Below are 258,668 nucleotides of genomic sequence, written 5' to 3'. Positions count from 1 at the left end.
CAGAATCAAAGTTGGATCCTTGTCCTAACCATCCGACTTGTGACATCCAACATGGTGATTACAGTAGCAGAAAAAGGAATTTATCTCACACTGTGATTGTTTTGAATGGTCAAAGGACAAGTCGTACTATCTCAAAGTCAGAGCAAAATCTTATCTTGTTCATTCAAGTCGGATAGAAGTAGGACCAATGTCTCAGGGCAAAGTAGAATGACAGTCGTACAACAGTCATGTCGTACCAGTGTGAACCGGGTCTTAGCTGGACCTTAGACGAATCTGGCACTGGGAGAGTAAGCATGGGTTCACACTGGTATTACACGGCCGTTGTACGACTGTCATCCTACTTTGCCCTGAGACATCGGTCTTACTTCGGTCCTACTTCCATCCGACTTGAATAAACAAGATAAGGTTTTGATCCGATTTTGAGATAGTACGACTTGTTCTTTGACCAATCAAAACAATCCCAGTGTGACATAAATTCCTTTTACTGATGCTGTAATCACCATGTTGGATGTCACAAGTCAGATGGTTAGGACAAGGATCCGACTTTGATCCGACTTCAATGATATTCAATGGGCTGAAGTAGGACCAAAGGCAGACCAAAGTAGTGCAGGAACCTTTTTCAAAGTCGGACTGACTTGTGTCAGACCAGTTAAGATGGCTCTCACAGGGAACCTTTGATTTGTGCTCCCAAAGTCGGAGCGTATGTCGTACCGTGTGAACCAGACCTAATAAGGAAGAGGCAGAGGAGTTGGTTTACTAAAGAAAAATGGACTGTTTACTTTGCAATAGAATTTTAGCTTAGTGAATGTAGTGAATATGGACTTTGCAAAGAATACTCAATCACGTGCAAGGAAAATAAAAACATAGTATTTTTTCTTGCACGTGATTGGATAATGGAAGTCAGCAGAGCTTCACTCATTCACTAAGCTAAGAGAAAATACTCTTGCAAAATGAACAACTTATTGGCCTTTAGTAAGTGAACCCTGGAGTTGGCAACAGAAGGAATTCTAATGCCCCGTATACACGGTTGGATTTTCCAACAGAAAATGTTCGATGGGAGCTTGTTGTTGGAAATTCCGACCGTGTGTTGGCTCCGTCGGTATTTCCGTCACACAAAATTTGAGATCTGGATCTCAAATTTTCCGGCAACAAAATCCGCTGTCGTAAATTCTTATCGTGTGTACACAATTCCGACGCACAAAGTTCCACGCATGCTCGGAATCAAGCAGAAGAGCCACACTGGCTATTGAACTTCATTTTTCTCGGCTCGTTGTACGTCTTGTACGTCACCGCGTTCTTGACGTTCGGAATTTCCGATAAGATTTGTGTGACAAGTTTGAGCCAACATCCGTCGGGAAAAAATCCATGGATTTTGTTGTCAGAATATCCGATCGTGTGTATGGGGCATAATTGTTCACGTAGAATGAGACCAACTATCATTTCCATTACATTAAACTCTACCAATAGTAATCTAATCAAAGCTTTATCAGCTCTGAAAATCTCGACAAATACACCTGCTGCCACTTATTCAAAAAGTTATTCAAAAATTTAACAAAGTAAAAAAATCATTGCCCAGCAAACAAAATTGAGCTGTATGTTATTTTTCTATGAATCCTTGTTGGAATACAGAGCTACAATTTGTCACAGTCATGAGTAAGCACGTCTGTGCGAAACACATCCACTGAGCACCATTTTTTTGATTGATGTTTGTCATGTTCGCTTGATTTTACGGACTTTCAATCAATTCTTTTGATTTTACTTCTGGATGTGCCACCATTCTTCTTTGTTTCCATTGTAATTTGTCACAGTCTAGGCAACCATTAGTTCCGCTTTCAATATTGCAAGGAACAAAACATTAAAGTAAACCGACCTAATCCCACTTCTGATGGATGCACTCCGTCTGGCTCTCAGGCCCCATTGACACTTCATGTTCGGGAAATGCACGTTCCCGCTTGTGATTTTTTAGGGGAGATTTACATGTGTTTCTGTGTGTCGCACATGCAAGTGAATGGGCTGCCCTATGCACGTTTGTTGCACAAAATAAGCTAATGCATCTTTTTGGGTGATGAGCTTGAGGCTATTTTGTTCACGCGAGACAATTGCAGAAAAAATGCAGCATGTTTGGGGTGTCATTAAGAGTGAATGCCACTGAAATGCGCATCACAGGTTTTTCTGCGATTTTAGCATTATTTGGAATTGCCAGTATAGTCGTGCTTATTTTGCCTCGATCTCAAATCACTAGGTGGGGCCTTAGCTGTAATTGTGTTATAATGTATCATTGGCAGGTGGCATTGTGTAAAGAAATGAAAGACAACACCAAATTACATAAAACACACCTGTGGCAAAAACAAAGACCTTACAGTGGTATTAGGCCCAAAACCAAAATTGTAATATATTGCTGTTTACCAATTCTTATATGTGTCGGCTGCATTAGTATCCCTTTTTAAGGCTGGGTTCACACTATTGCGAAAAGAATGGGAAAAGAAGGGGTATGCCTGTCTTAAGGCTCCCCTTCCCTAATGGGATCATAGCAGTTGGGAAGTTTCAAGGTTAATGATAAGTCAGGAGAGGTCACATGTTAAGAACCTTCTGGAGGCTTGGGAAGGGTCAGCTGTGATAGGTGGAAAAAGGTCAGTTGCTCCTTTGGAAGCTTCTAGAAGCTGAATGAGCCCCTATTTAAAGAGAGAGCTGAGGAGAATTTTTGCCAGTCGCCAGAGGATATGGAGGAGCTCTCAGTGCCCATCCATGCCCATCAGTGCACACCTATCAGTGACCATCAGTGCCCATCCCTGCCACCTATCAGTGCCACCTATAAGTACCCATCATTGCCGCCTATGAGTGCCCATCAGTGCCGCATACCAGTGCCACCTATCAGTGCCCATCTGTGCCACCTCATCAGTGCCGCCTTATCAGTGCCCTTCATTGAAGACGAAAACATACTTATTTACAAAAACAGAAACAAAGAAAAACCTTTTTTTCTAAATTTTCGGTCTTTGCAAAAAATAAAAATCGCAGAGGTAATCAAATACCACCAAAAGAAAGCTCTACTTGTGGGAACAAAATGATACAAATTTTGTTTGGGTACAGTGTTGCATGACCGCACAATTGTCATTCAAATTGTGACAGCGCTGAAAGCTGAAAATTGGGTTGGGCAGGAAGGTGTATAAGTGTCTGCTACTGAAGTGGTTAAGGTCCAAATTCAGGCAAAATTTGGGGTTGAAATTGGACGTGAAACGGTGAATGAAGACCGGACCCCTGCTGTGAGCCGACTGCGTACTGCAGTGTGAACCCAGTCTAAGCTTTTTCCCCCTCTGTTTTCACCTGGTGATCTCGCCAGTAACATACCACCTGTATTAGCGTGCCTCCACTCTGGATGAAGGAGGAAAGTTGGCACCTTTGGACAGAAGTCTGGGGGGGGGGGGTGTTAGATGTATTTGCAGACTTGGATACACTAACAAATTGAAGCCAAACTCTAGCTGCTTATAAGCAGTCACAGAGATCATTTGTTTTTCCTATACAGGGATAAAGATTTACATAAATAAATAAAATCTGATCATTGTAAGTAACCCTGTGAGTGGCAAATGGTTTGCCTCAACCTCCTAACTGCTACATCTGCAGGACAGTGTGTTCTGCTTCAAAAACAACAGACTTACTGGCTAAATCACCAAAGAATTAAAATCTGCTTCATTTATGTCACAGCATTTTGTACTTATCTGGTACTCATTCAAATTCAAAAAATTTGAATAAACAATCAGCTTCCATTGAACAAGCTGAAGTTAGAAGCTGATTGGCTACTATGCACAGCTGCACCAGATTCTATATGCACCAGTTTTAGTCAATTTCCCTCGGTGTGTAAAGCCCCATTACACACTATTAGATTTTCTGCAGATTTTTGTTTTCAGATTTACCAAAAACATATAATATGAGGTCAAACCTTAAAGCCTCATACACACAATACAAAAATCTGATCGAAAAATTCATAAGACGAGCTGCGGACTTTCAGATCATTAGTACGGTACTTTTGACATCCGATTTGACTTTTTCATCAGACAAAAGCTGGGAGAGCGGACTAGTAAATTTTTGTTGAACGACAGCTCAACGTCTGATTTTCGGATGGTCGGTACAGTGTGCTATGGGGTATATCAGAGTGTATAGGGCATGCATGGAGTGCAGTATGGGGTATATCATAGCTCCCAACTGTCCAATTTCTATACTACTGCATCTGTAAATTTTGAAAACCAGAATAAAGGAATATCAGTGGTAAATAAAATAGCACTTATGTGTTTAACCAATTATTTTTTTGTATAGTTCTCCTATAAGGGGGCGTGGCAGGCGGTGTGTCCTATACCTACATACTTTTGCTAATAGGTGCCCCTCGTTCCCATCTCAAAAAGTTGTGAGGTATGCCTAACTGACATGTTTGGCACTTTTTGGGGACCAGTGACACTAATACAGTGATCAGTGCTAAAAAGTATGCACTGACACTGTACTAATGACACTGGCAGAGAAGGGGTTAACATCAGGGGCGATCACAGTGTTAAGTGTGCTCCTAGGGAGTGCTGTGACTGGAGGAACACAGATATCTGTGTTTCTGCTTAGCAGCAACACAGGATCTCTATCTTCCTCTCTCACAGAATGACAGTTTTCTGTTTATCTGTTTACACAGGCAGACCACTGCTCTGTCTCTCCAGAGAATGATCGGCGGGTGCCGGGTGCGCCTCTGACCCTGTGCATGTAATTACATACCTGTACATTAATTTGTGCAGGAGGGCCACCCTGCCACTGTATATATGTGTGGGGCGGTCTTTAAGCGGTTAAAATAGAAATGAAAGGCAAAACATTTTTGTATAGGTATAAAAAACATTATGAAAACCTTTTTATCCTTTTTGTAAGTGACCACATTCCCTCTGTTCTCAACCCCATAAGAGCTGGGGGAGGAGAAGCAGCAGCACACTGAGCTTCCCACTAAATGGCTGTGCAGCAGGCATGTCAGGTCAAGTCTGATCATTGGAGGAGAGCACACTGAGTTCCCATCATAGCTAGAGAACTGACCATGCTGCTCCTGCTTAGTGTGGTCAGTTTTTTCAATAGGAAAGAAGAGGGACTGTCAGGAACACCAGGTATTTCATACAAAGGACGCAATACAAAGAGAACAGGATACTTTTTCATACAAGTACATGGTACAGCAGGCGCATACAGTATCAGTATTATGAAGTGTTGGGGTAACAAACACTTTAACAACACATACCTGAACAGAAAATCATTTTTTTTAAACCGGAGTTTAGTGTCACTTTAACATTTTGCAAGAAAGGAGCATGATTGGCTGGCTATAAGGGGAGGAGGAAGCCGGATTTTTTTTTAACGTCTTGCAAAAAAGAGTGTGATTGGCTAACTATAATCAGGAAGAGGAAGCTGGATATTTTATTTTGATCATTAGAGGTCTGTTCACTCTGCCCACACTTCAGACTGGAGCGGTTTAGTGTGCAGGCAGCTGTCCATTCTGGTTGCAGTGAGCCAGCGGTAGGAGGCGGAGTGATGCATGTTCTACCGCATCACACAGCTCTTTTTTTTTTGTGTGAACTTTATGTGAAGCGCACAAAGTGACACAACATTCATGTCACCGTAGAGCAGTGCAGTCGTATTAGCTGCTGTACCAGTGACATGCAAGGCCATCCTGTGCACTACGATACAGTGCAGCAAGCTGCATTGCAGTGCGCACAGGGCACATAAATAACAACTGTGTGACTGGCGTTCTTCCAGTGCAGAAAAATGCCAGTCACTGTATTATGTGTGAACATAGCTTCTTCACACCAGGTCCATTTGCTGCACAACAACACACATGCATGGTGTGAACAGGGCACATAGAAAACAATTGTTTCCTATGGGTCCTGCTCATACTATACATTTGTGGAGGTGTGCAGCAAAATGCACCCCATTGGACATGATGTGAATAAGCCCTTCTTTAGTATTACAGCACTGGACGATGCTCATGGGCAACCCCTTCAGTATAATGGAAGGACTGCTCACTGCCACTGCTGGAAGAATGAGGATAATGTGCTGAAATAACACTGCTTTGTGTTTTTATTATAGACTCTTGTATGTTTTTTAATTTCAGGAAATAATAAAAATATATATCTTTATAGCTCTTGTCAGTGGATTAATTTGTCCTACGAAAATAAAACTATTTAAAGTGATACTAATTTCTCAATTTTTTTCATGTAAAAATGACAAATATGCCATACTCACCTGCTCTGTGTAATGGATTTGCACACAGCAGCGCAGATCCTCCTCTTCTTGGGCCCCCTGACGGCTCTCCTGCTCCCCTCCCTCCTGCTGAGTGCCCCCATAGCAATCTGCTTGCTTCCGAGCCGCTGCTCTGTGTGTCCATTCCGACACAGAGCCGCTTTTCAGCCCCACCCCCTCTATCTCCTCATTGGCTCAATGACTTTGACAGCAGTGGGAGCCAATGGCGCCACACTGCTGTCTCAGCCAATGAGGAGGGAGAGTCCCGGACAGCCGAGACTCGCCTGCAATATCGCTGGATAGAGATGGGCTCAGGTAAGTATTAGGGGGGCTGAGGGGCGCTGCTGCACACAGAAGATTTTTTATCTTAATGCATAGAATGCATTAAGATAAAAAACCTTCTGACTTTAAAACCACTTTAGGCCTGCTTTGTTTATATATGATGGCCAGCAGTGATAGATTCCTCCATCTGCACTACTAGCAAAGTGAGATTTAAAGAACACGTAAAGTGATTGTAAACCTCAGATATGAAATATGAATAAAGCATATCCCTCTAATGTGTACTAGTCTTAGTAAATAGATAGAAAAATATACCATATTTACTTGTTTTAAACTTTATTTTACCATTTCTTCAGTTACTTCCTGGTTTCTTACCTAGGCAAATGATGTCATACATCCCAGGGGTCTCCAGTAGGGTTGGCACCTTTTTTTCAAGCGAAACCCAAACACTTTACTGGCTCACAGCATTTTTTTTTAGCATACACTATAGACAATAGGATTGTAAAAGATGGAGTGGAGCAGGAGTGGACTGGGTAGTGAGATGTACACCAACAGACTTTGAGGAATGGGAGTGAGTTCCATTTCTCCTTTAAGTGCTTATATGGATTTTTATCTGTGAGATCTGCTTGCACTGTCTGTGATGCTTAGTGTGGCAGTTGCCCATGGACAGATGCTGAAGCGCTGTATTACATACTGATCGGGGGGGGGGGGGGGGGTGGGGGTCAAAATTATGGGGGGAGCTGCTCTCTTTAGGTGTGAGGCATGGAGGAAGAGTTAATCAATTTTAATATTTTTTCCACATGAATGGACTTAAATTATTGTACAGTTGATGTTCACTTTTTTTTAGGTATATGTATATAGGGAAATTTTTTGTATTTAATTGTATGAATTATCAGATGTTCACATCAATCGAGGATAATAAATTACATACTCAGATATATAAATATTTTTAGTTAATCACATGCATACAGATACTGAGATATATACTCAATTACATACGATACATGCGCACACACATACAGTATCCCACAAAAGTGAGTACACCCCTCCCATTTTTGTAAATATTTTATTATATCTTTTCATGTGACAACACTGAAGAAATTACACTTTGCTACAATGTGAGTGTACAGCTTGAATAACAAGTAAATTTGCTGTCCTCTCAAAATAACTCAACACAGCCATTAATGTCTAAACCGCTGGCTACAAAAGTGAGTATACACCTAAGTGAAAATGTCCAAAGTGTCTATATTGTGTGTGGCCACCATTATTTTCCAGCACTGCCTTAACCCTCTTGGGCATGGAGTTCACCAGAGCTTCACAGGTTGCCACTGAAGTCCTCTTCCACTCCTCCATGACGACATCACGGAGCTGGTGGATGTTAGAGACCTTGTGCTCCTTCACCTTCCGTTTGAGGATGTCCCACAGATGCTCAATAGGGTTTAGGTCTGGAGACATGCTTGGCCAGTTCTTCACCTTTACCCTAAGCTTCTTTAGCAAGGCAGTGATTGTCTTGGAGGTGTGTTCCGGGTCGTTATCATGTTCCAGTAATCCATGTCCTTAGTCTGCTTGTCTTCAGCAAACTGTTTGTGGGCTTTCTTGTGCATTATCACTAGAAGAGGCTTCCTTCTGGGAAGACAGCCATGCAGACCAATTTGATGCAGTGTGCGGCGTATGGTCTGAGCACTAACAGGCTGACCCCCCACCCCTTCAACCTCTGCAGCAATGCTGACAGCACTCATACGTCTATTTCCCAAAGACAACCTCTGGATATGATGTTGAGCACGTGCACTCAACTTCTTTGGTTGACCATAGTGAGGCCTGTTCTGAGTGGAACCTGTCCTGTTAAACCGCTGTATGGTCTTGGCCACCGTGCTGCAGCTCAGTTTCAGGGTCTTGGGAATCTTCTTATAGCCTAGGCCATCTTTATGTAGAGCAACAATTCTTTTTTTCAGATCCTCAGCGAGTTCTTTGCCATGAGGTGCCATGTTAAACTTCCAGTGACCGGTATGAGAGGGTGAGAGTGATAACACCAAATTTAACACACCTGCTCCCCATTCACACCTGAGACCTTGTAACACTAACGAGTCACATGACACCGGTGAGGGAAAATGGCTAATTGTGCCCAATTTAAACATTTTCACTTAGGGGTGTACTCGCTTTTGTTGTCAGCGGTTTAGACATTAATGGTTGTGTGTTGAGTTATTTTGAGGGGACATCAAATTTACACTGTTATACAAGCTGTACACTCACTACTTTACATTGTAGCAAAGTGTCATTTCTTCAGTGTTGTCACATGAAAAGATATAATAAAATATTTACAAAATGTGATGATGGGTGTACGCACTTTTGTGAGATACTGTATATATACACTCAGATACATGTATACACACATATATACACACACTCAGATATACACAAGCATATATATGTATACACACATTTATATATATATAATCAGATACATGTATACACACATATATACACACTCAGATATATATACACACACTCAGATATATACAATCAGATACATGTATACACACATGTACCCAATCAGATACATGTATGCACACAGCGATATATAATCAGATACATGTATACACACACACATATATACAATCAGATAGATGTATACACATATATATATATATATATATATATATATATACACACTCAGATATATACAATCAAATACATGTATACACACATATATACACAATCAGATATATACACACACTCGGATATATACAATCAGATACATGCATACACACTCAGATATATACTGTACATATGCTCAGTTATATACATGTGCACACACACACACACACACACACACACATATATATATATATACACACACTGAGATACATACATGCATAAATACACTAGACAACACACTATCAGGGGAATATATACATATGTAGCCTGGTAATGGGCAGCCAGCATCTCTCCTCCCCTCTCTGTCTTGCTGTTCCCACACTCACAGCCCAGTCTGTGCAGCTCCTTCCTCTGCCCGCACACACTCACAGCTCCTCTCCACTAGATCGGACTGCCAGAGTCAGCAGTCCTGAGAGGGCTCCAGTAGCCGGAACTATAAGCAGAGCATCGGAAACTGCGCCCAGGAGGTTCTGTATCCCTCCACCGTGACAAACAAGTCCCTTGTAACTAGGGCTGTTTGCATCTAGACAACTACAAATATGTAAAGATAGGTGACATTCTGATACATGTAATAGATGCTAGATTCTGATTAAGCTTTCATGGGGATGTTGGAAGAATTTTTGAGGGTTCCCTGGTGTCCGGATGTCAGGCAGCCAGAAACCCGAACAGAGGATGTAAAAACCAGACTGTCGAGGTGAATCCCGGACAGGTGGCAACCCTATCCTTCCCCCCGCCCCCAGAGTTAAGCAGATGGAACCCAGAGCCACAGTCTGGTGTGAACAATGTGTCCGGGTGTCAGTCAGACTGAGACCCGGTGCACATGGTTCAAAACCCGGACTGTCCAGGTTACATAGTTACATAGTAGGTGAGGTTGAAAAAAGACACAAGTCCATCAAGTCCAACCTATGTGTGATTATGTGTCAGTATTACATTGTATATCCCTGTATGTTGCGGTCATTCAGGTGCTTATCTAATAGTTTCTTGAAGCTATCGATGCTCCCTGCTGAGACCACCGCCTGTGGAAGGGAATTCCACATCCTTGCCGCTCTTACAGTAAAGAACCTTCTACATAGTTTAAGGTTAAACCTCTTTTCTTCTAATTTTAATGAGTGGCCACGAGTCTTGTTAAACTCTCTTCTGCGAAAAAGTTTTATTTCTATTGTAGGGTCACCAGTACGGTATTTGTATATTGAAATCATATCCCCTCTCAAGCGTCTCTTCTCCAGAGAGAATAAGTTCAGTGCTCGAAACCTTTCCTCATAACTAATATCCTCCAGTCCCTTTATTAGCTTTGTTGCCCTTCTTTGTACTCGCTCCATTTCCAGTACATCCTTCCTGAGGACTGGTGCCCAGAACTGGACAGCATACTCCAGGTGCGGCCGGACCAGAGCCTTGTAGAGTGGGAGAATTATCGTTTTATCTCTGGCGTTGATCCCCCTTTTAATGCATGCCAATATTCTGTTTGCTTTGTTAGCAGCAGCTTGGCATTGCATGCCATTGCTGAGCCTATCATCTACTAGGACCCCCAGGTCCTTTTCCATCCTAGATTCCCCCAGAGGTTCTCCCCCAATGTATAGATTGCATTCATATTTTTGCCACCCAAATGCATTATTTTACATTTTTCTACATTAAACCTCATTTGCCATGTAGTCACCCACCCCAATAATTTGTTCAGGTCTTTTTGCAAGGTTTCCACATCCTGCGGAGAAGTTATTGCCCTGCTTAGCTTAGTATTGTCTGCAAATACAGAGATTGAACTTTTTGTCCCATCCTCCAGGTCGTTTATGAACAAATTAAATAGGATTGGTCCCAGCACAGAACCCTGGGGAACCCCACTACCCACCCCTGACCATTCTGAGTACTCCCCATTTATCACCACCCTCTGAACTCGCCCTTGTAGCCAGTTTTCAATCCATGTACTCACCCTATGGTCCATGCCAACGGACCTTATTTTGTACAGTAAACGTTTATGGGGAACTGTGTCAAATGCTTTTGCAAAATCCAGATACACCACGTCTACGGGCCTTCCTTTATCTAGATGGCAACTCACCTCCTCATAGAAGGTTAATAGATTGGTTTGGCAAGAACGATTCTTCATGAATCCATGCTGATTACTGCTAATGATACCATTCTTATTACTAAAATCTTGTATATAGTCCCTTATCATCCCCTCCAAGAGTTTACATACTATTGATGTTAGGCTAACTGGTCTGTAATTCCCAGGGATGTATTTTGGGCCCTTTTTAAATATTGGTGCTACATTGGCTTTTCTCCAATGAGCTGGTACCATTCCAGTCAGTAGACTATCTGTAAAAATCTCCTTTTCTTTCCGGGAATTTTCTTTTCTTGTGCTCATGCGCATTTTTTTAAATTTACATTTCACACACGATTCTCACATCATTGATTAGAAAATCGTTCCTTTTTCAGAAAATTTCCAACATGCTCAATCACTCAAATTTGATGGGCACATAAAAATCAGCCATTGCTGTGGCCAACTAATGGTGCGAAATTCGAATGAAAATTCTTAGTTAAGATTTTTGAAATCGTACGGCCGAACTTAGTGTGTGTTGCATACACATGCGCTGAAAAGAACATACCAACAGAGAAAAAAAAGATAACCTTGAGGTTGCTGCTGCCCTTATAACTCCTTTACAGGCTGGGGTAACCAGGTGATTAAGGCCATACACAGGCTGGGTACAGAGCTTTGATTAAAGCAGTGTTTCGCCTGGGGAATAAAAAAATTAAAAGTCAGCAGCTACAAATACTGAAGCTGCTGACTATCAATATATGAACACTTACCTGTCCAGGGAGCCTAGGATGTTGGCACCCCAACTGATTTTCAGATTAGCTGTTGGGTGCTGCCGCCCCCATTTGTCGCAAGGGAAGCGCACTTTCTTACTGGCCTGGCGGTGGAGGAAGGAGAAGGAGGGTCAAACTTCCAAGGGACGCCACCGTGGCGCAGTCTCCCGGAAGTGGTGAAGGGTACCTGTCAAAAACAGGTACCCATTCCTCCCTCCCCCCTGAAAGGTGCCAAATGTGGCACCAGAGGCGGGGAGGATGCAGACCAGCGGAGGTTCCACTTTTCGGTGAAACTCCGCTTTAAGCTGTTTTGCTTAACCATAGTAAAAATGTGTTAACCAAACTGGCTTTGCTGACGGCAGGGCGTGTAGATCTCATAACTGCATGATCAAAGTTACAAATCCTTTGGTAGGTACTATATCTCCCATAAATGTAGCAAAAAAATACTTGCTGCTTGCCTGGGGTTCAGCTGCAAAGATGGCCAGTATTTTCTTTTGTTCTGGTCCGTTAATAAATTCCCCTTTCTAAGGCCTGTTTCACACAGGCTTCAGCTTGTATAAGAGCAGTGTGAATAGCAAGCTTTGAGAAAGCAATTGCAGAGCTTTCCACAAGCTTTGTTAAAGCTTTTAAAGTATCATTCAGCTCCAATTTGTGAATGTTGAACACCGATCCTAATGGTATATCTCCTAACTTTTTGAGATGGGAATGAAGGACACCTATTAGCAAAAGTATGTAGACATAGGACACACCTCTGCCACACCCCCTTAAAGAAGAACTATACAAAAAAAGCTTAGTTAAACCCACAAGTGCTTTTTTCAGCCACTAGTATTACGTTATACTGGCTTTTGGCATTGACAAATGCAGCAATTTAGAAATTGGATGAAAGGTTTAGCACTGGTAAACACTTTTTGAAAGGTAAATAACGGAAAGTTATATCAAATACTTACTGTAATTTCCCTTTCCTGACGCCAAGCCATGGCAGCATACTAGTGATAGAGCTCCGCTTCTTGACCATTCCCTCAGGGCCTGGGTCGATTCTATAATGTCTTAAAAAAGTATTTTGAGAACTCCAAGATGCTGCTCTACAGATGGTTTTCAATAACACATTAGAGAGAGCTGCCACTGCCCTGGTGGACTGTGCAGTCAGCACTGCAGGAAGGTCGCCACCACTCGCTCGGTACGCTCTGTGTATGAGTTTGACAATCCATCCTGCCCAGGTTCTTGCAGTGGCCTCCTTCCCCCGCTACTTCCCTGTTGGGATTATAAAGAGCTTCTCCGAAGATCTAAATGGTGCAGTAACAGATAAGTATTTCCTTAACGTCCTGGAGACATCTAATTCATGCAGACTTCCTGAACGCTCTTCTGGGAAGTTGGGCAAAGCCCAAATACCAGCCTGGTGGAAGGGCATTGCTACCTTTGGAATAAAGTGGTTGACTGACCTTAGTTCGACTCGATCTGGAAAGAATCTTAAGAAGCACTGACCCCCGAAGGAGCTGCTATTTGATTGGGCCTGTACTCCGCCTTAACACCCCCAATGACTTGACTCAATCCACTTGACACAGCTGTGGTGCAGTGTTAGTGTGGAGCTAATAATAAAGGATAACCCCACAAAGTACAATATAATAACAGTATACCTTTGTTATTGGAGTATCCAATGTTCCACCTGCTAGAAAAGGAACAACACTCCACACAAGTTATACTTAACCAGAACCGTAACTTTACTTTAAAGTGGTATAAAAGCAATATTACAATATTTGGTCTGTCACACAAACATAGTGTAACAGCCCAATGAGTACACACAATAATTGGTACACATCAAATTATATTACATGGTCCTTGAGTAGTGCGTCTCCAAGTGGGACTAGTGCCAGAATGGGAAATACCTTGATTCTGGGCACCTTCCCACTTCCAGTGCGCCCTTGTGACACAATAAGACAATATTAGTAGATAAAGCACAATTGCAATCCCTAGGGAGCTCCCCCTGCTTTAGAATGTAAACTCTATATTAATCAAAAATTAGGATTCAAGGCCCTGCAATGGAAAAGGTAGTCTTTCCTTTATCTTCTGTCTTCTGCTAGCTATTTACGAACAATAAGTTGTAATCCAACAGTTAAGTAAATTAGTGTTAAATAAAATGGATATTAAGGATTATTCTTGAAGCGGGATAACCTGTAACTATATCCAATGTAATTGACTTTGTGTAACACAGTGCTAATAATGCAGTGAAGGGTAAGCTTGAGGCCTATTCGAACTCGGTCTCTAGTTCCTTCAATACTCCTGTGTGGGACTACAGGTCCCAGCACACTGTGTCACAATCTCAGGTGTGCAAAAGTGCGTTAGGGAAAACTGTGGGCAACAGCCCTCTCACACGACCAGGTCCGTGAAGTAAGACAGCTCTGCTCCGGGGCACTTGATCTTGCTTTCAGCCGGCCAGCGCCGTTACACTGCTCCGCTCTGCAAATTGGACCGGGACCCTCTGATGGCTCTGACAGTTGTCTCTGGATCCCTTTCAGTTCCGTCCCAGCATCTCTACAGCTCTCTGATGCACAGCAGGGTCGCTGATTGTGCCGCTCTGCTGTGGGTGTAGGCCGCGCTCTCTGGAACACCTACACACAGGTCCTCACAGGCAGGCCATGCGTCCAGAAGAGCCCTAAGATGGCCACGTGGGGTAGCCTACCCAGCATGCATTGAGTGCTGAGTGTTGCTGGGTAAAAATTACTCAGCATTCTGGGTAGGTAAGTTAATGTGAAAAATAAACAACAGTCACTTCCTGTATCATTCTTCACATCCTTATAAAGAATAAAATAAAATAAAGTCCATTCACCAATTTGACCACTAGATGGTACCACATACTAAAATATAATACTGTTCATAAGTTAACATTGTATTATATTAGTAGGCAAAAATGCGGGCGCTACATACTCCCCCTGCTTTAATTTTTTGGTCCCCAAAGACTTTCAAAATCTTAGTCCTATTGCACATTTTTGCCTGTAGGCGATTGCATAAGACTGACAGAGGAGCCTCCCACCAATTCTCAGGTGATGGGGAAGCTGTTCTGTGCACACACAGTTGACACTATAGGGTCTGGTACAGATGTGTCAAGGGGTGAGACGGGGTTATCTTTTTCCGAACTAACTGTAGAGGGACCAGGCACTTCAGTATTTCTCTTACTGATCACTTGAGTCACTTTAGAGCATTCGCCCAGTGTATCATATGTCAGTCTTTTTGGAGGGCGAATTTCTCTCTTTGTTCTCTGTGTTTTTGGCGTGGCCACCACTTCTGGGCAAACATTTCTTTCCTCCATTTCAGTCTCTTGCATCTCAAGGCCAGTGGGGAACAAGTTTTCCTCAGAGTGTTCAGACAGTGGTACAAATTCTAGCACTTCAGGTCCTACTTTCTCCACTTCTTGGTGGAGGTGAAACACTCACTTCAGCTTCTGATGTTTCAGATGGCCATAGCCAACTTATTTCCATCTCTTCTGCCTCTTCAGCTTCTGGTGCTTCAGGCTGAGATCTAGTTACTGGTTGATGCACAGCAGTAGATGTAGAAGGCAGGTCTTCTTCTAGATTTATCCTGACTGCTTCTGTGAGAGTTAGGAGGTGGTTCCTATGCCAGGTCTTTACTGGTCCAGCATTCTCTTCTGGCCTGATCTCATAAACTGGGAGTCCTGGTAGTTGTCTGCATACCACATATGGCTGTGACCTCCAGCGATCAGCCAATTTGTGCTTGCCTGGGATGCCTAGATTTCTTAGTAGGACTCGGTCACTAGGTTGTAGGTCCTGAACTCGTACTTTTAAGTCAAAGTTCCTTTTGTTCCTACTCCCTCTAGCGTCTGATGTGACTTGGGCCTTTTCATAGGCTATCTTCAAACTCCTCCTCAATCTATCCACATACCCTCGATGAGAGGTCTCCGAAGTGTGGTCCAAGGAAGTTCCAACGGCTAAGTCTATCGGCAGCCTGGCCTCTTGCCCAAACATTAACCGGTAAGGTGAATACCCTGTAGTATCACTCTTGGTACTATTGTAAGCATGCACCAAAGCAGTGATATGCTTGCTCCAATGTGGTTTCTGTTCAGAGGTCAAGGTCCCCAGCATGTTGAGAAGCGTTCTGTTAAACCTCTCAGGTTGAGGGTCTCCTTGTGGGTGATAGGGAGTAGTCCTGGACTTCTGGATACCTAGGAGATCCAACAGTCTTTGATGGGTCAGGTTGAGATGGCTCTTTTTGAAGCTGACAATCCACCCAAACTTCTGCAGAGTGTGGATGAGGATCTCCCTGTGTGACAGTAATTCTTCTCAATCCCTGGCCAGCAAGTAGGACATCGTCCAAGTAGTGCTGGACTCAAAGTCCCTGCACCCTGAGTGGGGCTAGCATGGCAATGAGGCCTTTTGTGAAGTGTGAAGGTCCTCGGAGACGTGCACAGACCAAAGGGTAGGCTGGTAAACTGTAAACGTGTCTGGCTGACTGCAAACCTCAGGTACCTCTAGAAGGCTGGCAAGATTGGAACATGGAGATATGCATTCTGCAGATCTAGAGACAGCATCCAATCGCCCAGCTGTATGGTTTGAATGATCATGTGAATGGACTCCATTTTGAATTTGTCTAACTGAATAAAAGGATTCAGTCCCTTCAAGTCAATGACTGGGCGCCACCCTCCGTCCTTCTTGCATACCATGAATAGGGTGGAGTAAAACCCTGAGTACTTCTCCAAGGAGGGGGCCGGTGTTACTGCTTGCTGTATTTGGAGAGACTGAACGTATTAAAGTAGGACAGCCGCTTTCTGTTGTGTCTCTGAAATCTTGGTGGGTAAAAAGCCATCTGGAGGGGGTGTGCTGAGGAACCTCCAGTAATGGCCTTGGGTAACTGTGGATCTTACTCAAGAGTCTGTACATTTTTTTGCCCAGATGTCCGCAGCCTGGCTCCTACTGGGAGCATCTGGGACTGCGCACCGTCAAAAAGACTTATTAGGCTCCTATGGGGCACTTGGCATCTTCTGCTTCTGCTTGAGCTGTAAGGAAAGTTGCTTGTGTCCCCTTCCAGCCGCCACCCGGGGCCCTGGACTCCCGAGAAAATCTTGAGCCTCTGGTTCTGTAAGAATGAAACCTACTGGAAAAAGGCTTTGACCCTCATTGTTTTTTGTCTTGTGGGAGCAAACCAGACTTGCCCCCCCGCTACTCTCGAGATGGCCGACTCCATCTTGGAACCAAAGAGGAACTTGCCATCCAAAGGTATCTTACACCAAGACTGTTTCGAGGAAGGATCCACTGGCCATGGCTTTAACCATAGGGCCCTCTTTGCTGTTACTGTGTGCAATATAGCCCTGGCAGAGCACTTGACCGTGTCTATTGCTGCCTCGCCTAAAAAAATCAGCTGACACCTTCAGCTCATCCAGAGTCCGAATGATATCCACCCTTGGCACCATCTTCTTCACCGCTGACTTGATGTTTTGAGTCCAGACTTTCAGGTGAGCCACTGAGGTGAGGGCCACAGCTGGATGGCAGGCTGCCCCGGCTGCCTGATAGGCTTTCTTAAGATCTAAGTCTATTTTCCTATCCATTATGTCCTTGAAAGAGGCCGAATCCTCCCTAGGGAGAGTCACGTTCTTTGCCAGGTGGATGACTGCTGCATCAACCATAGGTGGTGAGTCAAGTGATGTTCCCTCTGTTTCCTGTAGAGGATATAACTTCTGCATACAGTTGAGGGTAAACCTTTTTCGTTTTTCTGGCACTCCTGCTTTATGACGTCCTTGATCTCGTGCATGAATGGAAAATAGGCTTGCCATTTCTGGAGAAAAGCGAAGTAGGATTTAGCCTTCTTTGGCACTTCTTCCTCTTCCCATGCGATCGCCTGTTTTACTGCCTGAATGAAGGGCTCTACTAGAGAAAAAATTAACCCAAGTTGCTCTGGATCCTCCTCAGGAATTATTCTTTTCCGCAGGCTGAATAGATTGTAAGGACACCCCACTGGGCAGGGCCATACTGCTTGCTGAAGTCCCCGGTTGATCTTCCAATTGACCTCTTGAGCAGGTGGCTGGGATGCTGGGACCAGTGAAGCAAACTCAGATAAGGAATCTCGCACTACTTTCTTTAGTAATGACGAGACTTGCGCAGTGTCTTGTTCCTTGTCCACTGCAAATTCTTCAAGACAGCCTTTGCACACCAATTTGTTGGATAGGGAGACTGTGCCACAAGCCCAGCACGATTTTCCGCTGGGACGTCTGCATTGCTCCGGAGAAGAGGAGGCGTGACATCCCCTTTTGGACCTCTTTCTTGACCGAGAGTGATGTCTGGAGCTATGTTCCCTTGAAGAGCACCTGTCCTCTCTTGTCCTTAAACTCCGAGAATGTGAGTGTGCGGGGCTGAAGCAAATCAAAGCAAACCGCATCAGAGGGCACTCTTTTAAGGTCTCCTGAAAACTTACCAACTGGTGGTCACCCTACCTTAAGCATTGAGGGTCTTGCATAAGTGGTGACTGACTGAGAAAAAGGGATGGCCAGTGGAAAATAGAGATAGCTGAAAGAGAGAAAAAAGGATGGAGACCGCCAGTAATCTTCTAACATGATACTACCACCACCACCACCACCCCCTCTTTTTCTCTCTTTTTTTTTATTAGAACAAAAAAAAAAAAAGAATACATTTTCCCTTTCAGTGTCTTTTTTTTTTTAAACAAAAAAGGTTCCTACCAGCAGAGGGTGCCACAGAAACTTGCTAAGTCTGGATCCAAGATAACTTCAAAGCCAGGAGATACAGTCGGGAGGCTGTATACTGCCTGCCCTACACCAGCCCACTGACAGTTTTTAAATGTTCCCGGGATGGGAGAACCAGCCCCCAGACTCCTCCTATTGTTGTGGGCAAAATTGAATATTTTGCCCTGTTCCAAAATGGCTCCTGGAGCTTCTGTCGGCCAGTGCGCATGTGTGAACCGGGGGAGCACCTTAGGCTAGTAAATACAGCATTTGGCAGCCGTCCCACGCCGATAGGGAGACCAGAACACCTGCTGCACGGAGCAACCTGCTCCTCTCCCGCACTGAGCCTACACTGAACCCAGACAGGAGAAGAGAAAGGGGGAAAAAACAAAGAGAGGGTTTGACAAAACAGGATCAAAGAAGCCCATAGTAAAAGGAAATGGCAAGCTGGCCCCCCCAAAGCCTTAGTCAGGCTAGATGGCAGATTTCGTTCCTAAAGAGGAAATACTGCAGAGGCCCATCAAGACCCATAGACGAGGGTTACCCAGACTTTTCAGCGCATTTAGCAGCCCGAGCGCTGGGACTTCGCACTGGGAGAGGCTTGAACCCAGATGGCTACTGCTCAGCAGCAGAGGTGGGGGGCATGAAACTGCTTACTTCATCACTGGTTAGCGCACCTTTTTTCTTATTTTAAATGGTCCCCTTAGCCTTTTATTTTTCAAATATATAAATCTGGACAATACTGATAAGTTACTGCAGCATTTGCAACAAACTGTTCTGTAAGGCTAATTAAATATGGAAATTCCCCTCTTTCCCCCCTCCCCCCCCCCTCCTCAACCCCTTGATCCTTCTTTATCTTATATACAGATACCCTGACAAATAGACAACATTACAACCTAACCCACCAAATGAAGGTAATGTCTACGAATCAAACACAAATTTGCATTATGATAACTGTATTCTTCTGAATTGAAACTATTCACTATGACTGTATCCATCCATTATGTAGCAGCACTTTGTTTTTTTGTTTGTATTTTATGTCTCTATATTTGTATACTTAAATCTTCCTCCTTCTGGAGACAAATAAAAAAGTTTCTGTTAAAAAAAAATATGGAAAGTCACCAAACATGAATCAACAAAGCAGTCATTATTAAGAGCTCATGCACAATGGGAATCAAAAACGCTGTTTTTATTGGCATTTGATGTTTGTTTGTTTTCTGCCTCTAAATGCCAATCTATGTTACCCTATGTGACCATGCACACACAGGAATTTAGAGGCAGAAAGAGTTTTGGCTGAGAAAAACGCTGAGCATGCCGAAACTCATGTAAACTTGCCTAAAAGCTAGGGCTTTAGCACTTGAACGCTCGCTAAGAAGAAATTTATATTATAGTCAAAGGAATGATTTAGCGCCCAAACATTTGACATGCCTAAATGTGTTTGCAAAATGTGGCTTTAGGCATGTTTTTTAAGCTGATTCTTTCTCCCTGGAGCATGAATGAGGCCTAAAATATTACAATGACATAACGTTATTTTAATGGAAGGCAGTGTAACTTACGCTCACTACACATCTTAAAATCTAATGCCGTGTACACACGGGTGGACTTTTTGGCATCAAAGGTCCGACGGTCTTTCAGACGGACTTTCGACAGACTTTTGATGGACTTCCGATGGACTTTCGAACGAACGGACTTGGCTACACACGATCACATCAAAGTCCGACGGATTCGTACGTGATGACGTACGACTGGACTAAAATAAGGAAGTTCATAGCCAGTAGCCAATAGCTGCCCTAGCGCCGGTTTTCGTCCGTCGGACTAGCATACAGACGAGCGGACTTTTCGATAGGAACTGGGTCCGGCAGAGTTCCGGCGGAAAGATTTGAAACATGTTCCAAATCTAAAGTCCCTCTGATTTTCGACCGAAAAAGTCCGCTGAAGGTCCGATGAAGCCCACACATGGTCAGATTGTCCGATGGATTAGTTCCGTCGGACCAGTCTGGTCGAAAAGTCCGCCCGCGTGTACACGGCATAACTCTACAATCTCCTTAAAGCGGTTGTATGCCCTAATAAAAAAAAACCTATAGGGCAAAGGCATAATGAGCTAGTATGCACCGCATACTAGCTCACTATGACGTACTTACCTTAGAACGAAGCGTCTACACCGCCTCCCGGTCACTGCTGGGGGAGCTGACATGTTCCCTCTGCGTTTCTTCTGAGTTTGCGGCTCCGACGCTGTGAGTGGCTAGAGCCGTGATGATGTCACCCCTGCGCATGCGCAGGAGTCCTCCATTCTGCCAAGGAACTCTGAATTTCCAGCACGATCTGCCGGACCTTAAGACCATGCAGGTTTTGGAGATATTAATTTTACCTACAGGTGAGTCTTATTATAGACTTACCTGTAGGTAAAAATCACCAAGCAGAGGATGCAACCACTTTAAGATCTGCCAAGAAGTATGTAGTACAAGGTTTGCCTGATTGGATATAAATTGGTTGGATAGTTTGGGTAGATCTAGTTGATCTAGTTACAGAAATTGTAGGGTCAGTATGATGAGTGTCAGACACAAGTTAGGGGCACAAACAACAATGATGCTTCTGGTATAATGGAGAATGTTTCCAACCTCTGTTTATATTGCTGTGTCCTCACTGGAGAGATTTCTCATCACTTCCTGTTCAGATAATGGGGAAAGAAGAACAGGAAGAAAGAGGAATCTCCCCAAGGGGGACACAGTCAATGTTTAAAATATGAAACATTTTCCAATGCTTCCTTAATCTATTCAAAACTAAGAAATTATTTTGGCTAGAGTTGTCATTTAAATAATGCATTTCCTAAGTGCAAATTTGTGTACAGCTGTGGAACATATACAGTGTACATGTTCTTCAAAGTCCAGTACTCATGCAAAGGACATAAGAGGAACATTACAGTCAGCCACCACTTAAGGGGCCACTTGTGACTCGTGCCCCAAATCTAGATCAAAGCTAATTCTTTCAGCTATTGTACATGATCTTTTTATTTGAAAATTTGTATTTTACTTTCCCAAATCCCTTACTTTTTATGAAACGTTGCCTTTGCAAGGCTAAAAAATGGTAAAAAGAATGAAAATTGCTATATTCTGATTTTGTTACCTTCTCACTTTTTAAAAGAGTTGTAAAAGTTTTTTTTTTTTTTTTTTTTTTTAAATAACAAACATGTTATACTTGCCTCCTCTGTGCAAGGGTTTTGCACAGAGTGGCCCCGATCCTCCTCCTCTGGGGTCCCCCCGTGGCGCTATTGACTCCTCCCCGCATTGAGTGCCCCCTCGGAGACCCGCATTCCAAGGGGACACTTGTGCGGTGCGCATTAGAGTCCTGCTGCTGCGTTCATTGACACAGACAGCAGGACTCAGACCCGGACACGGCTCCCATGTCTCTAGATTTGATTGACAGCAGCGGGACCCAATGACTGCTGCTGCTATCAATTTATCCAATAAGGACCCGAGACAGCGGCTGGAGCTGCTGGGCTCGTTCTCGTCCCTGGAAAGATCGGGGTCAGGTAAGTAAAAGAGGGGCTCCTGGAGGGGGGGGGGGGGGGCGCTGCACTACAGAAGGTTTTACACCTTAATGCATAAAATGCATTTAGGTGCAAAACCTCAAGGGTTTACAACCCTATTAATGATTTCAAAGAACCAATACATTTATTGAAACAATAAAAAAGATAATACATTTTCTATGAGTCTTATTTCTAATAATTACTTTAGCAAATTAAGCAAAGGTACAAAATAGGTATATTTATCATTGTTGACACGTGACAACTCATTTGGTTCCAGAAGATAGACAGCTGGTATGTACCTTGTTATACTAGAGTGGGACAAGCAGATAAAATATTTAGCATGCTTAAGTTTGCAGTCGACTATTGCCTTTGGATTTTTTTAAAACTATTATGAACAATGGTTTATAAAGCTTTAAAGCAGTATTAAACCCAAAAGCAGACATTTATTATATTGCAGCTTACCAATTCTTTGCATTTGTTTTCTTTTTAGGCTTTCTTCTATTTTTATCTGATGATTCAGCCAACAAGTCTGCTTTTCTTTTTTTAGAAGCTCAAGCTCTCCAGCAGAATGTATCAGTTAACATGGACAAGAAAACCCATTTAACAATGACAAGGGTGATTAAAATAATCACCATTTATTTATTCATGTAAAACTTTATCCCAAAAGGAAAAAAACCCCCAAAAAAACAGCTGTAACTGTAATTGTGAGCTGGAGTTTGGCTTTAATTTGTTATTGTATTCAAATCTGCTAATACATTTAACACTCCCCCCAGACTGACAAGACAATGCTGTGCCTCCTGTGCTCATTCCTCTAGAGTAGTGTCTCACTAATAAAGGAGGTATGTTACTGGCCAGATCTCCAGGTGAAAACAAAGGGGAAAGCCAAAAAAATACAAAAATAGAAAACTGACGCACCCACCACATCTAATGATTGGTAAGCTGCTATATATTACATTTTTGGCTTTGTGTTTAATACTGCTTTAATTTAATGATAGTTACTTTGTAGATAAAAAAAAACTTGTGACTACTACTTTATAAATTAGCAATGGAGAGCTGTGGAGTGGATAATAACAGGATATTACAATAATGGTGATGAACTTAAAATAAACATTTGCAGTGTTTGTTCGAAAATGAGTATCCCAGAATAAAAAGTAGCTACCTATGACAGCTTGATCCAGATTAATCTAGTAGCCAATAGAAAAGATTTGAAAAACAATAAATTTATTCTGTATGGAAACAACATATTCACCAAAACATTCTGTGATATGCAAGGCTCATTCATTCTATATGCATTGCAGTCTTTTCTTTACAGGTATGATAACTGGTTAACTAATTAGCCATCTGCAAAAAAGAGATTTGTAGCCCATGAGTATAAGGTGCTTGGTAAGCTCTTCTCTATGGATATCAAACCCCTCGGCAATCTATTTAAGCAGGCTTCAAAGGCCCTTTATGTAGTCATTTGTGGATAATTCTATAAGAATCTGGTGTAAATGCCGAAAGCTCATTCGTGCCTCTTGTCTGGCCATCTTAAGTAAACCAAAAAAGGCCCAACAGCATATGCATTTTTAAGATTTCAGGTACCCAGTAATCTATTTCTTTTCTGAATACCAAGTGTCTGGCATTCCACGATCATTAAGTGCCAAGAGCTCAGTAACCCAACTTCTGTTCACATCTGTGGCTTTGTTTTTCGGGTATCATTGGCTCAGTGACTAATCTTCTGGATGTCAGTGGGTTTAGAAATAGTCCAGTAGCGTACGCACTTCAAAATCACATCCATGAATCATTTTTCACTTTACTAAGGGTGTCCTGTCACTCCAGTGACCCACTGACCAGTAATGATATAGATGGAAAGGCTCAGTAATTCCAGTGTTAGGGGAGGAAAGGCACACTTAGACACCCTTCTCCTGATGTAGACACAAAGATAATTGTGCTGTGAACAATGTAAACTGGCATCAGCAGAGCTGTGGATCACCACACAGAACATTTCTGAACTGGATTCATAGGGGAATTCTTTGGGCAGTGGAATACTCGTCCAAATTCTTCAAACTGAGAGACGCTGCCCATAACCCTAAAGAGATAGCAAGACACATGTTTTACAATAAAACAGAATACAGATCATTGCATATACTGCACGAAGTCCATTCTGATCAATAATGTTTAACAAAACTTTACAATGTGATTTAAAGCAATTATCATACTAATTGGATTTTGCACGCAGTGGATTTATATTTCCTGCTCACAAAGGCCAATTGTCTTTGTCACCACTAACACTCTCCCGACCAAATAGTCTTGCCCCAAAATGACACTAACTAGATCAGATGATCTGCTACACAAAGCGTGTTAAGGTTGGTGGTGCTGAGGATAAAAGGGACAACTTGCCCCTTTTGCATTAATGCAGTACATTTAGAGTTAATGACTAATGGTAGGACAACCTGTCACCCAACTTGCCTAGCAGTATGGTGTAATGACTAAGAGAACTGTAAGCTCACAGTACATTTCCACCAATAACAATCCACTAACTGTGTAGGAATGTGTCACCCACCTGCCCATGATGAGGGCCTATATTGCCTATTGTGAAATCTGGCAATTATATGAATGTTGAATTTTGTTATATATTTACCCTCGTGATAAAGCAGGAATTGTCAGTGTGTGTGGTGAACCTGGTCCATCTAACCCAATGTACCAAATAAAAGAAGAGACCTAGTGCTCAAGGCACGGTGGTATGACCCCTCTGGATTTTTAGAAGGCAGACCAGGTATTGGGTAAAAATATTTATTTATTGATATTACAATATCAAAAAAAATATATAAAAATACAATATTCATTAATAACAAGTAAGCTCAGAACAAAAACATAAGCATGAAACTTAGCTGCCCTGTCACATTGGCGCAGCGCTCTCCGACACCGGCCCCAGCTGATCTTGGTTGCTCATCAGCAATCAGTTTCAGTCAAGAGGTACGTTGCGAGCATATCTTACTAATATCAGGATTCTAGACTTCTTTACCTAGGCTTTTTTATATTGATTAAGCTTCCTACTCATTTATACCTCTTTGCCATTGTAACGACCAGCCATTACAGGCTTGTCCTTTGCTGACAAACATGAGATTGCCCTTCAGTACCCTTACTGTTTATTTTTGCCTCTTTTTCATCCCTAGAGACATATATATCAACCAATTTCACCACATACTACTTTTCATTACTTAGTAGCCGGCTAGCTGTGGTGGGAGATCCCACCCTTATCAGCTGGGTGTTCTTGCAGTGGGTTCAATTGCCCTGTCTCCCGTGCCCCAGCGCTGATGGTTACCCTTTCCCTTGGCTGTTGCCATTTGGATCCGGCCATGGCCATTCTGCTGCTCCAGAAGAGTCTACTCAATTTCCATTTCCTCTGGTTGCTCATCAGTGATCGGCTCGCTCATGTAAGTACTGATCCCCAATGCTATATAGTCATCACATGTGTTTGGATATGCAGCCTTCTGTTGAAAGTATGATTCTAATGAGAAATTTATACTGAACTATATTGTTACCTTTATTTATACTAATGTTTACTATATTTATATTTATAGAACATTACACAATTGTCCTAAATGACATTAAGCCTCTGAGGAAGGACGACATCGTCCGAAACATGTTAGGCGTAATTTTCCAGCATGCATTCTCACTAGCCTACCTACAGTTCTAGGGCAGCTAAGTTTCATGCTTATGTTTTTGTACTGAGCTTACTTGTTATTAATATTGTATTTTTATATGTTATTTTTTTGATATTGTAATTTTATCAGATGTGATTAATAAATAAATATTTTTACCCAATACCTGGTCTGCCTTCTAAAAATCCAGAGGAGTCATGCTGTGCCTTGAGCACTAGGTCTCTTCTTCTATTTACCCTTGTGAGCACTTGGTATTAAAATGTAGAGGTGTGTGTTTCACTAAACTTGGCTAGCATAATTTCGGAGGACATTCTGATGAATAAATAAACAGTGCCATATTAGGTTTTATCCACCAAGAAGTGGATTTAGTTTTTTACCATCTATGTATTTTCTTACAATAGGTTAAACTGCTGCCTTGAATTTTTTTTTATTTTTTTATGACAAAATAGACAGAACCACTAATGTCCTTACAGTCTAGTGAAAGCTGTCTACTATCATGCCAGCCAAAACATCCAAACCTACAACTAGAAAACCTATCACAAACAGCAAGAAGGGGAGCAAATCTGTCAACTGTATCATGGAAATGTCTAGAAAAAGATGTTCTGCACACAGGTAGATAAAACCAATTTGCACTTGGTGACAAAACATGTTATGGTGATAGGGTGATATTATCTTTAAGAAGAAACAGAATCATTCTGAAAAATTATCTTTCATGTGTTACTCGTACCTGTAATGTTCAGGAGCATGCTTATCCGTCAGGACCTGAAGATAAATAGACTGAGATCTCCTCTTTATACACCAGTTCTGAAAAATTAAAAACAAATGACATGCTCATTATTTTATATGATTTATGAATCAATTCTTGCAACAGCACCTAAATCGGAAATACGTTTATGCAGAAATATGAACAGTTAATTGTGTCTATAAATTATTTTGAGGAAATGTCAGAGAAGAATAAAGGGTAATTGCACTTTTTTTCCAAAAAAACTGTATGCCATCCCACCCTCCTTATCAAACGCCTATATATAGACTTCACATGTAGATTTCATTTCATTAATACAGTCTGTGTATCTGTGTTAATAGATAACTTGGCTAATAGATAACGTGCTAATTGTAAATAAAAGCTTACTAATTATAAATGCAATCAATTTAATCTCCATATAAAAGGGAATGCATCAGTAATCAATAAATGAATAATAATACATAGATAAATGAAACCACTCCTTCATAACTAAAATATCAATCCCAGGTATGATTAAATAAAGCTAAAGTGTCATTATTGGTAGCAGCTCGCAGGTTGTCAGATTATAATTAAATGATACACTTTCCTGAAATACTTTACATATTACAACAATCCCCTCTATATCTCAAAAAGCAAATTTGCTGTGTTAAACCAAAGTTGCAATTATGCACTTTTACAGGTGTACTCAGGCGTACTCAGTGGTGATGTCACCTGTGAGCTATAAAGATATCAGATAATGAGGTAGTATGAAGATATCAGCTTGCATGTTCTGTAACCTTTTTGATCTTATCAAAACAAAATGAGCTACAGATGCGCAAGAATCAGGTTATCCATGTGTTGTGCAAGTTGCTTGCAGTTTGTGTGTGTTTTACTGTAATGATTCAGCCAAGCTTATCAAGAGTGTGGGTTTTGGAGCATTTCTCAAACATTAGTGCACCCTGCTGGAGGGAGATAGTAACGACTTGCGTGCCATATACTACCGGTGCATTTCTTTACACTTGTGAGGTTACAGGTGAAGGATTACATAAATACAGATGTGTACAAAAATAACAATAAACTTCCATGTAATACATAAAAAGCAAACAAAGGATATTCTATATCTGCATATGAAATTATTTAACTTTTAATATTAAAAACATTATAAGTAAATTATACTACAGAAAACAAAAAGAGTTCTGAAGCACTAAAACTGGCAGTCATTAGAAACTTTTGTCATGTCATAACAATTATGCAAGGAATAGCTGGACACTAGTGCAGCTGCAAACTTCTGGAAGAAAAGTAGACAACAAAAATAAACAAAAATGCAGCGCTCAGTGGGACCAATAGTAAAGAACTATTGCTGATGGTATAATCAATAAAGTTCATTTATTGGATGCATGCTAAGATTTGAAATTAAAAACAACTGTCAATGAAAAAATGAGATGATAAAATTATTAGACTTCATAAGCACAACTCATTATCATGGTTGAAGTAATCCGAAAATTAGTATATACGATACCACCATGACTTCCAGATGACAAGGGGTAAATGTCAGCAAGTGTGCTCCAAGCTCCGATCCTAATTGTCAGACCCAATGGCTCAATGTGCAGGGAGAAAAATAGAGGTGGAGAGACACCGCTCTCTAAGGTGCACTTAGTGGCTGTATTCCGGATATGAGACTTGCTGTGATCCAGGAGGTGTATTGTAGATTGAACGACCTCGGTCAAGCTGGCTGATCAAGCTGGCTGGAACCTGGCGTGCTGGAGGGCGCTCTGGATGGCGCGCACTGAATCCGGAAGCTGGGAGGCAGGGTCAGGGCCGGAAACGAGGAGTACCAGGAAGCTAGGTGGATCGCAAGCTCAAAGTAGCCAAGGCAACTGTGACTTACATGTTTCACACTCCTATGCTTTATCAAATCCCTTGCTGACATTAACCCCTTGTCATCTGGAAGTCATGGTGGTATCGTATATACTAATTTTCGGATTGCTTCAACCATGATAATGAGTGCTTACGAAGTCTAATAATTTTATCATCTAATTTTTTCATTGACAGTTGTTTTTAATTGCAAATCTCAGCATGCATCCAATAAATGAACTTTATTGATTATACCATCAGCAATAGTTCTTTACTACTGGTCCCATTGAGCGCTGCATTTTTATTTAAGTAAATTATACTAAATTTACTCATTATAATACATTTATATAATAATTGTCACCATGTAAAAATGTATTAAAACAATATATTTCTAAAATCTAGATAATATATAATATTGTTTCCAAGGATATGCAATTTTAATATTTTAATTTTAATCAAAGTCTTTAACAGTCTGTGTTATTCATACAGAAAAGATTTGCGGCAAATTCACCTAAAAAGAGCTCCATTCAACATCACACATTATCCAGCACTTACCCAGGAAAACATTAGCTGGCAGCACTTTAGCATTGTATGTGTGACAATTTCAATATTGAAAATATCTGTAGATTTAGTGGGTCTTTAGAAATATGCCCCATATCTCAGTTTGTCATTCTGACCCTATGCACCAGCACTATTTCAAAATTCAAAAATACTGGACGCAGTGATCTTCCAGCTGTACATCAAAAGGACCTTACAGTCATATTTGTGGGTGGGGTCATATGCGTCCGTGCACACAGCAGTACCTCGCACGCGGAGCGCACTCATCAATGCCTGGGACTAGGTGGAGACTGCGGTCATGTGAAGAATCTAATATTAAGGCAGTTCCCAAACTTAGCGACGAGCTTTCACTGTGTTCAGTAATAGAGTTCCTCTGAAAAGTGTCATGTCCCGTGTCACTACACACTGTAAGGGTCCTTTCACACTGGGCGGTCCGCCCGTCAGACTCCACTTTACTCAGCGGGGGATCTCTCTGCTGATCCCCAGTGAGCAGGCGGATGACAGGTCCGTCTACGCTCACTGTGCTGAGACGGACCTGTCAGAGCCCTGCTCTCCTTTATGGGGAGATCGGATGAAAACAAACCGCCTGTCCAATTTCATCTAATCCCATCCGATCCCCCAGACGGATGGAAAATAGGGTCACTATCCATCTGGATTTCACGGACAGGATCGGAGAGCAGCGGTTGTCAGCGGACATGTCACCGCTGACATCTGCCGCTCCATAGGAATGAATGAAGGGTCCGATCAGGTCCCTGAAAAACTGACAGGCAGACCTGATCAGAAAGCCCGTGTGAAAAGGGCCCAACTTGTATGTTTGCATCAGGAGAGCCTGTGCCCATGCCACCAGTCCAACGTACCTCTGTTACCTCACTCCCAGTAACAGAATGGCGTCCCACCAAGCACATAGTGCGGACCTCATGCATGTTCTTCTCTTTAACTCCCTCACTTTCTGTACCTCGTGGCCAGGCTATAGATCTCCATAATGCAGGTTTGGATCCAGTTGCTATTGCATACCGACCGCTAGGGAGGGAGCCAAAACATTGACCCCCTTGCTACCGGGGACCTGTCACCTTTACCAGGTACCACACCTAATGACTGGTTGCTTGTGTCTTGAACTTGCATTTGCTTACTCTTAGCAACTACACTGCACTTTTTGTCTTGCAGAGGTAACCTTCATGTAACAGTGTTATTTAATTCCCCATAGTGCTGTTACAGACCCTGTTTCTTTTGGACACACCAGAACCCACATGCACCCCTTTGAATAACTTCAGGCCAGGCTCAAAATGGTTAATGAAACTTTACTGGAGAGATGCAGCATAAAAATCCAATCTGAACAACGTCCTCTCCCTAATCCTAGCTAGAATATTAGAAGCAAAATGATACCCCAGCTCCACTGCCAATATGATGATCTATGAACTGTGGACTGGTGCTCTAGCCAGGACGTTCAGGCCTCAAAATGCAGTACTTGAATCAGAAAAGGGCTGGTGACTCGGGTGCTGTTGAATAAAAGTCCTTTATTTGGTTACATGGGTACACGGGTACAGGCTACGCTGACTTGTTTCGGCTAAGAAGCCTTCATCAAAGCATACATGTCTGATTTAAAAACTGATATTTATAACAGAGTAAGCACTCCAAATGGGGCGAGTGCATCCTAATCAGAGCAATCAAATCAATTAAAAACACATGGAGAAAAGAAAGAGAGAAGCACAGCAGGCATATGAGGGACATATCATGAACAAATAAAGCATATTCAAAATGGTGCAATAAATGTATCAAACAATGTGATTATGTTAAAAAAAAGATTTATGTCCATCCTATCATTCAAACTATACGGTTTTCTAGTATTGAGGGTATGGATCCACCACACGTCACGTTTAAGCAAAATATGATGAGTGTCACCTCCTCTTGGGGGTTATTTAACTTGTTCAGCACCAAAAAAGGAAAAAGTGTCAAGATTACCATGATGGAATTCCCAGAAATGTTTTGACACATTTGAGATATTTTTAGCATTAATATTTGTAGTGTCATTCACATGTTCGAGATTCTAACGGGCGTACAGTGCACCCAACGTATTGTAGACGGCAGGAACTACACTGAATAACATATACCACTGATTTAGAGTTGCAGTTTATGTACTGCTTGATGGCATATTTTTCTTGGTAGAAAAAGAAAAAAAAAAAGGTGCTTTTTTTTTATGTCTATGACACTGCCTACAGGTGTTGTGGCCACACATGTAGGAACCTACAGTGGAAAGCCGGGTCTGTGATTTGTTTGATTTCTGAGAGCAAAAAAACTGGGTGACAGCATACTTCCCAGACTGGGGGCCCTTCTACTGGAAAAATGGCAACCCCCCTGGATAACAGATCCTTATCAGCATACAAAATAGGGAGATGTGCTTTGAGAATCGCAACGATTTTGTTGTATTCTAAAGAAAATGTGGTGACAAAATTAACTTTATTTCTATTGTAATCACTACACTGTTTGTGTTTATTTGTGCCACTATTCTGAATCATCTCCACCCGATCTCTGTAAAATGCTATATTTTTACTTCTAGCTATTAATGGTGTACTATAGCCCCTTTCTTTGAGTCGCTTTTGAATCGCTGTGCATTCTTGCAAGAAATCCTTGTCTGTAGAGCAGTTTCTTCTGGCCCTGATGAATTCACCAGTGGGCAAAGACTTGATGGTGTGACTGGTCACTGGGGTGATGGCTATTGGCCAATAAAAGGGAATTCCCTGCACAGGGCTTTCCAAAAGTTCTGGAAGTCACTGTGTTGCTATCAAAATGCCCCATCAAGGTCAAATCCAAATAGTCTATTTGGGTCAGGTGGTGCACACAGGTGAACTCCAGGTTTAGGGAGTTGGTATTAATATATTTCATAAAGTCACCTATGTCATCACTCGATCTATGCCATACTACAATCAGGTCATCAATGAAATGACCATACCAGGCGATGTTGGTTTTAAGAGGGTTACCATGGGCAAATAAAGTAGATTCTTCTCACCAGGCCATGTAAAGATTTGCCAAAGAGGGGGAAAATTTTGCCCCCATGGGTGCACCTTGACTCTGAATGTAGTATCATTCATCAAACATGAAGAAGTTGTGTGTCAGGAGGGACTCTACTGCTCTACAAATGAACTCACGTACATTAGGACTGTAACCACTGTAGTATGAAAGATGGTGTTTAATGGCTGACAGTGCTAGAGAGTGAGGCATGCAGGAATACAGAGATCTAACATCTATGGTGATCCAAATGCATTCTGTGGACCAAAAAATTTCCTGCATGTGGGCTAACAAATGTCCAGTGTCCTTTATAAACCCAGGTAGACGGACAACAAGCTGTTGAAGAAAATGATCAACCCATTCTCCTAATCTCCCCAATAGCGATCCTATGCCGGAAACTATAGGGCGACCTTTCACTGGATTATCTTGTTTGCGCACTTTGGGGAGATGGTGAAAAGCCGGAGTAATGGGATGTGTGACCATGAGATAATCTACAGTTTTTTGATCTAAAACACCCATCTCCTTACCTTCATCCAATAAGTGCAACAATTTTTGTTGTATAGTTGCTGTGGCATCAGAACTGAGGGGGCGATATGTGATGTGATCTTCCAGTTGCCTGAGTGCTTCCTGTTTGTAACTAGCAGTATCTAGGATCACTACAGTACCCCCCTTATCTGCCTGGCGAATCACTATGTCAGATTTAATTTTCAAGGCATTTAAGGCTATGGTTTCTTGCTTGGTCAAATTAATTTTATTTCTATTATTGTCTTGATTACACGATTCCTGCAATTTAACCAATTCTGATTCCACAACATTCTGAAACGAATCCACAATGAACGGGGTAAAAATATTTATCCCCCATGTTAATGTTTGATTCCTGTATACCAAAAGATCCTCCCTCCTCTGATTCTGCTTGCAGACTCTCTAATGCAGACTTTGCTACTGAATAATCAGATCTGAAGGAGGGGGTCTCATTTTGGACATTGTGACACACTGTGGATTCGCTATCAGAAGGTATATCCTTGAAATGTTTCCTAAGCATTAGATTTCATACAAAACGATTGATATCCAGTATGGTCGAAAAAAGACAAAAATGTGTATTGGGGACAAAAGACAAGCCCTTAGACAAAACAGAAAGTTCATGCTGGGATAATACAATGCCTGACAGGTTCAATACATTGTTAGAAAATACTGTACCTAGTTCTGTGTCTTCATGGCTTTCCTTGGATATCTTCGGTAGCCTGTGTTTGTATGATGACCCCCGCCTCGTCCTCTTTTTCCTCTTTGATCTGGTGGCTGTGTTGATGTTTGAGGATTTGTTACATTATTTGATACATTTATTGCACCATTTTGAATATGCCTTATCTGTTCATGATATGTCCCTCATATGCCTGCTGTGCTTCTCTCTTTCTTTTCTCCATGTGTTTTTAATTGTTTTGATTGCTTTGATTAGGAAGCACCCACCCCATTTGGAGTACTTACTTTGATGAAGGCTTCTTAGCCGAAACGCGTCAGCGTAGCCTGTACCTGTGTACCCATGTAACCAAATAAAGGACTTTTATTCAAGAGCATCCGAGTCACCATCCCTTTTCTGATTCAAGTAGCTAGAATATTGTAGTGGCCCATGTATACCTCCAAGAGGTGAGAGTCCATAATGGCATTGTCCATGGCTTGGAAGTCTTCAGAAAACCCCCGGTTTCTTCTGTAGCGCCAGCGACTGTGCTCACAGGTGATGCTGGAACTCACTGGACAAACTGCGACCCGCCTTTTTGGACCACAGCTGTCCCCCTTTTTATAGCACAGGTAGGCTGGCTAAGACCAAAAGCCTGGGAACTAAGTAAAACACACTTGTCCCTTTCCTCAGCCTGGGTCGGCCGCTGGCTCACATACTTCAACCTGCCTGCATATTGCAGCATTGAACTTTCCTATAAATGACCCTGTATTCGTTATTTAGTATCATTCTGACTTTCCAATAAACACTGATGACAAAAAGCTACTTTCTTACCTGTGCAAAAGCAATGAAGAATAGCTGATCATGAGTATATTTCAGACGAGGAAGGGGTCGCTCTGGACCATTTTCTCTTACCCACTTTTGGTATGCCTAATAATATACACAATAAGATGACAGTAATTAGCATACATACAATACATAGTGAGAACAGTGAAAGTGTTCACCCAGAGTATATTGTCAATACAAAGCTTTGGATGCCAGCAGGGCCAGATTAAACAGTAGTTACAAGGGGCCATTACCCATGGATTTACATCACTAGCAGGCCCCCTTTAGTGGCACACAGTCACTCCCAGTTACACACCTCAACTCACTTGGTAACCAGCATAACAGTAATCACACTCCACTCTACTCTTATAGCAATGGATGAACCACTGTCACGAGAGCAGTGATTTGAGCTGAATGCTAGATCATCAGTCCACTCTGCTATAAAGCTCAGTTGTTCCTGTCAGAGTACAAACAAATATTAACAAGATAAGTAATACTTATATATAAAATTATGTTTAAAGTGTATATCTAATATATTTGCTAAATTGTGCCAGTTTGGAGAGGTGTGGGATACACCTTCCCGCTTCTCGTCCATCCCAAGTGCTCTTCTGTACTGCTCCTCTCATCTACCTCAGTGCACTCCTGTAATATTCCTCTCCTCTACTTATGGTATTACGTTATCCATTTCATTCCCCTTCAACATATTTCCTATAGTGTGTATATTCTTCTCCACCAGTGTGGATCTGTGTGTTGACTACATATTGACACATACAGGTATGCCTATGTATTACCACAGCATAATGACATGGTGCCATTTGTGCAGGGGTGTAGACAATTTTATTCTCTTGGTTTATGGGACCATGTTGTAGCAAGGTCCCAGATCCCCTTTGGTCTAATGAGAACCTCCAGAGTTAGGGATAACTGACATCCTTCTATGTAGAGTGGGTTACAAGGCATGGTGGATGTGATACAAGGTAGATTCATGGGCGCCAGTCACTTCTCGAATGCAAAGAGATTTATTGTCTCTTAAACAGAACTGTGGGAGAGAGGGTTAGGGCCAGGACACCCTTTAGAAGTTGCAATGTTAATTGGCAGACTCCATGACTTCTATAGGTAGACAGCCATGCAGGGAAAGGCACCTAGCAGGACGCCACATCTGCATATGTAGGATCACTGTCTCCTATGGCAACAGTCCTATAACAGTTTCTAACACAAGTTGTAATGAACTTCTGTACTTCCTCTACAATCACTTCTTGTAGATCTTCACTCCACTGAGCTCCCAGTCTCTCTCACTAGACTTGCTTATCCACTGCCACTGGATCTCCTGAGCTCTTCCAACCTTCTCACAGAGTGTCTTCCTCAAGCATCACCCTCGCTTTCCTGCTGGGTCCCTAGCTTGGCACTCACAGATACTCCTCAAGCGTCACCCCACTGGCCTGCTCGGTCCCTGGCTTGGCACACAAGGCTGCTTTGAAGCGTCACCCGTGTCCCTGGCTTGACACCTGCTGAAGTTTCCCAATTCTTCACTGTTCCCGATTGGTGAGAATACTGCTCCAGTACTCGATTCAGCTACTCACTGTGGTCCCTAGTAATAAGGTGGTCGGTCCTCGGTCCCTTAGTGGAGACAGCTTCCCCTCTACCTCCGACCACGACAGGCAGGCAGAACCGTCACCTCTTGTTGGACTGCAAGCCGCAATCCCAACCCTACACTGCTCTCTTGCTTCTGGATAGGCCCTCTGACAGCCTAGCAGCCAGATGTCCCCAGGATAGGCCTCAGACTCTGGCCTAGCAGCCTGGGGCAGCACAACACATGTCTACCCAGACAGCCGTCCAGGTGGCAAAGGGATCCCGGCCACCTGACTACACCCAAATACACAGGCTTTCCCAGCAGGCCAAGGCATTTAAGAAAAACCCTGCCCATTGGCTGAGATACCCCATATACTCCTAATCTGTGCTTGCATTGCCCTTGTCTTATCTAATGTCGCCAAGTACCCGGCCACCTAGCGACAGAAGAGAGAAGTACAGCAATGCCAGACTTAGGATGAAATCAATTGATCCCTAGCAATTAGCCAGGGCAACTATACCTGGCAGGTAAATTTAAGAGCAACCCTGCCTAAACATCAGGGTGCTACAATGTTATCAAAACTTAACCCCCCATTAAAGGTCTGTCACCATCACCATAAAACTATACCTGAAAAACACAAATATTCTGGTCATGTGCTTAATTCAGTGATATGCTCACCACAATGACTCTCTTCCTCAGCACAATCTCTGGCTCACCAAAGTTTTAAAAATAGAAAGATAATTTTGTAACTATCAGCTCTGAGCTCACCCACATTTCTTTTTTTTTTTCCTCTGTCCAAATTGGTGGTGGTCCCCTGCACAAAATCTTGCCCAGAGGTTGTCACATATCTTAAAATAGCCCTACAGATAATAAATATTTTCGATGTATAAGATACTCACATAATATGCCAATTTAAGGCCGCCCATATCAGCAATATTTTCACCTAATGTTAATCTTCCATTTACCTAAAGAGAGAGTGGAACAGAAATGATGCTGCAATTATTTTCTCTGTGTATTTTACACAACAGTTTGTTAAACTAAGATTACTTTATAGCCAGTCAGGACTGTGGCTATGTGTTTAGATATACTACTTCACGAAATTTTATTTGGTTGAATTCTGATTTGTTGCACTTAAAGTGAACCTGTGTTCAGACTATTCACAGTAAAGTATTTGTGTAATGACAAGCAGTAAGGCTCCGTTCACATCGAGGCATTGCTATTTTAGGTGTTTTTGGGTGTTTTTTTCAGGCGTTTGTGCAGCGTTTTTTGTACAGGAATTTTGAAGTTGACAGGTCACCAACGTAAAACGCCTGTAATCTGCCAAAAAAGGAACTCATGTACTTTTTTGAGCGACAGGCATTTTGCTTAAGGCGACCGAACGCTCAGATGTGAACAGGGGCCATTGAAATGAATGAGATTTGTCTTGTTGGGCGTTTTTAGAGCTGAAGCTTAGAGTAGAAAAACGTCCAAAAATCACTTTAAAATAAGCTCACATTCACTTCTGTAACTATAGACATTGTGAATAATCTAATTTTCAAAGTTCACAACAGAGGCTCAGAAATCTCAGCTTGTTTCTATGAAAACAAAATGTTTGCAGCCAACCCTCTAATGAAAAGAAGCATCAGGTGGTTCGGCACTATCAAAAACTGTCTGAAACTGCACTTAAAAAAAAAAAAAGTTATAATCTTTGAGATCTTTCAGAATGAATTACTTCACACTACAAACAGCTGGAGAAGAAACTGCTTGAAAAAGGATTGAAGTGGTCAAACTAATACTGTAGTTTAATCACTTCAGCTCTAGGCTCTGTCAAACTTTGAATGACCATTACTCATGTAACCCTGTAAAACTGTCATGTGATTGCTGTAATTGGTCAAAGAGATCACATGGTACTGGGGTGACAGATCGTGCCGCAGGATGGGTCATGACTGGGAGGACTTCTTACGATGTCCACCTAAGATGGGAGAGCTCCCGCTCAACTGTCATGTGTCTACAGGCCAGGCAGGAAGTAGTTAAAGTGATACTAAAGTCAAATTTTTCTTTGTTTCAAAATAACAAACATGTTATACTTACATGCTCTGTGCAGTGGTTTTGCACAGAGCAGCCCCAATCCTCCTCTTCTCAGGTCCCTCTTTGTGCGCTCCTGGCCCCACCTTCTTTTTGAGTGCCCCCACAGCAAGCTTACTATGGGGTCACCCGAGCCGAGCCGCAGCTCTGTGTGTCCATTCCTCATTGGCTCACTGACTTTGATTGACATCAGCGGGAGCCAATGGCACTTTCCTCCTATCTGAGCCAATGAGGAGGGAGAGAGTCGGACAGCCAAGTCTCTCAGGCAACATCGCTGGATAGAGATGGGGCTCAGGTAAGTATTAGAGGGGCTGGGGAGCTTCTGCACACAGAAGGTTTTTTTATCTTAAAGTGGAGGTCCGCCCACCCCTGCAAAAATTTTAAAAAGCCAGCAGCTACCCATACTGCAGCTGCTGACTTTTAATAATAGGACACTTACCTGTCCTGGAGTCCAGCAATGTCGGCACCGCAGCTGATGTTTCCATCGGCTGTCGGGTGCTGCCGCTGCCATTGCCAGTAAGGGAAAGGGGTAGTGAAGCAATACGGCATCACACTGGGTCCCTACTGCGCATACGCAAAGCATCGCTGCGCTCTTCTACTGGCCCAGCAGTGGGGGAAGGAGGAGGGAGCCGAGCAGGTGATGTAATGTGCCGCAGCTTGGTCTTCCCGAAGTGGGGACAGGATACCTGTCAAAGGCAGGTATCCGCTCCCCCCCCCCCCCCACAAAAGGTGCCAGATGTGGCACCGGAGGGGGGTGGAGACAAATGAGCGGAAGTTCCACTTTTGGGTGGAACTCCACTTTAATGCATATGATGCATTAAGATAAAAACCCTTCTGCCTTTACAAACACTTTAATGTCCATAGCCTGTGCATAGGTGCACTATTTTTACTGAACAGGATCAACAGGCTTAGAGCAGGAATAGTGTTACCTTTATTTTTTTCTGTGGTAAGTAAATCATAACTGGAATCTGACAAGCTCCTATATTCTACTTTATCCTAAAATACCCTATACCAAGGTTCTTGGTAGTAAACAGACATCAGTTAAATGGACTTAAAGATGTCTGTGTATCTTTTAGATATCATCAGGGTACCCCAAGAGTCCTAAAAATCAGGGCACTCCATAACGCAACTAGCAACTTTCCAGCTGAAGGTAAAGCTTTGCACCACCGACTCCAGTACATGCTTGCATAGTGAGCAGAGCACTATGTTTTGGGGCTTTTGAGGTACTCTGTAAAAAGCAACAGTTTGGTACCTTATAGGTAGGCGTAAAGATGCTTGTTGTCACACAAATCCACTAAAGGAGTTTGGGAGTGCCACTCAACAGCATGGCCCATACAAGGTACATACTGTAAGAATGATGACAGAGAAGTCTATGTAATGCAAATGTCTATTATTTAATCCTATTTAGTATCTTGAATTCCAAAGCATAAGATGACCAAAGGGCACACAGACTCAACATTTAACTTCAAGGGAACAAAATATTCACATCAGGGAAGAATGTCTGGCACAATAGGAGATTTAGATGGACAGAAATATTACATCATAAGTCTTTTCCTTCTGCTTCCACAATCTTCTACCAATAAGGATCTGCCAAGGCTTAGCTAATGTATTGTTGTGTTCATCTGCATCACATCCACCGACTGGCATCCACTAATCAGAGGCCAGGGTTTCTCCATCATTGGACAGTAATCTCCCTCGTGACTGAACACAAGGACTAACCCTAACATCACCTTACTTCCCCGACCTTGACTCATTAGTTATACTTATAGCCACCTCCATGCAGGCCAGCACTCCTCTAGGCCACAGCTCTTTTCCATATGGCCCCATTATACTGAATTCTTGAAGTACTCTTTTGGGCACGCCTGTTCATGGCCTGAATCCCTCTTGTTTATATGTTTTTCTTGTTGAAATGTTTTTCTCAAATCCATACATAAAAACAAACCCCCCCCCCCCCCAAAAAAAAAAAAAGTTGCCCATGGGACTTTAAATGAGAAATACGTAAATAATAAAATATCAATTTATTATATAACTGTTTGACACATTCGTATAAAAATGATTTGCCACGTCGAACCAGTTAGTTACATATGTCAGTATAAAATATGCATCAAGCTGAAATATTTTCCTATTCATACATCAGACCGTGCGCAGCGATCCCAGGAGAGACTGATTGTATATAAACCTCTAAGAATACATATAGCCATGTACTTTCTTGTGCCACCCCTTCGGTTTTCCCATTGGGTGTCTTGGTCCCCTTCCACTACTCCCGGGTCAGACACTGAGCAGCGGACGCCAATTGGAGGTGTTATACTTGATTAAGCTGGTTTGCAAGTCCTGTATTTTTTAAGACATCAATATGCATGGGTGTTGGCACCCACCGTATTCCTAGGGAGTACTTTAATATAATCTATGTATCTGTTCTTTAGTTTAGAGATCTGTTGTTGGAGGCATCCACTTCTGAAGAAGTGAAAATGTTTTCACAAAACGCGTCGAGTTACAAAATGCATCCTTCTTTAAACTGAAATTACTTTGGCTGTGTGAAGCATGCATTGAAAAATATATCAGCTTGATGCATACAGTGTTTTATACTGACATATGTAACTAGCCGGCTTGACACGCCAAATAATTTTTATACGTATTTGTCTAATTGTTGTATAATAAGTTGATATTTTATTATTTACATATTATGCCTTATTTAAAGTCCCATGGGCAACTTTTTCTATTCTGTTTTTATAAATGGTATATATCAGAATGGAGGCATGACATTATAGGCACCTTGTCACAATTCTGCTTTTTCTCAAATCCCTCTTTGTTTATGTCATTTAGGCTGCACAGGTGATTTCTATAAAGTACTTCCTGCTCATATACTGTTACTTTATTCCAGGTTAAGTACTCCTTTTCTCATGGTATACAAATCCTGGGAGCATTTTAGGCAATGTGGTCAATAAGCACTTGCAACCGCAATACGTATACAGTATATACGTTGCAGTTTGCAAGTGGTTTACCAGGGTTATGGCTGAAGATATCAGCCATAACCCCAGTAATTTTTTTTTTCACTCAGGGGCTGCCTTTTTTACAAAAGCGGTCCGAGTGGCTCATTAGCTGCTCTATCACTTTGCGAAGAGGAGGGGGGACGGACGTCCCCTCCTGCTGCTTGCTGGTTTTTCTCGGGCTTACCATTTTTACCGGCATGCCCGAGAAACGATTTGACAGTGCGGTCAGCTGGTCACAGAGGCTACCAGAGACCAGATCGTCTCTGATCGCTTCTATGGCCTTGGAGGCACGGAGCAATGTCATGATGTCAATTCTGGTCTAGAGCAGAAGTAAATAACATTTTCCAAAAAAACATAAAAAAGTAAAGGGACTGTGCAAAAATAAAACATAAAATAAATAATAAAAAAAAAAAAAAAGGCTACCCATCCCTCCGTGCCCACGCGCAGAAGCGAATGCATACATAAACAGTGTTTGCACCACATGTGTGAGGTATTGCTGTGAACGTTAACGCAAGAGCAATAATTCTAGCGCTAGACCTCCTCAGTAACTATAAACAGGTAACCTGTAAAAAATTTAAAGCATTGCCTATGGAGAATTTAAAGTTCTGTAGTTTGTTGCCATTCCACGAGTGTGCAATTTTAAAGCGTGACATGTTAGGCATTTGTTTACTTAGTGTAACATCATCTTTCATATTTTACAAAAAAATTGGGGTATATATTTTGCTTTGTTTTGTTTAATTCATTAAAGTCTTTTTTTTCCCAAAAAAAATTGTGTTTCAAATACTGTGTGACATAAAAAATTGCAACGATCACCATTTTGTTCCCTAGGGTCTTAAACTTGTAAACTTGCCAGACAAGGCCTGGTTTTCATGTGGCTGTATAATCTCCCAAACCACATTCTTATACTACAAATATACAGACATGTTGGTCTCTCTCCTCTCACCCCACACAGCACATTGCCAGTAGGGATGAGCCGAACACCCTCCGGTTCGGTTCGCACCAGAACTTGCGAATGGACTGAAAATTCGCACGAACGTTAGAACCCCATTGATGTCTATGGGACTCTAACGTTCGAAATCAAAAGTGCTCATTTTAAAGGCTAATTTGCATGGTATTGTCCTAAAAAGGGTTTGGGGTCCCGGGTCCTGTACCAGGGGACATGTATCAATGCAAAAAAAAGTTTTAAAAACGGCCGTTTTTTTGGGAGCAGTGATTTTAATGATGCTTAAAGTAAAAAAAAAAAAAAAAAAAAAAAAGTGAAATATTCCTTTAAATATCGTACCTGGGGGGTGTCTATAGTATGTCTGTAAAGTGGCGCGTGTTTCTCGTGCTTAGAACAGTCCCTGCACAAAATGTAATTTTTAAAGGAAAAAAGTCAATTAAAACTGTTTGCTGTTTTAATGTAATGTCGGGTCCTGGCAATATGGATGAAAATCAGTGAGACAAACAGCATGGGTACCCCCAAGTCCATTACCAGGCCCTTTGGGTCTTGTATGGATATTAAGGGGAACCCCGCACCGAAATTAAAAAGGAAAGGTGTGGGGCCCCCAGGCCCTATATACTCTGAACAGCAGTATACAGGCGGTGCAAACATGACAGGGACTGTAAGTTTGTTGTTAAGTAGAATCTGTTTGTAATTTTGAACTGGTACATTTTTAACGTGTTTAGCTCCAGCCAAAAAATGTATTTTAAGCTTTTTGTTATCACCCCTGTGACATTTGTTTTGCTGTCTGTGCTCCTCTTCAGAAGATTTCACCTGACTTATTGTCCCAATGACAAATGTTTTTTGAAAATGTGTTTTTTTTTTTGTAAAACAAGGATTGGTGATAAAGCATCAGTAGAAAGGAGAAAAGTTTTTCCCATATTAACTCTTACAGGAGAGAATTTCCCTTCCTAGGGGTAGATTTCATCTCACTTCCTGTTGTCTCCTTCTGTTTGCAAGTAGGAGTCGTTTTGTAAGTTGGATGTTTGAAAGTAGGGGCCTGCCCTATATACTCAGCAGAAATTTGGGCCTTAGGTGTTGTTGTGGCCACAACACTGTAAGCCCTCACAGGGCCCTGCTGTGAAATATTAGATCAAGAATTGTAATTACATGCCCCTGTTGAACAGGGGCAGAAAAATTGGGCCTTTGGTGGTGCTGGTGCCACAACACTGTAAGTTCTCACAGATACTCTTGGTGGGTGCAGGAAAGGGCCCCGCTATGAAATATTAGATCAAGAATTGTAATTACATGCCCCTGTTGAACAGGAGTAGAAAAATTGGGTCTTTGGTGGTGGTGGTGGTGCCACAACACTGGAACCCCTCACAGATGCTCTAGTTGGAGCGCAGGAACTAGCCCTGCTGCAAAGAATTGCATCAAAAATTGTAATTACACACCCCTGTTAAACAGGGGCTGAACAACCTGGAGAATTTCTCTAATTGGTCAAGGAACGGAGTAACTACATCCCACAATTATACTGTGGGGGGGTTCTCCGAGACTTCCAATCAATACGCTCAGAATTTAATTTGCCTAATACCTCATTCTATCAGTATCTACAGCTTAGGCACGCCATAGCAGCACAAGCCACAATATCCAACTGGGAGCTAATTAGACCCACGGTGCTCACACAACTCATTATGTCATCATCCTGGAAGGGACAAATCTCTTCCATATATGGCTCACTTGTTAGTCATGTATCTAAAGCAATGACTTTGGGTTGTAGAACCGGCTGGAGAGAAGACATAGGGGAAATCTCAGATGAGGAATGGAACACCATACTAGAGAATGTGCTTAAAGTGTCCCTATGCTCCTCTCAAAAACTCAATTATTTATTATTCACCGTACATATCGCACACCCGAAAAATGACATAAATGGCACAGAGATGATCCGTTATGTCCTCGCTGCCTTATTGACAATGGTACACTTATTCATATGCTTTGGAAATGCCCGAAACTACAGAGGTATTGGGCTGCAGTGATAGACACTATTAACAGTATATGGAACATCAAGCTTACAAATGACCCTAAATTATGTTTACTGGGATGGTTGGATGAGGAACAATACACTCCCCACACATACATTGCCATTTTAAGGACACTATTTCTAGCTAGGAAACTTATTGCCAGGACATGGTTATCTATGATGACTCCTACGCTGGCGGAGTGGACTGCAGCTGTGAACGATTCTCTTGTTAGAGAACAACTCACATATAAACACCAAGGTTACCCGAACAAATTTGAGAACATATGGGATCCCTGGTTAGACACACCTGGATTAGCTCCATTGAGCTTGGTTCACAATAGAATCCTAGGCGGCAGAATCACTACAGCAGGTGCGCCATCTTAGAACTTATCAGAGAGTGGGATCCGCTAGAGATGGGGCTAGAGGAGGAAAACATCACCCCGTTCATGCAATGACTTTAATTGGACAAGTGTAATGCAACAGCTGGGCACTGCAGAGGTCGATTTGTAAATAGCTTGCTTAGTTTAATGGTTAACATTGGAAAAAAAAAAAACGTACACCACTCCCCACTGGTTAGGGGACGTTGGTACCCTAAACCGCTTGTTGACCCCGTTGGGTCAGGAAGTAGGAAAAAGGGGAGAGGGAAAGGAAATAAAAAAAAAAAAAAGAGAAAATGAAAAATGACCTATAGAGGATATGCAGGACAAGTAACGAGTTTTAGAAGTCACAAACATAATAAATGTATCACACAAGTATATCTAAAGTTCCAAATATGATGATTGTTTGCCTTATAAGGAATATGGTTGACCGTTAAGTCACGTAACAATGATGTTAAGTGTCCTCATATAATATGGAATTTGATTTGATTTGTATGCTGGAATGTAACCTTCTGCCTTTTTGTGTTTAATGAGGTTATTTTCAATAAAAAAGATCTGATTTAAAAAAAAAACAGGGGCTGAAAAATTGGGCCTTAGGCACTGGTGCTGGTGCCACAACACTGCAACACCTCACAGATACTCTAGTTGGAGCGCAGGAACTAGCCCTGCTGCAAAGAATTGCATGAAAAATTGTAATTACATGCCCCTGTTAAACAGGTGCTGAAAAATTGGGCCTTAGGCACTTGTGGCGGAACTGGCGGTGCCCAGAACCAAAAATGTTCTTACAAGCTATCATCATGATCATTGAGGAGGAAGAGGATAATTACTTAGTATAACAGGATAGTCACTCAGCATCAGCACAGGCAGTCTTTGAAGGAATCTGACATTTCAAAAAAATGTATTTGGTTACATCAGCATCAGGTGCTTGGTAGCTGGTGGTGATCCAAGACTGATTCATTTTTATGAAGGTCAGTCAATCGACCGAGTCGGCCGAGTCGGTGGGCAGAAGCACCCTGTGATCGGTTACAAAGCCTCCAGCAGCACTGAATGTGCGTTCCGAAAGAACGCTGGATGCAGGACAGGCCAGTAACTCGTTGCACGGACTTTTCTGCAAGGCCTCCCAAAGATGTTTCATCTTCTGCTCCCTCTGTGACGGCAAGATAAGGTCCGCAACCTTACCCTTGTGGGTTGCCAGCCAGTATTGTTCCTTCTCCTTGATACCACGAATACGAGGATCCTTCTGCAGGCTTTGCAGAATCAGGGAGGCCATGCAGCGTAGGTTTGCTGAGGCATTCGGTCCGGAGTCCTCTGGGTCACTAAGGACGACATGATCCGCAGCCACCTCCTCTCAGCCACGTACAAGTCCATGTGTTTCTTGGGACTGTAAATGATCCCTTAAAGACTGCTGCTGATGCTGAGTGCCAGGCTCCACCTCCATACTGACACAATCCTCCTCCTCGTCCTCTTCCTGTGTGATCGGCGGGCACGCAGGATCACTGTCTGGATAAAGGGGGCCTTGAGAGCTAAGGAAGTCCTCCTCTTCCTGCCTCTGTTCTGCCTCAAGTGACCTGTCCATTATTCCACGCAGCGTGTGCTCCAACAGGTGGACAAGGGGGACATTGTCACTGATGCATGCAGTGTCACTGCTCACCATCCTCGTGGCCTCAACTGGTGACAGGACAGTGCATGCATCCCTGATCATGGCCCACTGGCGTGGGGAAAAAAAAACAAGCTCCCCTGACCCTGTCCCGGTGCCATAGTCGCACAGGTACTCATTGATGGCCCTCTGCTGCGTGTGCAGCCGCTGCAGCATGGCCAACGTTGAGTTCCACCTGGTGGGCATGTCACAGATTAGGCGGTTCTTGGGCAGGTTAAATTCCTTTTGGAGGTCTGCCAGCCGAGCACTGACATATTACCGGCGGAAATGCACACAGACTTTTCTGGCCTGCCTCAGCACATCCTGTAAGCCCGGGTACCTGCCCAAGAACCGCTGCACCACCAAGTTAAGCACGTGAGCCAAACAGGGCACATGGGTCAGTTGTCCCTGTCGGAGGGCGGAGAGGAGGTTGGTGCCATTGTCGCAAACCACCATTCCTGCCTTAAGTTGGCGTGGCGTCAACCACCTCTGAACTTGCTCCTGCACAGCTGACAGAACCTCTGCCCCAGTGTGGCTCCTGTCCCCCAAGCACACCAGCTCAAGCACCGCATGGCATCTTTTGGCCTGCATACTTGCATAGCCCCTTGAATGCCTACGGAGCACCGCAGGTTCCGAGGACAAAGCACAGGAAGAGGCCATGGAGGAAAAAGAAGAGGAGGGGGTGGAGGAGAGAGGTGTGTCAGAATCATTAGTAGTGGCATTTTGGAGACGTGGTGGTGGAACAACCTCCAATACTACTGCACCTTGTCCTGCATCCTTCCCAGCTGCCAGCAGAGTCACCCAATGCTCGGTGAAACTTAGGTATCGTCCCTGTCCATGCCTGCTGGACCATGAGTCAGTGGTAATATGCACCTTACCACTGACCGCCCTGTCCAGCGAGGCATGGACATTGCCTTCCACATGCCGGTAGAGAGCCGGAATCGCCTTCCGTGAGAAAAAGTGGCATTTGGGTACCTGCCACTGAGGAACCGCACATTCCACAAACTCACGGAAGGGGGCAGAGTCTACCAACTGAAAAGGTAGCAGTTGAAGTGCTAGCAATTTTGCCAAGCTAGCATTCAACCGCTGGGCATGTGGATAGCTGGGAGCGAACTTCTTTCGGCGGTGCAGCAGCTGGGGCAGGGAAATTTGCCTGGTACAATCTGACGTCGGTGTACTGAAAGCAGATTGCCCACAAGTACTTGGCTGTGACACACCTAATTCTACACCTTCATTCCTCTCAGTGCAAGTCTCAGAGAGGACTGAAGGTATAGTGGGGTTGGAGATCTCAGCTGATGAGGAGCAAGTAGAGGTCCTCTTTGTTCTTTGGTGTGGGTCTTTTAGATACGCTTGCCAATGAACTGCATGGCAGGTCAACATATGTCTGGTCAAGCATGTAGTTCCCAAGCGGGAGATGTTTTGGCCACGCGAGATACGCTTGAGACATATGTTGCAAAAATGCGATCTGATGCACTCGTCCCAAAAAAGGCCCACACCAAAGAACTTTTGGAATAACGCGCAGAGACAGCAGCCCCCTGCACATGCAGAGCTTTGCAGTGTGATGCAGTCAGTGTGCTGCCCTTAGGCTGGCCCCTGGAGGGCATCCTGCCTCGTTGGTGATGTGCCTCCTCCTCTCTCCTATCAGGCACCCACTTTGAGTCAGTGACCTCATCATCCCCTCCCTCCTCATCACTGGAGCAAACCTGGCAATATGCTGCAGCAGGGGGAGCATGACTGCCAGATTGCTGTCCTTCTTGGGCACCCCCCTGTCCCTGCTCACGTTACTGGCTTCATCTAGCTCAGTATCATCATCAGAGCCTTCTAAACGCTGGGCATCTTCCTGGAGCATGTACCCAACACTGTGGTCAAACAGTTCGAGGGACTCCTCAGGAGGACATGGTGGGGCTAGGGAAGGAGTCACTGATGCCATTGAGCCGAGGGAAGAGGCCGCGTTGGCAGCTGCTTTGCCAGACAAAGTACCCTGAGCATGGGTGAGAGAGGATGAAGAGGATGAGGACGGCTTGGTCATTCACTCGACCAAGTCTTCCGCATGTTGCGGCTCAACACGGCCAGCTGCCGAAAAAAAGGCCAAGCGTGTTCCATGGCCACGTGCTGATGAGGATGCACCGTCTCCACGACCAGCACTGTTGCCTCTAGACACAGAGCCTGCTTTCCCTCTTTTATTAGCTTGTGACTGTCTGCCTCTCCTTGTTGGCCTTCCAGACATACTAATGGCCTGCAGTGAGATGTAGCTGCACTATGCTGGGATATATATATATATATATATATATATATATATATATATATATATATATAATGATACTGCAGCTAGCAAAATCAACTGCCTGCCTGTAGTATGAGAATACCACCAATCTTCTACAGGTAGCTTTAGATGAACACTGTGCAGAGGTCGCACTACACTAACTTGTAGCTTTAGCTGAACACTGTGCAGAGGACGCACTACACTAATGTTAAAATAATGTAGCTGCCTGCAGTAGTGATGGGATCAGGAAAACAACACCAACCTTCACAGATAGCTTTAGCTGAACACTGTGAAGAGGACGCACTACACTAATGTTAAAATAATGTAGCTGCCTGCGGTAGTGATAGGATCAGAAAAACACCACCAACCTTCACAGATAGCTTTAGCTGAACACTGTGAAGAGGACGCACTACACTAACGTTAAAATAATGTAGCTGCCTGCGGTAGTGATAGGATCAGGAACATTACACTAACTTGTAGCTTTAGATGAACACTGTTCAGAGGACGCACTACACTAACTTGTAGCTTTAGCTGAACACTGTTCAGAGGATGCACTACACTAACTTGTAGCTTTAGCTGAACACTGTGAGGAGGACTCACTACACTAACTTGTAGCTTTAGCTGAACACTGTGCAGAGGTCACACTACACTAACTTGTAGCTTTAGCTGAACACTGTGAGGAGGACGCACTACACTAACTTGTAGCTTTGGCTGAACACTGTGCACTACACTAACTTGTAGCTTTAGATGAACACTGTTCAGAGGACGCACTACACTAACTTGTAGCTTTAGCTGAACACTGTGAGGAGGACGCACTACACTAACTTGTAGCTTTAGCTGAACACTGTGTAGAGGTCGCACTACACTAACTTGTAGCTTTAGCTGAACACTGTGAGGAGGACGCACTACACTAACTTGTAGCTTTAGCTGAACACTGTACAGAGGTCGCATTACACTAACCTGTAGCTTTAGCTGAACACTGTGAGGAGGACACACTACACTAACTTGTAGCTTTAGCTGAACACTGTGAGGAGGATGCATTACACTAACTTGTAGCTTTAGCTAAACACTGTGAGGAGGACGCACTACACTAACTTGTAGCTTTAGCTGAACACTGTGCACTACACTAACTTGTAGCTTTAGCTGAACACTGTGAGGAGGACGCACTACACTAACTTGTAGCTTTAGCTGAACACTGTGCAGAGGTCGCACTACACTAACTTGTAGCTTTAGCTGAACACTCTGAGGAGGACGCACTACACTAACTTGTAGCTTTAGCTGAACACTGTGAGGAGGACGCACTACACTAATGTTAAAATAATGTAGCTGCCTGTGGTAGTGATAGGATCAGAAAAACACCACCAACCTTCACAGATAGCTTTAGCTGAACACTGTGAAGAGGACGCACTACACTAACGTTAAAATAATGTAGCTGCCTGCGGTAGTGATAGGATCAGGAACACTACACTAACTTGTAGCTTTAGATGAACACTGTTCAGAGGACGCACTACACTAACTTGTAGCTTTAGCTGAACACTGTTCAGAGGATGCACTACACTAACTTGTAGCTTTAGCTGAACACTGTGAGGAGGACGCACTACACTAACTTGTAGCTTTAGCTGAACACTGTGCAGAGGTCACACTACACTAACTTGTAGCTTTAGCTGAACACTGTGAGGAGGATGCACTACACTAACTTGTAGCTTTAGCTGAACACTGTGAGGAGGATGCACTACACTAACTTGTAGCTTTAGATGAACACTGTTCAGAGGACGCACTACACTAACTTGTAGCTTTAGCTGAACACTATGAGGAGGACGCACTACACTAACTTGTAGCTTTAGCTGAACACTGTGAGGAGGACGCACTACACTAACTTGTAGCTTTAGCAGAACACTGTACAGAGGTCGCACTACACTAACTTGTAGCTTTAGCTGAACAATGTGAGGAGGACACACTACACTAACTTGTAGCTTTAGCTGAACACTGTGAGGAGGATGCATTACACTAACTTGTAGCTTTAGCTAAACACTGTGAGGAGGACGCACTACACTAACTTGTAGCTTTAGCTGAACACTGTGCACTACACTAACTTGTAGCTTTAGCTGAACACTGTGAGGAGGACGCACTACACTAACTTGTAGCTTTAGCTGAACACTGTGCAGAGGTCGCACTACACTAACTTGTAGCTTTAGCTGAACACTGTGAGGAGGACGCACTACACTAACTTGTAGCTTTAGCTGAACACTGTGAGGAGGACGCACTACACTAATTTGTAGCTTTAGCTGAACACTGTGCAGAAGTCACACTAAACTAACTTGTAGCTTTAGCTGAACACTGAGGAGGATGCACTACACTAACTGTAAATAGTCTAGCTGTCTGACTGTGGTACTAATAGTATCAGAAGAACACCAGCAATTTTCTTCAGGTAGCTGTAAATACTGTAACAACACAAGCCTGCCTGTCAGTAGGGAGATAATAACAGGAACGGATCTAGCTAAACTGAATACAGTGTATATATATATATATATATATATATATATATATATATATATATATATATACACACAACACCTGGGATGCATATATATACACAATACACTGTAAGTACAGCTAACTCACTGACTGTCCTGCCTAATCTATCTAACTAAAATCAAATGACACTGTCTCTCTGTCTCTGTCTCTCAATGCCGGAACACACACTACACAGGGCCGCCATGCAGGCAGCCTTATATAGTGTGGGGCGTGTACTAAACCCCCTGAGCCATAATTGGCCAAAGCCACCCTGGCTTTGGCCAATTACAGCTCTCTCTACAGACGGCGCTGTGATTGGCCAAGCATGCGGGTCATAGTGCATGCTTGGCCAATCATCAGCCAGCAATGCACTGCGATGCCGCAGTGAATTATGGGCCGTGACGCACCACACGAATTTGGCCACAATTCGGCGAACGGGCGAACAGACGATGTTCGAGTCGAACATGGGTTCGACTCGAACATGAAGCTCATCCCTAATTGCCAATAAATCCTTTGGCATATAGTCCAATGTCTGAAGGAGTGTCCCTGTAAGTGAGTGGATCCTAGGCCCAGCCTAAATATAAGGCCTAAACATCTCTCCAAGTCAGCATGAATGTCTCTAATGGCAACCTGGGTTCTGGTGTTTGACACGTAAAGGAAAAGGAGCAGACTGAGTGGGTATAAGCCTTGAACTGGAGAGAAGTCAAGGCATTGTGTACTACAAGGACCTAAGATCCATTGTGCTCCCCAAGTACAAAAGATGCTAAAATTGAAGACAATCAAGATACTTTACAGATACCACAATGTTCTGCATACTATCATTAGTTAGTTTATACTTTGGTGAAAATGATAGGTTTACTTTAAAATGTATCCATTGTACAGTGCTACTATTGGTAACAGGGGAACAGACAGAAATATTTTACCATAGCTAAAACTTTCATATACGGCTAAATGATGCGTACAAAGATACTGAGTAAGTATTATGAAGTACAGAGCGCTTATCTCTCTTTTCGGTAATATAACCTGCCTTACAAGTAAGCCATGAATATACACGCTGTCTGGCTTCAACAGTACGCATTCATAACAGACTTTATTTAGCTAAGAAAAACAGCTGTGCCAGGAATATAGTATGTACCTTTGTGGGTAAGATGTAATTACAATACTGTATTTTTGCATCATTTCCTTATCTCTGGTGCTTTGTTTGTATCATTTGTGTTCAGCCTTTTGTTAAAAGCAATCCTGAATCATGCAGTTACATGCTAAAATGTAACAATTTCAGACAAGTCATGTGTTACAGTTGTATACATAGGCATGGGATATATCGTATCACTGCTAGCAGCAAAACCAGTGCCCACCGTATTGTGTCTACTGTGATGAAAGCAGGGATCGGCATTCTCTGCCATTACAATGTCATTCTAAAAATGCTCTTTTATATACTGTATCCTGAACTCACCAGCTTACCTGGTCAAACTGATCTGTCAAATAGTATTTTCTGGAAAAAGCACAGGTTTGTGTTTTTATTAGCACTGTATATTATAATTTATTATAACTATTTAGCACTGTATATTATAAATAATTGCCAATTATTTGAAGCATTAAGCTATTTTGTAATTTAATGTTTTTTTTTAAAAAAAACTTTTATGTTCAGTCTGCAGCCCTCTACAACTTTTTATCACTTTTATAAAACCGTTCTCTTTCAAGAAACCATGGCATAAATAAACAGTTTATAGACAAAACTTCTGAGATTTCTCATCTCCAGTTTATGTCATCGGCTCACTTTTTACTCAAACATCCATGCATGGCTTAGGCCTCATGTACACTGCTGCTGGTAAACGGACGTTTAGGAGCAGTTGGGCATTTTTTTCAGCTGACCCTGAACCCTCCTCTCTTTATCCTATCAGTACATGTATACAAGGTCGTTTATAGTTGTTTCTAGGCAGTTGAGTTTAAAAGCATTTTTTGGAAAGCAAAAAAATGTGTTCAGGACCGATGTTCAGAGGCATTTAAAACAGCAAATGCCTGTAACAGCTTGTAAACGCATTTAAATACAGTAACTCGCGTTTAGTCGCGTTTTGTTTACAGGTGTTTTTAATTTTTGACTATTTGAAAAAAAAGAAAAAACGCTTCTAAACGCAGCATGTAAATGCGGCAAAACTGACGTTTTTAAACATCAGTTATTATCTGTCAAGTCAAATCGTTCAGGACAGGTTGTAAAACGTCCCGTGTACATTAAGCCCCGGTTCACACAGGGGCGGCACGACTTGCAGGTCGCCTCACCGAGGCGACCTGCAAACGACTTCCGCGTCGACTTGCCAAATGACTTCTGTCGCCCCAAGTCGCCCCCAAAGTAGTACAGGAACCTTTTTCTAAGTCGGAGCGACTTGCGTCGCTCCTATTAGAACGGTTCCATTGTACTGAACGGGAGGCGACTTGTCAGGCGGCTAGGTCGCCTGACAAGTCGCCCCTGTGTGAACCGGCTCTAAGCCTTGAGGTAAGATTTCAAACGTTACGTGAATATTTGTAGGTTTAGGCCTTGTTCACACCATGGTGCAGATACATCAGTTTTTCGGCACCTGTTCTGCAAGGGCATGAGAAAAGCAACACTGGCATCACGTGCAGATTTTTTTCTGCGCAGGAATCTGCAACGTGTATGCAGTTTTCTGCACAGGAGAAAAAATTAAATTACATCAACATTGGCGTGAATAGGGCACATAACTGACGCATATGAAAACCGATGTCAACATGCATAAAAACTGAAACGGCAAAAAACTGATGTAAACTGATGTGAAACTGATGTCTCTGCAAGTGAAATCTGCGTGGTTTTCCCATCAGTTTTCATGCACGTCTGGTGTGAACGAGCCCTCACTCTTATTAGGGTACCATTTTTAATGCACTACTTGCCAGACGTGCTGCTTGGTTTTAATGAAGAAATGCAGTGTTTCTTATTACAATTTCTTAGTACACCCAACTTAAGCTAATGTCACACTTGTGATCCTGACACTGGAGCAAATTGGTCAGGGAGTATTGGTCTTAGTATGTTAGTATGTGCTGCTCCCTACCTGCTTTCAGAAAGGTAGGCCAAAAAAAAAATAAATTAATAAATTAATATAAAACAGGCGAAAACCATGCATGACTAGGTGAAGAAGGAAAACAAGTTTTGAAAGGGTTAATGTTGTGCTTGTGTTTTGCAAACATTTACCTGATTGGTTGAAGTATAGGTCCTGGAAGGGATTGAGAAATTTCAGAAAGGGATGGAGAGCTGCAAATCCATTAGGTGGTCATTGGACTAAGAAGGAATCTCCCAACCACCCTAATTTTGGAATTGTTCTTACTTTGAACATTACACCAGCTTGGCAGTTATAGTCTTTGGAGGTGGTAAAACTCAGGGCTAGTCTAATGGCTAAGGACCAATCAGTGGTATTGCAACCGTGTTTCGCTTACTGTGGATTAGCTGGAAATTTGGGACATAGAGATCTCTGTGGCTGATTGGGATATTGTCCCCGAACAGATTTGTTATGGCTGGAGTCCTAATATAATTAAGTGGTTCCGTAGATACAAAAACTGTCAACTGATTATTGGCAGATATCTCAAGAGTTTTGGTTTAGGATGGCCTAGTAGATAATTGATAAGGATTGGGGACATCTGTTTTACCTTAGTCATGTAATTTGCCTGTGAGAGAGTGGCATTTTAAGTCTTGGTTACACCTATGCATGCGCAGGCCCATTCATTTCAATGGGCTGCCATATCTACAAGAAACATGGAGAAGGTTCAGAGGAGTCTCAGAATCTTCATGGCCCAAGATTTGGATGTGGCAGGAGGGTTTTGCAGGATGCTGCATGTATGCGCTGGCAAGCCTATGGACTTGCACTTTTGCCTGCAGAATTTTAGCGCCGCACCTTTGTGGGTCTCCACTAGTGACCAGGAAGCAAATTATCATGTGATTACCATGGCCCTATGACATAGTGCTCATGTGGTTTAATTTTAGCCGTGTCAGTGACAGCTATTAAGGTGCACATTGAACCTAGAAAGAAAGACCTTTCTTAAAGTAGACAAGGCACTTTTTAAAACAATAATAATAGCAAAAACTAGGGAAAAAGTCAATTTTTTGTCCATTTGTCAGCCTATAGTAAGAAATCTGAATGGAATATTTAATAAAACATTACCCAAAATAAAAGCCTTTCATATCTTTAGAAAAACTTGTAGATCTACCTTCCTGTTCCCTCCGTTCAGCTCACTGCGAGTCTGCTAAACTCCCCCACCCCCTCTTTCTTTTTTTTTTCTCTTCCGTGTCCCCCCAAACTCCTTGTTTTTTCCACCAGGTATGATTTTCCCTCTGGGTTCTTCTCACCCTATCCACATCCTCTTCATACCACCACCCCACACTTTAATGCCTTCCTTTCCCTTACTCTTACTCCCTTGTAATAGCTTTTATTTCCTTACTCTCTTCATTTCCGAGGGCTTGAGAGCAAAATTTTCAGATGCTGGGTCTGGCTCTGCCAATTAGCGTTACCACTCCACTCCCCGTACTCTTAGGTCATATGTACCTGTATCCTACAACACATCCATTGTCTATTGTGTAGTTGAACATTTACAATTTGTGACATTCGTTAATCTGCATAATTGATAGCTCTAAAAATCGGATGCTCCCTTTGTAAACCTTTCTATAAAAACTGATCTCTTCAATTACCTTAAGAAAGGGTTAATACCCACTTTCAGCAATTGCACTGGCAGGGCTTATCCCAAACTTACAAAACAGAGGAATATGAAAAGAAGTTTGCTAAATTATTATGGTGTTAAGCATTAGTGCAAGGTTTTTTGTTTTTTTTTTTTCTCAAAAATAGGGGTGCATCTAGTTATGGTTAAGTTAGACATAAAAGTAATTTAAAGTTGAGCTACTTTATCACTTAAGTCTGGGTTCACACTATTGCAAACTGGATGCGGGTTCCCTGCATCCAGTTTGCAATAGCAGGAGATTTCCAAGCAAATTTATTAATAAACCCAGAATAAAATACTACTCAAAAACATGTGGAGATAAAGCGCTTAGCGTAGCCACCTGATTGTGGCGATCAGTCCAGAATAGTCTCCAGATAGCTATGGAAAAGACATCAGGGCTGCTGCTGGCTGACGTGTTTTGAAGTCATAGCTTCTTCTTCAGAGCCTACAGGCTCCGCCCTCCTTTTCTTGTTCGACGATAGTGTGAACCCAGCCTAAACCAATCTTTAATGAACTGTGTAATTTTTTTTTACTCAGTTGAAGAAAATATATTATAAGTATTTACTATAGTAATTTAAGAATAATCAAAGTCAACTAAGTTTAATTAGGAAAATTGAATTTTCCCCTAAATGCTAACAAATTACTTTACAGATGAATACACAATACATGTACAAAAAATATAATAATATATAGGAGGATATAGCAAAGCAAAGCAATGTGTAGTGGTTTTGTACATAATGTATTTATTTATTGTGGACAGGACTAAAAAAAACATTTTTTTTTTTAAATGGAAAAAATGTTTGTTTTCAGGTTGCATAGTACAAACTTTAAGTGGGTGACTCATATCCAGTGAGTGTATTACTAGATTAATATATAACCTTCATATTGAGTTATTATATTGAATGGCACTAAAGTCAGGAACAAAATTCACTGAGTAACAGTCTTGCTTACTAAAAAGCAACAAAATTAGCAATAGCTGCTCTGACCAACAGCTAAGTGATCTATTAAGCTCTTGGACTGCTTCCCTAATTTGGAAAGGAAGCTGTTGTCTTTGTTTTTGTAGCATTTACCAATTCACACCCTGCCTAGTGAGGAGAGGACTTTACCATGAAAGAACTGCCGTCATGACCATTTAAACCCAGAAGCCGGCAGTGATGTCTCCAGGTTTAGCCCTCTTGCTGAGATGGACAGAATCTGAGAATGAGACCTGAGACTACTATTTCTACAATCTGTCATCTGTTAGGTAAATATTATTTTTGTAATGAGGAAGGTTGGTGTTATTTCACTGATACTACTGTATGTTGGCATTCCATATATAATCCATTTTCTTGTAATAATCCTAAATGAATTTAAGATGAACAGTTTTGGGCAATTGCAGATCTCTTCAACATCTGATTATTAAATTAAACAGTCTAAGCTCTCAGCACTACAATGATATCAGGGATGTGGGATTGTGTTGATTTTTGTTGCAACAGGGCAGCGGGATTTAACATTCTTGATGCTGCTCCTGAAGTAATTACTGATTAATGCATTGTATTATTAGACTGGGGTTTAATATTAAAAGAGTTATATAGCTCATCCCAAGACTGAGAAATTGAAAAAAAGTTATTTCTGGTTTCAGTTTTAACATTGTTAAAGCGGAACTTCACTCTCTCAAGCAAAATTGACTATTTGTAATCCATAGGCTGCTAGCAGTAGTAAATAGAGATGAAAGTATATCATATTTAATTGTTTTAACCTTTTTTAACGTTTCTCCAGTTACTTCCTGGTGTCCAGGCCTAGGCAAATGATGTCATACCTCCCAAGAGTCTTAGAGAGAGGCGGAGAGGTTTTCTCAATTAAGCACATCCTCCTCCCTACATGCCTGATCTAGGAGCAGATGGATTCAAGAAAGTAAATGCTTCATGAATCATTTACCCTTAATCAAGATGACTGTAGGTAAAAATGCTGAGGGTTTTTTTTTAAGTGATTTCTCAACAAAATAAAGCATGGAGACATGGATGGATCAATGAGTTTGGTTTGTGATGCACAGATGCAGTGGAGTTCCACTTCAATTCCACTTCAATCTCTATTTTTTGTGGATTTATTTTAGATTTCCACAACTAGAGATTTCCAGTTAGACAGCTCTGTGAATTGAGGTTGGACTTTATTGCTATATTGTTATACTGTATAATCATCATATCCCATCTTAACTTATGAATACCAGTGGCCTGTAGTGATATCTAGCACTATGAACATAAAATGTACATTGTCAGGCAATTGTAGATCTCTTCAAGACCTGAACATTGAATTAGGAGTCTAGCACCAATCACTACAGTAGGATACACATAATAATATAAGCCCTTACCCTCTGATTGTAAACAGTGAAGTTTTCATATAAATCTACAATGCACTCTGCCTTCTTGAGGAACTTGCTGTATGATTCTTCTGTCCACCAGTGAATGAGGTTCCCAAATGAGTCATACTGGCCACCTGACAATAAATATTGGGGTACAGAATACATATAGGGCAGTGAATCCTCATGGACAGCATAAAAGCACACAACTAATAAAAATATACAGATTTTTTCCCTTAAGTGTATTTATGTGTTCTATTCCCCTTTATAAAACTTTAATTTACCATATACTGTATATACCAAAACATAAAATAATGTAGTACATATGTTTCTTAGACAAGCGTGATACATGGTTTGTGTTAAGAAAAGTGAGATATTTACCCCAGTCATCATACCCATGTGTGAGTTCATGTCCAATAATGGTTCCTATACCTCCATAGTTTAAAGACCTGTAGATAGACACATCTGTCACATAACAACAGAATACTGTATATGTGAAAGACAAATATACTTAGTGCAAATGTTGTGTAACCAATCTGCTAGAGCAGTCTTTATCAGTTTTAGAAAGTGAGTAGTGGTGAAGTTCCAGCTTGACAAAGCATGCATATTTTTTGGTCTGTCATTTAACAGATCCTGCTGTGTAGGACCAGTGTAGTATTTCTTCTCAGATAAGAAACCATTGTAATGGGGTCAGTGGCGGCTGTTGTTCAAAATTTTTGGGGGTGGCACAAACTGAAAAGTTCTGAAAAAAAACATCAATTGCAGCCTCATTGTGCCCATCAAACGCAGCCACTGTGCCCATCAATTGCAGCCACTGCGCCCATCAAACGCAGCCACTGTGCCATCAAACACAGCCACTGTGCCCATCAATTGCAGCCACTGTGCCATCAAATGCAACCACTGTGCCATCAAATGCAACCACTGTGCCATCAAATGCAGCCACTGTGCCATCAAACGCAGCCACTGTGTCCATCAGTTGCCGCCACTGTGCCCATCAAACGCAGTCACTGTGCCCATCAAACGCTGCCACTGTGCCCATCAAATGCAGCCATTGTGCCCATCAAATGCTGCCACTGTGCCATCAAATTCTGCCACTGTGTCCATCAAAAGCAGCCACTGTGCCCATCAAATGCTGCCACTGTGCCATCAAATGCTGCCACTGTGCCCATCGAATGTGCTCAAAAACACCCCGCCGCTGTAACTCAGGAGCCCGAAAAGGGGCCGGGCGCCTGAATAGGGGGAGGCAGCGGCGGCCATGGATAGATTCATGCAATACATGAATCTATCCACTGGTCTACAGAAAAAATGGAGAGCCAAACTGCTCTAAATCGGACTCTACAGGCACAATGGATGAGAGTATAGTAAAAATATACTTTATTAACAGCGAATCATTACAGACAAGTCAAGTAGAAAAAGAATAAAAAAAAAAAATTAACACATAATGGTCATAAATGTATGGCATGAACAAAAAGTTGACACCAAATAGACAGCAATGAGCCCCTGTGCGTCAACGCGCTTCGCTATTTTGCTTCATCAGGACACACTTGGGGGTTGTTGGAAGGAACAGGGCTCACTATCTTGTTAGCATAAGACTATCCCCACACGGAGATTTCCCAAATGATCATCAAAGAATCACCGTGTAGAAAGGGAGGCAAACTCTGCCAATTCTAGCAACCATGTATTGGGCTATTAGCACAGGAATATAGATATAAATGTCTCCTCATACGAAATTTACTGCAAGGTATCATTCACCAGGGATAAACCGTGGAAACCAGGATCATTGGAAGAGGGGGACGGGGAAGGAAATGGTAACGACAGAATCTTTCTGACTGTATTTGGTCCGCAATATCAGGGACTTGAGTATTCTCCCACATGGACATATGTATGTCCAGCTAACCAAGATAAATATGGCTACATGAACTCCACAGGTCTATTTAGGCAGGCATTGATAGTCTAAGGTTCATTGTACCCCCCCGGGGAAAACGTCATTGGTCATAGAGGGGGTGGCTGGAGAGAGGGGGTGGCGCCCGTGCGTCCTTAATGGACACACCGCCACTGAATGGGGTACTGTTCCACAGACCACTAATGTAAGGGGGCACGTCATTGACCACCAATGTAAGGTGACACTACACTAACCTCAGATGTAAGGGATCACTACACCGACCACAGATGTAGGGGAGCACTACAGTGACCACAGATGTAGGGGAGCACTACAGTGATCACAGATGTAAGAAAGCACTACACTGACCACAGATGTAACGGAGCACTACACTGACCACAGATGTAGGGGAGCACTACACTGACCACAGATGTAAGGGAGCACTATACTGACCACAGATGTAATGGATCACTACACTGACCACAGATGTAAGGGAGCACTACACTAACCACAGATATAAGGGAGCACTACACTGACCACAGATGTAAGGGAGCACTACACTGACCACAGATATAAGGGAGCACTACACTGACCACAGATGTAAGGGAGCACTACACTGACCACAGATGTAAGGGAGCACTACACTGACCACAGATGTAAGGGAGCACTACACTGACCACAGATGTAAGGGAGCACTACACTGACCACAGATGTAAGGGAGCACTACACTGACCACAGATATAAGGGAGCACTACACTGACCACAGATGTAAGGGAGCACTACACTGACCACAGATGTAGGGCAGCACTACTCTTACCACAAATGTAAGGGATCACTACATTGACCACAGATGTAACGGAGCACTAGTTATTAGCTACCCCTGATTGAGTTTAACAGCTTGCCAGCCGTATAACTTACATATACCTAGTATGTGATCCTGAACTTACAGGTCTGGGGTGTGCATGTGTGCAGTCGGCGATCCGCTCCTGCTGTGTTTATACACAGCAGGAGCTGATCTGTGGGTACCGCAGACTCGATATCCGCTGGCACCCGCCGATCATTAGGCAGAGAGCCCGAATGGCAATCTGCCTAAGTAGGCAGATTGCCATTCTGTTAGTAGGGCAGGCATTGATCCTGTTTTCCTGCAAAGCAGGAACATGGATCAATGCCTTCTCCTCGTCAAAGCACCTCCCACACAGTACATAAGCACTGGCTAGGCACACAGTTAACCCTTTGATTGGCTGTGATGTTAACCCCTTCCCAGCCAGTGTCATTAGTACAGTGACAGTGTATATTTTTTAGCACTGATCACTGTATTAGTGTCACTGGTCCCCAAAAAGTGTCAAAAGTGTCAGTTAGTGTCCGATTGCACTCCCGCTATAAGTTGCTGATTGCGGCCATTACTAGTAAAAAAAAAAAAATAAACATAAAATAAAAATGAAGAAATTAATAAAGAAATTAGATTTTTTTCTATTTTTTATTAGATGTGTTTTATAGCAGAAAGTAAAAAATATTGTTTTGTTTTTTTTCAAAATTGTTGCTCCTTTTTTGTTTCTAGAGCAAAAGATTAAAAATGCAGAGGTGAGCAAATACCACCAAAAGAAAGCTCTGTGGGAAAAAAGGACATAAATTTATTTGGGTACAGCGTCGCACGACCGCGCAATTGTCAGGTAAAATAACGCGGTGCTGTATTGAAAAAAATGGCCTGGTCATGAAGGGAGTTAAATTTTGCAGAGGTCAAATGGTTAAAAGCCATTTTAGGAGGGGGGTGATCCTTTTTCCAACTCAGTGATTCTGTTTTCAAATGTATATTATTTTTTATCTTTTTTTACATGTTGGTGTTATATCTTTCACTTGGATGTTAAAAGTTGCATGTGGATAGAACAAAAACTGTGTCTGTCTTCATATCAGGCTGCAAAGCAACAAAATGTGATTATTTTAAAGGGAGATGATTCTTTTCTCTACCCACTGTATATTATTAAGCGTTAATCATACTTTGCCATAAACTTATACAACTCACTGACATGTTTATGAGGGCTTTAAAATTGCTTGCCTCTACAAAACCAGAAGTATTAGTTCATAAAAAGTTGCAATACCATTTACAACCACTTGGTAGTAGTCTCTCCTTCAAAATGATAATCTTTCTAAAATGTAAAGTATTGGTTCTATTGTCTCTTCCTTACCCGCAGTTCACATAACAAACCAAGTTTGCGATACTATATATACATATACAATATTTTCATGCTCAAAAAGTGAAATAAGGGCATGCTGCATGGTTTATTATACTGATGCATTCATAATCTCCCCTTTGCATGCCTGTTATGTTTAGGAAATATACTTTTATGGGAAAGAGAACTGCTGAAAATGTTGCTGTAATGTTCTGAACACTGCATGTATGTCTCATTTATGCTTTGAATCTTGGATCCCCAATGATTCACTTACTGTGGGAAATCTGGATCGTAAAGTGTGGGTTGCAGGATTCCAGCGGGAAACACTGAGGGTTAAAAAATAAACACTTAGGATCCCTTTAGTAAAAGGTATTATGTATAAGCAGTGTGAAAAAAAGGTAGTAATCAGCTGAGAGTGCTGAAGGCTCACCCATTTGGTTTTTGTTGGGAAGATAGTAGGCATTCAAGGCTTGAGGAGGAAGCAACCACCTGTTAATTATAATAAACTGACATCAATATACAATTTTTATTTGCTGTATCATACACAAATGTGACTACATGCAGGGCTACTCAAAACACATACCACCCTAAAATTGTGAAAATACACTTTAAACTTTGTTATTTGGTGTCCCACGGGATCATTGCCCTTAATACATCACCTTTTACACATAAGTTTGAATAAATACCTTCCTTACTCACTGAGGAGTTGCTATATTTAAAGTGATACTAAACGCACACTGTTTAATTTACATTGTCCATTCTATTTCTGTATATGGATGATGGCACTGTAATTATTTTAATAGAAAAACATCTAAGTACTTTCTTTCTAATCGATATACAGCTGTCAAATGACCCAGCTCTTTCCCAGGCTGTCTACAGGTAAACATAAGAAGAAGGAGCTTCTAATCCTCTATGGCTGGTCAAATGTTTAAACAAAAAAACAAACAGCCTTTAGAATACAGTGTAAAAATAAATAAATAATAACAATATACTGTTTTAAATAGTTTATTATTTTTTGGCAATAACATGGTGTGGGTGAATTTCTGCTAGTCACAGGCTGCATCAAGCCCCTCCAGCCTCTGTTTTAGCATAAGAGGGAGGTGAAGCCTTCATCAATCTATATGCAATATCCCACCCCCATTATGTTTAGCTGGTTAGTGGGCATGGAGAAGGGAGGGAGTGGGCTGTCATTTACCATTGTGTACTGTATATACCCACATGTGGGACTCTATAGTCACATGGGCTGCTCAAATGTGATAGAGAGGAAATGCTTAGTATATAAACTTACTGAGAACTGAGCATGTGCAGAGCTGCCACCACAGCTGCAAAATCCCCAACTGCAGCGGGGACAGCAACAGAAGGTACAAATGGAGAACAGCAGGATCAACCAGTTCTTTTGCAGACAAATCTCATTGTGACTGAGTGAGTATGAATAGCATGTTATATGCCATTTATTGATGTTTTTTTATGATGTGGGTTTAGTGACACTAAAAGTGCAGTAACCCACAGCCAACAATCATAATCCATCTTCTGGTTTGACTTTAGAAAGGTGAATTCTGATTGGTTGTTATGGGTTACAGCACTTTAGTATAAGCCTCTAAAAAAAAAATATTAAATAGGGTGTAAGTTTACATTTATTAAAAACAAAGAGAAAAAAACAAATTACAATAAAAAGAAAACAATGAATACAGTTCCTAAAATAACTTCACACATGCCAAAGAGCTAGGCTAAAAGATGCTTTCCCACTGTCCTAATGACATTTGCTAAACACTTTTATGACGACAGGAGCCAAACCTACAACAAGTTCAAAACCTTTATACATACGCAGATTTATCAACTTCTTGACGGATCTTCTTCACCGATTGTTTGATGCTGAACCGTATGCTATTTAGGATATTCTGGAAATACGTCTTTTCATTAACATCAAACTAGAAGAAGAATACGGATATGAGAGTCATGCAACCAACCAGAACAAATGTACTATGGATTTATTTACTTTATTTCATGTTTGCTAATGTGAACTGTGACTTTTGTTCCAAAGACATATAGCCTATTATTATGTTTTAAAGGGGCTTGTAGATGTTTGATGATGCTAGAATGATCTATATGAATTCTATCACAGCAGCGTATCTATGGGCATAGCACTGTCTGGGGAAAATTACTGTTTAGAATGCCCTCAAGAGCTCTTGGCCATTTGGCATTTTGTTGCAACCAAAGACAATAGATCATCATCTGTGATTACTTATCTCTCTGTTGCTGCTCTAATGCAGGAAAACTACAGCCTGATTTCTCTCCAGAAATCCACACTTCTGAGAGAGTCTTCTGGTCTTCTGCCCTGCTCAATGAATTATCCTGTCAACTCCTTCATTGCCATGGTGTGGATTTATGAAGAGACTTCAAGTGAGCTTTTCCTTCTGGTGTCCAATGGTGGGTAAGGTAAGTGCTCTCTTCTTTGAACTTTTACTTTAGTAACATTGTTGCTGTAATGTAAAACTATCAGTACTAGAAGTTATTACACTAGCACCAAGCCAAAATTCATTCAGATAACACTATCCTCTCTTTCTTGCTTTCACACTCTCTTTGTATACACCCTCTTGGAGGACATGCTGAACACCCTGCCATTTTTCTTGTACACGGAAATAACTTCAAATCTCTCCATGTCAAACACAACTTCCCAGGCCTTTGAACCTAAGGAGCGATGAAATGGAATTGCTGAGAACACAGAGCAGTGGCGTCCTTAGGGGGTGGCTATTGAGGCTAGAGCCCTGAATCTGGGGCCCATAGCCCTGAGTCCAGGGCCAGCCCTACCGTGAGAGTGTTGCGGGCTGCCTGACACAACACTGTCCCGCACAGCCGTGGCACTCTCACTGAGCCTGCACTTGAAGCTTCACTGACAGCCAGAGCCAGGAGATCAGTGTGAGAGTAAGTCTCCTCCTTGCTCCGCCCATATCATAAAGTCGGGAGGAACTTTCTCACATGAGTTCCTGAGTTGGGGAGGCGGCAGGTGAGTGCAGACTATGGGGGAGGGGGGAAACTCTGTACTACCCTAGCCTGTCTTCTATATACCCAGTCTCTCTGTATACCCAGCCTCTCTGTATACCCAGCCTCTCTGTATACTCTAGCTTCTCTGTATACCCAGCCTCTCTGTATACTCAGCCTCTCTGTATAACCTAGCCTCTCTTTATAACCTAGGCTCTCTGTATACCCAGCTTCTCTGTATACCCAGCCTCTCTGTATACACTAGCATCTCTGTATACCCTAGCCTCTCTGTATACACAGCCTCTCTGTATACCATAGCCTCTAGTATACACAGCCTCTCTGTATACACTAGCCTCTCTGTATACACAGCCTCTCTGTATACACTAGCCTCTCTGTATACACAGCCACTCTGTATAGCCAGCCTCTCTGTATACCCTAGCCTCTCTGTATACACTAGCCTCTCTGTATACCCAGCCTCTCTGTATACACAGGCTCTTTGTATACACTAGCCTCTCTGTATACACAGCCTCTCTGTATACTCTAGCCTTTCTGTATACACAGTCTCTCTGTATACTCTAGCCTCTCTGTATACAATAGCCTCTCTGTATACCTAGCCTCTCCATATACACAGCCTCTCTGTATACCCTAGCCTCTCTGTATACCCTAGCCTCTCTGTATACACAGCCTACACAGCCTCTCTGTATACACTAGCCTCTCTGTATACCCTAGCCTCTCTGTATACAGAGCGCCTCTCTGTATATCCCAGCCTCTCTGTATACCCCAGCCACTCTGTATAAACTAGCCTGTCTGTATACACAGCCTCTCTGTATACACTAGCCTCTCTGTATACCCAGCCTCTCGGTATACCCTAGCCTCTCTGTATACCCAGCCTCTCTGTATATCCAGCCTCTTTGTATACCCAGCCTCTTTGTATACCCAGCCTCTCTGTATACACTAGCCTTTCTGTATACCCTAGCCTCTCTGTATACCTAGCCTCTCTGTATACAAGGGATATGCAATTAGCGGACCTCCAGCTGTTGCAGAACTACAACTTCCATGAGGCATAGCAAGACTGACATCCACAAGCATGACGCCCAGAGGCAGAGGCATGATGGGACATGTAGTTTTGCAACAGCTAGAGGTCCGCTAATTACATATCCCTGCTGTATACACTAGCCTCTTTGTATACCCAGTCTCTCTGTATACACCAGCCTCTCTGTATATCCAGCCTCTCTGTATACACTAGCCTCTTTGTATACCTTAGCCTCTCTGTATACCCAGCCTTTCTGTATACACTAGCCTCTTTGTATACACTAGCCTCTCTGTATATACTAGCCTCTCTTCTATATACCCTAGTCTGTCCTCTACACTGAAGTAACTTCAAATCTCTCCATGTCAAACACAACTTCCCAGGCCTTTAAGCCTAAGGAGTGATAAAGTGGTATTGCTGAGAGCACAGAGCAGTGGCATCATTAGAGGGAGGCTATTGAGGCTAGAGCCCCAAATCTTGGGCCCATAGCCCCGAGTCCAGGGTCGGCCCTACCATGAGAGTGTTGCGAAATTCAAATTCAGATCGTTTTCGAAATACTTTTCGAATTTGAAAAATGTTCGAAATTGATTTGGAAACTTTTTGAATTGATTCAAATTCAAAAAATATGAATCGATTCAAAAACTAATAAACAAAATGAATTCTGAAAACGAATGAAACAAATTTAACTAAACAAATTTATGTAAATAATAAATCGAAACGAAACAAAACATTTTTTCGTTCTGCACATGTCTAGTTCACTTTCTTCATTCAGTTGCACATTTCTCCTTTATATGTGAGGGTTTAAATATGTGTCTAACAAAATCTTCAAACAATTCCATCATTTCAGGTTTATTACTTTTTGTTAAAGGGTTCAGCCAAATAACTCCTTTACTCATCACTCCTCTGACTGCATTATCTGTTGGGACGTAAAGGTTGTGGGAGCTGTCATGCTTGCACAAATTTGAACTTTGCAACAAATTGATTAGGGCATTTGAGCCAGTTCCACAAATTTATAGAAATTTGCACAAATTTTTGTACAAGATTTACCTGTATTATGACATTGTGCTGCTTTATCAATTAAACATTTCCCCCACTGTATTTCATGAGAGTGGTCTTTTAAAAAGAATGCAGCAATATTAGCACTCATATTCCTATTATATTTCCTGGTAACTGCAAATTGTAAACAATGAAACTCACTTCATACTCTTTATCCATGGCCTCTGGCTTCAACAGAAAATCTGGGTACCCAATCATCACCATCATGTGTTTTAACTGTCAAGAAAAATAATTATGGTAACCAAATCTAGAGCTAAAACAAAATTAACCTAATCATGTTTCTCTGACAATAAGCATGCAGAAATTCAGCACCCTGTGATGGATGTAAGCATATGTGTTAAAGCGGAGCTCCATCCAAAAGGGGGAGCTCCACTTGTTTGCCACCTCCCCCCCTCCGCTGCCACATTTGGCACCTTTTGGGGGGGGGGGGGAGCAGGCACCTGGTTTTGACAAGTATCCACTCCCACTTCTGGTTGATCTCGCCGCGGTGTACTCAGCCGGAATTCGGCCCCCCTCTTCCTTCCCCCACCGCTGGACCATTCACAAAGCACAGCACTCTTTGCGCACGCACAGTAGGGAACTGGCTGTGATGCCGCGAGGCTTCACTGCCAGTTTCCCTTAGCCGAGATGGCAGCGGCAGCACTTGAGAGCCAATTGAAAAATCGTCTTGGGTGAAGACACCGCTGGATTTGTGCACACAGGGATTAATTTGAAGACTAATACAGCTACTTGCAAGTACCACAAGGTGCCTGCCCTACTGCACTAATAAATATACATATATATATATATATATATATATATATATATATATATATATACTGTATAAATACTGTATATATATTAGCCAGGTCGGTTAACAACATAATTAACATTCTAGTCACAATTTCTCAGCAAACAAGACATTATTTTCCTGATAAATTGCATTACCAGGTATGTCCTATTTTTATCATAGTAAAAATAAAGTGCAAAACACTTTAAACCAAACCCACCCTCAGGGACTCCATTTTACAATATACCCCTATGGTTTTCAGCTCCTAATGATGCATACATAGGAATAAATGTAATCTTCTGAGCTGTATATCCATTGGCTGACATAACAATTTGGCTTCAGTATATAAAATGTTACCAGCAAGTATACAGGGGTCAACCCCATAACTCTGATAGTTGGTTAACGTTACTTGAAATAACTACATCCTGTAACCTGTTCATGTCAAAATCTTCAGTGGTACATTACATCTTAAAACATGTTTATGTTCATCATAAGGATAATATTTATTGATATTTTGGCATATGTATCATGTACTATCACATCTCAACATTACCCTATTTCTTGCAACAAATTGATAGATTTCCTGTGATGAAGCTGTCTCAATATTATACCCCAATGAGAAATAGGAAATTGAGGTCATAGTATGAGAATATCATGTTTTATGTTAAATATTCTTTATCAGGATAGGGAAGAAATACATAGGATGCCAAGGATGAGCTCTGCTTTTTTCCAATGCTTGTTGCCTGGCTACAATGCTGACTTTCTTTCTTCAATGCTTTAAGTCACTGACCCTGAATACAAAGGCAGAAACAGACTTTTCTTCAGCTTTCTTTATCTGCCTACTTGTTCAGGGTCAGTGACTGAAAGAATAATACACCTAGTAGTATTGCCGAACTGCCACTTAACTAGCATTTTCAGAAGGAGGTCAGCAATGGTCGCTCCTGCATTTCTTTTTCATTGATTTAAGGGAGTGTGTCAGGAAAGAACTATGTAATCCAAGAGTTTCTGACTTGTTTTAGAGGGCGTCATTCTTTCCATTTCTTTACTACTAAACATGTCACTGACATGTAACAAATTTGTGCATTGAAGGTATCCCAATACGAGACAGTCACATATTTCTTTCAGGTCAGTAACACAAATAGTAAAAGAAAAAGCAAGTCAGCAAGGGCAGTGAAAATAATTTGGTGGTAATAGGTTCCTTTAATTGCTTTTGATTTCATTGGCCTTTACCTTGCTCTTGACTCTACATTCAGGCTAAAGCAAGCCATACATAATGCAATTTTCTTTCCTTCAGCCACAGGTTGAAGGAAAGAAAATCGATTGATTCCATCATCAACACAGGCAGTGTTGATGATGGAATCCCTCCAGCAGATCTATTGTATTCTGACAACGGGAGTGGGTTTCCCAACCGTCAGAATACAGGCATACCCCACTTTTAAGTACACAATGGGGTTTATTTATTAAAGCTGGAAAGTGCAAAATCAGGCTCGCTTCTGCATATAAACCAACGAGCTTCTAACTCCAGCTTGTTCAATTAAGCTTTGGTAATCAAACCTGGAAGCTCATTAGTTTCTATGCAGAAGTGAGCCTGATTTTGCACTTTGCAGCTCTGGTAAATAAACCCCATTGTGTACTTAAAAGTGTGGTATGCCTGTACAAGGATCATTTCTGGCTGCTATAGCCACTGGCACTTATTAAACAAATAAAACATGACAGGCTGGTTGTACTGGATTTGATCGACAGATCAACTCCAGTACAACCAGCCTGCCCAAAGATGGATCGAAATTTGTCCGGTTCCTGCTGAAGTCAACAAGATAACTCATATAGCAATATTTGTGTGCAAAGTACAGTTATCCCTGGCAACCAAATAATATACAATTTTGTGCTGCACTATCTCCCTAATATTCTGCTATGACAACAGTAAGTTTAAAGTGCCAACATTCCAACATTGCAATAAAAAAAATATACAAATAATTGCTGCAGTGATATACCAGTGACATATGTCACAATACAAAATCCCACATCACAAGTAATATGAATATTGCCAACAAATCCTTATGAAACAACAAACAAAAAAATATATAGTGAACCATAAAGTGCTATAGTGCATACAATTAGTGACGTCCTGATCACATAAGGATCAGTTCAACATAATGATATAAAGTGCTTATTAAATATATGGTGGTGACTTGATTGGTGATCAAAAAACCTGTTGCAGTGTCCACACTTAGGTGCACCCCACTCTTAGGTAATGGCCGCTCACCTCAGAGCGTGTGACCTCACATTTAAGTTTGGTCAAATCACGCTTGTGAATCACCTTAAGAATTCCAGGTTAGCTGTATGGTCCCCTCATATATTAAGAGCAAAAAGAAACTCCATAGTGTGATATCGTTTTAACACAGTTTTATTGTATGAACAAAGCCCTAGTACAGGGTACTCACATGGGTTTGGTGCGTCAGAGCACCGCTCTATACTGTGCCTTAAAACTCTGGGATTTAGTTGGGGTCGTATGCTCGTTCTGCGTGAGACAGACCAGCTGCCTCCTGCACCGTCCTGTCCCCTCCCCTGTGTTAAAACGATATCACACTATGGAGTTTCTTTTTGCTGTTTATATATGAGGAGGCAGTGTCATTAAGCAGTTTGGGACCATACAGCTAACCTGGAATCCTTAAGGTAATTAACATTTTATTTATTAATAAGGATTTGTTGCTAATATTCATATTAATTGTGATGTGGGATTTTGTATTGTGACCTATGTCACTGGTGTATCACTGCAGCAATTATTTGTATTTTTTTTTTTTTTATTGCAATGTTGGCACTTTAAACCTACTGTTGTCATAGCAGAATATTAGAGAGATAGCGCAGCACAAAATGTAATATTATTTTGTTATCACACGACTGTATGAGACGTGATTAGTGCTAGCAGCTATCATTTATCACTACGCACATTTTTTCAAAAAATATTTTTTTTTTTTCATACAATTTTAATTAGTTAGCTTGCAAGATCCTCATAGTTTGTTTAATATATATATCCCTGGCAACCAATTAGAAATATTCTTATCTGACTACAAACTAAATTATTATGATTTATTAAATTTTGCACATTAGAACTGCATGTTGCATTGCCTTTTTAAATACAGTGGAGCAAAAAAGTATTTAGTCAGCCACCAATTGTGCACGTTCTTCCACTTAAAAAGATGAGAGAGGCCTGTAATTGTCATCATAGGTATAACTCAATTATGAGAGACAAAATGTGGAAACAAATCCAGACAATCACATTGTCTGAATTTTAAAAGAATTTATTTGCAAATTATGGTGGAAAATAAGTATTTGGTCACCTACAAACAAGCAAGATTTCTGGCTCTCACAGACATGTATCTTCTTCTTTAAGATGCTCCTCTGTCCTCCACTCATTACCTGTATTAATGACACCTGTTTGAACTTGTTATCAGTATAAAAGACACCTGTCCACAACCTCAAACAGTCACACTACAAACTCCACTATGGGGAAGACCAAAGAGCTGTTGAAGGACACCAGAAACAAAATTGTAGACCTGCACCAGGCTGGGATGACTGAATCTGCAATAGGCAAGCAGCTTGGTGTGAAGAAATCAACTATGGGAGCAATAATTAGAAAATGAAAGACATACAAGACCACTGATAATCTCCCTCGATCTGGGGCTCCATGGAAGATCTCACCCCGTGGGGTCAAAATGATCACAAGAACGGTGAGCAAAAATCCCAGAACCACACGGGGGGACCTAGTGAATGACCTGCAGAGAGCTGGGACCAACATAACAAAGGCTACCATCAGTAACACACTACGCCGCCAGGGACTCAGATCCTGCAGTGCCAGACGTGTCCCCCTGCTTAAGCCAGTACATGTCCGGGCCCGTCTGAGGTTTGCTAGAGAGCATTTGGATGATCCAGAAGAGGATTGGGAGAATGTCATATGGTCAGATGAAACCAAAGTAGAACTGTTTGGTGGAAACACAACTCGTCGTGATGGAGGAGAAAGAATGCTGAGTTGCAACCAAAGAACACCATACCTACTGTGAAGCATGGGGGTGGCAACATCATGCTTTGGGGCTGTTTCTCTGCAAAGGGAACAGGACGACTGATCCATGTACATGAAAGAATGAATGGGGCCATGTATCGTGAGATTTTGAGTGCAAACCTCCTCCCATCAGCAAGGGCATTGAAGATGAAACATGGCTAGGTCTTTCAGCATGACAATGAGCCCAAACACACCGCCCGAGCAACAAAGAAGTGGCTTCGTAAGAAGCATTTCAAGGTCCTGGAGTGGCCTAGCCAGTCTCCAGATCTTAACCCCATAGGAAACCTTTGGAGGGAGTTGAAAGTCCGTGTTGCCCAGCGACAGCCCCAAAACATCACTGCTCGAGAGATTTGCATGGAGGAATGGGCCAACATACCAGCAACAGTGTGTGACAACCTTGTGAAGACTTACAGAAAACGTTTGACCTCTGTCATTGCCAACAAAGGATATATAACAAAGTATTGAGATGAACTTTTGATATCGACCAAATACTTATTTTCCACCATAATTTGCAAATAAAATCTTTCAAAAATCAGACAATGTGATTGTCTGGATTTGTTTCCACATTTTGTCTCTCATAGTTGAGGTATACCTATGATGACAATTACAGGCCTCTCTCATCTTTTTAAGTGGAAGAACTTGCACAATTGGTGGCTGACTAAATACTTTTTTGCCCCACTGTATCCCTTGTAAACTTTTCCACAAATGTACAGGTCACATTGTTCACATTAGGAAATGACTTATTTTCTGTCTTCTTCCTAAAGGATACAATTATACCTATGAGTTTCCATCTGCATGCATTTTTTTAATGCGTGACAACTGTGTTGTCACCTTTTAACAGTGTGCATTATTGCATGTTTTTCTGCTTTAGGCTAGGTTCACACTGCTGCAGTGCGAATTTACCGCGATTTTACCGCGAATTTACCGCGATTTTACCGCGAATTTACCGCGATTTTACCGCGAATTTCAGGAGTTGGATATAGCTGCGATTGATAGTCTAGCCAATGGAATCATAATGTAAAAAAAAAAAGGGTCTTAACTTCCTGTGTACTTCCTGGTTTTTGTGGAGAGTAGTGTGGTGGAATTCGCACATATGTGAACCAATCAATGCGATTCAAGAACGATTTACATTGATGTCTATGGAGACTAAATTCGCAACGCAACGCAGTAAACTCGCACAGGACCTTTTTTTCACGCAGGTTATATTCGCAACGCGTCGATGTGAACGGCACTAATGTTAATCTATGTAATTTAAATGACTTGCGAATTTGAGCGATCGCAACGGCTCAAATTCGCAATAGAATTCGCAGCAGTGTGAACCTAGCCTTATTGTGTGAATTTTTTAAAGTGGCATTCATAAAGGTTTATTATTTTTAAAAAATATAAAAATATATAAACATAGGCAACCTGAACAGGTTATACCAGGGCTTGGTACTTTGCATCGGAAGTAAAATACCATTAATTTCAGTGGGTCTCTTGATGCACACCAACGCCTAAAAAATGTATATCTATTTATTTTTCAGAACACGTTAACACATTGCATAGATCTGAATGAGCACCATTTAAAATATTGCTTGAAATTTCATGCTCTTGTAGCAGGTGCCATACAACTAAAAACGATTACACTTTCTTTCTAATGTTGTCAGTGTTAAAGATGCACAACCCTTTCGGTATGATGCAAATAAAAAAAAAAATCATTATATACATAGCTTTGCGGTTTAACACAGTAAAGAATGTGAGATGTGTTTTTCCCAAACATACTATGCAAGTCCAACAATGTTAGAATTTGGTAAATATATCTTTAAGCTAGACTTTTATCAGCAGCCCAGATCTTTTCACTTTATTATCCTATTATTCAACTGTTTTAAGGTTGATAGTGAACCTAACCAAACTGAAAGCTTTAGACATTATCGTGGCCATAGAAATATAGCAGCACTGGGAAGTGAGATTTTCTTCTAAATGAAAAGTATAACCAGGAATTAAAATTACAAGAGGCTGCAAAGCTCTTTATCAACATAATTATCCAGAACTGTATAACAGCTTAATCCAATGGGACTGCTCTTTGAAAGACTGAAATAACTGCTGTTAGAAGGTCGTTAAGCCAAAAATACTGCAGTACACCTATAGTAAACAGGCAGCAGCCCCAATACAGGCCTGAGCAATTTATATATGAATTAATAAAACCGCTTGAGTTAGAGACGTTAAACTGAATTAATCACTTGTGTGCTGCTCACTTTGAACTGCTGATTAAATTGTTTTTAGCACTACATAATCCACTGTGTACAAATCATTTGTTGCGGTTGTTTCAATTATTTATGCATGTTTAACCATTTATGTCACAGATCTTGAGTACAGCTCACCATGAAGACTTCCATCATATGACTCTCCTTGTCATTTATGCCCCGTACACACGATCAGAAATTCCGCCAGCAAAAGTCGGATGTGAGGTTTTGGTCAGAAATTCCGACCGTGTGTATGTTCCATTGGACTTTTGCTGGCAGAATTCCAGCCAGCAAAAGATTGGAAGCAGGTTCTCTATTTTTCAGTCGGAAAAAGTTCCTATCCGAAAATGCGTTCGTCTGTATGCAATTTGGACGCGCAAAAAATCACGCATGCTCGGAAACAGTTCTACGCAAGCTCGGAAGCATTGAACTTCATTTTCTCGGCTCGTCGTTGTGTTGTTTGTCACCGTGTTCTTGACGGTCAAAAGTTCAGAGAACTTTTGTGTTACCGTGTGTATGCAAGGCAAACTTGAGCGGAATTCCGTCTGAAAAACCATCCAAGTTTTTTCTGACGGAATTTCTGATCGTGTGTATGGGGCTTTAGCCTTCTTAGAGCTCATGTATATGAGCATTAATAAATATTGTTGGAAGCTCCTTGAATGCAGGGGTGTCATATTATTGAAATGCGATAAAGCAGGTACAATGGGGCTTTTTTTGGGGGGGGGGTCTTACTGTGCTCATCCACTGCTGTTTAACCATGTTCTATACAAATTTTAACTACATTGGCGCTAGTAGGAACATCTGAAATGCATTGGAAACACAGTAATGCTTGCATCTTTTCACTAATCCTTTATAACTGGTTATTGAACATAAGAACAATACTTTTTTTAAGAAAAGATAAATTATTTTCAGTTGTATTTTGAACACATCTTCACAGTAATCTAAATGCGTGCCCTGTTTTTAAAACAGGATTTCACAGAGGTATGTTTTTACGTGCGTCAATGTCCATGTACACAAGTCCCCATAATACTAATATAGAATGCAATTAACATTGGGATTTTAATATACACATATTGGCTGTTTATTGCAGCTAGGGAAGCATGATTCTCTGAGCTCATACAAACATTTTCAGGATTAATACTGAGACTGTTCAATTTAGGGATCAGTTCACCTTTGTTCTTGCAGCTTCTTTGGTCTCTTTGTCCATCCAATCTAATTCATCTAAACTGTGATCAAGTATATGTTTGATATCTTCAACAAGTTGTTGTACCTACAGAGAGCACAGAGAAAACAATAAATATTATGTAAGAGCTGTAGCACACTGGTCGAACAGGGAAGAAGAAGTTGTTGTCAGTGCAAGGAACTTACACTTTTAGATCTTTATGTGGGATTGGTATTTTCCAGTCAGTGCCCATTCATACCCAGATATAGTACATTTTCACCTGAAGCGGTCAGTTTGGTATTAGGGATTTATTTAATGGTTAGGTTAGTATTAGGGTCATGAGGTAGTAGGTTACATTGTTGTGTGATGACTAGAATTTAGGACTTTATGTTATATGCTATATGTTAAGGACCAGAGCGAAAGTAACATCAAAGTTCAAGAAAAGTTCCACACCATTTCTACTTTAGGATTTTTAATGCATTTTTATTTGGACATGCCTCAGGCTGGGTTCACACTAGTGCAAATTGGATGTGGGTTTCCCCGCATCCAATTTGCATGGCAGGAGATTGTGACCGGCTTTCTATGGAGCCGGTTCACACATTTCGGGCGGCTGCAGAGCGAATTGCACAGGGGTCCTGTGCATCTTTGGCTCTGTTTCAGGTCCAAATTCAGGCAAAAATTTGGGCCTGATTCGTCCCTGAAATGGAGAACAGGGATACACCGGACCCCTGCGGCGAGCCGCATCTGTTTGCAGTGTGAACTCAGCCTTAAACAGCCTTTTATTTTAGTGGAAATGTTCTTTCTGCTCTCGCACTTGGGCAACAGTGGACACACCCCTCATCACATGTACTGCAGAAAAAGAGAGGGTTTGTGTCTGTTCAGGTCAATTGGGCTGGGATCACACCTATGTGGTGCCTTAATGCAACAGTCATTGCATTAAAAGAGCCACCTACTGGACTGTGCAATCACATTTAAATACACTTTGCAAGTGTTATGGGAAAGTGAAGATAAGGCTGGTCAAACATTATACAATTTTCTTGTAGATTTATCAAAACCATATAATATGAGGTCAAACCTAAACACTTTCAATTTGCATGCAGTCAAGCAGACCCTTGCACTACATAGTTGAAGGTAAATCTAAAGGAAATAAGAAAATTGTATAATGTATGGCCACCTTTACCTCCTTAACAATGGAGGTTGTTCCTTATCTATCTGAATGTCTATTTTTGTGACTTTAATTGGGCTTTAAGAGTTGGGAAGGTAGGAGAAAAGGAAAAAAGGGAATTTAAATGTGTGCTTGTTGTAGAGGGTAAAATTCCCTACAGAAATATACTGCATTGCATAGGACTATACAAAACTGTTGCACCTTATTATTGTTGATAGTTGTAAAATAGCATAGAAATTGATTCATATCTTGGTTTGCTAACAATTTATAGACTGATATCAGCAGATATATACAATTCATATTTTTTCATAGTAGTCGGTGCTAAAATAAAGTACCAAATTGAATAATTGGCACAGAATGCATGTCGTTTTTTTTTTTACACTTTTTTTTTGTACAATGTACCCCTACTCATTCACATGGGGGGGTGACCGGGTTTTGTGGGCCCCCTTGTTGAGGGCATGTTGCCTGGTATGGTTCAGGAGGGGGGGTGCTCTCTCATCCCCCCCTATCCTGACCTGCCAGGCTGCTTGCTCCGATCTCGCAGTGCATTATGGGGCATTCCACAGTGCTTGAATTTGCCGCGAACGCCATATATGTTCGGTTCCTTTGCGAGCAAACGACCATCGGGCTCATCTCTAGTATAAAATAGCATAGAAATTGATTCATATCTTGGTTTGCTAACAATTTATAGACTGATATCAGCAGATATATACAATTCATATTTTTTCATAGTAGTCGGTGCTAAAATAAAGTACCAAATTGAATACTTGGCACAGCATGCATGTCGTATTTTTACACTTTTTTTTGTACAATGTACCCCTACTCATTCACATGGGGGGTGGCCGGGTTTTGTGGGCCCCCTTGTTGAGGGCATGTGGCCTGGAATGGTTTAGGAGGGGGGTTGCTCTCTCATCCCCCCCTATCCTGACCTGCCAGGCTGCTTGCTCCGATCTCGCAGTGCATTATGGGGCATTCCACGGTGCTTGAATTTCCCGCGAACGCCATATATGTTCGGTTCCTTTGCGAGCAAACGAATATCGGGCTCATCTCTAGTATAACATAGCATAGAAATTGATTCATATCTTGGGTTGCTAACAATTTATAGACTGATATCAGCAGATACATAAAATTCATATTTTTTCATAGTAGTCGGTGCCAAAATAAAGTACCAAATTGGCACAGCATGCATTTTTTTCCTACCTTTGCCTTGCTGTTTGAGGAGAAATACTCTTCTACAAAGAGGGCTCCTAGCGCCATTCCAAAATGTTTATTGGCTTGAGTAAGGCATACTTTCACCAGCTCTAGCTGTTTTTCTGCACCCTCCATCTCTTTAGACAGCTCATGAAGGGCATCTCGGAAAGGAGTGGAGAGATGTTCACTCAGTACCACAACAAGTCTCCAGAGCATGTAATTGTGAAGGACACTATGAAAAGAAAAATGTGGTAAAAGGGTTATGCAGGCTTTATCTGATGTAACCAAATGCTTATTAATTATTTTAATGTACCTGTGAAATAATATTACAGTAAGAAGCATTAGGAGATGAAAATTCAGCCCATTCCACAAATAATTCTATAGCAGAAGAGTTTCAGTTTGTCCCGCTGTCAGTACAAGGTTAAAGTCATCATAAAGTCGAAATGCATGATGAGTAACTAAGGAATTACATTTTCACCAGGGGTGAGAGGAGGCGGAGGATTTTAGGCATATACTTGAAGATTTATTTTCCTCCACACTTAGAGATAGCTATTTGGCAGGTTTAATCCTCAGATTGTTCTTTACATTTTAAATCCTAGTAATTGAAATGAAGCTTATGTAATCTTGAAGCTTTTAATGAACCCATCCTCCAGGGCACTCGTCACACACCTCCTTTGTTCATCGCAGTACAGACTGCTCCGTATGCAGAAGAGTGGATGAAAAAGTGAGGTCTATGTACAGAGTGACAGTATTATCCTGAACAAGCAATCCTTATTATATGTCAAAAGGGAAGCTTGTATTACATTATATCCCCATCATAAAAGCATTGTCTTACTGCAAAAGAACTCACTATCAAAAGCTGTTTATCTATTATTCTGTTCCTGCATATTGCTTTTGTATTTTTCAGATCTGTATATACTACTCAGAAACACTCAGCTTTTCATACATAAAATAATGTTATATTCTAATACTGTTTCTTGCAGGCAAAATGTAATCCAAACCCTGTACAGGGAACAACACAATACTGGTCTGCTCAAGCAATCACTTTGCAAACACAACACATTGACATTCAGAACACACTAAACTCTCACTAGATCAATGACCATTAGCTTAATGTCCTAACCATAGAGTCCAGTCTGGGAGAGGTTGGGGCATGTCAGCTTGTGAGTCTGCCCAGGGCTTTGTATGACATTATAGGGAAGGAAGAAGAAACAGAGAAGAATAATGATTGAGGAGGGGGCTGGAAAGTCAAAGCAAGAAATGTAGGTTGTCAGAGAGAGAAGGTGAATGCTGAGCGCATTAATGGGGATACAGAGGAAGACAGAGAAATAAGAAATTCAGATGAGATAGCGGAAACCAAACAACAAGCCTGATATAGAAGTAAGTGCAGGAGAATAAAGCTAGGGCTATTCTGTTTTATAAGGTAAGATGAAATCCTTGCTAGTAAAAAAGTTATAAAGTATACTTAAATAAAGGAAACAAAAGATAATACAATTGTAAAAGTAAGACAGGCCATGCAGAAAAGGTAGAAGAAAGTTTAAAAGTAAAACAAAATAACAAAGAAGGAATTTGAGAAAGAGAATTCAGTCTTCTTTTATTTGACATTACTCTCACCTCCTCTAAAGGAACAATATAAAAGTCCAGAGTGACCCTGCGGCCTTGTCTTTTTCTAAGTTAACTCTGAATTCCCCTTGGACGGATACCAATAACTGCCCTGTTATTGCCACAGTGAAGGTGGCAGATGTCACTTCTGATAGGTAGTGTAAATGAATAGTCTTTTATTGATTTTGACAAGAGATACTGAGTGTACCAGACCTCAAACTTTAATATTACTGCCAATAACACAAAGTTGAGCATACATAGCACAAATCTCTTTAGAGTGATATTATGATGCTTGTAAAGGTTCTTGTCTATTCTCACACTTTAAGGAACAGCTAATTTACTATAACACATATAATGATTTCTAAAAGTAATACCACAAATTCACAAATTACATCACCCTTATGCACACATATATACAGCACCTTGATTCATTCATTCCCCTTGAAATTTTCCACATTTTGTGATGTTGCAACCAAAAACTTAAATTTATTTTATTGGGATTTTATGTGATCGATCAGAACAAAGTGGCACATAATTGTGAAGTGGAAGAAAAATGATAAACGGTTTTCCAATTTTTTACAAATAAATATCTAATAAGTGTGGCGTGCATTTGTAATCAGCCCCCTTTACTCTGATACCCATAACTAAAATCTAGTGGAACCAATTGCCTTCAGAAGTCACCTAATTAGTAAATAGAGTCCACCTGTGTGTAATTTTATCTCAATATAAATACAGCTGTTCTGTGAAGCCCTCAGAGGTTTGTTAGAGAACCTTAGTGAACAAACAGCATCATGAAGGCCAAGAAACACTCAAGACAAGTCAAGGATAAAGTTGTGGATACATTTAAAACAGGGTTAGGTTTTTAAAAAATATCCCAAGCTTTGAACATCTCACAGAGCACTGTTCAATCCATCATCCGAAAATGGAAAGAGTATGGCACAACTGAAAACTTACCAAGACATCACTGTCCACCTAAACTGACAGGCTGGGCAAGGAGAGCATTAATCAGAGAAGCAGCCAAGAGGCCCATAGTAACTCTGAAGGATCTGCAGAGATCCACAGCTCAGGTGGGAGAATCTGTCCACAGGACAACTATTAGTCGTGCACTCCACAAATCTGGCCTTTATTGAAGAGCGGCAAGAAGAAAGCCATTGTTGAAAGAAAGCCATAAGAAGTCCCGTTTGCAGTTTGCGAGAAACCATGTAGGGGACACAGCAAATATGTGGAAGAAGGTGCTCTGGTCAGATGAGACCAAAAAATGAACTTTTTGGCCTAAAAGCAAAATGCTATGTGTGGTGGAAAACTAACATTACACATCACCTTGAACATAACATTCCCCACTGTAAAATATGGTGGGGGCAGATTATGTTCAGCAGGGACAGGGAAGCTGGTCAGAGTTGATGGGAAGATGAATATAGCCAAATACAGGGCAATCTTAGAAGAAAACCTGTTAGAGTCCGCAAAAGACTTGAGACTGGGGCGGAGGTTCACCTTCCAGCAGGACAACGACCCTAAACATCCAGCCAGAGCTACAATGGAGTGGTTTAGATCAAAGCATATTCATCTGTTAGAATGGCCTAGTCAAAGTCCAGACCTAAATCCAAAAGAGAATCTGTGGCAAGACTCTGACAGAGCTTGAGCTATTTTGCATAGAAGAATAGGCAAAAATGTCACTCTCTAGATGTGCAAAGCTGGTAGAGACATACCAAAAAGGACTTGCAGACTTGCAGCTGTAAATGCAGTGAAAAGTATTGACTCGGGGGGCTGAATACAAGTGCATACCACACTTTCCACATATTTATTCGTAAAAAAATTTGAAAATCATTTATCATTTTCCTTCCTCTTCACAATTATGTGCCACTTTGTTTTGGTCTATCACATAAAATCCCAATAAAATACATTTAGGTTTTTGTTTGTAACATAACAAAATGTGGAAAATGTAAATACTTTTTCTAGGCACTGTACATACAGTATATGCTGTATAGCCATAAGAAGAACCATGAAGTCAATGGCTAAATATTTTTGGCACCTTCTCTCCAATCACTGTAAATGTTATATTATTAGAGTTGAAATGCCTGAATTTGTCTGTATTTTAGCCCTTTGTAATCCCCCGTCCAGGAGCATTCAGACTGGGTTAGGGAAGAACAGTACTTAGGATCAATCAGGTATGCATGCACTGTGCACATAATAGGAACATAATGACTGGAGAAGAGAGCAAAGTGATGACTTTATCAGTTGCTGCTCCTTCACTGTCCAATCACATATTTGGGCTGGGGGTGTGTGACTTAGGCATGTTGCTTAAAGCAGTTTTAAACCTAAACAAAAAAAAAATATCCTGTTCCTTTAAAGCACGATATACAGCACAGTGCTTCTGCAGTGTCATTTGTTCCATTCTATGGTGTAAAATACCTGGTTGATCCTGCATGTTCCTGTGTCCCCTTAGCAGCACTGACCATGATAATCATGGCTGCTGATCCAATGTACTGTGGTCAGTTTACATGCCTCCATCATCCTGCTGTGTGGTCAGTCTCTCCCTCCCCCCGTCTGCCAGCCCCATAGTTTGTGATGTGAGTGCTGATCTGCTGCCTCCCCTCCTGCTACTGCTATTCCGTGTGTTTGTAAAGTTACTGAAAATAATTACTGGAATCCCTGCTTGTTTTTTTTTTAATATGCAGATAAATACCTTTATTTCACAGCATCGCTGTGCGGTCATGTGACCTCCCAGCTGACATAAGTGGGGAATCACAGCCCCTTTCACTGTAGTCCTCAGATCGGGGAAGGAGAGTGGCAGGAGGTCACATGACTGCACAGCATAAGGTATTTAGCTGAATCATTTAAAAAAAAAAAAAAAAACACATACACTGTACAATATAGCTTGCTATAACAGAGGGGATTCAGTAACTTTCCAACCACTTCCATTTGTGTATTTCAACAGTGTATTTACCGCTTTGCCCAGAATTCAGTTTTCCACAAACAACAATTAAAGATAATTATTTATCTTGAAAGAACTCAGTTGATTTGAAGCAACTAAAATGATTACACGCTCTCTCTCTGTATTATGTTGTAATGCCTCCCATCTCATTCTCCAATTATTAGAAGTAAGCTTTAAAATGTCACAAACTAGACATCTTCAATGAATTGCCACTGATAGGTGCACTGTGAAGTGCCATTGTGTTTAGCATTATCTGCTAAATAAATGGAATGTTGTTTTTACTTTTACCTATGTACATTTTGGCTGCATTAAACCCAAAGGCAAACATTTATTTTATTGCAGCTTACCACTTCTCATTTGTGATGGCTGCATTTGTTTTCTTTTTTGGGCTTTCTTTATTCTATTTTTCACCAGGTTATCTTGACAGTAAGTCTGTTGTTTTTTTTAACAGAACAAGCTGTCCTGCAGATATAGCAGTTAGAGGGGTAAACCATTTAAAACCGAAAGGGGTGCTTACAGGGGCTAACTAGAAATCACATAGCCCCATAGCAAAATGTTGTATGCCCCCCCCCAAAAAAAAAATGGCAGAGCATAAATTAAATAGTGGGCGTGGCTTAAAGGGCGTGGCTCAAAGGGGGTGTGGTTCGAGTCTGAGATGAACGAGGGATGGAGGAATGAAGGAAGGAAGGAAAGAAAGAAAGAAAGATAGGTAGGGAAGGAGAGAGAAGGAAAGAGAGGGATGGAGGGACAACAGGCCCAGATCCTACACCACAATAGCAATATATGTATTCCAGAAAGTTTAACAATCAACAGATAAAGATACTCCAAATACATGGTGTTAGCGCTTCAATCATCATGGCACCATGGTTGTTATAGTGTCAGGATGATTAAAGCTCATTATTTCTATTATTACATTGTAATATAAAGTTCAACTCACCATAATGCAGAATCAGTGGGAGCCCCGAGTGTGTCACTTGCCACGTCCCCTGCCACCAGATGCCATCAGGTGTCCCCAGCAGAGTCCATCCTTATATCAGGCATTCCCAGCCGAGTCCCTCCTTACATCAGGTGCCCCCAATAGAGTCCCTCCTTACATCAGGTGCCCCCAGTAGAGTCCCTCCTTACATCAGGCATTCCCAGTAGAGTCCCTCCTTACATCAGCTGTCCCCAGTTACCAGTGACGTCACTAGGGTTGGTGTCACCCGGTGCGGAAAAACATGGCGTTACCCCCCTCCCCCATAGTCCTCCCTCAGTACAGACCTTCCTCAATCAGTATAGACCCTCCTCTATCAGTACAGACCCCCCTGGACAAACCAGCCCCATCTGTACAGACCCCCCAGGACAACTCAACCCCCTCCATCTGTACAGACCCCCTCCAGGAGTACAGACCCCCCAGGACAATTCACCCCCCAGGAGTACAGACCCCCCAGGAGAATTCACCCCTCCAGGACTATTCACCCCCCAGGAGTACAGACCCCCCAGGACAATTCACCCCCCCGGAGGACAGACCCCCCCAGGACAATTCACCCCCCCCAGTAGTACAGAACCCCCAGGACAATTCACCCCACGGAGTATCCCCCCCATTCATGCACCTGGGCGTGCAGCCGCCCAGAGAGTTACTTGCTCAAACTGTCACTGACTCTCCGGGCTGTACGATGTGATAGGAGGCATTCAGTGAGAGAGACAGCAGAGTCTCAGTCAGACAGGGATAGCACGGCGCCAGGACCCAGGACTCTCCATCGGGCCTCGGCGCTGCTCAGGACTCACTGTGCTCATCTCCGCGCCTTTTACAGAACCAGGAGGCGGAGCCTGGGTGGCAAGAAAGCGGCCAATAGAAATGGAGCTCCATTTCTATTGCAGCCGCTTTAATTGCCACCCGGGCTCTGCCTCTTGGTTCTTTCTTAACTGGTCTTCTGTAAAATGGCAAAGGAGACAGAAATGACCAATGCCACGGATCTCTAGGAAAAAAAAAAAAAGTTGGCAAGTACAGTATGCATTCCTCATCCTCCCCAGGCCCCATAGCGCCTGCGTGGGTCGCTATGGCGGGAGTTCCGCCACTGGGTGCTTACAATGGCCAGCTTTTATTTATTTTTATTAAACCGTTATCCCAAAACTAATAAAAAGGTTACTGTACTGCTTAAAAAGTGTTATCTGGAGTTTGGCTTTAATTTGTTTAGTGCATCTAAATTTGCTAGTAGATTTTACCCTTTCCCTCTCCCCAGACTTAAAATGCTAATGTCCACAGGTGTCTCTGTTGCTCCTTCATCTAGAGTGGGGGCACTCTAATACAGGAGGTGTATTACTGGTCAAATCACCAAGTGAAAATACCGGACAAAAAAGCCAAAAAAAGGAAACTAATGCATCCACGTTTTACCGCCTGTTTATAACTTTTCTCTATGAGCACATAATTCAGTTGCTTTCACTACTTTTATTAGAGAAATTAAAGGCCAAGTTCACCTTTGGAACATATGACATGTTCCACTGGTATTTAGAGTGGAACATGTAACATATACCAGCTCCTGCCTCCTCTTCTCCCATCCCCAAGATAGCGGGCAGGGGTTCTTCTCCCATACTTGCTGTCCCTTTTCAAAAATGGAGGGGCACTGCCCACACAGGTATGGGCTGAAAGCTAGAAGACATGTCTTCAGGAGCCCACATTGCACCTGTGATTTACTTATCGTGGGTGCAATGCTTTTCAGGCTCCTGCAGTAAAAAATAATACATGCACATTTTTTGCTCTGCACAAATATGTGCATGTATTATTTTTTAAAGAGGAAGTAAACCCTGGTGAGTTTTACTTCCTCTTTATTTACCTGCATCGCATAGTAGCCCATTATGTGTCACTTACCTGAAACCGAAGCCTGCAATGTCACTGCTGTCCGCACTAGTAGCAAGCATCCATCTTCATCCCTCTTCCTTCCGGGGCTGCGAACTCCGGCTCTGTGACTGTCTGGAGTCGCGTGACGTTACTCCCGCGCATGCACGCGGGAGCCATCAGTCACGGCATGAACCCTATTAGAAACAGCACGATGTGCCCTTTCTAAAGTGCGCATGCACCGTAGTCATCGACGCTTGGCTTTTTTGTAAATATCTCCTAAACCGTGGAGGTTTAGGAGATATTTCAAGCACCTACAGGTAAGCCTTGATATAGGCTTACCTGTAGGTAAAAGTGGTTGTACAAGGTGTATAACCACTTTAAATGTGAACTTTTCCTTTAAATTAGGCCCGAACAACCAGCTGGCTTAGATCGGGTCTCGGATCTAGTAACCCAGAAGCAATGTTTCAAAACAGCCAAACTTGGCGTTTTGAATGCTTTTAAGTGCAAAGGAGGGATTTGGGGTCTTATAGACCCCAGGTCCCTCCATAAAGAGTACCTGTCACTGCCTATTACTGTCAGAAGGGATGTTTACATCCCTTCTGACAGCAATAAAAGTGATCAGAATTTTTTTTTTAAGGGACAGTGTAAAAAAAAAAAAATGTAATAAAAAAAAAAATTTAAAGCACCCCATCCCTCCGTGCTTGCGCACAGAAGCGAACGCATATGTAAGTCACGACTGCAAATGTAAAAAGTGTTCAAACCACACGTGTGAGTATCGCCGTGATCGTTAGATGGAGAGCAATAATTCTAGCATAAGACTTCCACTGTAATGCCCTGTACACACGGTCGGACATTGATCGGACATTCCAACAACAAAATCCATGGATGTTGGTTCAAACTTGTCTTGCATACACACGGTCACACAAAGTTGTCGGAAAACCCGATCGTTCTGAACGCAGTGACATAAAAAACGTACGTTGGGACTATAAACGGGGCAGTAGCCAATAGCTTTTGTCTCTTAATTTATTCTGAGCATGCGTGGCAGTTTGTCTGTCGGATTTGTGTATACACGATCGGAATTTCCGACAACAGATTTTGTTGTCGGAAAATTTTATAGCAAGCTCTCAAACTTTGTGTGTCGGAAATTCCGATGGAAAATTTGTGATGGAGCCTACACACGGTCGGAATTTCCGACAACTATCAGACATTTTCCGTCGGAAAATCCGACCGTGCATACAGGGCATAACTCTAAACTGGTAGCCTGTAGAAATGTTTAAAGCGTTGCCTATGGAGATTTTTAAGTACCGTAGTTTGTTGCTATTCCACGAGTGTGCGCAATTTTAAAGCATAACATGGGGGGGGGGGGCTGTGTAATAGGCAGACGGGCTGTGTCATGTAAAGGGGTCCAGATTATTATCTTCATTTATTAGCAGAGGAATGCGGCCCTCCATGTATTCACATACATTGAATCCGGTCCTTAAGTGGAAAAAGCTTGCTGACCCTTGTCCTACTATGTCCACTTTCAGATGATCCCTGAAAACTCATCTCTTCAGAGAGACCTATCCAGCCCCCACCTAACAACTGTACATTTATTTTCTCCATTATGCTCCACAGTTATTACCTTTTGTATCTCTTGACCCTCCCTTCAATGCCGCGTACACACGATCGTACATTCCGACAACAAAATCTATGGATTTTTTTCGACGGATGTTGGCTCAAACTTGTCTTGCATACACACGGTCACACAAAGTTGTCGGAATTTCCGAACGTCAAGAACGCAGTGACGTACAACATGTATGACGAGCCGAGAAAAATGAAGTTCAATAGCCAGTGCGGAACTTCAATTCCGTGGAACTTTGTACATCGGAATTGTGTACACACGATCGGAATTTACGACAATGGATTTTGTTGTTGGAAAATTTGAGATCCAGATCTCAAATTTTGTGTGGCGGAAATTCCGATGAAAAATGTCCAATGGAGCCTACACATGGTCGGAATTTCCGACAACAAGCTCCCATCAAACATTTTCCGTCGGAAAATCTGAACGTGTGTACGCGGCATTAGATTGTAAGCTCTAATGAGCAGGGCTCTCTAATTCCTACTGTATTAAACTATATTGTAATTGTACTGTCTGCCCTTATGTTGTAAAGCGCTGCGTAAACTGTCGGCACTGTATAAATCCTGTATAATAATAATAAGCCTTCTTTGGTGTTATAAAAACCCATGCTGACATCACGGAGCTCCAAAATTGGGAGGCTTTGACTTTTATAGGTGTGCAATGTGTGTTTGTGTGATACTATATAAACTCAAGCTGACACTGTAGTCTGCTTTACTAGATACACTATATTACCAAAAGTATTGGGACGCCTGCCTTTACACGCACGTGACCTTTAATGGCATCCCAGGGTTAGCCTGTAGGGTTCAATATTGAGTTGGTCCACCCTTTGCAGCTATAACAGCTTCAACTCTTTTGGGAAGGCTGTCCACAAGGTTTAGGAGTGTGTCTATGGGAATGTTTGACTATTTTTCCAAAAGCACATTTGTGAGGTCATGATGTGGATGAGAAGGCCTGGTTTGCAGTCTCGGTTCTAATTCATCCCAAAGATGTTCGATCAGGTTGAGATCAGGACTCTGTGTGGGCTAGTCAAGTTCCTCCACCCCAAACTTGCTCATCCACATCTTTATGGATCTTGCTTTGTGCACTGGTCCAAATCATTTGGTGAAAGGGGGATTATGGAGTGGGGTTGTGTTTCAGGGGTTGAGATTGGCCCCTTAGTTCCAGTGAAGGGAACTCTTAAAGAGGAAGTAAAGTATTCTTGTTTAACTGTACCTACAGGTAAGCCTATAGTAAGGCTTACCTGTAGGTACTGTAAATATCTCGTAAACTTGCACCGTTTAGGAGATATTTACTATATACACCGCCGATGACGTTATTGGCACATGCGCTCTGAAGGAACGGCTGCCCTTGCCATTTCTTCAGGGCCCTGTGCCGTGACCGGCGGCTCGTCATCGCGGCTCCAGCCAATCACAGTGCCGGAGCCCGCGAACCCGGAAGAAACACCGGAGAAGATGTCAGCTGTCACAGCGGTGTGCGGGCGCCGCTACAGGGCTTCGTTCTAAGGTAAGTATTTCATAATGAGCTAGTATGCATCACCTTTGTCTTACAGGTTTTTTTTGTTTTTTTTTTATCGGGTTTATAACCTCTTTAAGGCATCAGCATACCAAGACATTTTGGACAATTTCATGCTCCCAACTTTGTGGGAACAGTTCGGGGATGGCCTCTTCCTGTTCCAACATGACTGCACAAAGCAAGGTCCATAAAGACATGAATGCGCAAGTTTGGGGTGGAGGAACTTGACTGGCCTGCACAAAGTCCTGACCTCAACCCGATAGAACACCTTTGGGATGAATTAGAGCGGACACTGCAAGCCAGGCCTTCTTGTCCACATCAGTGCCTGATCTCACAAATGCCCTTCTGGAAGAATGGTCAAACATTCCCATAGACACACTCCTAAACCTTGTGGACAGTCTTCCCAGAGGAGTTGAAGCTGTTATAGCTGCAAAGGGTGGGCCAACCCAATATTTAACCCTACAGACTAAGACTGGGATGCCACTGACCGCTTTCCGACCAACCGCCGCAGTTGTACTGCGGCAGAATGGCACAGGCAGGCGAATCGCAGTTATGTTATGTCGGTTCCAAAGGCGGCCACAAGGGGCATGCACGATGCGAGCTGATGCGAGTGCCCGGCGGTCATCCCGCGATCACTCGTAACATGGTGAGAACGGGGATCTCTGTGTGTAAACACAGAGATCCCGGTTCTCTGAGGGGAGAAGTAACAGATCGTCTGTTCATACAAAGTATGAACAGCGATCTGTCATCTCCCCTAGTCAGGTCCCTCCCCCCTTCAGTTAGAACACACACTAGGGAACACAATTAACCCCTTGATCGCCCCTTTATAATAAAAATGCTATAAATCTATCCCCTATTTTGTAGACACTATAACTTTTGTGCAAACCAATCAATATACACCTATTGTGATTTTTTTTTTACCAAAAATATGTAGAAGAATACATATCGGCCTAAACTGAGGAAATAAAATTGTTTTTTTTAATATATTTTTGGGGGATATTTATTATAGCAAAATGTAAAAAATAATGCTTTTTTTCTAAATTGTCGCTCTTTTTTTTGTTATTAGCGCAAAAAATAAAAACCGCAGAGATGATCAAATACCACCAAAAGAAAGCTCTATTTGTGGGAAAAAAAGGATGTCAATTTTGTTTGGGTACAACTTCGCACGACCGCGCAATTGTCAGTTAAAGTGAAGCAGGGCCGTATCGCAAAAAGTGCTCTGGTCAGGAAGGGGATAGAATCTTCCGGGGCTGAAGCAAGTGCGTTTAAAGGCAGGTGTCCCAGTACTTTTGGTAATATAGAGTATCTGGCTCCAATTTTTAGCTGCTGTAATTTGAAACGGAGTTGTGACAGAGTTTAAACACACATGTAATAAATTAAATTCTTTTCTGCAACAAAATCATGAATTAATGAAGCAGACAAGGTACTTGGTCCTTAGCTGCCACTGGCATTGATTTTCAATTTAAAAGTATATCTCTTGGTAAAATGAATTGAAAGGCTTTTAGTTATTTTTCATTACACCATGAGTTACTTTGATACTTTGTCTTTTACCTTGAAAATGCCAGAACATATGTTTACATCAAATAGGAGCTATAAACAGCTGTCTCCCGGTAGGAATAGAAATCATCCCACTCCGTATTTGCCTCCATCTTTATCTCTTTGCATTGCTATAAATTTGTCTGCCAGCAGGATAAAGCCCCAAAAGGTATAAGTGTGATATTGCTCTGCCTGGGTTTTGGCTGCAGGATAAGTCTTACATTTTCAAACCCTGCATGATAGTTCTGGATCAGAGTATGTGAATTTAGAATTAGCAATGTGTAGACATGCTGGATGTAGTAGTTTGCCAAGGGACCACTGGTTGATAGGATTCCAGTTAACCGATTGGTTATTGCTGGGTAAATGAACTACCGTATGCATTCCTATTTTAAAATGAATATCATAATTTGACAGCCACAATAGATGAATAATGTGCAGAAGTTCGTATAGAAAATAGACACAGGAAATACTGGAGCCTGCATCAGAGAAATAGCAGAAAATAAGCAGAACGATTCAATCAAGATCACAGTGTTGTGTGGAAACTGAAACAATGTAGAATTTCTTTAACATTCAGTGTGCTGTCATTGCAGCATAGTCAGCTCTTAAAACTTGCCATTTTTCACATTCTCATTAAGTCTGTCATTCTGTAGCAGAAATTGAGGAGAATTGGAGCTCTTGACACTGCTCTGTGGGTGAGCACTGCACCTTCCAAATGTCATTTTTTAGCTGTAAATGTATTCCAGACACTAAAAGATTTAGTAAAACATGTTCCTATATGTGAACTGCTGCCTGTTCAATCACTCCTTTCTTTCTATCAATGAGAGGAGTAAACAGGCACTTCTGGGTCCTGCTGCATGATTTAGGTCCCCACAACATCTCGGTTCACACTTGTGTGGGTGGCTAAGTGTGGGAATCGCACCTGATCCCGCAGCCATAATGCGATGCTGCTCTTTTACAGACATGTGGGACTGCCATTTATTCTTAATGGCACCCCTACGCATTAAACGTGAAATGCGTTTGCGAGAAAATGCATGGTGCAAAAGCACCATTGCAATTTATCTGGGGCTGCAGGGACCTTTTTCCTGTGTTTCCTACAGATACAGCAGCCCATTCAAGTGAATGGACCGCTGTGCCCACACAAACATGGGTTGCATCAAATGCATCAGTGTGAACCTAGCCTTAGAGCTCGTTCACATATGGACCTAAACTGCTGCTGCTCCTGTGAAAAGCAATCTGTAGTGGACTGCATTTCAGAGGGTGTTTGACAGATGGTGAGGAGCAGGGCTGTCTTTAAGGCAGGGCAAAAGGGGCAGCTGCCCTGGGCCCTGTCATTGTCATGGGGCCCAAAGAAGCTGCCTTATACTTGCCAACTATCCTGCTTTAAATTCCCTCGTCCCTCGAGGTTTTAGTCCCGTGCTGTGTCCCAATATCTAAGTGTGAAGTGCTGCTACTAATGCTGCCCAGCTCTGCCCTATTGTTGCGTACAAATGATTCACCTGCAGACCCAGTGTTTACATGTAAATTACCAGCATTCATATGTAAATAGCGGCGGCATTCATATGTAAATAGCAGCGGTCGGCGGCATTGATATGTATATCATGCCCCCCTCAGGTCATATCCACAGTAATCTCTAGCAACCAATCAACAAGCAGAAATCATGTGCTGTGACCTCTAGCAACTAATCAGTGAGCTGTAATGTGTGCTGTAACCTCTAGCAACCAGTCAGTGAGCGGTAATGATACACTGTAACCTCTGGCAACCAATCGCAATCGCTGCCTAATCTGATTCAGAAAACTGATTTTCAGGCTAGCTGCTATTTATTGTATGTCTCAAAGCAGGTGGAGAGCAAAATTGCATGGGGGGGCCCCAAAAAAGTTTTGCCCAGGGTCTAATGAATATTAAAGACGGCCCTGGTAAAGGGGGCAATGTGTTGCCTCCTTATTGCCTGTTTCAACCCTCAAAATTCCAAGCCACTGTGCTGCAGGGTGGTAGTGGTGCAGCCCTATTCACTTGAATAGATTGCGTTCAGTGGTGGTACCACCTGCTGAATGTGACATGCCATTTCTCTTTTTGAAAAGCATCATGGCTGTGGCCTGGGTACAGCCCTGAGCAGCTGCATTGCTTTGTATAGGTGGGCAGTCAAGGGGATGTAAGTGGAGGGAGGCTCATCTGCCTTTTACCGACCACCAGCTGCCCATGTGAAAGAGACCTTGGGCTGTGTTCACACTTTCCCATTCTCTGGTAAGCAATTTGTGGTGAATTGCATCTCAGAGTGCAGCTAAGCAGCTGCTGTCAAGCATTTAGGGGGCGATCCTGCCACCTCTTCATGCTTTATTGGGATTTTTTTTGCCTTCCTCTGGATCAACTGTGGGTATAGGATAGTGTATATATAGGTTTTCTCTGTGTGTTGATATATATAGGTTTTTCTCTGTTGGTTGAACTGGATGGACTTTGGCAGGCCATACATGGGTCGAATTTCTAAAGAATTTTCTTTCGAAAATCTTATCTAAGAATTTTTGTTCGAATTCCGCACCATTAGTGGGCTGCAGCAACAGCCGATTTTCATGCAGCCATCAAATTCGAGTAATCGGGCATGTTGGAAATTTTTTGAAAAACAAACAATTTTCTAATCAATGATGGGAGAATCATGCGAAAAATGTAATCGAAAAAGAAATGCGCATGAGTGCAAGAAAAGAAAATTCCCGGAAAGAAAAGAAGATTCCCAGCCACGAAAATTCTTTTCTCTAGCAATATGAAGTGAAATTGAAGGCTTGGTTGGTCAAATTTCGAAATCAATGGTGGCACCATCGGATCACAAAACGCACAAAATTTCTGATTTTCAAAAGAAAATTCTTTTGAAATTCGACCATGTATGGCCAGCCTAGCAATCTTTAATGGGACAAATGTGTCGCAACCACAAGTCAAGCATTTAACCCCATTGGCTTGCATGGCCATATTTCATAGGTGTTCTCTGTCAACTTGACATGCTGCGTTACATTTGCTGTGGCCAGCTGTATTATAAGCTTTAAGTGAGCCATTGGGGGCTGTAAAACTGCAGCTCAACCGCTTGTTTTTTACCGCCCCTTTGGCCACCTATGTGAAACAGGCCTAAATTATAAAAAGAACTACCACACACAAAAAACTTGTATATTAATAGATAAGATTGTCAATACTTTTAGTAACTAACAGTGTAAAGATTTCAAGACTAGAGTCAGGTCCATAAATATTGGGACATCGACACAATTCTAATCTTTTTTGGCTCTATACACCACCACAATGGATTTGAAATGAAACAAACAAGATGTGCTGTAACTGCAGACTTTCAGCTTTAATTTGAGGGTGTTTACATCCAAATCAGGTGAACAGTGCAGGAATTACAACAGATTGTACATATACAAACTGTTGTAATTCCTACACTGTTCACCTGATTTGGATGTAAATACCCTCAAATTCCTCAATAGCTGCCAGTTTGGTATGCGATTTGACATGTCAAATCGCCTGCTAAATCGTACCAATGTGAACCTAGGCTAAACAATGGTTAGTAGACAGGGTGAAGCTGTATTCACTTTGAATCTACAAACTTGTTTTTAAAAAAAAATTATGTACGTGATTGGGCATTCAACATTATTACAGGTTTCTGTTTTTTATTAACATTTACTTTGCAAAGTGAACTGTTGCTTTGTAGGGTGAACAGCTTTTACTCCTTTTCCTAGTTAATATACACAAATGCCTCCGTAATACAAATGATTGGCATCCACAGAGAAACTGGAATTGACAAAGGAAGATCATGTCTGGACTGCTTATATCCTATATATAAACCTGAATGGGCTTGTAACTGTTGCTGTTATACCTGCACATCTTAGATGAGGTGTATTGTATTTGTATGTACGTTGCGTGTTTAGTAGTAGTGTGTAGTGTGTTCTACTATTGCATTCTTTCTAGAAGAAAATACATGTAAACACGCTCCTATAGATTACTCCCAGGCTGCAACAGGTGTGCTAATTTGCCAAAAAGTATCAGTTTATTATCCTAAAATGCACAGTGCTTCTTATGTGTCCTGAAACTAACTGCTCTATAAATATGTAAGACAAAAGGACATGCAAATAAAAAAAAACACATGTTGTAATTGCATACAAACGCTGTTAAATTATTATTGCTAAAAAGCAATAAATGGAATCAAATATAAGAGCCCAACAGTTTAAATCAGAAAATGTCAACCATAATGGGAATGTTCCCCTAAAGCTGGTCACACACTGATTACATTTTGCTTTAGCACCCTCCCACTTGATATCCTTCGATTGAAAAATCGGAAAAGCCAGGCAGAAGATTGTTGGCTGAACAGCAGATGCATCTTATTGCTGTTAGCCATTACCGGCAGCTGTTAGAATTGGCAATCAAAATACAATAGCTACAGCAGGTGATTTGTTCAACCACACTGTATGGCATGGATGGGGGAATCTGTGAGCTCTTTTTGTTCAGGCTGCAGATTGTATGAAAATAAATCTATGTGAAGGAATGAACACTCGCCAACTCACCTAAAGCATAAACACTTACCAGCTCAAACAGACCACAAGTGATTGCATTCAAAAATGTTTGTAATCAATATTCTACCCTGTTCCCCTCACAGCATTTGTAACTTGATCACATGTGGATTTAAACAAGGAGAGAACAGACTTTCATAGCGTAAAACTGTTTAAAATGAATTTAAACTAGTTAAAATAAATGTTGGTATATGCTTCACTCCTGAGGAATCAATTGTGATGAAATGCGTTGAGCGGGAGAAGATACAATGATATAATTCAGGAAGTGTTTGTGGTAATGTTTAGTGTCAACCATTTGCAAATGTTTAAACAGTGCTGTATAACTGGATATTTTGAGTGTTTTTATTTGGTTTTAAATCAAAATGAATTTTATATAGTTTAATCTGTATTCTGGGCATTGGTGGAATTTTCTGATTTGGACTGAATGTAGGCTATGTATCATAAAAATCTGATGCCAGCTAGACATTTTATACGAATTTACAGTAAGTTAATAAAGGGTTTGTTAAAGCATAACTCCACTTTTGTTGAGAAAAAAAACATTCCCCCCTGGGTGATCTATGTACATTGCAAGGATTATAACAACTTTTGTTGCAGATTCCTACCTTTTGTTATTCTGAAGAAATCCATGTGTGTGTGTCTGTGTGTCTGTGCCTCTGTACTGAGTGGGTCTAATGGGAAGAGTTTCATAATTATCAGTCAGCTGTGGCAGCTGCAGGGCTCTAATGAAGTAAGCTGCTGGGCCTGCATCCCTTTAGATGTGTTCCTATTGGAAATATCCCATCAAAAATTACATTTTTGTTGCAAGGGATGCCTGAAATCTTACTTGTGTCTTAGACAGACTTCTGGGAAAAATCACACAAGCAGGAAAATATGTTTCTGGGGAGTGGTCAGTACACAGTCTATGTACAGAACAACTCCATGTTGCCATATTGCTTTGCATTTGCAGAAAATTACAGAGCTGCCGATTGAAAAGGAAAGGTAATTTTTAACAACATTCAATTACAAAATGACTTGTTTTGCAATTGTACACACTATATTTTTTTTCTTTATTTGATATTTTTTTCCCCACGAAAGTGGAGTTACTCTTTAAATATTGTCCAAGAATTTGTCCTTAAATAGAAAAAATGGGTTTCTAGACTTTTTCTTAAAAAGAAAGTGTGAAATATTTAAGATAAGTTAATGTTTCCCAATATTTTTTAAAGATTATAACAGATTTTGGACTTAGTTACTGGTTTATCTTCCCACAGGATAAGTCCCACAAATGCCTCCAGACTTACACTCTCATTTAGGGGAATACTGCAGTAAAGCATCAAAAAGGCCTTGCTGCTGACCCTCCAGGAAAAAACATGACTTACTAGCGTTGGATACTTCCTTGCAAGGAAAAAGGAGACGCACTATCAAGCAGAAAACTCACTCTTCAAAGTGAGAAACCTCAGATGCAATGATCTTTGAGCCAAAACCCTGACTCCAGGGAGAAAAACAGTGTGGTCATGAATAACACATCCAACATTGTCCAGTGTAGGGAATGCCCCCCCCCCCCCCCCCCCTCTTGAGATACAGGAGGTAAAGAACTTGAAACTTGCAAATGATGTACAGCTAGAATATAAGATCAACAGAGGGATCCCCCGTCCATTCGGGAAACTGTCTGCTCCTTAAAACCAGTAGCCAAGCGATTCCACCCATTAAAAAAATAGATGGGAGAAAGGGATAAATCCTACCCTGTCTAGAACCCAACAAATAGCTATTGGGACTTTTCGCAGCTAATACAGCAAACAAAGGTCTGGCAAGTGCCATAATGCAGAGCTCAGTTACAGCAGGGTCCAGGTATGAGCTTCAAAACTATTGCTAAAGATATGCTGATCGGGATAGCTGCTGTGTGTGTAGAGACTAAAGCAGCATTTTTTATTGCAGTTACTGAAGAAAAAAATATCTGCAGTGTATAGAATATCTGGATTAAAGTAAGAATAAAAGGCTTGCAAAAAATGTGTTGCTAGACATTCAGCAAAGCTGAAGAAACGGTGTCCAACTCCTAGGACTCCAAGAACTAGTTTAACTTTTTGCTTGTCACTGTCAAAGTCTCCTGTAGGTGGCAGTGTAACTCTGAATGTCTAAAAAAATGATAATATTCTTGCGTCCCTCAATGGTCGTTAAGGAAAACACAAGAATACTGGTACTATAACTGCACATTGGCAGCACAATAATAACAGCGGGACATCCACATTAATGCAAAATAAGTGCTATAATATAAAACATCGAAAAACAAGATTAGAATTAGAAAAAATCTACCATTGTACTGGGGCCTCCCCACATTGCAAGGGTTAACTACTTGTTATATCTATGGTATAGAAGAACAGAGATGACTTACCTTCAACCCCCTGCACCCCCCCCCCCCCCCCCCCCCCCCCCACGGCACTACCATCTTTTCCCTAAAGCTCTGGTCTGTGGGTGTTTCCTCACCATCATCAAGTATAATTCAGGGCTATTAACCTTAGATTGGATGTGGGGGAGGCAGGAATGCAACAGCAGCTATGAGTGGCTTAAAGAGGGAGCTTTGGGGGGTTAGTCACACCGCTGGGGAGACCACGCTAGTGTGTTGAATAAGGTAAGTATTTATTCTTATTCCAGCACACTTAGGTATAATGAAGATTGATACATTGCAGTGCAGAGGGTCCCATTGCAAAAATATATTATTTGTTGTACCTGGAGTTGGATTTTAAAGCTGGAGGAATGTTAGTACCGTATTTTCCAGCAGAGAAGACGACTTTTTACACTTAAAAAAACGGCCAAAAAGAGGGGGTTGTCTTATACGCCGGGTATGAAATGCCACACGCTGGATGTCAGCCTGCAGGATGCATGCTGGATGTGCGGTAATACTGTATGTAGCTTCGGCTACATACAGTATACTCCGCTGCGCCAATCCCAGCAAACAATGTATTCTATTAATGAATACAGAGCCTGCTTGGATTGGCTTTGAGGGCCTCTGCCAATCCGAGCAGGCTTTGTATTCATTAATAGAATACATTGCTTGCAGTGATTGGCTCAGCGGTGTATACTGTATTCTGCAATGTACCTGGTGCTACTGTACATGCAGTATTACTGCACATCCAGGTCCAGATCTCCCCTTCATATAGGAGAGAGAGAGGATTCACTGGCCATTGTTGCTGCCTACCAATTGTGGGATTTCTGGGACTTGTAGTTCACCAGTTTCCTTTTTGATTTCAAAACAGTGGTAATACAGTGGTAATACCAGACAGATTACAGATTAGTGGGTGTAAAATGGCTGACAGACAAGACCCCACCATGGCACCAGCAAAAAGAAGGAAACATGAAGTCAGCTTCAAGCTCAAAGTTGTAAACTTTGTCAAGGAACATAATAACTGTACTGCTGCCAGACAATATGGAGTAACAGAAAAGATGGGCCGAGAATGGAAAGCAAAAGGAGATGCATTAAAGAGTATGCCAAGAAGAGGCACCCCACATTGGCCAGAACTCAAAAAGCATGTAGCAGCATGAGCATCGTCAAAATGGTTATGTAGTGACACAAAACAACATATATATTTTTTCACTTCAGTGGGCCAAATCTAACCCAGATCACAGCAAAGGATTTAGGGCCCCTGTATCCTGGTGTACTAGGTTCTTAGAAAGGCACGATCTGGTCCTGAGGCAAAAAGACCAAAACTGCACAAAAATTACCTGCAGATCTTGACGGCAAAGTAAGTAATTTCCATCAATATGTAATACAACAGCACAAGAAACATGGCTATGCGTTAAGTCAGATCGGAAATATGGATGAAACTTCTAGGAATTTCGATATGGAATGGAACTTCCACTTTTTGGATTCCTCCCCCCTCCAGTGTCACATTTGGCACCTTTCGGGGGGAGGAGGGAGCAGATACCTCTCTAATACAGGTATTTGCTCCCACTTCCTGGCATAGATCACTGCGGCGCTTGCGGTGACCTACGCCACTTCCGGCACCTACACTGTCCTCACCCGCTGTATTCTGGGAGACACACAGGTCCCAGAGCACAGCAGGGACCAGAGAGGACGCGCATGCGCAGTAGGGAACCAGGAAGTGAAGCCGCACGACTTCACTTCCTTTTTCCCTTACCGAGGATGGCGGTGGCAGCAGCCGAGAGCCGACGGACAGATCGGCTTCGGCTGCCGACATCACGGCTCCCTGGACAGGTAAGTGTCCATATATAAAAAGTCAGAAGCTGCAGTATTTGTAGCTGCTAGCTTTTAATATTTTTTTTTCGGTGGACCTCTGCTTTAAAGATCGCATTTGAGAATAGTGGAATGAGTGAGTGGTTAGCGACGAAAAGTCATTCACAAAAGGAGGAAACATGCAGACAGTTGGATGTTTTGTGCAACTTTGTCATAAAAGCCTGGAATGATATTGAAGCAGAAACAGTAATCAAGTCTTTCAAGAAGTGTGGCATATCAAATTCATTGGATGGTATGGAGGACGACTACTTGTGGCAAGATGAAGGGGAAGCCGAAGCTGAAGCCACACCATCTTATTCGGAATTAGATCCATATGATGACTGTCTTACAAATGTACCACAAGATGTCATTGATGAACATGATGAGGATTTTGTAGGATTTTAGGCACTGGTAAGTCATAACCTTTTTACTTAAAATTATTTAAATCAAATCAGATTTGTTTTGGATGTTTCTGATGTATTATTTTTTAAATGGTGTTGCCTTGGGTGTTGCCTCTGAAGGGGGCTAGTCTTTATACGGCGAGTATAGGCCAAAACCTATGTTTTCACTGGAATATCAGCGCCTTAATACGTCTTATATGCCAGAAAATATGGTATTTTGTTCTGTTTAATGAGCTGCTATTGACATATACAACTGTATTTTGGTTATTCTGTTTCTATCAATCAATTGTGATAAGAAGAAACCACACCCTGTTGTGTGATCCAGAAGTTCTTTACTAAAACATGAAATGGGCTGGGTGGTCACCAGGGCATTTTCTCAGAGGGAACACGGGGGAATGCAGTTCTGGCACCTCCAGCACTGAATGTATGTACTGGCAAAGGGGTAATGAGGTGTGCTGGAGGGTCTATTGTTGCTGGTGGATCTAGTGTTGGTACTGGTGGGGAATCTTGTTGCTGAGGGGGGTCTTTGGTTGCTCGGGGATCTACTGTTCAGGGAAAGGGGCGGGTCTATTGGTACTGGCTGCTGGGAGATCTATTGTTGCTGGGGATCTATTGCTGCTGGCTGCAGAGGATATTTTTTACTACTTTTGTTTTCGTTACTGAGAGTTGGGTGGGGGGTGGAACCAAGAGACAGCGCTCAAAGGGGGTGGGTGAGGAGTGGTGGAAAGAGGTGAATCAGAAGAGGGACCACCTGCACCTATTCTCTGAGAAAACAAGCCCTGCTTGGTAAGGGATAAGATATGCATAGGTTTTGAGCTGTGTTTCATGCTTTTTTTGTGTGTACTGTTAAAGCGGAGTTCCGCCAAAAAAAAATGAAAAGTCAGCAGCTACAAAAAGTGCAACTGCTGACCTTTAATAATTGGACACTCACTGATCCCGCCCGGCTGTGGCTTCACAGCCGGGCGAGCTGCGCTGCATGCTGTGAATGGCCGGGCAATCTTCTGGGACCTGTGACGTGTCCCAGAAGATTGCAGGGAGGGAGGGGGGAGAGGTGATCTTCCTTCTGGTGCCGCGGAGCCCCGGGAGGAAGTGGGAGCTGAGTGCCTCTAAAAAGAGGTTATCCGCTCCCCCCCCAAAAAAATTGCATGCCAAATGGCATGTCAGGGGGTCACCTGCACTTAAAGTGGAAGTTCCATTTTTGGGTGGAACTCTGCTTTAAGTCTTTTGCAGGTGGAAGGGAGACCATTGTTTAAATAAATGATTTTTCGATGTAGTCATTTATTTAGGGCCAGTTCACACCACAACATGGTGCGGGAAAGGCATGTGCCAAGCACGCTTCCAGCACCACATTCAAAATGCGCTGTCTTTGAGATCTGCTGTGGGTGCCAATACATTGTTATGGCACCCCAAATGTAGATTGCAAGCGCAGTGCATTTGTGGGCACCAGATTGCATGGTACAACAGCACCATGCAATTTGGTGTAGTGCATTTTTTAAAAGTAGTGCATGCACCACTTTTTTGTGTTCCGGTGTGATTTGCAGCCCATCCAAATTAATTGGCTGCAAAAATTGCACTGCAGGGGAATGTGCAGGAATCACACAGGAATGCAGACCGAAATTCTGATGTAAACCGACCTTAAATGACCCAGTCTTGAAAAATGTAAACTGTAAAACTGTAACTTTAGGCGATAAGTCCATGATGTGGTATGCAGTCTCTGCAAAGTGGCTTAATTCCTGGGGTTCAGCTTTAACCTCATGCCCCCACTATATCCTGTATGTCAAAGCAAAAGGCTGCAGACAGATGATGTCTCAAAAAAAAACTATATTGGGAGACAGCAGCTCGTCGATCACGATCTACACGTCAACCACGGGTGGATGATGGGTAGAACAGTTCTCTGTCTTGCCGACCCCACATTTCAGCACCAGTCTTTCCTTCCAGCTTCTTCCGCCACGCTCATCCTTCCTCACAGCACAGCGGAGAGCAGAAGGCATCATAGCACAGGATGGAGGGCAGGAGCTGACCAAGTTTACTTTTCAAGTTAAACGGCAAATGATTGGTTGCTAGAACACAGGGCAGTCCTAGAAACCAATCTCCAACTTGTTATTATGGAAAGTTAACTCCGGCATCTCCGGGTCCTGCCACCATCCAGAGTTGTGCTGCCTCCTGCTTCTGATCTGTATATGCCTGTAAAAAACTACTGACACCATCCACTGCCCTACTGACACGATCCACTGCTCTACTGACTGACAGCACTCACTTTCCTATTGACACCAACCTCTGCTTTACTAACACCAACCTCTGCTCTACTGACATATCCACTGTTCTACTGACACTGTTCACTGCCCTACTGACACCAACGTCTGCTCTACTGACATATCCACTGTTCTACTGACACTGTCCACTGCCCTACAAACACCAACCTCTGCTCTTCTGACACTGTCCAAACACCATCCACTGCCCTACTGACGCTATCCACTTTAAAGGTAGGCTAAGTTTATATTTGTACAGTGACATTTGTTTTATTATATTCTTCAAAATTTTTCTTACTATCTATTAGTTAATTTCTTTTAAAAAAGGGCGCCGAACACCAGTGATCATCTCTTTATATTGTTCAGGTAGAAGGTAGAACTACCCCCTAAATGGGACTTTAAATGGCATCAATACTACAAAAGAATAATAAAAAACTTTTTTTATTGAAATTGGGTAAAAAATCGATCACACATGTGATGATTGATAAAAAATAGATTGATAAAAAATGCATGGACAATTAACAAAAACACATAATTTCTTGCAGTTGAATATTATTGTACATAGGGTCTGAGTAGTTACTCTCCAATGTCTGAGAAGACACTGTCAGGGTGGACGAGGTGCTCCACGGATTCCCAAAAGTAGGACAAGGACCGAGGGACACATATCCAGTACCCTCTCTCCTTTAAAAACTTTTTTTATTGAAATTGGGTAAAAAATCGATCACACGTGTGATGATTGATAAAAAATAGATTGATAAAAAATGCATGGACAAGTAACAAAAACACATAATTTCTTGCAGTTGAATATTATTGTACATAGGGTCTGAGTAGTTACTCTCCAATGTCTGAGAAGACACTGTCAGGGTGGACGAGGTGCTCCGCGGATTCCCAGAAGTAGGACAAGGACCGAGGGACACATATCCAGTACCCTCTCTCCTTTTATATGAAGGCTTGTGGAAAGGCCTGACCTGGCCTATACTGGAAGATGTTTCCTTGACCAATTAAGTTTCTGCTACCAATTCAACACGCAAACTGTGTGGGGGAAATTGATATTGCATCCTCTGTGGGGCATTATAGGTTGAAACGGGGGCTAGATCAGACCTCCAACCACGCCATCCACTGTCAGTGATGACTCAGTCTCTGTCTGAATATTTGTACGATTGAGTGCTGTAGCATTTACTATATGCTGAACATAGATTCTCCTGTATGAAATACCCGAAAGAGCTTGCACCTGAAATGCATCGGGTACTGAAGATTTTTCTCAGACATTTGAGTAACTACTCAGACCCTACATACAATAATATTCAACTGCAAGAAATTATGTGTTTTTGTTAATTGTGTTTTTTATCAATCATCACGATCGATTTTTTTACCCAATTTCAATAAAACATTATTTTTATTATAATTTTGTAGTATTGCTGCCATTTAAAGTCCCATTTAGGAGGTACTTCTTTATTTCAATACATAGGGATGTAACAACTCACTACAATGTTCTGTTATGATGAAAACATATTTCTATTTCTTCAGGTAGAAGGTAGATCTCCGCCTCTCAAAGGTTGCTTACCCCTAAGCTATATGTTGTGGAACACATACTGTATATTGATTACCCTTACATAAAAGTGGTTGTAAACTCTGTTACACCACTTGTACCTATAAGTAAGTCTATAATAAAGCTTACGTGTAGGTACTTTAAATATCTCCTAAACTTGCACAATTTAGGAGATATTCACTATATACGCTGCTGCAGACGTAATCGGCGCATGTGCACTGAAGCAACGGTCCGCTGGTGTTGTTTATTCAGGGCCCGTGCCGTGACCGGCGGCTCCCGCGCGCATGCACGGAAGTGACGTCATCGCGGCTCAGGCCAATCACAGCGCCAGAGCCCACAAACCCGAACGTACCTGCAGGAAAGATGACGGTCGTGTGCCGGCGCAGATTTAGGGCATCTTTCTAAGGTAAGTATTTCATAATGAGCTTTACAACCTCTTTAAACTCATTATGTAATGTATAATATCTGTGTGCTGACTTCTAGTGGCATCCAGTGTAACTACAATTTATCCATCACTTCTGAAGTTGTACAATTCAGTTTGCCTACGTGTTTAGGTTGGTGGATTTAGTCCAACCCCCCCTCCTTATATTCTCTCAGTTAGTTTCCACTTATAATGGGCACAAGATGTAGATAATTGTCCCTTTACACTTTGATTTGACAGGTGAACATCCATGTATTGCATTTTGACAGGTAAAACCACATTGAATTAAACAGCTGTGTCTTATTGGAGAGTTGATCTGTCTGTGGAGGGTGCTTATTCCACAGGTGACCACACTGGTTGGATGGACCAAGGTCTAAAGGAGGTATGTCGATGCATAAACAGGTGCTTATTTACTCACATTATAATACAGAAATGATCTTTGAAAGACTAGCAAACGTGCTTATTTAGTAAAGTAGCAGAGAAGTATTTATGACATTGAAAGTATAGTAACCGATAGAAACCAATAAATGTCGTTTTTTGTAGCATGATCAAAGACAGATGGTTACTGTACAACTGGTATACTAAAGTGTATGTAAAGACAAATCTTTTTTTTAATTTGTGGACAGCGTAGGAAAGGTTTAAACCCTCTGCCAAGTTGTTATTGTTGTGTCCCACTTTGTATATTCATCTCTCTATTTGTTCTGGTGACCACTGTTAATGAAACTGAAAGCCATGGAAAAACTAAAATCTTAGAGATATAATGAGACCAAAGATGAGGGGAAATATACCAATGGGGTCAAAAATTCTGTCTAAGATGGCTATTACCCTCATTTTGGGGAGATTTTATCTCACTTACCGTTGTGTCGACAAAGCAGGAAAGTTGATGATACAGCATAATACAGACAGCAAAAAATAACTCAAACCATTCCTTACTCTAGCCAACACAACAACACACAGCTTACCTTGCTGGTGTAGCTCGTATCATATCAGATACCTTCTGCATATAATCTGTGGCCAACACAATAACTTCCTCATCCTCTGAAAAGTTTTCATGGAATATTCTGAGCAGGAGGCGTTTCCACTTTAGCTGTAATAAACAAAATACAAAAAGAAACTGGGATAATTGCATTTAATTTTGTTTGTATATATTTTTTTATAATTAGTTTTGTATATATTAGATAGATAGATAGATAGATAGATAGATAGATAGATAGATAGATAGATAGATAGATAGATAGATAGATAGATAGATAGATAGATAGATAGATACACCAAGGTCAGTAATTCTTTTATGGGTTTAGGCAGATTTAGGGAGAAGTCCACCTAGACTTAAAGTCCACTCTAGTAGAGATTAGGGGAGCGAATAATTTCCTTGAGTTGATATATCTGTTGGGCACTTTGCTGGCAAGACCTTTGCAATTCTCAGGTCCAATAACCTAAGTAAATCAGTGGTAAGTTGGCATACACACCTCCATATATGGAAAATAAAATAGCCTATGCAGAAAGCTATCAACACAATCAATAATAAAATATGAAGTAAGCATCCCCAGAAAAGGAAAACAATAGAAAAATATGGAAAACAGCACGCATTACAATTAGGCAAGATGAGGAATAAGTATTACACATTCTTGTAAAATTTAAAACATACTGTTCAAAATAGGGATATACTTGAAGAAAAAAATACATAATACAAAAATGAAAACACAGGACTATATTAACAATGATTTGCAAAGACTGGTACAATACTTCAGTCATATGCATATATAAATAAATGTATATGTGTACACACGCACACACATATATATAGCTCCTCTGTAATCACTGAAGCAGGGGTTGATTGTTTAGGTTTATTCAGGCCCTCACAAGCTGCTGCTCTGATTGCTTTCTTCTGTATTCTAGAGAATTCTAGTACTATAGTGGGAGGAAGACCAGAGAAAGCAGACAGAATATGTATGGGAATTCAGCCAATCCCTGGAGAGGTGTGCCGAGTAGGTGGTTGGATGGCCCATAAAGAGCCTGCAGCCTGGGGAAGCAGGGCAGAGGTCCTAGGTCCAGTCCTGCTGTAGGAGACCCCTGTTAGGGTCTCTGCCACTTGGGCAGGATTACTAGAGGGGCCATCTAGAAGACATCAAGGTCCCAGCTGGAGCCTAAGCTGTGGGGAATATTTGAAAAGTCTAGTCCTGGAGGTCATTCGGGTCTGAAAAGCTCACTGCAGAATGCCCAGTGAATATCAGAAGGAGGCAACCGATGATTCTGTGGCTATGTGAGTAAATGACCCGGTGCTGGATGTTAGTGACTGTGTGCAGATTTTGGTCTTTTTTGGGAAAAAGTCCTAGTCACCTGTCATTAGAGATTCTGTTGGACATTTTTGTGCAGCTCAACAAGGTAGAGAAGAGTCCTCAAAGTGTGCCGTCAGTTCAGAGGTATCCCATACTCCCTCTATCCCATCCAAGTTCACCTTTACAATAAAACAGAGCTTTTTTTCGCAGAAAATATGTGCAGGTACTCCCTGTTCCTGAGTCACCCCTTTTCTGTGTCCCTTTTCCACCTCCCAGTACTGCCCTTTTTAGAGAATACAGAACCAATTGTCATTTTGTGGTGCTAAATCATTTTTATGGAATGCACATAGTTACATAGTTACATAGTAGGTGAGGTTGAAAAAAGACACAAGTCCATCAAGTCCAAACCTATGTGTGTGATTATGTGTCAGTATTACATTGTATATCCCTGTATGTTGCGGTCATTCAGGTGATTATCTAATAGTTTCTTGAAGCTATCAATGCTCCCCGCTGAGACCACCGCCTGTGGAAGGGAATTCCACATCCTTGCCGCTCTTACAGTAAAGAACCCTCTACGTAGTTTAAGGTTAAACCTCTTTTCTTCTAATTGTAATGAGTGGCCACGAGTCTTATTAAACTCTCTTCTGCGAAAAAGTTTTATCCCTATCGTGGGGTCACAGTACAGTATTTGTAAATTGAAATCTCACCTCTCAAGCGTCTCTTCTCCAGAGAGAATAAGTTGAGTGCTTGCAACCTTTCCTCATAACTAAGATCCTCCAGACCCTTTATTAGCTTTGTTGCCCTTCTTTGTACTCGCTCCATTTCCAGTACATCCTTCCTGAGGACTGGTGCCCAGAACTGGACAGCATACTCCAGGTGCGGCAGGACCAGAGCCTTGTAGAGTGGGAGAATTATCGTTTTATCTCTTGCGTTGATCCCCCTTTTAATGCATGCCAATATTCTGTTTGCTTTATTAGCAGCAGCTTGGCATTGCATGCCATTGCTGAGCCTATCATCTACTAGGACCCCCAGGTCCTTTTCCATCCTAGATTCCCCCAGAAGTTCTCCCCCCAGTGTATAGATTGCATTCATATTTTTGCCACCCAAATGCATTATTTTACATTTTTCTACATTGAACCTCATTTGCCATGTGGTCGCCCACCCCATTAATTTGTTCGGGTCTTTTTGCAAGGTTTCCACATCCTGCGGAGAAGTTATTGCCCTGCTTAGCTTAGTATTGTCTGCAAATACAGAGATTGAACTGTTTATCCCATCCTCCAGGTCATTTATAAACAAATTAAATAGGATTGGTCCCAGCACAGAACCCTGGGGAACCCCACTACCCACCCCTGACCATTCAGAGTACTCCCCATTTATCACCACCCTCTGAACTCGCCCTTGTAGCCAGTTTTCAATCCATGTACTCACCCTATGGTCCATGCCAACGGACATTATTTTGTACAGTAAATGTTTATGGGGAACTGTGTCAAATGCTTTTGCAAAATCCAGATACACCACGTCTACGGGCCTTCCTTTATCTAGATGGCAACTCACCTCCTCATAGAAGGTTAATAGATTGGTTTGGCAAGAACGATTCTTCATGAATCCATGCTGATTACTGCTAATGATATCGTTCTTATTACTAAAATCTTGTATATAGTCCCTTATCATCCCCTCCAAGAGTTTACATACTATTGATGTTAGGCTAACTGGTCTGTAATTCCCAGGGATGTATTTTGGGCCCTTTTTAAATATTGGTGCTACATTGGCTTTTCTCCAATCAGCTGGTACCATTCCAGTCAATAGACTGTAAAAATTAGGAACAACGGTCTGGCAATCACTTGACTGAGTTCCCTAAGTACCCTCGGATGCAAGCCATCTGGTCCCGGTGATTTATTAATGTTAAGTTTCTCAAGTCTAATTTTAATTCTGTCCTCTGTTAACCATGGAGGTGCTTCCTGTGTTGTGTCATGAGGATAAACACTGCAGTTTTGGTTACTGAAGCCCCCCGATTCACTCGTGAAGACTGAGGAGAAGAATAAATTCAATACCTTCGCCATCTCCCCATCCTTTGTAACTAGATGTCCTTCCTCCTTCTTTATGGGGCCAATATGGTCTGTCCTCCCTTTTTTACTGTTTACATACTTAAAGAATTTCTTGGGATTTTTTTTGCTCTCCTCCGCTATGTCTTTCATGTTCTATCTTAGCCGTCCTAATTGCACCCTTACATTTCTTGTTACATTCTTTATAAAGTCTGAATGCTGAGGATGATCCCTCAACCTTGTATTTTTTGAAGGCCTTCTCCTTTGCTTTTATATGCATTTTTACATTGGAGTTAAGCCATCCAGGATTTTTGTTCGCTCTTTTAAATTTATTACCCAATGGGATACATTGGCTAATGCCCTTATTTAATATGCTCTTAAAGCAAACCCATCTCGCCTCCATATTCTTTGTTCCTAATATTTTATCCCAATTTATGCCTTTTAGCAAGGTTTGTAGTTTAGGGAAGTTGGCTCTTTTGAAATTCAGTGTCTTTGTGTTCCCTTTATGCGTTAATGATAATAGGAAAGGAGTAAAATAGATCCCCTGCACCCAGTAACAATAGATCCCCTAGCAACATTAGATTCCCCCAGCAAAAATAGATCCCACAGAAACAATAGTCCCCTGCTTCAACAATAGATCATGGGCAACAAAATACCCCCCCCCCAGTAACAATAGATCCACTCCAGCAACAACAGATGCCCTCAGCAACAACAGACCCTCCTGCCCTGCAACAATAGACCCCAAGCAACAAAATACCCCCCCCCCCAGTAACAATAGATCCACTCCAGCAACAATAGATCCCTGCCAGCAACAATAGATTTCCCAGCAGCCAGCATCAATAGACCCTCACCACCTCTTGCCATTACATATACTCAGTACTAGAGGTGCCAGAACTTCATTCCCCCACGTTCACCCCTAGACTGTTCATATTAGTTTAAGAGAGAATGGAGTACATGCTGTGTGCATGGCTGTGTGGATTTTAACTGGGAGAAAATAACCAACTTCACCAGAGGATGTGCTCAACTCACACACAGGTAGCAGAGCAGGCAGGCATGTGTGGAACCAAAGTTTGGAGTAATGAGTTTTTCTCAAGGCACAACCTTTAGACATCACTTAGACAATCCTTGATTCCTCATAGTAACTTATTTGTTTCTAGTTAATACAGCACATTTCTGCAATGACGTACACATTTAGGCCCCTTTCACACTGGGGCGTTGGGTGCGTCGGCGGTAAAGCACCGCTATTTTTAGCTGCGTTTTACCGTCAATTTTGCGGCGCTGTTTGGCTGCTAGTGGGGCGCTTTTACCCCCTGCTAGCAGCCAAGAAAGGGTTAAAACCACCAGCAAAGCGCCGCTGCAGCAGCGCTTTGCCGGCAGTATAGCCTTGCTGCTCATTGATTTCAAAGGGCAGGAGCGGTGGACGAGCGGTATACACACTGCTCTTTCACCGCTCCAAGATGCTGCTAGCAGGACTTTTTTTTAGCGTCCTACCAGCGCACCACTCCAGTGTGAAAGCCCTCGGGGCTTTCACATTGGAGACACGGGAGTGTCTCTTTCAGGGCGCTTTGCAGGCGCTATTTTTAGCGCTGTAGTACCTGCAAAGCGCCCCAGTGTGAAAGGGGTCTTAGGGATATATTCATTGAGTATATACTTACCCCATCAACACTGACTGAGAGAAAGGTAACAACGTTCCTCTATGTTAAAGAAAAGCCTATTTTGCACTGGTGCATAGCATAAATGATTGTACAGACCTTATACTGTTTTTCATCATGTGAGTATTTTCAGAGAAAGTACAATCAGCCTTAGATAGCATCACTTTCCCTTCACAGTATGACATCTTTTCAGGGATAAATCAGTGTTGCTGTGCATTATACATCAATAATATTGAGTAACAATAGTTTTAATTATTTCATTCATTGGATTTTGCTTATATTTTTTCATGTTGTTTATTATCAAGGGGCAAAAGTGACAATGTGGAGAAATCAATACCATTCAATCATCATTTAGCCTCGAGTGAATAAAAGGGCCTTCCACCTATAAACAAATAACATCCAACTCCTTTATAATAATAAACATTTTTAATATTTGGTCCAGCTAACTTTAAGGTATTTTTTTAGGTGTTAGTGACTTTCTCATACAGACTTAAATTAAATGAGCAGGACCCTCTGATCCCTCCTGTATTGATTTGTATTGTAACTGTAATGTCTGCCCTCATGTTGTAAAGTGTTGCGCAAACTGTTGGCGCTATATAAATCCTGTATGATAATAATAATAATAAAGTACCTAACCAATATTTACAATTGTTAACCAGTTTGCTATTTTGAGAAATGTATTATTTAGCTTGAAGAACTTGAAGAATCTTTATTGCTGGAAATGAGTGGATGATTTTACCACAAAAACAGCGATGGACATTCACCCAAATATAATTTAACTTGGCCTTAAATTTTATAATGCAGTACTGCTCAGTGAAATTAGGAAAAAAGACTTCCCCTTTAGTTAGCAGCCATGTCATGGCAATTATATCACCTTGTAAACACAGGGCTAGGGTTAATGTTCAATTATTGCTAGGGTCAGGGTTACTGTTAGGAAGGTTAGGGTTACCGCTAGGGTTAAGGTTAGGGTTACAGAATGTAAAGGGTTGTTTTAAGATTGTTTTTGCATTTTGAACATTTTTGCTAAATCCCACGTATGTTTTCTAGAAATGTCATCCCCACAGCAGGCGGGGGCGGGAGGTGCTGCAGATCAGGACAGAGAGTGGCAGTCTTTTCAAATGAACAAACGGGTAATTACCTGCTTGTAACATAGTGAGTTGGGCAGCTCCTTCACTCAGTCCAGATCTGCAGCTCCAACCACCCCCTCCTGCTGTGAGGATGACAGCGGCGGCCAGGCAGGAGACTCGGGATAGATCACACAGCTGATAAGTGTCTCCACCCTGCCAAAGGTAGGAGAGTGCAAGAGAGTGCTTACATTGGAAGGGGCACTCTGATGTGAAGGGGCAGTGTAATGTAAGGGGCACCATGACGTAAACAGGCACTGTGACATAGAGAGGCACTGTGTTATAAAGGAGCATTGTGGTATAAAGGGACACTGTGATGTGAAGTGCACTTCAATATAAAGGGGCACTCCAATGTAAAGGGGGGCTGTGATGTGAAGGGGAACTGAGGACACTGTAAGACTACTTTAAAAGGGGGACTGTGATGTAAAGAGGGACTATGGACACTTATGTAAAGGGGGGGGGGACTGTGATGTAAAGGGGGACTATGGACATTGATGTAAAGGGGGAACTGTGATGTAAAGGGGGACTATGGACACTGATGTAAAGGGGGAACTGTGATGTAAAGGGGGACTATAGACACTGATGTAAAGGGGGGAACTGTGATGTAAAGGGAGACTATGGACACTGATGTAAAGGGGGAACTATGACGTAAAGGGGGACTATGGACACTGATGTAAAGGGGGAACTGTGATGTAAAGTAGGACTATGGACACTGATGTAAAGGGGGAACTGTGATGTAAAGGGGACCTATGGACACTGATGTAAAGGGGGAACTGTGATGTAAAGGGGAACTATGGACACTGATGTAAAGGGGAACTGTGATGTGAAGGGGGACTATGGACACTGATGTAAAGGGGGGAACTGTGATGTAAAGGGGGACTATGGACACTGATGTAAAGGGGGGACTGTGATGTAAAGGGGGACTATGGACACTGATGTAAAGGGGGGAACTGTGATGTAAAGGGGGGCTATGGACACTGATGTAAAGGGGAAACTGTGATGTAAAGGGGGACTATGGACACTGATGTAAAGGGGGAACTGTGATGTTAAGGGGGGTTGTGATGTGAAGGGGGGCTGAGGATACTGATGTAAAGAGGGAGCTGTAATGTAAAGGGGGCTATGGTGTGAAGAGTAGGCTAAAAACAATGATGTACAGGGGGGCTGTGATTTAAAGGGAGACTGTGATTTGTTATAGTGCAAACATGAGATTTGGACCTCTGCCAAAAGAAAATTTTACAGATTGGACTCAGTAAGTTTTAACGCAAGATCCCTGGAGTACAGCTTGGTGCACACAATGTGGCCCCACTATCGACCGGACCTTCAGGGAAAGTAGGAAAGTGCCTGAAATGGGCAGAGCAAGGAGTCAGGCAGGTAATAATGCCTGTTCAGCTCCCCTAGACTAAAAAACGATTTATCTCAGTGTGGGAGAGCCCCATGATTGCAAGGGTTGTTTTTGTCACAATCCTGTAATTTAGCTTTAAGGCTTTTTGAGCATCCTGTGCATTAAAAGTAATAGTTTGTAAATAATAAAATCTGGATTATGGGAAAAGTATGTGAATAGTAAGGATGTTTTGGGGACTGGACCAATAACACAACATTTTTGCCTCCACAAATTTATTAGGAACTATAGTAGCTGTCATTATTATTTCTGTTAAAGCTGTCTGTGTTGGTATTTGACATGATGGATTCAAGTAGTAATAGTTCTGTTTTCTGGCAGAGATTGTGGGAAGTTTTTTAGGGCTTTAAATCTTAGATCTAAGAAAGCTAACAGGACATATTTTTTCTATACTATCTGGCTTTAAGAAACTGGAGATAGCATCAAAGCAATAAGTGAGCTCTGTCACATTTGTCGTTTCTTTACACTATACTGCCAATTAGAGTCACTGCCATTCTGAGAACAGTAACAGAATCCCCAGATAGCAAGGACAACTTGCCACAGATTTGTGACAGTGTTGAATTGTATGAATGTTAACTTGCTGCACATTTTCCCTGGCAAGTTGTACACTTGCAGAATACCTAAAGCACAAGTTCTAGTTTACACTTTTCCAATTTGTAAAAGCTCTGCAAGTCTACAGCATGAAAATTCAGTCACAGTGACCCCTGTGGTGGGATGACTATAGCACAAAATAACTGAACCAGAACCTGCAGCAGACTTGCAGAATGTTTCTAAACAAAGTTGATCTGGAGTCCTGCAATGTTGACTTGCTGCAATTGTGCAACAAACTTGTGAAGCCTGGCAAGTCTAGCAATAGCTTAGCAAAGTCATTTTCAAACTTGCAGCTCAATTGCTTGCTATCTGACTCTGTGCAATGGGCCCCCCAGAGCTGCAGATACTTACCTTGCCAGTGCCCTCCCCCCCACACACACACACACAGCTCCTTTGATGCTAGGGGGAACAAACAGTCACTCCATCAGTCATGTGACAGTCATGATATATCTGTTGATGAATCTGTACAAACTATTTTTTGTGTTGAACGTTAATTATTTTACATTGGTAGTAAAAAATATTTTAATTAACTGCTATATCTCTTTACCAAATTTCTCTTCACTTCTTGCCCCGGATACACTACAGGAAGTAAGAGGAAATATCTTCATAGTGAGGAGAAATCCCCTCTAAAACAATTGTCACCAAGGACTGATGCTGCATTGGAAGATTTCCCCTCACCTCTAGTTCAGATGATAGCTGTACTTTTTTTTTTTCCCCTGCACTCTCTGTCCTTGCAAAGTAGAAAAGATGAATCCTCTCAGCAGGGATACAGACAGCAATACAAAAATAACAGGGGTTTTAATATCTTCACATTTGACCCTAAACTAAAATTTTAGTTACACTTTAAGTAGTTGATTGGTAGTTGCAGTATAAAATTCCTCTGTATGACTTTGCACAAATTGGAAGGATAAACCTGCACAATTGTTACAGTGACAAAGTATCATGCTATTCTTCCCATAACTATTCATTGGTTTTGTCTGTACATTAAAAGATGCTATTTTTGTATCTGCTTATATTACATAATTAGCCAATATAAAATAATTAGCCACGAATTAGCCAATACAACATACAGCAAGGAATATTTCAGATTGAAGGTTTGCAAAAGCGTTATACTGCAAGTGACTCCAGATCAACTTTCTTTGCAAACATTCTGCAAGTCTGCTGCAAGTTCTGGTTCAGTTATGTTGTGCAATAATCATCCCACCACAGGGGTCACTGTGGCTGAATTTCCATGCTGTAGACTTGCAGAGCTCTTACTGTAGACCCACCACTGCAACTTTGAGACTTGCCACGCAAATTTGTTACAAATGGGAAAAGTGTCAACTAGAACTTGTGCTTCAAGTGCTCTGCAAGTGTACAACTTGCCAGTGAAAATGTGCAGTAAGTTAACAGACTTATAATTCAACACTTCCACAAATCTGTGGCAAGTTATCCTTGGGTAGAAGCTGATTGGCTACAATGAACAGCTGCACCAGATTTTGCACTCTCCAGTTTTAGTAAATCAATCACAGTGATTTATCCTGACACTCCCTTGTCGTGTCCACGTTGTGGGATGTTGAAGACGTCCTTTATTCATATGGTCTGATCCTGTCCCCCTCTACAGAGATTATGGGAGCAGGTTCTGGATGATCTCAATCAAGTAGCGGAGTGAACCCTCCAGTTAGACCCCAAGGCTTTACTGTTAAATATTTTTGATGACCCCACTCTGAGAAGGCATACAAAGTTGTTTCTAATATATGCTACATATTATGCACGCAGAGAAGTTCTACTTAAATAGAAGGCCACATCGCCACCCACTATTTCTGCATGGCGGAACACTCTTAACTCTGTATTACCTTTGTACAAAATTATGTATTTTAACAGGAACTGTCCCAGTAAATTTGACAAGATCTGGTCCTCCTGGATAGACTCCTGGGGATCTATACAGATCAATATTTCCCCATCTAGTCCAGGAGCGGACCCCCAACTATAGATACTACATTTCTCCTTGAAAAAAACAGAGTCCCTGGTGAAACATGTCGGATTTGGCATCACAACAGAGACGCTCTATGTGTCGTGGATGATGTATTTCATCACGCCTGTGCATGTGCAGTTGATTGCCTGAAGCCAGCGGTGACTGCTTTGGCTGATACAAGTGGATGGTGGCCCAGAGGACTTGACACTTATATAGTGCTGACAGCAAACTGCTCATTGGAGCCCCACGGACCCCGCTCAACAAACGGAGCATACAGGACGGCACATACAGCCCCCGGACCAGAGAAAGATAGTACAGGACTGTGATTATATCGCTCCATGAATGGTCGGGTGAGCGGACCATAGGTCCTTTAACTGCCTCCTTTTACTTTGCATCCTGCTTTTTGTTGCTTCTCAGCCAGTATTAGCCAACTTCATAAACAACGTCATTGAGCTATTGTTTTTCCAACAGTTAGACCCTGTGAATACATGCAATCCCATTCTGTGAAACTGTATTTCTGTGTCTTTGGACTGGATACTAACTGTGGACTATAATCATCTCTCCACACTGACAGCTATGTCTTGTTACAACTCTAATTAAGGCTGTCTCTGTGGGACTAGCAACTTGACTCAATCAACTACCCTTCAAACAGGGGTCTTTTGTTAAAAGGGTTTCAATCTAAATACAGTGACTTGACGGACTTTGTCATGTACGGTGCATGTCACTGAAACCATTATGCCCCGTACACACGGGCGGACAATGATCGGACATTCCGACAACAAAATCCTAAGATTTTTTCCGACGGATGTTGGCTCAAACTTGTCTTGCATACACACGGTCACACAAAGTTGTCGGAAAATCCGATCATTCTGAACGCGGTGACGTAAAACACGTATGTCGGGACTCTAAACGGGGCAGTAGCCAATAGCTTTCATCTCTTTATTTATTCTGAGCATGCGTGGCACTTTGTGCGTCGGATTTGTGTACACACGATCGGAAATTCCGACAATGGATTTTGTTGTCGGAAAATTTTATAGCAAGCTCTCAAACTTTGTGTGTCGGAAAATCCGATGGAAAATGTATGATGGAGCCCACACACGGTCGGAATTTCCGACAACAAGGTCCTATCACACATTTTCCTTCGGAAAATCCGACCGTGTGTACGGGGCATTAGTCTGATCCACAAATATTATTTAATCCCATTAACAATAGCCTTGTTACAGGTGTGTGCATGCATGATTGAAGCGTGATGCAGCTGCTCTTAAACAGACAACATTGTCTATTTTTAACATGATCTTGGTGTTGGTGGTGGGTACCTGGTCTTGGCTCTTTTTGTATTAAATATATTTTTCTAATAAAATGTATCCCTTATTAAGCAGCATGGTCCGCCTGTGTCTCTTCTCAGTGGGAGTCTTCCCCTGAAATTTTTTTTTCTCTCTATAGTATTTTAGGCACAGAGACCGCACTTATTATTATTGATGAGCCTGCAAATTTTGGGACATCACACAGGTACACCCAGTGTTGTGTTTACTAATAGTGAGTATTGATCTCCAACCAATTTTTCTATATACATTCCACCTGTGTTACATCCAGTCTATTTATATTCTTTCTCCTTTGTTATCCCTATTCTCCTCCTGTTCCTCTGACCCCTTCCCCCTCTCTCCCCTTCATTTTCCCTCTTCTTCTCTCCCCCCCCCTTCCCCCCTCTCCCCTTCATTTTCTCTTTTTTTTTCACTGCGCCCCCCTTCCGCATTCTACTAGGTATTGCCTTGTCTGTTTATATGTGAAACCAATGTTCTGGTTTAGTCCTATCTCCTGAAATCTTTAATGCATTTGACTTTAGTTAAATGCTCTGTTAGGTACGTTTTGACTGCCCTCCTATATTGTAATGCCTACACTTGCCTTATATGCATGTACACCTTTGCTTTCTTGTTATACTGACTATGTGTATACTACTGACATACAGATGATTAATAAAGTTCTTTCATTTGTAAAAAAAATAAATAAATCCCAGTGTCTCCACTCCCAAGAATGTTGAAAAATGTAAAGTCATGACTTGGAGCTCACACAGGACTGCGGATGCCCTTCAAGTTCTTATGTAAATGCACCAAGCAAATCAACAAGCACCAGGGCTGTCATGTCCAAAAAAATATTTTGTATGCATTTTAAAGGCAAATAACAATCTACAAAAAGAACAAAATCATTTTTCCAATTTTAAACTTTGATATAAAGTACACGCTTTTCTTGCTACATGCTTCGTTTATCATAACACTAAAATGATGTTGCTGGAACAAATAAAAAACAGATGAAAAAAATAGAATAGCAGGGGAGAAATGGGTGTACTAGAAAAACATTTAAATAATGACAGAAAATATTTTATTTCACTTTAATGGCTTCAGGCAGATCCTATGGCAATTACCGTAGCTCACAGAATAAGTATCAGATGAACAGGGGCTTCAGCAGTGTAACTTTGTAACTTTTACCAAAGTAATACTACATAATTATAAATGGCTTTTGATCTTTGGCTGCTCTGATTGGAAATTACTACTGCAAACCTATTTAATTATCCTAGTTTAGTTACAAATTTTTCAGGTTGTCTAGGTAATGCAGAAGGTCCTTCACTGGTTAATCTAGCTTGTTGTTGGGCAGTGTACCTGTCAATATTATGTTTATGGTGTGAGTTTATACTGTATGTTAAGAAAATTAACTCATGTTCTATGTCCACCCTTGTTTAAGAATTGCAATTATTATTATTATTATTATACAGGATTTATATAGCGCCGATCGTTTACAGTTCAAAATTTCTACACAAGCAATGTATAAACATATTTGAACCAATTAGTTTAGTGTTTAGTGAATGAAGATTTTACTTCCAGTGTAAGAATTACCTAGGAAGACAAATGTGAGATTGTAAATTTGCTTGACATAAACACACTTGATTATCATTTAGTAGGCACACAAAACATGTGTGAATTTCACTAATTTACAACTGCTTAGTCATAAATGAAGGGAAGATTTCTTTCTACCATTAAGTACATGTTCTCAAAATTGTGTGCCTGGTTGTAAAATAACTGTTCCTTGGTGAAATTTTACTGGGTCTGACTGCTTTTGTTTCAAAAACAAGTAATCAGTGGAACCCTTAAAGTTTCTATCTGGACGTTTGTTTCTTTTTTGGATAGAGGTATATGGAAAGCTGGAGCCAAGCTCCACATTTTCCTGACTGCACTTAGCAGGATACAGACTGGAATGGCCCACTCACTGCTAGTTTTAGGGCTTATTGACTTCTAAGCACAACTTTCTTGAGTATACACTTGTATTTGGTTGCAAAACATTTAATTACAAGTGTACATCACAGGAGTGCTGCTTGCAGAGTTCAATAAAACAATACAATTAATGGGAGGCATAGCTGGTCTAGGTCCAGTTTTGGATGCACTGAGGGCTTGTCTGGCAATAGTTGTGGGTGCACTGAGGGCTGACCTGGCTCCAGTTGTGGATGCACTGAGGGCTGACCTGGCTCCAGTTGTGGATGCACTGAGGGCTGACCTGGCTCCAGTTGTGGATGCACTGAGGGCTGACCTGGCTCCAGTTGTGGATGCACTGAGGGCTGACCTGGCTCCAGTTGTGGGTGCACTGAGGGCTGACCTGGCTCCAGTTGTGGATGCACTGAGGGCTGACCTGGCTCCAGTTGTGGATGCACTGAGGGCTGACCTGGCTCCAGTTGTGGATGCACTGAGGGCTGACCTGGCTCCAGTTGTGGATGCACTGAGGGCTGACCTGGCTCCAGTTGTGGGTGCACTGAGGGCTGACCTGGCTCCAGTTGTGGATGCACTGAGGGCTGACCTGGCTCCAGTTGTGGATGCACTGAGGGTTAATCTGGCTCCAGTTGTGGGTGCGCTGAGGGCTTTTCTGGCTCCAGTTGTGGATGCACTGAGGGTTAATCTGGCTCCAGTTGTGGATGCACTGAGGGTTAATCTGGCTCCAGTTGTGGATGCACAGAGGGTTAATCTGGCTCCAGTTGTGGATGCACTGAGGGTTAATCTGGCTCCAGTTGTGGATGCACAGAGGGTTAATCTGGCTCCAGTTGTGGATGCACTGAGGGTTAATCTGGCTCCAGTTGTGGGTGCGCTGAGGGCTTTTCTGGCTCCAGTTGTGGATGCACTGAGGGTTAATCTGGCTCCAGTTGTGGATGCACTGAGGGTTAATCTGGCTCCAGTTGTGGATGCACAGAGGGTTAATCTGGCTCCAGTTGTGGATGCACTGAGGGTTAATCTGGCTCCAGTTGTGGGTGCACTAAGGGCTTTTCTGGCTCCATTTGTGGGGTGCACTGAAGGCTGCTCTGGCTCCAGTTGTGGGAGCACTGAGGGCTGCTCTGGCTCCAGTTGAGGGTGCAATGAGGGCTGGTTAGGCTCTAGGTTTTCGGTGCACTGAGGGCTGGTCTGGCTCCAGTTGTGGGAGCACTGAGGGCTGGGCTGGTTCCAGTTGAGGGTGCAATGGGGGCTGGTTAGGCTCTAGTTTTCGGTGCACTGAGGGCTGGTCTGGTTCCAGTTGAGGGTGCAATGGGGGCTGGTTAGGCTCTAGTTTTCGGTGCACTGAGGGCTGGTCTGGCTCCAGTTGTGGGAGCACTGAGGGCTGGTCTGGTTCCAGTTGAGGGTGCAATGGGGGTTGGTTAGGCTCTAGTTTTCGGTGCACTGAGGGCTGGTCTGGCTCCAGTTGTGGGAGCACTGAGGGCTGGTCTGGTTCCAGTTAAGGGTGCAATGGGGGCTGGTTAGGCTCTAGTTTTCGGTGCACTGAGGGCTGGTCTGGCTCCAGTTGTGGATGAACTGAGGAATGGCCTGGCTCTGGTTCTGGGTCTGTTCTAAAAACTCCATAAAATCATAATTTTTCTTTGCACAAAAGTGAATATTATTAGACACTATATTTTGTTTTGTACCTTTGAATGATTCTTTGCCACCTTTATGGAGCTTCCTGTTTTCTTGGACTGAATCATCACTTTTATCTGGAACGGTATAGTATCCATACTAGACTTCTTGCATGTGGAGTATTGAAGCTGTTTTATTGTCACCTTACCCTGACACCAAATAGGACTGAAACATTGTGTGTACAAGAATAAAACTAAAAGTCCAGCAAGCAGGTTAAATTGAAATTAGATGTATAAAGAAAAAGTGGTATACAGACATAACTATTGTTGCTAACATTGTAAATCAGGGCCAGATTTAAACTTTCTGATGTGGGATACAGTAAAAAATTTCAGGAGGGTAGAGGATGGGAGGTCAGCAGGGCAGTGGATATGGTTAGGTTTGTAGGGCAGTGTGCAAGGGCTTTTAGTTTATAGGAGAGTGTAAAGGGATCAGCAGGGGAGTGTACATGGTGTCAGCAGGGCAAAGGATGGGAGGTCAGCAGGGCAGTGGATATGGTAACAGTTTGTAGGGCAGTGTACAGGGGCTATTAGTTTATAGGAGAGTGTAAAGGGGTCAGCAGGGGAGTGTACATGGTGTCAGCAGGGCAAAGGATGGGAGGTCAGCAGGGCAGTGGATATGGTAACAGTTTGTAGGGCAGTGTACAGGGGCTATTAGTTTATAGGAGAGTGTAAAGGGGTCAGCAGGGGAGTGTACATGGTGTCAGCAGGGCAAAGGATGGGAGGTCAGCAGGGGAGTGTACAGGATTCGGTAAGGCAGTGTACTTGGGGTCAGCAGGGCAGAGGACAGGGGTCAGCATAGCCAAGGATAGGGTTCAGCAGGGCAATGTACAGGGGTCAGTAGGGCAGTGGATAGGGGTCAGCTGAGCCGGGGACAGGGGTCAACAGGGCAGGACAGAGGTCAGGAGTCACCACAGGCAGGAGAGAAGACAGGGGTCACCACTGGCAGGAAAATGGACAGGGGTCACCAGTAGCAGAAGAGAGGACAGGAGTCACCGCTGGCACGATAGAGGATGGGGTCATTGCTCGCAAGAAAGAAGACAGAGGTCACTGCTGGCAGGACAGGGGTCACCGCTGGCAGAGGAGAGGACACGGCTGATCACTGGCAAGACACTCAGCAGAGCTCTTTCTCCCATCCCTGCACTGCACACAGCCTTAGCACAGGCAGCAAAATCCCTTCCTCCCCACAGGGCACAAAGCTAAAATCACATTCCTTTACACACGGCCAACCTCTGCACAGTGTGTAACTGGCTGTTATATTGCAGTTCTGAACTGTGAAATTTACTGTTTGGAATGGAATGGCAGTGCAGTTGCATTAGCCAGCTACACACTATGCAGCTCATAGCTGTGTGTAAAGGAATTAGATTTCAGCTATGTGTTGTGAGGGCAGGAGGAGATCTTGCTGTCTGTGCGCAGGCTGTTTACAGTGCAGGGATGGCAGATGGTAGGACACAGTGTCAGCAGTGACAGGCTTTGGGGGAGGAGCAACTCCCCCCCCCAGCACCTCCATGGATATGGCCATGTTGTAAATGACAAATGAAAATGATTAATATGTTGATTTGTGTTCACCAAAGTATTAGCAAATTAAGATTTCAGTATTGTGATCTAATGCAGTAGATTAGGTTTTGATTCTTGTATCCTGCACCTTGTCCTTTTTGTTTAGGTAACTGTCAGAAAATGTGCAATATGTGTATGAATTTACAGAATCACTCTGGAACAATGAGAGTTTTGGAATAAAATGTCATCTTTTGGTTAGGGGTTTATAAGGTTACTGACATTTTTTGGGTGTTTTGTGCAAGGGGAGGGCACTCTGTTCAGCAGTTTGTTAGCCAACTATTCTTCTGTTCTGACTTTTTTTTGGGGGGTTCAACTCCCTCCAATATTATTGTCAGGACCTGGTTCATCTGCTGGTGGCGCTGTGGTTCTCAGGGCTGTTCCAGGGTCAATCAGCAGGTGTCTGCCAGAAGCCAGCAGGTTTCAGTGATCAGGTCCATCTGGTTTCAGCTGCTAGCTGGCTATATAAAGCTGCTCCCACTAGCACACGGTGCTTCAATGTTTTAGTGGCTCCTGCCCTGTACTCCATTTGCTGTGCTGCTCCCAGACTCTGTTGCCATTCGTTCTTGATTTTGCTCTTTTCCTGCCCCTGCCCTGCACCCAGTACCCCAATGCCTTGCTCCCTCCTGCTCCTACAATTTTCACCTGCCTTGTGTGTATCTATTCGGGTATATTGTGTATACAGTTAGTTTGCTAGGTTGCTGGTTAGGCATTTTGTCATTCAGTTTGATTTTCACGCCTTCTCATTTTTATTGCCGTTGGTGTGTGGTTATTGTTCACTGTAAATAAATCTCACTTTAAATGGAATGACACAGGGAGAAGTATTGAACACGCTAACTGAAATGTAATTTCAGCTAGCGTGTTCAATGCTTTTTTCCTGTGTCATTCCATTTTATTACTCATACCTTCATTTCTGAATGTATTTGTTTTGGTTTCTTTGTATTTATTGATTGCATGGGTTGTTACTGACATGTGGTGAAAATTTCATGTCAATAGCACCTTTAGAAATAGATTTACCTAGAAAAATGGTGATGCGTTAAATACTTATTCTACCCGCTGTAGATACAGCGGATATAAAAAGTCTATACACCCCTGTTAAAATGTCAGGTTTCTGTGATGTTAAAAAAATGAGACAAAGAAAAATCATTTCAGAACTTTTTCCACCTTAAGGCCTCATGCACACTGGATGTTATAATAACATTAGAAAACTGGCAGTAGTTTTGCAGTGAGTTTTTCAACGTTTTTGCAATAGCGCTTTTTAGCGTTTGTCAGTTTTAGCATTTAACTTTTTTTTCCCAATGGATCAAAGACATTAAAAAAAGTTGGTAAACTGCATTTTTGAGCATTTAAGCATTTATCGGCGTTTTTAGGCATTTCTTGACGTTAGAGCGTTTATACAGCTGAAAACAGCTGAAATACTCCTCTCAGAGCCCACTAGTTATGGGTTTTTTTTACAGCCTAAAAAAGCCCCAGACAAAAACAGTTGATAACAGCCTATGTGTACATGGACACATAGAACAACATGATGGGGAGTTTACAGACTGTAGAAAAAACAAGCCAAAAACAACAGCTGTAAAAATGTCCAAAAACTTCCAGTGTGCATGAGGCCTTAATGTGACCTATAAACCGTACAACTCAATTGAAAAGCAAACTGAAATCTTTTAGATGGAGGGAAGCAAAAATAAAAAAACGAAAATATGGTTGCATAAGTGTGCACACCCTTAAACTAATACTTTGTTAAAGCACCGTTTGATTTTATTATAGCACTCAGTCTTTTTGGGTATGAGTCTATCAGCATGGCACATCTTGACTTGGCAATATTTTCCCACTCTTCTTTGCAAAAACACTCCAAATCTGTTAGATTGCGAGGGCATCTCCTGTGCACAGCCCTCTTCAGATCTCCCCATAAGTTTTCAATCGGATTCAGGTCTGGGCTCTGGCTGGTTCATTCCAAAACGTTAATCTTCTTCTGGTGAAGCCATTTCTTTGTTGATTTGGATGTATGCTTTGGGTCGTTGTCATGCTGAAAGATGAAGTTCCTCTTCATGTTCAGTTTTTTTTTTAGCAGAAGCCTGGAGGTTTTGTGCCAATATTGACTGGTATTTGGAACTGTTCATAATTCACTCTACCTTGACTAAGGCCCCTGTTCCAGCTGAAGAAAAACAGTCCCAAAGCATGATGCTGCCACCACCATGCTTCATGGTGGGTATGGTGTTCTTTTGGTTATGTGCAGTGTTGTTTTTGTGCCATATCTTTTGAAATTATGGCCAAAAAGTTCATCCTTGGTTTCATCTGATCATAACACATTTTTCCACATGCTTTTGGGAGGCTTCAGATGTTTTTTTTGCAAAATTTAGCCGGACTTGGCTGTTTTTCTTTGTAAGAAAAGGCTTTCGTCTTGCCACTCTACCCCATAGCCCAGACATATGAAGAATACGGTAGATTGTTGTCAGATGTACCACACAGCCAGTACTTGCCAGATATTCCTGCAGCTCCTTTAATGTTGCTGTAGGCCTCTTGGTAGCCTCCCTGACCAGTTTTCTTTTCCTCTTTTCATCAGTTTTGGAGGGACATCCAGTTCTTGGTAATGTCACTGTTGTACCATATTTTCTCCACTTGATTATGACTTCACTGTGTTCCATGGTATATATAATGCCCTGGAAATTCTTTTGTACCCTTCTCCTGACTGATACCTTTTAACAATGAGATCCCTCTGATGCTTTGGAAGCTCTCCGCAGACCTTGGCTTTTGCTGTAGAACGCGACTAAGAAAATGTCAGGAAAGACCTACTAGAACAGCTGAACTAAATTTGGGGTTAATCAGAGGCACTTTAAATGATGGCAGGTGTGTACTGACTCCTATTTAACATGAGTTTGAATGTCATTGCTTAATTCTGAACACAGCCACATCCCCAACTCTAAGAGGGTGTGCGCAGTTATGCAGCCACATTATTTTAGTTTTTTATTTATACTTCCGCCCTAAAAGATTTCAGTTTGTTTTTCAATTAAGTTGTACAGTTTATAGGTCACATTAAAGATGGAAAAAGTTCTGAAATTAGTTATCTTTGTCTATTTTTTTTAAATCACAGAAACCTGACATTTTAACAGGGGTGTGTAGACTTTTTAAATCACTGCATATATTCTGGTCCCAGTTTCTTGGTGTAGCTACATATATCTAATCATCTCCTATGCTGAGTCCTAACAATTATTGTTATCCCCTACAGTGCAATGAATAAGTACTGGGTAGCTATCTTTGGCTCTCCACCAGGACTAAGGAAAAATAAAAAATAATTTGCCTAAAAGAGACAAAAGAAATGCCACTTAACTTATAAGTGCCTAAATTTTATTTTTTTTTTGTAAGCTTTGAATCAATTTTTATTCGATTTTTGTATCATGTTAGGGAGTTATCCTTTCAATTCCTGATCTAGAGATACAGGAAGTGAGAGGAAATATCTGTAAAGTTAGGGTAAATCCTTTCTCAAACAGTTGTCACTGGGAAATAGGTGTCCCCATTGGAAAAACTCATCTCATGTTCTATTTACGTTCAAATTTCCAGTTCCCCATTACATAGACAGCAGGGGCATAGACATCAAAACAAATCTGACATATTTTTCAGGTTTTCCCTACACAATCCAAAATTAAAAACATATACTAGATATACATACACTATGAAAAAAAATGTTATTATTCAATGAGGTTCTATATATGGCTATCTAGCCACACCAGTCTAAACAAAATTTGGTCTGTACCATTATCACATGCAGTCTTTTGTTTGTCTTCTGATACATCATAATTGTCTTTACTTTAAAACACATACATTATTCTTCATTCTTTTCTATAATATTATAATATGATTTTAAGAGAGCTTACATCTGGGGCAATTTGCTGAAGCTGAGGTATGGTAACCTTGCTGTACATGGTGCTGACGTCACGTCTGATGTCATCAAATTCTGAAATTGTGATCTAATGCAAGATGAAAAGACATATTACAAGGGAGCTGACAACAAATCACATAGGACATTAATAAAATAGGCAACACTTACATTGGCCAGGTCCTGCTCCAGTTGCAGAATTTCTTGTACTTTTTTCTCTATATCTTCCACTCCTAAGAGACTGAGTATCTTCTGCATGAAAACCTTGTAAGCAGCCAGTATCTATGGTGTTTAACAAAGCAAGGCTTAATGTAGAACTAACAGTGCATACAAAATAAATTCTGCAAATTGAAACCATAATAACACAGATTTCTTAAACATCTTTTCTATGAAAGCTAACATTCAGATGATTTTGTTTCTAAATTTTTTTTCGTAATGAATAAAATTTGTATCATAGCTGACAAGCTAAATCCTTATAATTCGATTCTCTAATGGAACTGTCTTTCTTCATACTGACAATGATCACATTATTTTTATAAGTTTACTCAATAATTAAACTTGAAAAAAGAGTTATTTGAAACAGAATTGGATTTTTTGAATTATCAAGTGAAATTTAATATTCACTATTGTACCTTTTCACTGTCTTCATCTTGTCCTAAATACAGAGTCCTCTCTGGTAACGTTAGGCCATCTTGGTCAATCTGTTAGGGGGAAAAAAAAATATTATATATGGAAAGAATTTGTGACTCTTTTGTGCAGGATACAGATCCTAGGAAGGGGTTATTTCTAGCTACTGAGTAAATGCATGAATGAAAAATATGCTTTTAATTATTTTCATAAGTATAGGTGCTTATCCTTACTTTTCTTTCAAGAGATAACCAGAACAAGTCGTTCCTTTGGGGATTTATGAAAGCTCTTACAGAGATAAACGTGAAGAAAAGTCTGTCGTATGCGTTACATTTCTAAGCTCTTCTGGTTATACGCTTTTATAGGCAACATTACTTTTACCCTGCCTACCCATGGAGCAGTATCTACTTATATGAATGATTGTTCTGTAAATTACTGGCGAAATCCATAAACTGATTGTGTATAATGGAAAACTTCAGTTTAGCAAAGATCTGTGACTCAGGTTTTGATGGATGGTTGTGTGTTAATTGCCTCCTGGGTTCCCAGCCCTCTTATTACACCTTCAAAGTCCCCCTCTTTAACCACTTCAGCCCTGGAAGATTTGGCTGCTCAATGACCAGGCCATTTTTTGCGATGCGGCACTGCGTCGCTTTAACTGACAATTGCACGGTCGTGCGACGTTGTACCCATTCAAAATTGACGTCCTTTTTTTCCCCTCAAATGGAGCTTTCTTTTGGTAGTATTGGTTTTTAGTTTTTGCGAGATAAACAAAAAAAGAGTGACAATTTTGAAAAAAACACAATATTTTGTACTTTTTGCTATAATAAATATCCCCATTTTTTTTTAAAAAAAAGCGAATTTTTCCCTCAGTTTAGGCCGATATGTATTTTTCTACATATTTTTGGTAATAAAAATCGCAATAAGCATATATTGATGGGTTTGCACAAAAGTTATAGCAAATACAAACTAGGGGAAAGATTTATGGCATTTTTATTATTATTATTTTTTTTTACTAGTAATCAGTGATCAGCGATTTTTATCATGCCTGTGACATTATGGCGGACACGTCGGACAATTTTGACATATTTTTGGGACCATTGGCATTAATACAGCGATCAGTGCGATTAAAAATGCATTGATTACTGTAAAAATGTCACTGGCAGTGAAGGGGTTAACACTAGGGGGCAGTGAAGGGGTTAATGTGTGTCCTAGTTTGTGTTCTAACTGAAGGGGGGAGGGGACTGTGCAGGGAAGCTAACAGATCGCTGTTCATTCTCTGTATGAACACACACAGTTCCGGGTTCTCCGTGTGCCCGAGCAAGTGGGGGGCGCGCCCCCTAGTGGCCACAGGGTGAAGCGACGTTACATAACGTCATTTCGCCCAGCTGTGCCATTCTGCCGCAGTACAACTGCGGTGGCTGGTCGGCATGTGGTTAAACTAAGTTAAGCTAAATTCTACTGATGTATAGTTTAACAACTGGACCTGATCAGAGGCTCAGGTGCACAGAAGGGTGTTGTAGTAGCAAATTACTCTAGTAACATCCCCACATAATTTAAAATGAAGCTCCAGCTCCCCCACCAAAAAAATACAAATACTGTAGCTGCTAACTTTTAATATTTGGGACACTTACCTGTCCAAGGATACCATGATGTCGGCACCCCAGGCGATTTTTCACTTGGCCTTCAGGGAAACCGCCTTCAGGGAAACCGCCAGTGAAGCTCTCCCTCCTCTCTGAAAGGTGCCAAAGGTGGCAGCAGAAGGGGGGAAGGAAGCAAACAAGCGGAGCTTCCTCTTTTGGGTGGAGCTCAGGTTTAACAGGTTTAGATTATCCTGCTAAATGTGCTAGGCCTAGGCTATGCTCCTTTCTAGTATTGGCTACTAAGTAGTTGCAAAAAATGTACTTTGTATTACCATGTAATCTCATCTCAGCTGTTGTTAGGAATTTCTGCAATTTATTTATTCTGGAATTTAAAGCAGGGCATGGGCACCAGAAATTCTTTTGGATTGAGGCTTTAAATCCCCTGTCAGAAGAGCAAAGCCTATTGGGGAGATTTACAAAAATTGGCGCACTCAGAATCTGTTGCAACTGTGCATGGTAGCCAATCGGCTTCTAACTTCAGCTTGTTCAATTAAGCTTTGACAATAAAACCTGAAAGCTGATTGGATTCTATGTAAAGCTGCACCACATTTTGCACTCTCCAGTTTAAGGTAAATCTCCCCCCCAGTGCATCTATTATTCTTTAAAATTATTTTTTCAGTAAGAACGGAGAGGGTAGAAACCTCTTTTAGGGTTTTTACTCCTCTGTATCCCCATCCCCACATAGACAGAAAGTAATGACACTGGACCAGGAGGTGAGGAAAAATCTCCAACTGGGGACATGTCATGTCAACAACTAAAAACAATTTGTATAGGAAATGAGAGGACATTGCCTCAACATAGAAATAAATAACCAAAAAAAATCCAACAAGGGTTCTATCTTTCCTCACTCTGTTCAAAACAAAACAATATGTTTCAGCTCAAATTCAACTTTAAACAAACACGCAACAGAAAAAAAAACCCATGGTGACTATACTTGAAATGCCACACATTATACATCAAACTTTCTCAGAACAAATAGTTTTTAGATGAAATTTGGGATGTTCATTTCCTTTTCCTGCTGCTACTTCTCATATTTTCCTGCTGCTGCCTAATTGACCCAGAATGCTTTGCAGCCAGCAGGGAGTCAGGAACAGCAGTGGTTTGAAAAAAGAAATTACCGACAGCAATAGAAAAAAAGGAACCTTAAAAAGAAGCTAGGATATTAAAGTTTGTGTCCAGACAGAAAGTCTTATAGAAAACCACAGGAAGGGAAGGCACTTGTCCAAAGAATGTTCAACATGCTTTATACTTGTATTTGAGTGCTACACATGTAGATCCAGTCATATCACTTCTGTGTGAAAGTATGTTTGCTATAGAAAAAATAAAGCATAATATGTTGTTACCAAGTAGACTTTTTTCAAGGAGGGTATGCTTGTCCCATTTCAGCATTTTTCAACTGGTATGCCTGGATTACACTTCAGAATTCTGGATTGTATTTAAATTGTAGCAAATTACATCTTTAACAAATAATGTCGTTCTTTACAGAAACCAACTTTATAAATAGACAACATTGTAGAGATCTCACCAAACAAATGAGCTTAGCACCTCCCCCACCCCCACCCCTTGCTATTATCTTCTTAGCTGGGGACCTGTCAGCCCGATCCCCTTAGGTGCTTGAAAAAGTCAACATTGGAGTCCATACATAATCTGCAGAGTTTGTTAAAAATCAAGTGGTCCAGTTTGCAGCAGAAGGCTAATGCCCTGTACACACGGTCGGATTTTCCGACGTAAATTGTGTGATAGGACCTTGTTGTCGGAAATTCTGACCGTGTGTAGGCTCCATCACACATTTTCCATAGGAATTTCCGACACACAAAGTTTGAGAGCAGGCTATAAAATTTTCCGACAACAAAATCCGTTGTCGGAAACTCCAAACGTGTGTACACAAATCCGACGCACAAAGTGCCACGCATGCTCAGAATAAATTAAGAGACAAAGGCTATTGGCTATTGCCCCGTTTATAGTCCCGACGTACGTGTTTTACGTCACAGCGTTCGGAACGATCGGATTTTCCAACAACTTTGTGTGACCGTGTGTATGCAAGACAAGTTTGAGCCAACATCCGTCGGAAAAAATCCATGGATTTTGTTGTCGGAATGTCCGATCATTGTCCGACCGTGTGTACAGGGCATAACATGTTTCGGCTTACAAAGCTACAATTATGATGAGTTCTGCCCCATACACACGATCATAAATTCTGCCAGCAAAAGTCCGATGTGAGCTTTTTGTCAGAATTTCCGACCGTGTGTATGCTCCGTCAGACTTTTGCTGGCAGAATTCCAGCCAGCAAAAGATTGAGAGCATGTTCTCTATTTTTCGGTTGGGAAAAGTTCCTATCCGAAATGCGTTCGTCTGTATACATTTCGGACGCGCAAAAAATCACGCATGCTCGGAAACATTGAACTTCATTTTCTCGGCTCGTTGTAGTGTTGTACGTCACCGCGTTCTTGACGGTCCAAAGTTGAGAGAACTTTTGTGTGACCGTGTGTACGCAAGGCAAGCTTGAGCGGAATTCCGTCGGAAAAACCATCCAAGTTTTTTCTGACGGAATTTCTGATCGTGTGTATGGGGCATAAGGCTTTAAAAGCTGAAACATGTTAGATTTCTGCTATAATCTGGACCACTTGATTTTCAAGAAATAAAACTCTGCACGGAGTCCAGCGTTGACTTTTTTAAACATTGTAGAGATCAATAATGCCCAACAAACATAACGCAATATAACTTTTGACCTATTATAAACAGGCCACAAAGTAAATAACCTCATGTCAAGCAATTACTGGCTGTTCGAGGAGATCCATATGACCAAGAGATGGAATTTTACTCAATTCATAGAGGCCAATGAAAATTTCAATCAGCAAACGCAAGTTAAGGCTGCTTTACAGTTTCTACTGAGTTATGATATACTGGTAGATTGATTAAATCTAAGGTGGCCCAGAGGATTAATAAACCCTTTATATAGGTATCAATATCAGTAATAATACTTCAAAGTAAATATTAAAATAGAAAAAAGGTAACTAACACAGTGTAGTGCAGTTGTGTGAGGTTTATATCATTTGCTCTAATCAGTTCTCTAAATGATAATGTCACTGTTAGTGCACCTCTGCTTTTTCTGTTTTGGTAAAGTCAAACAAATGGTAACATTTCTGCTAATTTCAATGTTTCTTCATGGTGCATTGATCTGACGTATACGTGTTGCACATATGATTCTTTGCAGACTGCCTTTGTTGCTCTCTCCCATCATTTCTCTCACAGTTCAGAAATATTTCTCTGCTTCTTCTTCTCTAATACTTGGCCTGTGCTTATAAGGGAAGCCAGCCAAGACATTAGAACAAATTATACAGTATGAAAAAAGATAATCTATAAAGTGATTCTGAAGGTCGCTGCGACCTTTGCGGAGCTTGCCAGAACCCCCCTCTCAGTTGGCTCTTTTAAACTATCCCCCTCCCTTCTTCCTTCCTGGACCCAGCAGAGATGAGCCAGAGCCCTAACTTCGCTTCACCTTCCTTTGCATGCTGCTCAGTGAAATATACAGACTGACATGCTGCACTATTCGGATACCAATCTCAGGTTAGGTTTTTGTGACCTACCAAAGAACTGCACAAATTCCATTTGAATTTTTATGCTGCATTAGAAAATTAAATCTTTCTGGGTAGTCTATTAAATTGGCAGATATTTTCATCAACTTCTGACCGTCTGATGAGTAGGTCATAGAGAAAAATACTTTTCATAGTACTGGCATTGTGAGCATTTAATTTTTCAATTATTATATACACAACAGGCTTCATTCCGGATATTTCAGTAATGCCTATCATCTGTAAATTCTGTTTTACACTGCAATGGGAGAGGGCCTCTTTTTGTGGTTGGATTGAATCAAAAACTATCTGTGTAGCCCCCAATAACCAATGAATCAACTTTCAAACATCATTTTTTCTGTAGGTTTGAAAATAAAGGGGAAATTGGATTCCCTTATATAGGCAACATAAACATGCTGATAACAAAAGGCCCGGTTACCTTCATCATGAAACTTTACTAATTAATCACTTGCTGATCAGCCGCTGTCATTATACTACGGCCGGTTGGTTCGTTCCCGCAAATCACCGTAGGTGTATGTCGGCTTGTGAACTCAATTTTGTGGGAGCGAGCGCCCTCCCATTGGCCAGCGGGGGGAGCCAATCAGCGATCGTTCCCTGCAGAGACTGAACGGGGATCTGCCTGTGTAAACAAGGCAGATCTCCTTTCTGACAGGAGAGATCACACAGATCCTGTCTTTCTGCTAAGCAGGAAGATGGATCTGTGTATCCCCAGTCACACAGTCCCCCATACAGTTAGAAAACACAAACAGGGAACACATTTAACCCCTTGATCGCCCCTGATGTTAACCACTTCCCTGCCAGTGTCATTAGTACAATAACAGTGAATATTTTTAGCACTGATTACTGTAATAATGTCATTGGTTCCCAAAAAAGTTTCAAAAATGTCAGTTAGGTGTCTGATCTGTTTGCCGCAATGTTGTAAACCCGTTAAAAATCACTGATTGCCGCTATTACTAGTAAAAAAAAAAACTAATAAAAATGCCATAAATCTATCCCCTATTTTGTAGACGCGATAACTTTTGCGCAAACCAATCAATATATGCTTATTGCGATTTTTTTTTTACCAAAAATATGTAGCAGAATACATATCGGCCCAAACTGATGATTAAATTAGTTTTTTTACATTTTTTGGGGGGAAATGTTTTAAAGCAGAAAGTAAAAAGTGTTGGGTTTTTTCAAAATTGTTGCTCTTTTTTGTTTATAGCGCAAAAAAAAAAAAAAAAAACACAGAGGTGATCAAATACCACCAAAAGAAAGTGGGGGAAAAAAAGGACATCAATTTTGTTTGGGTACAGCATCGCACAACCGCGCAATTGTCAGTCAAAATGACGCAGTGCCGTATCGCAAAAAATGGCCTGGTCATTAAGGGGGTACATCTTCTGGGGCTGAAGTGGTTAAATATATTGCGTGACTAGTACAGTATGTTCAAACTCTTTGACAAATATGGTAGCAAGACTGCAGTTTGTAGAATTATTGGACACAATTCACTATAGGTTATCGCATGCGTTATGATGGTTACATCACCACTTAACGCATGTGATAATGAAAATGTATATTCATTATTGCTCATATTCGGTATTTAGTGCAAACACCAAAAATGCTTGTTAACCACTTCAGCCTCGGAAGATTTGGCTGCTTAATGATCAGGCCATTTTTTGTGATATGGCACTGCGTCGCTTTAACTGACAATTGCGCGGTCGTACTGCGTTGTACCCAAACAAAATTGACGTCCTTTTTTTCCCACAAATAGGCTTTCTTTTGGTAGTATTTGATTATCTCTGCGGTTTTTATTTTTTGCGCTATAAACAAAAAAAGAACGACAATTTTGAAAAAAACACAATATTTTATACTTTTTGCTAAAATAAATATTCCCAATTTTTTTTAAAAAAAAGCTAATTTTTTCCTTGGTTTAGGCCGATATGTATTCTTCTATATATTTTTGGTAATACAAATCGCAATAAGCTTATATTGATTGGTTTGCGCAAAAGTTATAGTATCTACAAAATAGGGGAAATATTTATGGTATTTTTATTATTATTATTTTTTTTTACTAGTAATGGCAGTGATCAGCGATTTTTATAGGGACTGTGACATTATGGTGGACAGATCGGACACTTTTGACCCCTTTTTAAGACCATTGTCATTCATACAGCGATCAATGCTATAAAAATGCACTGATTGCTGTGTAAATGTCACTGGCAGGGAAGGGGTTACACTAGGGGGTGATCAAGGGGTTAACTGTGTTCCCTAGGGAGTGATTATAACTGTGGGAGGAACAAAAGGTTGCTCTCCTCACCCCTGACAGCACGGAGATCTGTCTGTTTACATTGACAGATCTCTGTTCTGTCTCTGTGTGGAGCGATCGCGGGTGCCTGGTGGTCATCGTGACCGCCGGGCACACGCATAGGGTCTGGCGGCATGCCCCCTAGTGGTCTAAAAGTGAGCCGATATATAGCTACTTTATTTCGCCCAGGGGAGCCAACCTACCGCAGTACAACTGCGGCGGCTGGTCGGGAAGGGGTTAAATACCGCATAAAACGGTATTAGTCAATTCACAAATGTAAATAAATAAATAAATGCAGTAATGAAGTATTGGTCCAAGCTTGTGATAACTATGCGATAACTATGGCAATGGTCAGACCCCCCAGTGATTGGTTTAAAAAATAGACAGGAAAGTGCAAACTGGAGCAGTCAGCTAGATTTCAGGAGTTGTTTCTGGAGGCTGTCAGACAGCATAGCAAAGAGGATAGAGCCCTTTGAATCCAGTCTCCTGGAATTTAAAGCAATGCAGGAGAGGAGGGGGAGAAGATCTGGTGGTCCTTTTAAAGGAAAGAAGCTTTAAGGAGCGCACACTGCTGGATCAATTCACGGATGCTGATACCCTGCAGAAGTGCAGGTTGTCCAAGCCATTTACCATGGAGCTTTATACCCAACTCATAGGGTACCTTGAGCCCTCAACCCAGAGAAGCCGTGCCATACCAGCTATAACTAAATTGCTGGCAGCCTTACACTTTTTTTGGAAAAGCATCATATCAGATGCCTGCAATAACATACCGCCTGGTTTCATGCGGTATTTAACCTCCCTGGCGGTATTCCTGATTGTGGCTCGGGGTGGAATTTCAGAACAAAAAGCAGTAACCCCAAGCCAGACTCGGATTGCATCGCAGTATCCAGGAAGAGCTTACTTACCTTGCCCCCTTGATCCTGCGATGTCTCCCCACAGTGATAGCGGCTCGTCTTCTGCTTGATTTATCACAGAGCTGGGCTCCTTTCCCTGCAAGCGCTGCGACGCACGGGGACGGAGAATGGCGCCAAATTAAAAAAGTGAAACACACACAATACATACAGTACACTCTAATCTTACAGATTACATTACTATATGAAATAATTTCACCTCCCTTTTGTCCCCAGTGGTTTCTCCAGTGCCCTGCATGCAGTTTTATATTATAAAAACTGTTCTTTCTGCCTGGAAACTGGAGATTGTCCATAGCAACCAAAACCGTCCCTTTACATCAAAAGTGGTTTTAGACCAGCTAGAAAACAGCGATAATAAATTAGAATCACTCGCAGAATTGAGCGATAGTGATTTGTGGGGAGATCCGTCATCAAACACTGAAAAGTAATGACAGCGACAATTCTGCAACTGAGCAAATTTCAGTGTTTTTGATTTGATTACTTTATTGAATAATTTTTATTATTATTATATTATTATTTGGTATAATTATTTATAGTTATTTATTATATTATAATTTATGATTTCGTGTTTCAAATTTTTATCATACCCGGGATGTCTACTAGACTCTTGTTTTGACAGATTTAAGTGAATTATTCCTAAGAATTACAGGCCTACAATATAAAACGCAAATTCCATGCAAAATAATTGTACCGCTTTCAGCATCAAAAATATGAAATAATCATACTGCCAGGGAGGTTAAAGTGGATGTAAACCCAATGTCATCCTTTCTAAACTACTGCCATAGGGGTTATCTATAAGGATATACATGCCTCCTGCATGTATCTTTACCTGTCAAATGTCTACCGTCTGTCTGTTATGAGACTCGAAAAACTGCATATTCTGTGGGTGGGTCTGTTGTCTGGAGCTCGGTGGGTGGAGTCGTGATGTCAGTAGACTCCCCGCCCACCTCTACACTCCCCTTGTCAATATGCATTTTCTCCTGTGTATTTCTTACACTGAACTTCTGCTATGATCTCTAACATCCAGTGAAAAGGCAGGAAAGTAACCACATAACTTCAGCATGCCAAATCATGCTGAGGTGTGGAACAGCCAATCCTTGCAGAGCTGCTGAAGAAAGAAGTGGGGGAGAGAATGAAAAAATAATGCATGTCTTAAGCTAGTGCACAAGATATGTAAATCACCTGTCACTCACAGCAAGGGGGAGGATTTGACAAAGTTTTTCTCTGTTTGTCAAGATTTTTCTCACTGAATAATAAAAGAGGATTGCTCAGAGATGGATTAACTCTGTGTGACAAGACTGGGCTCAAATGATAGGAAATCTTATACTCTACAGTATGATAAAAAAAAATTCAGGTTTACATCTACTTTAAGGCATACTTCAGAAAAATTATTTTTTACATACTCGGATGTGGTAAAATATCACTTAGTGAATTGTGCCCACTGTTACAAATGTAAACCTTTAAAAACTGCATAAAGATACATGTATCTGCCTGTCACTGCTAGATGCAAAGGAGCATGCGTTTCCATTTTTTTATGTGTTTCATAAAGAACAGCTCTCACCCAGGAAGAACTTCCCTTCTGCTAATTCCAGTAAGCCCACTATGTGACATTTATGATGATTGGAAGGTACATCATCCTTAACCTCATTCCCAGGATAAAGATCTGACCTCACAAATGATATCAGTAAAAATCAATACATCACAGCCATGACTGTCACATCTGTCCTAGATTTAACCCTTAGAAGAAGGATAACTCTTCCCAATCTTCAATCTCTTGTTCAAATATTCTACAGGTTTATAACAAAAACAGAACTGATAGTAGAAATGTACAGGGAATATTTCTGCAAAATAAAATCAAGTTTCTTCTTCTTTGTAATGCAAATTAAATGGAATAAGAAGGGGAGCCAAGGCTGAACAAGAGAAGAATGATAGAAACTGAAATTTTATTGCAATGATATTACTACAGGGCATCTCTAGCATTCTTTTTTTAATTTAGAGGCAGAGTAACATCACCTGTTTGCTTAACTCCTGTCAGCCATGAACAAATATCCATCCCAAACCATGGCACCTGGTGCTTGTCTTCATTCCCACTCCAGCCCTTAAACCTTCATAGTCATAATCAATTAGGAACATTAGTGATCAGTACCGATTACTTATTGTGTTCATACAGGAAAGGAAGGGGCTGGTAAGTATGACATTTACTGGACCCTTCCCACACTCTTCATCTTGAAGGATCCTATTGTATGCGGGGAGGGAAGCTGACAGCACTGCAGGGGTAGAGGGCACACAGGAGGGCCCGGGCAGTAGGGGGAAACAAATGGTGCACAGGGAAGGTGATCATTGTGGCGGAGGGGGCAATTACTGGAACTGATTCCCCGTATGGCTTTCTCTGCAGCAGCTGAAAGCCAAAGGGAGGTAGAGGAGAAAAGCCATCTTTCAGCTGCTGCATACAGGGGATGGTTCCAGTAATTTCCACCTTGCAGCCCTGATCACCCTCACTGCCAACATCCAGTTCACCCTGCTGCCTGGGCCCCCCTGCTGGCCTGTGCCCTATACAGGAGGACCAGTTGTGCCCCCTTATCCATGGTCCTGGCTGCTGGTATTGCATTGTTACTCATAACATCGGTGGAAAGACAGCCACATGGCCAGAGAGGAAGGATGGCTTCATTGGAGTGGTCATACAGGGACTAGAGGCAAGGATCTTTAAAACCTTAGCTTACAGGAAGGTAGCTGACGAAAGTTGAGCTTTAAAGTTTTTGTAGACGGAATCACTAAAATCTCATGTAGGCTTTAACTGTTAACTATAAGTGTCCTTTTCAACACACATTACGCAAGTATGGCCCACAGTTGACATCTTCAGGCAAATCATCTTAAAGCGGTTTTATACCCTGCTTTCACATTTTTACCTACAGGTAAGCCTATAGTAAGGCTTACCTGTAGGTAAAATTAATAACTCCTAAACCTGTAAGAACCCGGAAGAAACACAGAAGGAACATGTCAGCTCCCTCAGGGGTGACTGGGACCCGATGCCGGTAAGTATTTCATAATACGCTAGTATGTGGTGCATACTAGCTCATTATGCCTTTGCCTTACAGGTTTTTTTTTTTTTCTTTTTATTGCGGGTATACAACCGCTTTAAGAATTGCCATACAGCCATTGCTGGAGACCATGCATGCAGGCAGCAAAGAGGCTGCAGAAGATCAATAACACTAAGAAAGTTTTATTTATTTACATTTTATTTATAAGGGGTATTTATACAGTGCTGACAATTAATGCATCGATTTATACATTCACATCTGTCCTTGCCCTCTAGGAGCTCACAATCTAATCTCACATGTATACATACACATATTAGTGGCAGTTTAAACTGAAGCCGATTAACCTACCAATGTGGCTTCGGAAAAAAGTAGCAGTATTTTAGTTAAAGAAAAAACAGTAAGCAACAGTACTTAAAAAAGTAAAAGACAATTTTTTTAATGGAGCATTGGGGGACATTTACTAAAACTGGTGCACAGAAAATCTGGTGCAGCTGTGCATAGTAACCAACCAGCTTTTAACTTCAGCTTGTTCAATTAAGCTTTACCAGTAAAACCTGAAAGCTGATTGGTTACTATGCACAGCTGCACAAGATTATGTGTGCACCAGTTTTAGTAAATCTCCCCCATTGTGTCATAGAAAACTAAATACCATGCAGTTAGGGTTTATATTCACTTTAATACAAAATTCACAGGTAGAACTTAAAGCAGAACTATACTCACCTCCACTTCAGCAATGCAGTCCCTGACCAGCCGCTGACATATTCAGCCGATCGTCTACTGGGTTCCCATCTTCAGCCATTTTGATTTGCTTGGCCAGGATGCCTTTGCTCCCATGCATGCATGGTAGTTCATTCATCTTATAAGATACTAAAATTGTACAGTGAGCTGTGAGTTTGCACCTTAGTGTGCATCGCGAAGAAGCAGGTGTAGCGATATGAACTGTTACCAGAAAGCTTTGTACCTTTCAGTGTTCTAAACTTTGTTTGTCCCCATGATTATTCATGCAGCCAGTGACCTCATATCTGTGTGCCAACAGAATGAGTTATGGGTGTATAGTCCCCTTTGAATCTGCTGCTATGCATCCATGTACCCAAAGACTACAAAACCCAAGGAACCTTGCAGTGTCCTGAAGGTTGCTGGGAGAGATGATAAAAGGAGCTGAGAAGCCCGCGCACGCTCTCTTCCTCCTGAGCCTGACGCAAGACGGACCTCTCTGTATGACAGAGAGAGAGAGGTCGCAGCCTACCATGCGGAACGTTACTCCCACCACAAGGCCTACTCCTGTTTACCCGCTGTCATACATCCTGTTACTAGCATCACTTACAGTGCCTACCCATCGGAGTAGACACGTGGGGTAAAACTTTACAGAAGGCCGAGACAGAGGATCGGTTGCCGAAGTGTTGCCATCTGTGTTCCTGTCTAGAAGATCTCGGATCGATTTGGGTTGTTGGTGAGAGAGCAAGCTGCTCAATTTTTATCTATTTACTACCACCAGTACAGAACACCGTGCACACACACATCTCTATCCAAGAACACTTTACTGCATTGTTGGAACACTGTGCTCAGATGCCTTAGGCCTTCATAACTCGGAACCTATTGTTTTATCTACAACCAAATGGATTAAAGTTAACGAGCTCCAACTAGCTAGCGAAGAAAGACAGATCTGCAACGTGGAACTCTATTGCCATTACTTAAAGAAAGCCTATATATACAGTATCTCACAAAAGTGAGTACACCCCTCACATTTTTTAAATATTTTATTATATCTTTTCATGTGACAATACTGAAGAAATGACACTTTGCTACATTGTAAAGTATGAGTGTACAGCTTGTATAACAGTGTAAATTTGCTGTCCCCGCAAAATAACTCAACACACAGCCATTAATGTCTAAACCGCTGGCAACAAAAGTGAGTACACTCCTAAGTGGAAATGTCCAAACTGGGCCCAAAGTGTCAATATTTTGCATGGCCACCGTTATTTTCCAGCACTGCCTTAACCCTCTTGGGCATGGAGTTCACCAGAGCTTCACAGGTTGCCACTAGAGTCCTCTTCCACTCCTCCATGACAATGTCACAGAACTGGTGGATGTTAGAGACCTTGCGCTCCTCCACCTTCCGTTTGAGGATGCCCCACAGATGCTGAATAGGGTTTTGGTCTTGAGACATGCTTGGCCAGTTCATCACATTTACCCTCAGCTTCTTTAGCAAGGCAGTGGTCGTCTCGGAGGTGTGTTTGGGTTGTTATTATGTTGGCATACTGCCCTGTGGCCCAGTCTCCAAAGGGAGAGGATCATGCTCTGCTTCAATATGCAACAGTACATGTTGGTATTCATGGTACGCTCAATAAACTGTAGCTCCCCAGTGCCAGCAGCACTCATGCAGCCCCAGACCATGACACTCCCATCACCATGCTTGACTGTAGGCAAGACACTTATCTTTGTACTCCTCACCTGGTTGCCGCCTTACTTGCTTGACACCATCTGAACCAAATAAGTTTATCTTGGTCTCACCAGACCATAGGACATCCAGTAATCCATGTCCTTATTCTGCTTGTCTTCAGCAAACTGTTTGCAGGCTTTCTTGTGCATCATCTTTAGAAGAGGCTTCCTTCTGGGACGACAGCCATGCAGACCAATTTGATGCAGTGTACGGCGTATGGTCTGAGCACTGACAGGCTTACCCCCCACCCCTTCTACCTCTGCAGCAATGCTGGCAGCACTCATTCATCTATCTCCCAAAGACAACCTCTGGATATGACGCTGAGCACATGCACCCAACTTCTTTGGTCGACCATGGTGAGGCTTGTTCTGAGTGGAACCTGTCCTGTTAAACCACTGTATGGTCTTGGCCACCGTGCTGCAGCTCAGTTTCAGGGTCTTGGCAATCTTCATATAGCCTAGGCCATCTTTATGTAGAGCAACAATTCTTTTTTCAGACCCTCGGAGAGTTCTTTGCCATGAGGTGCCATGTTGAACTTCCAGTGACCAGTATAAGAGAGTGAGAGCGATAACACCAAATTTAACACACCTGCTCCCCATTCACACATGAGACCTTGTAACACTAACGAGTCACATGACATCAGGGAGGGAAAATGGCTAATTGGGCCCAATTTGGATATTTTCACTTAGGGGTGTACTCGCTTTTGTTGCCAGCGGGTTAGACATTAATTAATGCGGAATATTTTGAGGGGACAGCAAATTTACACTGTTATACAAGCTGTACACTCACTACTTTACATTGTAGCACAGTGTCATTTCTTCAGTGTTGTCACATGAAAAGATATAATAAAATATTTACAAAAATGTGAGGGGTGTACTCAGTTTTGTGATATATATATATATATATATATATATATATATATATATATATATATAAAAAACACTAGCGGTAGATTGGCTCTCTCATTAGAATAGCATAGGCTGTCTAGATTACATCTAAGTGTGGCCACATATGTAGTTAACTGAAACATCCACTAAGAGGTGACTTAGGATCTGAATATATTGTACACTCTTAAAGGTAATGTCACTTTGCCCATGCAGGGCAAGGTGACAGTTTATCTGGAAAGGTCATCCAGCAACCCCCCAATACTCACTTCACATGCTCTGCCTCACAGCTCCTCTCCAGATGGAACTAAGATTGTCTGTGTCGGCTACTCAGCAATTGGCTACTAGGCTCAGGCAATGTCACAGGAGAGCAGGTCAAATGCTTCTCCATACATGGAAGTGCTGGGTATTCTCACCATCTGTAGAGGAGCAAGGGATTGTACGTGAGCACAGGTAAAGGAAGATAAAAGGCTTATCTTGGTAGAGACACTGTCACCTTGCCCTGTGTGGGGACGATGACCGTGTCCCTTTAAATAACCCCATAAAAATCCAAGGTCTGCTTCATATATCAGGTCTGCTCCCTCAAAAAAAAAAAAAAAAAAAAAAAAATATATATATATATATATATATATATATATATATATATATATATATATATATATATAATTACAGGTACTTATATAGTTCTGTCAATTTATGCAGGGATTTACATAAATATTGTACATTCACATCAGTCCCTGCCCTCAAGGAGCTTAATAGCAGCTTTTAGTTACCAGAAACTATAGGGAAATAAATTGCTAATTCATATATTTACCTTACCCATAAGCTTCCATACTGCAGTGGGTGATCTCATCATTTTCCCTTCCCAATAGTTTTTTTTTGTTTGTTTTTTCTTAATTAAAGCTGTTTTTCGGATGGGTGAAGGAGCCCTAATCTATTACATTTTTACTGCAAGGTCCGCTTTAATCCTTCCTTGGTCCTACCTCTGTGTCTGTATTATGGTTTACCCTGTGGATACCAAATGACCTTGTATGTAGAAAAAAATTCTGCATTTGCAGCCTTGTACTTCTCTTCAGATTTTTTTGCATTTGTAGACTGAATGAAGGGTTCAGCATGGTAGACACCTGTGTCCCTAAAGGGCCTGATTTGGTAAAATCTGGAATGAAATAAAACTGGGCTTTTTTCAGTAAAGTAGAAAGTAAGGTGACATGTCTGCTTTTGCCTCAAACATCCCACGTCTGGGGGGGTCAGCCTGGAAACACAATTTATAGGTAAAAAGGAGGTAAGGCAGGATGATAAGCTGCAGTACAGTGGCAAAACCATATAAGGGGCATGTTTGTGTAGCACCATCCTAGTTAAGGTGCTAGAAGTGAAGCAAATATAGCTTTTGGCTCTGCAGTTAGAAGTGGAGGCATAATTGTGTTTTGCCTTCTCTGAGTTCTGCATCTCCAGGCTTGCCTGTCTCCTCCTGTCTTTCCAGAACTTTCTGGAAACATAGTGAGCAGGAGGGGGCAGAGTCTAAGCTAACCTTATATACAGACTCAGCCAATCCCTGGCTGAGAAGAGTGACCAGCAGGGGGCTGAGAGTGGCATATAAGGGTGAGAGCATAGAGTAGCAGGGTCCTTTGCCTGCTGGAGAGTGACCCAGCCTGGAAGTGCTGTTAAACCTTTCAAGGCTTAGAAGAAATTTTCAAAAGTCCCGGATGATTCTAACTCAGCGAGGAGCTGAAGGACCACGCCTAAAGTCTCAGAAACACCCACGGCAACACCCAGAGGGGATCTTTTTGGGATACTTTATGCCAGCGTTGAATGAAGCTGAAGGACGGCCTTCAGACTGTCTGGATCGCAGTGAGCAGGCCTTAGGTAGTTCTCAGGAGAGAGACTGTTGCCTGTACACCCCCTTATTGAGTGAGGGACTGTTCCAGACCTGCTGCCAGGACTGCGCCTTGGAGGAAACCTCCCTGTGCTAAAAGCTGTTGCTACCTTTTGTACAGAAAACTCTGTTATACCTTGGTCAACTGCATCAAGACAATGTCTTCATTCAAGTTATTTAGTTCTGGGCATACCAAAGCTTTTCCCAATCCCTATCACAGTTCTACAAAACAAATACAATTCCAAAAAAAGACACTATCTGCCTAATTACTGTCGGAGGACTGAGTGAGATTTTATGCATCTGGCTGAAAATACCCTGCACCCGAGAAAGCTGTAAAGTACCCTTAGGTAGAAAATAATAATAAGAAATGTCAAGAATTACTTACACGATGTAAGGGGAGCAGTACTGTGCAGCATCCATACATATGAAATAAGAAGACATACTGACAATATTACACAGCATACAGACCAAGAGAAATGGTACTATGCATCATCCATTTTTGCAGAATAACAAACTATACTGAATATTAGACCTCCTTTACACTGGGTGTACAGAACTGTACACCCACACATTGGGAACAGTGGTGTTGTTCATGCAACCACTGCTTCCCAATTGACAGCAATGGGGTTGCCTGCATGGGGATGCACAGAACACCAGTGCATGCCCTTCTTGGTAAACATGACCCTCCGCGATTATGTACTATGCACCGTCTATAAATATAAAATGAGGCAAGATACTGGGAATTACATCAAACATGTAAAACAGGAGAACTGGTATTATGCATCATCTATACATGCAGAATAAGAAAAGATACTGAGAATTACACCCAGCATACAAAATAAGAGAAGTGGTTCTATGCATCATCTATTTATATAGAATGAGGCATGATACTGAGAAAAGCACCCAGCATACAGAGCAGGAGAAATGGTACTATGCATTGTCTATGTGTGTAGAGTATAAACAGATACTGAAAATTACACCCAGCATACAGAATAAAAGAAATGGTGCTATGCGACATCTATTTATATAAAAGAAGGCATGATACTGAAAAAAGCATCCAGGATACAGGACAGGAAATATACTGAAAATTACACCCAGGATTTAAAACAAAGGATGATGTACTTAGTGGCGAAACGTTGTCCGTAGAAACAACACAACATCACATCATTGTATGAACTGTATTGTTCCAACCATTTGCACTGATTTTATATTGTATGTATTATTGCTTTCTTCCCCCTTGCTAGGGAGCCAACTTTTCTTGATATAAAAACTATTTTTATATTGTCTAATAAAACTTTACGATTTTACTTAGTACGTCTCCTTCTTGTGGTCGTTATAGTCAGTTATTTTAGGATACTGGGGAATACCCCCAGTAATTACCTAATATATCTCAAAGTATGATACTGAGAAAAGCACCCAGCATACAGTAGAGAAGAAGTGGTACTACGCATCGTCTATACATGTAGAGTGAAAACAGATACTGAGAATTACAGCCACCATACAGAACAAGAGATGTGGTACAATGCCTCACCCATATGTATACAGTAATTCATGATACTGAGAATATCAACCAGGATACAGGATAGGGGAAGTGGTACTGTGCATAAGCTATACATGCAGAGTGAAACAGATACTGAGAATTACACCCAGCAACACAGAACAGGAGATGTGGTACTCTGCATCATTTAAACATGTAGACTAAAAAAACGATACTGTGAATTACACCCAGGATATACAACATGGTATGACATAGAAGACATTGTCTATACATATAATAGGAAAAGATAGAAGGAGAATTACAGCCACCATACATTTAGTTACATTAAGCATACAGAAAAAGAATAGAGGTATCATACAGCGTCCACATGAGTGGCGCAGGGGCGCCCTCCCTAATCCATGCGCCCGGTCCCTAATCTAAAACACAGGGCGCTGGACGCATGGATTTCAATAGAGTTTTTTTCTTTTCTGAAGCACATGATTAGAGCCTGAGGCTCTAATTGGCTTTTAAAAAAGGGTGGGCTCGGTGTGCAGAGCACTGCGTCCTGAGCCCACCCATTTGTGTGACATTAGCAAATTAATGATTGCTAATGTCTTCCTGCTTCTCCTCCTGGCCAATCAAGAAGCAGGTCCTGAGACCCGATTGGCCAGGAAGTCTTAGGACTCCCTGGCCAATCGAGTGAGGGGGGAGGTTTGCTTGCCACCCACTCCAAATATTGAGCACCAGCTGCCACTGGTCCATACACATATAAAAAGTACAGAAACTGGGAGTTGTATCTGTGAAGGAATGTGATGTAGATAATAATAATAATCTGAAAATGTCTATTTCCTTATGTGTATACATATTTTTCTCTTTACTCATTATATAAGTATACAGGTTTGCTCTGTTCCTATATTTTCTCAAGATGGCGGGTATACCCTACATCCCACACCTCAGAAGAACGCGGAACTGAAGATAAAACCAAGGACAGCCAAACCTTGTTATGAAGATTCTCCATCTTCTTTTCTATCTTAACCAATGAGATGTACCTATTAGACTAACATAGCAATGACGTATCTTTGTGTATAAAACATTAGCACCACCTTGAATAAATCAGAAGTGTAAGAAGTAACGGTGCTGAGCGTGTCTCAGAGTGTTTACTTTTATATGCATGCATAGCCACACTTTCCAATTAGAGACAGCAGCAGATAACCTTGAGCTCGATTGAAGCTCTTAATCTTATCCTTAACATATCCAACATACAGGACACAAGATGTAGCATTGTGTATGGTCTATAGATTCAGAAAAGGAAAAGATGCTAAAAAAATTCCACCAGAATACAGGAAAAGAGAAGAGGTATTATGCAGCCGCCATACAAATATAATAGGACCAGATACTAATAAATACATCAGTATACAGGACAAGGGATATGGTATTGATCATCACCTAGACATACAGAATAAAACCAGATACTGACATCCAACATATAGGAAAGGAGAAGAGATAAGTACTATGCAACTTCCAGTGTCAAATTAAAAAAAAAAAAAGGACAAAAGTGAAGAATTTTATTCAGCATACATAGCAAAAAAGCACTACTGTCTGGGCCATAGTTAAACATCAAGTTGTCATGGGCACATCAAATCTATGCACTTTATACAAGCTCAGCCCCTTCTGTCCTGTGATTATTTTAGTAAAATCTATTGTAAAAATGTTCTACTGGAGGAATGTGTCAATTGTACAGGGGTGCAACACAAAAGAAAGGAGAGCGTTTCATCAATGCCTTTTAATTCCTCTCCACATCCATTCCCTGACAGTTCCCTTGCTGAATTTAACCACAAATGTTGAGGTGACCAGAATAGGCAACAAAACATGTATAACAATTTATACAATTGAATGCTGTTCCCTCTCTCTAACCCCACTGCCCTGAGCACTGGCCCGCAAGAGTCATTATAGTAAATACAATCCTTAGTACTTTGTGTATGAACGGTAATGTTTACAATAGCAGGTGAGGTAGGTTCCATCATTGTACAGTATCCATTTTCCATTTTATGTTAGTAAATGAAAAACACATCGACATAGAAACATTTTTTACAATAGTACAATAATATTGCGAGCTTTGTAAAATGATGTCAATGAGTGTAAGCTGCTACTGAGCCCATTTCCAAGGGTTAGAAGTGTTGAGGGTGAGATGGAGTGTGAGCTGGTTCATTGGTCTAAGGTGGTAAAGGGGAAGGGGGGGAGGGGGAAGAAAAAGGTGAAAGAACAAGAGGAGAGGGGGTAGTATTCAGGGTAATGCCAGAATGTCTCAATAAATTGTGAAGTTGTCATAATGTAATAATGACTGCAATCAAAGTTGTGTTTGGACACGTGGAGATGATAATAGGGGTGGGAGGGTGGAGGGGAGAAGGTAGCACTAGGTTCCTATTAGTGTTTTTCTGCACTATGTAGTATAGGTGTAATGTTTCCTGGGCTCCTAAGTGGATCTGAAGTTTTCTTTTAGATTGCAGAGAGTGGCTGTAAGATCTTTCATTTACTTTGTTTAACCAGAAAGATAAATCTCCAGGAGACAATTGTCCCCATCCAACACAACTGGTTGTTTCACAATAGCACCTCATCCCTCTTTATACTTTAGTAAACTAGGCCCAGTTTTACTTGCTATCACCTCTTGTCATTTTAAACAATCAGTCCTAAAATGTAAATAACACTATGCTGCTGTGTGAAAAAAAAAAGACAATATTCGGAAGGCAGAGTTAGTAAATACTTTAGAATCTGCCTACAGTGAAATGCAAAGTATTGTTTATCAATGTGTATGCAATGAGGAAGCAAATTTAGAGCCGTGTATGCAAGGCAAGAATGTGGAACACAGAGGGCCACCTGTGGTTTTCCATCTGTTATTCACTTTTAAACGCAAACAATGGTATAAGGAGCATAACATTTATGTGTTGTGTATTGCATGTGATTTGTTTTTATGAGCATGCTATTCTCTGAATCAGGTAAGTTAGGTCTGAACACAGTAATAACAAGATGACTGGTTCCGAAACAACAGTTGTATGCAAGAGCCTGAATGTGAGCAAGTGAAATGTGCAGTGATCCATATTCAATCAGCATAGGCCAGACATCTAAACATCATGTTGAACACTGTCAGTATCACACATCTGTGTATAATAAGGGTCTGTTGGACTGCATGCTAATGCTATCTGACTGGGTTCCTATTGTTGTCGCCTTAGTGTAGGGTGTGCTTACAATTCATTCCCTTTTGATCCATTAATGTAGAACTGGAGGTCAGTTCTACATGTATCGGCAGAGTGCGTCAACTTTCTCTAGATCTCTATTCTTGGTGCATTTGATGTGTGCCTGTGATGCCCAATCTTATATTTGTAGCACCCACCAGGAGTTTAGCCAGGGTTGCTCCTAAATTTACTTGCCAGGTAAAGCTACCTTGGCTAACTGTTGAGGATGAATTGATTTCACTCTAAGTCTGTAATTGCTGAACTTCTCTCTTGTGCCGCTAGGTGGCCGGGTACCTGGTGGCATTAGATATGAGGGCACTGCAAGGTCAGAATATGGGTATATAGGGTATTCTTAAATCCCTTGGTCTGCTGGGATAATCTATATATTTGGGTGGAGCCAGGTGATCAGTGTTCTTTGCCACCTGGATGGCTGTCTGAGTGGACGTTTGTTGTATTGCCGGGGTGCTAGGCCGGAGATTGGGCCTATCCCGGGCACATCTGGCTGCTAGGCTCCATCTGGCTGCTAGGCTGTCTGAAGGCAGTCCAACCAGAAGTGACGGTTCTGTAGGCCGGAAAACCTGACGTGGTTGGAGGTAGAGGGGAAGTTGTCACCATTAAGGGACCAACTGCCTTATTACCAGGGACCACAGTGAGTAACTGAAGCAAGTACCGGAGCAGTATTCTCACCACGGTGAAGAATCTGGAAACTTCAGTGGGTATCAAGCAAGGGACCCAGTCAGCGGAGATGATGCTTGCAGAGCAGCCTTGTGTGTCAAGCTAGAGACCGAGCGGGCCAGTGGGGTGAAGCTTGAGGAGTATCTTGAGTGCCAAGCTAGGGACCCAGCAACTTGTGTTAAGAACTGTTAAAGACTGTTGCCATAGGAGACAGCATCCCTACACATGCAGAAGTGGTGTCTTGCTGGATGCCTTTCCCTGCATGGCTGTCCTCCTGTTGAAGTCTCAGAGTCTGCCAATTAATCTTGCAACTACCTAAGGGTGTCATGGCCCTAACCCTCTCTCCCAAAGTTCTATTAAGAGAAATAAAAATCTCTTTTGCATTAAAGAAGTGTCTGGCGCCCAATGACTTTAACTACTTTGCACCTACTATGCCTCACAACCCACCATATACAGAAGGATGTCAGCTATCTCTGGCCCTGGAGTTTCTCATTACACCGAAGGAGGCCTTGGACCTTGCAACATATTGTTTTGCTAAGGCAAACCAGATGACGGAGGTAGGAGGAGGAATACCTAACCATGATGGAAGAAAAAAAACAAACTTAGTTCTGTCTGAGAATTAACATGGGACTCTTTCAGCTTCCTTGGTTGTTTTGTTTTAGCATCTATTGAACTGCACATAAATTGTCTTTATGATTAGTGGCTCAATGTGACTCAATCATGGTAGCATGTGGCTGCATAGCATAGTCTCTGTAACAGTCTACAACAACAGAGAGTCAAGTTAATAATCACTGCTTCAGTAACACAGCACAGAACACAAACAGCTACTTGTGATTATCCTCATAATCAGCATTCCTCTCTGTCAAGTCCAGCATGGCTCTGGTAACACAGTTCAGTTATGTTGTGCAATAATCATCCCACCACAGGGGTCACTGTGGCTGAATTTCCATGCTATAGACTTGCAGAGCTCTTGCTGTAGACTCAACATGGCAACTTTGTTCTTGCTAGAGACTTGTCACACAAATTTGCTACAAATGGGAAAGGTGTCAGCTGGAATTTGTGCTTCAAGTGCTCTGCAAGTGTACAACCTACCAGTGAAAATGTGCACCAAGTTAACAGGCTTACAATCCAACACTGCCACAAATCTGTGGCAAGTTATCCTTGCTATCTGGGATGCTATAAGGCTCCTGTGGTGTGCCAACACACCAGTTCTGATAGTGCAGGACCTCTCACTTGGCTGCAGATCACTTGCCAAGCAACTATTGTCGAGAAACGTATCTTTCTTGGGCATGTCCAGGAGCCCAGGGAGTTGTGGGAAATGGAGTTAACTGGGCTGGAAGCTGCGTCTGAGTAAATATGGGCACTTTGCAATTTTTTTTCATGTTTTTTTTTTAAGTTGCGGAATTTAATTGTTAATATGGTGATATTTAATCTTGCAGAACTGAACATGTTTTTTGCATTACATGAATTACTACCTGGTCTAAGCCACCATTCACATTGGGCCGATTTAACATGCAATTTGACATGTCAAATCACATGCCAAATTGAAGCCTATTGCCAGCAATGGCACCATCCAAATCAATGTGAAGCCAACTTTGCAGCGCCACACTGATTCCCAAAAGTAGTTCCTGCAGTGCTTTTGGGGACTTCGGGGGTGATTTCAATAAACATCTGTGCATGAACCCGCACAGATGTCTTTCAAATCTCCCCCAAACTTGCACTGAAATGGGGGTTTGAAATTGTGCGAGTTCAACTAAACTCACACGATTTCAAACCCGCCCCCAGTGTGAACGGGGGCTAAAGCCTCATACACGCGATCGGATTGTTGACCAACAGAGTGCCAGACTTTTGTCCGAAGGGCGTGTGCCAGGAACTTGTCTTGCATACTAACGGCACACAATTGTCGGCCAACAAACACTAACGTAGTGACATACTACGTGGAATTTCAGCTCTTGAGCGCCACCCTTTGGGCACCTTCTGCTAATGTCATGTTTGGTGAGCATTGATTCCGAGCATGTGTGTTTGTACTTTGGACTTTTGTGTGACGGACTTGTGTACACACGATACGAAAATCTGACAACAGACCGATGTCCACCGAAAATGTACTAGCCTGCCATCCAACATTTGTTGGCAGGAAAATTGGATAATAATTGTCTGATGGAGCGTACTAACGATTGGATTTTAGGCAAACAGTCTGTCATCACACAATTCCGTGCCGAAAATCCGATCGTGTGTACAAGGTTTTACACACACTTTTTGAATGTGTGGTTGAATAACAGCTGTTCTGTAGTCATATGGTGCTAAAGATTACTTGCATTGTATATACTTCTCTACTAATTGTATACATGTCAAATAATCACAAGATGCAATGCTGCAATCAGACAACAGTAAAATTCAGTCAAACATACCCACAAAGCCCAGCATACACATGTGAATATTATGTGTGGACTTAAAGTGTTACTAAACCCAGGACCCTGCATTGACATTATCTGTTCTCCCGCAGTACACAGAACATGGAAATGCAATTATTTCAGTAAATATAAACTGCTAAATACATTTTCTCATCAGCAGTTAGAGCAGTCTTGTGACTTATATCAGTGTCCGGTGAAAGGTAGGAGGAGTTTTCATTCTCCTCTGACTGTCCCATGAGGCTGCAGGACCCCTGACCCTCTGTCTGCACAGTGCTGATTGGTCCTGTGCTGATCATATGCACTCTCCCAAGAAAAATTAAAACTCTCTACCAATACACACCAAACAGAGCATATGCAGCTTGCCCCCAAGGCTTTGTTCTATCAGCAGATAGATTGGAGACAGTGGAAGAAGGGGAGGTTAAGAGAAGACAGGATCAAGCAGCCTTTTTTACACAATGCAGAGGATTAACCTTTTAGGTTCCACAGTTGGTATGCTTTACTGCATATACAGACTAATTTTACTGTTGTAGTTTAGTAACACGTTAAAAGCTAACTCTACCTTTTGGACCATGTTTCATATTACACTCATATTTAGGGTGTAACATGGTCAGAGTTCCACCCTCAATGATAGAATCCGGGGATTGTTCTCCCTGCTGGCTCCTTCCAAGAATTTGGCTTGGCTGTGCATGGCTTCTCCTATAGGCCACGTCATTCATTCACAGAGAGTTGTACATAAAAAAAAAAAACCTGTGGCAGAGGGACTGTACTTCTATATGAAGCAAAAGTGCAGTGACGTTCTTGCACTTGTAGTCCATTGATACTTCTTCCAGCTCTGTACCTTGGTATGGGTGTAAGGATGGGTTCACATTAGTGCATATAGGATGTGGGTTTCTCCGCATCCAAATCGCAAGACAGGAGCTTGTGATTGGCTCTCAATGGAGCCAGTTCACACATCTCCGTGACGGCTGCGGAGTGAATTGCACAGGAGTTCTGTGCGTCTTTGGCTCCATTTCAGAGCCATAATCAGGCAAAAATTCAGCCAATTTGTCCCTGAAATAGAGAACAGGGACGCACCGAACCCCGGCAGCAGTGTGAACCTAGCCTTAGTCTGCAGAAGCCAGAGCATTGCCTCTGAGATTCACAGACTGTGATCGCAATGCTTTGCAGGCTCAAATGTACAAAAAACGTAAATGCACATTTTTGCTTTCTGCAATATAGGTGCATTCATTATTGTTTTTGCAAAAGGTGGAATTCTCCTTGAAGTTTGCTGCAGCCAACAGCTATCGGGAAAGAAGGGAGGCACAGTGTCATTACGATTTTTTTCATTCTAGGTGGACAGGTACAATGAATCTAAAGTTTTATTTAAAAAAAAAAATCTAACTTTATAACATCTCGATCTTGATTGTTGAAACAAATCACAGCACCTGATTGCATCTGTTAATTAGATTTTTCTCTAATAAGCACTGCCCTAGTTCTGCGGTATTATCTTAATCACTTGTTTGCAATAATTTCATTTGGAAACCATAGATTCAAGATACCAAATAGCCATTTTTTCCAGCCAAGTGGATAACCTTGTTCCCTTGGCAGTCCTAGACGCTGCGATACATTTTTCTGGGGCAGAAGGCCAAGCCAGTGGCACTTTAATGCTGGTTTAATTGATAGTTACACTACCGCTTGTCCATATGGCAAATCCTCTCCTGCACGCTGTGATAACCAGCAGGAAAGCAGCTTCCCTTGGGGCTTTTGTCCTTGCATTAGATCAGAGTTTGGTAACCCTAATATTTTAATGGGGCACATACTCAAAATTGTATGTGACACTAGTGTAGATCTTTTGTGCTAGTCAAATCACTCTCTTAATATCTCTGCCCTTAATAAATTACATCTGAAACATATGTGTATATAGATTTATGAAGATTGGCTACCAATCGTATTAAAATGAAGAAAAAAAACAGTAATTAATTATGCGGTAGAGTGTGCCAGTGATGTTAAACTATTGATCAATCCTCAGTGCACATCTCAAGCTGAATAAAGGTGTCCTGGGACTCTGGGTGGCCACATGTCCTTCGTATCTTTATGTTCCACTTATGCATCTCTGAACAGCTGTGAGTCTTCAATGTTCAGTTCATTTTCTGTTCAGCTCATTTACTCCTAATTATCTTCAGCCAGTGGCAAAGCTAGATTCTAGAGGGCTGTTTACAGCAGCTTGTCCCAGAAACGGGCCCCAATAGTGCTTTGTGTTACCCTGAAGTTTGTCTTTTTAATTTGCTTATAGAAACATACTTAAAATAAATAAGACAAACTGAAATGTACCAGTAATCATTTCAAAATTCAAACTCACATTTAACTAACCCCACAGTATATATAAAAAGTTCAATGCACACATTTAGATAGCTGGGGATCAGGTGCCAGGTAGAATTTTATTATCCAAAGTCCCTGTCCCATACATTTTCAATGTTTAAAGTGGAGTTCCACCCACTTTTACAACTCTTCAGCATCCTTTACTAAACTGTGCACTGTAAACGAATTGGATATTTTTTTTTTTTCCTCAGCACCTACTGTATATCTGCTCTATTCCTCCTCCCTGGCCGCGGCCCATCACATCATTTCCTGTTTGCAATGCCTTCTGGGGGCGGCAACTTCCTCTGACACTGCCGTTGCTATGGAAACCTGACCTGAAACCTATTACACTGCTTGTGCTGCACTGAGCATGTGCGAGATCTGCAAGGATGAGATCCAGGAAGAAATACAGTCTGGCTTCAGATGCCCACACTTAAGATGGCCACGGCCTGCTGTAAGTTTATAAAATAACAAACTACTGCTATAAACTAACAAAACAGACCTTAGTTTACAGACTAACTTTACTAGAATACATTAAGCTTGTGTATTATAGGGGTATTTTTATTTATAAAGTATAATTTCGGCCGGAACACCACTTTAAAGCTTAGAATTTTTTAAAATTTTAAAGCAGAACTCCAGCCTCATGGATTCCTAACTGAATCAGTCAGGGATGCTCCTCTACGTTTTGCTGCAAGTCATTCTCCCCTGACGCCTCTTCGCTGTTTATGCTAAGCTGCTGAAGTTTAAATTTGACCAACTGCCGCTGATTACTTCCTGTTCAAATGACATCCAGCATCATAGAGCCTCCTCATTAGCAGCCAACAGTTGTTTACACAACCCCAAAGTTGAACGTGCTAATGACGTTACTCGTTACTAATGCTAGTGCATTACATTTGATAATCTGATGAATGCCCTAAACAAGTGATGGTGAACCTTGGCGCCCCAGATGTTTTGTATCTACATTTCCCATGATGCTGATCTACACTGCAGAGTGCATGAGCATCATGGTAAATGTAGCTCCAAAACATGTGGGGTACCAAGGTTCGCAATCACTGCCCTAGAGGTACCAACTTTTTGAGAGGGACATAAGTATTCTAGCAGTGTAAAGAAATCAACAGTTGTGTGCTGTTACTGGATACCTCCCAACTTTTTGAGATGCATCTATTAGCAAAAGTATGTAGGAATAGGATACACCCCCTGCCACGCCCCCTTAAAGGAGAATTGAACCCTAAAAATATTAATTAAACCCGCAAGTCCCTTTTTTACCACTACTATTCCTTTATATTGGCTTTTGAAATTTACAAATGCAGCAATTTAGAATTCAGATGAATTGTTTAGCACTGGGGAAACACTATTTGAAAGATAAAAAGTGCACTTTTATATACAACTATATGGATCAGACAAAAATGAGGGACAAATGAGGAGGAAAGAGGGACAGAGGGACCTTTTTTCCAAAGCAGGGACAGTCCCTTGAAATCAGGGATAGTTGGGAGCTATGGTTACTGCTGTTAATATAGCTGAGCCTAAAATGTAATTCATCTAGTATACAAATGTTTCTGTAACAGTGGCCAATTCAGGTGAGTTGCTCAAAAAAGATAACTTGCCCTTTTTAACGCCCATCCCCCCCAAAATTAAGGAGTTTAAAAGTCAGATAAAAGTATATAACAGTGCAGTTTGAACGGGAGTTGGGAGAACGTGAAAACGTATAAAAAGAATTGCAAACTGGGGCTCAGCTTTAAAGTGGAGGGCCACCCGGGAAAAAAAATGCCACCAAAAATCCTTAAAAATTAAAAAAAAAAAATTTGGAAAAAAAAATAAATGTTATACTTACCTAAACCTTTGTTGCTAGGCAGTCTTCCTAATCTGCCTCTTCCTATTCCGCGGCGTGTTCTTCTCCTCGGTGAGCGGCCCCGTTGTCTTCTGGGAACTGTGTGTGTTCCCAGAACACCACGGGGCCATTCACAGATCGCCGCGTCGCTCGCGCGTGCGCAGTAGGAAACTGGCAGTGAAGCCACAAGGCCCCACTGCCTGTTTCCTTTACCTAGGATGGCGGTGCCGTGACTCGAGAGCCGAGGGATGGATCGGCCTCGGGCGGCCGACATCGCGGGCACCCAGGACAGGTAAGTCTACTTATTTAAAGTCAGTAGCTACAGTGTTTGTAGCTGCTGACTTTAAAATTTTTTTTTAGGTGGCCGGAATCCTGCTTTAAATGTATGGAACAGAGCATAACATCTTGACCTAAATGTAAATCTGAATGTTGCATTGCACATATATAAACTTAAAGTGGTTGTAATGTTTTATTTTTTTTTACCTTAATGCATTCTCTGAATTAAGTTAAAAAGCTTTTGTTGTCAGCTACCCCACCAGACCCCCCAAATACTTATTTGAGCGCGATCTCGATCCAGGCAGAGAAGAGGAAGATTGGGGCTGCTTTGGGCAATACCATTGTACAGAGCAGGTAAGTATGACATGTTTGTTATTTTAAAAAAATTACTTTTTTTAACATATGTTAACGTTATAAGCCTGTCAAATATGAAAAATACAACTTTGAATTGCATATAGGGAATGCAGCCTATTTGCTCATTACTTCAGTTATTCATTCAGGCACTATATCACTTCACCAATCCACCCGACTTCTTTTAATGATCAATACTTGATGATCAATTACTATTATATCAAGTATTACAATGCTCAGTTGCAGACTCTGGCTTCTTTACCACCTTTATCTATAATCCCCTGGGCTCCCACAAGCCCTTATGCCTCGTACACACATCGGACTTTCTGACAACAAAACCGTGGAATTTTGTCCGAAGGGCATTGTCTCAAACCTGTCTTGCATACACACGGTCACACAATTGTTGGCCAACAATTACGAACGTAGTGACGTACTACGTGGTTTTTCAGCTCTTTATCGCCATCCTTTGGGCTCCTTCTGCTAATTTTGTGTTAGTAGTAGTTTGGTGAGTGTTGATTTCGTGCTTTTTAGTTTGTTTCTGAACGGCCGTTCGTCAACCAGACATGTTGCGGAATCGAAGGAGGTAACATGTTATTTATTATTGGCCTTGGAGTTATTATGACATTATTTTTTTGGCTGAATAATGATTTGATTTGGTATATTTTCTATATTTTTGGATGCATAGAATGCACTTTTTGGTTAAGTTCTGTTGGCAGATAGCATGTGTAATTTTTTATTTTTTTTTAATGCACAATAAAAAAAATTGGTGTGTTTTACATCAAATGACAGTTTGGGAGTAGGCAGTTACATTTTAAAAAAATACAATGTAATATTGACAAGGGACATCCACATAATTGTATCTCTGATCTTAAAAACTACGGGCTAATGGTGTTGTGGTAACTTGCACAAATAATAATAATAAAAAACATAATAATATTACTCTTGATATCACTAGAAAAAAAAAGCCTTTGAAAATTTGTTTGCAATAACTCCATCAGTATCACCAGCAAAGCGGCTTCATTATTATCCCATTAAAGAAGAGAATGTGCGCTGCATTTGGAGATTTCATAATTTGTCATGTCACGAATGTCAATTCTCCATTACAAATGCTAGTTTACAAGACCGACTGCTTCTGCTTCCAAGCATGTGTGTTTGTACTTTGGACTTTTGTCCGACGGACTTGTGTACACACAATCGGAAAATCCAACAACACACATTTGTTGACGGAAAATTTAAAAACCTGCTAGCCAACATTTGTTGTCGGAAAGTCCGACAACAATTGTCCAATGGAGCATACACATGGTCGGAATTTCCGCCAACAGCCTGACAGTCAACATTTCCCGTCGGAAAGTCCGATCGTGTGTACAGGGCTGTAGACTCATGGACACACCCAGGTGATATATTTCCCTATTTCTCCCCCTCAGGTACTTATGGAAACCACATCTGATGAGGTAGAGGTTGCTGGGCTACCTGGACTGAGTGTGTGTGTGTTCCTCCACTGTTAATTGCAGCATGCGGGAAGCTGGGCTGAAGTGCAATTCCATGCAGCTTTTATAAAGTGACCCAGTCACTGCAGAGAGCATTCCAATAATTGTTTACAGAGTCCTGTGCCTACAGCCATTTCACCTGTGTTTCCAGATTTGGGATCCCTCCAGAAGGTTGCCTGGATTACAAAACCCAGTCTTCCTCACTGTGATAGAGATGCTGTCCAGGGACAAAGTGCAAGTAGATGTTATTTTACTTATTGAAAAGGAGATTCGTGGGACTTTAAATGAAGCACATAGCCTATAAGGCTTAGTGCCTCCATCCCTATTATTAATGAGGAAAAAAGGAGGAGGTTGGGACTTTGAATGAGATGCTAACTATAAAATATGGATATTATACTATGAGAACAAACATGCTAGTACATATAAATAGAAGTATTAGGAGCTACTTTTATAGAGCATCCTTATCAATACAATGTAAACATTAATGATTACAATCACTATACATATAATAGAACATTACATGATTATAAAAATAAGGTCATAACGCATTATAACATGTGAAGACAAGGTTAAGAGAAGATGGTGTAGATACATTAAATATGACACAACAAACTCTTGATTGATGAAAAATTCATATATATATATATATACAGCCTTAAACATGTATGTAAACGCATGATTGTCTTATTGACATCATATAAAGCTTGATGCGTTTCTTGGAGCAGTTTCCACTTCATCAGGAGCAGGTGCAATAAGCATCACTATATAGAATGAAATATCATGTAATTAAAAGTAGAGTAGTGTAAAAGAGGAAAGGAGGAACAAAAGTTCACACAACTAAATATCCCTCCCTAATATACGCACACAGCAACTGGAGGTCAACACATATTTTATAGTTAGCATCTCTTTTAAAGTCCCAACCTCCTCCTTTTTTCCTGATGTTATTTTACTTTACTGCATGGTTTAGTGGACTGGTGGTTCCTTTCTATAGTCTGTCCCTTTAGAGCTTCACAGAGACTGTGCTGCACTTCCAGTTGCTGATGTAGCCAAGAGCCAGCTATTATAACCTTCAATTCAGGAGACACTGTGCAGCATCGTTGCTGTGAAGCTGTTGCCTTCTAACATTTGGCCTGGACTCTATGCTGTCACTTTCTGAATGTAGAGTCACTGAGCTCTAAGTGCAAAGCAAAGCATCGTGGGACATGTAGTTCAGGAAGCTGGGGTTTTACTTCTAGCCGGACTGTTTTGAACTACAACTACCAGCCAGTTGGGATAGAAGAACAGACTGTTGGGAGCTTATAAAAAGGCTGTGTTAGGCCTAGATCGCTCTCTTGGGCCCCCAGCCTGGATCTGCAAGAAAGGACTCTATGTCAGAGGGTGATGTGGCCGATTTGCAGCCTGTGCAAGGAAAAGTAATATTGTGTGTGTGTGTGTCCAAGAGGCATCTGCTGCTTGCATCTCCCTACTGTTGGTGGCAGCCTGGAGGCCGCTCCTGCTCCATCCACACCAGATCCAGCTGGGCCACAGCTCGGTGGAATTTGGACACCATCCCCTGACAGGACCCTGAGGAGGACCCTGTAAAGCCTTCAACTTTGTCATCATCATCAACAGTTACAGTATCAGTGAGCGGGCACTTGCCCATCTACTCCTGATAGACACTGCATACAGACAACTTTGTCTCTTCTCACATTGCTTATTCCTGTAGAACTCCATGGCACAGTACACCTAAGCAAGCAGCCACAGTGTTCACTTGGCACCAGAGCATCACAGTCATACCCTGCATCTCTTGCTTGTAGAATTGCACCAGTTTGAATTGCTTTGCTCTGCCATTCAGGATTTCTTCTAATACAACTCAACTAAGTGCTAGCTGAAGATTTTAAGACTTCTTGCCTTTGAAACTATACCTGACCCCCCCTCCATTCATAAGGGATTTCTTTTACTGGGCACAAAGAGCCTTGATTTCACCTGGAACTCTGTCTTTAAAGAAGCAAGTTAAATGCTACAAGTTAAATAGTTTACTGAATGTTATGCCATTACTTTCATTTCTTGTGCCTCTGGGTTGAGGTACAGGAGGGAGTGGTCTGACATAGCTAAAAGCTATTAGGCTTATGTGAACCCTCCTTCTGCCTGTTCACATAAGCCTAATATGCCTAAACGTTTGTATCTAATTGTTCTCTATATTGTGTCATCAGATATTATTTCACTAAATACGAGTTATTCTATTTGCAGTGAGCTTTAATTAAACACTTTATGTTATGAAGGTTTACCAGTTTTTTTTATTATACACTCAGTAAGCCTGATTTACTAACGTGTGAAGGTGAGGCAAGGTGAAATTAACCTGTATGCACTTCAAGCAACCAATGAAGAAGCACTGTTTTTTTCAAACACCTCTTCATTTGATGTGTTGTGTGGATTGCATACAAGTGCACTTTCCCTTCAATATTTTTTCCCTTCACATGAGGAATGCAACCAGTTTGCCATATAACTTAGTATTCATGAAAGTGTAGCCAATAAATTAAGTGCAATGAAGTAACAATACTTTGTTCCTCATGCTTCAGTAGTTTCAAGAGAATTAATTCTAGAGAGCACAACACTTTTTAGAGGGAGTTTCCTTATTATGCACAGATATGAGGATGAACACTAGATACTGTAAGTGGGGCAATAGTTATATTGTATCTGTGCTTTACATTATTGATTTTAGAAGCAGCGTAAGCCACAGGGACATACACATCATTTTCCTGTCTCCACCCACTTCTCTAAAATAAAGAATTCAAGCAAGTAAATGGAGAATAACTGCTTGGCACAGTCATCTTTTATAAACTACTATTAACTACTTGCCAGCCACAATACATACATACAGTTGTGCTCATAAGTTTACATACCCTAGCAGAATTTATGATTTCTTGGCCATTTTTCTGAGAATATGAATGATAACACAAAAACTTTTCTTTCACTCATGGTTAGTGTTTGGCTGAAGTCATTTATTATCAATCAACTGTGTATACTCTTTTTAAATCATAATCACAACAGAAACTACCCAAATGACCCAGATCAAAATTTTAGGTATCCTGGTGATTTTGGCCTGATAACATGCACACAAGTTGACACAAAGGGGTTTGAATGGTTATCAGGGCCGCTGCTAGACTATTTTGCACCCTAGACGAAACCAGCTATTTGCGCCCCCCCCCCCCCAAAAAAAAATATATTAAAAATGAATTCAATAATTTTAGCACCAGAACTCATGGTGGAGGGATGGAGCCAGGTGGACAGGAAAGGGGGTGCAGCCAGGTGGAGGGATGGAGCCAGGTGGAGGGATGGAGTCAGGTGGATGGATGGAGTCAGGTGGATGGATGGAGCCAGGTGGGGGGATGGAGCCAGGTGGGGAGATGGAGCCAGGTGGGGGGATGGAGTCAGGTGGGGGGATGGAGTCAGGTGGGGGGATGGAGCCAGGTGGATGGATGGAGCCAGGTGGAGGGATGAGCCAGGTGGATGGATGGAGCCAGGTGGAGAGATAAGCCAGGTGGAGGGATGAGCCAGGTGGATTGATGGAGCCAGGTGGACAGAAGAGGGGGTGCAGCCAAGTGGAGGAAGTCACACACCAGTGGTAAGGTCTGACTGGAAGTCCTCATCCCCAGTACTTCCCCCACCACCTGACAAGTTATTACCTTGGGGCACTTCTTTCCAGCTCACTCCACATGTCAGGCAGCAGGCGGTGTCACGGTTGTCACCAGTCCCAGGATCAGGAGATGGGGTCTCCTACAGGCTGTGACTCACAGCTCACATGCGGAAGACCTCCTCCAGCTCCTCTCCCATTCAGATAAGCTGAACATTCGGTTCCACCTCCAGGCTCCGGCGGCCAGCCGCGGAGAGGCTGGGTAAGCAGGGCGGGCTGCATTGGGCTCATCCATTTCCAGGACAAGTGGCCCAGCGGCCTCAGCGCAGTGTGTGTCCTATGGCCAGTCCGGACCTGGGTGGATCCTCACCTGTGATCTGTTTGCTTGTAATTAGTGTGTGTGTATAAAATGTCAATGAGTTTCTGTACTCCTGACAGACCCTTGCATCTTTCTTCCAGTGCTGCACTGACGTTTCTGGATTCAGAGTCATGGGGAAAGCAAAAAGGTAGTTGAACTGTATAAAACAGGAAAGGGATATAAAAAGATATCCAAGGAATTGAGAATGCCAATCAGCAGTGTTCAAACTCTAATCAAGAAGTGGTAAATGAGAGGTTCTGTGGAAACCAAACTACGGTCAGGTAGACCAACTAAAATTTCAGCCACAACTGCCAGGAAAATTGTTTGGGATGCAAAGAAAACCCCACAAATAACTTCAGGTGAAATACAGGACTCTCTGTAAACCTGTAGTGTGGCCGTTTCAAGATGCACAATAAGGAGGCACTTGAAGAAAGATGGGTTACGTGGTCGAGTCACCAGAAGAAAGCCATTACTACGCAAATACTACAAAGTATCCCGCTTACAATACGCCAAACAGCACAGAAACAAGCCTCAACCCTTCTGACACAAAGTCATTTGGAGTGATGAGACCAAAATTTAGATTTTTGGCCACAACTTTAAACACTACATTTGGAGAGGAGTCAACAAGGCCTACGATGAAAGGTATATCATTCTTACTGTGAAACAGGGGATGTGTGAGCTACAAAGGCACAGGAAATTTGGTCAAAATTGATGGCAAGATGAATGCTGTATGGTATCAAAAAATACTGGAGGAACATTTACTTTCATCAGCCAGGAAGCTGCGCATGGGAAGTACTTGGACATTCCAACATGACAATGATCCAAAACACAAGGCCAAGCCGACCTGTCATTGGCTACAGCAGAATAAAGTGAAGGTTCTGGAGTGACCATCTCAGTCTCCAGACCTCAATATCATTGAGCCACTCTGGGGAGATCTCAAACGTGCAGTTCATGCAAGACAGCCCAAGAATTTACAGGAACTGGAGGTTTTTTCCCAAGAGAAATAGGCAGCTTTACCATCTGAGAACATAAAGAGCCTCATCTACAAATACCATAAAAGACTTCAAGCTGTCATTGATGTTAAAGGGGGCAATACATGATATTAAGAACTGGGGTATGTAAACTTTTGATGAGGGTCATTTGGGTAGTTTCTGTTGTGATTATGATTTAAAAAGAGTAAACCTAGTTGATTGATAGTAAATGGCTTCAGCAAAACACTAACCATGAGTGAAAGAAAAGTTTTTGTATTATCATTCATATTCTCTGAAAAATGGCCAAGAAATCATAAATTCTGCCAGGGTATGTAAACTTATGAATACAACTGTATATGTTGTGGTTTGCAAGTGGTTTACCGGGGTTATGGCTGAAGCTATCAGCCATAACTCTGGTATCTTTTTTTTCAGCCTGCAGGTGTTTCTCGGGCTTACAGTTTCCACCAAGGCGCACCCGATAAGCAAACCGACGGTGCGGCCAGCTGGTCACAGAGGCAGTGAGAGACTATATCGTCTCTGCCTCTATGGTCTTGGAGGAATGGAGCAAAGTCATGACATCACTTCCAGTCCAGGACGGAAGTAACCTATTTTTTTTTTTTTTAAAGCAAAAGATCAAAACATTTTTTTTTTTTTGTTGATCTTTTGCTTTTAAAGCTAAAGGAGAGATTTTGGATCTTTGTGACCCCACATCTCTCCATAAAGAGGACCTGTCATTCTTATTTCTGTTACAAGGGATGTTTCCATTCCTTGTAAAGTGATAAAATATAAATAAAGGGACAGTGCAAAAATAAAAAATAAAACAAATAAGAAAAAAAACAACATAAAGCGCCCCCATCCCTTCATGCTTGCGCACAGAGGCGAACGCATATATAAGTCGTGCACACATATGTAAACAGTGTTCACACCACATGTGAGGTATTGCTGCGAATGTTAGAGCGAGAAAAATAATTCTATCACTAGACCTCCTCTGTAAATCTAAACAAGTAACTTGTAAAGGCATTTAAAGCATCACCACAGAGATGTTTAGGTACCGCCGTTTGTTACCATTCAACAAGCGTGCGCAATTTTAATGTGTAACATTTTATCTGTTTACCCAGCGTAACATCATGTTTCATATTATACAAAAAAATTGGGGTATATATTGTGTTTAGTTTTTTTTAATTCATTAAAGTGTATTCTTTCCAAAAAAATTGCATTTGAAAACCGCTGCTGAAATACTGTGTGACATAAAAAATTGCAATGGTCACAATTTTTTTCCCTAGGGTCTTTGATAAAAAAAAAAAACATGATTGAGGATTATAAATAATTTTCTAGCAAAAAATACAGAATTTTACTTGTAAACAACAAATGTCAGGAAAAGGCCAGGTCTTTAAGTGGTTAAACTTGTAAACAAAAAGTGCCAGAAAAGGCTTGATCTTTAAGCTTGGGTTCACACTATTGCGAACATAGACATCGCACGTGATTCGCACCGCGATGTCTGTGCAATGCGAATTCAGCCATACAGTTGACTGGCTGAACTTGCATTGGATTTGCACGAAAAAGGTGCAGGAACCTTTTTTTTCCCCGCACTGGAAACAGATCTCATGGCTGTTCACACCCATGCTATCCAATTCCTGTCCAAATTTACAGTTTGCATTCGATCTGCGAACCGATCTGGGGGTGTCATTATATACCCTTTTTTTTTACATTTTTATCTACAGGTATGGGGCGCATACTAGCTCATTATGCCTTTGCTTTACAGGCTTTTAAAAAGAAAAAAAAAATTATATATATATATATATATATATATATATATATATATATATATATTTTTTGTGTGCGGGTATACAAACGCATTAACTTTGGATTGACACCCGCAGCGGTTCGCAGATGGCAAAGGGAGATACAATATAGTAACCGGCACTGGAATCGCGCTGGTTCCCACATCGCAATAGTATGAACCCAGGCTAGGATGTAGGAGGGGAGTCTGGCATCACAATGGAGGAATACTGTTACACACAATTCATTACTACTGAATCATTACAGTTTGACATCCTAAATACTTGGCTGTACTTCTGATCAATCTGAAAGTAGGATCCTCCACAGACACACCACTGCTTTGTCAGTTCATGGTGTCCAGTTTGTCTACACATAATGTACAATATCCTTTCTGGCCCTGCCATATTCCGTCATCTAAAAAAAGTAATCTTTGCCATGCTTGGCACCTATGGTTTTCCAACAGAAAGGGACAAACAGCTGAACCTACTGTGTGGGAAGCTCTTTCCTCACAGCAACATGTAAGGAGCATCCCAGGTCACCCATTTGGGCCTCATTCAAATTGGCATATCAATCTGTATGCCTGTGTGAAGGGCTCTATTAGGTCACCTGACATACTCAGATGTCCAGAAATCAACGACAGGTTGGCAGCCGCACAGATTTGCACAGACCTCCATGCACATACCCGGTGCACATCTGTGTGGGTCCAATGCATGGATCAAGATGCAGACAGATTGTGTCCTGATCTGTGCACCACCTGCACAGGTGTACACTCTAGGATGAACGTAGAGGTCCGAGCAGGTCTGTGCTGCCAGCTGCCTGTCATTGATTTTATCAGGCTGCTTGCACGGGTCTGCACCGAACACATGTGAATGATGCCTTATGCTCTGAGCTCTAATTCCACTAAAACTTCCTGTACACCCAACTTCCAGACATGAAAGTGGTGTATTAAAAATTTCAAAGAGGCACATTAATTATTTTATTTGTGATTCTATGAAGAGATCTAAAAATATTGGCTAAAGAAAGTCATGCTTGAATATACTTGGCCGCAACAAAAAAAAACATGAATTTCCCTTTAACACAATGACAGGAGGCCCTGAAATTGATTGTAATGTGTTTCTTTACCCAGGTAGTATACTTCATTATCTATTTCCTTTAGCCGTTTTCCTGCCATTTTTTCAGTCTTCAGGTGGCAATAATTTACTCTGCTTTCTGTGCTAAAATTGCACAATTACACAGATCAAAACAATTTTTTTTCTAACTTCCACCTAGTATCAGTAATGTAAATTTGCACATTAAGAGCCATTTCCAGGTCCCTGATGGATCCACCATTTGCTATGGAAATAAACTGCCATCAGCTGTAATGTCACTTCAGCTTGAAGAGGCAATTAGTGCTAAATATTCAGATAAACATGTACGTACGCGGCTCTCTTCAATTTAGAGCTGTACCGCATAGTCCACCATGGCGACAAAGGAGTTAATGTCATCATCAGACACATTCTTAAAGTAATTATCATTATTGATGAAATGTAAAGGTAGCCTGTGCTGCTGTGTCTTTCTTCTATAGACATTTGTTGGATGCAATGGTTTTACGTGCTGCTGGCAGTTTGGGCAGCCATGTGGTAACTATACATAAACACTTTCTCCAATTGCTTGACAGCAATGGTAACAATAAATTCTCAGTGACTCAGTCTTGACCTACCTGGACATTTACGAGCCATGGAAATGTCACAAGTGGTTGTTACAGTAACATTTCAAATCCAATATTTACTGCTTCTGAAGTTTCACAATGAGACCGGGCAATCACATATTCTACAGCATCTGACAGGCCCATTCTTTTTTAAATATTTTATAACCAGAGTAAAAACTACCTAAACTGAACAGAAATGTAATGTATTATCATTCAAGTTTTTCCTTCAAGGGGAATGTGACAGAGTAATTAATAGTAGCTGAGGGTCTATAATAAAATCAGGCCTGTTTGCACTTAAAGTGGAGTTCCAAAGACATGCTGGTAGGTTAATTGGATCCTGTCTAAATTGTCCCTGGTATGTATGAATGAGAGTTACGGACCTTAGATTGTAAGCTCCTTGCGGGTGGGGACTGATGTGAATGTACAATGTATATGTAAAGCGCTGCGTAAATTGACGGGGCTATATAAGTAACATACATAAATAAATAAATAGTTCCACCCATTTAAAAGTCAGCAGCTACAAAAAGTGTAGCTGCTGACTTTTAATAATCAGACACTCACCTGCCCCACGGTTCTTGCTCCTCTCCCCCTCCTCTCCGTGGCCCTGGCATTCTAACTGCAGGCACCCAACTGTGGCTTCACAGTCGGGCGCGCACTGCATATGCACGAGCCACGCTGCGTATGGCCGAGCAATCTTCTGGGACCTGTGACGTGTCCCAGCAGATTGCAGGGAGGGAGGGGGGAAAGGTGATCTTCCTTCTGGCGCCGTGGCGCAAGGGGAGGAAGTGGGAGCTGGGTGCCTCTAAAAACAGGGTACCCGCTTCCCCCCCAAAAAAATGACATGCCAAATGTGGCGTGTCAGGGGGTCACCACCACTTCCATTTTTGGGTTGAACTCCGCTTTAAGTGGCAGTATCTTAAAGATATTGGGGGTTATTTACTAAAGCTGGAGAGTGCAGAATCAGGCGCAACTCTGTACAAAAACTAATCAGCTTCCAGGTTTTATTGTCAAAGCTTAATTGTAGACGCTGATTGGCTACCAGGCACAGCTGCACCAGATTCTGAGTGCACTAGTTTTAGTAAAACCCCTATACACACTATTAGATTTTCTGCAGTTTTTTGTCTGCAGATTTACCAAAACCATGTAGTGCAAGGGCCTGCCTGATTGCATACAAATTGAAACTCTTAAGGTTTGACCTCATATTATATTGTTTTGGTAAATCTGAAGACAAAAATCTGCAGAAAATTTAATAGTGTGTATGGGGCCCTAGGATTCCAATTTATTACTGTGGGTTACTGCACTTGTAACTCATTGCCTCATACCTCCCTACTCTAAAGTCCAACCTGTGGCCTGGGGGCATGCAGCGATTTGGCACTTACTGTGTGGCACTTGGGGCCCCTGCAGACAATGACTTACTGTGCAGACAAGGGTCTGTTTTGGTGCATTTCCAGGCCACGGAAATAAATTTGTTTAGAGTGGAATAAAGTAGTTTATTATCTATTCTTACGTTTTATGCGCTGTCCTGTGTGGAGCACAAATGTGGAAATGATTTATGAAGGGCTTTAATAGCAGTGAAATCTAGCAATTTTATGTAATGTGTCTCCAGTCTATGACTGTCTTCAGAAGAATGTCTTAAGTGCACAACAACCCTTATTGCACGTTTGCAGTCTCTGATCATCTCCCGTTGCATATCTGCAGTCTCTGACCATCTCCTGTGTCATAACTGCAGTCTCTGACCATCTCCTGTTGCATAACTGCAGTCTCTGACCATCTCCTGTTGAATATCTGCAGTCTCTGACCATCTCCTGTTGCATAACTGCAGTCTCTGACCATCTCCTGTTGAATATCTGCAGTCTCTGACCATCTCCTGTTGCATAACTGCAGTCTCTGACCATCTCCTGTTGCATATCTGCAGTCTCTGACCATCTCCTGTTACATATCTGCAGTCTCTGACCATCTCCTGTTGCATATCTGCAGTTCCTAATCATCTCCCATTGCATATCTGCTATCTCTGATCATCTCCTGTTGCATATCTCTAGGTCCTGACCAACTCATATTGCCCTATTGCATATCTGCCATTCCTGACCATCTCCTGTTGCATATCTGCAGTATCTGGCCATCTACCCTTGCATATATGCAGTCTCTGATGTTCTCCTATTGCAAACCTGCAGTCTCTGGTAATTTCCCATTGCATATCTACAGTCTTTGGCCATTGCCCCTAGCACATCTGCAGCAGTGGCGGTCCGTCAATAGGGGGTGCAGGGGCGCCGCCTCCCCGAAGCTACTTATTAACCACTTCAAAACAGGGCATTTTCACTCCTTTCCTGCCCAGGCCAATTTTCAGCGCTGTCGCATGTTGAATGACAATTGCGCGGTCATGCAACACTGTACCCAAATGACCAAAATGTACCCATTTTTTTCCCCACAAATAGAGCTTTCTTTTGGTGGTATTTGATCACCTCTGGGTTTTTATTTCTTGCACTATAAACAAAATAAGAGTGACAAGTTTGAAAAAAACCTTTTATTTTTGCGATTTTATCATGAGTGTGACATTGCAGCGGACACATCGGACACTTTTGACACTATTTTGGGACCATTCACATTTATACAGCGATCAGTGCTATAAAAATGCACCGATTACTGTATAAATGTCACTGGCAGGGAAGGGGTTAACACTAGGGGGCGATCAAGGGGTTAAATGTGTTACCTAGGGAGTCATTCTAACTGTAGGGGAGGGGACTCAGTGTTCCTCTGTACTGGGAACACACGATCGGTCTCCTCTCCCCTGACAGGATGTGGATCTGTGTGTTTACACACACAGATCCAAGTCCCGGCTCTGTCACTGGCAATCGTGGGTGCTCGGCAGACATCGCAGCTGCCGGGCACACGCACCGACTCCCGAGTGATGCGGCACCCCCTAGACGGCTGGAAAGCCCAGGACATCATATGACGCCCGCTCAGGTTGGGGGATCCCTCCTGCGGACGTCATTCGACTATGGGCAGGGTAGGAAGTGGTTATAAAAAAATATATATATAATTTTTTTTTTTAAAAGTGTCCCTTTAAGTGTGTCTGTTAAGAGTGCCGGACACAGGGGTGCTATTGGAGGCATGACTCGTGTGTAAACACGTGATTGGGGCTAAGAAGCTCCATTGGTGTAGTTTACAGTTTCCTTGGGGCTATGAGCTCTGTGCCCCAACACTCCACCTCTAGAATTAGGTTTTCTGTGGTTGTTATTGATTGGCGGGGCTGAAGGGCGGGGCTTTTATGGGACCCGCGGAGTCATTGGCTCACAAGATGCCTGTCTCCTTCAGCAAGTGAGGGGAGTCAGCATGGGTGTGGATGAATGAGAAGATCTGGACAGCCGCAAACCAGGATAATGAGATTAAATTCTTCTTTTTATTTGTAAAACAGGATGATAAGGTACATGAGACACCACTGGAGTGGTACAGCACAACAGCTGACGCATTTTACACTTATACAAAGTCTTACTCATAGCTCAGGGGGTGGGGAATCAGCAGCAGAAAAAGAATGGTGGCAGGCAAAGGGCAGACAGGGAGCGATAGGTCCGTGCAGAGGCAGAGGCAGCAGTCCATTCATCTACCTGTGACAGTGACACAGACTCGGCAACCAGCAGTGCACAAGAGGGACCACACAGAAATCTCCAGGTACAGTACATGCTGCAGGGCAGGACCAGAGGGGGGGGGGGGGGGCAGAAGAGGCACTGCACTTGATAAGCTATTTGCTCTGTGTCCTGAGTGACTCTAGAGCAGCACCTTTAACCACCAACTTTACTTCCCCTCCCTGCAATGCATGTCTGTACACCTTCCCTATCACACCAATCTTCCCCCTCACTCACTTTTTCCTGTTTGCTCTCCCCTGGCATACATCTTCACTGCTCACATCCTGCAGCCTCCAGTCTCAGATCTGACCATTCCAATCACGGCCTGACACCCTTTCCATCCCAGATTACTTTTTATCTCTTCCAAACTGTTCAGCAGCTCAGTACATTCTCTGCACTCATTTAAGGTGACCATAGTAGGAATGAAATTGAAAAGGAATCATCTATTCTATGGCCACCTTAAATGAGTGCAGAGAATGTACTGAGCTGCTGAACAGTCTGGAAGAGATAAATATTAATGTGGGATGGAAAGGGTGTCAGGCAGACAGTCAGGGATTGGACCCCGAGAGAGGAATGCCCAGATCTGAGACCACACTTGTAAAGAACAACTCAGCACAGGGATGGTGGGAAACTGCCATTCTGCTCCTTGACAGTGAGGTGTGAGGTTGCTGGTTCGTTAGCTCCTGTGCTTCCAGAGACCAGGGGCTAGAGTTGCTTCTCTGCCCCAGGAGTAATGCTGGTTCCTGGGGAGGACCCTGGTAGGCCTGTGACTAGACCTCAGGCTGTGGAAAATACTGGGCCTGGCCCAAGGAGAGATGAGTCCCTGTCTGCCTTTAGACAGAGGATTGCTGAAACGAATTGAGAAAGAAGAGGAGAAATTGTTAGTTTTGATGGCTGAATTTAGGAAGAAAAAACAGATTTGTGCCAAAGTATACAGTAAAAAGAGACCGGCTCTGAGTTGAAGGACTTGGAGCAAGCTGTGAGGAAGCAGGAGGAACTGGTAAGCTCTTTGAAGGAGAATAGCGGAATATTTAAAGAAAAATATAGAGACGCGGAACAGTTTAGCAGAATGAGAAGAGGAGCCACTTCCTGCATGGAAAGTGACCCAATCAGTGAGGAGATACAGGTACTGACAGAGTCAGCAGAGAGTAAGAAAGTGGGCCCGGAGGATGAGCCCAGCTGTTAAACACCTCAGGCATCTGCTGAGCCCTCAGTGGCGGAGGCCTCTGCTCCCTCCCTCTGCAGCAGCAATATGGAACATCTGAGCAGGAGGTTGAGGGAGGTACTGGCATTCTGGAGTTCATCACTAAGCTGGAATCCTCTTTGGGTGCGGATTCCCCGGATCATGATGAGGAGATGGACACCGTTCCTCGCCCTGTGAAAGAAAGACCTGTGGAGAGAGCAAGATCCACCATGAAGTCTGCAGCAGCTGGGGGGGAAGTCTGATCCCACCATCAGCCATGACATTGCAAAGGTAACAGCACAGCAAGCAGGTACAGTGTATGTGCAGGATGGTGATGTGGACTTTATTAATGACAATGGGCTTGCTGAGGGTTGTAGTGCTACGGGCAGTCATTTCAGACCCATAAACAATATACAGCATGCAATGCAGTCTGAATTACCTGCTGAAAATAAAGCTTCAGATGAAATTGGTGAGAGTAACTGTCATCTTCTGGGTGGAAGAGTCTGCAGAGAGGAGTGCCATGGACAATGCAGTGACTCTGCCTGAACCAGACAGAGCAGCTGTTCCTGAGAATAGTGGAGGAGATGCTGGGTGCTACAACTCTCCAGGAGTCTGCAGTAGCCAAGACTGTGCTTGAACCCAGGAAAGAAGCTGAGTGTTCAGAGCAGAGGGAGTGGGCAGGTCTCATCTCTGCTAATCCAAAGGCTGCTATACCAGCTGAATCAGACTCTCTGTCAGCTGGTTTGATTGTGCCTATGGAGAAGACTGCAATTGGTGTGTAAGGAAAACTTATGCTGGTGTTGCTGCTACAGGATCTGGGAAGGGGGAGCAAGCAGGAAAGGAGCATGGAAATGTTTTATTTTCCTCCCTGTTTAAAAGGAGGAATGTTGTGCAGCTTAGATGGTAGGGGGTGGACTTCCACCACATAGGAGGGCAGCTGCGGATAAGATTCTGTAGATGGGATTTTAGCCTAAAGTTATCTATGCCCTGATCAGTCCAGCCGGTTCCTACGAGTATGATTTGTCCTTTATCTGTCCGGAGTCTTTGGACATACTGTATTTTGGGAGAAATATGAGCATGTGTGTAGGGGCCTGCCGGACTGGAGAGGGCTCATCCCCAGGTTTGTATCACGCCAGCCACTCATTAAAATGGTGACAATTCTTGTCCGCAATGAGTCCATACCACAAGGGGATTTATCTGTATGGTTGAGAAGGTATGGAGATGTCCCGATCCCCTAAAGAAGATTTTGGATGATTGGGGAATACGGACGGGGGGTGGTCTGTGCAGTTAAAAGTCATTGACAATGTCGTTCAGCATTTGCCATCCTCAGCTTTCCTGGGGAGGGACAGGCTGACCATCTTCTACCTGGGCCAGACAAAGCTATGCAACAAGTGTGGAGATAAAGGGCATCTTGCATCCTCCTGTCCGGTGATAAAGTGCTCTCTGTGTCAGGGTGTAGGACATTTGGCAAAGTATTGTAACATTATAAGGTGCAATCTGTGCAATGCGATGGGACATCCTTACAGTCAGTGTCCTGAGGCAATGCATAACAAGCCTGAGGTTATGAGAGAGTTCTTCCACCTGGACATGGAGGATGCTCAGAGCTCAGCAACTGGGTTGACTGTGATTCCATCTAAGTCTGTGCCACTACCCAATATGTCTTCCCAGTCTGTGGTGCCATAGTCTGTGCGTTTACCTAGTGTGCCTGTGTCTTCCCAGTCTGAGGTGCCCCAATCTGTGCATTTACCTAGTGTGCCTGTGTCTTCCCAGTCTGTAGGTAAGGCTTCTGTGTCTATGTCTTCCAAAATTGTAGAGGCAGCAAGAGGTGCTGAGGCAGGTGCATCATGTGCAGTGCCAGTCCCCTCCCTCAACGTTGCAAGGTTTCTATTGAGGATCATGGGGTGCAGAGGAGTGGGGAGGATGGTGAAGAAGCTGGCCTAGTGGTAGGTAAGCAAGAGTGGGGGGTGAAGGGAAGGGTAGGAGTGGGGAAGCTGTTGATTTCGGTTTGTCTAAGGATGATATGGAGTAGTTGGAGGATAAAAAGAGGAGGGGTAAAAGAAAAAAAAAAGAGGTACAGTTACCTTAAGTACTAAGGTTTTGCCTTTGGCAAATAAGTTTGAGGTCCTGTCAGATGATGACGATAAATGGAACTTGTTGAGTATGGCATCCTCTATGTATGATGAGTCCCAGGGTGCAATGAAGCGCGCTGGTTCTCCAGGGAGAGGGAGTAGTTAGGCAAAGAAACGGCTGCCTCAATTACCCCGATGACAATTCCCACTCCGTTAAAAGTGGCAACCATTAATGTTGCCAGCTTAAGATCAGTAAGTGCTTGTCATATGGCCTTATTTTTGCTCAGCGAGTTTGATGCTGACATTTTGTTTTTGCAAGAGACCTATCTGAGTAGTCTGGCCAATATACATCTGGCAAAGAAGGAGTGGAGACATGGTCCCTCATTTTGGTCTCTTGCAGCCGAGCCTTACAGCGGGATTGCGGTCCTTTTTTCTGGTATGGTAACGTGCCGGTGGGTAATTGAGGTAGAGAAAGGGAGATGCATGGTCTTAGATGTATCTGTGAAGGGGCAGGACTTGCGCCTGATTAACATCTATGGTCCCCAGGCGAAGTGGGACAGGAAATGCCTCTTTGCAAAGATTAAGCCTTTTCTTTTTACGGCCCAGCAGGTTATCTTTGGAGGTGATTTCAACAGCATTACTAGGTCTAAAGACAGGAGAGGTTTCAGAGATAAGCTGGGCTATGACACCCTTTTTCTCAATGTGATAGGGAAGCAGGTCTGGTAGATGCACACTTTAAGCGCTGCCCAGACAGCATGGGGTTCACTTTTCAGAGAGATAATAGTCAGAGTGGGATAGATAGGGTTTTTTAAAGGGAGACAATGCTTTTTTGTCACCTGTGTGTCGGGCAGTGGAGTTTTCTGATCACTGTATTCTATCTGTGACTCTGAATGCCTCAGACATGCCACCTAGGGGGAGGGGTATCTGGAGATTGAATTAGTCCCTCCTGGAAGATGAGAGAGTAAGACAATCCTTTGAGGATTTTTTTCAAGCACAGGTAACGATCCTAGACTTTTGCAGCAGAAAGTCAGAATGGTGGGAGCTTATAAAACAGTGGACTATTGGGCTTTTCAAGGCCATCGGAAGAAAGAAGCAGCGAGATAAGTATATCACCTACCAGGTGGGGGTGGGAGGAAATGTGACTGCTTTGTTTCGAATGGAGGAAATTCTGGGGCGATCTCTGAGGTGAAGCTCCTCCTTAGGAGACATCAATATGACCGACGCGCCTCTTTGGTTCAGGAGAGGGATCGCCTGACCCTTACCAGAACTGTAAACAGAGCGTAGCATTTAAGATGGTCAATGGTCTGAGGGACATTATGGGCCCTCTGGCGAAGTCTAGGTCAGGGATCCTGGAGGTTGTCAGGTCATACTATGCCGATCTCCTGGTTGGAAGGAACCTTGATCGCACAAGGATGTTGGGTTTTTTGGACTCTACACCAGGACTGGAAAGTAATGTTCCTTTGATGAATTTGACAGATGAAATCACTGCAGATGAAGTAATCCAGGCTATTGATAAACTAGCCATCAAGAAAACGCCAGGGCCAGATGGTTTGATAGCCGAATTTTATAAATGTTTTAAGACGATCCTGGCTCCCTACCTTGCGGAGGTTTTTAATGGCTCTTTGTATGAGGGTTCTCTCCTCTCCCTCCCTCAGTGAAGCAATCTGCAGAGATCATTCTGTCAAAGGGTAAAGATCCTTCGATGATTGGGAATTGGTGCCCCATTAGCCTTCTTAATGTCGATAGAAAGGTACTGGCAAAAAATTTTTTCTGGCGATTATCACCAGTGGCAGGCAGTTTGTTATCTCGCTACCAGCACTGTTCAGTCCAAGGTAGAAGCACTTTCTCAGCAGTGTTAGCTGTCTATTTGGCCTTGGAGCATTGTAGGACTGCTGGTTTGGGTAACATTGGATCAGGCTAAGGCCTTTGATCGGGTAAATCATGAGTACTTGTGGTTCCTTCTTGACAAATATGGCCTGGAGGGGGGTTTCATTGATTGGCTCAAGATTTTGTACAAAGGGGCTGAAAGCTTTCCTCTGGTTAATGGTTGGGTCGTGCAGCCCTTTGTGGTCGGTGTGTGTCAGGGGTGTCCATTGAGTACTCTGCTATATGTGTTTGCAATCGACCCCTTCATTAGAAGGCTAGAGAGTGGACCATTGTGTGGGGTAGCTTTGGGCATCGTTGGTGAGCCTCCTTTGAAGGTTGTGGCCTATGCTGATGATGTTTCTGTTTTTGTCTCTGGGACTGGGGAAGCGCAGGAGGTGGGCTCAGTGATAAGACAGTATGCAGAGGCATCAGGTTCAAAGGTCAACCAGGACAAGTGTGAAGCTTTCTGGATGGGCGTGGAAGGTGAGAGCTTTGTTCTCCCGGATGACTTCCCGGAGCCCCAACAAAAAATTTGAGTTCTAGGCATTGATTTCAGCCCAGGTGACTATGGTTATGCAAATTGGGTGAACAGGCTGGAGAATGCTGATGTCAAGGTGGCAAGCTGGAAAGGTCGGCGGCTTTCCTTGAGGGTAAAGGTTGATCTGATTAAGACATACCTGATTCCGATTTTTCTGTATGTCAGTTTTGTTTACGTTTTGCCATTTTCTCTCTATACCAGGGTCTGTAGTTGTTTCTTCCAGCTGTTATGGGGGAACAGAGTAAACCTTGTCAAAAGGAATGTGACTTACCTTCCTAGGTGGGAGGGTGGTCTAGAGATGATCAACCCTGTAGTCTTTTTCACTCTGATGTTTGTGAAGTACAATCTTGGTAACATGTTGCAGAGAGACCGCCTGGGTGGGTTGGTATTTTCCAGTCCTGGTTTAGGCCCTTTCTGCGAGACTGGGAAAATAGTGGGCCAGTGAAAAGCCTGAGGGTCAAGCATGATAAGCTCCCGGCTTATGTTGCCCCGTGTTTGAAAATGTGTCGGCAGTGGCAAGTAACAGTAGGAGAAGTAAGATCTCTTTCAAGGAAACTTCTTGAGAAGCGAATCATGAGCTCTGCTTTTTGCAAGCCACTGGCCTTGAGGGATTGCCCAAGCCTGGTTTTGGGAGTGTTTTTGCGATTGATTAATTTGGAGAGAATCCCAATAAAGTTTAGGGATCAGGCTTGGCTTGCCTTTCTTGAAAAACTATATGTGAATGGCAACTTGAAGTTTCTTTCCATGAGTGATCGGGGCTGCCCGAGAGTGGAGTGTGGTGGAGTGGTGGAGTCAATGGATCACTTTCTACTTCAGTGCCCTTTTAATTTAGAGGTGTAATTGGGTGGGAAAGGCTCTGAGTATACCCTTCCTCCCCCATATGAGTTATGCAGAGTAGGTGTATGGGGCATTCCAGACACTTTTTTTAGTTAGTCTAGTAGTCCGTTATTTCACATGGAGTGCATAGTGTCAGGTATCCTTACGGAGTAAAATCCTCCCTGTGGAAGTGGTGATGCAGGACATTCTGGGTGAGGTTGGGAAGATTCAGGGTCTTGAGAAAGACAGGTGGCGGCAGAAGGCCTGGATAAGGGCATGGAGGAATATCAGGACTCTGTAACTGCTGCCTGTTGATCTTGGGGTGTGCGGCTTTTTCTTTGTATTCTGTTTCACTCCCCTAGATTTTCAGATCAAATATATTTTTGATAAAAGGCTACATGCATGGTGACGGTGATGTTTCTTAGTCTGGCTCTCTCGTAGGAATTATGTTGTGCGCAATTTGGTTTGCACCATTTATTATGTTCCTGTTTTGTATAGTCATATTCAATTATTTTGTAAATATGTTTTATTTATTTATTATGGTTTTATTGTATATAAGTTGTTGTTTGTAAGATTTTTCAATTAACAAAATTAACCCCTCATAATGAGCACAGTAGGTGTACAGACCCGGGAATTTGGCACAGGGATGGTGGGAACCCCTCATAATGAGCACAGCAGGTGTACAAACCCGGGAACACAGTACAGGAATGGTAGGAATCATAATGGGCACAGTGAGGCTGCAACTGACGGGCACAATTATAGCATATCACCTGATAAATGGCTATTTACAGCCCTGCATTACTAACTGTTTAATTTTTCAGTTTGCAGCCCCCAAAAATTTTGAGCACCAGCCTCCACTGATCTGCTGTGTCTGATCTTCTCCCATTGCATATCTGCAGTCTCTGGCAATCTCCTGTTGAATATCTGCAGTCTCTGACAGTGTTTTTTTCCCCATCACTTACATAGTTATATAGTTACATAGTTAGTCAGGTTAAAAAAAAGTTACAAAGTCCATCCACTTCAACCATAAAAATAAATAAATAAAAAATAATATCATACAATCCCATATACCCAATCCTATACCCACATTTGATCCAGAGGAAGGCAACAAACCCCAGAAAAGCATAATCCAATTTGCTAAAGCAGGGGAAAAAATTTCTTTCTGATCCCAGAAAAGCAATCGGATTTTCCCTGGATCAACTTTACCTATAAATGTTAGTACCCAGTTATATTGTGTGCATTTAGGAAAGAATCCAGGCCTTTCTTAAAGCAATCTACTGAGCTGGCCAGAACCACCTCTGGAGTGAGTCTATTCCACATTTTCACAGCTCTTACTGTGAAGAAACTTTTCCATATTTGGAAAAATCTCTTTTCCTCTAGGCGTAAAGAGTGCCCCCTTGTCCTCTGTGTTGACCGTAAAGTAAATAACTCAACACCAAGTTCATTATATGGACCCCTTATATATTTGAACATGTTGATCATTTCCCCCCTTTATCCCCTCTTCTCAAGAGAGAATAAATTCAGTTCCTCTAATCTTTCCTCATAGCTGAGTTCCTCCATGCCTCTTATCAGTTTGGTTGCCCTTCTCTGCACTGTCTCCAGTTCCCTGATATTTTTTTTGAGAACTGGTGCCCAAAACTGAACTGCATATTCCAGATGAGGTCTTACTAATGATTTGTACAGGGGCAAAATGATAGCTCTCTCTCTGGAGTCCATACCTCTCTTAAAACAAGAACGGACTTTGCAAAACATTAAACACTTTTTTTCCTATTTTATATGTGATCACATAACCTCTGTTCTCAGCTGTATAAGAGATGGGGGAGGAGAAACAGCAGAACACTGATCTTCCCAGTGAAAGGCTGATGGTCGGGAGGGGTGTCAGGACGAGTCTGATCTTTAAGGGAGATCAGACTGAGTTCCCAGCATTGTTAGAGAACTGACCACAATGTGTTCTACTGATTAGTGTGGTCAGTTTTAAATAGAAAGACAGAGGCACATATCAGGAATATGAAAAGCTGGGTTTACATACTATTTAAAGGTCGCATTAAATTTATTTATTTTTTTGAGCATAGCACTTTGGTTAGTACCATTATTTATAAAGGACTATATATTGTATAAAAAGATGGACAAGTGAGGAGGAATGAGGAACAAACGGATTTAGTTGCAAAAAAGGGACAGCCACTGTAAAATAGAGATGTCCGTAAACCATGCTGCTTTGCTGAATTAGCCTGTTTTTTAGGGTTTTTTTTAGTTTACAGAATTAGACTATTTACAATCAATGGGCGAACACAGGCCTTAATTTATTGAGATTTATTGAGATACCTGGTAGGCCAAGTCATAGAGCAGCAGAAAATATGAGAAAGAATGATATACTGCTTCCTGTTTCTTTATCACAAATCTCTCTTATGTAAACATCTAAAGGATGAAATACTATTTCATTATTATTTAAATACTAGGAGATATATTTTGTACAGCCTACATTTGGGAGCACAATTGTGAGAGCACAACCAGTTCCCTACAGGGGTCATTGTTATTGCAATCTATTTCAATTTAAAAAGAACTGTGCTTTGGATGAATTGTTTGCATTCTAGTTAATGCCATTGATATCATAGCTGAAGTTTCCTTTAAAACGGAACCCTTGGAATTAGACAAAATATACCCCTACAACAGGGCCCCCTGCACTGCAAGGGCTATTCCCAGTCTAGGAATGCAGTACTGTACTGTATGTGATAAAAACTAGAAGGTCCAGAGAAGGGCAACAAAACTAATAAGGGGGCTACAGAGAACCTAAATTATGAGTAACGATTACAAACCTTAAACTTATTCTACCTGAAAAAGAAACGCTGATGAGGGAATATGATCACAATTTCTAAATCTTTAAATAGTGACTTTAACATAGGAAGGAAACTACGTGATCTAAGGTCTATAAAGAAGACATGCAGCCCCACAATTAAGATGGATGAGAATCAGTTCAATCTTACCCTGCTTAAGGAGTTCTTTACTATTAGAGCGCTATGAATGTGGAACTCCCTTTCACAGTTGATGGTGTCAGCCAAGAGTGTAGATAAATTTTTTTTTTGTTTTAGATGGGTTTCTCAGCGAACACAAAGTACATGGATATGGAAAATGGTAGTGACATAAAACATACACGCAGGTTAAACTGAACGCATTGGTGTCTTTATTCAACCTTACCAACGATGTAACTATGTAATTATTATAAAAACAATTAGCTTTCTTTATCAGTAGAGAAACTTTTGAGATGGAGATTAGAGACACATTTCATTAATCATCGACATATGTAATTCAAAGGAGGATATGGAGAGGGTGTTCAATAGTACAGAATATTCCTTTAATTTTTTATCTTATCCTCGGCTTTTCTATATTTTTCTCCATTGTATTTTAAGAGCTGTCTTGGTATTTACTATCCTGCCGTGTTTTTCAATCATCCAGCTTCATGCTCCCCCTCATTAGATGTGAATGTTCCACTGTATTTACATTTTAAGTTGAGAAGATTTCACACACTGCATGTATCAAGCAGATTTCTATGAAGTATAGAAAGCATATCCTCTCCAAAGGAAACCAGTTAATGTGTGCTTATTTGGGTTACTTTTCATGAGTAGTTTTCTGAAATTACCTGTGTATAACATAATAAAACTTGATATTTTCAAAAGCTTTTATTTTATTGCAGAATATTGCAGAGATAAAGAAACAAAGTCCCCCAGCACCGTCATAATCACATACCAATTTCATCAATCTTGCACACACCTAAGGCCAGCATATCAGGCATAGATTTAAACCTGAACTCCAATAAATAGACAAAATCCACCCTTGTCAAGGTGCTCCCTGGTGAACTGAACTGGACAGCATACTCAAGATGTGACTGAACCAGAGTTTTGTAAAGTGATAGAGCTATGGTCTTATCTCTAAAGAAAATACTCTTATTAATGCATGCAAATAGTGCATTTGTTATGTATATGTGAACCTTCTCCGTGTAAAACAACCCATTCAGTTGAAAGACAGAACATTTGTGTGTGTGTGTTTGTCAGTATATATATATATATATATATATACTGACACATATATACACATATATAAAAAATTAGAAACCTTTTTTCCATTTCTTTTTTTTTTTTTACAGAAATGATCACATACCCTCTGTTCTCAGCTGCATAAGGAGCTCTGAAAAGAGGGAAGGTGAAACAGCAGCACATTGATCTTCCCAGTTAATGGCTGTGCAGGGTGTTTGTCAGCACAAGTCGAATCATTGGAGGAGAGCAGGCCGAGTTCCCGGCACAGCCAGAAAAGCGACCATGCCATGCTTTCAGAGGAACAGGGTACTTTTTCATACAAGTACATGGTACAATATACATATATCAGGGATATGAAATGTTAGGGTAACAAATTATTTAAGAATACTAAAAATGATACACATTGATGTCAGTCAGATATATTGGGCAAATGCTTTTGGTACCTGTATAACCAGACATTGTATAATATGACATCTGAGTCATCTTAGCCTCTGAGTGCCAAAGCATTTACATGGCCTGCTATAGCTATAGTTACATTCTTGATTACATATGTCCCAGTTTTGTTATGTTTTTTATGAAGAAAATGCTACTTGTACCAAAACCCACTTCAACTGCCAATAGTAAAACATGTTAAGGCTGAATTCAGGTATGGCAATTTTTACACAGTAACATTAGCCATCTTGGACCAAAGTAAGTATGTGTAGCTGGGTACTGTGCCAGCTGTGGTGCTCTCCTTCTCTCCCTCTTCCCTTGCCAGGCTGCTATGAGGAGCGGGCTGGGTGCTCTCGGCCCGCTCTCTACCTTCAACCTCCCCACCGCTGCAAAGTGACAGGGAGAGGCGCGGCTGCAGGCTGTGTTCTTTTTCTCTCAGCCGCCGCTGTGTGTAAAATCCCCAGCCCCCCCCTCCCCACCTTGGCAGCAAGGCTCTGAGACAGTCAGGGGGTAGGAGAACTTGTTATGCATAAGCCATGGTGACTGTGATATGGAGTCCACAAGGAGCTCTGTGCAATTGAGGCTATTGGGCTGTGGACTTCACTACCCAGAAATCTCTGCTAACAAAGGGAAGAGAGACAGTATTTTTCCCGGGCAATTCTGGAGAAATAGGGGTCTTTTGCGGGAAGAAGCTGAACATGCTGATAGGAGGAGAGCAGAGTGATGATTTCTTTGTCTGCTGTTGCTCCTTCATTGTCCAATGACAGACTTGAGGCAGAGAGGTGGCAAAGCTATAGAACTTAAAGTGGATGTAAACCTCATTCACGAAATCTGACCTAAGCACATATATCTGCTGTGTTTACTTATCTCTCTCCAAAACTCTAAGTGACGTGTCTTTCTGCTGCTCTGTTCCTCTATTATCCGCATGATAACTTCTGACAAGTTCTCCGACATAGGAGATAAAAGCATCTGAAAATTTGTGTTGGGGTGGGTGCATAGAGATAGATTAGCAGAGAGCTTGAGCTTGTCTTCTCACATTACAGCTCTGCATGTTACTTCCTTCCATTTCCTATAAGGGGGGGGGGGGGTTGTGCCTTTCCTCCAATCTGCTCTCACACAGTGTATGCCAAGACTCCACACCCACTGCTGGAACAGAAAGAAAGATTTGTAACACGGATGTTCACTTTCTAAATAGTGTAGAAAGCTGAAGACAGCAGATATACAAATAAAACATATGTAGGGAGATTTGTTTCATCTCTGTGTATCATGTGAGGCTGTTCATTTCATTGGGTATATGGAGGGTTTACATCCACTTTAAATATAGTATAGAAAAATCACTTTACAAACCTGGGTGTACTGTCAGGACTTTGTAAATCTCAGAACTGGTTGGCCAGAAATAACAAATATCTAGCAGGGAAAACAGCTTCCATAAATGTATTTAATTGTATTTAATTGTGTAACTAAAGGCAAAAATTTTTTTAGTTTTGGATAGCGGGGAGAGGGATTAGAACACTTTTCATTTTTTTTGTCTGTCTGTGTCCTCAATAGGGAGATTTACCCTCTGCATTTCTCCTGTTTACCAATATCATTATAAGTGAAAGTAAAAGAAAATACCAAATTTTGGGTCGAGACCAGAACAATAATGTCCCGTACACACGGTCGGACTTTGTTCGGACATTCCGACAACAAAATCCTAGGATTTTTTCCGACGGATGTTGGCTCAAACTTGTCTTGCATACACACGGTCACACAAAGTTGTCGGAAAATCCGATCGTTCTGAACGCGGTGACGTAAAACACGCACGTTGGGACTATAAACGGGGCAGTGGCCAATAGCTTTCATCTCTTTATTTACTCTGAGCATGCGTGGCACTTTGTCCGTCGGATTTGTGTACGCACGATCAGAATTTCCGACAACGGATTTTGTTGTCGGAAAATTTTATAGCCTGCTCTCAAACTTTGTGTGTCGGAAAATCCGATGGAAAATGTGTGATGGAGCCTACACACGGTCAGAATTTCCGACAACAAGGTCCTATCACACATTTTCCGTTGGAAAATCCGACCGTGTGTACGGGGCATAATAGTGGGGAAATCTTCCAGTGGGGACACTAATTCTTTTGACATCCTGCCCCACTATGGGATACAGAATCAAACAACATACAAAAAAAACATTTTTTAAGCTGGGAAAAATGCCTACTTGCTTAAATAACTGACTTTTCTATAATACAGGTTTCATAGGTCAGCTCAGTCAGCGTTTTGGTAACTGATAATAAAACAAAGAGTGATATACCTATAACAGAATATAATATAATATAATATAATATAATATAATATAATATAATATAATATATAATGGTATAATATCTATTATAATATCTACAATGGTATAAATGATTATTATTATAATTATACACAATTTATATAGCGCCAACAGTTTATGCAGCACTTTACAATGTAGAGGGGGGGACAGCACAATTACAGTAGAGTTTAATACAGAAGGGACAGGAAGGCCCTGCTCATAGAGCTTACATTCTAAAGGGAGGGGGTGGTGGTGCAAAAGTTAATAGATGCAGGAAATGATTTGATGGGGGTGGCTCGGGGACAGTTGTTAGGTGGGTGTGGGATAGGCTTCCCTGAATAAGTGAGTTTTCAGGGATCTCCTAAAGGTGAACAGGTTAGGGGCTGATCGGATATATCCGGGCAGGAAGTTCCATAGGATGGGAGAGGCTCTGGAGAAGTCCTGAAGGCGAGCAATTATAGTTATAATGCACAAACCTTTCAGGTGCAGAGATTAAACAACCAGGAGAATTACTAAAAATATCTATTTAAGAATGTTGAAAATCAAAAAGGATAAGTACCCTTTAAACATCACGTACATAAAACAGTACACAACCAATGTGCATTAGGAACCTATTTAATGAGCCCAAGGAAAATGTCTGTCTGTTCACCAGAGCACCAAACCTTTGCTTCATTCCAAGCAAAATTTCACCCTAACTTTATTTGGTGTTTGAAGAGATCGTTCATCAGTAAATCATCCGTTGTCACTTTTGTCTGTTAAATGTTCTGCAGTAACTGACAACAGGATAACTTTTGTTTAGTAAAATAGTGCAGTGCCACTTTTTATCACTAGATGGAGACTCTTTTCTTTCCCACACAACCTTTATACTGTTCACAGTCTCTGTTGCTCAAGGCACAAAAATAATTTCAGCTTTGAGATGGTCAGAAATTAAATCTAAAAATGCGGCACAGCACTGTGCACTGCATTCGTTTATCAATGACACAATATATGTTTAGTCAAATGTTCTTAGAGTCAATCTAAGGGATTAATGTCAACATTTAAAAAACAGATTAAAGAAACTGAAGTGGAAATGGGTTACGTCTCTATAAAGATTGGGAAATGAGTATTATTAGATCTAAACTGCCAAAATACTTGTGAAGATACAAAGCAATAGCAAGCATTTGCTGTTGTTTCATAATGATTTATCCGTGTATATATATGTGATTATAGTCCAGATATTGCTCAAAGTTTTTTATTTTCTTAGACAAGAGGGGTTAAGGGGTTGACTCTCCATCTGTGACTCCAAAAACTAGATTTCCCCCCTCACTCCCTGTACTTGTGACACCAGAACACAGGGAGAAATTGGGAATAGCACAGGACACAAATAACCAACAAAAACCTCACATGGTTTCTAACCCATCACCCATTTTTTTATTCCTCTCTCTGTCCCCATTAGTGAGATTCGTCAGTACCTTCTGCCTTTCTACACCCTGTCAGCAGCACAGGAAGTAACAAAAAATCACCCCAGTGGCAACAAATACAACAAAAATCTTGATAGAGCTTTCATTTTTTTAACCACTCTGTCCAAAGTGTACAGGCAGGGTAAGTATAACATGCTGTGACATGCTGAATATTGTAACTCCACAGACACAACACAGGTACACATTATACCTTGCATTATCTTGCATCCTGCAACATGAAGGGAGTGCCTCCTGGCCTCAATGCATTCCCTAGTAGCAATGGTCTTGATAGTGTTTTGGACGCTTAGGAACTTGGGGCTTTCAAGGTAAAATCCCTGCACACTGTTTACAAATAGTGATAGTGGACACTACACCAGAGCTCAAATCTCCTATAAGGGTAAAAGACAAGCAAAATTGAAATCCCGAACCAGACCTTCCAACAAGGCTGTCTTACCCTTCCATTATACCAAATTAGGGTGATGGGGGACTGCACTTTCCAATATCCCACTACTTTTCTAGTGAGAACCACCATAATTTCACCATAATTTCACCCATGGAAACCAAATCAGAAAGAACATGTTGGAAAGTCAGGGTAGGAACACTACTCAAGCGATGATAGACTGTACTACTAGTAACTGTCTAGGAGCCTCTCTTTCATCATGTTAGATTACAATATAGCCATCTTTATCTGCAATCCTAATGTCCAAATGTCTGTATGTTTCATTGTTGGTATAGCAATAAATTCTGTAAATACTCTTATAAATATTGTAGATTACCAAATTTCTGTCACCACAGCGAGCCATCACACTATACCTATAATTTTCAACTTGCAACTTTTGGGGGTCAGGTAAAAATTACTTTGCAGTGAGATCACTTTAAAATCTACAAAAAAAGCAAAGAAAGAAAGAAGAAATGTAAATTTAGCCCGGCATATTCGATGAAAAAAACTATGAAAACTTACCCTGATGACATATCTGGAAGAGTTTTTATCATCTAAGTTGACTGTAAGTGAGAAGAAGACGGCAGTGCTGTATACTCCTTGTGTCTTATAAAGCAGTTCATTAAAGTCCCACTTGCTTTTGGCCTTATCTGGAAAATCCCATCCTCCACAATCCTCCAAGACCTGCAGCATTGGGTGGATCCCCAAACGGTCAATCTCCTTCATGTTGAGACAAGAACGAAAGAATTCTTTCACCTTCCTTTCAGAAGATCCTCTGTGCTTTCTGCGCACAGGCTGTAGGAGAAGGTGTTGCAGCTTTTCTTCATTCTGTTCACCTATAGCTGCAATGGTGCCATAGATGAGCTTGTCCTCTGGAATTCTATGCCTCCTAAGCCAACCCCCACAAGCAAATGAGTAGAAGTCATTGCAAGGTGGTATTGTTGGATCTATGTTGCTGCTGATAAATTTGGAAGCCCTCATGAAAGCTTTTCTCTCTTGGCAGTCTTCTAAACACTGACCATCTTGTTCCATAGACAGATATTTTAACACCAGCATACACCCCAAAATGACGCATAGACCCGCTGCAAAGACCAGCCCTGAAAGCAGACATGTCTCTCTCCGGCTCCATCGTGGGATACCTTTAGACTGCTTTTTGGAGCTCACCTGAATGTTGAATCCATTGGAGAGCGTGCTACTGCTGTTGAATTTGCTCACATACCTGACTTCCTGGAAATCATCATAGTGGGCTGTGAGAGAATAGGTTTTCTCCATGTCCGCTAAACTTAACATGTGTTTTTTGGAGCAGAGTCTGAAATTATAGAGACAAAAATGGAGCTGTGACACTTTTCATGTTATTCCAGAATCTTAGTAACAGGAACCTGTAAAAATACATACAACCTATTATCATCACAAGTAGCATTGTAAGCACTGCAACATTTCATGTTCCTTAATCAAACATAAATACCTACCAAGCCACCAGTTAACACTCATATCTTACACATATTGTTTCATATTTTTTCTTACATGTATCACAAAAAAATTTGTTTTCTGTAAACGAGCACATCAGTATGTGGTAGAAAAATTAGATGGTATTCACATAGTATATTGGAAGTCTAGTATGTAATCTACCCAAACATATTCGATCTAGCCAACATTTCTATTAATTTTTTAAAAAGTGGAGGTTGGTAAGTGAGGTTTTTCCACACGTACTGATCCTGTAGCACTCATAGAAGAAATGGTGGTGTATATTTTCTACGCGGACAGAAAGGCATGGAATTCAATAAAAACATTGCTAGATGTTCTGAGCCTTCATCTTGCAATTAGTTTTTTGCCTATGTTCACATTGAAAAGGTTTCCCGTTACTTCCTGTCCTGACAGAAAGTGATGGTAAATTTCCTCAACAGAGATGCAAATAGCAATAAAAACCTGCTTTATTCATATATAAAATAACAAGTATGGACTGAAGTTTGGGTTTAATAGAGTTTAGTTTGAGGAAACACTTGATAGAATGGAATGTATCCTACAGAGACCAGTTAAAGGAAAAAGACCCTGTGAGGAAAACTGATGTTACATACAGGCCTTTCAAATAAGAGAAGAAAAGCTGTCCCCACTTTACTGACTAAAATCTTAAATAATGATGTGCATAATTGACTCTACACAAAGGCTACATATATGGAGTCAGATATTACCAAGTAACATTGCATAAGAATGGTGCACAGAAACAGTGATTTACAATCATTTAATGGTAAAATTGCCTTTTTTGTGCAATAAATATATTTAAATATATAAAAACTACTTGTTTGGGTTTGTCCTAATATAAGCCATGATGTAACAACAGTAATCACAATCACAAAATGAGATCCATCCACTGCTGAATAATCAAATTAACCTTGTTAGTCATGAATAACCTTTGAGTTTCAGCAACCCTTCATACTCTGCTCAGTTTTAGAATCAATCTTTTTGGTAGGCAGGCTTCTTACTTTATGACTTCAATTGAGGTCTTGAGGATGTCCAACACAAGCAATTAAGGACAGATAATATCCATCGACTCTTTCCCTATTATTAGGATTATTAGTATAATATTCTAATAAATTACTCCTCTGATAGTATAAAAATGTCTTTAATCACAAGAGTGTAAAGATACTCAACTAAATTTTTCAGGGGGACACACCCCTTTTGTTTCATTGTCTGGCTCATTATTATTATTAATCATTTTATATATTAAATGTGCATTATCATTTTCCAAAACTAAAGCTTTGCAGAATTTTTAGGAGTTATATAACATCTAATAATAAAGTGAGTTGCAAAGTAATTAAAGGAATAGTTACTGGGTTTAAGTGTGCAGTTAATTAAAGCAGACATTCACTTTTCTCACCAACTTTGAACATTTTTAACCTTTCCCACATCCTTTCATACAATTGCACATTTATTTATTAATTTAAACCTTTTAATTATTTCTATTATTTTTATTTTTTTATTTTTTTTTAGTAACCATTACTGCACTTTCAGATTTTTTGCTTAGGTGAGAATGATGTCCCCCAGCTACCCACAGCTTTTTGGGATAATCATGTCAAGCATCCTGGGAGGTGTCAGGGCATTCTGAAGAGCATGAGCTGCATCATCACAGCAGGGATGGCTGTTTCTTTCTGGTCCTTTCAGACTGCAAGAACCAGGAAGACATTGGTTCTCAGATGATGTAAGAGAAGAAGATGAGATGGACCTAATTTTATAATTTTTCTGAAAATTATTGGGTGATGGAACTGAACATGAGTTCACATTTATTCACTTACTAAACTTTACTTTATACTTGAGTATATCAGGCCTAGGACTGAAAGAGAAAGCAACCCATAATAAGTACATAAGGAGATCATTCTTTACCGACTTTTGATGATATGAAAAAATATATTGGTTTATAGGAAATAATATGGTGCATCTGAAAACTTTCATTTGTTTTCTAACTACCCATACCAACTATTCCCAGCAAACATTTACAATTTTGATTCACTGAGGGTTGAGACTAATTGGTTTTTAGTTTTAGCCTTCCCTTTCCATTTTAGCATAGAGAGAACAAAGATTAGCACAAAGATACCTAAATGTTTGTGCTACGTCTTATGGCACTTTCTCATCGTAAGAAGAACAGATCTGCCTGGTTAGATGTATCCCCTGGCTGTACAGGCCAGGAAATGATGTATCTAAAACTGGAAGTGATGAAATCATCAATACTTCTGATTTCATTGTATACATGTGACAGCAAGACATGAATATGCCTCACTTTCACGTCACCAGAAGCTGGTGGTTGTGGTCCCGAGCTCCCGGAAAACGTGGGAGATCTTGGGAACCACAGCCTGCTGAACAAATAGATCACAAGCTAATGGCTACTGCAGCCATCAGCTTGTGATTAACAATTCTCTCTTTGGACATATGTAGTACGTCCACAGAGCTGAACTGGTTAAAGTAATATATCACCACCTCAAAATACCTAGTGATGCCATTTGGGCTGTGCAATGCCCCAGGCCACCTTTCAACATCTGGTGAACAATATTTTTTGTGAATATCTTGATAACTTTGATAACTTTGTAGTCGTCTACTTGGATGACATCCTTATTTTTTCTGCCACCATTTAATTACAAGTTCATGTGAAAAAAGTTCTCACAATCCTCAGGAGACATAGGCTGTACCTCATGGCTGAGAAATGTGAATTTGAAAAGACTGTTGCTCAATTTTTGGGATTTATCATCTCCACAGCAGGGGTCGCGATAGACCCACAAAAGGTCAAGGCGATCCAGGAATGGCCGGCCCCGGTAAATAAAAAGAGAGTTCAGCGGTTCATAGGCTTCTCTAACTTCTATCGAAAATTTATCATAGGTTTCTCATCCATTGTCTAGCCCATCACTCAATTAACCTGTCAACACAACCGTTTCCAATGGTCCCAGGAAGCCCAGGAAGCATTTGTCAAATTGAAAACCCTATTTACCTCTGCACCAATTTTGTGGCCTCCAGTCCCAGCTCTGCCATTTGTACTAGAGGTAGACGCCTCAGAAACAGCCACCGGAGCCATTCTTTCTTAAAGACGGGGTCCTAAGGTCCTTCTTCATCCCGTGGTTTTTGCATCTCAGAAGCCAAGTCCTCCAGAAAGGAACTACGATGTCGGTGACCGAGAGTTGTTAGCCATCAAGTTCGCCCTGGAGGAATGGAGATATCTGCTGGAGGGTGCGTCCCATTCTATCATGATTTTCACCGACCACAAGAACCTGGAGTACCTCAGGACAGCCAAACTCTTAAGAGCCCGGCAAGCCCGGTGAGCACTTTTTTTTTTCCAGGTTCAACTTCCACGTCTCATACAGACCTGGTTCCAAGAATGGGAAAGCGGATGCACTCTCCTGGATGTTCCCAGAATCTCCCCAGTCAACGGAACCTAGCACCATTTTAATAAACCTCCGAGTTAATTTCCCGTTCCTTTTGGTGGCCTGGTTGGAGGCAGGACTGTAAAAAGGATGTCGCCTCATGCATCTCTTGCCAGTGCAGTAAGGGTGCAAATGCTAAGTCTTGGGGGCTGCAGAGGCCTCTGCCATTCCAGAACGGCCATGGGCAGAAGTCTCCATGGACTTTATTGTTGATCTACCACCCTCAGAAGGCTTTACTACCATTCTGGTCATTGTTGACCATCTCTCGAAAATGGCGCACTTTCTGCCCATGGTGGGCACTTCCTCCGCTCTGGACACAACTAATATCTTTATTAAAGAAATAGTAAGGCTCCATGGAGTACCTGATATCGTCTCAGATAGAGGCATCCAATTTACCTACAAGTTTTGCAAAGAGCTCTGCAAGGCACTGGAAATTAAGGATTGTCTCTCCTCTGCATATCACCCCCAAAGCAATGGCCAGTCTGAGAGGACAAACTAAACCTTGGAACAGTACCTCCGCTGCTTTTGTTTTCCGGCTCCCAGGACGATTGGTCTTCTCTCCTGCCCTTCGCGGAATTTGTTTATAATAATTCCATACATACAGCTACCAACCAAACACCTTTTTTGGTCGAATTTTGGATTTCACCCCTCTTTTCTTCCTAATTCCATCCCTGAAATCTCGGTCCTGCTCTTCAAGACCGAATAACTTCTATCCAATCAAACTTTCAAAAGATTCAGGAGACTATGCAAAAAACTCTGGACAATTACAAGAAGTACTATGACAAAGGAAGGAAGGGGAACCCAGCCTTCAAAATAGGTGAGGAGGTTTGGCTATCCGTCATAATTCTCAGGTTACCTTGCCCTTCACAGAAGTTGGGTCCAAAATTCATAGGGCCCTTCAGGATAAAAAGAATGGTAAACCCTGTGGCCTTTGAGCTAACTTTACCCAGTTCCTACAGGATACATTAGGTATTCCATGCATCCTTACTGAAACCAGTGATCCCCAGTCCCTTCCCAGGAAGAGAAGAACCGCCTCCTCCTCCAGTCAAGGTTAATGGGGAGAATGAATTCGAGGTGGAAGCCATTTTAAACTGCAGAAAGAAGGGCAGACAGCTCCAGTATTTGATCAAATGAAAGGGGTACCCCTCTGAAGATAACTCTTGGGAACCCTCAGGTAAACTGCATGCTCCACGATTGATCTGAGTCTTTCATCAGGAACACCCAGAGTTGATGTCCAGACTGGGCATCCAGAGGTCGCCCCTTGGGGGGGGCACTATCAGGGAAGAGATCAGAATCCTTCCTGTCAGTATCGCCATTTCCATGCGCAGTGGAACGGCGCTACGGCGCATGCGGCCCAACGGAACTGCGTGCGCGCATGTGCACTAGCGAATGCATAACGTAGCCCCTTGCTGGCCTATAAAGGCTGCTGTATTCTTGTACACAGAGATGAACGCACTCCAATCTTCAGGGGAAAATATAGCTTCATTCCATAAAATCCATAAAGACATCAAGAAGACACGATACATAAGGACAAGAAGCAGCATGGTTGACGCGTTTCACAAAGTAATTCGCTTATTCATAACCTAGGTTATGAATTTGTTTCACGAATTGAGCAAGTTACTTTGTGAAACGCGTCAACCATGCTGCTTCCTGTGCTTGACGTCTTAATGGATTTTATGAAATAAAGCTATATTTTCTATGAATATTGGAGTGTGGTCATTTATTTGAACACTTTGCCTGTCATTCAGGGAACCCCTTGCATTTTCTCAATGACTGCAAAATAATCTCTGATTGCAGGAGGTGAAGAGGTGGGCAATGATGTCATGATCTCCACCTCATACAAGAAAACAGTTTGAATTAATTGTGAAAATGCAAGCCCGTGCTGAGCTATTGACCTTCGCTGTTCAGTAAGCAACAGGGCAGCCGCTCAGCACAGGAATTTGAAAGCTAGTGGAAATAATTGTAGTAGTGGTGCCTACTACAGGTGATTTACAGCTTCCACGGGGATCCCACAGGTATGGCACATACATGTTTACGTTGGTACAAGCTAGTCCAATGCAACTATGTAATAATTGCCATACCTTAACTTCAGCTTTAAAGTCACTAATCAATGTTTGCATGTTGTTTAATGTAGACCCTGATCACTGTCTAAAATATTGTCTCCAACTACAGAAAAGACATACAAACCAATTAGAAATCATCTTTCATTGTTATTACTATTCAAACCGATGAAAACTGGCATGTGATTAGGAGCTGTAGGTTATTGTGTCCTACTCTATGGACTGTTTTATTATAAATCCTCAAATTACCTTTACATAGAATTGTTTGGAAGATGTCCAGATACAACAAGAGCAGGATTCTATAAACTCTGCCAAGCTTCTATAAACTCTGGCTTACAGGGACAAAAAGTAGTATAAAAAACCACTGCCGCTAAAAAACAATTTGCCAGCATATGTCTCTATATCAGTTAACTTGGTTGCTGGCATCCCCCAAATCACAGAGGCATATAATTTGAGGTCATACATCACTGTTTTCAATTGTATCCCACAACCCTAGTTTGTTCTGCATACTCTCACACACTCGGTCAGGGGGAGGCTGCCAGAGCTGACTGGAACTGTGCATATCCCTGATTTATTTCAGTAATAATGCTCCAACATCATTTCACTTTATGCTGTTCCTGTACCTCCTATAAATATGTAACATTCCCGGGCGCTCGCACAGAAATAGAATAACCTCATGGCCCTTCCCAAGAAGACATAGGTTTGGACCAATGCCAGAATAGCCGTGCATTTAGAGAGGTCTCCTTGGTGCTGCAGGGTTAATAAAAAAAATCATTTTAACCCATTAAGTGCTGTAGCAGGGAAGGCACACTTAATTTGGAATGGGAGCTTGAAATCAATGGAGATATATCAAAAGGCTTTTCACCGCACATCTGTGTACATTAATGTGCATTGTAGCATATTTTTAACATGTGTTGCAATGCACTTTGAATTAAATGTCAGTGCATGTCTTAATGCGCATCTCATTTGAATGAAAAGCACATAAAAGAAAAATGCATAGATGTGAATAGGCCATTAGTATAACTCCTAAATGTCAGTTTGAAAGTACTACCTTTCTATATTGGAACATTCAGGACTTTACCTATCATTATTATTCATTATATATTCACTGATGTTTTTATAATTATAGTTTTATCAATTCTGTGTTTGTCCATCCATCTTTATTTTTTGCCTCTGCACTGATTTAATTGTTACCTATGTATTGCATGCACGTCTATTGTATCTGTGTCCATGCCAAATGGAACAAAAAGTATCTGTACAGTTTTATCTTGTCACCAGAGATGAATTGGGTACAAATGTCACTTAATTCAATTTTCTCTTTCCCAACACTAGTAGGTGTTTTATTGCCAATAATAATTTGAATTTCTTTTAATGTACCTCTGAGGGAATTCAAAAGAAAATCAATAAAAAGCAAGCAGAGAAAACAGCTGTAACATACATCACATTTAACAAGGGGAAATTTCATGCCAAGATTTGCTTGCAATAATAAGCATGGTTTTATACATTAGCTAAGGATGAACTCTATCAAATGATCAGGAAATATAAAATTATTTTACATACATTTATATGTGACAACACGATACACATTTAATAAACCTGCAAAGCACAACATTGTTTGTATCAATGGTGATGGTGAATACAAAGGGAAAAGAATTAACTTAGCTGTAAACATAATAAATATATATGAGGTATATAAGGCCCATTCACCAGTATGCATAAGTTATGCTCTGCCCACTGGTGTGTGTTGTGCAGGGGCAGTGCAAAACACCATTACAGAGCATCACAGTGTTTACATTTTCTTCTTTTTCTTTTCAACTTTATTGAAATGTCACAAAATGACATTTCATTCAACTTTAGTGCATTGCAACATGCTACCAAAAAATGCATCCTGTCCTATTTTTTGTAGCACAAACCAATGCAATGTGTTGGTGTGAACCAAATAGCATATAAGGTAAATTGCCTTGTCTATGTGTTGGGACTGTGTTGGGCAGCATTCATGTGGCGTGAATTGGCCCTAAATTTAAAAAAATAGGTGACTATACATTTCCAGCAAACGGGTATCACTCTAAGTATTGTTTATGAGGACAAAACATTTAAAAAAAAACATTTATGATGAAGTCAGTCCTAATGTTAATATTATCAATTTGCATGCTTGTTAAGCATTTTCTCATTGCATTGAAGACTTGTTAATGCATAGCTGTCATACTCCTACCAAGATTGCAGCCTGGGACTTTGTGGTCATAATGCAATGGCAATAAGGGAAATCTGTCATGAGAGAAAAACAGGAGCTGTTAACCTTCTTCTGAAAAATCTAGATCCCTGGCTATCTCTGATCTTAATAATTCCTGAGTCACATACCTAAAACAATTATGCAGCAAGTAAAGACAGTATAAAGTTGGAACTCTAGATATGTATCTCCAACTTTCCTAATGCATATTTGTCCCAAGTCATTGGCTCAGAAAGTATTGAAGTTTATATCCAGACTAAACTTTTTATTTTTAATTATTTGATAAAATGGCGAAGGATTAGAATCCATGTAAAGTTTTTGCTGCTATACAGGACTCCATTAAAAAGATTTTCCCTCACTTTCTGTCCTGGTGATAATGGTTTCCCTAGGCAGAAAGTGAGAGAATATTTGCAATATGGACAGCATTATACTATATATCTAACTGGAGTTTCAGCCTCCCTATACTCTACTGACAAAATAGCATTTCTATTTCTTTCTATACTGCTGTTGGAGATTTACCCTCACTTCCTGCCTGGTGAAACTGTTGTCACCTGGACAGGAAGTGAATGGAAATTGCTCTAATAGAGTTCTGAATTGCAATAGACCAGGGGGGTTCTAATCTCTTCCTGTTCTGTTCAAAACGAAGAAAAAAATAAAGGGTTTGGCTTCACATACACTTTAAGGGGCCATTTACACTGGAATGTGGTGCAGGAAAGGCGCACTCTGCACGTTTCCCACACTGTACATTAAGGCACTGCCCTTGCAAGACCTGTGTGGGTGCCAATTACTTGTTAATGGCAACCAAAACGCTTCTTGCAGGTGCAACGCATTTATGGCCACCAAACTGCATGGTACCACAATACCATGCAGTTTGGTGTGGCGTGATTTGAAAAAGTAGGGTTTACACTAATTTTCCATGATCTGGCAGCCCATTGAAATGAATGGAACACACATGTTCCAGTGCTAACTGGTCCTAAAGCCAAAAACAGCCAGATAATAATATTTTTTAGAAATAGATCAGTAAGGCCAGGTTCACACATATGCAAATTGGATGTGGGTTTCCCCGCATCCAATTTTCATGAAAGGAGAGTGTAAACCGGCTTTCAATGGAGCCCGTTCACATAGCTCCGGGGCGGCCGCAGTCTGCACTTAAAAATGGTCCTGTATGTCTTTGGTTCCAAATCAGGTGCGAAGTCAGGCAAAAATTCGGACCTAATTCACACCTGAATTGGTGAACAGGGACCCATGGGACCCCATGCTGTGAGCCATGGCCGCAGCATATGTGAACGGGGCCTAAATGTTTTTTCCTGGTGCCAGCATGGTAGCATACATATGGTAGTATGGTGCCATGGATTGCCGCCAGAAAAGGAAAATTATGGTAAGTATCTGATACAAGTTTCAGTTTTCCTGGCACCTTTCCATGGTAATATACTACCACATGTATGCTACCATGTATTGGCACCAGGAAAGAAAAATTAGTATGAAGATGGCCATACACCTATAGATTATCTGCAGATTTTCTATGGTTAAATGGAAAAAGTACAACAGATTTCTCTATGTATGCTAAACTGTGTGGATGGAGGAATCTCCCACTGGGACAAGCTTCAGTATCTTAGTATCTAGTCGGTCCCGCTGTCTCTCAACCTAAACAATGCCTGCACCCATTCATAATGTTCAGGTATTGTGAGAGCCAGCGGGGCTGACTAGCAAGATATGGAAGCTTGGGCCAGTGGGAGATTCTTCCATCCACACAGTTCAGCGTAGATGGAGGAATTTGTTCCAATTTTTCCATCTGACCATAGAAAATCTGCAGATAATCTATAGGTGTATAGCCAGTCTTAGTATTTGATACAATTTTCTGTTTCCATGACTTACTTACTTTATGTAATGAGCCACATGTGATACCAGACAGGTCATCCAGCACCGCAGTATTTTAGACACTAGTACCTGTCAGGACCTGATCAGCAGTATCTATCGCCAAGAAATGTGTCTTGATTGACTGAGTTCAGAGTCTATTTAAACCTCTCCAAACAAGCAATTATTTGCTAAGAAATTGGTCTGTGTGCAAATCACAAATGTGTGCACCTGGATCGTTTGTATTGGATCTTGGTCTTGTTATTGTCTCTGATCTTATTCTGGCCTGACATCTTTACCTCACTTCTCCTTAGGTTGCTTTTCTACAGGATGATGCACATGTGTTACTATTCTCACATATGATGTTACTTTTTTTACCTAGCAATGCCAGCTGCTTTCTCTGACTGTACAACAGCTTTATTGATGCTGATAATTTGTGCTGAATATATTTTTCAGATGTGATAACTGTGTGCTTAAAAATAGAATGCAGTATAGACTTCCTTGATGGTGTGGGTCATGAAGGTTAACATATATACAAGTATTTGGTGTTAAAATAATCTGATTTAACATATAGTACACAGACTCTCTTGCCACAAACCAAACACTTCAATTTTCAGAAGCCAACAAAAGACTTGTTGCCTGAACCTGGCCTATCTACCCAATCATATAACGCAGTCACATTCCTTTGGCTTGGAATAAGGCTGAGCTTAGCAATACCTTGAGTGGCTTTTAAACTGTCTTTATGCCCTTGTGTTCCTGATGCCGCGTACACACGATCAGACTTTACGGCATACTTGGTCCGGCGTACCGGATTTTGTCGGACAATTCGATCGTGTGTGGGCTCTTGCGGACTATGTTTTCTCAAAAGTTTGACGGACTTAGATTTGAAGCATGTTTCAAATCTATCCGACGAACTCGAGTCCGGTTGAAAAGTCCGCTCGTCTGTATGCTAGTCCGACGGACAAAAACCGACGCTAGGGCAGCTATTGGCTACTGGCTATGAACTTCCTTGTTTTAGTCCGGTCGTACTTCATTACGTACGAATCCATCGGACTTTGGTTGATCGTGTGTAGGCAAGTCCGCTCATTCAGAAAGTCCGTCGTAAAGTCCGTCGAAAAGTCCGCGGGGCAAAGTATGCTGTAAAGTCCGGTCGTGTGTACACGGCATGAGAGGGGACACCTTTTGTTCTCAGATATTATGTCAAGTCCTTACACTGTTGCATCAAAGCTTGTAGCAGTGGTAGTAGCCTTTACACAAACTGATACTACTTTTGGGATTAAAAGCTGACTGCCACTGCAAGGGACACCCCTACTGAATCTGGTTTGAATGCTGCTTGGAGTCTGCTGGAGCCAAGCAAATGTCTGCCAGGTGTTCACATTTTACCTCTCTCCATTGTTTGCCACTTCCAAACATGTTTACTGCCTAGCCAGCCTTTCCTGAGGTCCCATACACTGTGCATCCTGTGTCTGCTAAGATGGAGTACCTTTCTTTTGCACACCATACTGGATTTGAACCATTTGGATACAAGGCTGCTGTAACAATTCCCAATTGGTCATGATGAATAACATGGATAAGATATGCTGTCAGCACACCAACAAGCTTGTATCTTAAGTGCAAAGCTCTTTGTTATTGTATGTCCACATAGACAATGTTTTGGGGCCACACAGGGACCCTTATCAGCCCTCGGAAAGGCTATGTTCCATTGCATTTGCCAAACCCAGTGGAGTATACACTAATATCTCAATTGATCTTAAAGGCCACAATTCGGATCCCCTCAACAGGTTTATTATCAGACCTATATTTACAAGTGCAAGATGATACAGATCAATTTCTGCTTTTCATCTGTGCCACTTCACCTGACTTTAGTTCTGCATAGACTATTTAGCATAGTCCCACACCTATCTCAGCATGTATCACTGGCGTAAAATATGGTACAGGGACTTCTTTTCCAAAAAACAAACACACCAATATTCAGGAGATGGGGAAAAAATCTTTTGCTTGACCCTGGTCTATGTGCCTGACCACATAACTCAGCCACCTGCCCAAACTTAGCATAAGGCTGAGCTTGGCACCGTTTAGTCACTTGATGAACTTTTAACTTGCCTCCATACTCTCTCAACTGGTCACAGTCTATAACATAGATAAGATATGTTTTCAGCACACCTACAAACTTGCTTCTAAAGTAAAGTCTTCTTTTATATAAGATCAAATAGAGAGCCAATGTTTCAGGATCACAGAAAATCTTCATCACAATGAAATTTTTTTTTATGTGGTCACACAATAAAAAAGAGCTTTGCATATAAAAGTAGCTTGTCAATGTGCTGATGGCATATCTTGTCCCTATGTCTGTTAATATCCTATCTGCTGGCCATCTTTTATTTTGGTGAGGTCCAGTCTGTAAGCTAGCCTACATTTAATGAGTTCCATTGCATCCCAGCCTGCTTCTGCAAAGGTCCCGTATATTGTCTAGTCTCACCTTTCTGAAGATTTGTCTGTTTCTGCCTGCCTGGCCTGTCTCTGTTAGAGCCTATTTTCTTATGGAGGCCTCTTTTTTAAAGTTTTTTCTACAGTTCTTCTGAGTTTGGGGTGCTACTCAACAATCGTTTTTCAAGTACTGTCCTGAAGCTGCTAGTTTCTAAACATAAATTTAAGCCAGTGCTTTGCAAATTGGTCCCAAAGTCAGTTGCCACTGAATTTGCCCCACTGCCAATGCTAAATTATATTGCTTAGAATTCCAGTCAGTGTCTGTAGGCTGCAATTCTGCAAACCTTTGCTTGCTTTGAAAATCCCACTGGGCTTCTGGTGCCTTGGGAAATTGGAACACCTACTAGGTGCGTTAGTAACCTTAAAAAAATTACCAGTGTCATTTGTGATTAGCTCTTCTTTGAAAATATATATCCCATTGCATTTGTCAACCCTAGTGAGGTATTTTCTGATATATCAATTGATCTAAAAGGCCACAATTTTGATACCACAGCAAACTTTGTGGAGGATCCCACTCATGTTCCAACTGGTCTAACTTCAGAGCTACATTTACAAGTGCCATATGGTCCAGAACCATTTTGCTTTTCATCTGTGCCAAATGAATTCAGATCTACATAGACTATCTGACATAGCCCCACACCTGTACCAACATGCATCACTGGCAGATTGTACATTAAAGAGGAACTGTAGTTTGCTCACATAATTTGTAATAAAAACATCTTTGCCATTCTGAAGCTTCCCTCCAACCACTTTACATATTATTTTATATATAGTGTGATTCTGTACAGCCAAATATGCTGCAGAAATCTCCCTCCACAGGGTCTGGCTGCAGCCATTTTAACTGTGGGCAGCTGAAGCTGCTGCCTGTTTAATTCCTGGATTTACACAGACACACAGAGGCACACCTCCAGCTCTGCAGCCCTGCAGCTTTCATTGGCCCTCTTATGACTCATCCCCCCTCCCTTCCTGGCAAACTCTCACAAGAGTGAAAGAGAGAGCTGTGCATGATGACATAAGCATAGGCTTTTTACCAGACAAGAAACAGGAAGCTGTATAAGGTATTTACTGGCAGAAAAAAAAATGTTTTACTATCCAAAGTTAAAACAACAAGGGCAGAAGATTAAATAGATGGAAAGTTGAAAAAATGACTGAAGTTCTGCTTTAAGTATCAGAACTGTCTTACCCTGTTCCACAAGATTTAGCTTAAAGCCAGAACCATGCTGCCTGATCCAACTCTAGACTTGCCTCCATTTGTACCACTTGATTCTCCTAAAGACCTGTCCTGATTAGTGCCACCTGGACCTGACCTGCCTCTTCCATCCTATGTTCTGTATCCTTCTCTACCACCTAATCTACAGCCAAACCTGCCCCTTTCTGTAGAATTGCTTGCACTTATATTACCTGGCTGACTTCAGCTTTGCCTGTGCCACCTAACTAATACCAAAATCAGCTTCCACCTATGTCTACTCATTCAACTGCTGATCAGCATTCACCTTTGTCTTCTGATTTGGTTCAACTTTTTAATTAAAAAATGGTGATGTTAAAAAGAAACCTTTTCAGAAAGGGGACCTACTCACCAGCTGTGATGAAGTCTTCTGACTCTTTGTTCACATGTTGGACTTATGCAAGGAGCCAAATCTCAGATGATACAAGTATCACTGTGATTTTATGAAGAGGCTGGTACATGCTAAGACCTTTTTATACCTTACAAGCACTGGTTCTTTGTCTTCATTGACTGTAATATCAGCCTGTTAAACCCTTCCAAGTCCATAGTGAATTGCTATTATAGTGTTTGTGTACGTGGTCACTGGGAGTGTTTTTCCAGTGCTTCTGGCTATTCACCTGGATTGATTTTGAACCTTAATTTCTGTTTTGTTTCTGGCAACAGCAAAATAATCAAGTGGCTTGTTTAACTGTCTTGGAGACTGACCTGTCTTGACTGGACTCTCTACTTATGCTGCTTACCACAGCCTCATCCTGTTTGCCCACCTACACACCACAGCTGCCTTGACGAGCCCATTTATCTGATCAGGTACTTCAGGCTTCTTCCCTTGCTTTATATAACATTGACTCTGGGTCTGCTTATTTCCTTTTTTTTTCCCCTGTATTTTCGAGACATTTCATTTTTAGATTTTCAACCTGTAGCTCAGATGGAAGACAGTATAATAAATGTTACCCTTTTCTAGTTATGGGATAGTCACTGCTACTGGATTTACTACCTTTAAAATAACATAGGGGTTGATTTTCTAAAACTGGAGAGTGCAAAATCTGGTGCAGCTCTGCATAAAAACCAATCAGCTTCCAGGTTTGATTGGCTACCATGCACGTCTGCACCCGATTTTGCACTCTCCAGCTTTAGTAGATCAACCCCATTGTGTGACTGTGACAGTAAAAAAAAGATAAATACTGTATCTTCAGTACTGTTCATGAAACAATATATAAAATGCAGACAGGACCACTAAAATCAATGAGCAATATCAAGAAAAAACTTATTTTTTTTTACATATACCTGAAATGGTGGGAGGAATATACACTGTGACTAAAATCCAAGATGGAATAAAACAAACACTCCAAATGATGTTTATTCTATTTAATTAAAAAGTATGTGTCCAACTTCACCTAAACATGGCAAAAAATGCCATTGTTAGGAATGTGATTAGCTGAGAGCTCAGTCAGTTGGCATCAGGTCCTTTAGACAGTGATATTAGTATACAGAGATCAAGTCACACCATTAAAGAGCTATGAATAGCACAAATGTCATATTGCTTTGTAGTACAAGTAAATAAAATAATGCTTTTGGCTCCTTCATCTCTTTCCCACATGAAGGGATGTCACTGTTCCTTTTACACTCTATCTCACAGAACAACTATATAAGCAAAATTAGTTAACACATACTAGGTGTTTATTATAAACCTGATGGAAAGTATATTACCATGATCCAAACTTTTGCACATATTTTGTCTACATAGTGCTGATTCTATTTTTTTTATACATATATGTAATCAGCTTGTGGCTGCAGAAATGAGTTTAGGGTGCAGCACTAAAGGCATTATGTATGTACTGAGTACTGATTAATTTAACATGCAATACATTCACAAAACATTGCTCCTCAAATGTGTTCCCCAAATATTAAATGGGACCCTAAAGTCATAAATTACCTCTACTGAGACCTCTGGCTTCCATACAGTGACTTCACTCCAGTCACCGCTCTGCAATGGCATATTGGGAACCAAATACCAAATTGTCATTATGCATGGAAAATACACCCATTGTACCCTCGGGAATTGTTTTAGTATGGTGCTTGTACACACGGATAGGTGAAAGTATTTTTGCTTGCCCTCAGTTTATACACTTTGTAATAGACTCTATTCTATACCAATGGAAAACAATGTATATTTACTTTAAAATCAATAAGTCAACAGAGCAGATAAACATTTTGGCAACCGAGCCAATATCACAGCAGATATATTATTTGGATGTATGTATGCATTTATTGATTTTTTTAGACCACTCCTTTTAAGGCATCAAAGCTGGGCTCAGTCCTTGAACATTTTAGACTTGGCATGCATGGAGATATGGCAAAATAGTATTTTTTGTACTTGATTGCCCTACGTTCTATTAAAGGAATAGTAGGTGTTGTTTTTTTTAGCACCTATATCAATAGGATATACAATGTATTTAGTTTTCCTAACCTGGGACTGAGTCTTGAAGTTAAGGACAGCTCACATTGATATTGATTATCTAATGATCTATAAATAAATGTTACAAAAATCAGACTAATGCAATGTAAGGCATAATGGTAAAGTACAAAATGCAGTAACTAGGGACAACTAATCTGATTTTACCTGATTGATATTTAAAGCTATTTTGTGTCCTTGTTTTACAAGTCAGAGTAAGCTGTCCCAACCAGTGAAAAACTTGTCCATAAAGTCCATATCCTGTTTCAACTACCTGTCAGAATGTAAAGGCCCAGACAATAAATGCATTCCTTTACAGAAACGTTGCATTCAGACACATATAGCTTATTCAGGTTTGTACTATATTTTGTTATATTCCTACCTAGACACTGTAAAAAACATATTTACCTAGCTGACAGCAAAACCATTAAATTTTGGAAGAGCAATGTTTACAATTCACATACTATCTGTGAAAAGCATTGCATACTGATCTTTAGTGCTGTTGGAAAACTAGTGAGGAACAAAATATAATGCTTGTTATATAAGAAATAAATAATCTCCAATGGGATATACGAATCTACTTTTGTCCATTAAATATATATAATATTTTTTTACATTCTTATTCATGTACCTTCAGCTACAGCTGCTGTGTTTGAAAAGCCAGTAAATAAAACAGCTTCCAGGGATGGGATGTACACCGGAATCCCAGGTTCAAGGTGTACATAACGGAACCAAGAAAACAGCAATTCAAAAAATTCCCATCACTGGATTAACAAATAAAAACTATTATCTCCTGAAGACTGGCTTTAGCCAGCTAACCCGTGGTGTGTCAATATGTTTTTTGAGACCACCTGAAGACTTGGATGCTCAGCTTCATAAGCTGCAGCTATATAATAGTAATGTATAGTTATGTGCCAAACTCCCAGTAAGTTCACTCAGCAGCCTGTTGGTATTCTGTCTTTCCTTGGGCAAAAGTTTTCCTAGAGACATTTCTGCGAGATTTCAATCATACTTGTGAATAGGTGCTAGGGTGTCATTGACCATTTTATCTCATGCCCTAAATGCTCACACACCTTTCTACAGAGTGCATGTGGTCAGAGACTGAAAAATGAAGGTGGCACATTTCTACTCTGTATTGCAAACAGCTGCTGAACACGCTCTGAGGATTCTCTTACTTCCATTAAAAAGTAAGTATGGTTTCGTCATACTTTGCTGTGTTCTTGAACTCAGTTTATATGTCTTCACTTGAAGCTGGTTTTTGTTTGAGTGATGTAAAACAACCATTTAACTTAATTTTAGGCTTTGATTTTTTTTTATAAGAGAAAGCTTTGTCATTTTGGATATTCAAACACAAGAGGGATGTGTACACTATATACAGTATTAATGATTCATTTTATGCATTGTGAGATGTGAAAGTGTAACGTTCAAGAGCAACAAGTGTAAAATACATATACATCTATATAAAATTGGTATGAAGTTGTCCATGTAAGTTCTAGTCTAATTCTTGCTATCCACAAATGGTTATTGTAAAAAAAAAAAAAAATCTACCCTTGGTTCAGTTTTACTTAGACAGCTTAAATAATAACTTGAGACCTAACATTACTGTCAGACATAAAGAACAAATTGAAAAGCCAGTACTTACCCAAGCACAGATGACAAGGCAAGCAGCCCTTTCTCCACAGCTGATGCTGAGGCTGATGCTGATGCTGCGCTGAGTCTGTGGAAGGCACTATTGTTCCATGCAGACTCCACTCTGTATGAGCAGCCGCTCTCTACACCCTGCTGTACCTGTCACTACACAGCCTCTGAGAGCTATGCTGCAGCATATAGGAGCCAGGGGATCATTGTAGAGATGTGAAGAGGAGGGGGACACAGGCAGGAGGGTGGGACAGTCTCTGCCTATATTTCTCTCTGTCCCTGCAGTCTGTACTCAGAACTAAAGCATATTACTCCTATTACTCTTCCCATTATGCTAATTCCTGACTGTGGGCTCCAACCAGTCTTACATCATATCCCAGACTTGGGAAATAACTTATGCGTAAGGAAGAGTATCTTTTCGGAGAGAAGTAGCGTTAATGCACCCTGCAAACATCTGATCTCACTTGGATAGTGGTGGTTAAAAGAAAACCATTAACAGAGCTCCCTTGGCTGTCACTAACCCGACAGTCCCTGCACTTTAATCATTCGTGATCTGCTTAACCCTTGAAGTGAGTGTGGAAAGCACCTCTGCTCAGATTATTGCCCTACCAGTTTTTGGAGGCTTTCACAACCTAAATATGGGATTTTAGCTGTCAAATCTGGAAGGATGCTTGTTATTTCCACATTTTCTTCACAATGTACAAACTAAAAAACTGCCTTTTTTTAGACATATTCATTCTTGGATAATGTTAGCTGTCTTTTTATCAAAAAGTGGGGATAAAAACAATAAAATAGAAAGGAGTGCTTTACAGTGTCCATGAGAATAGTTTTCAGTGTTGATGAATTTTATAAATCTCAGTCACTTCTACATATAGTACTAAAATATTAATGTTTAAACCTATCTAATAGATGATGACAGCTGGAATTATGCCCTCAGTGACAATAGAATGCTACTACAGGGCAGCGATCTTCCATTGTATGTACCAAAGAGAATAGTCCTGCTGTCTCTATTGTTTTCTACTATCCATTTGATGTTAGCTATGCTCTATAGTAAGACATTCTTTACTATAAGATTATTGCTTATAATTAAGTTAATGACACCTCATGCTGAGAGGCGACTTGTCTCCTGCCATTTCCCTGTACACCCAGGTCCTTTGTCTTTATTTGCCTGGCTCCTGCTCTAGAGAGGAATGGGTGACCTTGCATGGTGGCCGCCTGGTTTCCTCTACCCAAGAGGCTCACAGGTCTCATTTTCCAAAACACACTGAAAGGTTACTGGCTCCCATGATAGCCATGAGAGGAAGGATAAGAACAACGCTTTACTTCATTAAAGCTAAGCAAGTGAAAGAGGAATGGCAGTAGCTTAAGACAGATAATATACCCTGAGTGACACACAATTCTATTGTCATTAAAGTAATATAATTTAAGTGAGAGTCCTAGATGTCTTTACCATGGTATATATGTTTTATGTGGCTTTATTTCAAAACTGATGTACAAAAAAAAAAAAAACTCTACAAAAAAGGTCCTGCTTTTTAGAAGCAAAAATCCTTTCTCAAAAATTTCTTATTCCAAAAGGCAGTGTAAGATTGGCATTTTAATGGAAATCTATTATCACAGCATACACTTTCATTTTATAACATCAGTAATGTAATAACAATATAAAAAATTGTTATATTCGACAATCCATTAAAAGCTTACTTGAAAAATCTCCTTTGTTATGAGTGTTGCCTGTCTGCTGGCCATCTCTTTCTTCAACTTCTTGGATTCCCAGCATGCTTTGCAGCTTCTCCTTTGTTGTATACTTCGATTTTAAAAGACTACATATCCCATGGTACCTTGCCGCATGAAAGCAGTGACTCCTGTACTGACTCCGCCTTCTGAAACTCCTCCGCTCTATAGTTCAGAAGGCAGATTCTGTGAAATGTGTGACATGGCAATGCCTACTCACAGGGGATAGTAAATATGTGTCACAGAATTCAAAGATGTAAATTTGTGTGGACCTTCACAGTAAGTAAGTAAGTTTACAAATGCCAAGGTCATTAAGAATAATAGAAGTAGGCTAAAATAAATGAAATAAAATGTAGAAATAAAGATATAATTTTACACGTTGACCATATATACGCTTTAATGTTATCTTTTTATTTAGGCAACACTACAACTTTTTGTGCACTTGTTTTGCTGTTTGCTACAAAGTTTGATGTGTCTTCAAATTTCACATTTTGGGGCATTTTCTCGTTACCCCTGAAATGTTATAAATACCTGTGTTCACGTCAGACTTCCATCAGATTTCCTAAAAAAGTAATAATAGGCAGAGGCCACTGATACACTACCACAGTCACAAGACCTCTACATGTCTCAAAAACCAAGAAGGAATTGCATCATCATTGTTCCTGCCATTAAGTAAGATCACTTGTAGTCACTAGAAGGTTCAGTACATGGTCTACAATTCCATTGTCTCAGTGTACCTCAAATACTCGATAATCATATATACACTATATTGTCAAAAGGATCGGGATGCCTGCCTTTACATGCACATGAACTTTAAAGGCATCCCAGTCTTAGTCTGTAGGGTTCAATATTGATTTGGCCCACCCTTTGCAGCTATAACAGCTTCAACACTTCTGGGAAGGCTGTCCACAAGGTTTAGGAGTTGTCTATGGGAATGTTTGACCATTCTTCCAGAAGCACATTTGTGAGGTCAGGCACTGATGTTGGACAAGAAGGCCTGGCTCGCAGTCTCCGCTCTAATTCATTCCAAAGGTGTTCTATTGGGTTGAGGTCAGGACTCTGTGCAGGCCAGTCAATTTCCTCCACCCCAAACTCACTCATCCATGTCTTTATGGACTTTGCTTTGAAGCTGTTATAGCTGTAAAGGGTGGGCCATCTCAATATTGAACCCTACGGGCTAATACTGGGATGCCAATAAAGTGCATGAAAAGGCAGGCGTCTCAATACTTTTGACAATATAGTGTAGTTACAACTTCCACACCATGTCTAGTATTAAAAACTCAGTCTCTTGTGAGCTGCTCAGCCTATTTTATTAACAATGTGACATTTTCTGCAGACTGAACAATTTCTGCACTTGGCCTATTATATGTGGCAGAACTGCCAGGACATAAAGTTAATTGTTCCTTCGGGCCTTGCAAAATGTGGTCATGTACACAAATGAAACATGTGGGACAGTGTGAATTACATACCAGGGCTGAGATCTAGTCCCAGTCCATCTGACGGGAAGAACCTGGCAGAGCCTGAACCTTATTCTTTCTGGGTCTGTTCTTTATCTTTTTTTCTGTGGACTTATTGGGGTTGATTACTAAAGGCAAATAAGCTGTTCATTTTGCAATGGAACCTTCCACTAACTTAGTGAATAAGGTGATGCTCTGCTGATTCCCATTATACAATCATGTGCAAGCAAATATACTATTTTTTAATTTCCCTTGCACATGATTGGATATTCGTTGCACTAAAGGAGAATGCTCTTGTTACGTGAATAGCCTTTTGCCTTTAGTAAATCAACCCCATTATGTGATGTAGCACCCAGATGTTTAAGCAGAGTTGCTATCAAATTTAGTTGCCTTGGCCAATTGTTAGGAGATCAATTGATTGCTCTATAAATCTGGACTAGTTGCATCCTTTCTCTTCTGTCACTAGGTGGCACTATGCTAGTGGCATTAGATAAGACAGGGGCTTTGCAAGCTCAGCCATGAATGGATGGGGTGTCTCAGCCAATGGCCAGGGATTTTCTTTGGTCCCTGCTGGGAGAGCATATTTATTTGGGTGGAGTCAGGTGATTGGGGTTCTGTGCCACCTGGACAGCTCTCTGGGTGGATATGTGTTATGCTGCCCCAGGCTGCTAGGCCGTAAGCCTGAGGCCTATCCTGAGGACATCTGGCTGCTAGGCTGTCTGAGGGCCTATCCAGAAGCAGGAGAGCAGCGTAGGGTTGGGACTACTGGCTTGTAGTCCAATCAGAAGTTGCGGTTCAGCCAAACGTGGAACCAGCTGTGGTCAGAGGTAGAAGGGGAAGCTGTCACCACTAAGGGGCCATCCACCTTACCAGAGACCACTGTGAGTAAGCTGAAGCCAGTACCTGAGCAGTCTTCTCACCAAACGGGGACGGTGAAGAAGTGGGAAAACTTCACCAAGTACTAAGCCAGGGACCCACAGAACAGCAGAGGTAACGCTTACGGAGCATCAGTGGGTGCCAAACCAGGGACCTAGCGGGTCAGCAGGGGTGACGCTTGAAGAGTATCTGTGAGTGTCAAGCCAGGGACCCAGCAGGGAAGCGGGGGTGACACTTGTACAAGTGGAAGAGCTCAGGGTAATCCAGTGGCTATTGGATCGGAAGACTAGCAGTTCATTGAGCGAAGATCCACAGTGAGTGATTGTGGAGTAAGCGGAGAACTGTTTACATAGTTACATAGTTGGTAAGGTTTAATAAAGACACCAGTCCATCCTGAGTGAGTGTGGTTGCGTGTATACAATTGTCCCTATCCCTGTACATTGTGTCTCATTAAGATGCTCATCTATTATTATTATTTTTATTCAAGGTACCCATATAGCACCGTCAAATTACACAGTGCTTCACACATACATCGCACGCTCACATCGGTCCCTACCCTCAAGGAGCCCACAATCCAACATCCCCAACCCACACCCATATACCAGGGTCAATTTTGGACAGAAGCCAATTAACCTACCAGCATATCTTTGGAGTGTGGGAAGAAACCCATGAAGGCACAGGGAGAAAATGCAAACTCCAGGCAGGTAGTGTCTTGGTTGAGATTTGAACCAGCGACCCTTTTTACTGCTAGGCGAGAGTACTACCCACTACATCACTGTGCCGCCAATAGTTTGTGTTGCCAATAGTTGAATACAATTACCGTTAACTGCTACAAGATTGTTGCCATAGGAGACAGCGGTCCTATACAGAAATGGTGTCCGGCTGGAGGCCTTCACCTGTATAGCTGTCTACCTATAGAAGTCTCGGAGTATGCCAATTATCATTACATCTATCTAAGGGTGTACTGGCTCTCTCCCCCCAGTTCTGTGGAAGAGACAATAAATCTCTTTGCATTCAGTTAGTGTCTGGCACCCACCAATTCATCCTGCATTACACACACCATGTCTTGTAACCCACTCTACACAGAAGGATGTCAGCTGTCCCTAACTCTGGAGGTCACCATTAGGCCTCAGGGGCCCCGGGACTTTGCTACAGTTACTTTCTGTGACTTTTTCCTGTCAAATCCAGTACTAACCTGTCCTTGCATGTGAATTGTTCCAGCAGTCTCTGATAGTATTTACAGACATTCCACAAGGAAACATGCATTTATCAGTATGACCTGCATTGCATAAAAGTGAGAAAAAAAAAGCTGGTACTGGTATGCCCCGTACACACGATCGGACATTGATTGGACATTCCGACAACAAAATCCATGGATTTTTTCCGACAGATGTTGGCTCAAACTTGTTTTGCATACACACGGTCGCACAAAGTTGTCGGAATTTCCGATTGCCAAGAACGCGGTCACGTACACCACGTACGACGAGACTATAAAAGGGCAGTTCAGAACCAAGCGCGGCACCCTTTGGGCTCCTTTTGCTAATCTCGTGTTAGTAAAAGTTTGGTGAGAGACAATTCACACTTTTTCAGACTCGTGGTTTTCAGATCGTTTTCTGCTGTTCAGTTTGTGCTTGTGGGTTTGTATCTGGTCTTCAGTGCGTGCAGTGAGTACAATTGACTTGTCATTGTGTTCATGTTCGTTTGTTACTGATTTTCAGGTCGCTCTTCACAGGCCTTGTTGTTCTTCAGTGCGTTCTGTTACTGCATTCTGAGCAGCCGACCGTTTTCTAGTCATGTTGCGTATACGTACTCCTCGTAGAGTTCGTGCTGGTGCTGGGGCTTGGTGTTGGGGTCCTTACCATGAGTCCATGAACAGGGTGGGGAGGAGTTAATGGACCAAGAATTGGTTGCTCCAGCGTGACCAGTTCTGTCATATGCCTTTGCTCCGTGAGATCCGTGAGAATAATCCTGATGATTTCAGGAACTTTCTCCGGATGACGGACCCCGTATTTCATCGTTTGTTGGCTTTGCTGACCCCCTATATCAGCAGGCAGGATACTTGCATGAGGCAAGCCATCACTCCAGAGCAGAGGCTAGTCGCCACCCTGCGGTACTTGGCAACGGGGAGAAGTCTGCAGGACCTCAAGTTCTTGACAGGCATCTCTCCCCAGGCTCTGGGGATCATTATCCCAGAGACCTGTTCTGCCATCATCCAGGTCCTGCAGAAGGACTATATTAAGGTAAGATGTTTATCCTTTAACATCACATTTTATTGTATAGGATGTTTGTTAATATATTGTATTTCTTTCCTTATTCCCTAATTACCATGATTGTAATATGCTGTGAATGTCCCCTTTGTCCTCATGCATGCTGGATTTTTATGTAATTTATTTTTGGCCTTCATACATATTTGCCTTCACTAACCTCCCCAGCATGCTCTCCTGGGCCTATATTCACCTTGTGTAGTCACTTAACAATGTATTTAGTCAGATCCATAGTAGTGCTTTACCCTAAATACCCCCTAAAATGTGTAAAATAGTGATGTGTGCTTTAAATTCAGGCAGAGTGCCAGAGGCTTTTTTTTTGGTCTCCCAAAATCTTTTTTAACCCTCCCTCCCCCCAACTGGTAACTCAGCTGATACCAATCCTCTATCTGCTGACTTTGCCAAACCCATACACACTATACCCTCCTCTTTTGTGCTCAGATTTATGGATGAATTCCCCAAAGCATGTAGTGCAAGGGCCTGCCTGAACACTTTCAAATGATACCGTTTCAAGTTTTTGTCTCCTATTGTTATCTTGATAGGTAATAGCAGAATGTAAAAATGCGCTAAAATGTGTACAGTGTGTATTTATATCTTTGTATTATGACACTTCAGTGGGCTGCCAATAGTGTAAGTAAGGAGGGGCTGGCCAAAGTAATACACATTATTTAGGCATTAATCTCTCAATGAAGTGGAGAGGGTTACCTGTCCAAAACATCTCCCCCCCCCCCATAAAATGTATCAAAAGGCCCATGGGGGGGGGGGATCTGATAGGTGGACCTCATACCTTTGTCTTTAAATACTCCCTAAAATAAATGTTATACTGATGTTGGCAAAGAATGTTTGTGTCTAATCTGCTTTACATGTTTATGTGCAAAATTATTAATTTATTTTTCTGGTTTTACTCCACAGTTTCCTTCCAACCCAGAGGAATGGCAGACTGTGGCCTCACACTTTGCCCAGCGATGGGACTTTCCTAACTGCGGAGGGGCAATTGATGGGAAACACGTCCACATCATCCCACCACCCAACTCGGGGTCATACTATTACAACTACAAGGGGTTCAATAGTATTTTGATATTGGCGGTGGAGTCGGCTACTTATGAGTTCCTGTATGTGGATGTGGGGAAGAATGGCCGGATGTCAGATGGTGGAGTCATCGCCCAGACGGAGTTCTACAGGCATCTCCAGAATGGCAGCTTGGATTTGCCACCTCCAGAAGACAATGTGGAAGGACTTCCATTCGTCTTCGTTGCGGATGAAGCGTTTGCGCTGGGGGACCATCTTATGCGGCCATTCCCTATGAGGACCCTCACCCCGGACCAGAGGGTTTTTAATTTCCAGCTGGCCAGAGCCAGAAGAGTGGTGGAGAACATGTTTGGAATCATGGCCAGCCGGTTCTGCTTATTTCTTACACCCATACACATGGCGGAGTATAAACTGAATCATATCATCCTGGCGTGCTGTGTTCTCCACAACTTTTTAAGGCGAAATTCTGCCAACTATGCTGCCTCAGTGGGGCCCGAGGCTGAAATTCATGTAAATGAACCAAACCTGACGGCGCTTGAGGCTGGCCGTCCTGGCTTGCCCCCCCGAGTGCCCGCGAGGTCCGTCTAAGATACCTTGAATACTTTGCGGGTAGGGGGGCCATCAATATGCCAGACAATGTCTGAGCTTTTTTTAAATAAAAAAATTAATTTACCTACTAAAATATTTGCTGACATTTATTACTGCTTGTGCTTCTTTTAGCTGACCCTGACTGAAATGTGTGTAGTCCTGAAAATGGCGTGATTGTGTAACATTGGAAAGCACTGTTATGTGTTATTTACTAAAGGAAAATACACTTTGCACTACAAGTACACTTGAGACTGCACTGAAACTGCACTTGTAGTGCAAAGTGGATTTGCCCTTAGGAAATAACCTCCATTGTCACAGAAAACACCAATTTTACCACAACAAAAGTTTTGGAGCATTGAAAGAAGAATCCACACATTCTTGATTATCAATCTTTTTTATACAAACACAATCACATGTGCATTTATAAAAGGTTTTTTAAAACAAACCAACATGCTTGTTGTATAACAATTTTTTGGGTCACATTAATAAAAGTAAAAATGTCCATTTAAGATAAAACAGGCATGTTTAAAACCAACAGGAAATACACAAATCTGGAACTTACAAAGTTCAACTTTGTTAGAAATGGAAGGCAATATCAGACATGAGTATTTATAAACTGTGTTTGATATTGCATTCAGATGGGGTGAAGTCACCCCTGGAAAAGCCAAATTTTGAAGATGCACACAAATTGCAGAATGTCAACATGTGCTAGCTGCCATCATGGGGGATCAATGGACGTGTTTTGGGGGTGCAACCCCTTCCTCTCAGCTACTTTATTATTGAGGAAGGGGTTGCACCCACAAAACGCGTCCATTGATCTCCCGCGATGGCAGATAGCACACACTGTGTGCATCTTCAAAATTTGGCTTTTCGAGAATATGTAAAAAAAGGTGCAAAAATTTTTAGATTCAAAAAAACAACAAAAAAGTCAGGGATTTGGAGATGTTTTAAACTCTACCTAAAACATCAATGATGTTCTTCATTTTGTTTTGAACATCACTGATGTTTTTCTGGATGTTTTCCAAGTCCCTATTACACCCCATGATCTCCCCGATCAGGATCTGGGCACTCTCACTGGTGAAATGTCCTTCATCCACAACATCACGATCACCTAAAAATATAGAAACAAAAACACACCATGTATTATAAATATGCCGGCATCCATCTCTTACCTGAGCCTGTGGTCGCAGACACTCACCTGTTGTGGTGACTATTTTGATTACGTCTCCTTCCTCCTCCTCCTCCTGTTGGCTTTGGGGGATTTCTCCTTCTTCCTGAGGTGGGGGGGTCTGTTGTCTCCTCAGGTGAGTGGTATCCTCCGAGTCTTTTCTTCCCTATGTAAAAAAAAGGTATACTTAGCACACAGATATTAGATGACAGAAATAGGAATATGAAACATTGCTTGGAAGTGGGGTACAATTGTCTGTTTTGGCAGAGTTGCAAGATGAAGAAATATTTTTTTCCTTTGTCAAGCTTGAATACTTACCTGTTTTGTACAAGCTTCACAGATGGAGACACCCCTATAGTATACACTGGAGCACCTGTGTGGGACCCCCTAATAAAAAGGGTGTTCTGGCGTCCCACACTAGTGCTCCAGTGTCCAGATGTGTAAACAGCTGCTGAGTGTCCTCTCCTTACACAGAATCTAGTTTGCAGTTCATTCTAGTTACAAACCCATCTAGACACCAACATTATTTGTAGAGAACTAGGCTAGCAAAAATGCATTCAAATGCATATGCATGTCCAAAACATGGTGTTTTCTATGCCGAATGAACGTTGTTTCGTTCGATGTTTCATACGAACGAATAATGTGCCCATGAACATGAAAGTTGCCATTTTAACCACTTCAATACCCGGCCATAGTCAAATGACGTCCACAGATGGGATCTCCCATCCTGGGTGGACGTCATATGATGGCCTCGGCTTTCCGCCGCTACTGCGGGCCCCCGGGGGCCCGCAGAGCGGCGATTGGGGTACCGTTGTGTCCCTCAGGACAAAGCCATTCCCTGATGGGGGTATTGAAGCGGCGGCGGTGGGCGGCGGCGGGCGGCGGAGCGTCGGTAACGGCAATGCAGAGCGGCATTGGGAAGCGGCGTTTGTCGTTGGTGACGGCGCTCAGAGCGGTGATCGGGGCTGAGGCTTTTCCCCTGGATACAGCTCAGCCCCGATCACTGTAGCCAATGACATGGCTCTTCACCACATGACCGGCTGTGTCCAATCACAGCCGGTCAGTAATGTAAACAGAAACACTGTGTGTAACTGCTGTTGCTGGGCTCTTCTCCTCACACACCGATCCAGTGTGAGGAGAAGAGATCAGCTAACAGTGAGTTACCTATTGTACATGTACTACTGTGCCCAGATTGCCCCCCCTAAATAAAGAGTACCTGTCATCTAGAGTACCTGTCATCTAGAGTACCTGTCCATCAGGAGTACCTGTCCATCAGGAGTACCCGCCACCTCACCACCTGCCACCAGAGTACCCGCCACCTCATCACCTGCCACCAGAGTACCTGCCACCTCATCACCTGCCACCAGAGTACCTGCCACCAGAGTACTTGCCACCAGAGTACCCGCCACCTTACCACCAGAGTACCTGTCACCAGAGTACCTGCCACCAGAGTACTTGCCACCAGAGTACCTGCCACCTCACCACCAGAGTACCTGCCACCAGAGTACCCACCACCTCATCACCTGCCACCAGAGTACCTGCCACCTCACCACCGGCCACCAGAGTACCCGCCACCTCATCACCTGCCACCAGAGTACCTGCTACCTCACCACCTGCCACCAGAGTACCTGCCACCTCACCACCTGCCACCAGAGTACATACGGCCAGTCAGCCACTATGTCCAGAAAGGTGTACACCCCAGAAGAGGCATACCAAATACTGAGTCTGACCGATGAGAGCAACGGGGAGCTCTCACCGCTCAGTTCAGATTCTGGTTCTGGTTCGGAATATGAGCCCCCTGAAGGCAGCACATCAGGACCCGAATCAGAGGAGGAAGCAGTCCGTCCAAAAAGACGATGGTCTGAACACCAGTCAGCTACCAGCAGTGCCAGCGTCAGTAGACCCCAGGAGGGGCCCAGTACAAGCGCTGCTAGACCCCAGGAGGAAAGGCCCAGCACAAGTGCACGCCAAAGAAGTAGGGCCCAAACCCATCTTCCAGATTCCTTGGCAAACCCATTGTGGCTGCCTTCTACCACAGGGTCAGCCACGATCCCCCCTTTTACAGCACAGCCGGGTGTGCAGGTCAACACTGCAGGTTTTTCACAAATGGATTTTTTAAATTTATTTTTCCCTAACTAATTGATTCACGGCATCGTGGACCAAACTAATCTCTTTGCCCAACAATTCATTACAACCAACCCCAGCTCCAGCTATGCCTGCCCTTTTGAATGGAGACCCCTAACGGTAGTGGAGCTAAAATTGTTTTTAGGCCTAACCCTCAACATGGGGCTTACAAAAAAAATTAAATTCAGTATTGGTCGACCAAACCCATCCACCATATGCCAGTTTTTTCATCAGCAATGTCCAGGTCCCGATATGAAATCATAATGCGCTTCTTGCATTTTAGTGACAACTCACAGTGCCCCCCCCGAAATCGCCCAAACTTTGACAAACTATATAAAGTTCGCTCCCTAATTAATTTTTTTTCCCAGAAGTTTGCCGAAGTTTATGTCCCTGACAAAAATATATCTGTGGACGAATCCCTGGTGCATTTCACAGGCCGGCTGGGAATCAAGCAATATATCCCCAGTAAGAGGGCGAGGTACGGCTTGAAGCTTAACAAGCTTTGTGAAAGCGCCACCGGTTATGTGTACTCATTCCTCTTGTACAAAGGCAAAGATTCCCAGCCCCCTGAGTGTCCCTCGTACATGGGAATAAGAGGGAAAATTGTTTGGGAGTTGGCATTCCCACTCCTCCAAAAGGGGTACCATATTTATATGGACAATTATTATACTAGTTTGCCCCTTCTCCGCCACCTATATCTCAAACAAACTTTGGCCTGTGGTACAGCAAGAAAAAAACGAAAGGGCTTCCCACAGCGTCTTGTCACCACAAACGTTCAAAGGGGGGAATTGACAAGCTTGAGGAACGAAGAAGTGTTGGCTGTGAAGTGGAGGGATAGAAAAGATGTGTACATCATGTCCACCATCCATGATGACACCTCAGTGGAACTTCACAGAAGACGCGTACCTTTCACAAGCCTACCTGTATCACTGAGTACAATAAATACATGGGGGGGGGGGGTGGATTTAAACGATCAGTTGTTGCAGCCCTATCTTTCAACAAGAAAATCCCTATTCTGGTACAAAAAAGTCGCAATTTACTTTTTTCATTTGGCCGTTTTAAATTCTTTCATAATCTACCAAAAATCAACAGAAACACCCACCACCTTCATAAAGTTTATTGAAGACATTGTCACTGCCCTGATTTATCAGCAAGTATCCCCCCCAGAAAGCATTCGCTCCGATTCTGTCAGCAGACTACATGAGCGCCATTTCCCGGACCATATTCCACCAACAGAATCCGGAAGACGACGCCAAGAAAAATGTTGGGTGTGCACCAAAAAAGGAATTAGGAAAGATACCAGCTTCCATTGTACAGACTGTCCCTCCCAACCTGGCCTTTGCATCAGAGAATGCTTCAGGCGATATCACACTCTGGAAAATTATTAGTCCATATTTCTAATACTGCCATTTCCCCGTTTTTAATTTCTGTCCTGAATATTTCCCTTCCTCAACCAACCATATAATTGCCTTCCATGTGAACCAACCCTGGCCTTTTTCTCGACTATGCCTCTGCCTACCGTCTGCATTGTTTTTCCGCCATGTTTTTGCCTTTCACGTGAACTAACCCTGGACTGTATTGACTATGCCTCTGCCTAACGTCTATTTCTGCCTTTTACCTGCACTGACCTCGGCCTGTTGACCATGTTTTTGCCTGCCCCTTGGATTGATCTTTCACCCTGCTACACAGGAGTCTCACATATGTGAGGGGCTCCAGAATAGTGTTCAGGGTTCAGAAAACCAGTTTTTGGTTTTCTGTGTTCCCATAACAGGGTCTGGTTGCCCGGAGGCTTCAAAGCGATTTGGGTGGGAGAAGCCTCTACCCCTGTCCCCATTCTTTCCTGACCGATGCCCTAAGCTTTATGGTACTGCCTGCTCCCTGGACAAATACTCTGGCTGTGCTGACCATACCTCTGCCTGCTGCATGTACTATCTATGGACAGTATTCCTGCCTGCTGCATGGACGATCCTTTGATCCTTTTGCTGCTGCTGACCACATCCCTGCCTGCTATCTGGACTAATGCTTTGGCTGTGCTGACATCCCTACCTGTACTGACTATTCCTGCCTGCTGCCTGTTTTGCTGTTGCTGTCCACGTTCCTGCCTGCTGCCTGGACCGATGCTCTTCTCTGTGGACCACTGCACTACTAAAACTGCAGGTAATCTTTTCTTTACCCTTTTCTCAGCAGAATTTTGGTTTGTAATTGGTATGTACAGTACATGCTATGTGTTAGAAATATGAAGGGCCTTCAACAATGTGATAGGTTGGCAGGAATTTCTGTCTAATATATGCTCCTAGAACAACTGACAGTGCTACTTGGATGTTGGGTTTCTGTATGTGGCCAGACTATGTAAAAGTCTCACACATGTGGTATCGCCATACTCAGGAGGAGTAGCAGAATGTATTTTGGGGTGTCCTATGTACATGCTATGTGTTGGAAATATCTTATGAATGGACAACTTTGTGTAAAAAAAAGACGCGTTTTCATTTTTTTTCCACAGTTTCCAAAAACTTTGGGAAAAAAATGAGACATTCAAAAGACTCATTATGCCTCATAAATTATACGTTGGGGTGTTAGCTTTCCAAAATGGGGTCATTTTGTGGGCGTTTCCATTGACCTGGTGCTCCAGGACCTTCAAAAGTGTGATAGGTTGTCATCAAATGAGATGTGCAATTTATGCTCGTAAAACGCCTGACAGTGCTAGTTGGAAGTTAGACCTCTGTATGTGGCCAGGCTGTGTAAAAGTCTCACACATGTGGTATCACTATACTCAGGAGGAGTAGCAGAATGTATTTTGGGGTGTCATTGCAAGTATGCATGTGCTGTGTGAGAGAAATAACTTGTTATTATGACAATTTTGTGCAAAAAAAAAAAACAACTTCAAAAAACTCACCATCCCTCTTACTAAATACCTTGGAATGTCTGCTTTCCAAAAAAGGGGTAATTTGGGGGGTATTTGTACTTTCCTGGCTTGTTAGGGCCTCAAGAAATGAGATAGGCCTTCAGTATATCAGGTGTGATCAGATGTGATCATTTTTCAATGATTTGCACCATAGCTTGTAGACTCTATAACTTTCACAGAGACCAAATAATGTACACTAATTTGGGTTATTTTTACTAAAGATATGTAGCAGTATACATTTTGGCCCAAATTTATGAAGAAAAATGACTTATTTGCAAAATTTTACAATAGAAACTAAAAAAAAGTGTTTTTTTTTCAAAAATTTTTTGCTTATATTGCAAAAAATAAAAAAAACAGCAGTGATTAAATACCACCAAAAGAAAGCTATGTTTGTGAGAAAAAAATGATAAAAATTTGGTTTGGGTACAGTGTAGTATGACTGAGTAATTGTCATTCAAAGTGTGAGAGCGCTGAAAGCTAAAAATTGGTCTGGGAAGGAAGGGTGTATAAAAGCCCTGTATTGAAGTGGTTAAACTGTACAACAGTAAAGAAAAACACATGGAGCAGCACGAACGTTAGAAAAATCAAGAATAGGAACACAGGACAACTACTTTCTTTTTTGCAGCACTCTCCTGATCCTTCTATGCTGATCGTGCTCCCTTAATTTGAGGTCCGACCACCGCTTCCTGAGTTGATCCTTGGATCGTCGTACACCAAAATTCTTCTGCAGACTCTTGACAACTTTCTCCATGATCTTGGCCTTTCTGACATTGGGGTTGGGGTAAGGTCAATACTTCCCGTCATAGTCGGCCCTCTTCAGGATGTCGACCATCTCCAACATCTCCCCAAAGGACATATTTGAGGCATTAAATCGTCTCCTCCGGGATCGGGACGTTTCTGGCTTCGGGCTTTCCTCCTCCTGCTCCTCGTTGCTGTAATTGCATGCACCTGTGGTGTCTCTGCCGTGTGCTCTTACCCCACTGCGCCGAACGAGAAGGGGTGGGGAATAGACTAGAAAGAACGTCAGGGGCGGGCGGAGTTTCATGCATGCGCAGTGTATATAAAGCGTAACACGCGTGCGTAGTATGTACAATCTGTGAGCGGAGGAAGGAGTATCGGAGGCGCCGATCGTGATAACAAAGGTAAGATTTAAACTTGGGCCTATACTGCTTCTAGATTGAGTGCTATATTGTGACAAGATTAGGAGACTTTAGCCTGACATTAGGGTTTGTCTTGTGTTGTGTCTTGCAGATAAAATGGATGGCTTCAATGACCACAACTTCCTCTCCCTGTTCATAGACAAATACAGGGAGCTGCCCTGTCTGTGGCAGGTGAAACACCCACAATATAATCATAAACAAAAGAGGCAGGCAGCGCTGGAGAAACTGCTGGAGTTGGTGAAGCCGATGGTCCCCACGGCAACCATCCCCTATTTAAAAGCCAAAATTGGTGGCCTGAGGAGCACTTATCTTAGGGAGCGCAAGAAGGTTACAGATTCCCAGAGATCAGGAGTTGCAGCGAATGACGTTTATGTCTCCAGGCTGTGGTACTATGAGAGACTGCGATTTCTGTCAGACCAGACTGAAGTCAGGGAATCCCTCTCCACTCTTCCTTCCACCCTATCTTCCACCCAGCTGAGGCTTCCGATGTCCAACCTGGGACTTCCAGCCAGGAAGAAGTGGAGGAACCCAGATGGATCCATGTATAGCATTGTTCTACAGATTTCTGGTCAATAAATAAATGATGTTTACTAGATGTTATTATTGATCACTAATTGATGATTTAAGAAAGTGTTTTACATATCAATAGACAGTAGTGGGAAAAAATAATTGGGACAAGAATGAAAAATGCTGGGCTCAGAATGATAGTCTGTTATATTTGTTTACATTCAATTTGCAACAGTCATGAGATGAAAATTGTGTGTGATTGATGAAGAAAAAACTAAAACGATGTCCCTTTTTCATACACAGGAAGACCTCAGCCAGGAGGAGGCTGTGGAATGTGGCACACAGGAGGAGGCTGTGGAATGTGGCAGCCAGGAAGAGGCGGGGGTTAGTGGCAGCCAGGAGGAGGCGGGGCTAAGTGGCAGCCAGGAGAAGGCCAGGCCCAGTAGGAGCCTGACAGAATCACAGGTCCCTCCCCTCCGCCTTCCAAACAAAAAACCCAGGAAGGGGAGTAACGTGCAGGATTCAGCACTCAGGCTGATACAGGAGGTTTCTGCGTCCCTCAGAGCCTTCCCCACTCATGAAGAGGCCTTTGCCTCCATGGCTGCCACCAAACTGCAGGACATGCAGGAGGGCCAACACCTCATGAGTGAGGACCTTCTTTATAAAGCCTTAACTAAGGGGGTGAGGGGCGAAATAACACCCAATACCCACCTGTGTGAGTTGGACCATCCTCCTCCTCCTCCTGCCACAACTCCACCACCAGAGCCACAGCATGGAAGGAAGCGTGGAAGGAAGACAAGAGAGTGATGACCTGGGTTCAGTCTGGTCTGACAAAAGATGCAGGCTCTTGTATGACCACAGCCTGGGGACACAGATGTCATCTGCTGCTGTTTATGATTCTCTTGGACTTCTGGACCAGACTGCACTCCCTTATATATATGGACTCCTCAGGTCACCAATTTTGGCAGGAAATAATTGATGTGTGCCCTGGGGGCCAAAGGCTTCACCAATTTCGGATGTTTCTCCAGCGTTGCCTCCCTTTTTGTTTGGTTCGGATCCCTTAATAAAGGTTTTTTTGTTTCAATTATACTCGCCTATGTGTGTTTTCCTTCAAAAAGGACGGTCGGAATTTCTGACAACAAGCTCCGATCGCACATTTTCCATCGGAAAATCCGACCGTGTGTACAGGGCATAAGTGTAAAAAAAAAAAATATATATATATATGTATATATATATATATATATATATATATATATATATATATATATATATAGTATACTGCATTGTTCAGTTATGTGTGAAGCCTGCGATCTCTCTCAGCTATCATCTAGCTACTCACAGTTTCTATTATGCTTACTTTAGGAGCTTCCATATTCCTTGCTGCAGACCAGTAGCCTTTGGGCTTGATTTACACTGCTGCGACCCCAAAATTATGTGCGACTTTGCATTGAGTCTTGCTTGCGACTTGATGAGACTTCAAGGCGACTTTCATGCAACTTTGATGTCTTTGTGACTTTGGCTAAAAAAAACGTCTGAAGTCGTAGCCAGAGTTGCAAAGATATGACTACCTTTTTGATTTTAACATTGCAGACTATGACACTCATGTTGCACCAAAGATGCAGAAAAGTAGTCCAGGAACTTTTTATTTTTTGTTTTGTCGCTGTGACTTGAGTCACAGTAATCAAAATTGTTCTAAATGTAAAAGGTTTTTTACCTTAATGCATTCTCAAATACTCAACTGAACCTGATCTAGGTTCAGCATTTTGCATGTCTGCAGCAGCTATTCTCCCCTCTCCCTCCTCTCACAGACTTGGCTGAGAGCAGCGGGAGACATTGGCTCCTGCTGTTGTCAGTCAAAATCTGTGAGTAGAGAATGGGGGGGGGGGAGTAGGGGCCAAGCCAGGCTGTGTCTAAATAGATGCAAACAGCCCAGCACGGGTTTGAGCGTGTATAAGTGCTCCCATTGGAAGCAGCTTCCTATGGGGGGAGGGGGGCACTCAGCGGGGGGGGGGGGGGGGGCAGAAGCGTAGGCAGGGGACCTGAGAAAGATCCGGGCTGCTCTGTGCAAAACCATTGCACAGCTCCGATACATCGCTACTGCAGGAGGGGCCGTGATCTCCCTCTGACGTGAGCCAGGGGGATCACGTGGCTCCTCCTGAAGAAACCCTGTCTTGGAGCTGTAAAGCAGCCATGAGTCACGTGACAGGCCTGAAGACAGCTCTAAATAGCCATTTAGAATACTCGTTTTTAGAAAGGATTTACACAGTGTGCCTTGCCAGCCTTTAATAGAGAGGCTGGCGGTGACAATTTTAGGTTTTTAATTTTCAATAATAGCGGCAGAGAGGTCACTGACAGGCAGGAAGGAGGGGGTGAGGGGGGAGAGAGGAGAGCAGAGCAGGGCAGCGTATGACGGAGGGATGTACTTTGACCAAGGTGATCTGGGCTGAGTAGCCCTGGTTATAGTGGTCAGTTTAGAGAGGGGCATATAGAAAGTGGAGGGTTTAGGGTTTTTTTTTACAGTTTAGAGGGAGGCAGATTACACAGCACAAGCACTGCTTTAAAGTGGTTGTAAACCCTTACAGACCACTTTAACCTACAGGTAAGCCTAGATTAAGGCTTACCTGTAGGTGCTTGAAAGATCTCCTAGACCTACACGGTCTAGGAGATATTTGCAAATCACCGTACGGCGATTTCTTCTGTGCATGCGCCAGAGTTAGAAAGGGCACACTGTGCTGTTTCTAGCTCGGGTCATGCCGTGACTGGCGGCTCCCGCGTGCATGCATGGGAGTGACATCACGCAACTCCGGCCAGTCACAGAGCCGGAGTTCATGGCCCTGGAAGGAAGAGGAGTGAAGAATGGATGCTTGCTGCTAGTGAGGAAGACGGGGACATTGCGGGATTCTCCTGCAGGTAAGTGTCACATAATGGGCTACTAAGCGATGCATAGTAGCCCATTATGCTTTACCTTTGCAGGGAAACAAAGAGGAAATAACACCCATTAGGGTTTTCTTCCTCTTTAAATCTGTATCTGTATTTTTTTTTTTTTTGGGTTAACAAACACTTGAACTAAGTCACCCTGGGAGCCATTGGGACCTGTCCAGCAAAAGGCCTGTTAAGCAGTCACCACATGAGCTACAGGAACTTTACAAGGGACTGAGTAAGTAGCTTTAATTTTACACCGCAGAATCTATAGAGGAAAAGCATCCAGGTGCAATTCCCAGCTAGCTATCTACAAGGGACAGCTTAGAGCAAACAAAGCCCATACAGCTACCTTGCACCTCTTGTTTGGGAATCCTAAAGAGAAGCCAGGTGCCTTAGCTTTATTCTATAAAGATAAAATACCTGCAGTCAGAAGTTTTATCAGTTGGGCTGTACAGTTTGACAGGAAGACAGCCTTGTGATCTTTTTTGTTACATGTCCTCCAGTTGTATTATACTACAGTTATGGCCATCCCATACCACTCTTTCCCCATCCTAGTTGATTTCCCTAATCATTTAAAAAACAAACAAAGCCCCTGGACTCGTTTCTGTCTACAAAATGTGTGCTGAAAATACCTGTTGTCTGCCTGTGCATATAAAGGGGGACCCAAAAATCCAGTCTCACCTAAAGGGGTAGCGTTACGGAAGTCACAGACCTTTTTGGAAGGGCTTCATTTGCATGTTCTGTGACAAAGATCAAAATTATTTTGTATAAATTGAGTCATAGGTTGACTAAATACCGGAAGAGAATGTTGGATGATATAAATGGTTTTGAAGAAGTTTTGCAAAATCTTGTGACTGGTGAAAAAACAGTGAATAGGAAGAACGGAGTTTGTAATGCAGAAGTTTTTGAATGTTGAAGGATTCTCTATACTCCAATTCTCTGTCTACTACTTTACTGTATACAGTAGTGCAAAACAGTAATTTAGGAATGCTAGCTGTACAACAAAAAAAGGAGGTGTATATTGGGTGAACAGAAGATCCTACAATGGCCTGATCATTTATTTCCAAATCATCACATGTCTATGTGCATGTCTTATTGTATTTCTATTTAATTAGTCATATTCTGATGTCATTGATGTCCAAGCCAAATTTAGCAGCATCAGTATGACTATGTTTCCTACCAAAAAATGTTTACATTAAAAGTATATGTAAGGTTTTGGTAAACTTGTTTCTAAATTGTTACATTACAGCCTTTAGTTCACTATTTTTTTTTAAATCTGTATTACATGTGATGGATCAGAACACAATAGTCTAAGTTGGTGAAGTAAAATTAGAAAAATATATACATAAAACAATTTTTAAGAAATAAAAAACTGATAATTGGCATGTGTGTATTTATTCACTACCTTTGTTATGAAGCCCATAAAAAGCTCTGGTGCAACCAATTACCTTCAGAAGTCACATAATTAGTGAAATGATGTCCACCTGTGTGCAATCTAATTGTCACATGATCTGTCATTACACATACACACTTTTTTGAACGGTCCAAGAGGCTGCAACACTTAAAGCGGGGTTCCACCCAAATTTTGAACAATATCTGTATGTATTCTCTTCCTTGCCTAGATGCTGACATGCCGTTTAAAAAAATTTAAATCGCCGTAATTACCTTTTATTTTTCTATTCTTCTTTGCACTTCCTGGTTCTCCTCCCGTGGGAGTAGGCGTGTTTCTAGCCTCTCCCAGACTCCTGGGAGCTAGTCTCAGGCTTCCCAGGATGCCACTGAGCATGTGCGGGAACGAGCGGTGAATGCTGGGAGCACAGCATTCACCACATCCAGGAAATAAATGCTTGTGGGCTTCAAATGCCCACAATGAAGATGGAAACCGCCTGCAGTGAATAATATAAGTTATTCTTTCCGACGAAATCTGACACAGGCGGACATATTACACACAATATGTGAGTATGTAATGCTGAGAAGAAAAGTTTGTGAATTAACTCAAAAAAAAAAACAATAGATAGGTGGACCCCCGCTTTAATCAAGAGGCACCACTAACCAAACACCGCCATGAAGACTAAGGAACTCTCCAAACAAGTAAGGGACAATGTTGTTGAGAAGTACAAGTGAGGGTTAGGTTATAAAAAAAATATCCAAATCTTTGATGATCCCTGGGAGCACCATCAAATCTATCATAACCAAATGGAAAGAACATGGCACAACAGTAATCCTGCCAAGAGACGGCCGCACACCAAAACTCATGGACCGGGCATGGAGGGCATTAATCAGAGAGGCAGCACAGAGATAACCCTGGAGGAGCTGCAAAGTTCCACAGCAGAGACTGGAGTATCTGTACATAGGACGACAATAAGGTGTACGCACCGTAGAGTTGGGCTTTATGGCAGAGTGGCCAGAAGAAAGACATTATTTTCAGCAAAAACCAAAATGGCACATTTTGAGTTTGCGAAAAGGCAAGTGGGAGACTCCAAAAATGTATGGAGGAAGATGCTCTGGTCTGATGAGACTAAAATTGAACTTTTTGGCCATCAAAGAAAACGCTATGTCTGTTGAAAACCCAACACATCACATCACCCAAAGAACACCATCCCGTGAAACATGGTGGTGGCAGCATCATGCTGTGGGGATGTTTTTCAGCAATCAGGACTGGGAAACTGGGCAGAGTTGATGGAAAGATGGATGGTGCTAAATACAGGGATATTCTTGAGCAAAACCTGTACCACTCTGTGTGTGATTTGGGGCTAGGATGGAGGTTCACCTTCCAGCAGGACAATGACCCCAAACACACTGCAAAAGCAACACTTGAGTGGTTATAGGGGAAACATGTAAATGTGTTGGAATGGCCTAGTCAAAGCCCAGACCTCAATCCAATAGAAAAACTGTGGTCAGACTTAAAGATTGCTGTTAACAAGCGCAAACCATTCAACTTGAAGGAGCTGGAGCAGTTTTGCAAGGAGGAATGGGAAAAAATCCCAGTGGTAAGATGTGGCAAGCTCATAGAGACTTATCCAAAGCGACTTGGAGCTGTGATAGCCGCAAAAGGTGGCTCTACAAAATATTGACTTTAGGGGGTTGAATAGTTATGCACATTGACTTTTTCTGTTATTTTGTCCTATTTGTTGTTTGCTTCACAATTAAAAAAAAAACATCCAGAACAAGTTGTGGCCATGTTCTGTAAATGAAATGATGCAAATCCTCAAACAATTCATGTTAATTCCAGGTTGTGAGGCAACAAAACACGAAAAATGCCAAGGGGGGTGAATACTTTTGCAAGGCACTGTATCTTCAATACACACTGTAGCTGACAAAAAATCCACATGATTGGGAACCATGCTGATTGATCATTAGTGAGGACCAAAGATGTCAGTAACAGCCAAGTCTGATTGTATCAGGAGCGTATGTGCTCCTGCTCCATCATAGCTGCTGGTTCCAGCATCCTGGTTTTGGCTATAATGTATTTCCCCTCTCTGCCTGTCCACCTGCACAGTGATTGATGTGGTAAGTCTCTGGGTGGAGACCAGTGGCGTAGTGTGGGTTGTCAGCACCCGGGGCAAGGCAAGTAATTTGCGCCCCCTAACCTGCGGACTTTTAGCTATCCCTGAGTCCCTTCAAATACAATAGTACTGACCTACCTGATTCCTATACTGACCACTACACTGAGAACTACACTGTCCACTACACTACATTGTCCACTACACTGACCACTATACTGTCCACTATACTACACTGACCACTATACTGACCACTATACTGTCCACTACACTACACTGTCCACTATACTACACTACATTGTCCACTATACTACATTATACTGACCACTATACTACACTATACTGACCACTATACTGAACTATACTGACCACTATACTACAGTACACTGACCACTATACTACACTATACTGACCACTATACTACACTACACTGACCACTATACTACACTACACTGACCACCATACTACACTGTCCACTATACTACAATACACTGACCACTATACTACACTATACTGACCACCATACTAAACTGTCCACTATACTACACTACACTGACAACCATACTACACTGTCCACTATTCTACACTACACTGACCACCATACTACACTATACTGACCACCATACTACACTGTCCACTATACTACACTACACTGACCACCATACTACACTACACTGATCACCATACTACACTGTCCACTATACTACACTACACTGACCACCATACTACACTGTCCACTATACTACACTACACTGACCACTATGCTACACTATACTGACCACCATACTAAACTGTCCACTATACTACACTACACTGACCACCATACTACACTGTCCACTATACTACACTGACCACCATACTACACTGTCCACTATACTACACTGACCACCATACTACACTACACTGACCACCATACTACACTACACTGACCACCATACTACACTACACTGACCACCATACTACACTATACTGACCACTATACTACACTACACTGACCACCATACTACACTGTCCACTATACTACACTACACTGTCCACTATACTACACTGACCACTATACTACACTATACTGACCACCATACTACACTGTCCACTATACTACACTACACTGACCCCTATACTACACTATACTGTCCACTATACTACACTACACTGACCACTATACTACACTACACTGACCACTATACTACACTATACTGTCCACTATACTACACTATACTGACAACCATACTACACTGACCACTATACTATAATATACTGTCCACTATACTATACTATACTATACTGTCCACTATACTACACTATACTGACAACCATACTACACTGACCACTACACTACACTGACCTCCACATTAAACTACACTATACTGACCACTATACTATACTACACTAACCACTATACTGACCACTATACTACACTACACTGACCACTATACTACACTGTCTGTTATACTACACTGTCCACCATACTACACTGTCCACCATACTACATTATTCTGACCATCATACTACACTGTCCACTATACTACACTGACCTCCATACTAAACTACACTATACTGACCACTATGCTATACTACACTAACCACTATACTACACTACACTGACCACCATACTACACTACACTGACCACTATACTGACCACCATACTACACTACACTGTCCACTATACTACACTGTCCACTATACTGACCACCATACTACACTAAACTGACCACTATACTATACTGACCACTATACTACACTACACTGACCACCATACTACACTACACTGACCACTATACTACACTGTCCACTACACTACACTGACCTCCATACTAAACTACACTATACTAACCACTATACTATACTACACTAACCACTATACTGACCACTATACTACACTACACTGACCACTATACTACACTGTCTGTTATACTACACTGTCCACCATACTACATTATACTGACCACCATACTACACTGTCCACCATACTACATTATACTGACCACCATACTACACTGTCCACCATACTACATTATACTGACCACCATACTACACTGTCCACCATACTACATTATACTGACCACCATACTACACTGTCCACTATACTACACTGTCCACTATACTACATTACACTGACCACCATACTACACTGTCCACTATACTATACTGTCCACTACACTACACTGACCTCCATACTAAACTACACTATACTGACCACTATACCATACTACACTAACCACTATACTACACTATACTGACCACCATACTACACTACACTGACCACTATATTACACTGTCCACTAACATGACCACCATACTACACTACACTGACCACCATACTACATTGTCCACTATACTGACCACCATACTACACTATACTGTCCACTACACTAAACACCATACTAACCACTATACTACACTGACCTCCATACTAAACTACACTATACTGACCACTATGCTAACCACTATACTATACTACACTAACCACTATACTGACCACCATACTACACTGTCCACTATACTATACTGTCCACTACACTACACTGACCTCCATACTAAACTACACTATACTGACCACTATACTATACTGACCACTATACTATACTACACTAACCACTATACTGACCACCATACTACACTGTCCACTATACTGACCACCATACTACACTACACTGACCACTATACTGCCCCCCATACTGACCACTACACTACACTGACCTCCATACTAAACTACACTATACTAACCACTATACTATACTATACTACACTGTCCTGCTTACAGTCTCTCTCTCTCGCTCCCCCCCCCCTCCCCGGCCAGTAACAAGACTCTCACTCACCTTCTTATCCTGGCTGCATCGATCCGGATGAGGAGGAGAACACAGCGGTGGCTCACATTCTTTTCTCCCCCGCGTTCTGGCTGCTGCCATGTTCAGTGTCCGGCGCACTGTGATTGGGCGTATGGCGGGTCATGTGCGGAGGCGGGACTTCAGGAGCGATCGAGGACAGGCCAGCCCTACGCCTCACATGACCCCCATACGCCCAATCACAGGGCGCCGGACACTTAACATGGCGGCCGGGCCGGGGACACAGGATCGAGAAATTAGGAGGAGGCAGCCAGTGACACATACTGGCGCCCCCCTAAATTTCGCGCCCGGGGCCACGGCACCCCCTGCACCCCCCACGCTACGCCACTGGTGGAGACCAAATCTGATTTAGCCCCCATTCACACTGAGTGCGACTTCACTTGAAATTGCATGATTTCAAAGCTTCATATCAGTGAGATTTCAGGTGCGACTTAGCTGACATCTGTGCAACTTCATGTACAGATGTATATGCAAGTCGCACATGAAATCAGTGAAAACAGTGCAGGAACTTTTTTCAAATCGGTGTGGCACCGCAAAGTTGGGATTGCACCGATTTGAACAGTTTCATTGCTAACAATCAACAATCGGGTGCAACTTGTCATGTGATTTGGACCTGTCAATATGCATGACAAGTCGCACTGGTGTGAATGGAAATTTAAGCTAGCCAAGCCTGCAGTCTCAGCTTGCGTATGTAATACCTGATCAAGCTACCTGTTTGTCTGCCCTGCTCTGCTAGATTGGATTACCTATTTGACGACCTCGCATAGGATATCGACTATTCCCTGGAGCCTGCCTTTTTACATTGGACATTGACCCTGACTATTCTGTACCTGTTTGCTTTGTTCAGTTTGCACATGCCCTGGCGTGGTATCCAGGGACTATAGTATTGTGTATAAGACCTGGGAGATACCGAGTACTGGTAGGCCTGCTTGCCTTATGGGAAAGGGGGCTGCTATAGGTGAAGAACACAGAAGTTAGCTATAGTGTCTGACCACCTGCATTAGGCAGACACGGACACAGCCCGCCGTTCTTTATGGGGTGGTCAGACGGAAACGGACTGCATGTCCATTTGCATCTGATTGTCATTCGATCCAATCCGCCTGACGGATGGCGAATGCATCCCCAGACGTCTGTTTGTAGCGGACGGAACCAGATGACGGTGGGTGACAGCGGACACATGTCTGTTGACATCCACCGCCCCATAGAGAACAATGGGTGGTCCGACTGGGTCTCCCTGGAAAAAGGACTGGCAGACCTGATCGGTTCACTAGTGTGAAAGGGCTTAGTGGAAAGTGTGACAGATTGCCAGTACTGTAGTTGAGTGGCATGTCAGTTGGTAGTTGTCAAGGAAGAACCATAGATTACCATTCTTTCTGCACAGGGCATCTTACATAGGATTGTTAACCACTTAATCTCTAGAAAGTTTTACCCACTTCCTGACCAGGCCATTTTTTGCGATACGACACTGCATTGCTTTAACTGACAATTGTCCGGTCGTGCGACAATGTACCCAAATAAAATGAATGTCCTTTTTTTTTACACAAAAAAGACCTACAATTTTGAGTTAAAATAAACAGATTTTTTACTTTCTGCTATAAAACATATCCAATAAAAAAATGTAAAAAATCTAATTTCTTTATCAATTTAGGTCAATATGTATTTTGCTACATATGTTTGGTAAAAAAAATCCCAATAAGTGTATAATCGATTGGTTTGCGCAAAATTTAAAGAGTCTACAAACTATTGGATAGATTTAGGGACTTTATTATTTTTATTGTTTTTACTAGTAATAGCGGCGATCATCGATTTTTAGTGGGACTGCGACATTGCAGCAGATGAATTGGACACTAAAGGTTCGTACCTACTATAAGAAAATCAGGCGAACATTTTCCTCCAAAGAATTTTCGTACAACTTTGTATAGTGTGTACACAACTTTCAACAGCCGATTCCGAATTTTCGTACGAAAATTATCGAAGGGACAAACTCCAAAAGTTTTCTCGTATGGAAACAGAACGAACGATTTTCGTACAATTTTTGTACAAGAAAAATCAGAAACAATAAATAACAAAAAAAAGGCTTGGTCGTACGAGAATTTTCGTACAAATTTTCATTCATCGGTTCTGATTTGCTGTGAAACAATGAGGAAAATCGAATAATCATTTGCGCAATTTTCTTATATTGTGTACCCCACTTTGGTGACACTTTTTGGAGACCAGCATAGGTGGGCGCAGGGGGTGAGCCAGGTGTGCTCACTGGGATCACTTGGGTTGACCTGGTGTCAAAAGAATTTTGTAAGATCCCGTGGAGTAGGCAAGGGTCTCTGTCTACGAGTCTTGAGGAAGATGGACTACATGTTTCTCCAATTCTGTCTAAAGCCTTTCCCCTGTCTGGACTGCCTGTAGTCCTTGTTCTTGAAGTGTTGAAATCTGGGGCTGAATGCCCTGGCGCGCCTGGGTCGTCTGTCTTGGGGTAACAGGCCTGATTTTCTGCCTGTGAGACAAGAGATGGCCTTATTTAATTTCTCTCCAAACAAGGCTTTGCCATCAAGTGGTATTTTACACCAGTTTTGTTTTGAGGCAACATCAGCCGATCATGGCTTCAGCCATAAGGCCCGTTTTGCCATCACTGTGTGGAGCATTGACCTTCCCCAATAAAGTCCGCCGAGAGCTTTAGCTCATCCAAAGCCTTGATGATGTCCTCCTTCGGGATATCTTGCCAGACTGCGGTTTCTATGTTATCTGTCCAAACGCATAGGGCATTGGATACTGAAGTCAGGGCTATTGCAGTTTTACAGGCATTGCCCGCCATCTGATAAGCTTTTTTGAGATCGAGATCCATTCTTCTGTCTAGTGGATCCTTAAACGAAGTTGAGTCTTCCATGGGTAACGTGACATTCTTTGCCATCCGCACTACGGCTGCATTTACTATTGGCGGGCCGTTCAGCATTGTCCATATCTGAGAATGGGTATAACTTTCCCAGACGATTAAGGGAGAATCTTTTCTCCGTCTTTTTCCACTCCTCCTCAATCACATCCCTGATTTCGTCTATGAGCGGGAAGAAATCTGAAGTTTTAGAAAAGGGAAGTAAGTTTTTGACTTCTTGGCCTCTGTGTCAGTTTCTTCCCAGCCAATCGCTTGTTTCACCGCCTGCACATAAGGCTGGACCATGGAGAAAGCAAAACTTGAGGCATCTAGGTCATCCGAGGAGTCTCCAGAAATGGCACTCTTCTCCATATCTTTAGAGGAGGAAGCAGCCGTCGGGTGGGAGGTTTCACGGACCGGGAAAAGAGGCATTAGTCGTTTCTTCTTGAGGAGAGGCTGACCGTTGCGATGGTATTGTCGCCACTAACTCTGCCAGGGAATCTTTGACTGCTTTCTTAAGTAGGTCTGCCCCTGCAGTCCTTCGGACTCTGTCTGCTGCATAGTCCCTGAGACAATTTCAGCAGACCAATTTGTCTTGTAGTGGGGTGGCCCCACAGGCCCGACATCTTGGGGATCTAGGTCTCGGAGAATGACATCTGCGTCTTTTGGCCGATGATTTCCTGCCACTTCTATGATGTCCGGGCCTGGATGACCTTTCTCTGCTGGGACTAGAATCATCAGAGTCTTGTCACTTTAGGGTCCTCTTGGACATCTTCTGGCGTACAGGGCTGAACTAAATAAAAGTACCAGCCTCATTGCACTCTTTTTTTTTTTACATGTGTAAACTTACCTGGACGTAGGCCCTTACCTTAAATGTGGAGTAGGATCTTGTTTTGGCGGCGAATGGCTGATCTTAGGTGGCTAGCAGAAGAAGCAGCTAAGAAAAGAATAGGAAAAGGTTAATAGGCTAGGTCCTGTTTTGACTAAAGGGATATTTTCCTAATTTTTTTTTTTTACCCACCTTTGTAAATCCCTGGAGCTCTCAGCAGGACAACCTCTTCAGGCAGCTTCAGGCATCCAACTGAGGCTGCCAGGAAAATAAGTAGGGAAAACAGGAGGGGCAGAGGCAGAGGAAATGCCTCTGTCCTGACTTCAGTGCATGAGGGCTAAGACACATGAGTCCTGCCCTTCCCCAAAATGGCCACTGTGGCCTCCGAGGCCACCGCGCATGCGCCAACTGGTGGCCCCAGGGCCCGGACGTCTCAGCCGCCGGCGCATGCACAGAACACGGCGGAAGATGGTGAGAAGCACGCGCCACTCCTAAGGTGACTATGAGAGTGACTGGAGCACATAGGGAGATCGAAGAGAGACAGAAAGTAAAAAGTAACCTGGGGAGAGGAAAAAAGGAAAAGAAAAAAAAGAAAGTAGCCGCTACCTCTGTTGCCAAGCCTGAGCAAATGCCTAAAACAGTAGTGCAGGTAACGCTCTTGTTTAAGAGACAAACTGCTTGTCCCAAAAGATCCTACAGAAGGGGTTCCCATCTTTTTAAGCGTGTTTAGCTGCCGAAGAGAAGGGACCACATCTGGGGGAGGCTCAACCCGGACAGAAGCTGCCGAATGCAGAAGGTAAGGACATTCGACCAGAATTCACTGCCATGAGGTATGAGGAAAAAAGGAGAATGCTGGGGTTGTGCTAAACATTTCTTTTATGATACTTACTAGTCCTGAGGGAGGAGCAAAGGCAGACCTTGTCACAGGTATGCTGCCATGGAGGCACCAGGAAAGAATTTTGCCGGGAAATGCATTTTTAAAAATATAAATATCCAATGATATAACACTTTCTATATGTAGAGTCAGATGTTTCTGCAAATATCATCTACTTCTCATGACAAATGGCATGACCAATTAAAAAAAAACAGCAGATTTATCCTAATTTATCACATAACTTTTAGATAAGTGGAATGTTATTTAACACCTATTCACCTTACTTTTTTGAGCGGTTCTAGCAGTATCCTTGGCAAGCATGTGTTAGTACATTGCCCCGGAGTTCTGTCTGTTTTGTGTCCAGTTCAGGACAATGTTTTTATTATTCTCTCCCCTGTGATCCTCTGCTCAGGATAGGGAAGATTTGTTTCCCTGAAGCTGTAATCACACTGTGTATATTTTTTATACACAGCATCAAGTTTAGATTCCCAATACACACATGAATGTAAACTGCTTTATAATCCAGGGCCATGTAAAACTGCATTGCAGATGAACATAAACATAAATACCGCCGAATGCTCCTGTCACCAGTGGGCGAACACTTCCCAGATTTATAACTCATCAATTACTGGGAGCCTTCACTCCACCTCCCTTATAAATCCAGAAGGTAGAAATATATTTGCTGGAAAGAAAGCACATGGCATTGAGGAGGGCATTGATACTCAATGTGCAGAAAATTGGACAGTAACTGAGAAGGAATCTAGTGATAACATTTCCCAATCATACAGTCCTGTCTTGATATAGGCCTTTGCATACGCTACACAAGCAATGTCCTGCACGTGTTACATCATGGAAATGAATTAATCTGCTTTTTGCTATAGCAGAACAAGCCTTTTTGGAAAATTTTAATACATCTCGGCCATACATGGATCAAAATTCAGCCAGTACAGCAGGGACTGGCCAAATTTCGATCCATGTATGGACAGGCTGATTCTACCCAAGACGATCTATTGATCGACATGGATTTAACCAGCCTCTCAGATTTTTGGCATGCAATTACTGTCAGTGGCTATAGCCATTACCAGTAATTATTGTGTTCTGTCAGCTCCCTGCACGGCTTTGCCGGCAGAATACAATAGCACTGTGGGAGACATTCCCCCATCAGCACTGAATGTGTCGAAATCTATTGGCTACCTAGGGCAATTTTCCAGTAGTACAGTAAAACCTTGGATTGCGAGCATAATTCGTTCCAGAAACATGCTTGCAATCCAAAGCACTTGTATATCAAAGCAAATTTCCCCATAAGAAATAATGGAAACTCAAATCATTCATTCCACAATAATTTATTCATAGGTCCTTCAGTTTATAGTCCATATAAAAAGATTATAGCAATGTGACCAGGTTGTGTAACCATAAAATGTCCATCCACAAATGGAAGCCTACACAATATGTTGCTAAATGTTGTACCTTCATTAAATGTAACCATATTGCTACACTTAGAGGCTCCTCTCTTCTCGTCTTTTTCCCTGAAAGATTTTCCCTTTTTGACAGGTAACTCAGTCCTAATGCTACTTCCACTCCAACACTGTGGGCATCTTGAATGACACAGAATCTCCTATTTATGGACTTCTGTGTCTAGATGGCCTCCCAAATGTAGTGGGATTTTGGCATTCGATAAGAGATGTCATCATCCCCAAATGGCTGCCTGAAGCAGGGCCAATAGCAGTCTGAGGAAACAGCAAAGTGATATCTTCAAGTCGGTGGATATACTGAAGCCTCGCAGGATCACCAGGTGAAAATTAATATATAAAAAAAGCCTTAAAATTAAACTAATGCAGCTACCACATCTAAGGACTGGTAAGCTGCAATATATAAAATTTTTGGTTTTGGGTTTAGATATGCTTTAACATTAACCATGAACAATTAAAGAGGAACTTTACTAACCCCCCTTTAATGTTTTTTCCCCTCTTATCTCTTTCCCTGGTGTTATGCACAATTCACATACTTACTGAGCCAGTGAATCCAGGGTTGTACTGCTGTGATTCGCACCACTGTCACACACTGGGTCCCAGGCTGCCATTTAGGAGCTGTCGGCCTCTGGTTCAGGCAGCCGGCCCCCTGATGACACAGCCTAGCGCTGTGTCATCAGGGGGCCGGTTATCTGAAACAAGCAGCCGGCCTCCTGCGGCTAAAGTATAAAAACCTATAGCATCCTGCGATAAGTGATGTACATGTCCCAGGAGGCGTCAAAGTGCAGGTGATGTCATTCTTGCCTAGGTGAGAATGGCGGCCAGGAGGTAGGGCAAACGAAAAAAATAAACAAACAAAAACTTTTTTTATATTTTAAATAGCAAAGTGGGAAAAGCGTGCTATGATGTTGAGTGCAACTAATAATTTTAAGTCCGCTTCAACTCCAATGCCCTGTACACATGGTTGGATTTTCCGATGGAAAATGTGTGATAGGACCTTGTTGTCGGAAATTCCGACCGTGTGTGGGCTCCATCACACAATTTCCATCGGAATTTCCGACACACAAAGTTTGAGAGCTTGTTGTCAGAAATTCCGACCGTGTGTACACAAATCCGACGCACAAAGTGCCATGCATGCTCAGAATAAATTAAGAAACAAAAGCTATTGGCTACTGCCCCGTTTATAGTCCCGATGTACGTGTTTTACGTCACCGCGTTCAGAACGATCAGATTTTCCGACAACTTTGTGTGACCGCGTGTATGCAAGACAAATTCGAGCCAACATCCGTCGGAAAAAATCCATGGATTTTGTTGTCGGAATGTCCGATCAATATCAATATAACCCTTAAAAAACAGTTATTAATTCTGGGATAAAAATATGTAGTTAGGGCCTTAAAGGTTAAAGTGATACTAAAGTCTTGTTTTTTTTTTAGTTACAAATAACAAACATGTTATACTTACCTGCTCTCTGCAGTTGTTTTTTCACAGAGCAACCCAGATCCTCCTCTTCTCAGGTCCATCTTCTGTGCTCCTGGCCCCTCTCTCCTGTTGTGTGCCCCTACAGCAAGCAGCTTACTATGGGGGCACCAGAGCCGAACAACAGCTCCCTGTGTCCATTCAGACATGGAGTTGTGGTCCGGTCCCACCCCCTTTCTCACCTCATTGACTGACTGACTTTGATTGACAGCAGCAGGAGCCAATAGCACAATGCTGCTGTCTCAGCCAATGAGGAGAGGAGTCTTGGGCAGCCGAGACACTCCTACAACATCGCTGGATCTAGATGGGGCTCAGGTACATATTAGGGGGGGTGAGGGGGGCTGCTGCACACAGAAGGTTTTTTATCTTAAAGCATAGAATGCATTAAGATAAAAAACCTTCTGCTTGTACAATCATTTTAACTCCACTTTTGTGGAGAAAAATGAATATAGCCTATACTTAGACATGTGCATTGCGCTTCGTTCCGAATCGAAATTCGGACAAATTTTTCATTATACGGAAATTCGTATGCATCCGAATTTCCGAATTACAAAAGTAACTAATTTAAATGAATCCGAAAAAAAAACGATCGAATTTGAAAACAAATTTGAATGGAATTCGAAAACAAATTCGATTTGAATTCGAAAACAAAATCGAATTAGAAAAAATAGAAAACGATTTTCTAAAAAATACAATAAAGTAGAATCTAAAATAATAAAGCAATAGAATATATATATAGATATATATATAGATATATCTATAAATATCTATATCTATATATATATATAGATATATATAGATATATCTATATATATACAGATATATATAGATATATCTATCTATCTATCTATGCTTTTCTTTTCTATTATTTTCTATTCTATAAGTCTTTTCTATTCGAATTCATTCTATACGAAATTTGAATTTCGGAACATGGCTTCTGAAGTTCGAATTTCATATAGAATGAATTTGAATTTGAATAGAAAAGATTAGAATAGAAAATAATAGAAAATAATAGACTAGAAAAACAATAGAACAGAATAAAATATTTTTCTATTCTGTTCTATTGTTTTTCTATGCTATTCTTTTATATTCTATTCTAAACTTTTCTATACGAATTTGAATTAATTCTATGCGAAATTCGAATTTCGAAAGATGGCTTCTGAAATTCGAATTTTGCATAGAATGAATTTGAATTTGAATAGAAAAGATTAGAATAGAAAATAATAGAAAAGAATAGACTAGAAAAACAATAGAACAGGACAGAATATAATATAATATATATATTTTATTCTATTCTGTTCTATTGTTTTTCTAGTTTATTCTTTTCTATACTGTTCTAATGTTTTCTATTCAAATTCAAATTCATTTTATCCGAAATTCGAATTTCAGAAGATATGTATATAAATATATAATATATATATATATATATATATATATATATATATATATATATATATATATATATATAAAAATATATATATAAATATATATATATATATATATATATATATATATATATATATATATATATATATATATATATATATATAAAATATTTTTTCTGTTATATTGTTTTTCTATTCCATTCTAATCTTATCTATTTGAATTCGAATTCATTCTATACGAAATTCGAATTTCGGAAAATGGTTATATAGAAATAGAATGAAATTGAATTCTAATAGAAAAGACTAGAATAGAAAAAACAATAGAACAGAAAAAATATAATATATATATATTGGAATATATATATATATATATATATATATATATATATATATATATATATATATATATATATAAAACCATCTTCCACAATTGAAATTTGGTACAGAATGAATTTGAATTCATTCTGATTAGAATAGAATAGAAAATAATAGACAAGAATAGAAATAGAAAAACAATAGAACAGAATAGAAAAAAATATATTATATTCTATTCTAATCTTTTCTATTCGAATTCAAATTCATTCTGTACCAAATTCCAATTTCGGAAGATGGTTATATATATATATATCTAGATATATATATATATATATATATATATATATATATATATCTAGATATATATATATATCTAGATATATATATATATATCTAGATATATATATATATATCTATATATATATATAAAAATGTCTATTCTGTTCCATTGTTTTTCTATTCTATTCTTTTCTATTCTATTCTAAACTTTCTATTCGAATTTGAATTCATTCTATACGAAATTCGAGTTTCGGAAGATGGTTTTATATATATATATATATATATATATATATATATATATATATATATATATAAAATTTCTGTGCTATTGTTCTACTGATTTTCTATCCTATTCTAATCTTTTCTATTTGAATTCAAATATATTCTATACGAAATTCGAATTTTGGAAGATGTTATATATATATATATATATAACATCTTATATTTTTTCTATGCTGGTCTATTGTTTTTTTATGCTATTATTTCTATTATTTTCTATTTTATTCTAATCTTTTCTATTTGAATGTGAATTCATTCTGTACGAAATTAGAATTTCGGAAAATGGTTATATACAAATAGAATGAAATTGAATTCTAATAGAAAAAACTAGAATAGAAAAAAACAATAGAACAAAAAAAAAAAAAAAAAAAAAATATATATATATATATATATATATATATATATATATAAATAACCATCTCTCGAAATTGAAATTTGGTACAAAATGAATTCGAATTCGAATAGAAAAGATTAGAATAGAATAGAAAATAATAGACAAGAATAGCATAGAAAAACAATAGAACAGAATAGAAAAAAATTTAATATATTCTGTTCTAATCTTTTCTATTCAAATTCATTCTGTACCAAATTCCAATTTCGGAAGATATATATATATATATATATATATATATATATATATATATATATATACATATATATATATATATATATATACATATATATATATATAATTTTCTTTTCTATTCTGTTCTATTGTTTTTTCTATTCTAGTCTTTTATATTAGAGTTCTATTTCATTCTATTCCATATATAATCATATTCCGAAATTCGAATTTTGTATAAAATGAATTTGAATAGAAAAGATTAGAATAGAGTAGAAAAGCATAGACTAGAAAAAACAATAGAACAGAATAGAATTTTTCTATTTTATTCTGTTCTGTTCAATTGTTTTTCTAGTCTATTCTTTTCTATTATTTTCTATTCTAATCTTTTCTATTCAAATTCAAATTCATTCTATACGAAATTCGAATTTCAGAAGCCATCTTCCGAAACTCGAATTTCGTATAGAATGAATTCAAAATTTAGTAGAAAAGTTTGGAATAGAATAGAAAAGAATAGCATAGAAAAACAATGGAACAGAATAGAAAAAAATATATAATATATATACTATATTTGATTCTATTCTGTTCTATTGTTTTTCTAGTCTATTATTTTCTATTATTTTCTATTCTAATCTTTTCTATTCAAAACAGTAAAAAATATTATATATATATATATATATATATATATATATATATATATATATATATATAAAATATTTTTTTCTATTCTGTTTTGAATAGAAAAGATATGTATATTATATATATCTTCCGAAATTGGAATTTGGCACAGAATGAATTCGATAAGAAAAGATTAGAATAGAATATATTATATTTATTTTCTATTCTGTTCTATTGTTTTTCTATGCTTTTCTTTTCTATTAGTTTCTATTCTATTCGAATTCACTTTCATTCTATGCGAATTTCGAAATTTGCAAAATGGTTATATATAGTTTACTTTTTCAAATTCGGTCAAATTTTTTCAAATGCGGTAGAATTTTTTCGAATTTGAAAGTTTTTTTCGAATGCGGTAGAATTTTTTCGAATTTGATAGTTTTTTTCGAATGCGGTAGAATTTTTTCGAATCTGATAGTTTTTTCGAATGCGGTTGAATTTTTTCGAATACGGGCGAATTTTTCAAATTTGAATACGAAACTAAATGAATCCCGAAAACGAATGTAGTGAATGCAACGAATTTGACTACGGTAAATGAATTTAGTTAAATAACGAATCGAAACGAAACGAAACTAAACACATTTTTTCATCCTGCACATGTCTACCTATACTATAATTGGGTAAAGAAGTCATACTATAATTTAAACATTAAAACATTACCTTTCCTTTTCAAACTGCAGCACTGTAATTTCCTAAGCAAAAATTTAATGCAATATGGCAGCCTGGAGGCCTTCTGTACACAGTTGGTGTACAGAGCACCCCCAGAAATATAATTTCCTGCTTTGGTGAAGAACTCTGCAGTAACATACAACTCAGGCTTTAGACATCCTCTGCAACAAAAATGCAACAAGAATGTCATTGTTGGTGAGATACTCCTTAAAGTATAACTAAAGGCAAAACATTTTTGTTAGTTTTGGATAGAGTGGAGAGGAATTATACCCCCTCTCAACTTTTATTGCTGTCTGTGCCTCCATTAAGGAGATTCGCCCTCTCTACTTGTCCTGTTTACGATTATTATTGAAAATGAAAGTAGAAGAAAATCCCAAATTTTGGGTTGTCCCCAGAAAAGTAATAGAGGGGAAAATCTTCCAATGGGGATATTAGTTTGGGTGATCAGGAGGTGCCCAAGGAATTTTCTTAATTTGAAGGGATTTCCCCTCACTTCCTGTTTGGCTATGTGACAGGAAGTGAAGGTAAATCTTCGCAATGGGAAACAGATGGCGAAAAAAAATCTGACAGGGGTTATAACCCTCCCTTGCTGTGTTGCCTGTAGTTCTACTTTAAAGCATTTGTTACCCCCCCCCAAAAAAAAAAAAAAAAAACAGATCCTGCTCCCTTAAAGCATGTTAAACAGCGCAGTGCTTGTGCTGTGTCATGTGGCCCCCTGTAACACCTGTAATACCTGTCTGATCCTGCCTGGCTATACCCTCCCCCCTGTACGCTTACTCGGGCAGAGGAGAGGAGAGAGGAGGCAACTGATCAGTAGGAAGACACTGTTATCGGTACAGATAAGCATATTTATGATATAACACAGACACAGGGGAACTTATTGTTCTAATACAGAGTGGATGGGAGCTTTTAATACAAGTGGCTTTACAACCACTTTAAGGGTTAATGACTTATGTAGGGATGCTGACACTGTAACTTTTCTTATCAGAACACAGAAAGTGTATTTTAAAATGAATGAATCACTCCCATTCAGAATCAGTATCCAAAAAGTTAACTAAAAGCTTTTTCTTCAGAGTAGAAACAGGTATGAATTTATAACAAATTTGGTAAAACCCTTGCAATGTGCAGTTTATTGACACTCAGAGGGGAGTTCTTTTTTTTTTCTTAACAAAAGGGGAGTTAGTAAACCTTGTTTGCCATGCATCTCTTCTGGATCACAGGAGTGCACTTACTTGTGCTCTCGTGTGACCCAGAATCAGCCGTCAGTGGGCTAAAGTCAGCTGACGTCACAGAGCTAATATTGTCAGGATACAACCAGATGCCTGACCAACAGCTGCCCCATTTTCTTAGTGTGCCTCTGAGAGCCTGAGCCAGCTGCTCCTGCCCCCTTCTTTTTTTTTAACTAGGTCCACATATCTTCTTTAAGTGCTTTTCAGTTGTATTTAGTCTGTATAATCTGTGTACGTAAATTGGTTTCTATGTTATGTTTTTGTATAGGAACAGTGGTTAGGTTTTATTAACTAATATGTAGGTGAATACGTTTCAGCTGCAAATATAACTTTTGTCTTTTATCTATCTATACCAAGGTATGCAATAGAAACAAGTGTCATTTTTTTCTAGCAATGCTCCAAGTCTTAAAATAAATGCTACTAATTAAAGGCTTCCTGTTCAGTGTACATTCCCTTCTCATTCTTGGAAATAAATTATTTAGATATGTATTAAATAGCCATGGCCCCCCCTATAGATCCATTATGTCCGATGCATTATGCACTTCTAAATATGTGTGCAGAGATATATAGGCTATACATGGTATGAGTATGATATGAGTCACATATTAATGGCAGAAAATGTGCAGGCTTTTAACAGTGACATCAGCACCATTTAAAGGGCAGGGCATATTGTAGATCAGTCTCCAGTTACCTGCTTTAGTGCTTGAAGATTTACTGTGAAGAATTCAGACATGTTATGTTTGAAGACAGATCGCTCCGGATAAAAGTTATTGTTAATGAATAATATTTATTTCATGTATTTTTTGAAAATTGTTTTAATCTCTTGTTTAGTCGGGTAAATATAAATTATAATACATACTGTAGATACATTATACTTTGTATTTTCCCTTTTGTAGCAAGCAGGTGACAACTGCGATTCTGGTACTTGAAGATTTCACTACAAAGCTGAGCAAAAAAAACAGATGGAATCTGAGATTAAACACTCACACACATCTGATTGAGTCAGCTCAATGGCTTAGAGCAGGGGTCTCCAACATTTTCAGTACGTGGGCAACATCATATATATCAGTAATCAGTGGCAGCTTGTGTTTTTTTTTGGGGGGGTGCTAAACAATGCTGGCTCTAATCACATGTTTAAAAAAAAAAAAAAAACCCTATTGGAATCTCTGCATGTAGATAAGGGGACTGGATGCATTGACAGGAGGGGCGGCACCCATGCTCCCCTAATGGATGGGCCGCCACTGTCAGTAATATCACAAATATTTGCGGGATGAAAAACAAAATCAGCTTTATAAATGAATGCATAAGCACACTCCAAGAAATGGCTTCACATCAGAAGCCCTTCCTTACAACAGAATCCGCCCAACATCTGAGCCCTGCTTCATATTAGAGCTCCCCTTTAGATCAGAGTGACCCTTTTACATCAAAAGTTCCCCATCACACTAGAGCCCCCCAAACAGCAGAACCCGGTGGCGGCTGGTGAAGTTTTAGGATGGGGGGTGCCAGACCCCGCCCTTCCTTTTTGACCCCTCCCACTTGGTGAAAATGGGTGTGGTTTCAGCAAAATAGTGGGCGTGGCTCTAAGGTGGTGTGGTTAGCGTCTGAGATGAACGAGGGATGGAGGGAAAGAGAGAGAGGGATGGAGGGACAGCAGGCCCAGATCCTACACAACAATAGAAATATGTGTATTCTATAAAGTTTAACAATCAGCAGATAAAGATACTCCAAACACCTGGTGTTAGCACTTCAATCATCCCAGCACCATGGTTGTTATGGTGTCAGGATGATTGAAGCACATTATTTCTATTTTTACATTGTAATATAAAATGAAATTATTCAACTCACCATAATGCAGAATCAGTGGGAGCCCTGAGCGTGTCACTAGCCACATCGCCTGCCACCAGATGCCATGAGGTGTCCCCAGCGGAGTCCGTCCTTACATCAGGTGCCCCCAGCGGAGTCCCTCCTTACATGCAGCCTGTGTCCCATTAAATGCAGCCTGTGTCCTATCAAATGCAGCCTGTGTCACATCAAATGCAGCCTATGTCACATCAAATGCAGCCTATGTCCCATTAAATACAGCCTGTGTCCCATAAAATGCAGCTTGTGTCCCATAAAATGCAGCCTGTGTCACATAAAATACAGCCTGTGTCCCATTAAATGCAGCCTGTGTCCCATTAAATGCAGCCTGTGTCACATCAAACCCCCCTCCCCACCTTCTCCGCGGGAACACAGCGGTACTTACCTTGCTGTGTTGTCTCCTTCCACTGGCAGCGGCGATGGAGGAGTCTGCTCCTCATACTTTCGGTTTTCTCTCTTTCAGAGAGAAAAAACAGGAAGTGACATCTAACTCAGATGTCAATCAAACCGCCCGGCCGTAGTAATAGATACTACGAGCGTCGGGTGGAAGCTACTTGGCGCTTCTGGACAAAAGCCGTAAATGAAGCGCCGCGTCTGCAATCTCGTGACTGCATAAACGTGGTGCTTCCCATAGTGCACTGTGTCCGGCGTCCAAATACAGTGCATTTAAGGACTTTTTTTGTATTTTTTTTTTTAAAGGGCCAGTTTTAATGGATGGATGGGCTGCCACTGGCAGAACCCCCTTGCATATCAAAGTTCTCCCTTCACATCAGAGTATCTCTTACACATCAGAGCCCACTCTACACATTAGAGTCGTCCCCCCATATCAGAGCCCCTACTTCACACCAGAGTCTCTTGCCCTCACATCAGTGCCCTCCTTCACTTCCGAATGCCCCTTCACCAGAGCCCACCCTTTTCACATCAGAGCCCTTGTTCACATCACAGTCGCCCCTTCACATTGTAGCCTGCTCACATCAGAGCTCCCCTAACTCAGTCCTCGGTCCCTGTGTCCCACCTTACAATCTTCACCACAGCATACATGGTACAGGGCGGGAGGTGGAGCAGGTCATCTTAGAATGCAGAGGGACCCCAGATTAGCACCATACATTCCATGGCCAGCCACCAGCACAATACCAATGAGTGATGCCGGACCTCTTGCACCATGGAAACACAGGACACAAGTACGGGACAAGTTGCGGCAAGCTGTGTAAGATCTTGTAGCAGATGGATATGGACCATGGGCCATAGTTCAGAGACCCTTGGCTTAGAGAATGGACACCCTCACTCCTGTCCTGTAGCAGATGACTGTTAATTATTAATAGGTTCAGAGTGGGGTTCCTTATGAGACCCAGTGAGCATCCACAAGTGACTATTGGATGAAATTTCAACTATTTATGCAGGAAACTTCAAAGGAGTCCTCCACTGGTTTCAAATGTAGCATAGCAAAGCACAGGCACTCTAAAGATATGTATTTGTCATGTACATTATTGTGAGAAAAAAAAAAAGATAATGTGTTGGTTGAGGTTTACTTAACTACCATTGTCTTTTGTAAGTGTATGCCTTTCTGAAAAGGAATCTGTATGGCTAGACATGTGGTAGATAGGCCGGTGCAAGGATTTTTGTCTGCACAGATGAGGATGCGTTTTGCTCTCCCCCCACCATCCTCTTGCCACACCCATGGTCTGCCAATGAACAACGGAGTGCCATGAGGGGGTGGGATTATGCATTCCGCATTTCCCTTCACTGGCTATGGACAGCTGGCAGGTGAGGCAAGCTAAAACTTCCACGCTACATCCAGTAGGAGAGAGAGGGCAGCGTTAGGGAATGGAAAACAAATATTTTAACCACCTCAATACTGGACACTATCACCCCTTTCCTATCCTGGGCAGTTTTCAGTTTTCAGCGCTGTCACATTTCTAATGATAATTGCTCAGACATGCAACACTGTACCCAAATACCCAAATGAAATTTTTGAACAGGTAGAGTGTTATTTTGGTGGTATTTAATCACCACTGGGTTTTTCTATTTTTGTTATTTAAAGTGGAACTTTACCTATAACAGCTTGATCAAAAAAAATGAATTCTTCCACATTCCACATTAATAATTATGGTACCAAAATGAGTGTGTGCTGTTAATTGCATCCAGTTACTTTTGCCACAGGCTGCCATTTTCTGAAGCCCAGAGCACTCGAGCAGCAGAAAACTTTTAGGCTGTCAGCAAATCGGCCTCTAGTTAGTGGCTCTGATTTTCGGCACAGTGCCAAAAAAAGAGAACAACTGAGCATGTGCAGAGCAAGGTGAGACAGTGTATTACTGGTTTTAAACAATATAGGCACTTTTTTTTAACATTTTACATAGCTATACCTGGAAAAGGGGCCAGCCTGAAGTCATCTAGCAGAAATTAATATTCTAAATAAAGTTCTACTTTTTCTTCATTTCAGTTATAAAATTTTTCAAATAAATAATCTTTCTTCATACATTTAGGTCAAAATGTATTTAGCTACATTTCTTTGGTAAAACAAATAACCCAAATCAGTGTCTGTGTGAAAGTTATAGAGTCTACAAACTATGGTATATATTTGAAAAATTATTAATCCTGATGTACTAACGATCTATCTCATTTCTTGAGGCCCTAAAATGAATGAATGAATGAGTTGTATAGCGCTACCCATGCGAACTGAATCACCTCAGGGCGCTTTTTGCAACCGTTGTCCATCTGCGGTATAGCGCAGTCCTTTGCCCCATGGGGTCCCGACCCCCCCCAACACATACACATACAACATACACATATTTGACCAATTTTTTCAACAGGATCTATTTAACCTACCAGCATGTCTTTGGAATGTCAGGACAGTACCAATACCCCCCAAATGACCCCTTTTTGAAAAGTAGATAGTCAAAGGCATAGGTGTGAGCAGCCTGTTACATGTTTGCACCTCAAAGCCCAAACACATATGTGTGTGGTGTCAGTAGGGCAGAGATAGGTGTCAGTAGTTTTTATTTTTATAATTACATTTTTTATTATTTTTTACAATTTTATCTTTCTATTTTTTTTTTTTTACAAATTTTGCAGGAAGCCCATTAGGGGGCTGTGGTGAAATACCAGGGGTTTAAACAGGGGAGATCTGGGCCACACAGGGTGATTAGGGTGTGCCCAGGCAAACCTGGAACACCCTGTGTGCACCTCTTTGGTCAAAGGTATTTAGTAAGATACATGGTGAAGTTTTTTTTTGTTCCAATTTTATGTAAAATGAAGAAACTAAATAATGTGTTTTTTTCAAAAAGTTGTAATTTTAATAAGTTAGTTCTTACAAGTTATCTCTCTATAGCGATGATTAGGGATACTTACTGGCAGAACTGGTCTGGTGATATTGTACTGATGTGGCAGTGATAAGAAACCCTGGCCGGGGCAACAACATGCAGTGATATCAGAGCAACCAGCCATGATCACCACCACAGCAGTGCGATATCACCATAGTGACACTGCACTTGCTCTGGTGACATGTAAACAAAAAAAATGTTTTTTTCACGGCAGTGTCACCATAGTGACACTGTACTTGTACTGCTCTGTGAAAAGGGGGTGGGGGTGGTAATCAGTTTTTTTTTTTTACATTATGATTGCTTATTACATTGATGATAACTGTATAAACAATCATTTACACTTTGTTAAGCATCTATTCTTAATGCCATTGTTTACTATTGTGATTACTGTGATTGGCCGCAGCTATCACATGGTACAGGGCTGCGGTGACTGGCATGGATGGAAGGCGCAACAGATGACTTCTTGTTAAAAGTGTAGGCACTGGGGCTGTCACCGTGATCCCTGCTTTACCACCTAGGGAGTCACTGACCTGGAATATGCATACAGCCAATTAAATATCAAGAGTCTGAAATTCCATGCTTATTTCATGACTGGCTAAATAGTGCAACCTGGGGAGCTTTTTTACACCACAGAGGTCTGTTGTGGTGGATTTCATGTATGCATGTTATGTTACACATTAATAGTGTTGCATTAAGTCAGCCCATTTATTTGAATAAACTGCCAAACTCCATACTTTCCAATTTTCCCTCTTTTGGAATGCAGCCACCCTGTCTTAAACAAGGGCTACTAGTGAAATTTAGATTGCTGGGTGGCAGACAACCCAACTGATTTATAGTTTATATCTTCATTCGGTTTTCCTCCAAAAATCAGTGAATTTATGGTTTTGTCCCTGCTGCCAGTAGGTGTCCCTGGCACCTCTGGTATTAGTAAGAGAAACTACAATAAAACTGACTTATAAATATTCATACTCCTCCTAGCCAACCAGTAGGAGTTTTATGGCCACTGGTGCATGATGAAGGGGAGTATAAATATTCGGGGAGGGTCAAGTGATCTCTATCTTCCCGGGGTGGGTGTGTGAGGAGCAGCTGAGTGATTAGGCCTGAAGTAAAAAAAGGTAACACTCACAGGATTAAGATTAAAAACAGGCTCATCTGTATATGGTATCTCTCCTGGGGTCCAAGACAGGCATCCACACATTGGTCTATTGAAGGAGCTGACGCTCCCAGTGTCTAGCCTGTCCATTCTGCCTCTCCAGTACAGTCTATCTCCTTGATGCTTCGCTGCCTCTGGTGACATTACTTTCCTGCGTTCCATTATGGTTCCTGCCGGCTTTCTGGTGGCCACAGGAACGACAGCGGACCCCCTGCCATCTACACAACACGTGGATGCCTGTCTTGGACGCCAGGAGAGGTACCATATACAGATGAGCCTGTTTCCTAATCCTGTGAGTGTTATTGCTTACTTTGCCATTAAATTGTGCTCTAATACTGCACTGAGGTGGCGCTTCCTGTGTTCCCCCTTCTTCTCACCCTGATTAGGCCTGAAACCTGAGGCCTGTACATGTACTTAGAGCAGAAGATGTCTGCCTGTCCAGTGCGTCCTGGTGCTTGAGGTTCTGTGGTCTGGGAGTCTGAGTTAGGACAAGAGAAGAACTGATGATGTCCCAGATGAAGCACCAGAGGTCACTCTGCCACATTAAGTCCTGGACAAGGAAGAGCAAGATGGGATCATCGAGATAACTGCTGCTGCTACTGGAAAGAATCAGTTGCTAATGGAGACAGCTGCTACTAAGAAGGTTCAGATTACTGGAATCAGTTAAAAGGCTCTTTTCTGTTCTGGTGTCTCTTATGATTTTGCTATTGAGATTGCAGGCCAGCAATAGATGTTCTGAACTCTCCACCCCCTCTCTTCCTGAAGTTTTGAGTGAGAGTAAAAAAAAATCCTTTTTTTTGTATGTGAAAGTGACTAGCGCCCATCCGTTCACATCCCACTATTGCCTAATTAATCTACACCCTGAAGTGAAATGTCAGCCCTACCTGTCTCTGTGGTTATCACCATGCTTTCGTGGGTCAGGGGGTGCTACAGGAGCAACTGTTCTTCTTTTGGATCTAAATCCCTCTGTCCCTTGTGCAGCCTCAGCTGTCCTTCTTTTTGGTTTGATGTACAGATATCTATGAAAATGCATTTAAATAGAAAAAGTGTTATTCAACACTAAACCTACATCCTATTTCCTAATTATCTGTGTGCTATTTTGAAAAGCCAGTATAAAAGAAAATAAATTAAGGAAAAGAAACAATTCTTGGTTTTACCAATTTTTTTTGCATATAAATTCTTAATGGCCTGTATACCTTAGGATGTGCCAGGGTGTTTCTATTGTGCTAGAAGGTCTCCCTCTTTCTTAGAAAGTTGCCCTGCAAGTTTACCTGCATCATTTTTTATATCGCAGCACACTACAAAGCATGATTATTATTTCAGGTACTTATATAGTTCTGTCAATTTACACAGTGCTTTACATATAAATTGTACATTCACATCAGTCCCTACCCTCAAGGAGCTTACAATCTACGGTTCCTAACTCACATACATACTAGGGACAATTTTAGACAGCATCCAATTAACCTCCCAGCATGTCTTTGGGAGTGTGGGAGGAAACCGGAGTACCCAGAGGAAACCCATGCAGGCACAGGGAGAACATGCAAACTCCAGGCAGATGGTGTCATGGTCGAGATTGGAACCAGCAACCCTTTTACTGCTAGGTGAAAGTGCTAACCACTACACCAGTCTGTGCCACCGATGATAATGCTTTACTGTGCATTACAATGCCCCACAATAGAGGTATACTGTGATGGTGCATTGAAGTGCCATTCAAAATGGCACCTCAGTGCTCCAATACATATAACACTGTGAATGTGCCCTCAATCTACATTGGGGAGCTTTCGCCCTAAAAACAAAGTCAACAATTGTGGCTTCGCATATTTCTATCCGCATGAGTTCAATTGCACTTTGTTTTTTCAGAACAGTAAAATTGTTTGTCAAATCAAAAAAATTCAAAGAGCTGTAACAAATGTATTAATTGGAAAGAAAAATAAGTACATAATACATTAATAGGCTAGGTCCACATCTCTGCTTCTGGGGAACCCATGCAAAATTGAATGCTTTGACAGATGGGTCGCGTTGCCATTAAATGTTAGGGGGCAACCCCATGCATTGGTGCATGCCAAACCATATGGTGCTGCACAATTTTTTTTTATAAAAAGGGTCAAGGAATTATTTTCCCATGTTTCTTGCAGGTAGGGCGGTCCATTAAAGTGAATGGACTGTTCTACTTGTGACATACACACACACATATGTGAACCAGGCCTAGGGCTTACTACATTTTTTATAATGTTATTTTTCCTTGTCAAAAGAAGTTTATTGAGTATACAATGTTATAAAGATACATAAAGTAAGTTTACAAGGATCTATAAAGTAAGCTCATTGTTTTACAGTAGGGTTTATATAGGTATATATAATATATCATGAAATTTCAAATATTAAACATTGGGTTCACGTAAACCTAAATTAAAGATATATATCATTTCCTTAGTTACTTTTGTAGGTATTTAAATGATTTATACCTACTATACATATTGTTTACAAGTAGAGTGTATATAGGTCAAATAAATTCTGATAATGAGCTTTAATCGTAAGGTGGAGAAAAGGAAAGAGAAAGAAGAAAAAGGGTTGAAAGGTAGAGGTATGGTCCACAAGGTTGTCCCGCTCGTCAGTTTATTATTCTTTTTAGTTCTCTTTGAAGCCTTAGAATGGGTGTCTCTGTAAGTCATTTAATCTGTTACCATGGCAACAGGACAGAGTCATTGAAGTTTGACAGGAACTGTTGTTTTATCCAAGGATGCCAAAGTTTTTCAAATTTTGGAATTTGATTTTGATCGATGGCTACCATCTTAGCATGGGACATTGTATTATTCATTCTGTGAATTGTTTCTGCTAGTACCAATGTAGGAGATTTCCATGCCTTGGCCACTGTTTGTTTTGCAGCCGTTATTAGTTGGATCATAAGTTTGAATTGAGAGAGTGTTAACCATTCCGGTTTTAGATTAAGTAAAGTTAAATATGGATCTGGTTGTATTATTTTTTTTAAATATTTTAGATGCAATCACGAAGACTTCCTTCCAGAAGGTTTGGATTACTGGGCACGTCCACCATATGTGTAAATATGTGCCTATTTCTGGGCATCCTCGAAAACAAAGAGCTGAGGTATTAGGTGAATATTTTGCCACTCTAGCGGGTACAAGGTACCAGTGAGTTAGGACTTTATAATTTGTCTCCAGTGCTAAGATGTTGGGTGAAGATGACTTAGATGTGAGCCATATGTTAGACCAGTCCGTGTCTTCTAATGTTCGTCCCAGGTCCTCCTCCCACCTCTGAACGTAAGAGGGTCTATTAAGATTTGCTACTCCATATAATTGATTATAAAGTGATGCAATTGTACCTTTAGCAAATGGATCTTTTGTACAGATTGATTCAAAAATGGATAATTGGGATAATGGTGTATCCCCCTTTAGGAATGGTGTATAGAAATTTTTGATTTGGAGATATCTAAATATCTCAGAGTTTGGTAGATCATATTTTTCTCTAAGCGATGGGAATGAAAGGAATGATTTAGATGCTATGAAGTCATTTAGTGTCTGAATGCCTGATGTTGTCCAAGCTTTAAAAGAATTTGGGTAGATCCATGCCGGATAAAAGGCCGGATTTCTGATAAAAGAAAGGAGAGGATTGTGTGGAGATTGTAACTGATATTTGGTTTTTAGTTTATCCCAGAGAGATAAGAAGTGTTTAGTTATGGGATTATGAATTTTAAAGCGGTCTTTAGGATCAAGCCATAATAAATTTGATATTAATAGAGGGTCATTTTCTGAAGCCTCTATAAATACCCATAATGGGATTTCCTGTTTTGCATGGTATTTGGACAGACTGGCCAAATGTGCTGCTCTGTAGTAGTTAGTAAAATTAGGGTATCCCAGGCCTCCTTTATTTTTGGGAAGATGTAGTGTGTGTATAGGTATACGTGGTTTAGAAGAGCCCCATATAAACGAAGTTGCTCTTTTTTGTACTATTCTCAAAAAATAGGAAGGAATTGGAATAGGGAGGACTCTGAATAGATAAAGCAATTTGGGTAGAATAGTCATTTTGATTGCATTAATCTTCCCTATCCAGGATAAAGGAAGTTGCGACCATTGTTTTATTAGATTTGTGATCTGTCTTAATACAGGAGGATAATTGGTTGAGAATAAGTCAGAATGAGATGCTGTTAAATGAATTCCAAGATATGGGATTGATTTTTCTGCCCATGTGAATGGGAGTGCAGCCCTAGCCGGGATCAATTCCATGTTTGTGAGTGAAATATTAAGCACTAGGCATTTCTTAGGATTAATCATAAGGCCGGATAGGGCTGCAAATCCATCAAGAGCTGGTATTAAGTTAGGACCAGAGACCTGTAGTGATGATAGAAAAAGTAATATATCGTCTGCAAATATACATAATTTGTGTGTAATACCTCCTACTTCAATGCCAGTTATAGTTTGGCTTGTTCTGATGTATTGGGCCATGGGTTTGAGTATAAGGGCAAATAATAAGGGAGATAATGGGCAACCCTGTCGGGTACCTCTTTCGATATTAAAGGCTTCAGATTTGTATCCAGCATATTTTATATAGGCTTTGGGTTTATTATATAATGCTTTGATCCATGTTAAAAAGTGGGGTCCAAAACCCCATTTTTGTAATGAATATTGCATATATTGCCAGGATACTGTGTCAAATGCCCTCTTAATATCGAGAGATAGAAAACATAAAGGGATTTTCCGTTTTTTAGCAATATGTGCCAATAACACTGCCCTGCGTATATTATCGCCTGCCTGTCTATTTGGCATGAAGCCTACTTGATCTCTATGTATTAATTTTCCTATAATGCTATTGAGGCGTTTTGCTATTATTTTTGCTAATAATTTAATATTGGGGTTTAACAGAGAGATAGGCCGATAATTCACACAGGAAGTATCATCAGAAAGGGGTTTTGGGATCATACAAACAATTGCCATTAGTGTTTCTTGCCGAAAAGAATGTCCATCTAGAAGTTTGTTAAAAGTTTCAGTGAGAATGGGAGAGAGTATTTCTGAGAATGTTTTATAGTATAAAGCCGAGTAGCCGTCTGGGCCTGGTCTTTTGTTAAGTTTTAGGTCTTTTATGGCGTTAGCAACTTCATCTATAGTTATAGGCTCATCCAAACTGCTTTTTTGATTCTGAGATAACTCAGGTAAGGTTATTTTTGAGAAGAAGGATTCAGCCTCTGTAGGATTAAATTCATTGTTTGTCTTGTATAAAGTTGCGAGATGTGAGTGAAATTTATGGACTATTTTAACTGGATTACAAGTGTAAACATTTTTTGATAATTTCAAACGTATTGGTTTGAAAGATTTGTTAGTTGAATTTAATGCCCGAGCCAAATATGTACCTGGTTTGTTTGTATTCATGTAGAAATTGTGTTTGGAGCGTTTGAGGGATTTATCAACTGACTCAGTGAGAAATAGATCGTATTCCAATCTAGATTTTTCCAGATGAGATTTTGTGCTCTGAGATGGATTATCTTGAAATGATATGTAGGCTGCATTAAAATTGAGTTCAAGTTTTTTTGCTAGATTTTTGCGTTCCCGTTTAAATAGTGCCATTTGTCTTTGTATTGTACCACGCAAGACAGGCTTATGAGCTTCCCACAGTGTTATTGGGGAGATGTCTGTTGTATTATTAATTGATATGTATTCCTTTAAAGCTTGTTCAATGGCCATCTGATGTAGTGGGTGTTTGAGCATTATGTCCGGTAAGTACCACGTTGGGTCATGCGCTTTTGGTATGGCTGAGGCTATAGTAGTGTATACTGCATTATGGTCAGACCACGGAATCGGAATTATATCTGATGCAATAATTTCTGGTATCATTCCTATTGTTAGAAAAATATGATCTATTCTGGTGAAGGTTTGATGAGGGTGCGAGAAATAAGTGAATTTCTTTTTCATTGGGTTACTTTCTCTCCACGAATCTACCAGATTGTATTTGGAAAGAAGTTGAGAAAAAGGTAATCTAGAGGTTATTTTGGATGGTGTAAAAGGTGATTTATCTAGAAATGGGAGGAGGACCTGGTTCGAATCCCCACACATTATCACTGTTCCTATTTTGTGTGTATTAATCACTTGTAATATATGTGATGTGGGTTGTTTGTTAGGAGCGTAGTAGGAAATCACCGTGATTGCTGTATCCATTATATAACCCATGAGTATCAGGTATCTACCTTCTGGGTCTTTAATTTCTGATGATAAGGTGAATGGTGTGGATCGGTGAAATGCAATTAGAGTTCCCCTTTGCTTGGTACAGGCAGAAGCCGTGTAAATTTATTGATAAAAAGGAGAAATATATTTTGGAGTAGAATCTTTGGTGAAGTGTGTTTCTTGGAGGCATACTAAGTGAGCCTTCTTGTTATGGAAAGTACGGAAGGCTTTGGTCCTTTTTTGAGGGACATTTATTCCCTGAACATTCAGGGAAAGTATATTCAGTGGTGCCATGGCAATAGATCAAATAGTTTTGACTTACTTTTTGTTATGCAGAGCTGACTGCGCAGATCATCCTGTGTGGACTGAAGAGATGAATAAATAGAAAAGAAACCAGTGAATTCTGGAGTAAAGAGTAAACAAAAAACATATGAGATTAGATGATACATTGTATAAATTATTTTTTGCAAGTAATCACAATTTACCCGTGAAAGAGAATAAATATCTCTCTCAGGGGAATAAGTGCCTTCGTCACACTCCCACATAATATGGTTGGGAGAATGAGGAGGGCTAATGGAGGTACACGGATCTTCCGCTTACAGGAGAGAAATGCTATGTCAAAAGACATCAAAATGATGTTTCATTAATTGGAGTGCAGAATATAGTTTTTGTTGAAATTATTTATTCCAGGGTGGTTGTATATGGTTAGTCTTGCCCTAGGCTAAATAATTCAGTTAGAAAGGTACTGTTAATAACTTTGGTATTGATGAAGATAGTTTGAATTATTTTGGGATTTTAACCCTTTTAGAGTAAACAATTACATATTTTATTCATATGTAACTCTTTAGATATGTTAACTCATAAAACTGAGATTGTATTGCTTCAGATTAGAATAAACAAAAACATAATTCTAGGAACTAGTTAGGAAATAATATATTTGTTTTAAGAAAAGAAAGAAAAAGCTTCCATTACTTCTGGATTATTGAACATATTTGTCCTAAAAAGTAATAAATCTATTGTTATTACCTGATAATATATAACTGAACAAGAATTTCCTTATTTCACTTATATATTCTAAGGCTATATGAATCAGAAGTAATAAGAAATATAACTAGAATGTAACATGATCCCACACAGTGTGTGACTGTATAACAGAATGCAGTTACATTCAGTTATAAATATAGGTTTTTTATAGAGAACCATCTCTTAGTATAATAAATGAAGAGATATCAGGAATTAGGATGTCAGTCCATTGAATCTTCTTGGTCCATGGATGATGTGGCATAACGGCCTCTTTTGTGAGAATGATGATTCCCATTTTGTTCTGAAATTTTCTGGGTGCTGCCTGAAGGTGAAGATGATGCCATTCTTCTGCGTGTGGGAGTGTTGCTGCTTGTGGGTTTTGTCAGATTTAATTTTAAAAGGGTTTGTTGTAGTTCATCTGCTGATCTGCTTCTGTAAATTGTACTTTGGTAGTTAAATCTGACTGAAAAGGGGAAGCCCCATTGATACATAATGTTGTGGCGTTGCAGTTCCATTAGTTGGGGTTTCATGGATCGTGTTTTAGTAATAGTAAGTTGGGATAGGTCAGCAAAAATTTGATAATTGTGTCCTTGAAAATTAAGTTCCTTTTTTTCTCTTGCAGCAATTAGTATTTGTTCTTTCGTTCTGTAATAATGAAATTTTGTGATTATATCACGTGGGGGTCCATCTTTCTTTTTGGCTGTGAGGGCTCTGTGTACTCTGTCCAGTTCTAAACGTTCAATAGGGATATCTGGCTTTAGTTCTTGTAATAGAGCAGTAATAGTAGATTGCAGGTCTGTCACAGTTTCAGGTATTCCCCTTATGCGCAAGTTTGAACGTCTGGCTCTATTTTCGTAATCTTCAAGCTTAGTTTGAAGTATTAAATTCTCTTTTTTTAATTGTTCCAATTCTGTTATATTTTCTTGGGTTGTAATTTCAATTTCATCCATTTTTATTTCTAAGGCTGCGGTGCGGTTTCCCAGCTCTCTTATTTCTTTGGTTAGGCTTTTTGTTATTTGGTCTGAGGTTTGTTTTAAAGCCTTATGAAGCATCTTTTCAAATTGTAATAATATTACTGGGGATGCTGAGGAGGCTTGTGGAGAAGTTTGTGAGAGGATTTGTTCTGTATCTGACTCAAATGGAGAGTCTTGCTGTGACATTTTCTGTCTGTGAGAGCGCCCTGATGCTGTATCTTGTGAGGTGACTGGAGCTGCTTCAGCTGCAGTGAGTGCCTGTGAGCTCTTTGTGAGGTGATTTTTATTTCTGCCACGGTTTCCTCTCAGTACCATATTTCCTGCCCAAACTTTCACAGTTTGTTCCCTGGGGCAAAAAGGTTCAAATGGATACCTTTTGAGCCTGCAGGCTCCGCTTTGTCCTTCTCTTCTCTCCTCAGCGGTGTGGAGCTCTAACAATGCATGTCTGCTCCGCTAGGCTCCGCCTACTGCCCCCTATAATGTTATTTTTATCTTTATCAAGACATGCTTAATACTACATATTACATTGCTACAACTGATTTTACCACATAAATATTAACATTTATATTGTTCATATGCTACATTTAAATTTTGCTATATTTATATGTTCCAGATTTGCATTAGCGGTGGATCTTAATCTGATAAACTAATAATACAATAAATATATATGTTTTTATGCTTTGGAGAGATGTAGGGTATGCTTTTGCACCAATTCTTGTAAGATGCCCTCTTCTAAGGAAAGTAGAATTGATTTTGAATTGCTTCCCTTGTAATCTATTGGCCTACTATAGTCAGATGAAAGCCCATATTGGTAGAAATCTTTTTTTAACCCATTCCAATGTTAAGAGCTTCAGGAAAACTTGTTCTGAGCCGTGTTTTTCTTAGATTGGGCCATAATTGAGTAATGGCATCAACAAAATTCTGTTGCGAAAATCAAGTTACCAAACTGTGCATGTGTGTTGAAATAAATGAAATACTGATTTACTACAGTCTGACGGGAGTTGAAAAAGAAATTAACCTGCATTAACTTCAAACACATATACAAGTGAAGGAAAGGCTCTAGTTCTATAATTTACCTTGTGTGTGACTGTCTTTTTGAGGTTAATGAGTAAATGTATGCAGCAGCATAGGTCAGGTGCAGTGATGAGCGAATCTGTGTAGATACGATTTGCCAAATGTCTGGCAAATCTGGTTCAAAGTTCGGTGAACTTGAACCTTGTGGCAAGATTAATTGAAGTCTATGGGGGGGATAATCTTGTTGTTAAATTCTATACATTTCTTTGATTAATAGACAAACTGTTATAAAACAGCATGGGAAGCTTGGCACTGGCATTAGGGATTTCTAACAAAGAAAAAGAAAAACATATAGTGGGTAAATTGTACTTTTGATGTAGCTTCAAGGACGACATGGAAAAAAAAATCCTATCCTTTAACTTACATGATTGACAGAAATCTTTAACGTGTTCACCTTTTCATAAAAAATGTAAAGGTGAACTAACACCTAATGCCTTCCCCACCATCCTGGTCCCTGGTGTACTTACCTCCAGGAATACTGTGCTGTCAGAGCCAGGGCAGTGGTCCAGGAATCTGAAATTCCCACTATTCTGTCACTTCTCTATGCAGTACTTCTGAGATGGACCAGAGCGATTCTGATTGGTCAGTGCCATCACCATAAATCGCTCTGATCCATTTTAGAAAAGCTGCACAGGGAGAAGCGAGAAGAGGTGTTACAGCAGTTGCAAAAGGAGAAGGTATGGAAAGTGAGGAAGGAGGAGGAATGCAACCTTTTTTTTCTGCCAAACTGTCTAATTGAGGTTATGCTCCCAACAAGCTCTGTGGTCCTCTGTGGTGCAGAGTCATGTTTCCTCATGCATGTGGTACCCATATAGTGCCTTTAACATAGCTGATACCCAGCAGAGGCTACAGACCACAACGGTGCTGTCAGCAGCAGATACTAGTTCCACTAGATGAATTAGAACAGCTACTTCCTCAGTCCCCTGCAAGCTGCCCCTGCCACTGGATAATTCTCTCCCTTGTTGCTGTTCTACCTCTACCTCAGGCGCATCACTGCCTCTTGCAGCTACCTGTCTGCTGTACCCTGACTGCTGTGTGACAGAGCCATGACCCCATTTATGGTCATGGCTCTAGTTTCCTCAAACTTATTATTTAAAAGGAAGAAGTCAGTAAGGTGTAATTCAATTATCCACTGACTGCTCATAGCCAGTTGATTTTACTTTCCTTATTCTGGTAGCTACTTACATCTCATTATTTAATTAATTGTGGCATTCACCTGGGAGTTGTTCATCAAGATTTTTGGATGACTATTTTAAAAATAAATCTTGTGTCCTTGGATCAATAAAGTTCTGAATTATTTTATAATAGCTGCTTCTTTTGGTATTTTGGTTGGGTTATTTCTGTTCTAGTAGTGAACATTTGTTATTTTTGTCAGTCAAGCACAAATGTTTGAGCATGATTTTTTCCTCAAATAATAAAATACTTATCATATTTGCTACTGGTTTGCTTCTCTCAATGATACATAATATGATACGCTCAAAATAAACTCAATAAAGTTTATTTAAAGTCAAAATATTCGAGAACGTCTGATTTTCTGGGTTAGTTACCTAACAAAGTGTATCTATCGTGTAGAAGTTTTAACTCTGTTCACATGCTGCAAAAACCTAACAAGAAAAGTAGTGTTGCCTCTTTTAAAAGACCAAGGAGGTGCTTGACTGCATTGGTCTATGCAGGACAATGTTCTACATAGGCATGCAAACTTAAATTAATATTTATTGTGTATGCATTATACATTCTATTTTTTATCTGTACAGTTTTGCTTAATATGTGGACACAAACATTTAGTAAAAGTGGCCCTGGTGGTTACATATTTGAAAAGCAACCTTCAGTATTCCATCTACATTGTATTTTAACAATAGGAATTGGGGAAGTCTTTGTTCCAGCAGTAAGACAATATTCAGCCTTTTGGGGCTGCCATGTCCTCGTGCTGCTGTGTATTATTATTGGTTTTATTGTCCTAAGTTGCTGGAAGGAACCTGATGTCATGCATGTTTTGCAGCCTTTTCTCTTCATAGAAGATACAAGGTGATTCATTGTGTGGATCCTACAATAGCAATACATAAAGGTTTCCTCGCCAGGCTGGTTTTTGAAAGGTGTATAGATTAAAATGATTACAACTACATCCTTCTAATTAAATAAAAAGATTTCTTGCAAAGTGCTTGTAGCTCCATGGCTTATAACTAATTTCACATTTCAGGGTGAATATATCATGGAGTAAATTTTTTTTTACTTTGATGTTTTCTTAAACTGTGTATGTGTGTTTTTAGAGCATGTTATAAAGATGCTAGCAAAAGACCATGACAAAAGAGCTGTTGCCTGTAGCAAATCATACAACCCTTATTTAAAGGCTGATAAAAGTTGCTTTCATTTTCAATATTCCACTTTGTGTGTCCATATTTTTACCTAAGTAGTACTGTATTCAGCTAACCACAGGGCCATCAGATTTTAGGCCACTGACCAGAGAAGTAGGAAGATGCAATGCCATGAGATGTGACTTTTGGTACTGGCTCGGAGGGTAATTAACTTGAGCTATCGCTCTCCAAACTTAGTTCCTTCCAAAGGTTTGATATGGTGGCAGCTGTGCATCAAAAAGTGAGAGGACAGGCTTTGACATGCAGCCAGGTGAGATGAAGGAGCTGTTTTGTTCATGTGTATAACAGTTAAGTACACAGAATGCCAGAGCAAGAAAAATCAGGTGCTTGGTCATGAAGGCTTTCTGCCAAAGTCACAGTGTTATTGAATGAGGTAGTCCTATTGTGAAGTACCTAGACAGTAGTCAAGACATAGGTTGTGATGGGATAAATAATGGTACACAGGGCACAGACATATGGCTGCTTATACTCATTGTCCTCTCTCCAACCTTTCTGGTCAGCCAAAAATGCTAAGCTGGGTAGCCTTCAGGGGCAAAGTCCATGTCCAAGAACCAAAAAGAAAGACAAAACTTTAGAGTAACGTATTCTGTTACTTTACAGATATCTGTATATCCCCTAAGTTTGATAAATTAAGCTTTTTCTTGCGTAAGCATTTGCCTAGCTTTTGTAAAATCAGGTATTGATGGGTCCTGGCTGATTAAACCTGATAAAAATATACGTGTAGTGGTTTTGTACATATTTTATTTATCATGGTCACAGTACGGGACTCTGATAAGTGACCGTACAATACCTTTAAAAAAATTCTTTACTACTAGCAAACCTGAAATTGACTGGAATACTTTTGGGAACTAGGATTTACTATATGTGGTGAATACTCCCACACTATCACTTTAAATAGAGTTACTGTAATAAGTGACCAGCTGCTGCAGACACCTGCTAGCTTATCCATAGCTAGTGCGGTAGTGGTTTGTATAGAATAATGATGTTACGCTGCTGTATTTATTGTAAAAATAAACTATACACCCATCCTAACTTGCTGTAGGTGTGCAAAGATGTAAACAACAGTGGTTCAAATGTTATGCAATCAAGTATCTAAAACTAACAAAAATCATAAGGTTACACAATACATTACACTAGATTGCTGATGGCTGTGAAATTTAAAATGAGAAGACAGTTGTGCAAATATTGCAAATAAATATGTAAAACATTCATCTCTTAATGGCAAATTGATACTAATAGATGATCAACAAGATGAGCCCAAAAATTATGATAATAGTGATGAATTGAAAAAGGCAGTGGATATTCAAATAATGCTGTCTCGGGTGATCCTTAAGAACTGGTGTATCCCTTCACCATACATGTAAGTGGATAAAAGGTAAGTGGTGTCTTCTCTTTTCAGTGTTGTGACAACTAAGTGCTTACTAGCCTCTCACCTTACTGCTGTAAGGTAACAGCATATGTTAGTTGTCGCAGTCTAGTGGTCCGTGTATCTCTTGCCTCTAGGGATCCTCTAGTATTCCACCCCAGCTTACTGGATCTCCATGGTGAGTGGGTCTTCTCTATGGTGATCCTGGGGGTGGTGCCACAATATCCTCTGTAATTATATT

The 258,668-nt window shown here is 41.4% G+C and overlaps 1 protein-coding gene across 2 annotated transcripts; it reads right to left on the bottom strand.

Annotated features, from left to right (window-relative positions):
• Nucleotides 1-23,352: 23,352 nt before the first annotated feature.
• ECEL1 (endothelin converting enzyme like 1) lies at nucleotides 23,353-201,476 on the bottom strand. 2 transcript variants are annotated; one of them, XM_073626476.1, is made up of 18 exons: nucleotides 201,144-201,476; nucleotides 182,818-183,674; nucleotides 124,430-124,498; nucleotides 123,969-124,079; nucleotides 123,796-123,888; nucleotides 103,382-103,506; nucleotides 77,046-77,268; nucleotides 74,690-74,788; nucleotides 66,612-66,686; nucleotides 63,230-63,333; nucleotides 61,836-61,894; nucleotides 61,680-61,731; nucleotides 57,740-57,807; nucleotides 57,371-57,495; nucleotides 36,424-36,489; nucleotides 33,970-34,065; nucleotides 26,556-26,632; nucleotides 23,353-24,252 (listed from the first exon to the last, which is right to left on the bottom strand). In XM_073626476.1, the coding sequence occupies exons 2-18, from the start codon at nucleotides 183,583-183,585 to the stop codon at nucleotides 24,153-24,155; spliced, it is 2,310 nt and encodes a 769-aa protein (XP_073482577.1). In that variant the 5' UTR covers nucleotides 183,586-183,674; nucleotides 201,144-201,476; the 3' UTR covers nucleotides 23,353-24,152. The 2 variants fall into 2 exon arrangements, with proteins under 2 accessions (XP_073482577.1, XP_073482578.1); XM_073626477.1 differs by having other exon boundaries at nucleotides 182,818-183,604.
• Nucleotides 201,477-258,668: the final 57,192 nt, after the last annotated feature.

This window comes from Aquarana catesbeiana, linkage group LG04 (assembly GCF_042186555.1).
Source record: "Aquarana catesbeiana isolate 2022-GZ linkage group LG04, ASM4218655v1, whole genome shotgun sequence".
Taxonomy (NCBI): Eukaryota; Metazoa; Chordata; class Amphibia; order Anura; family Ranidae; genus Aquarana; species Aquarana catesbeiana.
The sequence above is the reverse complement of the archived record's forward strand: the minus strand, read 5'-3'. Positions and strand labels throughout refer to the sequence as shown.

What these genes read in the sequence shown, in the direction of transcription:
- ECEL1 (XM_073626476.1), bottom strand. Translation starts at nt 183,585, where the DNA reads ATGTTAAGTTTAGCGGACATGGAGAAAACCTATTCTCTCACAGCCCAC. An exon ending in ATACGAGCTACACCAGCAAG is followed by an intron (nt 77,269 to 103,381) that starts GTAAGCTGTGTG and finishes TTCTTTTCATAG; the next exon opens with TGTCCTTCACAATTACATGC. An exon ending in CATGCTCCTGAACATTACAG is followed by an intron (nt 24,253 to 26,555) that starts GTACGAGTAACA and finishes CTATCTCTTTAG; the next exon opens with GGTTATGGGCAGCGTCTCTC.